This window comes from Camelus ferus, chromosome 6 (genome assembly GCF_009834535.1).
Source record: "Camelus ferus isolate YT-003-E chromosome 6, BCGSAC_Cfer_1.0, whole genome shotgun sequence".
Classification (NCBI taxonomy): domain Eukaryota; kingdom Metazoa; phylum Chordata; class Mammalia; order Artiodactyla; family Camelidae; genus Camelus; species Camelus ferus.
In genome coordinates this window covers 51,140,371-51,403,144 of record NC_045701.1, presented here as the reverse complement: position 1 = coordinate 51,403,144, position 262,774 = coordinate 51,140,371, and the positions used below count along the sequence as shown (strand labels likewise).

Here is a 262,774-nt window from a genome sequence, read left to right as displayed (position 1 = left end):
CTGTTCAGTTCTGGGGAAGATTTTGAGAAAGAGTGGTATTAATTCTTTAAATTTTTGGTAGAATGCACCAGTAAAACCATCTGGTCCTGGAATGTGTATTTCTAAGCCAACTTCCCCCCTTCCCTTCTCCCATGATTCTAATATATGTTTGGGTTGGAGACTAACTACCCCAAATACCTGATCTGAACACTCTTGGATTTAACTCTTGATTAACTAGCCACATTTAGTTTTTAAGAAGAGAAAAAAAAGGTAGCTCTCTCTCTTGCCTTCCAAGATGGCCTGCACTCTGTCTATGGAATGTGTGCCTACTTTTACTTTAACCTTTATTGTAATCACCACCCCCCCCACCATGTACATCTCTCTTAAATAAACCTACTTTTACTAAGAAAGAAAGGGATGGAGGGAGGAAGGAAGGAAGGAAGAAAGAAAGAAAGAGAGAGAGTGAAAAGGCTTTGGGTAAGAAATGTACCCAGGCTACCCAGCTCAGGAAGTGCCCATGGGAGAGAAACAGAAGGACCCAGGGGTAAGCGAGCCTCTGAAAACAAGGATGTTGACAACCTCCAGAGGAACGGAATACCCTGGTTTACAGCTCGCACCCTTCATCTGGCTGCAGCTGCTTCCATCCAGAGAGCTTCTCCCCGTAGTTGTACCTGGCCTATAGCCACTAGAGTTCTGGGCAAGAAGTTACTCTGAGAGAGGGTGAAGGGAGGAGGTGTTATATATAAAACACAACTCACAGGAGTCAGATGGCCAGGGATCAGGTCCTTCTCTGAGCTCTAATGCGCCAAGAGGATGGTGCTCACGTAGCAGGAAAGAGGAAGCTTCTTGGCACAAATTGATTAATGTGAAGCTGTTCTCACTAAAGTATTTTCTTAGTCTACTTGTGCATAAAGATCGTGGAGTTTGGGAAAGCGTCATAAAAGTTGTCATCAGACAGAAAAGCGATTTTCTGCAGGTCCTTTTGCCTTTTAACCTCAGTCTCTATCTCTCTTCTCCCCACCCACTTCTTTCCTCCGGCACTAGTCTACATTTCCAGTAAAAACTTGCTCGGCCACTTGTATAGAAAGAGTAATTAATATTTGAATACTCAACTGACTGGTTCTCCTCGGGAGCAAGTAGCCAAGTAAACATCCAAGAGAGAACAAGGGAAGGAACAAAATGGCGCCAAGCCCAAAAGAAAAGTGTCTCAATCATCCTGCAACACCCTGGACGTGCCCACACAACAACATCCTCTCTCCAGGTGAGTCACTGCCTCCCACACCCAGGAGGGTGTAGAAACCCAAATAAAATAGTGAGAAACAGGTGAAAGATTCCCCTGCTATCAGTTTGATAAGATGCTCAACCCTGCTTCAAGATGGAAGACAGACGGAGGGTTTTCAGGTACACCAGGTTTTATATAATCCCACTAAAACCAGGGTTTCACAATAAGGCTTGAAAATGTGTAGCCCCACAGACATTTCCATTTAGAAACAAAAGTGCATGGAAGCTGTGAACAGAGTTTTTGTTTGTTTTATTTCGGGGGGGGGGGAGGAATTTCCATAGAGCTCTAGACCTTGAATCGATGCTAAAAGACAGTTTGGGAAATCTGAGTTTCCTCTTCAAAATCCAAGATGTAGACAAACACCTAAACTATTCCTCTTTCTACTTTTTTCTCCCCTTACACCTCATACCCTTGAAATGGAGAAAAGAAAGTGATAATAGCATCCCAGCAATTCAGAACTGACTCAAGAGACCAAAGGCCTAAAAGAGATGGTAACATTAATGAGAAAGTCTGTGATTAAAAGTCCCAAATTTAAGACCTAATGCTCAGTCTAAGCCACTATTACATCAGAACCATTATTTCTCAAGATTGCGAAGGACTAATGAAGAACCTCCTGGGCCTGCAGAGGTGTGAACTTACCGACAAGGCTGTAGCAGCCCAAGATCTGATCTTGATGAACACAGTGGTTCCTCTGCCTCATTATATAGCTAGAAAGTGTCCCCAGTAAACTTGCACTAGATCATTTCATCACTAGTGATGGTTCCTGTCCATAAACACTTATTAGACATCCACTTGGCCAGCAGTAACCTGACCAGACCTCTTTCAACTTCCCTGAATCATTCCTTGTTGAACAGATCCAAAAGCCTTGTTTCATCACTGTTCTGGAATTATATACTCTTTGCAATTTCTATATAGATATGTGTTGCTTTTGACACAAGCTTTCATTGTAAGTAGGCTCTAAAATAAAGGCTTATAATTAGATCTCTAGGGAGGCAAATGTGTGGTAGAGCAGAGCTCAGCAAGAGAGACGTCAAGGCAGGTATTGAAGAAACATGGCGTGGAAGACGCGTAATACAAAGGTTGATTGAAGTGTGAGCAATACCACTAAAGTAGGGGAAGGAAACAGAGTCCCATCACTGCAGACTTTTCTAGTTATTATTTCCACACATATTAGCGCATGGTTCTGAAGGTGTGCGTGCACTTTATCTAACCCCCTCCAATCTTGGAGACCTGCAAGTGGGCTGGAATGTAAGACACATGATCCTGGACAGATGACAGCTCCGTGAGGGCACGTTATGTCTAATCACACTTGTGTCTCCCGCCCCGGGGCCCCATGATGGGCTCTCAGTGTTTCTTGAATCATATCCTTGCAGACCTCCCCCGTTTATTACTTTCTTAGCCTTTTGACATCTAAATCTAAGACTAGAAATGAACTTTAAATCCTCGTGTCTCTAAATTTCAAGCATCCTGCTGTAGTACATAGAACAAGCCTTGAAGCAGAAGGAGTAAAAAGGATGCTTGTCAACTTCTTCTGTGTCTAGTCTAAGCTTGGCTTACCTCAGATAAAGTTCTGGCTGCCTTATTTCCAAAATATTGCTGCCTTCCCTAAGAACTCAGAGATGACACTGGGCCACCACTGTCCACCTTTTGCAACCTTTTTTCTCACTTTGTACCAACTCTCCTGCTGCTCTCCTTCATGTATTTGGAGACTGCCTCTCTCTGGTTTCACTTAGATGACCTACTAAACTTCTTTGCTCAGGTTATTAAAATAGAAGGTGCAATGGACTTGAGTCTTGGTTAAGCTTTAAGTTCATTGTCATCCATAACAGCCTACACTGGTCTAAGTGACGAATACAGCTGTGCTCCCGGAGTAGCTCAGGGCTGTGCCAGGAAAATAATATGCTCTCCAGGAGTGTGTCTTCTTCCCCCTAAATACATGAGGTTGTGTTTACACCAGAGGTAGAACAGGGTTTTCGAGATACAGACCTGATGGAGAAGATGACGTTAAGTAAAACAACCTTTAGAGCAAACTAGCAATTCTGTCCAGTACTCCTTAAACCTTGTTTCCTCGCAAACTTAGGCAAATTTTAATAGGTGCAGAGTTTTGGTAATTACACAGTGTTCCTTACTGAACCGTGTAACATGATTTCCGAGTTCTCCTGAGTACAGTATTGTATTTGCTGCAGAACCCCAGAGCATAAGGGAGCATCCTTATGACTCCCAAATTTCAAACAGGTGACCAACCATTTGCCTGGCTCCACTCTGTAAAGGCTCTTTTGTAAAATCAGTAAATAAACTAGAAAGTGTAGCATTCTATATTTACTCTGGTGAAGTACAGAATACGCCATTCCATACGATGTAGTGGACTACGGAATGCTGGGAACTACAGAATACTCACAGATAAAATTCAAAAGCTGCTGGAACCTGCTCGGAGGATATTAACATCCAGAAAAACAAATCAAATTGATTTGTATTTTTTCAATCCAGCCCGCGGTAGACAAGCAAAAAACCTGTAGGACCCTTTGCCAACGCTTGGCAGGGGGAGCCTTCCAGAAGCCACCTGCTGTGAGTGTTCTGTGGTGCCATGAATTTCCTTTATTTCGCCTTCAAGACTCCCACTCAAAGGAGAGCTCTCAAAGAGCTCTTTTATATAATGAAGAAATTGCTACATTTATCTTTGATCCCACTTCCCCCCTGCCTCCCCCCCAAAAAAGCCACATTTCTAAGTTCGGAAAATACTCGTCTCTGCCTGTCATTCCCAGAAGGAGTGCTGCAGAAAGTATAACCAACCAGGCGTGGCATCACTACGCTGAGAGGGGTCCACCCACGGGTGAAGCGGATTTCCCAGCAGGGCGGAGTGGGTAATGAGCAGGGCTCCAGTTTGTAGGGAAGCTGAATCACAGAACTGCTACATTGCAACCACGTCCACCGACATGGTACCTTCTCTTTACTATGCTCGTCCATTAGCTTACAAAACTAAAATGTCTCAGTGTTCTTCCCAAAGGCCATATATTTCTGGAAAATTGCAAAAAGGTTCCACAGAAAAGAAAACACCCATCAAAGAAAACATTTTATTTGTGTAGTGTTTTGGTTATTAATTATTCACTCATAAGCTTTCTAGGAGAGAGGTTATTCAGTTAGTTATTTTTATAAAATGAAAATGCCATATGTAAGCAGGAAATTGCAGTAAAGAAAGCAAAACTACAAATTGTGATAAAAGGAGCTAGTAGTGATGGTAAATTTCAGCTCACTAGAAAAATCTCTTTTGACTCCCTTTCAGCCAGCCTTTAGCAAGCATCCTTTGTGCCCAAGAAACACCATGCTAGATGCGTTAGGAATACAAGAAGGCAGTATGAGAAATGACCCATGCCCTCAAGGCATTTTTAGTTTAATTGGAAAGAGCAGCAGTAAGGAGATATAGGTATAAAAATCAACAGTTTTAGGACGTGACTTGTGCGATGGTCAAGAGCACAGACCTGGAGCCAGACTGCCCCAGTCTGAATCCCAGCTCTACCACTCAAGGCCAGGGTTAGAGTGAGGCACTCACCTCGAGCACAAAATTTCAAAAGGGTCCCAAAACTTTGATAATCAAGATAAATAACCTTTTAGTGTGGTATTTTAAAAAATCAAAATTAATGCAAAAATTTCGTGATGCACAAAATAGCAAAAATTTAAACACAGGTAGGCTCCAACAATCCTGTGTCAAGTCACACTGGAGCCTGAGGCAAAAGAAAAAACTGCAGGTCCCCATAACCCATGTTCCGGGGTATTTTTAAACTTTTTTTCCCCCAGACATTGATGTCGTTGAGGAAATATTGAAAATTAAGAAGTAAGTGTATTAAAAATCTCATTATTTTAAGTTTAAATATTTTATTTTTACCCAAAATAGAATTTATTATAATTTTGCTTTCCTGGCTTTCAAGGAAGCAGACTCATCACTTCTTAGCTTTGCAAACCTAGGTGAGTTTCTTGACCTCTCTGAGGCTTAGTTTCCTCTTCTGTAAAAAGGGTAGGGGAAACAGTGTCACTTCACAGGGTTGTGAGGATTAAATGAGTATTATGTGTTAAGCACTTAAAACAGTGCCTTGCCCAAATTCTCTTCAAGGTAAGCCTTTGTTATTGCTGTATCTTTATTATATAGACAGGGGAGGTTTTAGGAGATCAGAGACAAGAGATCAACTTCAGCCTGGATGATTCGTCACTCATTATCTGGTATGTCCCACGGGAACGTATGCTCCAGGCGGTTAGGACTCAACTGTTTGCTCACTGCCTTGTACTCTGGTCTGCAGTAGGTCAAGTCCCATAACAGGCACTTGGTACGTATTATTTTATTGGATGAATGATAATCAGAAAGTGCTTCACAGAGAAGATGGGATTTGAGTTGGTTGGCCTTGATTAATTAACAGGAATAAAATTGCAGGTAAGGGAAGGTACAATGACTTTAAGTGTGCTGAGTTGGAGTTACTAGCAATATACCCAACTGGAGATACCATCAATCATAAGGAAATGTGACGTTAGCACCTGAAAGAAAGAACCAAAACGTAAATTTGGGCATAACTCACATGGTTGTGATAGGAGCCTTCTCTAGAGGAGCGGGTGTGTACAGAGAACAGCAAAGGGCAGAGGACCAAGACACAGAGACAATGACTGGATGAGCCTGAAGAGGAGCTGGGGAAGACGCCTGAGAATTCAGGATGACTCTCAAGAAGTAGGAGCCTCCAAATCATGTAACATCTCCCTGATTCCTAAGACATCTCTGAAATAAGGGAAAATGATCTTGATTAAGAGACCTAGATCTTTAAGGTGCGCATTCAAAAATATTTTGTTTCTTCTCAAGCCTGATGAAAGTTCAAATGAAATGTTTAACAGTTTGTAGTCTGTATTAACGTCATACATTTACTTCTAACTGAATTCCAGAAAACGGACTTACAAGCCACTTACTAGCTCGTGGGGATAAGCTGGCATGATATACACTGCTGGTGGCCTGTCTAAATCGATCCCTTCCTCTCTTGGGAAAGCCCAGATTTGGCCCCCATGGCCATGTGCCATGGGAAGGGCACCACAGGTCAAGAAGAAATCTGCTGGGGTCCGGGCATAGTTTTGAGGAAATTCTCTTACTATTAAGGGATGACATGCAAGAAGTAACCATTCCTTTCCTCTGACTCTGGAAATCCTGTTGGGTTTTGGAGCTTGGAAGTGCTTCAGTGGTCTTGGGACCATAAAGGAGGAGCCAACGCATAGAGGGTGGCAGAGAGGACAGATGCTGGAACCTGGATCTTCCATGATGTCAAGGAGCCACTGGATTAACCGATTCTAGAATCGATCCACCTCTGGCTTTTTAGAGAGAACAATAAATCCCCCTATTGTTTAAGCCCATTTGAATCAGAGTTTCTGTGACTCAAAGTCAATCCTGGTTATGGCTTCATGAAGACCTGACCTTCCCTCTTCTAGTGATTCATCAGTTTTACCAGAATCCAGCCTTTATGTGTGTGGAATGACTTAGACTTGTAAATTCCCAAAACGTGGGCTCTTTGCTTCTTGGAATCAGCATCTACAAAGAATCAAACATTTTAGCTTTTGCTTGCTTTGGAGGTATTAGTAGGTTATTAGGCTCAGATGCCAGCAGAGAGACCTCACCTAAGCTGCCTTGCTACCCAAGACTGGAGCGTCTGTAATAAGTGGGCTCTATTCAAAGAAGCAGCTGGACTATGGGGACCAGTAAGAAGCTTGATTGTGGATTATATGCTATTTCATTTGCAACCCAAATATTTGTTTCCAGCTGGAGTAGAAGTCTCATATTAATTAGCACTAGAATTGCTGACTTGGTTTACAGAATGTAGGCAAGAAACACTCCTCGCTCCTGATGCTGAAAAGTTAAAGTGGGAAAGGAGAGAGTGGCATTATTCATACCAGGATAGCTTAGAGATGAGGTTGCATCACTTATGAACTTAAAGGAATCACAGAAGATAGTGACACCAAATACAAAGCCAATTAACCCTTCTATTTGGCAGCTGATAGTCTTTCAGCACTTCTGTTTTCTTCTTTCCCTCATTAAGTTTAAATGCTATTGACAAGACTTTTTTAAACCTATTCATTTGTTTTCATTCCCTTCCCAGCCCATGGAGTGACCCCTCTCCCTTGTCCCATTTGAACCAAGAACAGGTTCTGTGCTTCCTGTTCTCAAAGGATGCTTGTGGCAGAGCATAAAGCACAGGTTGCCTGCAATATATTTTCCTTCTTGACTTTCGTTTTGAAAACCTTAAGTCATAGATTCATTTGTAGGGTGTATGAATGGCAGGGGGTGGGGGGTGGGGGGTGTACCTGTAAGGGAAACGTGAAGAAAGAGGAATGCTCATCAAACTGAAAGATTCCAGGAGACAGGAGGTAAGAACAGGTCTATGGGTTCCTCAAGCATCAGGGACCAGAGCCATCTCCATTGACAGTGCCCCAAGGAGGTGACCAAATCTTCAAAGGCTTAGATACATCTAAGGAGACAGAACTCCAGGCAGCAGCCTTGCCAAAGATCCCCATGCTTCATGTCCTACAGAGGGTAAAACAGAACCAGCAGGTTTGAAGGGACTGTACTGGCCAGGACAGTGGGTGTCTCAGAGGTCACCAGTTTGGTCCAAGGACTGAAGACCAGAGGGCCTTCCCCTATATCTTACACTATGAGACCCTGGGCTTCCAAACAATCCTTGGGGTGAAGGGGCTGTGGGGGCAGTCAGGTATGCCTGTGCAAACAGTTCCTTCTTGCTATGTAGGAAAAGGTAAGGTTGAAATCAAGTTGATTTAATTACACGAAAAAACTCAGTATTCCTTCTACCTGGGTCTGTGGCCTGGGATTCATACCTGCAAATATTGACCAAATGAGGCCCATGGTCAGTGGAATTCCTCTCTACATTAAGTCAGTTGTGTCCACTTTTAGGAACAGGCCAGAAAACCTGGAGTCTAGATTCATCTTAAAATCTCTAAGGACAGCTGCTCTCATGCGGAAGGGCACACCATACTTGCTGTCAGACCATTCTAAATAGAGACCAACTAGCAGCACTGGAAACATCTCTTTATATTTGAAAATGGTGGGTAGGGGGTATGCTCAGTGATAGAGTACATGCTTAGCAAGCACAAGGTCCTGGGTTCAATGCCCAGTGCCTCTGTTAAAAAGATAAATAATAAATAAATACAGAAATAAACCCAATTGTCTCCCTCCCCACAAATAAAAATTAAAAGATTGCTGTTTTAAAAAAAAATAAAAGATAAATTTGAGGACAGGAACATCAGCTGGCCCGATTTAATTCTTGGTTATAAGCAACAGAAGACAGCCCAGCTCACTTTATCTCAGCTGGGATGTTTTGGGAGGATATAGAAGAGTTCGTAAGATGAATGGGAGGGCTGGACAACAAGGCTCAGGAAATGGGCTGGAGACTAAGAGAGGATGGGCAGTAAGGACCATAGCCAAGGTCGTGCCACAGGACTGTCTGCCCCGCTCCTGGCCGCAGCACAACACCATCACCACAAGTGGTTTCTGAATGATCTTTGAATCTTTGCTTCACTCCCTTGATATTCAAAGTCACAGAAAGGAGGGTCTGACTGGCTGAGCCTGAATCCTACACCATACCCTGAACATCTAGGGGAGGGAGGGGGGATCACCCTTGATACAGGGTAGAGCACTGTACCTTTCCAATACTGTGCACAATGGAGAATCGCCTCCAGATGGAAGGAGAGATGCTGAGCAGAAAAATAAACAAACTAGACAAGTGTCCCCACATTCCTAGCCACTTCAGGAGAACAAGAGTGTTGAAGTTCTGAAAGCTCCAGCTTTAAAGGAACTACCTTGGAAATGTATTTGCCTTGTTTCCTGGAATCAAGCCCTGTAAAAGCTTTGCCAGCTCATAATTTTACTTCCAGATCAATTTGTAACCCATGACCCTGATTCTTGCCCTGTACTTGGCCCTGGATTGCTTCTTTTGTTGATTTTAGATTACTGTAGCAATTCCCCGGCTCAGGGACAGAGAGCCTTGCCAGGCACCCGCATAAAGAACAACATTTTCACTTTATCTCTCACCTCATCCCTCAACCCTGATGCACGTGAGTCCTGGTGACTTCCTGGTGAAATTAAGAGGGAAGATAAACTTAAGAACCACAGGGTTAGAAAGCTATCTTCATCTCCCTACTTATAGGCAGAACTAAATTCTCAGAAAAATAGGAATATGACCTAGGCTCTTCAGAGGCAGGAAAACACTACCCTCAATACATCCAACAGTAAATAAGACACAAACTGGGTCTGAAGATTCAGGAGATGACAGAACACTTGATAAAAACGAGAAGGAAGGTGCACATAGACTGGCTCCAGATCTGCTCACACGCACGGGAGAAAGAAGCTGGCCAGGGGATCCTGCCACCGGCGGGGACATATCGTTCCTACGGCTGTGATGGCTCCTGGCTGCTTCTCCAGCTTTGGGTGGTGGACCGAGTGAGCAGAAAGAGCCTCGGTTCAAGATCACAGCCTCGCTTACATGTGTCAGCACCGGTGGGGAGCAGCCTCAGGATCTGTGTCTGACAAAAGGATCTCTTTTCTAGAGGTTCCTCAGGATCCAGGATGTGACAGAGGGGACACGTGCTCTGGAAAAGGAAAAACTAGCTGAGATCGAAGGGCACGTTCAAGCCGAAAGCTGTGCAACAGCGAGGGCTGCGAAGCTGACAAGGTAAAAAAAAAACAAAAAATGCTGATTAGTTCATTTTCTTTAAAAAGGAAAACGTTGGGAAATTTCAAGTAAAGGCACCATCTTTCCAGTGCTTCCTGTTCGAATTTTCCTTGACTTGCTCACTTCATTCACTCTCTATTTCAGGATCTTGTGTGGCCAGTTTGACCAAAGGAAGGGTCAAGTCCCCCTAGACTGTTTCTCCCTCCACTGTCCCCGCCCGTGTGTAACTGAATGTGCCAATTAGCAGGACCTTGAGAGCCACAGCAATAAACAGGTTCCAGCCAGTCATAGCTGAGGTGTGGAAAGCTACCCTGTACCCAACCCTGAGGTGCGGTGTGAGGCCAGAACAAGAGCAGGCAAGCTCCTGCCCAGTTCTGGGGATGTGTGGGGTGAGCCTGCTCTGCGATTACTCCAGGTGAGGCTCCCACATGGGGAACCTGGGGCAGAGGTAAAAAGTCTCGAAGGAAAATAGAGCAAATTTTTAGATTCTCAGGGCGGGCTCCACTGAGACACAGAAGCCTCTCTCTCCTCCCTGCTCCCTTCCCTCTTGGCTGATCCCTCTGCTAAAGAAAGAGTTCCTGCCTCGTGTAGCAGCGAGTATGGGAAAGCAGAGGACAGTGTAAGTACATATTTGCTCCGTTTTTTAATCCTGAGGTGAAGCTAAAGTATATGGCGATTGTGAATATTATATAAAACATATACTATTGAAGTTCCTCACAACATTTTTCTAAATATGATTGAGAACGACGGAAGGTCAGGGAATGAGGTTTCTGTGTGACTCACATTTATTTCTTTCCATTTCTTAGCTGTCACACTCGTCCCACAATAAAAGGCTTTCTAGCCTATTATTACTTCAGGAACACTAACATTTCTCAGGGGACCTCCCTACCCCAAGGAGGTTTTATTCCAACTCCAAAGAAGATATAACATTCTCAAAGAGTGAGTCAATTTATCAGGTTAGTTAAGGCATAAATTACTCAGTCTTTCCATCCGTCGGATCTGCCTGGATCTGCATAGATTTGCTGTCTTAGACCAAGTTGCCCATCTGAAGGTGAGCCTTCAGCCAGTCAGAAATTCCCAGGATGAGTTTTACAAGCCGTGCTGGGGACCCTCTGGCTTCCACGGCTTTTGGTAGAAGTTGTTGGCTCTTGTTTTAGGGTTCAGAAGGAAGTGAAGTAAGTGACTTTGATTCCAAAATGGAAATGTGATGGATGAGTTCCACAAGATCTACATACACCCTGTATTTTCATTTATAAAGATGTTCCCAAACTTCACCAATGTTCCTTTCACGCTCAGCAGATGACCCGGGCCCCCTGCTTCGTGATGAAGGGAAAGGGTATCAGAACTGATAACTCCCTCTGCGTCTCTCCTTTCTGCTTCATAATTTAATTTTCACTCACCTCCTTCCTTCCAACTGAAGGAATGTGTACCCCCTCCAAGATCCACATAGCGCCTCTGATACTGTCCCCACCACCTGGAAACTGCAAACCATCAACAGGCCCCATCCTCTGTCTTTCTTCAATTTCTCCCTCGCCAGTAATTCCTCCTGCCCCACCCTGAGAAACATGGTCTATGCTCTCCATCCCAAAAAACTTCTCATTTCTACTTCTCACCTTCTCACTGCCAATCTCCTCGAATGCACTGCCCTCCTCTCCTCGCCGACATACCTTACTGACTGCACTTAAGACCAGCCTTTTTTCAACTGACACTGTCTCCTTTGGATGTTTACATCTATTCTCGTGGTTTCACATGTTACTTAGAAACTGATCATTCCCAAGATCTGTCTTTAGCCCTGAACTCTTGTCTGAGTTCCAAACCATTTCTAACTGCGTATTGGCCATATCCACCTGGGTGTATCAGTGGCACCTAAATAAGTAAGTCAAATCCAAACTTATCCACTGTCTAATCTCTTCTCAAATCCACACCCCCAGAAAATGCCTGAATTTTATCAACCTAAGAGTTATTTTCAAATATCAGAAGTTCCATAAACCAGAAAAGGCTACATACATTTAATAATCTCCAAAATGTAGAGGAATACGGGGGAAATCTGTGATACCCGTGAAAACAAACAAGCAAAAACAATGAAGAATAACCTAAAAGATTATTGAATTAAAGGAGTATAGACAAATGTATTAAAATAGTGAATTAAAGTGGTGTCTTACAGACAACTCGTGAAGCTCAGATAGCGAATAATTAAGAAGTCATTAACTGACGGTACTTGCTTGGATTTAATTTGCTTAAGCCTACCGTTTCCAACTGAAAAGATCAAAGGACGTCACTACCTGGAATGTGGTATCACTATTGGCAAAGTGGATTTGCCTGCTGGCAGCCACACGGCAGGAAAGTGTGTTTCTAGAAGAAAAAGGAAAGTGTGTTTCTAGAAGAAAAATAAATGTGATTTGCAGCTTTCCATGCTCACTTATGGTAAGAGCAGACACCATAGTAAGCAAGCCCTAGAAATACCAGGGGAAAAAGCCAGGAGGAGAAGTTGGGTGTCAAAAAGATCTTCAAGTACCCCATATGCTAAACAAAGTTACACACATTACAAACTATAGTCACTTTCTACAAGTAACTCAGAGATATAAGGGAACTGGATTCTAATCAATATTCGTCAGTCCCCAGCTCTAATGTGTATATTATTCAGTGCCCTTTGGCAAATGCCTTAAATTTTCTGAGATGAGTTCCAGATCTAAAAAAAAGGACTGTCTCAGTTAAAAATCACTTGACACAAATCCAGCTCCAGCTCAAGAAAGATAGGTAAGCGTTCAAAATTCCCCATCCTGCCAACTAATTTGTCAAACGTTCAAATGTAACTTTTCAGTTGCCAAAAAATGAAATAACATGAGCTTACATTTCTAGGAAATATCAGATGAGGCAATTTGGAAAATCCACCTGCTGTGCCTATGCCTGAATCGACAACAATAAATGGTCCGTTTTTCTCTGGCAGTTGAGTTCTCCTGAATTAATCTTGTTACAGGATGAAAGCCCGAAAGTAAATATGATGAATCACTTCTCCTACCGCGCCTGCTCGTGGTGCTTGCACGCTCCCCACTTTCTCTCCAAAACCGCTCTAGCAAGGAGCCAAGCATCTAAAGCAAAGTGTGAACAACAGATGCTCGTTTCCATAATTGGCACTTTTCCAACAGCCAGCCCCAAATCTAATGAGCCACTTATCTGAAGCAGAGAAGCATTTCTACAGCACTCTCGTAACCTGTGCTCATTCTTTCCTCTGGTCTGTGCCCCAGCCCTAAGTGCCTCCTCACCCAGCAGCCTTTGAAGCACACGTATCAAGAACAGGATGTGTGCTAAATCTTACTGCAAATAAACAGCTCTCTGAAAGTGTCCATGAGATTGTCTACTAGAGGAAAAGAATAATATTCCACTGAACTGAAGACCACATTTGGTACCTGGGAAGTACTTGGAAGTGAAGCTGCACGTGAATCTCAGTTCTAGTGGGTCAGCGTTTTCCCTGGGTTAACTCACAACTTGTCTACTGTGATCTACCCCGCACTGGACTCCCTCCCACCCGCAGCTGGATCCCAGAGGGTCCCAGTGGCTGCATTCATTCAATACCACCTGGGCGGTACCCCACCCCACACTTCATTCTGCTGATCTCATATTCAATGACTTCTATCATAGCTCCAAATCTCTTGGAACAAAGAAACTGTCTATACCTAGTCCTCTTGACAACTATCTGCTATAAGACAGGGTTTCCAGGAACTCATATGACTTCACAGTCACCTCAAGGGGTCCTGTTGGCTCGGGGGGCTGGTGTCAAGCTAACACAGAAAGTATGGGTGCCCATGGGGTACAGGCAGATGGTGAGGGGAGGTTAGGCAGAGGACTACCAGCCGTAGCTCTGTTCCTCTTGCCTGTCCAGCGTCCTTTGCCCTGTTTGCTCAGAGCAAAACTCCTCTTGGTGGTGGTGAGCCCAGCTATGTGATTCAGTCAGCTGACCCTCCCCACTTCCCTCGCAGGGCACCCCAATCCCCCCAAGGCCACAGTGCCCAGGAGAAAGCTGGACCTGTGACCCTGGTCAGGGCAACCTGCGGAAATGTAGGTTCTCAGAAAAGGGTTTCTCCCTGGTCACTGAGCTAAAAGAGCATGAGTCTTGCTCACCCCTGGGAGAGAATCTGTCTACCAGGTAGAGGCAGGGGCCTTCCCAGACCACACCGTTTGAGTCTTGCATCCAGCCCTGCCTGGAGCCTGGACTTCACGTCCAGGAGCTAATCCAGCCCCATGACTGCTTAAGCTACACGGGATGCGGCTCTGTCCCTGAAAGCCCCCTGCTCATGAACACCTAACCTCATCCCCAGCTTCTGCCTAACTCATTTAGGTGATTATCTTCCTTCCTTCTGTGGGCTTTGCCTAAAATTCTCCACCTCTTCCCCTCCAGCCCTTTAAACTCAGCTCAGAATCTAACTCTTAAAGGGACGCTTCCTATATTAACCTATACCTTCCAAAGCCGTCTTGCCTTCGATATGTGCATCCCTGGATACTTTTCACCCCATAAGCATATTCTCAGTGTTTCCATAAGACCCGTTCTTGCTGTATCACTGTTCTTTAACCAAGGAGTTTAAACAGTGGGAAAAAAAGAGGAGGTCCTTATTTTAAAGTGTCCTATTAAAAATGAACTTCCATGGTGAAATTCCAGTGAGGTTCCAAGGTGTGTGCATGTGAGGTTTTTTGTTTATTTTTAATTAAAGTATAGTTGATTTACAATATTGCATTAGTTTCTGGTGTACGGCATAATGATTCAGTTATATATACATACATATATATATGTGTGTGTGTGTGTTCTTTTTCAAATTCTTTATCATTATAGGCTATTACAAGATATTGAATATAGTTCCCTGTGCTATACAGTAGTACTTTGTTGTTTATTTATTTTATATATAGTAGCTAGTATCTGAAAATCCAAAACTCCTAATTTATCCATCTCCCCCTTCCCCTTTGGTAACCATAAGTTTGTTTTCTATATCTGTGAGTCTCTTTCTGTTTTGTAAATAAGTTCATTTGTGTCAATTTTTTTAGATTCCACATATAAGTGATATCATATGATACTTGTCTTTCTCTGTTTGACTTATTTCACTTAATATGATAATCTCCAGGTCCATCCATGTTGCTGCAATTGGCATTATTTCATTCTTTTTCATGGCTGAGTAGTATTCTGTTCTGTAAATATACCACAACTTCTTTATTCAGTCATCTGTTGATGGATATTTAAGTTGCTTCCATGTCTTGGCTATTGTAAATAGTGCTGCTGTGAACATTGGGGTGTGTATATCTTTTCAAATTAGAGTTTTCTCCAGATACAGGCCCAGGAGTGGAATTAGTGGATCATATGTTAAGTCTATTTTTAGTTTTTAAAGGAACTTCCATACTGTTTTCCATAGTGGCTGCATCAATTTACATTCTCAACAACATTGTAGGAGAGTTCGCTTTTCTCCACACCCTTTCCAGTATTTATTATTTGTAGACTTTTTGATGATGGTCATTCTGACCAGTGTGAGATGATACCTCATGGTAGTTTTGATTGGCATTTTTCTGATAGTTAGCAATACTAAGCATCTTTTCCTGTGCCTATTGACCATCTGGATGTCTTTGTTGGAGAAATTTCTGTTTAGGCATAAGACCCTTTCTCACTATATCACTGTTCTTTAACCAAGAGGTTTTAACTTGTGGAAAAAAGAGAAGATTCTCATTTTAAAGTGTCCCACCTATTAAAAATGAACTCCTGTGGTGAAATACAGTGAGGATCCAAGGTAGGGGCCTATGTTTTTAAATAAATGCTAGTATTTGAAAGCATATTGTACGCCAGGCAGTGTGCTGATCACGTTAGATGCATTTTTTCATTAATCATTCCAAAAACCTTATCTGCTAGCCACTTATAGCTCCCATTTTAAAGAAGAGGTATTAAGGCTTCAAGAGGTTAAATAATCTGCTCAAGGTCACACAAGTGGCAGGCTTTAGTCCCTGCACTGACTGAATCTTCAGACCCTTCTTACCATCCCTCACCCCACCCGCACTCCAGGGAGCTGGGAGCGGACATTTGCCTCCTGGGAACGCCCCAAGAAGGCTGCCTTTGGAGTTGCTCTGTACCAGTAACTCAGTACTAGCATGTCAGGTTTTAACTGGGTTAACTTACAACTCTTCTCCCGTGACCACCCAGCATTGGACCCCCTCTAACCCACAGTCAGATCCCAGGGGATCCCAGTGGCTGCATTCGTTGAATATGGCCCTAGCAGCTGTAAATTATTTATTTTATTGATAGCATTAATATCCACTTTTAGACTTAAACAAAATAGCCTTGGTTTTTTGTCCCCCCCAGTCCACAACAATTCTAAAGGAGTAAAAACTTAGAAATGATTGTGAGATGGAGGCTGAGCCCAGAAAACAGTGATTGACGACTGGGAGAGTTAGAAGGAGCCTGAAAAACTGTTGAGGAGGGCAACACGGGAACTGTAGATGTGCCCAGAGTCTAAGCTTCCCACAGCTCTTCATGGCCTGTTTCACAGCCGGCCCTCAGAGCAAGGAGCCCACACTCTATGGACCCTAAAGGGCACAGCATCACATGAAGGGGGTCCTCCAGGGCACCGGGGGCAGTGTATAGCCCTGCAGAGTTGGCAAACATGTGAATCTACCAAAAAGCTTATGTAGGGATTAAGTAGATATTCTTTTTATGAATATGCAATCATCAAACTGTCTTTACAAATGTTTAGTTCATCTTGGCTCTTCCCTAGGTGGTAGTTTTGAGCCCAGGAATCACATCTAATAAATCTAACTTCATAATATGTCATATAGAGCTTAAAGCCCAAATGTATTTATTACATAGGTAATGAATTCCATGTCTTTCTGTGATGAGCCAATTGTCCATCCTTATTTTAAACACTGTCCAATTTGTAACTGTTTTGTTTTAGATATCATTCCAGAGAAATCATTCCCTGAAACTTAAATGATTAACTTACAGAAGGGCACCTCAGTTCCTTCCTCAGCCCCCCATACTTTTACTTGGCCACAAATCCAACAAATCCAAGCAGACTAGAACAAGAATAAGAAAAGTAGGGAGAGCATTTTAGAAACAGGCACACTGACTGGGACAAGCGGTGAGGAAAAAGAGAGGGGAGAGAAAATCTGTATCAAAAGTAAGCATACCAGAGGAGACTGCCAAGATGGCAGAGTAGAAGGACACATAGCTCACCCTCTCCCACCAACACACCAAAAATTACATCTAAATATGGAACAATTCACGCAGAATACCTACTGAACTTTGGCAGAGTATCTCTTACTTCAGAAATACAAGAAAATCCTCACAAAACTAGATAAACAAGTTTCTTCCGTATCCCAGGGAACTACATTCAATATCTTGTAGTAGCCTACAATGAAAAAGAATATGAAAATGAATATATATATGTATATGTATAACTGAAATATTATGCTGTACACCAGAAATTGACACAGCAGTTTTAAATGACTATACTTCAGTTTTTAAAAAAGTAAGTATACCAAAAGAATCCACTAAAAGTTGACAATGGTTATTTCAGAAGAGGAAGAAATCTCCACCCTCCACCCTCCACTCCCATCTCTACTCCACAGATGCTAAAAAGTGATATTTTTTCAAACTTTGTAGGACTCTGGCAGCCAGCCTCCAAGGTGACCCCAGTGATTCTTGTCTGGTGGTACTCACTCACACTCTTGTGTAGGGCCCTCCCACAATGAATAGGCCTGACTTGTGTAGACAATAGCATATGTGGAAATGATGGGATGTGACTTCTGAGGCTAAGTCATAAAAGACATTGCAACTTCCACTCTGCTTTCTTATGAATCAGTGGACCTGAGGGAGGCCAGTTATTATTACGCTGTGAGTTTATACAAGCAGCCCTATGGAGAAACTCATGTGATGAGGAACCTAGGCCTCCTGCCAACAGCTGGCACCAGCTTCCCAGTCATGAGAATAAGCCACTTTGAGAGTGAATCTTCCAGCCCAGGCAAGCCTTCAGATGTCTGCAGCCCTGACCAACATCTTGACTACAACCTCATGAAAGACCTTGAAAGGCCCCAGAACAACCCAACTAAGCTTGTCCTAAATTCTTGGCCCATAGACTGTGAGAAGATAAAAGTTTATCATTGTTTTAAGCCATTCAATTTTAGGGTAATTTGTTATGCAGCAGTAGACAACGAATACAAAACTATTTAACTCTACACTATATACAACTCTAATTTAAAAAATTGAAATCTGTCGTATGTACTATTTTCATGTATCTTCTGGAATCCTTAACCAATACCAAAATTCAAGACTGTGGACAAAACTATGGGTTGTAAGGCCAGCTTGTATATACAAGAGCAAACATCTTTAGACCTTCTTCTGACATACCAGTACTTAAATCCCAAGAGAACAGTGAACCAAGGACTCTTTTATTTGGTCCTTTAGTTCTACATTTCATGTTTTAGTTTCACTTCAGCCTAGCCAAGTATGCATACGTAAAGGATGTGTATGTGTGTTGAGTGGGTCGGCAGGGGATGTCTATGTGCTTCTATGTCCATGATTGGAGGGAAAAGATGAGGATTTAAAAGTATATGGTTCAATCCCAGCTTTTGGCACCCTCCCCCCAAAAAAAGTACAAAAGTAGGCTCATTAAAGAAAATTAAAACAAAAAATTTACTTGACATCCAGGCCCTAGCTGAACAGCAGTTCACACTACTGTTTACTTCCCTCACATCCCTCTGCCTACCCAGGCTTGCTCGTTTGTACAGCACTAGGAGTTCCTGACAATGACAAAGGATGCATCAGTGTTCAAGTCTCACCTTGACCATCCTAGCAAAAGCTTTGCTTGACTACATTTTTTCTTTTAAGATTCCTTCTCAAAGTACAGAAATTAGTTTTTAAAATGTGTGCATAAATATGTATAAAGTGCACTTTAGTAAAATACTTTACCAGCACTTTTCAGCACTTCCTGTGTATACCACACCAGAGCAGCTGTTTCCGGGAATCCTTAAGAAGAGAGTTTCCGCCCTTAGCATCTAAATCTTACTTTGTACTGCTACTCGGCTAACATCAAAACTCATTTGTTTTATTGCAAGCAAATGGCCATATTGTTCTGATCAAGTAGATGATTTTCTAAAAATTTAGATCCTCCCTTATTCTATAATGCATAGAGACTTCGAACAGAATCTCTGTGTGTATAAAATTTTGTTTTATTTCTAGTTTTCACCTCACCATTGGAGACAGGAAATATCAAGCTGGCTTAAGTAGAATCAGGTCAGACACTTCTGTCTTCAGGTAATAACGAGAAAACTACTATTAGTTTAGGGCCTACATTGTACTTAGCATCTTACATAGATTATCTCTAAGCCTTACAACAGACTTAGAAAGTAACATTAACCCCATTTTACAGATACAAAAAAATGTGGTTCAGAGGGGTTAAGTAATTTGCCCAAAATCATCCAGCTTGTAAGTCCTAGAGCCTGGATTGGAAGCTCAGTCTTTAACTCCAAAGTCTTTTTTCTTTTCATAGCACCACCCAGACCTATTAAACAGAGCTGTTATTTTCCATCTGACCCCCTGTTACCTGCACCAAAATAGCTTTAAAGATCCTTGTCCTTCCACGAGAAAACTGAAACGCCTCATGAGGAGCAGCAAGCCGAGGCCTGGGCGCTGGGGGGTGGCCGTGGAGGGGCTGCAGAGCCACAACCGCAGGCTCGCTCAGCCGCCTCCACAGACGGAAGTGGAGGCCAAACGCCTTCCCTAGAGTGTTTGTTAAAAAATTCATAAGTTCTTCCTAAAAAAAGAAGGGAGAAATTTTACTCACAAGAGCTAAAATAGTCACAGAACAGGTCAGACACCGTAGCTTAATCTCATCACTTAATCACTTTCTTTTTTTTCCTGGATGCTTATTTCCCAGGCCAGCAGTTTTTATTTGCTTAGAGTCACTAGTTGACTTTTTCCCTTTAGAAGAAGAAAACGTCCATTTTCTTTGATGTTCAGTATGTACCTATCCATTCCTTGGCGTTCAGTACCTTACACTTCCTTCTCTGTAGTTGGGATGAAGGGTTTGAACACTCCCACTCCGAAACAGTGTCGTTAACTATTCAGATTCCACTGCCTGCTAATGAGCACCCCCGGGCCAAACACTGTTCTTGGAGATTTGAGGTGCTTGGTTTCTTGAATGCAACTTCCTGTCTGGCAGATATTGAGGTTAGGGTTCAAGTTTGGTGTACCTCCTTCACACACAACTTCTCTACTCACTGACTTGTTTCAACAGTGGTTTCTGAACACCTACTAAGCACTAGGCTAGTTACTCTCAGTGCAGTTAGTCAGTAGCTGCTACTCTGCTGGTTTGGCTGCAGGTCCAGGGAGTAAATGAATAAAATAACTAATGCTTGTCATGATAGCTAACACTCACATGCTTAATGTGAACCAGGCACAGTTCAAAGTGCTTTACATACGTTAACCCATTTACTTCAACATCTACCTTCATTTTACAGTTAAAGAAACTGAGGCACAGAGAGGTTAAGAAACTTGCCCAAGCTCACACAGCTTGTAGAACCAAGATCTGAAACCAAGCAGTTGGGCTCCAAGTCCACATTCATAAACACTGTGCTACATTGGCGCTCATGTGATTAGTTTAATAGTAGCCCAGGAATGTGGTTATTTAAAAAGCAGACAAATGTTTTCCTCAAATGCCAACCCTGGCAAAAACAAAAAACAAAACAAAACAAAAACCCAAAAAACTTATGTAACTAGATTTTACCTTTCATAGTCCTGAGCTAAGAAATGGTTAAAATGAGCTGCTTTATGTGTTCTGTAACTCTGAGCAGTTCTGTATGTTCATTGCATCCGTTACTTAGCAAAATGTAACTGCTGACTCCGCCATTCAAAAGAATCACATTGAAGCTGAAGTAGTAATAATTCAAAATTGACAAGCTTGGAAAGACTTGAAAAGCTAGGCTTGTTATTAGCATTTAATGGAACCAAGTATTTAGTAGACCATAATATAAAGTATTACAAGAATAAATCTCAATAAATCAGCAGATTCCAGGAATATTTGGGGGCTAAGAATTTTTTTAAGTATTTTATATATCAGAAGTGGTGGATTTTTCCTGGAAACAAATCCCTTAAGTTGACAGAATAGTCTAAGATTTCTTAAGATGTTTATTTTTAGAAAGTTTCAACTGGAGCAAAAATAATTTAAACCTTAAAAAATGTTAAACACTACATAGTTCTAAAGATGCAACACAGACTTGTTAGATACTGAGAAAAATAAATACTAAATTTCTAATTCTCATATAAAGAAGTGTGACACTGATTGTTATATAAAAGTAAACAATTACAATTGCATATCAGCTAAATATGGTCCTTAAGAAAGATTTTAAAGTCTCAATATAAGTAAATTCTTTTAGTTCCTACCTATGAGACAGTGTTGGCAGAACTGGCATGCTAGACCAAGACTAGTATACTGGAGACTATTTTACTGAAATAAGTACTAAAAATAGTGTACATGTCTTTCTTGTCTAATTCAGTGTGTTGGTGACCCCTAAAAAATGAGGGAGACCCAAGGCATTTTCAGTTGGAAGATGTCACATAAAATTGGCATTTCCATCATCTCTCAAAAAACACCCAACAAAAAATAAAGAAAATAAGAGACAGGAATAAAAATCCCTGAATTTTTTTTTTGTTTTAATTTAACTACAAAATAGGTGGAAGGGGTACCAAAAGCTGTGGAGTTTGAGCAAAGTCATGAGAGGAAGTTGAGAGAGGGCACCCAAGGCTACCTACCTCAGAAAGAGCTTAACAGGTCAACCAATGAGATGCACATACTGAGGTGAAAAGCAAGAGCTCCATTTGTACAACAGTGGGAATAAGGTGGTGTTAGGGGTTGAATCGTGTCTTCCCAAAAGATATGTTGAATCGCTAACCTCTGGTACCTATGAATAGGACCTTATCTGAAAATAGAGTTTGCAGACATAATCAAGGTAAAATGAGGTATACTGGATTAGGATGGGCTCTATTCAAAAGACTGGTGCCTTGAACACAGAGACACAGAATGGAGAATGCCATGTGAAGATGGAGACAGAGATTGGAGCAATGCATTTACCAGACAAGAAACACCAGAGTTGCCAGCAGCCACCAGGAGCTATGATGGAGACGTGGGATGGATTCTCCCTCAGAACATCTAGAAGGAACTAACCCTGCCAACACCTTGATTTCAAATTTCTAGTCTCCAGAACTGTGAGACAATACATTTCTGTTGTGTCAAGCCACCTGATCGGTGGTACTTGGTTACAGCAGCCCTAGCTGTCAAATCCAGATGGGTAGGCTGGTAGGTGAGTTTCCCTGGACCTAGTTGAGTAGCAGAGAAGGTGGAACTAAACTAGAATCCCGCAAGCAAGCCATATTCACAGAAGTCCTATGTTCGTGAGGAGAGGAAAGAGACTACATACACTGTGAACAGCACTGCACTGACTCTCTTCACTGGCTCGGGAGAGCAACAGGCTAAAATATCTCACTTGCTAAACCCTGGGTCAAAAGAAAAATTCCCAATGATGTAGAAGGTGTCCATGGACCCTTCATAACACAAATCCCCTGTAAATAAATATTTAATCTAAGAAAAATCCTCCTCAGTCAAAGATGAGGAATAAAAAGGGAACCAATAAAGATATAAGGGAAAAAATGAAAAATGAGCAGAAAACAAATGTTGATGCATAGTCACCATGAAAATTCTAAACACCTATTTTGCCTTAAATTTTTTAAAAAATGTAATGGAGCAATTGTTTCCAGAAAATGTGCATGAATCAAAGAAATAACAACTCAGAGAAGGGAGGGTGAGAGGAGTGAAGGAGATGAAACATAATCTGAGAGCCTTCAGGAAAGAAGTGAACAAAAAAGAAAAAAAATAAAGCCATGGTAGAGATGTATGCAAAACTGGAAGCAGGGTATGGGTAAAAAGATACAGTATGGAACATAGGGGTCAGAAATGAGAAAATGGCACAAAATGAGATGTGAACAAAGACTGAAAGGTTCAGAAAGAAATTTATAAATATCAAAGCAGGGGTAGGCAATTCAATATTTTCAAAATAAAAGGATCTGTAGAAGAGAACATGAATATAATGGAAGAGAACATTTAAAGATCTATTTCAAGAAAACTTTCCTGGAATAAAAGAAGACTTGAATTTACAAATTGAAATTGCATACCATGTCCCCCAAAAATTTTGACCAAGAACGGTCATAGTAAGCTTACTAGACTTTGAAATTAAAAGATTTTAAAATAAATATTCTTTGAGCAGCCAAGGGGGTGGAGGTAGGTTGAAAGAAGGAATCAAGACATTTATATGGGAGAAAAATCAGATTAGGCATAGTTTTATCTATGATAATATTCAGTATTAGAGAGTGGAGCAATGTCTAGAAAATGCTAGGCAATAAGCAATTTGGAACATGCAAACAATCAGGGAATACTGTTCCCAAGAGCTCTTTCTGAAGAAACTATCAGAGGACATATTTCAGTCAACCAAGACATAAATGTAAAAACTATAGCAAAGAACTACCCGTGAGCACTGAATCTGTTTAACTGTGGGACCAGAACAGAAACAAAAGTGGGAATTGTGGTTACAGAACCAAATGTAAATCCTATAAACTCTGTCAAAGTGGAAACAATTTGAATTAAAAAGTTGAGAGGGAAATGGGGAAAGGTAGGAGGTAGTTAAAGAATATTGATTTCTCTCTTTTCTTCTAGCTGAAGGCCACAATATCTCTTTAAACTGAGAAATCAATTAATGAGAATATAGGCATAATTAAGTTACAAAAAAGATAATGTAATCTTATAATAATATAATATAGATAATATAACTAAAATTAGATGGTAAAGGAAAGGGAAGGGAGATAAAGAGGAAATACAGTACAATAATCTCATCAATGTTCACAGTGGAGAATTAATAGATACTGGCTAAGGAAAACCCTTCAGAAACAGACTCGCAGACATAGTAAACAATCTTATGGTTACTGGGGAAAGGGGGTGGGAGGGGATAAATTTGGGAGTTTGAGATTTACAAATGTTAGTCACTATATATAAAAATTGATTTTTTTTAAAGTTTCTTTTGTATAGCACAGGGAACCATGTTCAATATCTTGTAATAACCTTTAACAGAAAAAAATATGAAAACGAATATATGTAGGTATATGTATGACTGGGACATTGTGTTGTACACCAGAAATTGACACATTGTAATTGACTGTACTTCAGTTAAAAAAAAAGAAAGAAAAAAAAAAAACTCTTGGCTCAAAGAGGAAATAAAAATTGACAGTTCAGAATATCTGAAATACAGCAAAATGAAAAGACTACAAATCAGATCTTAGGGGTACAACTAAAACAGTGGTCCCAGGGAATCTCATAGTCTTAGATAATAGGTATATCTTAAAAAGGAAAGGAAAAAATGAAAACTTAAATTCTGACAACTCAACATGTTAGATTCATTTTTGTTTGTTTCTTTTCTAAGGAAAACAGAACAACGCAATAAAGCTGAAAGAGATTAATGAATTTAAAAAACAGAGAAAAGGTAGAAATAAATCTCAAGAGCTGTTGCTTTAAAAACAGAAGACAGCAAGTAAAATCTTGCCTTACAAATCAAGGGGAAAAAAAGAGGGAAATCTCGAATACACAAAATAAATGAAACATAGAGAAATACAGTCGTAGAAGAAAACACTCATGAAAGTTGACTTGGCTCAGCCTTTCAAATAAATTTGAAAATCTTGATGATATGAATATTTATCTAAGAAAGTGTAACTTAACTATCCTTCCCAAGAAGAGACAGAAAATCTAAACAGACCAACTATAGAGAAGAAACAGAGAAAGTGGTCAAACAGCTCTCCCACTCAAAAAGTACACAGTGGTTCTCAACTTGGATTACACATTACAATCACCTGGGAAGCTTCTGAAACTCTGGGAGCCTGGGCTGTGCCCCAGACCAATTAAATCTACATCTCTGGGAGACAGCAGTAGTTCTTAAGCTCCCCAAGTGATTCCAATATTTAGCCAAGGCTGAGAACTGCAATAACAAATTATTAAAGACATTGAAGATGCTCTTTAAACTGCTCCCTTGCATAGAAAAATAAAGGAAATTATTATTGATAACTTACAAAGTAAAATTTTACTTTGTAATATTACTATTAATATTATTACTTTGTATATTGATTTAATAATTAATAATTCTTATTTATATTGACTACAATTAATAGTTTATAATCATGTTATTATTAATAGTGATACTTTATAATAATGTCAATTAATGTAACAATGATGCCACAATATGACAAAGCACACAAAAAAACACACCAAAGACCAATATTACTGATGATTATCCACGACAAAAAGCCTAAATTGAGTGTCAGCAAACAGAATCCAGTGTCACATTAAAACAATAATGCACCAAGTAGGTTTCCTTCTAGGAATATAGGTTTGGTTAATATTTTAAAACTATTAATAACTCACCATGTTAATAGATATAGGGAGAAAATCTTATGTTTGATCATTTCTATAGATGCTATAAATGGATTTGATAAAGCAGTATCACCTCTTGATTATAAACTCCGCCTAAAATAGGAATGGATGGATACTTCCGTAATGTGACAAAAATGATCTCTCTCCCAATCTCAAAGCTGGAATCCTGCATAATGGGGACATACGGACTCTTCTCCCACCTCAGGGTCTTTATGCTGGCTATGTCCTCACTGAACACGTGGCTCTCAGATCTCCCCAAGGCTGATTCCTCCTCCATGTTTGGGTCTCAGTTCACATGGTACTTCCTCTAAAAGGCCTCCTGTGACAATTCAGTGGAAGCATTTCACTCTTCCAAAAATATCCATTTGTTCATTTCTTTATTCACCAACTTCCCTCATTAGGTTAAACTCCAGACAAGCAGGGTTTGGCATGTTTGGGCACCACCATGTTGCCAGCGCCTGGATCCGTGCCTGACTTGCAGGGGGCACTCCGTGAGCCGGGGGGAAGAGAGAGAAAGAAGAAATCCTTCTGGAATACTAACTAAAAGCATAGGCTAGTGGTGACAAACACAAAAGCCTTTTTATGAAAAATAAAATACTGTGGGTTTTGTGTGTGTGTGTGTGTTTTACTATTTAAAATCGAATGATGCAATATCTGCAACTCAAAGCACTTCTTTATTATGTATTAAATCTCCATCATTCAAGGGTTTCTTTTTCTGGCAAAGTCCACCTGCTTTGAAGCATATGATTTTCATCAGCTATTCTTCCTCTTCTTGGAAGTTGCCTTAACAGGAGTTTAAATCTGATTTAGAAGAGTCCGCCTTACTCCCACATCCATCGGCGGGTTTCTCTTCTCCACTCTCGGTTTCCACCCAAACCCAACCAGTGGGCATCTCAGCTATCCCAGCTGACTGAGCTTTCTGTTTGCCCACCTCGGCCGTCATTAGGCGCTAAATCAACACACAACCTCAGGTGTGGGACGAGCTAGGCTGGCTCTGGCTTAATTCAGCCTTCTCTGGGATAAAGACATCCCACGAACCACACTGCTGGTCTATTAGGCTATTGAATTCCAAACTAGTTAAGTGAAAAGAGGGCAAACTTGATGGTGCAATGTGTGTTGACACCAGTATTATTGATGTACCGGGTCTTCTGCTAATGTAACAGGAATATTTCTCAATCTTTTAAAAAAGTTGCTAAGGCTGTGTTTAGGAGATATGGAAAATCCTGAATCCTGTATAGGGCACACATCTGGCTCCATACTCGACATCCCTGGGAATATCTCACCATGATCACAAAATGTCAAAGCAAAATGTATCAAAATACACAACCATTCACCTAATTTTTAAAATGAGTTTTATCTAAGTTGAGAGCCATTCATTGATTTCCTACAAAACATCATAAAAATTTTGAGGCATGACACAAATTCCACCTGAGAAGAAATGATTGAACATTTATGTTAGCTATTAATAGGAAAGGAGCCATCCAGCCAGAGCAAATTAAAGAAGGTCTAAGGACATTTCCCCCTCAATATCTTATGGAAAATTTTAAGCAAACAACAAAGTTGAAAGAATTTTGTGATGAAACACATATGTACCTACTGCCTTGACTCAACTATATCCACTATTTTACTTGCTTTATCACTCTATCCATCACTCTATCATTAACCCATTTTATTTTTTGATGCATTTCCAAAAAAATTAGTTATCAGCCCACTTTTCCCTGAATACTCCTTGCCTATTATTAAGTAGAATTCAATATTATTTATAGTTTATAAGTAAAATGTACATGCAATGAATACACACTTTAATGTCTACTGAGTTTTGACAATGCATATATTTACTGAGTTGTAACAAGTGCATACACCTGTGTAACCCAAACCCCTATCAAAATATAGAACATTACCCCTAGAAGTTCCCTCATGCCCCTTCCCACACTTCCATGCCCTTAGTAGCTATCAGTATTCTGCTTTTTCCCACCATAGATTTGTTTTACGAGTTCTAGAATTTCATATAAATGGAATCATAAAGTATGTACTCCTTTGTGTAAGGTTTCTTTTGCTCAGTATAATGTTTTTGACATTCATCCGTGTTGTTTTATACATTAATGATTTGTTATTTTTTATTGCTGAGTTGTATTCTGCCATACCACACTGTATTTATCCATTCTCACATTGATGGATATATAGACTATTTCCAGTTTAGAGCCATTATGAATAAAGTTTCTCTGAACATTTTATTAACAAGTTTTCATTTTTCTAGGACATATGTTTAGTTTTATAAGAAACTACCAGACCTTTTTCCACAAAGGTTGTACATTTTACATTTCCACCCAAAATATCGGAGCATTCTAGTTGCTCCACATAACATCAACATTTGGTATTATCTGTCTTTTTAGTTCTAGCCTTTTGGTGGTTGTGTAAGCAATTTTATTATTTAATTAAAACATTCTTTCTATTCCAAAAAATATTTTCAGGTTACTGAAATCCATTGAAGATGGAAAAACAAACATCAGAGTGAAAAAAAGAACAAGGGTCCACAGGTATGACGAATCCAGGAAGAATTAGCACAAAGAAATAAATGCATGAGGTAAGTGCTTCATAATTATTAAAGGTGGTTCACTTCATCAGACTCTGAACATATCAGTGGCCAAAACAAAGGGGAAAACATGACCAGTTACAGGATTTATGCTGTCCTTATGGTAAAAACATACTAGCTATGCAGGACAAGGAGTTTACCCTGACACTGGGCACAAGGAATCTCTCCTGTAGGTTCTCACATAGAAGACCCTGAGTGATTCTGTAGTACATACTTTCAACTATGTGTTCTATGATAAATATACATTGTGTATCAAATTGCCTTTTTAAATATAACACCCCTCAACGCAATCCAAAGGCATATAAGATCTTACGACTCCAGGACAACCCCAAGAAATGAAGCACAGCAGAAAATATGAACATCACCTCTCATACTGGAACTGAGATCATGCAAATCACCTTTTCTAGCTTTTTTCTCTGCCTCAAAGTCCCTGTCTTACCTGAGTTGATCTCTTTAATTCAAAGAATTGATGTATATTAAATTAATTTCAAATTTTTCACATTTATTTGCTGAAACATTATACTTTTATCTTTTCCCAAAAAATTTTGTGTAATATTTCCATTGCTTATATACTTTTACTGCTTCCCCAACTAGATTATAAATTCCTCAAGGGCAATGACCATTTTTATATTGCAGTCAACAGTAAAGGTTAACTAAGATGTCACTGGTAGGGAAGAAAATATGACATAAATATGAGCATTGTGCAGCTATACATGTATAGTGTAATGCTTACATTAAAATAGAAAATAGAAATCATGTTTTTATGATGCTAGGATAATACTAAAACACATGTAGAATACCATAAATCTGGTATAGCAGAAACCTAAACATAAAACCATTTAGAAGTCAGCATTGTATCCAATTATCTTTTTAGTTCTTTCAGTTAGGCCTTTAATCACTTTGTTCTCAAAAATTCTAAGAGGGAAAGTCTGTGTTATTGTTTGAAAAATTCTTCCTTAAGTGCTTATAAGAAAATGTAATGCTAAATGGGCCCCCTTCAATATTAAATGTTATCACTGCTTTTCTATGGTGACAAAAGCTACTGGTGACAAGCACAGCATGCTGGCTGACCAGCCAACACTTCCAACACCCTTCTTCCATGCCTGCCTCTACCAAAGAAGGTATAAAAGTTAAAACCTCAATTTCCTAGTTGTCTTGGCAGTTTGGCGTGGTCACATGACACAGATTGACCAATGGGACACAGGTGGAAGTGTGCTGTATTTTTTTTTTTTATTGAAGTATAGTTGATTTACAATATTGTGTTAGTTTCAGGTGTACAAAATAATGATTCGGTGATTTTTGCAGATTATATTCCTTTATAGATTATTACAAGATAGTAGGTAATTCCCTGTGCTATGCAGTACACTATTGCTTATTTATTTCATATATAGTAGTTTATATCTGCAAGTTTGTTTTCTATATCTGTGAGTTTATTCTGTTCTGCATATACATTCATTTGTATTAGTTTTTAGATTCCATATGTAAGTGATATATAGTATTTGTCTTTGTCTGTCTGAATTATTTCACTAAACATAATATTCTCTGGGTCTATCCACATTGCTTCAAATGGCATTATTTCATTCTTTCTCATGGCTGAGTAATATTACTCTGTGTGTGTGTGTGTGTTTCTATGTGTGTGTGTGTATATATATATATATATATATATATATATATATATTCCAAATCTTCTTAATCCAGTCATCTGTTGAGAGGATACTTGGGTTGCCTCCAGGTCTTGGCTATTTTACATAGTGCTGCTATGAACAACAATGGGGTGCATGTATCTTTTCAAATTGGTATTTTCATTTTTTCTGGATGTATATCCAGGAATGGAATTTCTGGACCATATGGTAGTTCCATTTTTAGTTTTTAAAAGAAATTCCATACTGTTTTCTATAATGACTGTACCAATTTACATTCTCATCAACAGTGTATGATGGTTCCCTTTTCTCCACATCATCTCCAACATTTGTTATTTGTAGACTTTTTGATGATAGCCATTATCACGGATGTGAGGTGATATCTTGTTGTGGTTTTGATTTGTGCTTCTCTAATAATTAGCGATGTTGAGCATCTTTTCATGTGCTCATTTGCCATCTGTATGTCTTCTTTGGGAAAATGTCTGTTCAAGTCATCTGCCCTTTTTTTTGATTGGATTGTTGGTTTTTTTGAAATTGAGTTGTATGAGCTGTTTGTATATTTTGAATATTAATCCGTTGTCAGTCATATCATTTGCAAATATGCGAACTCATTCGTGGGTTGTCTTTTCATTTTGTTGATGGTTTCTTTTACTGTGAAAAAGCTTTTATGTTTAATAAGGTCCCATTTATTTACTTTTGCTTGTAGTTCTTTTACCTTAGGAGACTGTTCCAAGAAAATATTTCTATGATTTATGTCAAAGAGTGTTCTGTCTGTGTTCTCTTTTAGGGATTTTATGGTTTCAGGTCTTACATTTAGGTCTTTAAACCATCTTGAGTTTATTTTTGTATATGGTGTGAGGGAATGTAGGCTGCTATGTTTCTTATTTCTCCTCCCCCACTTTCCAGCCTGGTACTTAAAAGCAACACCTGGCAGTACCACAGCCACACGTCAACCATAGGAAAAAGGCTCATAACTAGGGATGGCAGACTGGCAAGACAAGAAAGAGCCTGGATCCATGATAACATACCTGAATCTCTATGCTACCTATGTATTTCATACTCTGGTGGCCAGCATCCAGGTTGGTCCCCAGTGACCCTCAACTCCTGATATTGACACTTTGAGTAGTACCCTCCCACAATGAATCAGGGCTGGCCTGTGTGATGAGTAGAATAGAGCAGAAGGGATGCTGTGTGCCTTCTGATGCTGGATCATAAAAGGCATCACAGTGTCTGCTTTCCTCTCTTGGATTGCTCACTCTGGAGAAAGCTAGCAGTCATGCTTTGAGAATATTCAAAGATCTTTGTGGAGAGGCTAAGGTGGAGAGAAACTGAGGCTTCCTGCCAACAGCCAGCACCAATTTGCCAATCATGAAAGTGAGTCACCTTGGAAGTGTATCTTCCAGCCCCAGTCAAGCCTTCAGATGATTATAACCATGAGAGCTGACAGCAATCTCATCAAAGACCATAAGACAGAATCACCTAGCCAAGCTTCTCCTGAATTCTTGAACCACAGAAATCATGAGCAAGAGTAAATTTTTATTGTTGTTTAGTCCACATAGTTTTAGGGATGATTTGTTATGCAGCATTAAATAACAAATATATCAGAATTCTTATTATGTAAGATGAGTTTAAGGCAGTGTTAATTGGGTAACTTTTTGTTTGTAACCAAACAATTCTTTTTTTTTTAATTGAAGTACAGTCAGTTACAATGTGTCAGTTTCTGGTGTACAGCACAATCTCCCAGTCATGCATATACATACATATATTTGGTTTTCATACTCTTTTTCATTGTAGCCAAACAATTCTAAGTGATAAACTACTCCTACTCCTGGAAATTGGTGGGGGGGGGGGGACCAACTATAAAAGTTTCCTATATGCTAACCCATTCTAAAAACTGTGTTCAAAGCAATATCAAACACAAAATGAGGTTTAATTTCAGTATCACTTTAAGGAACAAAATGGGAAAAAATGAATCACATCTCAAGAAACCTAAACTCTAGCCCCAGCTCTTTCACTGTTTGCCTGTGACATTGGGCATATCAACTGGAGATCCTTTTCTTTGAATGATGAGGAAACTGGACTACATGATTTCTGTAGCTCCCTTAAACTCCTGAATTCTGACTCTGAGTTATAAGAGTTCATTGGTGCTGTGTTTCAGGGCTCTTAATAATCTTTAAAGAGAAAATTTTGCCTATCAAGTTAGTGTAATAATATTCAATACTGAGGAAAAAAAGCAGGGTTATTGATGCTAACATACAATTGTTTGGGATGTAAATTGGTTTAATCCTCTTAGAAAGTAATCTGGTATTATGTCAGTGGTCTTTTTTTTTTTTAAGTTATTCTAAAAGAAAAAAATGACATTGAAATCTTAAAAGTGGAACATAGAGTACATTTACAAATTATACTGAAGAGATTATAATATGGGGAAATATATTTTCATGATGAGAAGAAATTGAAAAAGAATAGAAATATCTATGTCAGTAGTTTTCTTTGGATGGTGAAACTAGAGGTTATTTTTCTCTCCCCCTCTCATTGTTTTTATATTTTCTAAATTTTTCATCCTTGGCTCACTTTCACAATTATAAAGCCTTCATGACAGACTAGAGAAGATAAAATCCAAAGAGGAAAATTCAAAAGAATGGGAAAAAATTAAGAAAAAAAATTCAAGAGGGTGACTTTGGGTATGTTAAATAAGCCAGGATCTACTGTGAGCAGCTTGGTGGTTGATCAAGAACAGATGCTGGCGGTAAGATAGGCTGGTGAAAGGAGAAGCAGTTTGATGAGGCTATGACTTGGAAAATTGGATTAGGAAATAATCGAACACACATGGCACAAAACCAAGAGGAATACAGTTTATAGAGCCCAAGGAGTCAAAGCCAATAGGCAGTAAAAAATGAAACACAGAATATATGAACATAGTGATCACCTAAATAACAGCTGGAACAGGAAGATGAGGAAACATTCAATGGAGGTGTGGCTGTAGCAAGCACATTTAAGTCAACCAGCAGACCCCAAAATCACACACAAAAAAATCAAGGATTTTTTTTCTTTTTGCATATAGTGGCGTATGAGCACTAGGTTATAAATAACTGGAAATTAACATTTGGAGCATAATTGTTAGTTTTTCCTGGAGATTTTACATAATAACGTCACATCCGTGGTAGGTGAGCATAAGAAGAAACTGAACATCATGACTGGTACCCACTTTCACTCTCTGGGAGCTGAGATTAGGAGACCAACTGTGAGCATGGGCAGTAAATCCCCAGAATGTGCGTATGGTTTCAAAACATGACCAAGGGGCTGTGTCAATTTGGTGAGGGCCTAGGAAGGATTTTTAGATTCAGACGTTTTCCCTCTGTATGTCTCCTTACCAAATTGAAATTAATTCATAGTTCTGTATAAAAACCTATACATTGAATATCTTTAAGAAAATAGGACGATACTTATAAGAATTTTGAAACTACAAACCAAAGCAACAGAGAAAAGTTCTGCTTTAGATATCTGGACCGGAGGTAACCTGGAGACAAAGCTAAGCCCAAACAAACATATCATTAGCTTAACACACCAGCATACTTCCTTACACGCACTACAGCGTGTAAGTAAATGAAGGGTTCTTGCCTCATCTCACTGATTGATCCTCTGTTTGTTTTCCCCCCATCCTCTAATTATGAGCATTCCCTTTGGATTTGTTCTTTGTTCCCCATCCTAATCTTTCTCCTCGGGACAACTTATCCACATTCATTGCAATGCACTGAACACACATTGAGCCCCAATGAACCAGGCACTGTACTATACACCAGAACACATTGTCCATGAGCCAAAGAAAAACACTTGAGTAATAGCAATCTAATGTGGTAAATGCCCTACTAAAGGTTAATGAGTTACCATGGGAGCAGAAAGAAGAGCGCATCCAACATCTGAGAAGTCTTCACATAAGGAGATATTGCCAAAAGGTGACCAAAATGTTCAAAGGTGGACATGGCAGTTTCAGGCTAAAGGGACAATGAGTGTAAAGACACAGCATAGCATGTTTGGAAAAGGACAAGAAGTGTGGTGTGGAAGAACTTAGGGGAGCTCAAGGAGGTGTAACGATGTGAGGCTGGAAATAAAGTGAGTTCTACAGGGAGTTCTTCTAAGCTCTGGCAATATATTTCAACTTTATTCATTATGTATTGCGAGCCATTAAAAAGGGTTAAGCAAGAAAGAGACAAGATCATATTTATATTTGAAATGACCCCTTTGGTAGCAATCTGGATGTGCCTTTGTAAAGACCCAAGCAGGTAAAAAGCATTGCAATAATCCAGGTGAGAAGTGACAGGAGCCTAAACTGAGAAAGTGGCACTGCGAGATGGAGAGGAAGGATGAATTCAAGAGGCAGAATTGTTCAGATCTACAGGCAAAAGAATGTAGGGGGTAAGGAGAGAGATCAGTCAAAAGCAAATTCAAAGTTTTTAGCATATTCAGCTAGTTGGATGTTGATATCACTAAATGAGACAAGGACTGTGAGGCAAGTATGAGACTGATGAGGCAAGGGAAAGGAAGAAGAAATATCTATTTTTCATATGGTGAGTTGGATGAGTCCACTGGGATATCTGAGGGCAGATGTCCTGTGAACATTTGAATATAAGAGTGTGGAGCTTAGAAATAAACATGAGGGTTAAAGCCATCAGAAAGTGACAGATTTAACACTGAAAAGAAATGACATCATTAGGAAATATTAGGATGGAAAGTATCCACTTTTATCTCGATATTCAAATTTTTCTCCCATCCTCTACTCTTAGAAAGTCTGTGTCCTCTATTTCCATTTACTTAGCAGACTTTTCCATTTGGACATCCTACCATCGCCTCAGACATGAATGAATTTGGTAACATTGTAGGTCAAAACTGGTTGACTATTGGAATTATGTATGTTTCAAACTTAGTGATTGATATTTCACAACTGTATTATCGCAACAGTTTCCTGTCTTCCTTACCTCCCAGCTCACTTTCTTATAACTCATGTTGCCAAATATTTCTCATCCCTTTCTTCATATATTGTTCCCCTGCTCAAAACCCTTTAGCGGTGCCCTATTAATCACCACCACCAAGCTAAGCCCCACACTCACCAGTTTCCATCACTTCTCAACATTATTCTCCACCTTACAGGGCCAGGCTCCTCGATGTCTTGTGAACCAACAGTGTTCATTCCATCCTTGGTTCATGTTGTACCTCTAATCTGTCATTTCCTCCTCTCAGTTTACCCAAATCCTGTTGAACATTTAAAGCAGTATTTCTCAACTTTTTGACCATGATTCCTTTTGGTAAATCCATCTCAAAACCCATTCTCAACCTCTTTCATCCTTGTCCTCTTCCTCTGGAGAGGCTGGAAACATTCAGTGCTTGCTTTCTGAGTCCCTTTGGAATTAGGAGAGGCCATGTGCTGCAATGCTGCTCGCTTCTCCTTCTTGCCTTAAAAATGGGCACAGGTACATAGAGTTGCAGCAACCATCAGGAAATTGTAAACAAACAGGTCAGCCCATTAAGTATTATAGCCTGGTGAATACAGGCGTCTAGGTCCTTGGTTACATCTCTAAGCCACACCAAGTCAGGATTGCCTTCCTCTGGACTTAAACAGTTAAGGGCTTAGGTTACACTTGCCTGTGTTGTTTGTTTGTTGTTTTTTGCTGCAGAAAAAAAAAATCCAAATTGATATATGTGGCATGCTCCCATTATTTATTTTCAAACAATGACATACCGTTGAGAGCTAATAAATTCATGTGAGTCTTTATGCACAGAAATTAACATTCACTTGGTAGTTCAAACATATATCTAATAAAAAGTCAGCTGAGATATGCGGACACATATTCCACCAGTTACAGCTTTTTGCAGCAGCTCTTCTCTCTGAAGGTCACAGAGTCTTGGAGAGCCAACAATTAAAACATTTAACTTATATTAGTTAAAGGAAGAGTTTTAGTTTTTCAATAGCAATGTTTAAATTATTCTGTAAGCATTTAGTTCTCCTTTACTGTAATTAAATAGAGAGTTCTAAGTTATCAAAATTTTATACATTAATATTTTGCTTTCCCTCTAAAATGAGATAGGCAACCCCTCAAATTAAATTACTGAGGTGTCCTCTGTCCCGATTTGGACCAATAACCGTTCCATTCTATGGTAGATTCTAAGGTAGCCCTCAGTGTTCCCCACCTCTAGGTACTTACACCCCTGTTTAATCTGCTTCCTTAGAGTGTGGGCTGGATTTAGTCGCCAGGTTGTATGGTAACTCTGTTTGCCATTTTGAGGAACTGCCATTCTGTTTTCCCAAGGTGGCTACAACATTTTATGATTTTAAAATTTTTTATCTATCGAACAAAATGCAAATGATTTAACCTGAGTTTCCCATCATTTATAAAATGGAATAATTCCAAAAATGAAGACTAACATTATTTAGCACTTACATGCACCTATACTGTTCTAGGTAATTTCTAAGATTTTAGTAATTTAAACCCCTGTGGCAGGGTTGTCAGATAAAATAAAGGAGACTCCATTAAATTTAAATTTCAGATTTTAAAAAATGAATAATTTTCTGTATGATTATGTTCTATGCAATTTTGCCCAGAGTCTCATAGTAGAATATGCTATCATGTACCAGGATGGGAACCCAGGCAGTCTGACTCTGAAACAACAGCTGTTAATTTCCAGTAACTTCAAGCAGTTCTTGCAACACAAATTAAGTACATTTGAAAACTTAGTACCCATAATAGTAAATTTTCAATACATGCTATTTCCCTTCCAGGTCTCTTCCTTCCCTGGCCTCCTCCTTCCCCACTACCCCCAACTCTTTGGGTGCCCGTAGCATTTTGCTTGTATCTCTTATGGTAATATTCTCTTCTACAGAGAGGTTGTTACTGTTGAATGGTCATACTTACTGGATCAAGACTTCAATGAAAAGTTATTTTTATGTCAATTTACTACACCAAGTTAAGGTCAGGATACCCACATCCTTGGGGAGAGCTTTAAGAAATAAACAATTACTTCATAAATGCAGAAAAGTGAAAGTCCCTGTTCTCTCTAAATTGATACTTGACTTCTAATGTTGTTCTTTAAAAATAAGTCTTTAATTAACACTCAGGAGCATCGAGCTTTATTGAAATACTAAGGACATTAATCTTATTATATTCCTATATTATGAATACCAACTGTTTTAAGTATATCAACACAATTCTTTTTTCCATGAAAGCTTCTCAAATACATTAGTCTCTAGAATTCACCCCAACAAGATTTGCAGAGATTTTTAAAAAGCAGATCTTCAGCTTTCTGCAGTAATGAATGTGCCTTTAATCAATCATCAAACACAAAATAGTCATGCTTTTTTTTTTTCTTCCACATCTCAATGCTGTACACAACAGCCACATCCTTATGAGTAAATGGTCCACATTTGCTCACACTCTGGAATTTTTTCAATTATGTTTGTAATTCAGTATGCATTCATTCTTAGAAACTTAGTTCTTGGTCCAGAAGAAGAAACACTGGTACATATCCATTATTATCCAGTGATAACAGAGAAAATATCTGCATCTAAAGCTGGTTCCAGTGTCATAGCAGTCGTTTTGGTTGCTGTGTTTCCTGGCCCAACCGCTCTCTTTTTCCAGATGAAAATTATGTTGGCTGGGAGCCATGCCACAGAACCTCCACCCCGAGGAGTGACTCAGATAATTAGACAAAAGCATTTAAACCTCTCCAGGGTTTTTTTTCAGACTTCCCTCTCAACATTCCTTCCTCTTAGTCAAAGAACTGGTGACTACACATTTTGTGTAGTTGAAGGGAAAAAACTCCCACCATTCATAAATCAACAATGCCTGTTCTCAATCATCATCTTTAAAAGGTGCAAGACAACAAATCGTTGATTCCTCAGCACCTTGAGAAAGTCTTTGTTCACTGAATATTTTTTCATGTACAGCATAATTTTTTAAAACTCTTTATTATGGATAATTTCAAACATGAAAATGATTAACACCCACAGGCCCATTCACTCAACTTCAACAATTACCAGCTCATGGTCAATATGGTTTCTCCTATAAACCCCCTCTCTACTCTCAGATTATTTTAAGACAAATATGAGTCATATAATTTCATCTTTAACTGTTTCGATGATGTTAGCATAAATTTGGGACTTATTTTTCTGGTTTAATTTTTTTAATTATTAAATTAGAGTGAAGAAGGAAAATAGAACTAACATCTGTTGAGAGTTTACCATGCCAGCTGTTATGCTAGAGACTCTCTCCTAAATTACCACTTTTAATGATAAAACCCTGTGGGGTGAACATTACCATTCCCACTTTTAGAAAAGGAAACAAATAAAGAGAGAAACTTTCCAATGTCACTTAGCTATTGAGTAGCAGGGCTGGGATTCAGACCTAATCTGTCTGACTCAGAACCCTATGCTCTTTCTCCAAATCGAGGCTGTCAGACAGGATCCAAAAAAATGCCTGTGAAAAGATAGGAATTGTCTTATATGACCTATCTGAAGAGAAAAGGACCTCTTCCATCTTCGGTCCTCCCTCCGTGGTATGAATGATGTTCACAACATCACAGGCAGGATGTTTCCAGATCCTAATTCCTCTAGCATTCCTAACACTGTAATCCAGAATCCAAAAGTCACAGTTTCCTAAGTCACTATTTTGATACTCAGGAAACAACATGGGCTCTGAGATGTACCAGTAGGCAACATACTTTAGGTTTTATTAGGATGGTATGTGCATCAAGAAAAAAAACCAAGCAAACAAAACACACAGCCTAGAAATCACCATAGGAATAGAAAAAGAAGTATCAACATGTCTAAGCATATGGAAACAATAACCCTGCCAACCATGCTAAAAGGAAGATTAGTTACCCAGGATGTAATTTAAAAATTTTGCCAGGCTAGTCCAAAATCTATACTCCATTCAATGAAATTTCTAACAAGTAATAAGAGTACCTATTAGCATTTATTTAAAATATTTTCTTTAAGATGTCTCTATTATATTGTTATACTAAGTTAAAAAAGAATATAAATTTAATGTTTTGTTCTATAATTCAAGTTTGTCTTAATGACAAAAAAAAAAAAAAAAAAGAACTTAAGATTCCTCAAGTAGGTTTCTAAATACTAGGTTCTGGTGTGAAATGCACTCACTATCTTAAATAAGTATAATCTATGAACTGGAGAGAATAAAAAATGCAATTCCATCTTAAAAAATATTCAAATCATAAAATAAGCAATCAACCACAAAAGACTGGGAATTTTCCACATACTGGTACTAGTGTTTACTCTAAGATACCTACCTATCTTTACCCTCAAACCTGATGCTTACAGTTCAGATTTTTAATGTTTCAAAAATAAGCCATAATGCAATGTGTCCATTTCAGTATGGGCTCAAGGTTCCTAAGAAGTCACGGCTTAGGAAAAAACTCAAGTCCATCAAATAGAAATATGAGGTGTCAATAGCTACCAGCGTCCCAGGTTTGTCCTGTTAAGTCTATAAATGAGTCATCAGTTATTAACCTCAAAAATCTTGTTTTAAAAGCTGATTAAGAATCACTATTGGTTACCTTAAGTTAAATATAAATACAAGGATAGTAACATTAACACCCTATTACCAGATCACCACATATTTTCTTGGTTTGAAGTGTATAACTAGTACTTTTATATCCCTGTACTCTATAAATGTGTTGAAAGAATGAATAAATCCCAAATACTAATATTAAAAGAGATTAAAAAAAACCCTCTATTTTAAATTTACTTATGACAAGGAAGATTTTTTTTTAAATAATTCAACATGAAGCTCTCAAAGTCAAAGCCTCAGAAAAAGGAAAGTTATGGTTCATAGCGACTGACTCATTTCCTCAGATGATTCAAACTTCTGGCTTTAACACTGACCTGCCTTCCCCTCCCCCTTCCAATTTTAATTCAGTACTGGGGGGAAATACACCTCTGACACTACAGAGCTAGCTTTCCAGTGCTACCACATCATAATCTTTCAAATAAACTACATCTTTCTACAAGCTTTTACACACTTTTGATATTAAAGTCCTATTTATACTTCAGTTAACAGTGGCTCAAACTCAAACAGCTACGTGGATTTTCCCAAAAGTTACTGAAAAAATGTAGAGGTGTTTTTTCCACGTTTTAGAAATGTCACTGGCACAAAGACAATTTAATTCAAATGTATATCTTTCTGCTACCCTACACAAACCTTTGAAAATGAGCCTGTGCTTCATCTTGGTTTTCCATATATTCTTTAAATATTTATATACCTCAAATGTTGAATTCCTTATGAATACGTTCATGAGCTTACCTAATACAAAGTCCAGACCCACAAAGACAAATGAAGAGAACTGAACACTACTACACCAAAGGCACGTCTACACACGCCCATAACTCCTGGCCAAATGCATGACAGAAACAGAATACATCTGGCTCCTCCTTTCCAAGTAAGGGAAAGACGAGATCTAGCCAGCTATAAAGGGTTCAGAAATCATGTATACTGACGCTGCTGTTGAAAAAGAACAGCTTGCAAACCATCCTCTAATCGAGGACCTATAGAGGTACAGTTCAAACTAAGTTGATGTCCCCTTATCTAACAGAAGATAAAAGAAAGGAATACCTCTTTATCCACACCACTGTGCCCTACCCCTACCCCAAAGCCTCCCTTGTCAACCTGACCCTCAGGTGTTAGTGGATATGTAAAGAAGAATGTTTGGGAGTTATTTAAAATTGCCAACTCTTTCGCTCATTGGAGGGAAGCACCTTCCTCATCCACTTCAAAGTCCCTGCCCCTCCAAAATGTTGCTTTGTCTTTAGGTGCACCCACAAGCCCCTGATAAACTGGATTAATGCCAGAAAGATCTGCTGGATCACAGTCATCATATCTTACTGGATTCTGCAATTTGTTACTGCAGTTTGTTGGTACCTTCCCTTCCTAAAGGCTGTTGCTTTGGAGTCAACAAGACTTGAGTTTGAATGACTCTCCCATTTAATAGCTGTGGTATCATGGACAACTTACTTAACTTTTGTACATTAAGTTTCTTACCTGTAAAGTGAGAAGTAATACCATATATTTTGCTATTCTATTGTGAGGAGAACATTTAAAACCTGTAGCACACTGGCAGGCACACAGTAATTCAATAAAGTGTTCTATTATTTATTTACTCCATTTTGTTATCCTGTAGAATTTTTCCCTCTAACTCCTAAATCAGTGCAGAGAAAAATATCCTAAAATTCAGAACTGCTGCTGACAGAAGTTATTAAGTGTCAGTTTGTAAATCTTAAGAGACGTTTCATAGTAAATTGGTAACTCTATATTTTAGTTAAATAGGGATTAGGTTAATCAGGATGCCTACATATTATAAATTCATTTAAATTTCACTCCATGGCTATATAATTGATAAATACAAATAAATTTGAGTCTAATCTCAGACAAGACCATGGCTTACTTTCCACATTTGTGAGATAGGAATACCACCATCCTCATCTGTTATTATAGTAGGACTAGAATTACTTGGGCATGGTCATTGAAGGCATTGCCAAGAAGACAGCCCTAACTGTGCAAAAAAAAAAAAAAAGTAGCTTAAAGGAATTACAATGAACATTTTTCAAAGGGATTCTTTTTTTCAATTTTCCTTTTTCTCTAGGAAACTGGTGGTAGGGAGCACACATTCATTCTCCACTCCACCCTCAACAATCCATACCTACAATACTTACCTGAATGATGTTTTGAAAATTAAGTGACCCTCTTGTATTAAAGTGTTTTTATAAACTTCCATATACATCTCCCTCTGACTAGCACATATGAACATCTATTATCATCTCTCATCTCTAGCTTTTTGGAACACTTCTATTAGCAGCTTCTTCACTACTTCCTGTCTTTTTCACTGCAAACTAGTTTTGGACCACTTCACTTCAACTTATCTAAGGAAGATCTCAGTGACTTTCTAATGTCAGTTCTAAAGAATTCATTTTGAACGTTAGCGTCTTGATCTCCCTGTAGGACATGGCGTCATTGATATTGTGTCCCGTGGTCTCACTCTTCTCTGTTAACGCCCTCTTCTTTCAACCCTGTAATCTTTGGTGTTCCCCAGGGAGGGGTCCCATCCTCTGCCCTTTATTCTTCTTACTCCCAGGAAATCTCACTCGTATCTCTAGTTTCAAAAGCCAGTTAAAAGCTAACTCCTGAGTCTCTATCTGTAGACTAGATGTCTCCTCACCAATTGGATATCACCATGTAAATGTCCAAGCCATAGAACCTAAAACTTGCTATCAAAACTGGGTATGTAATCTCTTTCCTTTCCTTAAGCTTGCCATTTTCCCTCTGTTTTTATAACTGTAACCTTCATTAGCAGTCACTCATGCATACTTTTCCCCGTGTTCTCTCTCATTCAGTTGACCCAAACATGTTTATTCTCTCTCTAAACTAGGGTTTTCCGAACTATAGCCCCTGAAACCATTGTTTGTTTGTTTGTCTTTTAAATATTAGGGCTCAGTGATCAAGTAAGTTTGGGAATGCTGGGTTAAGACTTCTAAGAATCCTTAATATACTGCTGAAGTGCCTTGTGAACCCCAAATGCAGATATAATATGAAGTGTTTCCCAAATTGCTTGGAAGTCTTTTTTCCAAGGATTATCTCCTCTGACCAGTGTTCCACAGAACACACTTTGCCAAATGTCATTCAGTTATTTCTCAAACGTTTCCTGTCCTCTCCACCGCAAGAGCCATTGCTTCAATTAGGGAGTTCTCTCTCACCTAGTCTATACAGTAGGTTTCCTGCCTAGGATCTTTACTCATCTTTTACACAGTATTTAATGAGCTCCCTAAAGTGTAAATCTCATGCAATTTCATGCTTTAAAAATCCCGCAGGGTTTTCCCAGTATCCAAATTATAAAATCCAAAATTCCTTAAAAAAAAAAAAAAAAAAAAAAACTTCACGATCCAGCCCCTGATCATCTTTCCATCTTAGTTTCACACCAGTCCATCCTATGCTGCCGGCATAATGAAATATATATACCCGATGCTTTATTAACACCTTCTGGCTTTTGCATATAACTGTTCTGCTACCTAAAATGTCAGCCACCTTTTGGTTATCTGAAAAATTCCCACTCATCCTTTAAAATTCACCCCAGATGGTCCTCTTCTGTTCTTCTACCTCCCATTCCCCAGTCAGGAAGGTGCCTCACTGGTGTGCACTCAATGCACCGTCTATGATAGCACATCTTTGTAATTATCTGTGTACATCTCTCTCTTTTTCAATTAGACTGTGACCTTCCTGAAGGTTTATTCCTGCTGTGGGGTCTAGTACAGTGCCTAGAACCTAGTAGATGAATGCTTGGTGAATAAATGAATCAATATATACATTATCTTTTAACTGTTTCAATATTATTTCTTTCTGAAAACTATAAATAGGCCTGCAAATAATCAGCTCAGCGAAAACTTTAACTTTCCTTATTTTTCACGATGATCTCTGAAATTCACAGTCTATCAAGTAGTCACATGTGATTTTTATGGGAAAAAAATTTCTCAGAGTCTAATACCATGTTCTCCATTGTATGGAAGACTCATATTATACAAGGACTCAAAATCTGTTGATGCTCAAACAAGAAAATAATAATGGGATGTTATTTAGAGTAAGCTTTTTGTAAATGAACACACACACAAATTTAAGTACATTATTAACCGTTGGTTCACCTCAGCCGTTCCTAGTTCAGATACCTGAGTCCAAAGTCTGGCTCTGCTACTTATTAACATACACCTCTCTAAGCCTCAGTTTTCTCAACTAGAAAACAGGAGCCCTTTCTCCCAAGGTGGTTGTGAGGATTAAGAGAATATGCATGAAATGCTTAGAACAATGCCTGGCACATGGCAAACATTCAAAAAATGGTAACTCTTATTATTCTTAGAATGTTTCCCAATTTGATCTCTCCAGGCCTAGCTCCAACCTAGGACTTATTCATAAAACTAACTTTTAGAAATAAGAAGTTTATGGAGAGAAAGTACTTTGGTTTGCCATATTAGAGTAAACTTCAAAGGTTCCTTAACAAATTTGGCTTTTTCTCTCATGCTATCACCTTCTCAGGCCAATCTGTTCAGATGTAATGGGAAACAGCTATTATGGTCATGAATAACCAGTTTCACATAGATCTTTCTGTGAACAAGTGTTTTTATTTTTTAAAGCCATTTGTGAATGTCCTCCATAAAATTTACTTCCGTGGCTCCTAAGTGATTTTGTTTAGGTTCTCTTTCAAGATAGTTACAGATTCCCATATCCTGTGTAAGTAGTATAGAACAACTATCTAGGCAAGGAATTCACGTGTGAAATAAATTAATTTTTTTTAGTTTATATTGGTTAGAGGAAATAATACCAGAAGAAACCAAATATCATGTATATTAGCTTCCAAGTCAATAAAACACTACCCCTTACAAAGTTTCATAGTAAAAAATACTGGATTCAGGACTTGATTACAGTAATACCAACTGAATAAAAGCCACAGTTCAATGATGTTATCTGAAACTATTCCAATCTAATCTATGTTATTTGGAGGAAAGAGCACTTTGAACAGAAAAGTATGTTTAACTTACTTACAAAGATTAGTAAAACTACCATTAAAATAAGGGAAATCTTTTTAATAAAATGACTTACAAAATTTTTAAGAATGTTAAAATTGAAACTGAAAAGCTACTGAGTTCACACATTTAAACTTATTTAGGGAAAAAAAAATCCAAGCGAGACTACTCAATAACAAGTCTCAAAGGTCACTAAATGTTCAAATGTGGTAAATTATATGTGCCACTGTTTCTTAAAGTTTTGATCAGACTCATTTAACAATGGTCTTTTGTTGGATTTCTTATATATTTTGGTAATATTTCAAAAATTGGGCTTTTGCTCTGGAGTCAACATTTTTCATCAAGGGCCAAACAGTAAATATTTCAGGCTTTTTAGGATAAATACTGTCACATATTCAGATTTGGTTTTTCTAGCAATTTTTTAAAATCCTTTAAAAATGTAAAAGCCATTCTTAGCTCAGTCCCTATAAAAGCAGGTGTAGCCAGATTTGCCCTTGGCCAGTTTCCCCACCCCTGCTTTACACTATACATATTATCTTTTTGTTACTATCTCAATTCCACTGATATTTTCTTCCTTCAAATATTTGCTCACATGTCACCTTCTCAATGAGGACTCTGAATACACGCCTACCTGTCCCCCATGTATATAACATACTATGTAATACATGGTATATAACCTGGAATTTTTTTTTTATTACCCCCAACCCTCAACCCCAACATAAGTTCCTTGAGGGCAGGTCTTTTTTTTCATTGATTTAACTCCTGTCTCTAGAACAGTGCCGTACATCAGTAGGCTCTCAATAAATAAACCTGCCTTCACACTTACAAATCCATGGAGGAAATAGATGACCCTTGAACCCCAGGGGTTAGGGGCACTGACCCTCTGCACAATCAAAAATCTAAATCCTTGCATAACTTTGTAGTTACACAGCATTCACTGATTCAACCAACCCCAAATCGTGTAGTACTACATAGCACTTATTATTGAAAAAAAAATCCATATAAGTGGACCCACTTATAACCACATAATTCAAACCTGTGTCATTCAAGGGTCCACTGTATATCCAAATGAAGGCAAGTGAAAAGGTATTCAAGAACGAGAGTGACAAATACTTTTTAAAAACTATTTCAAGTAGTGATAAAACATTTTTTTAAAAGGGGGGGAAAGTTCAAAATTAAAGTGTTTTCTTACTGTCCCACAAAGTAAGCTTATTTCTAGACTAATTCCCTGAAAATCTGTGATTATTCCAGCTTATTTAATAATAAATTTCAACTGTTATTCCTAAACCCCTCTACAGACTTGTACTGCCTCTTTGACCTCACCTGTTTGTATTCCCTGTCCATTCAACTCACTAACTAGTCTGGCAACCTTCAAGTTTAGCAAAGCAGAGAGAAAAGTTGCTTTGCCTTTTCTATTACTCCATCTCTTAACATTCCCTTTTTATAAATTTCATAATACTATAATCTTTCCTACTTTGTCTTTACCATTTAATATAAACAAAGCAAAGAGCTAGATTCTATTGAATATTATACTTCAAATACATTATGCTCAGTGGTTAGTCAGACCTAGAAGTTACTTTTAATTGCTATATGTGGTTTTACAATTTCTACCTGTCAGGAAAGATTTGCGTTACCATAACCCATATATATATACACTTGGCAAAGTATAGAGGAAATAATTTTGGGAATTTAGTAAGCTCCACCACCATTTAGATTATGGCTCATATATTTCTAAACTTATATTAAGACATAAAAACCCACTAAAGTGTAAAACACCTTCTACTGCTATCTCTGATAAACTGGTACTTGAGAGCCATTAATAAAACACAGTACTAAATATAATAACATTAATGTGAGGTTAAATCATACTAGAGATCACACTAAGACGTTCTAAAATCAAACTACAAAAATTGCTAATACAAGAAGGAATGCCTACAAAAAAGGAAATGTTTAAAAAACCGTTTATCCAACAAGTTATTATTCACCTATTTTTTCAAATGGCTACAATTCTGCCATTGTTATCAGGCAAACAACCTTTGTTTCTAAAAGCCAAACTTTAAAATCCAAATGTCAATTGTCAAGAGTCAAGACTACACTGTAGGCCAATTCTTTTAGACACACAATTCTGTTCTAAAAATCATAAGGTTATGATTTTTGAAAAACAGTAGCATAATAAAAACTGCTATAGAATGTTAATTTTTTTAAATTTTCAACTGTTTTTGTGTCTAAGTTAGCATAAAATCAGATTAAATTTGATGGAACTACATCAAGGCAAAACCTCCTTAAACAGCCAGGCTTACAAGAACCAAATTGATTCTTCTTGCTCTTATAAAAGTGACTCCCAAATTAAGTCACTTTGTATCACATATCCCTGGAGAGTAACATGGCCCAACACACCACATGTCCCATTTAATCTAGTTCAAACGAGTAACATAACGTGAGAAACTGCACTGTGTAATTCCTTTATTTTCTGCATATTAGTGCTTTACCAACACTACAACCATAAAGAACACAATTCCAAGTACTGTACTTTTTAGTTTGGGGAGATCACAGTCTACAGACTCATTTACTTATATTAGACAAGATTAACCTCATTCAAAACTTACTGCAGTTTAGAAATTCACATAAAATACAGAAATTGATGCAATTAAACAAAAACTTCAGGATCTTATTTCTTAAATTCTTAGGTTGTAACTTTTTCTGCAGGCTATAATTAGCTGCCCCATGATCACCAATGGTTATGGTTCAATTTAACTACATCAATTATCAACCTCTTATGTCCTTAAAGAAAATGTAAGAGAAAATTACAATTTCTTGTCAAAAGGTTTAAGGTTTTCCAAATTTCAAATATTTGCTTCCCCCTCCCCCCACCTTCAGTTAGACATTTCAAATAAACTAAAAATAACCACATCTCACCTGCAACATTCCATAGCAATCACTTGATGTATAAAATCTTAACTATGCCCCCAGTTATTTTAAGACACAAAAAAATGGCTGCCTACCAATCTGTCACAAGTTAGAAATACTACATTGAAGAATTAACATGAGGGTTTCAAGTTTCCTCCAGTTTAGGCATTCATACCTTTGTGCTTGTCTTAAGATGTTACTGTAACATTGATATTTGTATAGCCCATGTTTATGTACCTTAATATGTAATCATTTGAAATACCAGTAATTAAATTTATGATGGAGCTCTGGGAATTTTAAAAGCAACTAAAATGTTCTTAGATGTGTGTCAGCTTCATTTTTAGAGACACTTCTACTCAAGTGAAACTGAGAACTTTATACTTCAGTTGCGTTTTGAATTCAAAAATTCCCCCGCACCATTAGGAGCCTACAACATAGCACCTTTTCTCATCTGCTTTAAGTAAAATGTTTTGTCAAGTGTTTTACTTTGAAGAGTTAATTTTTCATAGCCTTATGCTTCTCATACATCTTTGGTAAAAGCTCCATTATACAATATGGCCAAAGTATGAAGGACCAATACTGTCCAATCATATACCATGATATCCCGCTCAACTTTAGTTTTCAGACACCCTCATAAACAAAACCTACTCCACCTTTTCCTGTAGACTGCCTTTGCAATCTACATTTCTGAAATTCCCTAAGTTTAATTCCTTGAGGATCTCTTAAAATTAATCCTTAAGGCTGTGTAAGAACCAGATGCTGCTGCACAATTCTGTATCAAGCGTTAACATTTGATTCAAAGTATTATCATAGTGGTCTCAATAATCTAGTTACTGGTCCTAACCAGCTAAGCAAGTAATCTTGTTAGGATCTGGGTATCACCAGTGTACACACTGCTTACCCTTGAAGAAAAATAAGTTTACATTCATTGTCATCTGTAGGTTCTTTCTCTACATCCTACTTTCCCTCTGCCATTCCTCAAGTCTACACATCATTCATTCATCACATTTCCTTCCTTAAAGGAGATGGTGTTATTATTGAACCAACAGGATATCTGACGATTTGCATGAGTTAATCCTACAAACAGAAGATCTTTTTTTATAAAACTTCTTTTCCAGTGTTCTAATTAATGGACATATGGATCATTAATCTATAAAAAAAAGACATTATCTTCAGCTTAATCAGTTGCTGTAATGTGGAAACGAATTTTTTTCCAACTATGTAAAAGGTGCATATAATTTGAATTGTTAAATACTTTATTAACGAACAAAGTAAACATTCTAGCAATTTTAAAACTATTGGTCTTAAGATATTTGAAACATGGTGAAAGTATATATTCCAGTTTTGCCCAAAGTCACTTAAAATATCTACAAATATTTATGTGTGAGTGGCATACACCATTATTGCTCCATTTTCTGTAAGAGTCTATTTTTAAAGTTTAAAAAGAGGGGAAACACAGCAAAGCTGCTAACTTTGCAGTGGTAAAAATCTATGTACTTGACAGGTTACACTTTTGTATTTTTATGCAGTGTAAGTTAGCTATGTAACGGGGAACTTGAGTTTTATCTTTACTCACGCATGATGTGTTTCAGAACTTAATAGCTGACATTTCAAAGTACTTCTTACATTACCTGTTTTAACATATTGATGTGCAACTGGAACATATTGAAGTATTACTCATTATTTGCCATTGTGAGCTAAGTTTACTTTACTGGTCTCAGATATAAAAGGTCACATTTGAATTTCCTAAGTTAAAGTTAGAACTCATAAAGGAGGGGGAAAGGCCTTAAATATAAAAGACAAACGGCAGTTTGATTAAGCAATAATTTTCAGTTTACTAGATGAAACAGACTTGCAACATAGTCTGCATGAATGCAAAATAAGCCATCTACAGCAAGTGATAAGGAAACTCGGCAGAAGGAAAAAAGCGTACATTGGAAAAGAAGATTCTCTCAAAATAAAAAAATCAAACCATTATTATAAAGGAATTGACCAAGACCTGCTATATTTCCCCCATCCCATTTGCTGGAAGTCAACAAGAGCATCTAGCACTTTGTGTTCATGTCAAAAGTCAGATCAGAGCATCCTAACGCAAAGCAAAAAAAAAAAAAAACAAAACAAAAAACAAAAAAGAAAAACCCCTAACCCCCTCCCCCAAACCGTAGAACTGTAACTCCAGAGTTCAAATTCAAAAGAAGAGAAAGTGGCAATTGAAAGAGGTGATGGTGGCGATAATCCTATGAATGGGTTTTTGATTTCTCTCCTTCTGGGGGATGGGTGGAGAATGCTCATTAGGATTTGTAGTTAGAGGTTAACCATGTGAGCCCCTCATAGAGTCCGTCCCCTGAGGTGGCACAGGAGGGCTGCACATACCAGTTCCTGTCCCGAATCCGGGTCAGGCCCAGTTTCTCCTGGATCTCGTGGGGTTTCATGGCATCAGGCAGGTCCTGCTTGTTGGCGAAGATGAGGATTATGGCGTCCCTCATCTCCCGGTCATTGATAATGCGGTGCAGCTCCTGGCGGGCCTCGTCGATGCGGTCGCGGTCGGCGCAGTCCACTACGAAGATCAGACCCTGTGTCCCGGTGTAGTAATGCCGCCAGAGCGGCCGGATCTTGTCCTGGCCGCCCACATCCCAGACGTTGAACTTGACATTTTTGTAAGTCACCGTCTCCACGTTGAAACCCACGGTGGGGATGGTGGTCACCGACTGGCCCAGCTTCAACTTATACAGGATGGTCGTCTTGCCGGCCGCGTCCAGGCCCAACATGAGGATCCGCATTTCCTTGTTCCCGAAGATCTTAGATAGCACCTTCCCCATCGCGTCGGAAGAGCCGGGGCCGGGGGCATTCAGGTGTCCCGGGTCCCCTCTGCCAGCAACGCCGCCGCCGCCACGAAACCGAAACGAAGCCTCCCAGTCGCGAGGGCGCCCGTGCGGCCTGCGTGGGAGTCGCCTCCTCGGGGCAGAGGCCCGGGCCCGCCGCTCACTCGGGCATCACCGACCTCCCAACTCGATGACTCCACTCGTCTCGGCCGCCGGGGCCCTGAGTCTGCGCCCGGAGAGCCGCCGCCCTGCTGAGGCGCGGCCCGGCCCGGAACTGCCCTTCCCCCCCGCAGGCGCCGCGCGAGCGCCGCTGCCGTTCCCGCTCCTCTGCCTTCTCCTCACTCCGCCGCGGGAGAGTGCGGCCCTTCGCCCCGGCCCCCGGCCCGCGAGCACCGCGCTCACCACCGACCCAGGCCACCCGAGAGGCAGCGCGGCTCCGGCGCCCAGTCAGGTCATTGATCCTCGCGGGAACTCGATGCGCCGCCTGCGGAGACACAGAGAGGGAGAAGGGAGTTACTGCTGCAGCTCCAGAGGAAAGCGGAGGCCGAGGGGGCCCGCCTTTCCAGCTCAGCCCCGGAGGTTACCTCCAGCCGCCGCCCCAAGCGCGGGCTCCCTGCGGCCTCCACCGCCTCCTCCCAGCTCTGCCGCCGCCGCCGCCGGAAAAGGCGCCGAGGAAACCGCCTCACTTCCCCTCCCGACCACGCAGGCGCAGCGGAGGCCGACCGTTCGGACAAGAGCGACCTCTGTAAGGAGAGCGGCCCGCGCGCCAAGCGTCGGGGCGCCACGCGCGGAGGGGCGGGGCTACGGCGGCTCGGAGGGCGCGCAGGTGCTGCCGGCCCCCACCCCCGCGAATATCGGGCTCTGACCCGCGCCCACCTGTCGCTGCTCTAGCGTCCCCTCCCCTCTCTGCATTCCTCTTCCGCGCTCTCTCCTCCTCCGCCCCGGTTCGAACCAAAAGAGCCGACTCGCTGCGGCGCTCCACAGGGTGGGGCCCGCGGGCCGCCCGCTCCCCGGACGGAAGCCTCCCCCATGCTGCTTCCAGGCCTCTTCTCAGATCTCGGTGCCCGCCAGCTGCTCCTTCCAGCCTGCCCCAGCCCTCGCGTGCCCTCAGTCTCCCAGGGAAGCCCTAGCCGCTGTTTTTACCTTTCCCCCAACCCTTTTTGGTTTCCTTTATGCCTCGTGTCTGCGTTCCGTGAAAGACACGTGGGAAGCCAGTGGTTCGCGTGGAATCTGCCAGTCAGTGCGGCGCTTTTACGGGGCTTGGGTTTGCTCTGAAGCCCGTCTTTGGGTGTTTGAACCCTATTTTACACATCTTGTCAGGACCAGTCCACGTTTCTTAAAAATTACAGTATTATCAGAAGTTCCCGTACCTTGCCGGGTTTTCAACTTTTTAGAAGGTGATCGTTTTTCGTACTTAAATATCATCTCCCTTCATGTGATTAGTAGTAGGTTTTCACCCACCCACTCCTTCTTAACTTTAAGAAGCCTCGACGATATAATCTTAACAGAATTTAGGATCAGATTACTTCCTGGATTTGGGCATTTAATCTTACTGGGTTTGTTATCTCACGTGTAAACCGAGTGTAATACTGACCTTGCTGTCTGCAACCCCATCTGAGGGTTAAATAATACGTATAATGTTTGTAGAAGACTTCAGGAGACTTTGTATCAAAGGGTTAGTTATAAAGTTAGACTTAAAGTTTCAAACAGGTGAAAGCTTCAAATATATGAACAAAGGGAGGAAAAACGGGAAGTAGTCGGTTTTTTTAAAAAGATGCTGTAGTAGCATAAGATAACATACTTTTAATTTCACAATTTAAGAAAACTTGATGATGGTAGCTTGATTAAATGATAAAAGCTTCAGCCTGAAGTAATTACTAAAGTTATTAATATGCTGGCAGTGATTTAATTTACTTAACGTCTTCCTTAGTATGCACTGGCTTAAAACTGAAAGGATTTAGAACCAGAAGATTGGGGTTCAGCATGTCACCCCTCCATTTTATAGCCATGAATCCTTTCAACCTTTGTAAACTTCATTTTCTTTATCTGTTGAACCAGATGAAGAGTATCATCACAAATGAAAATAGTCACTTTTTATTGATTGTTATGCTAAACACTACTAAATACTTTAAATATTTTATTTTAATCTGCACAGTAACTGAGGTAGCTTCGAAAATTAAAATTTTACATAGGAGGAAATAGGGTCAGAGAGGTTGAGTAATTTTCTGAAGGTCACAGAGCTGAGATTAAATGATGACTCATAGCTCATCCTTTTAACCCAAAAATTATTCTCTCTCCTTGAGTACTTCACTCAGTTGTTTTAAGGCTTGCTTACAGTATACTTGACCTTTGAACAACACGGGTTTGAACCACACAGGCCCACTTGTACTTAGATTTTTTCAGTAAGTGCGTACTATATTACTATGCAATCCACGATTGGTTGAATTCATGGATGCAGAGCGTGGGATGTGGGGGCCTGACTGGGAAGTTATCCTCAGAACTTGAACTGCATTGGGGTCAGCCCCCATCTCTTTGTTGAAGGATCAAGTGTATTTCTTAAAATGCTTTGTAACTATAAATAAAGTGCCATAATAATTATTGTTATATTTGAGGAAGGGGTCCTTTTACTGTGACAAATATAGGTGAGTGCTGTATTTTGTTTCATTCCAGCAATAGTTTTCTCAGAGCACATGCCAGTTTTTCCAAGTAGATGTAAGATTGATCTGTTGGACTTGGATTTATTTTTCAGTGGAAGGTATGAAATAATTAAAAACAGAAACAACCTGAAGCACTAGTATGTATTTGGCACTGACACTGTGCTAGGGCTAAAAAGGTTATTTTTGAAAGAACCTTCCATTTACATTCCACCACAATAAATGGAGGCAGAGACTTCCCAGTGATGACAAAATATCCCCAGTGACAACATGTAGGTATCAGGAAATCAGTCAATATTTGAATGAATAAATGCCTTTTAGACCACAGATAAGACAATACAAAAGAGAAAGGCACGTAAGTATCTTTTTCCAGGAGTTTGAAATAATAGGTAAATTGACAAGCTTTTCACACGGTGGCATATCTTACAATGGCTCATCATACAATACATTATTTTAAGTAATAATCATAAAACAAGTAATAGTGGCCAGAATATAAATACGGACAGTGAAATTTTTAAACTTTGTATGTATAACTCTGGCAATTTTTAAAGTGAATTTCAATAAAACCAAAATGTCTGCAAAAAGTAACAATTTAGGTAACTACTAAATCATACCACTGATAAAACATTTTGTTTTCTTGAGTCCTTCTTGAAACAATTCAAAAGGTAAATTTCAGTTCTAAAAATATTTTAGTGAAATATTTTACAAATAAGCTAAAAATTACATTTATGAAGCAAAATGCTAGATTTCTCAGTTTGTAATCTGTTTCACTATTTTAAGTTTTAGAGACAAATGAATGCTCCAAAGACTGCTATAGAAAAATTGATCTCTGCTTTTTAATTCAAAGTCTGCAAACAGAGGGATTTCTCCAGCTTGCTTTCAAATCAGTCTTCGCTTTAAGAAAACACCGTTTTATGATTTCTAATCTGTTCAACAGCCACATATTATATTCCTGACTATAACACCATCTTATAAGAAAAATATTTACTTTCATAAAATGGCTTAGCTTTCCACTTTTAAAATGAAATAAGACTTCTTTAACAGTAGCACCCAAGGTTATTTACCCCTATTTCTAAATTCCTATATCTTTTAAAAATCACTCACTCTGTATGACTCTGTCACATACTTCTTTCTGTTCTGTGCAGGGCAAGGGAAATTCTGACCACACTGCAAGGGTGGGCTGACCAATACTTATTTGAGGAAGATATCGCACCTTGCTTATGGCTTCGTTTTGAGCCCTTAGTCCAGATTCACCTAGAACTGAGCCCCAGGAAACCTGTTAGCAGTAGAAATAAAGAGTAAATAAGAAGCTATAACAAAGTATGTCTTTAGAAAAATTTATAATCCTTTCCAACTGAAATGAGTTAAGGCAAGAAAATTAGTTCTCCCTTGATATTATACTTATGTGTTTACAAGGTCTCAGAGAGGTTTCATGTCCTTTTCACTTTAGAATCCTTAGTGTCCAGCAAAATGTCTGGTATACAGTGAAATAAAGTTTCAAACATTTTTGATGATAACACAGTAAAGATTGAGACTCAAAAATGAAACTAAAAAATCCAGTGAATACTATGAAAACAAATCATTTTTATTTATAAGTATTCATGATAACGTTAATGGATGCAAATATTTTAAAATACTTAGAGGGACACTATGGGAACCAGAATGAGAGTTCTCTCCCTCTTCCTCTCCCTATGTCAGATGAGGAACCACTTTCTAGGTCTTCCTCTTTAACCATAAAAAAAGTTACATCCCAATCAAAACATTGATAATTACTTTCATCTCCTTTTCAGTAATATGAGAAATGAGAAAGATAGAACTAAAACCAAAAGTTTGAATTACAGTCGACATTTTAGCTAGTTGTTTAATAGTTATGATTTCAGACCATAAAAATAAACACAGGGGCAACATGGTCTAGTGGCACAAGTGAATAGAAAAAGCTGAGTAACATCCTTAACTTACTCCCAACACTTACTGACCTAGGGTTAACTTGGGTAATGTGTTCATCCTCATCGAGCACCAATTTCTCTGTTCCTGCAATAGAGAAATCTCTCTTAATTGATTAGGCCAGTATGTATTACTTCCCTTTACAGTTGAAGGAGGTGAGGCACTGAGAAAATAACCAACTTTCGTAAGCTCAGTAAATGCTAAAAAGGAGATTCACATTAAGATTTTTTTTATTTAAGTCTGGTGTTCTTTTCTCTATTGTGTGAGCTCAGGAAAGTGGACTAAAATTAAAATCAGCTGGGGCATTTTTAAACCACGTCAATGCTTGGGCCCCACTCCAGATCAACTAAGTCAAAATATCTGTGATAGAGGTCCTACCCACCAGTATTTTTTTAGGCTCCCTGAGTGATTCTAATGTGTAGCTAAGATTGAGAACCACTGAACTAATTGCTAACTTCCCTTCACGTCAAAATTCTATGAATTCTGAACTCTGCTTATTTTATTATTCCTCATCCCCAAGATATATGCCCCCACACACACACAATTTCCTGCATAGTATAGTGCAGTACTACTTTAATCACAATAATCCTTCGTAACTTCACCAGGCATTAGACCTATCAGACAAAGGCATAAATCTGAGATTCTTGCAAAACAGTGTTTTGAAAATATACTATCATTATAGCTAAATTTATTGAATTATTCATAGAACACTAGCAACTAGTCAGCACCATTAAATGAAGAGAAAGTAAGAATACTTGGCAACCACAGGATGATTGAAGTCATAAGCTCCTCCTGACAGTTCCTAAACTAAAACTTGTCTGTGGACGCTTGCAATCTTGCTGCCCAGTATGCAAACGCTTCCTGTTTGGCTTAATCACAAATTAGGCAGAAGGAAAGCTGAAGGGAGGCAAATAGATGTTCCCTTTCCTATCTCTCTGGTAGCTAGGATTTGGGTATGTGAACTGGGCTCAACCAATTAGGTATCAATGTTCTAGTCCAGCCTTTGAATTTTGAGAGATTCAAAATTCCAGAGTGACTGGGACAAGTGTCCAGAGTGACTGAGTCCAGGAGCCTGGTGGCAGATATCCAGTGACAGAAGTACCCATGACAACAAGTGTCAGAGTGAAAGCACCAGCAGGACATGTCTAAAGCCATCGAGTCTATGGCACAGTCCTAGCAATGCTCTTCTACCCTGTCTCTACAGCCTTCCCAACAGTTCTGTGGGCCTTCTTGATACACTGCCAACAAAATTATTTCCTGCTCAAGTTAACCAGGGTCAGTTTTTCTTGATTGTGAATAAGTACCCTGAATAGTACACAATTTAAGATTGCAAAATAAAATCTTTAACCAATATTGTACAAATTGGACATCTAATTATGTTAGTAATTTTCCCATTAGGTGGTCACTTGAAAATAGAATCAGACAAGTAAAATTATAGAATCATCATCATTTCTGAGCTACTAAAATCTATGTTCCTTCTCATGGAAGTTTATGAATGTATTGCCTTCTTTTTTTATTTTTATATTTTGAGGGGAGGTAATTAAATTTTTATTTATTTATTTTTAATGGAGGTGCTGGTGATTGAATGCAGGACCTTGTGCATGCTAGGCATGCACTCTACCACTAAGCTACACCCTCCTGCATTGAATGTGTTGTTTTCAAGTCAACTAGTTGAATCACTGAGAAACATTTCATGTCCTGGAGCTATCTATAGCATCCCCTGTTAAGAAGAAGCATATAATCTCAGAAATTTAATTTTCAATATCAGAAGAGTATTTTTAAACTGAAGTGAGATTATCACTTCAGCCTAAACTAATGAAGAGTTTACAATATTGGTGCTTTGAAAAAGAGTTTTGAACAGAGGCTAAGTCGTTCAGACTGTTTAATTGACTGAATACTCCAAACCTTGTAATTAAGTAATAGTACAACAGTGCGTGTGGTGTTTGCAGTAACAGTTGTTGGGCCCTGTGCTATCAGTTACTCAGACGTGTTGTTATTATGCAGTAACATACTGTATAGTGGTGTGTTGATGCACAATGTGCTCTTCAGGAAGACATTCAAGGGACAGCAAAGATCTGAGGGCTAAAATCCCTGCACTGTCTTTATAGTGGTTCCAGTTTTAAATTTCCTAGCTTAAAGGTTTTGTCTTTTGCTTTGTCTTGTTTTGTTTCTGTTTTTGTTTTCCCTTATTGGTAGACATATAAGACGAAATATAAGCAAAACACTGACCTCCAATTGGTGAATGAGTCGCAGTGATACTAAACAAGTAGATTTACTAATTAAGGCATCATGCAACATCAGCTCTCTATATAACTTTTTGCCTCTAGCCTAGTATTTTGCATTCCATCTGCCTTACTCTGACTTGCTGGTTAGAGATTTGGCTTCTCAAGGAGATCCTTCAAACAGCTAGATTGGTGGTAAAAGAAAAGTGGAAGAATTTTCCATGTTACAGAATCCAGAGACAAGAATTATTCTTTAAAATCTCAAGAAATAGTTGGTAAGCCAGTAAATTTACAATTATGTACAGATTAGAAACCAAATAAAATGGTTTTAAATGCCACCCACTGCTGCTTCAAAGAGAGAAAATAAATGAATAAATTAGAAAGTGAGTAGGAAATAAGAAAGGATGCAAGGAAGGAAAGAAGATAGAAGGAAAAAAGGAAGGGAGTAAGGAAGGAAAAAAGAAAGGGTTGTATTGAAAAGTAGAGTGTGGTAATGTTGTAAACTGATATCCTAACCTAATCCAAAACCCAGCTTTGAGCTGAAAGGAAGAATTCCTTAGAAAAGCATAACCAGGTAGACTTACGCAAAACTTCTTCCTCCATAACCTTTTAAAAAATGTTTCTTTATGGGTACCAAGAACAAATGGTGGAAAAGTTTTTTGCTGCTCAGTACCTTTGGACCATCAGGATATAATTTTCTGTTGTTGCTCCTACTCTAATATACAGTTCTGAGCACAATGACCAAGATTTATGAGTGTGGAAATGGTTGTAAAATCCCAGGTAAATGTTACACTATAACCAATTTCACAAAGAGCTTAGCTGGTCAAAATTTATGAGTTTGTTTCGTTTCCATTTCAAGTAAGAAAGATTTATATTCCAAAAGGCTTAGAAAGACACCTACTGGATTGTATGTCCACAAATAATAGCCAGATAACATAAGCCTGCTGAGCTAAAGACTGGCTTCCGGGGTAACGTTACAATTTCATAAACCAGGGTCAATGGTACTGTGAGTCTCTCTGGTGAACTAGGGGAACAATTCCTGTGCTCTCTTCACCATGAGAAGGTCTGCTACCCTGTGTGCTGACTTCCCAAATTAAGTAGATTAATGCTGGAAAAGGAAAGTTCTAGAGCCTGTGAAGCAGTTTCTGATGTTCGATTTTATTTCCAAATGTAAAAATGGATCTTTCTGCTGCTTATTATATCTTTTTAACATTACAAGAAACATAAGTCATGAATTCAGCTTGCTTACACAGGAGTAAGACAGGTTATGTAAGGTTAACGTGGGACTTTTAACAATTTCAATTGTTACAGATACATTATTAAAGGTATATCAAATTTCTAAGAATAGAACAGGATAACCAGTGTATTGGACACTTTTAGGCTGTCTTTGGAAATGGCCACTCCATCTATAGGCATACAGGAGTAGACTCCTGGTTTTTCCATGTGATCCCCTCCACACAGACATCTTTGGCCATACCAGCTGGCCACAGGTAGACTCATTATCTTAATTTGCTAATTGGATTCTTATTCCTGAGAATTTAAAATCAGATCTGAAGGAAGACCATATCAGCCTGCCTCTTCCCAGGTGGTCCACATCCTGTTAACTAGGCTCTACATCACAGTCATATTCTGCTTTCCTTACTGGGTGGCAGACAGAGTTAGTTTTGAGGGAGAAAGAAAAAGCAGATGTACAGAGAGAAGCAGAAATGAAACAGATTAGCTCCTCAGGCTCCATCGCACAGTTCCAGGCCCTTCCTGGAGTCTGTCTCCATATCAACCCTTGAGTTTTATGAGACACCTATATCTTTGTATAAAACTACCTTTCTTTTTGCTAAATCAAGCTCCAGTAGACTTCTGTTACTTATAAATAAAAGTTATAGCTTTACCAAATGTGTCAACATAAAGTAGTGTGCAAGCAAAACAAAATTTTAACAATGAAATAACATAAATATATCAGAGTCACAGACTTTGATGCTTCATGGAGAATTACAATATATATGATATAATAATACCTAATGTAAAATAAATGTATACTACCCTCACTGTTACATAATAAAACCACCATTAGAATTAAGAGTAGGTAGTGGTGGACTATTGATAAATCTAGTTCAGTTTATAAAAAGCTCTGCACTGGTCTAAGATCTGGTTTTTGACCTATCCCTGAATTGCTTTATAGGGCTCTTAGAATAATTTAATGCATTCCTTTATGCTGCAGCAGTAGTTCTCTTAATGTGGGAGGAAAAGGGACATCGTGGAATTGCTGGGGGACTTTTTCAGTCAATGTCATTTCCCCTGAACAGAAGGTAATCATAAAAATTAATACAGTCCACTTTAATATAGCATACTCCATCTAATTACTCCCTCTAAATACAACTCAAAACCCCTGGATTTTACATATAAAATAAGCATAAGAAGACTCTGAAAGATGGGGAGAAGAAGGCAGACTGACTGGGGATCTAGAGACCCAAGGAATGACATGATGGTGAGTTCCCTGCGTTTTCTTTTTGCCTCATGTACCCCTCCTTGGAGCTTAGGAAGCTGGCAACCTGGAAATGCTAAAAAGCTTCAGGAAAAGTATGCTCTCTCTAGACAAAGGATTAGAAAAGGGGCATCCTAAGAAGAGAGAAAACTTCTAGAAAAATAACCACTTTACTCCAGCCAAAACCCAAAGAAAAAGCTGTAGCCCCACCTTCACCCATGGTAGCAAGGGCCAGGTGACCAGCCTAGACTTCCATCCTTGCCAGGCTATTAACGAGGTGCCCTATCTCCTGCCTCCTCACCAGGCAGAGCAGGGAATGGGGACTTTCATCTCCATCAGGTGCTGATGAGCCCTACCCAAGCCCCTGGTGGCAATGGAGTCCACAGGAGGAGCCAGGGCTTCCACCTCCACTTGATATTAAGGAAGTGTGTATTCTCCTTTCTGCTGGGGTTGTAGCAAAGGAGACCTACTGGAGAGTCAGAATTTTTAGCATATGGAGGCTAGCCCTGTCTCCCACCATTACCCTACTCATCCCCAACACTGCTCACCTCTGATGGTTTGGTGTCATTGAAAACCATGTGGGGCACAGTAATGAGGTACTTCTACCTCTTCCAGCCAGGGAAGCATCACTGGAGGCTTAATGGGGAGCCCAGCAGTAACAAGGAACCACCCCTCTAGGCTGTCAACAGAGTCCTACTGAGGAACCTGGACTTCTCTTTCCACCTGGCAGTAATAAGGTGGTTCTCCACTTTCCCTGTTGGAGAGGTATTAGAGAAAGCCAGCTAAAACAGAAGGTTAAATAAGATCCAGAGTCTTACATTACCGAAAATATTCAGTTCTCAACCAATCACTCATTATTCTAAAAAAGTCATCAAATTCTCAAATGAAGATCTCAGACTGAATGAAAAAAGGCAATCAATAAATGCCAAGACCACTATGACAAAGATGTTAGAATTATCTGACAACGATTTTACAGCAGCCATCATAAAAATGCTTCAATGAGCAATTGTGAACATGCTTGAAACAACTGAAAAAATAGAAAAGTCTCAGCAAGATATAGAAAATAAAAGGAAAAACCAAACGGAACCTTTAGAACTTAAAAAATATAATAACTGAAATAAAAATCTCAGTGTATGGGCTCAAAACAGAACAAAAGGGCCAGAGGAAAGAATCAGTGGAGTGGAAGATATAACAATAGAAATTACTTAATCTGAACAACAGAGAGCAAATAGAATTTTTTTTTAATGAGAAGAGCCTCAGAGACCTGTGTGATTATAACAAAACTTCTAATATTCATATCATTGGACTCACAGAAGGAAAGGAGAAAGAGGGTGGACTAAAAAAAGTTCCCAAAGAAATAATGTCTAAAAACTTCCCAAATTTGGCAAAACACATAAACCTACAGATTCAAGAAGCTGAACAAACTGCCAACTAGGATAAATCTGTGAGGAAACCCACATCAAGATACATTATAGTCAAACTTCTGAAAACTAAAGACAAAGAAAACATATTGAACAAAACCAGAGAAAAACAGCACTTTACCTTCAAGGGAAAAAACAACTGTTTCTATTTAACAGTTTATTTAAATAACAGTGGGTTTCTTATCAGAAACCAAAGAGGCCAGGAGGAAGTGGCATAACATTTTTTTTTTTTAATACTGAAAGAACTGTCAACCCAGAATCCTATATCCAGTGAAAATATCTTTGGGAAATAAAGGGGAAATCAAGACATTCTCAGGTAAAGGAAAACTAAGAGAATTTCACCAGCAGATCTATCCTAAAATATGGCCAAAAGAAATTGGAAGTTCTTTGAACAGAAAGGAAAGAATTTTTTAAAAGAGACTCTTGGAACATCAGGAAGGAAGAAAGAACATAGTAAGCAAAAATATAGGTAAATGCAATAGATTTTCTTTCTCTTCTTGAGTTTTCTTATTATGTTTGATGACTGCAGCAAAAACTTATAACACTGATGTGGTTCTAAATGTATGTGGGGAAATAGTAAATACAGTTATAAACAATATAAAAGGAATGTAAATGTGTGAAGCAAAAACCGATAGGACTGACAGAAGAAATAGATCAATCCACAGTTGGAGTTGCACATGTCAATAGCTCTATGCAATAATTGATAGAATAAACTAGACAGAAAATCAACACAGTTATAGAAAAACTCAACAACAGCATCAACCAACAAGATATAATCAACAATTACAGAATATTTCACCTAACACCACAGAATACATATTCTTATCAAATGCCCATGGAACATTTACTAAAATAGACAATATCCTGGGCCATAAAACAAATCTCAACAAATTTAAAAGAACTATACATCATGCAGAGTATATTCTTCATCCACAGTGGAATCAAACTAGAAATTAATAACATAAAGATAATAGGAAAATCTCAAAACGTTTGGAGACTAAACAACACACTTCTGAATAATTCATGGGTCAAAGAATAAGTCTTAAGGGAAAGAAAAACACCTTGAAATGAATAAAAAATGAAAATACAGTGTATAAAAATTTGAGCTAAAGCAGTGCTGAGAGGGAAATTTATAGCACTATTTCCAAAACTTTTTCGTCATTTAAAAATAGAAACTTTATGTCTATTAAACAATAACCCTCATTCTCTGCTCCCCTCAACCTGTCTCTACTGTTTGTCTCTATGTATTTGCCTTTTCTAGAGATTTCATATAAGGGATTCATATGATATTTGTCCATTTGTGTTCTGGCATATTTCATTTAGCATCATTTTCTCAACGTTCATCTATGTGTAGCATGCATCAGAATTTCATTCCCTTTTATGGGTAATGGTCCATAATGCCACATTTTGTTCAACCAGTCTTCTGTTGGGACACTTGGGTGGTTTCCACCTTTTGGCGAATTGAATAATGCTGCAGCAAACATCCGTATACAAGTAACTGACTCCTGGTTTTCAATTCTTTGAGGTATACACCTAGAAGTGGACCATATAGTAATTGTATCTTTAACTTTTTGAGGAACTGCCAAACTGTTTTTCACAGCAGCTGCCCCATTTTTCATTCCCACCAACAGTGTGTAAGAGCTCCCCGCATTCTTGCCAACACTTGTTAATATCCAGTTTTATTTTGTTTTCTAATTTATAGTGATCCTAGTAGGTGTGAAGTAGTATCTCATTGTAGTTTTGATTGCATTTCCTTAATGACTGATGATGTAGAATTAATGGAGAGAGCGAATTAATAAATGCATAAAGGGACTTACTAGTTTAATCAATTTTTGTCACAGAGGATACATCACTCTTCCAGTTTATATTATTATTATATTTCTGTATAAGAGCACTAATACTTATTTGATAATGATAATCATAAGTCATTTATATATTTTTGTCTTGATTAGACAGAGACCCTTTCTGTAATATGTAATGTTGTTTATCCGTACACCATGGTGACTATAGATTGTCTCCTTTTACAGAATATTGCAACTAATATGTAGTGGTTTTGTCTTTCCTTGCTTCTTACCACATGCCTGGCCATGACCCTTTGGGAAATGAACTGTGCCACAAAATGAATTAGAGCTCTGCCATTGTACAGAAAGGGGGTTCATTTGAACAGAAACAAGTAGACTGTGCCTTCAGTACTCTCTATATAAATAGGGCTGCTTTCAGGGCACTTTAGCCCTAAATGCAACCCCTGAGGAAACTATGAATCACTTTGATTATAAATCATCAAACAGAGAAAAAGTGTAACACAGTATATTTTAGTTATTAACAATGTGAACTGTGATAATATATTGTATTTTAAAGCATCCCCTAGCAAGCACCATGATGGTATATATTCAACCATCACATCTTAAAATCTCAACAAATAATACTGAAAAGTTGTCTAAACCACAAACAAAAAGTTTAAAATTTCCCCTCCAAAATAAAAGTGAAAGTGGTTTGCCATTTGAACCTCAGAAGGCCTCAGTGATCTTCCACTGATTCACGGTAAGGGGATGAGTTCTAGGGGAAGATATTACCCTCCGCACCGTCTATACATTGGGAAAGCCCTAAGATTTTTATATTCGTCATACTCAGGGGCCAGCAGTCATCCAAGATAAGAACTTTTCTAGTCATTCTTCTCTTAGAAATTATGCAATTTCTTCAGGGTCCAAGATGAATAGAAATAAGCTTCTTTATTAGACTATTTGTATCATGTAAAGTAAATTCTTTGTTTCTCTGTTTACACTTTTATTCTCAAGACTAAACTTTATCCCCAGTATTAACTAATAGTTAACACACTTCAGGACACCTAGCACATAGCAGGTGCTCAATAGTTATTTGTTGGATGACTGAAACTTGAACAAAGAATGTTATCTTGATTCTCTCTCACCTGTCAGTAAAAGCTGTATGCAATTTAAAGTATTTGTTTTTCTATCAAAAGCCAGACTGTTCAAATATATTAAACTCGATAAATAATTAACCTTGAGAAAGAAATTTATGAAAAAGCAAATCAATTTGCTGATTATTCTGGCAGGGTGTGACATTCGCCCGAGTCTACGGAGTTCCCAAACAAAGGAAGCACTCTTTGAAACGTTATCTGATGAAAGTGAAACGTTCTAATGCAGTCTAATACTTTCAAAACGAGTAAATTAAATACAGCAGAAAGCTTTTGCCACACTACCAATAGCTGTGATAAAGTTTGTTAAATATCGGGATTTTAAAGTATGAAGTTTTGAGTTGAGGACATTGATTTATTCCACGTCAGATCAGAATCAATGTAATAAATAGCCATGCTGTAATAGAGTTCTACTAAGTTCTAAAGCATTAAAACATTTCGGCAGGACTGTCGGATGAAAGTCAAAACATATTTAAATTGAAGAAAATAGCCCCGTAAGTTAAATTTATATTTATAGGTCTAGCAGCGTGACTCCGTATAAGTGACTGGACCCACCGTTAGGATTTATTCTGATATTTGAAAACCTAACACAAGAAATGAGTTTCTGGGTCGATGATAGATATTGTGACATATTGTGTGTTAACCATGTTAAAAGCTGTTCCTCCATGTAAAGTGTGGCCAAGAAGTAAAGATTTATTATGTCAAAGTGTTAATTCTTGTTAAGCCATTGTTCGTTTATTAAATGTAATAGAATCACGGTCAGCCTACGGGTCTGTCTCTGAAATGCAAACAACCCATCGTAATGAAAATCCTGCCCTCAGCAGCAAACGGCCCCAAGGCGGTGAGCGGCGGTGAGCGGCGGTGAGCGGCGGCGAGCGAGCAGTCAGCCAAAGGGCGGGGCCCAGGAGCCTTCAGGGGAGGAGGCAGCCGTAGACTGGACGCGAGATCCGGGAACCCAGGTCTCGGTAAGTACTTTGTCCGCCTCCCCCTCTGGCGGCTACCCTCTCTTTCCCTGCGGGTCCCGCCTCTCAGTCCTCTTGAAGCCAGGCCTCTGCTTCCCCTGGTGGCCCCGCCTCTCCTCCTCTGGTGGATCCGCCTCTCCCTCCTCTGATGACCCCGCCTCTCGTCCCCTTACGCTCCACCCACCTTTCCCGGTGTCCCCACCCTCCCCAGACCCCTGGCGACTCTCCTCCCCTCCCCTGCCGGTCCCGCCTCTCCCCCGGTGTCCCCGCCTTCCCTCTCCGCGGCTGCGCCTCCCCCGCTCCCTGGGTGCTATCCCGCCCGGGTTCCTCTCCGAGTCCCTCTCCGAGTCCTCAGCAGCGGGCCGTGCTTGGCAAGCGGTCCTAGCAGGCGACAGTCGCCTGGGCGCGTTCCTTTTTCTCGTTGGTCTATGATCGTCCCGCCTCCTTTTCTTCAGCCGTATCGGATCTCCTCCTCAGAAGTTCTTTCCGGCCCCAGCAATTGGCGCCTGTGCGACCCTGGTCCGGCCTTAGCCTTGTGCGGTGCTTGGTGGTTCCCGAGGTAGCAAGCCCGGACCCAGCTTGACCACAACCCTTCTACTCCGACCACGGCAGAAAGACTCTGCGTCTGATCCCATGGCTCTTCCTTGTTTAACGTTCCCCCGAAGGACTAATTTACCAATTTCTTGAGCTCCATGAGTGCAGTTTTGTAGACAGATTGAGACATCCCATTTGGGACGAGTGCAGTACCCATTCTAACATTTATTGCCTCAAAATTAACTATCATCCAGGTTATGGTTTGAATTAGCAAAACCCCAGACAGCTGGACCATGACCCTGTGTTTTGCACTGTTAGAAAGTAAAAAACTTAGATAAGTGCTGGTGAGGATGTGGAGAAAAGGGAAACCTTGTGCACTGCTGGTGGGGATGTAAACTGGGTTCAGCTACTATGGAAAACATTATGGAGGTTTCTCAAGAAAGTCAAAATAGAGCTGCCACATGATCCAGCAATCCCACTTCGGGTATACATCCGAAGGAAATAAATCATCATCTGGAAAAGACATCTGTACTCCCATGTTCATTGCAGCATTATACACAGTAGCCAAGGTATGGAAATAACCTAAATGTCCAACAGATGAATGGATCAAGAATACACACAGCACACACACGTACATACACATACACACGCTGGAATGTTATTCAGCCTTTAAAAAGAAGGAAATCCTGTTATTTTTGACATGGATCAACCTGAAGAGCATTATACTAAGTAAAATAAACCAGAGAAAGACAAATACTGCCTAGTCTCATTTATATGTGGAATTTTACAGAAGTTGAACTCATAGAAACAGAGAGTAAAGTGGTTGCCAGGGGCAGGTGGGTGGCAGAAATAGGGAGAGGTTGGTAGAATGGTGCAAACATTCAGATATAAGATAAATAAAGTCTGATAATCTAATGTATAACATGGTGATTATAGTTGATAATTACCATATTGTATAATTGAAATTTACTAAAAGAGTACACCCAAAGGTTCTCACACAAAAGAAGTAAATATATGAGGTAACAGATTCAAAAAAGTAAATATATGATAAAGGATTCCTGCCATCAAGTTAATTAACTTTCCCAGTGTATACAATTCATCACGTTGTATACTTCAAATATCTAGCAATTTTATTTGAAAATTACGCCTTAATAAAGCTGGGGGAAGAGTCACAGAACCTAAAAAAAGCAGACACTAAACTGAGCTTGTGCATAACTAACTTAGCACTGGATATTATGCATACCACCAATTCATAAAACAATATGGGTGAAAAGTATAGATGAAGTATAGATGAAGTGGTGGTTAGTGTAATTGATAGTGGTTCAGTTTAAAGCATCATAAATTATACACTAAATTGAGAGACTTATACTGCTACTAAAAGGATAGTGACAAACAAGAAAAGCAGAACATAAAACTTTTATTTACAAGTCATAATAAAAATGGATATGACTCTAAATACAGATTGTAGGAGGATACAGGACACAAAATAGAAAGTCAGACTCCCAGGAGGCTGAGGCTGATTCATTCCAGTGGGGTGCCCTGGAGTGTCTGGAGCTCTTTCAGTTTCCACCCTTTCTGAGTTTTGGTTAGCCAAGGTTTTCCTCTGTGAGCTTCCCTAAATTAGAGTAGAGAGTATACTGCAATAATAGAGATCCCAAAATATAGTGATCTAAATGAAAAAGCAGCACTACCTGACCAAACTTGGGTCCACTCATCCCAGTGCAGTAAAGCCAATCTATTGACACCAGTTGTAGTTAAGGGAAGTGCAGTGTTTATTTTAGGGGGCCAAGCAGGAAGTCCAGACAGGTAATGCTTAAAAGGCCTGAACTCCCCAGTGGCTTTCAGGGAAGGGTTTTTAAGACAGGGTGAGTGAGAGGGTTGCGGGGTTTGTGATCAGCTCGTGGACATTCTCCTGACTGGCTGGTGGTAAGGTAATTGGGAGTCAACATCAACAACCTTCTGGTTCCAACCAGTCTGGGGTCTATGTGCTTGTGGGCAGCATACAGTTAATTTCTTCCACCTGGTGAGGGTTTCAGTCTTTGCAAAACAATTCAAAGAATACAGCTCAGAATATTATATATAGCTCTTGAGGAGGAACTAAAGGTCCTTGACTTTGTTTAATGGCTAAATGATTACTATTTTGTCTTGCTTGACTGTTTTCCTTTGTTTCTGCATTTTCTCACTTCTCTGATTAAATTTATTCTTTGGAACTGGAGGAAGGCCTAGGAGGCTAAAGTTTTTCTACAAACAAAAAGCAGAAGGAGGACATGGTGGGGAGGGGAGGAGAGGGCAGTCTGTCCCAAGAAGGCCACACAGGTTCCTGCTTGGTTACAGCAGCTTGTTTCTCATGTAGCAGTCCAGAGGTAGAAGTGGCCCAGGCTGGCAGGGTGGTTCAGCTCCATTAAGTTATCCATGGACTCTGGTTTCTTTCCTCTTGATGCTCTACCATATGATATTTTCATTTGCATGGTTAAAGCTGGGCACTTCTAGGGGTTTGCTTTGGCGCCATCTAGCCCTGGAGAAGGGCAAAAGAGCAGAACTGGAGGATAACTTATTTTTAAGTAAGTGATGTAGAAGTGGCACATATCACTTTCACTGATATTCTATTGATGAGATGAGAACTTGACCACACTTGGTTTTAAGAGAAACTGGGAAATGTGGTCTCTAACAGGGGCTTCCTGTTCCCAATTAAAAATTTATTAGTTTAGTAAAAGTGAAGAGCAGATCTAGGGGGGACAACTCGTATTCCACCACATTTCTCCCATTTCCTTCCAATTAATTCCTTCTCAAAAGGAGTCTGCTTACTTCAGTTTACAGACAGTCCCTATTGCTTGCGATTGAAGTAACTAAACTGATACCTCTTTCGTCAGGCACCAGTTTATATAGATATAGATATAGATACAGATACAGATTTTTTTTAATTGAAGTATAGTCAGTTTACATGTTGTGTAAATTTCTGGTGTACAGCATAATGCTTCAGTCCATACATGAACATACATATGTGCGTTTTCATATTCTTTTTCACCATAAGTTACTATAAGATATTGAACATATTTTCCTGTGCTATACGGTATGAACTTGTTGTTTATCTATTTTATATATATCAGATCATCAGACCCCAGTTTAAATGACACCTCCTCAAGGAGGCTTACCTGATTGTTACCCTCTTGGTGGGTGTCCAGCCAAAAGACACAGCCAAGCCGAAGATTGGGAGAAGGAAGGATTTATTACTTGTAGCAAGTAAGGAGAACACCAGGGATCTTTCAGCAGTGTCCCCTGTCCCTGCAAAATGGGGAAGTTTTAAGCTCAGAGTAAATGCATAATCATGAAGGGCTTGGGCAGAGAAGAATTCTGCATACAACTGGGACAAAAGTTGACAAAGTTCAAGCTTCAGTTGATTGAAATCACAAGGGTCAGAAAAGGTCAGCATCTTGATCCCTTAGGTTCCAGCTGATCTGGTAGTTGAGAGATTCAGGCTAATCTTTACCATTGGAACAGAACTGAGTCTTTCCAAATTATCTTTGCTATTTTTACTTCTCTTGCCTGATTATAGTCACTTTTTCCTACATTCTTTTGTTCCCTTAAAATCATTAATTACTGAGACCTGTTCAAGGACAACTGTGTGGCCAGGCTTAGGTCGTAAAATGGCTTAAGCCCAAAAGGGCTTCTCTTATATCAAGAAAGCCATGCTGGGTTCTCTTTCTTTGGGGACCCCCTACTCTATCTGCTGACATGACTACTTTCTCTAAAGTAGATCGCCTCCCCTTTTCCTGCTATTATTGTTCATCTCTGAACTTTATTTCCTTTATGGTACTTAACACAGCTTGCAATTACTTTTTTTTTAATCTGTGTTGTTGTCTGTCTCCCCACCATATCTCTTTTCTTTACCACTACATCTCCATCACCGAGCTCATTGCCTGTCATTGGATAGATAAGAAATAAATATCTGATGTTAAGTGATTCAAACAGTGGTCAAGAATGACTCAGAGTTCTGAAGTGACCAGCTGAATGGATTGGTAGAGAGTGAGAATATGGGAAGTTAGGCACCGTTTGGAGGAAGGGATCAGAAGATGGTCACTTTTGCCTGCACATGCTGACTTTGAAGTTCTGAATTATTTCATCGTGACACCTAGTAGGCAGCTTGAAATACAAATCTGGAACTCTGCAAAGAGTGTCACTTTGGATGGAGCTATATAGATTTGAGAGCCTTGAGGACTGATGAGATCACTTATGAAGAGCATGACTAAAGAGACTGAAGAGAAGGTTTAGGAAGGAACTACTAGAAACAACATTTATAGAGTGGGCAGAGGAAGGATCAGCAAAGCTTTGGAGGACATAGCAGAGGCTGTCAATAAGAACAAAGAAGAAACCTTCAGGGAGAAGGTAGTGGTCACAAGTGGTTCATATGGTGCAGGGAGTAAATTATGTCACATAAATCTGCAAGAGTCCCTTAGAACTGCCTGTTAGGAGGCTTAGATATGGGAGCCCTAGAATAATTTCAGTATGTTGGTAGGCTGTGGGCTGAAGACAGAATGCTAGGAAGTGAATGCAGTAATTGTAGAATGTGCTTTCAGGAAGTACATCCATGAAAACAACAGATTTTATTTGGAGAGAGAGGTAAGGTCAGAGAGTTGAAAGAAATCTCAGAATCTCTTTATATAAGTGAGACAAAAATGAGAGACACACACACACACTCACAAGGTGGGTTTGGAAATGATTAATGGAGGAATTTTGACCTACTGGGTTTGAGATAGGAAGAGAGAACAAGGTGTTGCCCTTCCTTGAAGACATAAAGAAATTTTAGAGCAGGGCGGAGTAAAAACAAAGTTGAGTTCTTTTCTGATGGCCTTTACTTTACCTATGAAGGAGGGAGCCAAGTTATCTAATGTAAGGGAGGAGGTGGAGGAAGAAGTTTGGACTAGTTACTAAAACAAAGGGGGGATGGAAAAGAGTGCCGATAGGGGGCAGAAAAGTTCAGCTGATTTCAGATCTACCATGGCTGGTGATATTTTCTTTTCCTTCTTCCCCTTTATGCCTTCCTAGACTAACCTTGTTCTGGAAGAGACTCTAGGCTGCCAAATCCTAATTCGTGAACTGGTGTACCCAGTCCTAGATTTTTTTCCCCCAACAATAACGGGCAACGAACATGCAGGGACCGCGAGAGGAGACTGCTCCCCCAAGCTCTCTTGGTTCCAACAGTGAAAACAGAGCTGGCCTGTAGCATTTTTCCGGACCCCCAACCTCTGCTACCACGGGTTACAGTCCTTCATACAGCCAAGGCACCTCTTAAACTCTTGCTGTGGACAATGGGAGATTTAGGGACAGACGGTTCCGTTCCCTTGTAAATAACATCCCTCCAAATATGCAGCACTTATTTAAGGCCTGCTGAAGAAAGGCAATGCAGAGAGACCAGGGAATTGCCTTTCCTTTTGTGCTCACTGCGTATCCGGCCACAACACCTACGAGCATTAAGTGCAAACTGACCAATTTCTGTTATACGAGAACAGTGTTCCAAGCAGAACGGCCGGCAGCTGAGGCCGGAATAGGGGAAAGTATCGTCTTCGTAGCTCGCAAACCACCGAGGCAGGACCACAACCCCGCCCCATGACGTCACACGGCCTCAGCCTCCCGGCCACCTTGCGATGGGCGTGTCTTATTCCCGTGACTGCCTCAGCCCTGGCCTGCCCCTCCCCGGGTGACGTCACGGTGCCTTCAGCTTCTAGTATTTCATTGCTGAGTTTCACCACCGCCGGGCGCGGTGGCGCGCGCCTGTAGTCCCAGCTACTCGGGAGGCTGAGGCAGGAGGATCGCTTGAGCCCAGGAGTTCTGGGCTGTAGTGCGCTATGCCGATCGGGTGTCCGCACTAAGTTCGGCATCAATATGGTGACCTCCCGGGAGCGGGGGACCACCAGGTTGCCTAAGGAGGGGTGAACCGGCCCAGGTCGGAAACGGAGCAGGTCAAAACTCCCGTGCTGATCAGTAGTGGGATCGCGCCTGTGAATAGCCACTGCACTCCAGCCTGGGCAACATAGCGAGACCCCGTCTCTTTTGTTCCTCCTTGTAAAGGGAATCCTGTACCTCCTAAATCCGTATATTCTTCTAAACAATAAAAGCTTGCCTCTTCCTAAATTCATCCTTTTTAGGTATTCAGTAATTCACTGATAGATGCTTTAAAATAAACGAGGTATGACTGGTCTTTATCACTGGCGCTCCCTCTTCCCACTCTCACGTTTGTCTCCTTTTTCACGTCTTCTTTAGAGTTACAGCTCACTGGGTAACTTGGATACTCAGGGACTTGTAGCCACTTCATCACTGACCCCTACTGGAACGTTGTCAAAACGTCTCTACGAAAAGCTGTTATCACCCTCGGAGCCAACAGGGGATGCTCATTTTCTCACAACCTGTTGGCAAAAATGGCTGCCAGATATCACTGCGAAAAATGCACTCCGAGTCCAGAATTTTAAGTTCTGCCCGTAGCGGTCCAGTTTGCTACTTTGTTACCACTCTTTCCCTTACCTGACCGGACCTTCCCTCCCCACCTCCTGCGACAGGATGTTACCTTCATTCAGCACTGTCCTGTCAAAGTTTTTGCTTTTAAATGTGGCAGGGAGATCTGGCTTTCATCCGAATCCTTACATTCTACCCGTTTACAGATAGGGCTGACCTTCCAACGGGGCACCTCGATAGTGGAAAAAGCAACCTATAAGGATCCCAGACGGCCCTGTGATAGCCGAGGTAATGGGCCAGCGTGACAAAATGCTGCCACCCTGTCTCTCCCCTTGATGCTCGGATTACCAAGAGCTAACGTTAGCGATGGAATTGAAATGCAGGGGACTTCCAGCTCTCGCTGGGTCTCTGTGGGTCTGGGTCTCGAAACTAGTTGACGAGAGCAATGCCTAAACGTTCTTCACTGAGCCATATAGAGCGAGTCCTGTATCTTTATCTCTTTTTAAAAAGAAATACGTGAATAAAGTATGAAAGAAGAGAATCTTTTAGATTGTCAGGTTTTGGTGGTACGATGGTTAATTTCAACTTTGTGAAAGGACTGTCTTAGAGGGTTCCATGTTATTTTTTTGTTTTTGAGAGCTCCTTTTTAAATTTAGGCATTTTAGGGGCAATGGAAATTGATCAAGCATTCACATTAGTCTTAACATTAATCTGATAATCTATTGTAAATTTAAAGACTCTAAACACAGACTTTCATATACTTCTAAAACGAAGAAGAAAGGGACAATGTAGTAAGCTATTCATAAAGCCAATGGTTTTTTTAGATGACCCATTCCACTGAACAAACAAATGAGTTAGAAAAGGCCCTTCTTGAGTTGAACAGACTTCTTCCCTCTACAACTGTGTGGATTAAGTCTTATTCTAATTATTAAGGACAACTTTTTAAGAATTTGAAAGACATCTCCTACTGAATGCATTTTCATTAAATACTAACGTATGGAGATGCTTTTTTACTTTTTACATCTCTACCCCACTTCACCCAGAAAATAAGAAGCAAAATACTTTTGGCATGCCTTATTAGGTTTTCACTTCACAGATCCCTGATTTTGACCCAGAATGACTTACCTGTGGAAGTAAGGATGGCATGTGAGTAGCCACCTGTGTTAGCCCTGGGGTTCCTACTCACCTTAGGTGTTTTCCACCCTCTGGGAGAACTTCTCAGCTTTGTGGAACTGAGGTGTGGTAATCAGAATAATACCCCTTACCCCCAAAGAAGTGAACTTCCTAATACCTAGAACCTGTGATATGTTACCTAACATGGTAAGAGGGATTTACAAATGTGAGTAAATTAAGAATCTTGAGATGGGGAGATTATCCTGGATTATCCTATGGGACCCAATCTAATTACAAGGATCCTTTTAAGGGGGAGGCAGGAGAGTCAGAGCCAGAGAAGGAGATGCAGCCTAGAAGCAGAGAGTGGAGTCATGCAGAGGTGCCAGCGAAGGACTGTGGACAGCCTCTGGAAGCTGGAAAAAGCAAGGAAACAGATTCTCCTCCAGAACCTCTTGAACAGATGCAGCCGTGCTGACCTACTTGGGGCCTCTGACCTTCAGAACTGTAAGATAATGAATTTGTGTTCCTTTGAACCACACAGGTGTACTTGTGTACACTGACTCTGTGGTAATTTGTTACAATACCAACAGATAACAAATACACAAGGGGCATTAAGGTTAGTCTGCACCTGAAAACTTTGTGAGGTCAGAAAGGAATCATTCCCGTAACTTCTTTAAAATGCTTGTACTTTTTTTTTTTTTAAACTTTTCACATTCAACAGATTTTCATGGTCAATACTTTTTCTGTGTATGTGTGTGTGTGTGTGTGTCTTTCTTTAAAAGTATAATATTTTAGCAATTCATCCATCGACTCATCTATCCATCCATCCATTCATCTACCCATCTATCCACTTAAAAAAATTTATGTGTCAAATATTTACCAGATCCTGTGTCGATACTAGATAATCAAAAATAGTGTAGACAAGCCATTGCCTTTATAGAGCTTCAGGCCTAGTGAGGTGGGGGTGGGGGGCCACACTCATTTAAAAATGGGCCATGTAAGGTGATTTAGGTTCTCACGATACCTGCTAAGTAACTAAGTAAAATTCATTAGCCTGCCCAAATGCCTGAAATACCCAATACCAAAAACTCTCTCCTGGGTTAAAGTATGGTTTTCAAGAAGCCACTGTTAAAAATGTACTGTGTTTGGCTTAAGCTCAATACTGTTACTGAATACCTATTTTAACCATCCACCCAGTACTTGGTATTTCCTGCAAACATCCATGAAAGAAGTTCAATATATCATGAAGCTGACCATACTTTTTTGTTTTAAGGCTTTATTTGTGTTAATGGTGGAATATTTTAGACATACAGCAACGTTAAAGTTTTATGTTTTCAAACCTACTAAGCCTTATCCTTTATGGTTTCTACTTCAGTGCATTATTGTTCTTAACTCTACTTTGTTTTATTATTAATATTAGAACATTTACTTTCTTAAAACATTTTTTTGCTTAAATTTGCTTCTTGTTTGTGTTACCTATAGTGTATACTATAGACCAAATGTTTGTGCCCCCTAAAAATTCCATATGTTGAAATCAATCCTCAGTGTGATAGTATTTGGAAGTGGTATCTTTGCGAGGTGATAGGTCATAAAATCCTCATGAATCAGATTAAATGCCCTTATAAAAGAGACCCTAGAGAGCTCCTTTGTCCCTTGTACCACTTGAGGTCACAGCAAGAAGACAGCTGTCTGTGAACCTATGAAGGAAGCAGGACTTCACCAGACATCAAATCTGTGGGTGTCTTGATCTTGGACTTCTCAGTTTTCAGAACTGTGAGAAATAAGCATTCATTGTTTAAGCCACCCAGACCATGGTATTTTTGTTATAGGAGCCTAAATGGACTAAGACAGTGTACAGCAAATTATTCCAAAGCTTGGTTGTTTGAAATAACAACTATTTTATTATGTCTCATTATTTTGAAGGTCAGGAATTTGGGCAAAGCTCTGCTGGACAATTCTGCTCCAGGTGCTATTGACTGTGATCATTTGGTGGTATTCACCTGATGGCTGCTCTAATCTGGTGGGTTCAAGATGCCTTAATTCACATGGCTGGCACTTTAACAGGCTTAGCTGTAACACTGCATTCGGTCAGGTCCATCTTCCTTTCCATGTAGTCTTTTTTTTTAATTGAAGTATAATCAGTTACAATGTGCAATCTCTGGTGTACAGAATAATGTCCCAGACGTACATAGACATACATACATATATTCATATTCATTTTTAAAAAAATTTTATTGAAGTATAGTCAGTTTACAATGTTGTATCAATTTCTGGAGTACAGCATGATAGTTCAGTCATACATATACATACATATATTCATTTTCATATGCTTTTTCATTATAGATAACTGCAAGATATTGAATATAGTTCCTTGTGCTATACAGTATAAGCTTGTTGTTTATCCATTTTTTATATAGTAGTTAGCACCTGCACATCTCGAACTCTCAATTTATCCCTTCCCACCCCCTGCACCCCCTGGTAACCACTAAGTTTTTTTTCTATGTCTGAGTCTGTTTCTGTTTTGCAAATAAGTTCATTTGTCTTATTTTTTAGATTCCACATGCAAGTGGTATTATATGGTATTTTTCTTCTCTTTCTGGCTTACTTCACTTAGAATGACAGTCTCCAGATCCATCCATGTTGCTGCAAATGGCATTATTTTATTTTTTATGGCTGAGTAGTATTCCATTGTATAAATATACCACATCTTCTTTATCCAGTCATCTGTTGATGGATATTCAGGTTGTTTCCATGTCTTGGCTGTTGTAAATAGTGCTGCTACGAGCATTGGAGTGCATGTATCTTTTTGAATTAAGGGTCCCTCTGGTTATATGCCTAGGGTTGCTGGATCATATGGTAAGTCTGTTTTTAGTCTTTTGAGGAATCTCCATACTGTTTTCCATAATGGCTGCACCAAACTGCATTCCCACCAACAGTGTAGGAGGGTTCCCTTTTCTCCACAGCCTCTCCAGCATTTATCATTTGTGGATTTTTGAATGATAGCCATTCTGACTGGTGTAAGGTAATACCTCATTGTAGTTTTGATTTGCATTTCTCTGGTAATTAGCTATATTGAGCATTTTTTTCCTGTGCCTATTGGCCATTTGTGTGTTTTCATTGGAGAATTGCTTGTTTAGATCTTCTGCCCATTTTTGGATTGGGTTGTTTGTTTTTCTCTTATTATGTTGTATGAGCTGTTAATATATTCTGGAAATTAAGCCCCTGTCAGTCACATCTTTTGCAAATATTTTCTCCCATTATGTAGCTTGTCATTTTGTTTTGCTTATGATTTCCTTTGCTGTGCAAAAGCTTTTAAGTTTAATTGGGTCCCATTTGCTTATCTTTGCTTTTATTATTATTGCTTGGGTAAACTGTCCTAGGAGAATACTGCTGAGATTTATGTCAGATAATCCTTTGCCAATGTTTTCTTCTAAGAGGTTTAAGGTGTCTTGTCTTATGTTTAAGTCTTTAAGCCATTTTGAGTTTATTTTTGTGTATGGTGTGAGGGAGTATTCTAACTTCATTGATTTACATGCAGCTGTCCAGTTTTTCCAACACCATTTTCTGAAGAGACTGTCTTTACTCAGTCTTCACATTCTTCACCCATTCTGAGGAGTCTGTTCACATACTTCTCCCAGAATTCATCATCACCAATTTTCAAATTATGTTCCTTCCAAGTCCCTGGCCATCCAGCCAAACCATTGGCCACAGCCCACGAGTTGGTATATAATTGAATGTCTGCTTGTTTCTCCTTCTGAGCAAAATGAACAACCAGGTGCACTGCTCAAAGTTCTACCATCTGGGAGGATTTCCCTTCACCACTGTCTTTCAAGGATGTCCTGGGAAAAGGCATGAGTGCTGCAGCTGTCCACTTTAGGGAGGTGTCCACATATCACACAGAACTATCTATACTCCAGGCCCAAGTCTCCTCTTCCCCAGTCACCTGATTGTAGTGAATGCCTCACGAGGCCATAGTTGTAGACTGGGAGAGAGAAGGTGGTGTAGCAGGAACAGGGAACATAGGCATTTGGGCCACTTCTTCATGTAACTTATTTGTGCCTTCAGGACCTGATCGGGTCTGATCCCCTATGTATCACTTCCATTTGATGATCGAGTGCTGCTCTGCATCCCTAACTTTATGGCTTGGTGACACCCAGGTAACACCCAGTTCATTACAGGCAGCTCAGGTTGTATGATAACCTTGGTGGCCTAAAGTTAAGCATTCAGTCTCTCCTAAGGCCCAGTAGCAAGCCAAAAACTGTTTCTTAAGAGGAGAGCAGTTATTCACAGAGGATGGCAGGGCTTTGTTCCAAAATTGTGAGGGCCTACACTGTGATTCACCTACAGGGGCTTGCCAGATGTTACAAGCTGCATCCCTCCCTGTCTCCCACTATCACTTCAAGCACCATTAGATCTGCAGGATCATATGGTCCAAGTGACAGAGCAGCTGGCACGGCAGCCTGGACTTGCTGCAGAGTCTTCTCTTGATGTGAATGCCACTCAAAACAGCTTTTTGGATCCCTTTTTGGGTAAATGAGCCAAACTAGCACACCCAAATGAGGAATATATTGTCTCCAAAATCCAAAGAGATATTGTGCCTCTTTTTTGGTTGTAAGGGGGCCAGATGCAACAACTTAAACTTCACTTTAAAAGGGATATCTTGACATATCCCACAACACTGGACCCCTGGAAATTTCTCTGAGGTAGTTCTCTGAATTTTTGTCAGATTTGTTTCCACTCTCTGACACACAGATGTCTTACCAGTAAGTCTAGAGTTGCTACTTCTTTTTCCCTAGGTCCAATCAGCATAGTGGCATCCACATAATGGACCAGTGTGATATCTCATGGAAAGAAAAGGTGATCAAGACCCCTGTGAACTAAGCTATGACATAGGGCCAGAGAGTTGATACTCCAGTGAAGCAGAACAGTGAAGGTGGATTGCTGGCCTTGCCAGATGAAAGTAAACTGCTCCTGGTGGTCTTTATTAACAGAGATGGAGAGGGAGGAAGGTATAGCTCAGCGGTAGAGCCTATGCACAAGGTCCTAGGGTCAATCCTCAGTCCCTCCATTAAAACAACCAAACAAACAAACAAACAAAAAAACCCTAATTACCTCCCCCACCAAAACAAAAACAAAAAACAGAGATGGAGAAAAAGACATCATGAGATCAATAGTTGCGTACCAGGTGCCAGGGGATGTGCTAATTTGCTCAAGCAATGAAACCGCATTTGGTACAGCAGTTCCAGCTGCAGTCACCACCTGGGTAAGCTTACAATAATGCACTGCCATTTTCCAAGATCCCTCTGTCTTCTGCAGAGGCCAAATAGGTGAGTTGAATGGGGTGTGGTGGGGATCACCACCCCTGCATCTTTCAAGTCCCTGATGGTGGCATTAATCTCCACAATCCCTCCAGGAATGCAGTATTGCTTTCAGTTTACTATTTCCCTAGGTAGAGACAGTTTTAGTGGCTTCTGCTTAGCCTTTCCTCCGTAATTGCCCTCATTCCACAGGTCAGGGAACCTGTGTGGGGATTCTGCTAGTTGCTGAGTATGTCTGTTCCAATTATGCATTCCAGTACTGGGGAGATTACCACATAATGGATTTGGGGACTCACTGGGCCACTGTGAGACAGACCTGAACTAAAACGCCATTAATCACCTGACCTCCATAAACCCCTACTCTGACTGGACCACAGTGATGTTTTGAATCTCCTGTTAGTATCAGTTCAGAGCCAGTATCCAGTAATCAATCCCCAATGCACAATTACCCCCATAAAAGGCTGTAGGTCCCTTCCTCAAGGGGACCCAGACTTCCTTTTCTTTCTTTCTTAATAGAGGTACTGGGAATTGAACCCAGGACCTCATGCATGCTAAACATGTGCTCTACCACTGAGCTATACCCTGCTGCCACCCAGACTCCCTTTCATACAAGGAGTTCTGGGTCTGTAAACTGGCTGAAGTCTGGAAATTGATTGAAAGTCTATGACTCTGTTTTTATGATTTTTGTTCACTTGAGCTACAACTCTTTGGCTTATACAGACCAAGTAAGAATTTAGTAAGCTTCCCATATATAATTCTATGAACACTGTGATCAAATAGCCAGCATGATCAGTCTCCATGAGTCAGACTATTCATATTGCTGCTTTGACTCTGCTGTCCACTATGGTAGTCACACCCAACCTGCCTCTCGACATGAAGGGCTGCCATTGGACTCTACCACTCCAAGATCCAATCACTCCCCTTGCAATTAGGTTTCCCACTATAAATTCTGGCCTGCAGAGAAATGTGATCACAGGGCTTATCAAGGGTGCTGAGGAATCCCTCACAAATTTATTTCCCACTGTTGTGGGGAAAGGAGTGTTCTCTGGGCCCTCCCAGGGCGGGTGAGTAGGTCTTAAATGACAAATGCACCCCAGTATTATGGAATTGTGGAGATGGTTGCACAGCATTGTGAATATTTTAAGAGTTACTGAAGTATACACTTTAAAATGGTTATGATGGTGAATTTTATGTTATGTGAATTTACCTCAATTTAAAAAACATCTCAAAGACTACTGTTGGGGCTCAGGGTAGGTTGCCCCAAAATATGCCTCAATAGCATATTGATTATTTTGAATTAAAGTTACCTAAGAAATGGCCAACACAAGAGAGACACTCTCTCCTTCCTTTCTATTTCCCTGAAAGCAAGAAGTAAATTGCTCGTGTCAAAGGTGTATTCCCTGAAGGTGGAAGAATATCCTTATTGCCAGAGATAGGGAATTCAGGCTGAGAAGTCTGATAAATGAACCTTGTTACTTCTTTAATTTACTACTCCAAGCCCAAATTCTGTTTAGATTCTTTACTAATTGAGCACCCAAAACTGTCCTGTGAATTCCTTACAAATTTATTGTTCCTTTGTCTAAAAAGTTTAAAAACTGCCTGCTTTGGCCACTTCTTAGGTCTCATTTCCATGAGACCTCCATGTGCATGAATTAAATTTTTTCTCCTATCAATCTGTATTGCATCAATTTTATTATTAGTCCAGCCATAAGAACTCAAGAAGGCTAGAAGGGGAAATTTTCCCTTCCCTGACACTACAGATAGACTATTTCCATGAGTTGAGTGGAAGAAAAGATTAATAAATTATATCTTATCTGAAATGAAACTATGTTGGTTCCTATATATCACCACTTCATCTTCTAGAGATCAGTGAACTTCCAAGGATGGGCTTCAGGCCCCTTTCAACTTGGCAGTTACAAATGCAGATACCTTGAGCCAAAGTTAATGAATGACTCAAAATCTCTGGGTGTGATGTCTTCGAATTTGCTTTATGCCCACAGTCATCAGTGAATAACACAAAGCTTGAGAATCACAGCTTTAGATGCCCATAAGTTATCCATTAATAATTACCTCTAAATTTTCAGTTGGGGCAAATGCCAATAGCACCTGTTTGTGGTTTCAGATATTCACTTTTATCTTTTGTTTGAAAATCGGAAGATGAGCTGTCCACCTCCTGTTGACTCTTATTTTTCCTGCAAGTCCTCAAGTATCCCTGGTTCAGAATTTTCTCAGAGAAATTATTTCAAAAAACCAGAAATGATAGAATTCAATGGTAAATGATGCAGTTTCTTTGTACTTTTTACATTTATCTTTATCTGCTTCTCCCCCTTATGTATTTTCTTGCATTTTTCCATCTGATGCACATTTTTCTTACAGACAATGCAGAAGCAATGTATGAGTTAGCTGAGTGACTGTCCCGTGTATAACTTAAATTTGTATCTTGCTCACATCTTATGGGTCTAGGGCCCTAGAGTGGGAATTTTGCTGTAAAGTATTTCAGTTTTCGTTCATAAGGAGCATCTGAAAGTTGTCCCTTTCAGTGTGGAGTTTATACATTGGCTGCTTTTAAACAAAATATTTAGGCATTCTTTTGGGAATGCCTTCAGAGCCAACACAAGACCCTTAATACAGTCTTTGTACAGTTAGACCTCTCGCTTTTACAGTTTGGAATACAGTCGACTTGGCCCCCAGTCTTTCCTAAACCCTCCAAATGGTTTATTCCATATTTTGAGCTATTCTGCATGATTAACTGTGCTATTTGACGCAGTAATGCTGTGCTGTACGTCCTACAGCAGCCCCCTTAGCGTCTGCAGTTCCTGGTTTCTTCTGAAATGTCAGCCGCTCCCTTTTTACTTAGAGTCGCCTCCTGCTGGTGGGAATTCTGCTGTTAAGACTTGCAGCCGCTAGGCTCTCCGGGTTCCTTGCCGAGCGCGGTGGCGCGCGCCTGTAGTCCCAGCTACTCGGGAGGCTGAGGCAGGAGGATCGCTTGAGCCCAGGAGTTCTGGGCTGTAGTGCGCTATGCCGATCGGGTGTCCGCACTAAGTTCGGCATCAATATGGTGACCTCCCGGGAGCGGGGGACCACCAGGTTGCCTAAGGAGGGGTGAACCGGCCCAGGTCGGAAACGGAGCAGGTCAAAACTCCCGTGCTGATCAGTAGTGGGATCGCGCCTGTGAATAGCCACTGCACTCCAGCCTGGGCAACATAGCGAGACCCCGTCTCTTTTGGATTCCTGTCTTAAAATTGGTTTTCTTCCCACGTATCTATCATAGCAAACAAAAAGTACCATATTTACATTCTTGCACAACTTATTTCCTACTACAGCGTGAATCCCCTTAGGCGGGACAATCTTGCCTTATTTTTATTTTTATCTTACTTCACCATTATCTAGCTAAACACTTGAATATTCTCCGGTTGCCTTGCATTTATGGAGCCCCTATGGTGTACCTGGTACAATGCTAAGCCCAGGGGATCCCAAGACGTAGATTGATGAGAATCCCACAATACACCGCAAGATGCTCTTCAGAGAGTAAGACTTATTAGAATAGGAACTTGTTTTTGAGGGTTGGTTCGCCTCGATCATTGAGGATAACGTAGGGCGAATGAAACAGTCCTCTTCCTTACATTTCAAAACTCTACACATCAGGGAACGGGGTCGTGGCTCTAGCATACAGAGTCCTACCGCGCGCCTGGGGAAATCCTCCCAGTACGCTTCTCGCAAATTGCTAAGACCAGCAGGCGTCACTATGGAGGCTGGCTTGAGTCCCGAAATACAACGAGGCAAAGTAACCCGGCTAGTCCGTAAGCTTTCCAGGAAGGAATGCAGTTTCCAGAGAATAGTTTGGATCTACTTCAAATTGTTTTGGTACAACGAAAAGCGAGCTGACGACTGCTTGACAGCCGAATACTTCAGAGAAATGACGCAAACGCGTTCGCTTTAAGGAATATTGGGCGTTCTGCGCAGCCGTAGATACGCCAAGTGCGCCTGCGCATAAGAGTAGCGGCGTTGAGTCAGGCAGGTAGTGGAGGAAACTGCGGTAGCGACCCTCAAACCTCGCCATGAAGACCCGCTTTAGCACCATTGACCTCCGCGCGGTAGTCGCGGAGCTGAATGCCAGGTACTGTACGACAGGTAACCAGGTTCGTGCGGGGAGTGCAGGAGGCAGAGGCCGTGGCCACACGGTGGAAACGAGACCGGCCTGATGTTTCTCCTTAGTCCTCTCACTGCTGTTCTTCTGTGGATCTGGCTAGGCCTGAATGGGCGAGCGCGTGACATCTTTCCGTAGCCCTCAGGATACCCGGGGGGTCCCCGGCGGCCGCGTGCCTCAAACCCGCTTTCGTGGGCTGCTAGTCTCGCCAGGTCTTGTGTCGGGCTATGGCGGGGCTCTCGTCTTGTTGGCATGAGTCGCCCGGGTCTCGCAGCAAACGTTTAGTAAAACACGAGACGCCAGGTGGACGCCAAGACGGCGAAATAGTCATTTGCTCCAGTGATTTCCAAACTAGGCGCTTGGTTTCTGAGACGCTCTCTTCACCCCAGAGGCAGCATCGCGTTTTAGCTGGAGGTAACAGATTTGGCCTGGGATCTGGATTGTAGTCTGGTATCTGTTATTCGGTCAGTTCAGCTGTGTGAGTTTTGTCATATCTCCCCGGGCCTCGTTTACATTTTTTTTCCTTTAATAATAAATTAAGTGGGTTAGATTTTACTGTATTTCCTTTAAAAATTGGATCCTTTCAAAGACTCAAAGCATTGTATGGTGTTCCTAGAGCTGATACACCAGTTCTGTGGTTTTGTTTTTTGTTTTTTCAGTAAACGTAGATTTATTTAGAGAGATACATACTGCATAGAGTGTAGGCTGTTTCAGGAGAGAGAAAGGATAGGAGGTGTGGGGGTTGGGTGCTCAGGTTAAAGTAAAGGTAGATACACACTCCATAGACAGTGTTGGCTGTCTCCGACGATGAGGGAGCAAGAGAGGCGGCCACCACTTCTGTTCTTAAATGGTTACACTTAAGATTTGGGCTGAATGCCTGATGTCCTTCAGAATCTGATCCCTTTCGTCGAGTCCCGATCTTTAAAGTCGAAGATTCGCTTTTTTTCTCAGGCTCTGCTTCCGCTTACAGCTTTAAATTGTGTGAAGTTTTATGTTTCAAATATGATTTGTTACATGTTTCATTTCTCTTTGCAGCTTGCTAGGAATGAGAGTAAACAATGTTTACGATGTGGATAATAAGACCTACCTTATTCGTCTTCAAAAGTAAGAGCATTTCATAGGCTTGCTTTATCGTTCGTAATTAAATACGAGATTTTTAAAAAATCTGGGTTAGCGCTGGCAAATGCCCTAAAGAAAATTTTAACATTTTTCTTCTACAGACCAGATTTTAAAGCTACACTTTTACTTGAATCTGGCATACGAATTCACACGACAGAATTCGAGTGGCCTAAGAATATGATGCCGTCTAGTTTTGCAATGAAGGTAAATTTTAAGTTTTACTTGTAGAAGCTAAACTTTAAGGCCCTAAGATTGCTCACTAACATTGAAGTTTTAAACTGGTTTTCCTTCACTATTATGAATACAATAGAGATAAAGATAGAGTAGTTGATAGGTACTAGATGAATAAAGTAGATATTTATTAACTTCTCCCTTTTACCCTCACAACCCATTGTGCTCCAAATCTTTCTGTTCTCACAGTTACCGTTTTGATTCAAGCTTTTATAATGTTTGACATTATAGTCTCTTAACTCTACTCCACTTCTCACTATCAAAACAATTCTGTATTAAACCAACATTGATTTTTCTAAAGCATGATTTTCATTAGTTATCCCACCTTTTCTGATTCTCTAATTTCTTAATCCATGTCCTATATTCTAGCATTCTTGACTTTCTGTGATCTGCCCCCTTCCCTCCTTCCCTAGACTTATATCTTCGATAGCTCACTTTTCAGCTACCAATCTGTCTTTTGTTGGAATACTCACTGACTTTAGTATGTTACCAATCATGTCTTTTTACTTCTCTCTTTATTTTTGTTTTTTCTATTAAAACTCAGATCCTGCACTTTGGATGTGCTACCCATTCGTTTATTGACATAACAGATATACTCAAAGCTCAGGTGGTACAGAGGAAAGACGTTAGAGTCAGATATACCTAACTTTGAATTAATGGTTTTGTCACTAAATACTTTTATAACTTGGAAATTTTACTTAATCTCTTGGAACATGTTTCTCTAAATGTAAAATGTAGTTAATGCTTCCCCTATGGGGTTATGGGTGAGGATTAAATGAAGTTACATGTAAAGCACCTAACACAATGCCTGACACATAATAGGGCTCCATATGTATTAATTTCCTTCTTCCTCTCCTCCTCACTTTCCTTCAGAAATTTATTTGTTTTGGCATTGTGTTATTTCATTAGAGGCTTTACAGAGAAGATCCTTATCCCCAGCAACTTAGAATCTGTTTTGGATTACACGTTAGGTAAGTGTTTCCCAAATCACAAGGCCTGTCAAAATTATCAAATTCTTAAAAGTTTAATTTACTTAATAGTAACCCAAAATGATTCTTTTGGGGATTGTCCTTAATAATAATGACACTTTGTATAGCACTTTTCAAAGAATAATACATATTTCATTTAAGATGTTTAACAGCTCAGTGAATATGAAGAACAAGTATCACTCAGTTTTACAGATGCTATAACAGGTAACAAGATATATGAGTATACCAGAAATCGACACACTGTAACTGACTGTACTTCAATTAACAGAAAAAAGACATGATACCAGGATTGTGTAAACATCCTCCAAATCAGGCTACGCCAATAAGACAGACACTCGAAAAAAAATCTTAGAATTCTGTGAGTTAGGTGTACATGTCAATCTGTGTATTAAAACTCCTTTAATGAAGCAGACAATGTTAAGCACTTCATAAGTAACTAAAATAGAGCTGTTACTGTTGTATGTCACAGGCAGGGTCACATTCAGTATGTGGTAAATCACAGCAGTTGTTCCAAGTTTTCACATTTGGGGATGCCAGCTATAGCTTTGTGGCACTGACAGAACACAGTTTTCACCAAGCTACTGGTAGGGAAATAAAGAAAAAAGAAGCTTGACATATGTACTATATGTCCTTCTATACTCATGATAATTTTCCCTTTTTTTGACCATTCCATGTTGTGGACTAATACTGCATTCAAAGATGCCTTTTATCTTAATTTTTAACTTTATTTTTCTCAAATAAATATATTACTGGGGGGACTCTGAAAGAATTGATTATGATTTTCACCTGGGGATTTAAAGATAGCCCTGAATGTAGGTCACCGTTTAAATCAAAATTAATATAGGCCACTTTAAAATCAGAACTATTGAATTTAGGAGGGGGAGATTGTTTATTCTGTGAATTTTGAAAAGCCTTCTTATATCTGCCTAAATATATGTGAGTATATAATTCTGCCTAAATACATAAAATGAAAATTTTATCAATTTGAACTATAGGTCTGGAGAACTCTTAGTTATGAAAGAATTGGCATTACTGCTAAGAATGACCCTGTATATTTCTTTTTTTTTCTTTTTAAGATGGTTTTAGATTAACTTCTCTGTAAAATTTGCCTTGATTTTGAGACTTGAAGAAAAGAAAGCATTCTTTCCTGCTGGTCTTATCTAAGGGGTCTTTCAAATTCAAAAATTAGAAACAATTATAAATTTTCTTTTTAGGGGCTACAGTGTAGTCTTGTTTCTGGTCCATATCATACTTAAATATTTTTACCAAAGGGTAGTTAGTACATGTAATCTAAAACAACAGGTATTTGCCAAGTAAATTGTATTTGAGTTTAACATGCTAATTTTATTTTAATGCTAATAAGAACAAGAACCTTATGTCTAGGGATAGGAGGAATGGGATTTGATAAAGGATAGGAGTTCTTATATTTGGAATTGAGCTAGGTTGTTCAAAAGCTTTGAGATAGAATGAGAAAAACTGTTTGGGTTTTATTAGTAAAGTTTGTGGGAATAGAGGGTAATTGGTTGTGAGTATGTTGGAGGCCTAATTTATAGAATTCCAGTAAGCTCATGGTTCAGAATTTGTATTTGAAGTGAAAGATTAGTGGAAATCACTAGTTAATCTTGAACACAAATGCACAGAAGGAAATTTGGGGTACTTAAAAAATTGGAATACAAAGAGACTTTAAAAAAGTTACGGCTTTGAGCGAGTCATCAGGACAAGAACAGATTTATTTCGTGGTGGTATAAAGCAACAAAGTAAATTTCGCTATAGGACTGTCATTTTCTACTTAAAAAATAAATATAAAATGCTTTTTCAGAACTAGCAGCTAGAGTCTTCTGAAATAAAATGTTTTTCCTCTGATTATCGTTCTGTAAGTTTTAATTTTATGACTGTTTTATCTACTGTTTTTAAGATGTTGTTCCTGATGGAAATCAAAAGGTGAAACTAACTTTAAAACCAATACCAAATGATTAGAAATTCACTTTTACTACATAAATACCTTTTTTCTTCTCTTTCTTGCTAGTGCCGAAAACATTTGAAGAGTCGAAGATTAGTCAGTGCAAAACAGCTTGGTGTGGATAGAATTGTAGATTTTCAATTTGGAAGTGATGAAGCTGCTTATCACTTAATCATTGAGCTCTATGATAGGGTAAGTTAAATTGGGAGGATGGGGTGAGGAGAATTCATTATATTGTTAATTATTCATGTGATAGTGTTCTAAAACATGGGCAGGGAACATTTATTTCCATGTCAAAAGGCCATTGATACACTAGGATAATAAAGTGCCACACCAGTAAAATGTAATTTTACGTTAATCTTTGTTTTATCTGGAGGCCAGTATTTAGGCAGACCGTAGCCATTTAAAACAGCATTATGAATGTGGGAGACGAAGATCCGACAATTGAGGAAATTATTTGGTACTTTACATTTCAGGACTAGTGTGATACAGCCAGTAAATTGTCAAATAGTTGTGTCATAAATAAGACAGCAGTTGAGACTCAGGATTATTGTGTTTTCAGCGTCATCAGTCATAAGAGGAAGACTACTGATGGCTTCAACAGTCTTGCCTCTTTCCTCTTAATCCTTCCATTAGTTACCTATTCTATTTTGGAAATGTTTCATGAGCAACCTACAGCAAAATAAATTCCATTTGCCTCAAAAATTTAAATATAAAAAGTGAAATCATTGAAGTACTAAGTGAAAACATAGATTGAGATTGATAAATTTGGGGTGAAAAATACTTACAAGCCTAACAATGAAAACAAATATTGATAGATATGACTGCTTAATTTTTAAAACTGCATAAGGCAGTTTAAAAACTGTAAGGCAGAAAACATCATGAACTATATTTATCAGAAGTGAAAGACTGGGGAAAAGTATTTCAACTTGAATGGTAAATAAAGTGTTCATAATCCTAATATGCAATTTTCACAAATCATTCCAGTGGAAAAATGGGCAAAGTGCTTAATTACACAATTCAATAAAGAATCATACAGATGCCTTATAAAAGCATGAATACATGTATAGATTCACAAATTATTGAAAGATAAAAATAATAGTTTTCTTTCTCTGTCAATATATAAATGACTGGAAAGTCTGACAATACCAGTGTTACGAACAATGTAGAGAAACATGGGCAGATTAGAACATTATTTTTGGAAGATTATTTGACACTATAATAACATGATTTTTAAAGTTGATGTGCATAGCCTTTGACCCAGGAATTCCATTTCTAGGAATTTATCATAACAAGCTCATGAGGCAAGTGCTCAGGAAGGACTATACCAAGGATATTCATGGTGTTTATAATGTATAACACTTGGGAAGAACCTAAATGTTTTGGTTGTATTTTGGTTTTCTCCATTTCTTTGTGACTGTTACCTATTAAGTGTTCCCATTTATTTCTTGCATGAGTCACTTGGGTCAGACTTATCACAGCTGTTAGGTGGAAACTGGTCCCTGGTTGTTCCTCATAAGTGGAATTTTTCTCTTCTAACTAGACTCCAAGCAACTCCATTATTCAAAGCTAAATGTCTTTGAATAAGAGATTGGTTAAATAATCAAGAGAGACCCAACTAATAGAATACTATGTAATTTTTAAAAATAATGTTGAGCTATGTTTGTTTTTTTATCTCTTACGAATGTTTTTACAACATGCTTGTAGTAATTTTAAGGTTTTTGTTAGAGATGTGACATATACATCATAAGTGTACAGTTTAGTGAACTATCACAAAGTGAACATACTTGTATTAGTTACTGACAGAGATGTGGGTCGGGGGCAGTAAGACCAGCTGCTGATCCTTGTGCTTGTCTTTAACTGTCTATGCACTTCTCTTTGCAAGTGATTCCTTTAACCGTCTTTCTGCCCCCTCCCCTGCAGGCAATAGCAGCTGCAGCTGCTGCTCACCTGAAACAGATTTTTGTATGTGGTCTTAGTGGTCAGTTTAAAAAATTTGTGTGATAACCTTCTTAAAAACATTTTTAAAAAACTTTTGTTTTGAAATGATTATAGATTCACGGAAAGTTGCAAAGATAGAACAGAGAGGTCTGGTGTACCATTCACCCAGTTTCCCTCAGTTGTTATATCTTTCATAATTACATTACAATTTCAAAATCAGGAAATTGATTTTGGTACAATGTATGTATGTAGTTCTATGCATTTTGCCACTGTAGATTCGTGTAACCACCATTGTAATCAGGATGCAGAATTCTTCCATAACCACAGAGGTCTTCCTTGTGATACCCCTTTATAGTGATATCCACCCCTCTTCCTCCCATCCTTGCACCCTGGCAACTACTAGCCTGTTCCATCTCCATAATTTTGTTATAAATTGGGTCTTCAACAAAGGTAGTCTCAGAACGTTGGTAAAAAGGACATACCAGATACTCTTAAACAGGAGTTGTTAAACTACAGTTTGTGGCTCCTTTTTTGTAAAACCTCTGAGTTTAAGAATGGTTTTTACATTTAAAAAAAAAAAACTCTTCAAAAAAATGAAATAGAAACCATATGTAGCCCACAAACCCTTAAGTATTTATTATCTTGCCTTTCATGAAAAAAGTTTACTGACCTCTGCTCTTGAATAATAGACTCATATTGTCTGAGCTAATACTGCTTGGACAGATGCCAGACTGTGTCAGGGGACCAACTTAGGATTTGTAAGATTCTCTTTAGAAGCAAATTCTTTCATGAAAATAGTGTTAACATATGATCTAGGACAGTCAGAATTAATTACACAGGACTGAATAAACTGAAGAGAATCTGTGGTTGTTTTTTCCAGAGTGTTGATACTATTTTTATGATGGTTATATGATAAAACCCATTCCCATTGTCTACCTTCTAATTTAGTAGACTATACTTCTGCAAATTGGGATAATATATTCTTTAAATGGTAGTTTGCTCTCATTAATCCCTTAGATTTGAGTGACTTTAGGTAGAGAGGAATTTACATACATTTATTGGCATACCACAGGTGAAACCAATAGTGATAATTTGGTTGGTTCTATATTTGAGTTAGAAGCAAATAATTCTAAGTCTTTGGATTAATAGAGACTATTGAAAATAAAATCCCAAATTTCTTACAAATTCTCCAGGCAGCAGTGATTATTATCGCTTCAGTAACTGCTTAATACAGTTGGACTCTACATTTGCTGACTATAGTCCAAGGAGGTTTATATATGTTAGTTATATTTCTTGCTGCACCTGTGTAAATAAATCAGTCCAAGAAGCAAAGAAGGTAGCTTGTTTGTGTGTATATGTGTGTAATCAAGAATAATTTTAGATGTTATGATCATGAGAAGAGACAATGAAAAATTGTCAAAAATTTGAAAAGGGACAAAAAGGGCAAGATGCATTTTAGTGTCCTGCCAGGTATTGTCAAGCAGGCACTCCTGGCGATTATTTTTTTCTCTAGGGATGTGTATCATTGATTGATTTGCTATTTATTCTTCTTATTAATTAAAAATTTATTATTTATTTTATTTATTTTGCAGGGGAAAGGCAGTTGGGTTTACTTATTTATTTTAGAGGTGGTACTAGGGAATGAACCCAGGACCTTGTGCATGCTGAGCATGTGCTCTACCACTGGGCCATACCCTCCCCTGCTGATTAGCTATTTACTCTTGATTAGGCTCTTTTACAACTTGGCAAGGGTGGACTTTAACTTGCAGAAAACTGATGCAAATTAACTTTATCTAGTAGAGATTTAAATTATTTCTGTCTAGAGAAAAGATACCTGCAGAGATAGCAGTTTTATTGCCCTAAGTTGGCAGTCTTACACAGTTACTCTTCTCTCGCCTACTCTAAGTACTTCATTCCTCTTAGAACCAGTTTTGCCATCTAGTTGATTCTCTCATTAAATAACCTTTTGACAGTTATAAAAATAGTATATTGTCTTCTGGTGACCATTGTTTCTAATGAAACCAGTATCAATCATATTATTGCTCATTTGAAGGTAATCTCTCCTTTTTATCTGGGTGCTTAAAATTTTTTTATCTTTGTCGTTGGTTTTCAGTAGTTTTGCTATGATGTGCCTAGTTGATTTTCCCTTGTAATTACCTTCTGGGGTTCAAAGTGCTAGAATCTGTGAGTTCCTGTTTTTCATCAGTTAAATTCAGCTGTATTTTCTTTTGACCTATCTTCTAATTCACTAAGCTTATTGCTATCAGACAAAAATCATTTAGAATCGTTTGTAATTTTCTATTATCTGATCCACCTGAGTGCCTGTTTTTATAGTCTGTTCTTTGATTTTAATTACATTGTCCTGTCTCTTCACATGGCAGATTATTTTATCGTGTGCCAGGCATTGAGTAGGAGAGTATAGATACAGTTTGAGACCTAGAACAATGTTTTCTTCTTGAGAGAGGATATTTGCTTTTGACAAGTAGCTGAGGACACAAGTAATCCCAGATTACTTTACTCCAGTCAAAAATTGAATTGATTAGGAGCTGGGCCTGGGAGAGCTCGAATATTTCCAATTCACTGCTTCTCCTGGGATGCAGCCTTTTGGGATCTCTATTCATAACTGGACTTATCAGGGATATTCCCCCCACCCCCAACACACACCTTTTACTTAGACCCTGAATTCCAGTTTTTATTCTCCTTAGTTGTTCTGTGAGTCTATCAGAATTTATGCTCAGCTTCTCAGCCTGTCAGCTACTTCTTAACTGTTAGATAACTGATCCTAGGGAAAAAGTAGCTGCAAGTGTGGAGCTCACCTTTCTGAGTTTTCTTCTAGGTTTTGGTCCTATAAATGTTTACTTCCTTGTTTGCATTTTTTGTTTCTTAAAAGATATACTTTGTTTATTTTGTCCAGTTTTTCTTTTTTTTCATTTGGACAGTAGTTAGAATTACCTAGACTATCATTTAAATGAAAAATGTTTATACAACTAGTACTAAATACATGCTTAGTACATAGAGAAATTCATAGAATTAAAATGGAAGGTCTTACCACTCCTAGCCCAACCAGTTCCTCATCCCAAAATAACCACTGTTATATTCAGTGTCCTATTTATGGTCCCCCCCAACTCCACCCTGCTGCCCCAAGTTGAAACAAGAGAGTTTTTTTCATTTGAGGGGAAAATCTCTAGAATTTAAGTAATTGCAAGCTGTCTAGGTTCCAGTGGTCCAGTTAGTGTTGAGTTTGAAATAGATATTCAGGATTTATATGTGAGAGTATGTGCTTGGGAATTTTCACTACTCACTGTGGTATCTAAAAGAGGTATGTAGAGCTTCAAGATTGCTCTTTCTTCTCTTTATACCAGGGTTTGACCTTCTAGTCTTCATGCCTGGAATTGTGATGTATGGTTCATCTAGAGTTGATCAGACCTTGGGTTAAGAGGCTATTGCTACTCAAACTCATTTAAGAAAGTCAGTTTATTAATTTGTGATGAGAAGATTCCAGTAAGAAAGACTCTGGAGAAGTAAGTTAAGATCAGAAAGTGGTTTGTTGAGTACATCAAAGTCAAGTGCAGTATTTCGCAAAATATGTTTCTTGACACCACTTCCATGAGATAATAGCCTAGAGAAATGGATCCCATAGTCTTAAAAGTTTGAGGAACTTTGAAAATAAGTAAGGTAAAAAAAAATTTTTTTAACTCTAGGACTCACCAGTGCCTTTAATATGATACTATGATGTGTATGTCCCCTAGAGAAGGAATATGTTACATACAAACTCCCAAAACTTATTTGATCAGATTTTTTTTTTTTAATGAGAGTAGTGGGAGCCATCTTACAGAATACTTTTGGGAAACCCTGGTTTAAGGAAGTCCCTTTCAGGAAAGTAACTGCCTTACTGGAATCTTCCAGATGTTCTTGATAACTGCACAATTTGATCCAGTGAGCATTTATTGAGCAATTTCTATGTGCCAGGCTCAATGGCCAGATCTATTTTTGAAGTCACAACTTTATGAAGCAACCAGACACTATATGGGCTTCTATCCAAGCCCCCTACTTTCCTTTTCCAGTTAACATTTCTGTTCTTTAAGTTAAATAAATGTTTAAATTTTTAAATGCATGGTGTCTTTGAAATTAGAACCTTTAACAGTAGGTGCTACTCTTTCTGCACCTCTTAACTTCAGGTTATCTACAAGCATACTTCGTTTTACTGAGCTTTGCTTTATTTTGCTTCTGAAAATACTGCATTTTTTACAAGTTGAAGGTTTGTAGCAACCCTGCATTGAGCAATTTTTTGTTGTCAGCACCATTTTTTTCCAACAGCATTTTTTCACTTCATGTCTCTGTGTCACATTTTGGTAATTCTTGCAATATTTTAAACTTTTTACTGACTGTTGTATTTGCTATGATGATCTGTGATCCCGTGATATATTTAATGGTACTACTAACAACTTGCTGAAAGCTCAGATTATGGTTAGCAGTTTTTAGCAATAACTTATTTTTAAAGCCACGGTGTTTGTAGACCTGCCTCAACCAAGTGCAGCAGTAAGTTCATGTTCTATGACCAGCTTCTAAGTAGTTGCTGAAGCATTTATGACTATTTTCATGGTTGCTTCTTTATATTTTAATTATACAACAACTCCTAGCTTCACACTCTAATAAATTTGAAAGTTGGTGTTCTTTGGGCAGTTTTATTTTCATTAGGTTTCTCCCCTCTTTTTTATTGAAAAGATTCTGTAACAGTATTAAATTTTTAAAAGTCTTAATCCTCACTCTTTAATAAATATTTTAATTTTTCCCTGTATTTTCCTTCCACTTCCCAGGATACAAGATTTTTTTTGTCTTCCTATTTTTCACTTAACATTATAATCATTTTCCTACTTTTTTTTATATAGCTTCTTAACAGCTTTTAAATATTTTGTCATATTGATATAGTGTATTTTACAGCTTTCCCAGTTTTTACATATAGGCTGTTTCCAGTTGTTTTCTGTTGTAAATAAACTGCAGTTTAAGCATGTAGCTTTGGTTTTATTGAGTTATTACCTTAGGTCACAGTACCAAATGTGGAATTACTTGGGCAAAGGGAGTAAATATCTTTATTGATTTTGCCACATAACTAATTGCTATTAAAAGACAAATTGCAGGCAAAAGTATCAATAGCTCTTTGTTTGGCTTCTGGAATATATTTGTTCTTTTTTTCATGAATAAGCCATAGTGTTTGTAGACCTGGCTCAACCAACAGTAAATTCAGCTGGTAGTTATCAAAGTGTTGATAGATTGTTCTGCTTCTAATAGTGACCTCTGCAGAAACATCAGTGAGTTTAAGGTTGCTTTAGATTCCTCCATTATGTTTCACACTTGGGATGTTTAGATTTATTTATCTTATTTCATAATCTGTGTTGGAAAAGTGCAAGGAGCACTGTTTAGATGAGACTCAAATGCTTTTTGTTTGTAACTTCATTTTTCAGTCTTGAATGAGTTTTTAAGAGGCTGCATTTTCTTTCTCAATTTTTAAAAATGTTTTAAGAATGATTTGGGAAAAGCATTAAATTATGTTTTATTTTATTACAGGGGAACATTGTCCTTACAGATTATGAATACCTAATTTTAAATATCCTAAGATTTCGAACTGATGAGTCAGATGATGTTAAATTTGCCGTTCGTGAACGCTATCCAATTGATCACGCTAGAGCTGCCGAACCTTTGCTTACCTTGGAAAGGTAACATGTTTTGCTTATTAACTCATTGCATATTATAGTACATAGTAAAATAGATCATATGTCAGAATATGAAAAAACTGCCACATAAGAAATATTTTGTTTACTTGCATAAGATAACTAAATTTAGGTTGCTTGAACTACATAAATAGGCAGTTAACTGTAAGCAATTAAGCCTTATTTGGGAGGAGTAAATATGTTTTTTTAATCTTAAGTTTGATGCTATTTCAGATGTTTATGATTTTTTTGGTAAGGTGAGGGGATTTTTTAGCTATTCTGTGAGAAGACAAATGGGTATCTTGAGCAGAGTGCAAAAGGAGGTAAGAATTCTGGTTTAGCTGAAAAACAGGAGTATGGTGGGAAAGGTGCTGACTGTAGCTGTACTCTTCTGGCTGGAGGCTTTGCTGACCAATAGGCTACAGCAGTGGTTCTCAGTTCAGCATGCATCAGAATCACCTAGCGGGCTTGGTGAAATAGGACTCCTGTCTCCCCCCACCCCCAACACCATTTCTGATTCAGTAGAGCTGGTACAGGGCCTGGGAATTTGCATTTCTAATAAGTTTCCAGGTGATATTGATGCTGATTTGGGTACCACAGTATCTTTGAGTTCTTATTAAATGCTAAATTAGGTTAAGCTATTTCAGATGTTAAGATATATCACCCATCTCCACAAACAACATTTAACTGTTGCATAAAAATGCCTCTTTCATGTCATATGTGAGCACACTGATGATAAGCAGTATGACTTAGTTGAAAAAGTATTGATTTTGCTTGGAAAACTTGGTTTGAAGTCCCAGATGCTGTTAAGGAGCCTACTAACCTTAGATAAATTATTTTTATGACCTATTTTTTTTTAACATATAAGATCAACTGATTCCTCTTATATTTTAGAGTATTTTGAAGGTCAGGGGGATTGATACATATGGAAGTATTGTGAATATGAATATTGCTCTAAGGTTTATTAAATGTAAGATACTAAGAGGTATGTCAATTTTGTTTCACAGATTGACTGAAATAATAAGCAGTGCACCTAAAGGTGAACTATTGAAGAGAGTTCTTAACCCATTGCTTCGTGAGTAATCCTACGTAGAACAATGTAACGTTTGTAAGATAGTATGGTTTTCTGGAATATATTTAAAACATTTAAATATAGTTCTAGTAGAAATTTAAATCTATTCCTAGTAGAAAATTAGAAAACAACTTGATAAATATAGAAAGGAGTTTAAAATGATCTTTTGAGTAAATTAGGGTTTATTTTCAAGGAAAGAAATTTGTTATACCACTTAAACTTTGACCTGTATCTGTTTGATCTTATTTAAAAGCAATACAGTTATGTAAACTAATAGTATGTTGTCTAGCACTTGAGTGCTAGCTGTGGTTTTGTAAGAAATTGGGTTTTTTTGTTTCCACTGTGAATCATTTTGGTTTAATAACTCATTTAGTTTGGTTGGGTTTTCTTTGGGTTTTCTTTTGTTTTTTGTTTTTTATTGTTGAGTCTCAGGGTATCCCAGGATCTGCCAGGTACTTTTATTAACCGGGCTAAAGATAATCCAATAAACTTTTATACTTGAGAAAATCACCACTTATCCCTATACTAAGGAATCTGGGGAGGACATATGGGAAGGCAGGTACCATTGATTACTAAGGGAGTTACTCTTCCTCTCCTATGAAATTAGAATGCATTAAAAAGTTACCTTTAAAATTTTCCATCTGTTAGTATAGCATGTGTCAAATTTGTAAATTTGGATTTTTCTATTTTTTTATTTTGTTAATATGGTATATTACAATAACCAACTTTTGGATGCTAAACCAACCTTGCTTTCCTGGTTTATAATTCTAAATGTGGCTAAATTCTATTTAAATTCCTATAACTTTTACACTGACTTCTATAATTTCATTATAGTCTCAAATTTTTATAAGTACTTGAATTGTCATTTTTAGTACCATTTCAAGCTAAGTAAACTAATTGTTATTTTCACTGGTTACTGTTATTGAGTAGATTATTTTCGTTCTTTCTTTTTTGTGGGGGGAGGTAATTAGGTTTATTTATTTACTTTTTTTTTTATGGAGGTACTGGGGATTGAACCCAGGACCTCGTGCATGCTAGGCATACACTCTACCACTGAGCTATACCCTCCCCCCTAGATCATTTATATTTGGATATACATTTGTATTCTGTTTTGAATATGAAATTTTATAGGAAAAATACTAAAAATATCTTCTGCTTTTATAGCCTATGGACCAGCTCTCATAGAACACTGTCTAATAGAAAATGGATTCTCTGGCAATGTCAAAGTGGATGAAAAATTTGAAAGTAAAGGTACGTCTGCATACCACAAGTTTTGTCCATTTTCATTTATTTCCTTTTTTTTAAACCTATGACAATTATTTCCATGAAAAGTGATAAATGAGCAGGTAGTTCTAGACTTAAAAACATTTGACCTATGAGTGTTCTATCCATATGGTGTTCCTGGCTTCCTACTCTATTGTGATGCTTTATCCCTGGTTAACATGCAATTTAATCTCTTGACCTACCTTATTGCCTTTTGATTTTAGAATATCCTCCCTCCCTGCCACTAAATTTTTGAAGGGGTTACTGAACTTGAGACAGTCTCTGGACAAGGCTTGCAGGAGTTGAATTATTCACCGTCTGACTCAGAACCTGGGGATGTTTCTAGAAATAGCATTATTTGTGCATTTTAATTCTGTAAGTGCAATAGTGTGGCTATATGATGAATTAGGCTTTGTAACTACTTAAGGGAACCTAGTTTAACTTCTAGATTAGGATAATAAAAATAGAGGAAATATAAGGAAAATGGAAGATTTAGTCTTTGACAAATTTTTATCTGCAGATTCTTATGTAAAATAAAAAATCATTCTTGATGTTTATATTTTGGGATTATATATAATTTCTTAAGGCTTAAGGATAATTTTTATGCTGTAAACATTTTTGTGCCTTTAAAAATACAAATTGAATGTTTGAAGTGAATGATTTAATTTCTGAAATACATGAATCCAGTACAGTGCTGTTCAAAATTGCCAACAGGTTGGTATTGTTATTCTTGCTAGTGCACTTTTATTAAATGAATTTGATATTCATGTGCAATAAAAAGCATGCAAAAATGTTCAGGAAAACTCTGGGAAATAATAGTAATGATGGAGAATGATCTTTTCATAGATTAAAATGTATTATGAAGCTATAAAAATTAAAAGTTAAATTTTAGGAGAAGGAATACACAGAATAAAGAATTCAGAAATAAGCCCAAATATATGTATCGGAATTTAGTATATGAACAAAATGCTTTTCAGATCATGAGGGGAAAGATGGATTCAATAAAAGCTGTTGGGACTACAGGCTGGCCAAAACAGACCCTTACTTACATAAACTGCTTACAAACATGAAATAACTATATTTAATTTTCTTGAACACTCTTACTATTTCATAAGCACTTTGTTTTCTACATAGATGTTTAATGATACTTAATTGACGGTTGATTGGCACTACTTTTTTCCTTTATTCCCCTCTTAGATATTGAAAAAGTACTTATTTGTCTACAGAAAGCAGAAGACTATATGAAAACAACATCCAACTTCAGTGGAAAGGTAGCACCACATACATTTATTGTATCTGGATTTTTAGAATTTAAATGTTCATTGAAGAATCAGTATATGTAAGTTTTTTATTGTAATTTGGAAGTGTAACACCTGTAATATGCTTATTCTAAGGCAGTTTTAAAAAATTGCTGTTGCTTTGTTATTTTTGTTGTATTCCTTAAATTTTCTAGAAAGTACAAGTCATTATTGGTACTCCAGAAAAGTTGAAGAATTTGAAGATATTTCTTCTTAGGTTGATTTTAGATAGAGAAGCAGATTTCAATTTGCCAGCACTTTCCAAAAGTTTGCTTATTTGCATCTTTCTAATTATTAAACATCTTCTGACTTACCTCATACCTGATTTTTCTTCCCTATTCAAGGTATAACTTTGCTTACCAAAAAAATTCAGAGAAAGTTCTAATTACAGCTAAATTCAATTCAAATAGACCTGTCCAGTTATTAAAGTGAATTAAAATTTCCTACCATCAAAGTGAACCTAAGACTTTTTCTGCTGGAAGTGCTTTTGGCTTTTTAAAATTGCAGAACATCTGAAAATGGAAAGAAAAGAGCAAAATGCACATGTATAATCCTACCACTTTCTCAGATCATTAGTTTTCATTTTCTTTATCCCCTGTTTTTTCTTGTCCATATGAACAAATCAGTATTGAGCCTTAAAAACGTCATTTTGAGCCATGATATAATCAATAGACAAATGCTGCTAATTATTTATAACTGAATAATTTTGTAAGTTAAATTAATAAAATTAATATCAGTCAAGGAAAGTAAATTATTAATTATGAACAGAAACTAGTTTTAATGTTGGATTTTTGTAGGGTTATATTATTCAGAAAAGAGAAATAAAACCAAGCCTGGAAATAGATAAACCAACTGAAGACATACTCACGTAAGTATGTAGGCATGAGTCAATTTGCTTTGGGTGTTTATCAATGTTCTTGAATGTGATATAATAAATATGTTTTACAGGTATGAGGAATTTCATCCTTTCTTGTTTTCTCAACATTCACAATGTCCATATATAGAATTTGAATCATTTGACAAGGTGGGTTTTCTGATTCTGTATTTGACCGGTTAGCATGATATGAGTTGTTAAAATTATATCAACTTGCTTTCATTGAGAAATTGAAAATATTTTTGCTTTACAATCACTGGACATTTAATCTGGACATTAAAAATCAATGCAGTCACAAGTACAAACTGTTGGAAATGTTTGTTGCCACTTTATTTCAAGATGAAAGACCAAAGATTTAATTTGATTCTTGACTGTTTAGTTATATAAACATTTACTGGAAACCTGCTCAATTTCTTTGAGTGGTGTTATAAAACAAAATGGACTCTAAAATTCTGTGTATGCAAGTTGAAATGGAGACCATGTTTTTGCTTTCTTTGTCAGCTAGTTGATTGTCTTTTTCTTTTTTTAAAAAGGCCGTGGATGAATTTTATTCCAAAATAGAAGGTCAGAAAATAGACTTAAAAGCTTTACAACAGGTATGATATTACTAAAAACATGTATATTAAACTAACTAGCCTTAAGTGTGGTTTGCTGAGTAGACGATGGTCTCACACAGGAATGCGCAGCCTTTTAGAAGCAGTGTAAGAATGCCCTGATCTCTTAGTATACTGATAAATATCCTATTAGTGTTAAAAAGTATACCCTCATTTGCTCCATCAGAGTATTACATGGTCTCTAAACCAGAAAATACAGTGGGAGGGTGAGGCCTGTTAGTTATTCCCTTGAATGATTTATTTTATTACAACAACCCAAAGCTTTCTCAAACTTTGCTGTAAAGGGAATAGTGTTGCAAGGAGATTTTTAAATAGGCCAAAGGAGAGGGAAAAGTTTTTTCTGTACAAACAAGTACATATCTGTTTATCATTAAACTGTTTTCTTTTTAAAATTGGACTTAGTTTACTAGTCCTTTAATATGCTTTCCATGTGTCATGACTCTACAAGGAGGGTTTAATAGGCTATGTTTTGACAGCACATTTGATCAAAGCTTTTGCCATAGAATACTTTTAGAAATTGTCCATAGTCACTCTTGATTTGAAGAGGATTTGATTTTTCTGATATATTCATAAAATCTTAAAATACGTGTGTAAAAACTTGAAATTATGTGAATCCTTATAAACTTCCCTCTCCCACTAGTTTTAAAAAATTAACAGTAGCAGAATTTCAAAGCACATGGGTCAAATGAGTTATATAGTGGGATTGCCACATGGTGGCAGCACCTTCACAAGTAAACATGTTTGAGTAACTTTTTTTTTTTAGGTTTTTTTTTTTTATGGGGGGATGTGGTTTGTTTGTTTGTTTATTTATTTTTTCCTCTAATGGAGGTACTGGGGTTTGAACCTAGGACCTCATGCATGTTAAGCACGCACTCTACCACTTGAGCTATACCCTCCCCCTAAATGTAAGTGAACCCCATGTTTTTTATGTGCATCGGAATACCCATGAATTATTTTAGTAATCACTGTGTGTTCTTTTAATAGTCACCATTCTTATAATTTAAATATTTTACTGGAGGTACTGGGGATTGAACTCAGGGCTTCCTGCATGCTAAGCATGTGCTCTACCACTTGAGCTATATGCCCTCCTCTCTTAAATATTTTAAACATTACATCAAGCACTCAAAAACTAATTGGTAATACTGTTACCAAGGTGTTAAAAAAAATTTTTCCTCTAGATCAATAATCTTAAAATGTAAGTTCCATAAGATAACATGCTATATACAGTCATCCCTGGTATCCCCAGTGGATTGTTCCAGGAGCCCCTACAGGTACCAAAATCTGAGGAGGCTCAAGTCCCTTATATAAAATGGTGTAGTACAATGAATATGGTTGTCCTCCCATATCTGCAGGTTTTGCATCTGCAGATATGGAGGACTGACTATGTAAATGACCACGTAACTACCACGAGCCTATGTGTTGTTAATTTAGGAAAAAGAGTATTCTGTAAAATACTAGAAATAATGCTGAGAAAATTAAAAGCAGCAATAAAATAAAAAGCTATTTTAATAATTAATGCTAAGAATTCATTCCTCCAAACTTTACTTTTATGTCATAAGGGAAAATGTCTTGAATTCTGCAGGCTTCAATAATGTAACTTGTAATTAAAATACTTTCCTATATAGAGAATGGGAGGTAGGTGGTCAGAAGAAGTAATTTTGAAGCATGAAGCACTTTGGGGTTAAACCTGGGAGGCAGACTATGGAGAACTTTAGCTAGCTAGGAAACAACATTGAGGAGGCAGAAATTGGGGTGGGATAGTGAGTTTAAGGAGGTAAGAAAGAGAAGGTATAGCACCTAATTAGAAGAAATCTAATTTTTAAAAAATTTGTTTTGCCAACAAAAGGAAAAACAAGCATTGAAGAAATTAGATAATGTCCGAAAGGATCATGAAAACAGATTAGAAGCTCTTCAGCAGGCTCAGGTATTGTTTTAGCCTTTTCAGATACTTTTTCAAAAATGGTAACTTGAACTGACATTGTAATAAGTGCTTTTGGTTTATTTCTTAAGGAAATAGACAAACTTAAAGGAGAGCTTATAGAAATGAACCTACAGATAGTTGACAGAGCCATTCAGGTTGTTCGAAGTGCTTTAGCCAACCAGATAGATTGGACAGAAATCGGATTAATTGTGAAAGAAGCCCAAGCTCAAGGTGACCCTGTTGCAAATGCAATCAAAGAGTTAAAACTACAAACAAACCATGTTACGATGCTGCTAAGGTAAGTCGGATTCTTAGTTAAGCAGTTAATGCTTGTCTTTGTTTTGCTATTTAATTGTTCACTATATTTATTAAAAATTTTTTTCTTCTGTTTGGAAATTTATCTTCAAAAATACAGAAAAAATTAAATTTACATTAAAATAACGCAACTATTTAAGTACTGTTTATAATTTCAATAAATTTAAGTACATTTATAATTTCATTGAGAAAAAATTGAAAATAAAAATGTGATGTCATTGACATTAGTGAAATACTATTGAATATTTTTAATAGAAATCCATACTTGTTGTCAGAGGAGGAAGATGACGATGCTGATGGTGACTTCAATACTGAGAAAAATGAAACTGAACCACCAAAAGGAAAAAAGAAAAAGCAAAAGAATAAACAACTGCAGAAGCCTCAGAAAAATAGGCCATTGCTTGTTGATGTTGATCTCAGCTTGTCAGCATATGCCAATGCCAAAAAGTAAGCCGTAAATTTAAGTATAAATTTTAGGTAAAATATTATCTGCAATAAATCAGTTAAGAATAAGAAAAATCATTATTTTAACTGTATATACTTTGGGATGAAAATACTTTTTAAAATCTTGTTTGTGTATTATACTTTTTCCTACAGAACATACAAAACAACATGGCATAAATGCTCAAAATGTGTTCTTGATGACTTGAGAGTCTGTACAATTAGAAATAACATAAATAGGAAACTAAAAAATAAAAGACTTTATCAAAAATTAAGAGATACATATTTTTCTAGGTATTATGATCACAAGAGATACGCTGCTAAGAAAACACAGAAGACTGTTGAAGCTGCTGAGAAGGTACGTAATATTTCTTAGAGTGAATGTTAATTGTTTGTCTCTGCTTTATTTACTTAACGGACTTAATTATTTCTTCTATTTAAATGAGGTTTTCAAATTCGGAAATACCTTTCAGACTTAATTTTGCTTTAGATGTTTTGCCAGTATCTGTTTTCTTCCCTAAGCCTCTCCTCCCCAGGTTTCTCTATCTCAGTAGTTTTCCCTTTGCTCACATTAAAAATGTTGGAGTCATCCTGGACTCTTATAAACTATATCCAATCAATCAGCAGATCCTTTTGGCTCTTCCTGTAGAGCAAAACCAGAATCTGGCCACTTCTCATTAGTCTAGGCCCTATCATCTGTGTTCACACGGACTGTAACAGTAGCTTCTTACTAGGTCTCTCTCTTTCTACACTTTTCCTGCTACAGTCTGTTCTTCACACAGCAGCCGTAGTGATCCTTTTAAGTAAAAATGAAGTCATTTTCCTCTGTTGAAAATCTTTCAGTTTCTTCTCATCTTACTCAAGACATTTTAGGTTCTCCTGGCCTATAAGATTCTACACAATCTGTTTCCTTCTGATCTCATCACTTACACATCTCTTACTTGTATTGTTTGTTATGAGGGGGAGGTAATTAGGTTTATTCATGTATTTTTGCTTGGAGGAGGTACTGGAGATTGAACCCAGGACCTCTTGTGTGCTGAGCATGTACTCTACCACTTGAGCTATACCCGTCCCCCACCTACACACCTCTTGTTACACACTCGTTCCAGCTATACTGGGGTCTTAGCTGTTCTTGCAACAGTGACCCATACTGCCTTCTCAGGGCTTTTGCACTTGCTGCTTTTTCTGCCAACAGTGTTGCTTCTCTCAAAATTTTCATGGTTTGATCCTCTCTTCATTCACATGTCTAAATGAGACTTTATCAGAGAAGCCTTTCTGGACTACTCTTAGTAAAAATAGTACTACCCTTAATCACTCCCTCTTTGCTTTGTTTTTCCTTTTTAAGAACACCTGTCCCAACATAGGTCTATCTGTCTTCCCTCTAGAATGCAGATTGCATGAAAGTAGGATCTTTATCTGTTTTGTTCATTGTTATATCCCAATCCCTAGAATATTGCCTGGAATGTAGTCACTACTATCTGTTAAGTGAGAGGCCTTCATGACTTAGCTCTCTGTCTACTTCTCCAACCTCATTTCTTGACACTTTACCCTGTGAATTTACTTGCTGGTCAAGCTGGCCTTTTCTTTCTGCTTACAGTGCTCTTATTCCTATTCTTTGCCTTGATAATTCCCTTAATCCTTCAGGCTTCAGTCTAAATGACACTTCCTCAGAAATACCTTCTTTAACCACAATCAGTTATACGTTAGGTTCCCTTGTCATACTCCCATAGCATCCTTTGAAGCACTTACCATGTTTATTTGAATAATTCTGTGTTTTATACATGTCTCTTCTCCCAGACTCCAGTGGGGTTGGTGTAGGGACTTTGTCTTGTTCACTGTTGTGTCTCTGGCATCTACACCAGAACTTATTACATGGTTGCACGCAGTATCTGATAAACAGATGATGCTCTTTTTCATTTGTAGGTCTTGAGCAAATATTTGTATACAGTAAACCTTTGACTTACATTATCTTAATATTTAAGGCAAAATTCTGTCATTTCATTACTTTCATGTGTGTATAGATAAATGTGTGTATATAGATAGTGCCATTTTGTGACAGTTAAACTATTTCTTGCTCTGTCATTTAATTGGTGTTATTTAAATAAATTTTCAACAAATTATTTAAAAACTCTTTTCTTATAAGTAGGCATTCAAATCAGCAGAAAAGAAAACAAAGCAGACCTTAAAAGAAGTCCAAACAGTTACCTCTATTCAAAAAGCAAGAAAAGTGTATTGGTAAGTGTTCTACCTTCTTAAAACAGTTTTTGTTTTTATCAAAATTATACATGCACATTGTTTAGAAAATCAAGCAGTTTTACAAAGCTTATTACAAAAACCAGTAGCCCTGCAATTTTTTAGTGCCTACTCCTATTGCCTTGTCTCTCAAGGAAACTTTTAGCTCTTTCAGCTGATTCCTTTGGTATGTACCTCCAGTTCTGTTAGTAATACATTACTGCTTCGTGACTTTCCACTATGGAAAGATGAGGATTTTATTCTTTCCATTTGTACTTCATTACATACACACACATCACCTAGCTTCATATTTAGAGCATAATTTTGTCAAGACTGATATTTGCATTAACATTATTATGAATATTTAAATTGTAGTCACAGCTGTATCATACAGTACTCTGTTTTCTTTTCCTTCCCTGCTCAGCGTTTTATCTTCCCTGAAGTTAGTAATTGTCTTATTTCATTCCTCTTTGGCTGATCTCATTTCCCAGAAAAGCTTCTTTTTCTCTCCTACTTGTAAAGTGAAACCAGGCTGTCACCATTTGGAAGCCCAGTGGAAATAATAAACTGGAGAGTCTTAGTATCCAGTATTTCATTCATTTACTTAACTGCCCTATTTTACATATATTACCCCTACTTAAAACTGGGATACATTTCTCCTAGTCCAAAGATCCTCTTTGTACCCTTTTCAGAGAATTAACTTCTGGCTCTGTTAGGGTGTGGATGGGGCAGTTACCACCATGTTCGGAACTGGAAAGAAGATTTAGGGAAGCTACTACTTCTTGATCAGATTTTTAGCCACTCTTCTTTTTAACCCCATCTTAAACCCTGTTTCTAGTAGTACCTTGTTCTTTTTATGGATTATACAATGTAAATTGATTTGTTTCTTGGCTTTTTGCACCATCAACTCAGGATTCAGCTTCTTGAAAGTCTGCTCACTTGTCCATTTATTTTCTAGCTTTTCAAAATTTTGTTCTGTTTTTCTTTTTTTTCTCTGTCTCTAACATCTTTATCGATGAATATTGATTGACCTATAATTCTTATTTCTTGTAATGTTTTTGTTAGCTGTTGGTACAAGGTTATATTATCTCATAAAAACAAATTGGGAAGTGTTCCTTTATCATTTGTCCTTAAATGTTGATGGAAGTTACCCGTGAAGCTCCGTAGTCTTGGAGCTTTCTTTATGGGAAACTTTTACATTACAGATTCAAATTCTTAAGTAGATAAAAGGACTCAGATTTTCTTGTTTTGGCTAGCAGTGTTTTCCTAAGACTTTGTCTATTTTGTCCAAAGTTTGAAATTTATTACCAGAAAGTTTATATAATATTCCAGTTAACTTTTTAACATCTGAAATCTTTAATGACTTCTCTCTTTTCATTCAAGAGTTACTTGTGCCTGCTCTTTCTTGATTAGTCTAACCAGAAGATTTTCAGGCATATTAATATTGTTAAAGAACCAGTTTTTGGCTGTTGATCTCTATTATATATGTATTCTCTATTTTAGTAATTATTTTCATCCTTCTACTATTCTTTGGAGTTTATTTGCATTTCCTGATTTCCTGAGATGGAAATTTAATTCACTGATTGTTTTTCCTCCCAGCCTTTTTTCTAATGTATTTAAGGCAATAAATCTCCCTCAGCATGGCTTTTACTGCATCTAAAAGGTTTTGTTATTTAGTATTTTTAGTATTTTTCACGTGAAGGTATATTCTAATTTTCATTGTGATTTCTTCACCTGTGCATTATTTAGAAGTATATGTATTGCTTTCCGAACACATGAGGGTTTTTATTTATTTTTTGTTACTTATTTTTAGCTTAATTTGCATAATAGTCAGAGCTAGTATTCTGAATTATCTTAGTCATTTGGTGTTTGTTGTTGAAACTTGTTTTATGGCCCAGTCTATTTATGGACAGTTTTATTTATAAATGTTTCATGTATAGTTGAAAAAAATGTCTTTTCTACAGTTATTGAGTGCATTTCTCTAAATATCAGGTCCTGTTTATTAATCATGTTGTTCAAACCTTTGGCATCTTTACTAATTGTCTTTTTAATGATTGTTTACCGAGTTACTGAGAGAGATGTGTTAAATATCACACACTTACAGATTGTCTGTTTCTCCTTTTACTTCTGCATTTTTGCTTTATATAAATGAGGCTATGTAATTAGGTGATACAAATAAAGCGCTGTTATAACTTACTGGTGAATTGAGCCTTTTATTAACTTTAGTGAAATGTCCTTTTTACTTACATCTGTTTTTTTCCAATCTGTGTGAGATGTTAAAACTGTATAAACGTCTTTTTGGTCAATGTTTGCATGGTATATCTTTTCCCATCATTATATTTCAAAGTTTTTATATCTTTATATTTTAAAGGAGTATATATCATTATTGTTTTCTAGTCTGACAGTCTTTGCATTTTATCTGGGGAATTGACTACATATACATTTAATGTAATTGCTGATATATTTGAGTTTAAATATACCCATCTTACTGTTTGCTTTCTATATGTCTCCTTTGTTCTCTATTCTTTTTTGTCTTCGTTATTGCTTTCTTCTGATTGGTTGGCTTTTTTTTAAAATGGCCTGCTAGTTATCCTAGCAAAGGAATGCATAACTACAAAATACATCCTTGATTTATCTTTCTCACTCTCTTTTTCTTTGTGGGTTTATGTCTTTCTACAAACCTCTTTACCATCAATAGGGAAGTGGTTAAATTAGTACATCATTCAGCAATGAGGAAAATGAATTTTTAAGTGAAAAAAGAAAATACACAGAACAATGCGTGCTGTGTCTAAAAAAGAGAAAGGATTTGGAATAAGCAGTTTATTTTAGCTTTTGTATGTATAAAGAAACTCTGAACAGGGATACACAGGGAGCTAATGGCCTCCTGTTTGGTAATAGCGGTGAGAACTGAAGAGATGTAGGATCTCACTATACTTTTTTATATAATGAAAAATTTATTTGAACCACATGTATGTATTATTCAATTAAAAAAATCATACTAGAAAATAGGAATAAAATCCTTTTACTGTTACATACTGGGGAATATGAGGGAGTTTAGTTTAATGCCTGTGCTCAATCTATCATTTTTAACCAGAAGTTTTTAAAACATAGATTAAATTATAAAAAATTATCTTGCTAGTCATAGGTAACATAGAAAATATTTATGTTCATCTCTATTGCATGTAATTTTCTAAGTGTCATACAGATATACATTCTTTATTTTTTATCATGGTATATGTGAATCATGAAAACCCAAATTTAATTTGTTTCTTGAGAAAAATTATAATTTACACTTCTGACAGCAATTTTTGGTGTTTAGTATTTTTTTTAATGTGTAAAGAATATCATATATGTAAACATTCAATTGATTCATCAAGGATAGATTGGCAAAACAACTTTTCTTTCTTACCAGCAATCTCAAAGCCTGTCCAGTGCTGCACTGAAAGAAAGCTAAACCTAGGGAACTTGTGACACTTTATGCTTTTGCTTTTTGTAGTTCATTGTTTTATCTTTTAGTCTAAGAAGGCTGTCTATATGGGGGGGTAGATAAAGAGAGAACTTTTTTTTTTCTGAGGGGGAGGTAATTAAGTTTCTTCATTAATTTCCACTTGGAGGAGGTACCAGGGATTGAACTGGGGACCTCTTGGTTGCTGAGCATGTGTTCAACCACTTGAGCTATGCGCTTCCCCCAAGAACTTTTTTTTTTTTTAAACACAAAATTTAATTGCTTTCTGCTAAGACTGTTTTAAGAATATTCTAGGGCAATTTGTATTACAAGTTTTCAATAAAATTCAGCTTGATGTCTTAAAAAAAGAAACTAAGCCATCAAATTGTCTTAATGTACACAGGTAGGACAGCTTCCTGTTTTATTTTGTTTGTTAAAAGGGTATGAATTCAGGCAACTATGAAGGGAAAGAAACGTTAACTTTTTTTTTCTTTCAATCTGGTAGGTTTGAGAAATTTCTCTGGTTCATTAGCTCAGAGAACTATCTAATTATTGGTGGACGAGATCAGCAACAAAATGAAATAATTGTGAAAAGATACTTGACACCAGGTAGGTAAAAGATTAAAATTCTAGAGAATTTTTCTTAAGTAATCGGATCAGTTATCTCAATATTAGGTGGAGATTATTGTCTTGTACTCATTTGATAGACTTAATTGGTAGAGTTTGATGGTTTATGAAACGTTTGTTGAATATGTGCTTTGACACTTAATTCTCATTTTAAGTGAATATTCCTAAAGTAGTAATACTGAGCTAATCTGCAGTATTAGACTTTTAATTTTCTACTACATTAACAAAATAGCTTTCAATCCTTCAAAGTCATTGTAGAACAAATTTTTTAAAGGTTAATTTTTCAATGTTAAAGTTTGTAACCTTTTTCCGCTTTTAGAAATAGGACGTAAACCCTGTGTTGTAAGGCCTCTCATTTGTTCTTGTTTGCTGATAACCACCACTTACTGTGGCTGCACCTTCAGTGTGGGTATCAGAAATCGGTAATCAGTATCAAAGCTAATCTGATGTCCACTGAGGACCCAGAACCAGGAAAGAAAGCAACAGAGGGGATGGGGGGCAGACATAGTTCAGTGCTAGAGCACATGCTTCACACGCATGAGGTCCTGGATTCAATCCCCCGTACCTCGATAAAAAAAACAAACAGAAAACCCAAAAAAACTTAACCAAAAAAAAAGAAGAAAAAACCCAAACAAACAAAGGAAAGAAAGCAACAGGGATCAGGTTACATGGGACCTAGGGCTTGGTCTCTGTCTTCTCTAGCTCTGTTCATTGTGAGCTGAGCCTTTCATGGAACTGTAAGAGCTTTGCTCTTTGTTGAGTTTCAAATCCCAGATGAACTGTTCATGGCAAGCAATGGCTGCTCATTTTTCCTTTTAGGAACCATGCACTTTACTTTTCCCTGGTTGACCATTCATTCCTGCATTCATCTGTTTGCTCATTTATTCATTTGTTGCTATTACACACTTCAGAATAAAACTAGGAGTCCTCATTGTGGCTTACAAGTTCCTTGACTTCTCCTCTAGACTCATTTCTTACTTCCCCTCAGTCTGGCCTCCTGATTGTCACATATGTCTACCATCTGTGGTCCTTAGGACCTTTGCGGTTGCTAGGGTCATTCATCTCCATGTGTCTCTTACCCATTAGCAGGCTAGCCTGGGCTTGCTTGTAACTCAGGAAATTTCTTAGAGAAAGAGAGGAAGCATACAAGGCCTCTCGAGGCCTAGGCTTGAAGCTGGGATTTGGTCACATATGCCATATTCTACTGGCCAAGGCAGGTCATGGGACAGGCCCAGATTTGAAGGACAGGGAAGTGGACTCCACGTCTTGATAGGAGAAGCTTCATAGTCATAAAACAAAGAGGTGTGGATGGAGGGAGGGAGAACTGTGACCATTTTTGTAATCTGCCGTATTTAGCATTGCTTTCCTCTAAGGAGGCCTGTGAGAGGTCTCCCAGGAGTGGGAAATGGACTTTTCTTTATATGTCTTCTATCCCTTTTAGATTTTGAACATGTTAAACAATAAATAAATTAAAATTTTCAACTTAAAGAAGCAGGGCTTAAAGTATTATTTCTTTTTTGTTTTAAAGGGGACATTTATGTACATGCTGACCTTCATGGAGCAACTAGCTGTGTAATAAAGAATCCAACAGGTAATATATTTCTTTCTATTATTCAGAGCTTTCTTTTTTTCTTTAAAATATTTTTAGTAAAAGAGAAAAATCATTAAATAGAGATAAAGGACACTTTATAATGATAAAAGTGTCCATCCATCAATAAGATGTAACAAATATAAACACATGTGCACCCAAAAACAGAGCCCTAGAATACATGAAGTAAAAGTCTGACAGAATTGAAGGGAGAAATAAGTTAATAATAACAGTTTAGGACATCAATACCTAACTTTCAGTCATGGATAGAATAACCTAGATGTAAAATCAACAAGGAAATAAAAGACTTGAACAACACTCTTGAGTTACCTAGATCTAACATATATGTTTAGTATACCCCACAACACTAGATTACTCATTCTTCTCAAGTACACATGGAACATGTATGATAATCCATAAAATAAGTCACAGTTAATTTAAAACTATTGAAATTGTACAAAGTAGGTTTTTGACCACAATGAAGTGAAATTAGAAATCACTCATAGAAGAAAATTCAGAAAATTCACAAATGTGTGGAAATAAATAATACATAAATAACCAGAGCATCAAAGAGGAAGCACAGGGCATTTTAGAAAATACTTTGAGATGAATAAAATGAAAACAAAATTTATCAAAACTTATGAGATGCAGCTAAAGTAGTGCTCAGAGAGAAGTTTATAGCTATACTATCTGTAATAAAAAAGAGGGATGATCTCAAATCAGTAACAAACTGTACACACTAAGATTTAGGAAAAGAAAAGCAAATAACCTATAATAAGGAAAGGAAGGAAACAGTAAAGATTAGAATGGAAATAAACAAAATAGAGAATAGAAAGACAGTAGAGAAAAACAACAAAACCAAAGATAGTTCTTTGAAAAGATTGACAAAATTGATAAAGCTTTAGCTAGACCAACCTACAAAACTTTTACAGACGACTGAATATCAATCTTGCAAAAACTCTTATAAAAATAGAAGAGACAGCAACACTTTATAACTCATTCTATAAGGTCAGTGTTACCCTAATAACAAAACCAGACAAAGACATTACAAGGAAACAAAGCTACAGACCAATATCATTTATGAATATAGACACAAAAATCCTCAACGAAATATTAGAAAACAATCCAGCAACATATTACAAGGATTATATACATGACAAAGTGGGATTTATTCCTAGGAGTGCAACATTGGCTTAAAATATGAAAATTAATATAATACAGTATATTAGTAGAATAAAAAAAACCATATGATGATCTTAATTGACGTAGAAAAGGCCTCCAGCAGTAATCCAGTACCCATTTGTGATAAAAAAAAAAAAACACTTAACAGACTAAGAAGAGATGGAAACTTACTCATCTTGGTGAAGAACATCTATGAAAGCTAAAAATCGTGCTTAATGGTGAAAAACTGAAAGCTTTCCCCCTAAGATCAGGAACAAGATAAGTGCATTTGTTCTTCTCACTTCTATTCAACATTGTATGGAGAGTCTAAGTAGGCCATTAGGCAATAAAAAGAAGTTAAAAATATCAAAATTGGTAAGGAATAAATAAAACTATCTCTGTTTACAGATGACATGATCTTATATATTAAAAACCTTAAGAAATCCACCAAAAACTATTAGTTAATAAAAAAGTTCATCATTGTCCAGGATATATAGTCAGTATATTAAAAGTCAGTACATTTTATACACTATATTACTAAATGAATAATACTATAAGGAAATTTATAAAATATCCACTTATAATAGCATTACAAAAGAATAAAATACTTAGTAAAAACTTTACCATGAAGAAATGCAAGACATACACACCAAACTACAAAACATCATTGAAAGAAATTAAAGAAGACCTAAATAAATAGGAAGACATCCAGTGTTTATGAATTGGAAGTCTTAATACTGTTCTGACGGCAGCATTTCCCACATTAATCTACAGATTTGATGCAATCCCTCTCAAAATTCCAGCTGCCTTTTTTTTGCAGAGATGGACAAAGCTGATCCTAAAATTCATGTGGAAATGCAGAGGACCCAGATTAGCCAAATCATTCTTGAAAATGGAAAACAAAATTGGAGGACTCACATTTCCTGGTTTCAAAGCCTCCTTCAAAGCAACAGTAATCAAGACAGTGTGGTATTGGTATAAGGATGGACTGACAGATCAATAGAGAGACTTGAGATTCCTTGTTTATGGTCAGTTGACTTTCAGTGAGGGTGCCAAGACCATTCAATGGTATAGAATAATCTTTTCAACAAATAGGGCTGGGGCAACTAATATCCATGTGCCAAAGAATGACATTAGACCCCTACTTCAAACCATTTATAAAATTAACTCAAATACATCAAAGACCTAAACTTAAGAGCTAAAACTATAAAACTGTTAGAAAATAATAAGGTATGAAATCTTAATAATCTTGGATCAGGAAGTCATTTTTTAGATATGACACACAAGCATAAGCAACCATAGAAGAAACAGATAAATTGGACTTAATCAAAATTAAAACCTTAATTCAAAGAACTCTATCAAGAAAGTGAAAAGACAATCCACAGAATGGGAGAAAATATTTACAAATCATTTATCTGATAAAGACCAGTATCAAAAAAATTCTAGAACTCTTTAGACTCAACAATAGAAAGGCAATTTTAAAATGAACAAAAATTTTTAAATGTCAAATAGCTATTTCTCCAAAGGTATACAAATGGCTAACAAGCACATGATAAGATGCTCAGCATCATTCATCATTAGGGAAATGCAAATCAAAACCACAATGAGATACCACTTCACACTCACAAGAATAGTTACAATGAAAAAGTAGACAATAACAAGTGTTGTTGAGGTTGTGGAGAGATTGGTACCCTTTTATACTGGTAGGAATGGAAAATTATACAGCTGCTATGGGAAATAGTTTGACAGTTAAACATAGAATTTACCATGTGACCCAGCAGTTTCACTGCTAGGTATATACCCAAGATAATTGGTTTGCAATATTCATAACAGCATTGTTTATAATAGCCAAGAAATGGAAATAACCTATATGTCCATCAATTGATTAATAAATAAAATGGGCTGTATCCATTAATAGAATATTATTCAGACTTAAAGGAGGTACTGATACATGCTGTAACGTGGATGAACCCTGAAAACAAACCAAAGACGACAAGTACATAAAATTCCATTTATGTGAAATTCTAAAATAGGCAAGTCCATAGAGACAGAAAGTAGATTAGTGATGGCCAGTGGCTGGGAGAATGAAAAGTGACTATTAACAGATACAGGATTTCTTTTGGGGATAATGAAAATGTTCTGGAATTAATGGTAAGGTTGCATAGCTTTATAAATATACTAAAGCCCACTGAATTGTACACTTTAAAAGAGTGAATTTTATGGTATGTGAATTATATCCCTATTTAAAAATATTTGAATTCTTACTGCAGAGATATGTTAAAATGCTTTTTGAATATTTGGCAATATATAATAATTCTGGAAGTCTTCAAACTTTAAATAGGTTTTTCTAAATTATTCTTTCTGGAATGAAGTTAGAATTACTGATATAAGCAAGAGGATATTTCTTCTCTGTCTTGTTTTATTAGGCCATTTAAAAGCCAGCTATGTAAGTACATTTTTAATAAAAATAGTAACTGTTTATAATATTGAAAGTAAAATGTGGCATTATTATTTAAAATATAAGAGAATTACACCTGTCATGCTGCATGTGGTTTTCATATCTTGCTGTAGAAAGTCTGTACTTTGGTACTGAAGCATCGTAGTATTGTTCTTACAGGAGAACCGATTCCCCCTCGGACCTTGACTGAAGCTGGCACGATGGCACTTTGCTACAGTGCTGCTTGGGATGCACGAGTTATCACTAGTGCTTGGTGGGTGTACCATCATCAGGTAATAAGGGCTGTGATCCATTTTCTTAATTTATTAAGACCGACTGTTCCAAATATGAGGGTATAGAATTGAACAAGGCAAAGTACCTTGATGGAGTTGACATTTTGGTGGTGAAGAAAAATACATATATAATGGCAAGTAAAAAATGCTATAAAGTTTGCTTTAAAGCAAGAGTAAGGAGGTAGAGAGTGATAGGGGCTACCATTTTGAATATGGTGTCAGGGAAGTCCTTTCTAGGAAGTTAAGATTTGAGCAGAGACCTAAGGGGAGAGAGAATGATCTATGCAGTTATTTGGGATGAAGACTGTTCCAATTATGATTGGGATACTGACCTAAAAAATCTTTCTCCTATTCATCTTTGTTGGACTTTTCTGAATTCTCTTTGGCCCTTCCTATAAAATAGGCATATCCAGTGGGTTCTTTTATTCACTTGATTTTAGTAATTGTCCTTCTTTGGGGTTAATGCTATTTTTTGGATGACACTTCATTTCCATATTTGACTTCACATTGCTATTCATTTCACACTTTAAAGAATTATAATTGATAGTGGTATACTTTTATAAGGTCTAAAGCTATACAGCAAGATAAAAAGAGTTGATTTTATATCTGTTTATATTTTTTATCTTCTGCTATGCTGTGATATTGTGTCCTTACGAAATTAATATCACTTCTGGGATTATATTTTCTGCCTCAGTACTATTGTAAAAGTAGCTTTAATTCTTTTATGAATACATTTTTTTAGTGTGCTTTTAACACCTAGCGTAACTGTTACTAGTAAAGATACTTAGATTTTGGTGTTTCACAGGTGTGTAATTTTTTTAAATTATGAAATTATATTACTCACTTCCTATTTTGCCAGATTAGAATATATTTTTAAAAATATGCCATTGGGAAGGGGATGGGAAGGGGTAAGTTGGGAGTTCAAGATTTGCAGATACTAACTGGTATATATAAAATAGATAAGTTTATACTGTATAGCACAGGGAACTATATTCGATATCTTGTAGTAGTTCATGGTGAAAAAGAATATGAAAATGAATATATGTATATTCATATATGACTGAAGCAGTGTGCTGTACACCAGAAATAGACACTGTAACTGTAAACTGACTATACTTAAATTAAAAAAAATAAGTTAAAAAATATATATATGCGCCATTACCTTTATTTACTAAACTGAAAGGTTATTTTATTACCAAAAAAAAAATCTCAAAAAGATTTTATTTAATAAATACAGAAAATACAGTTTTATGTCTTTATGATAAGCTTATTAAACTATCCTTATTTTTCTAATTACATCTCACACTAGAGGAAATGTGTGGCTTTAGTCCATGGCATTTGAAATGATTGCTATAGTGTATCCTTCGTTATTTCTTTTCTTTATTACTGCCAAAGGTATATCTTATCATTGAAGAGATATCTATTCCTTCAGTGTTAAGAGTTTTTACTAAATTATAAACTTTTCAGGACACAGTGGTGTTTACTTCAATCTGACCTCATTTTTTCAAATGAAAGTTTAAAAAACATTTCTTAAAATAAGAATATAATGTATTGTGTTCCTCAGGTGTCTAAAACAGCACCAACTGGAGAATATTTGACAACAGGAAGCTTCATGATAAGAGGTAATGACTTGCCATTGGATTATGGAGACAGGTTTGATATTCTAATATTCTCAGAACAGAAACTGTTTCATGTGTGAATTCTATTATTAAATAAGGGAAATGTTGCCATAGTATGGCAGATTTAGCATTTGACATGTCATCTCCATATACATTTTTTATTGATGACAGTGTACTTTCAGTTTAAATTTATAACATAAGAAAGTATAGCATGACCCTTTTCCTAAAAATAGATTATTCAGGGTCTGACTAACTCAGAAGATGAGACCAAGCAGTCATATTTTTCTTTCTTAATTCTTGTTCCTATACGTAATGCCAAATTCTGTAAAGAGGAAATTTTCCTTCATGACAGAGAAAAGACGGAATAAATGTGACCATTGTGTCAGATATCTTGCAAGCATAAAATGGAGAAAACAGATTTTGAAAACATTTATGTATGTTATCTTTTGTAGGAAAAAAGAATTTCCTTCCTCCCTCCTATCTAATGATGGGGTTTAGCTTCCTTTTTAAGGTACTCTTCAGCTTCTTTGTTTTTTTTTTTTTCTGATTTTTGTTACTCTTACCTAAAGTTCCACCAGTGAAAAGAAATATTTCCATAGGTAGATGAGTCTTGTGTTTGGAGACATCGGGGTGAACGAAAAGTCAGAGTGCAGGATGAAGACATGGAGACACTGGCAAGTTGCACAAGTGAACTCATATCAGAAGAAATGGAACAACTAGGTAGTTGACAGATTGTAATAAAGTAGCTTATAATGTTTTCTGTTGTTTGTTTTACTTCTAAATTCTTACTTAGAAGATCATCTCCTTTGGAATACTTAAAATTCAAAAAACCCAACTTGCTATCTACTTTATTGGATTTTGACTTTGGAAATGTTAAAAATACTTATTCTAGTGAATTATATTTAATTGGATCCATAAGTAATTCTTGAATACATGTTTATATTACAAAACTTCAGTATTTAATGGGTAATACATAAATATGTGTAACCGAGATAGACTCGGATATATATGGGATTTAAGAATTAGAAGTGATACAAAGATGAGTTTATAACAAGTGTAATTTCTCATGAAAATTTAGTTTGACTTAATAATATATTTGCTTTAAGTAGAGAGCAGCTGTGGTTGCTGGGATAAATTTACCTACCTACCTAAAGGAGCTAGGGAATGTGTACACTCTAAATTATTTTTACATCTCCTAGAGTCATTCCTTTTTAGGAGTAATATTTCATTCTTTCACTTACAATTACCATTGTATGTGGTTTGTTTTTTTTTTCATTTTCACTATGTTCTTGACATGTATATGGTAATTGAATTCTCACAACCATCTCTGTGAGATGGTTGGTGGTATCCCATTTTATAGGTGAGATAACTAGATCATTATTTTACTACTGGATGGTGTTCCCTTTCCAAAAGTGTGAACACTTGTCATGAACCAGTTACATAACTTGTTTTATTTCAGTTCTCATGTGCAAATTAAAATAAAACAGGCAGAATTTATGCTCTGCTTCTACTGTCCTCCTTTTTGGAAATACCTGATGAAGACAAGCTATAGCTTTCATTGTAGAAGTAGCTGCAATGTCCAAGAAATTTATTGTGGTAAAAGATGTTGGAGATCATTTATTCCAGCCAATTTTTGATACAGAGTATTCTTTTGTCTAAGTTAGAGTGATTTGGGGGGATGATCAGACATTCTCTGGTGATCTTTTGGAGAATCAGGGAGTGAATAGAATATGAAGTTTTCAGGGAAATCATATAACTTTGTTGTGGTTGTAGCACTCTGACTTTCCTTGTGGTAATTCTACAGATGGAGGTGACAGTAGCAGTGAAGAAGATAAAGAAGAACTACATGAAACTCCTGCGGAAGTAGAACTTGTGACTCAGATTGACCAAGAGGATATTACTATTCAGAGTGGTGGTGATGAGCTAAATGAAGAACTAATTCAGGAAGAAAGCTCTGAAGATGGAGAATCTGAGGAGATGGTAAAAGATCAGGAACCTGCTGGTGAAGTAAAGGCTGAAGGGGAAGAGACATTAAATTATCCTGATACTACAATTGACTTGTCCCACCTTCAATCCCAGAGGTAAGTAAAAAATTATAATTTTAAGTTTTATTTTATAAGTTGGGAATGAAGAAGAATTAATCCTTATAAAAATAATACCAAGATTGACTTCAGTGCTTTTTATCCTTCATTGTTCTACAATCTTACTATCTTTCCACCATTTGATAGGGGTGTAGATCTCTCTAAAGAAATTCCCAGGACCCAGGGTAGAAAAACACAGTAAATATAAAACTAGTGGCCAAACTAGGTCAAAATAGTAACAAGTAAATGGTTATAAGTGCTAATAATGAGAAGCAATTCCATTTTTTAAAAAAAGGTATTTTAGTCTTTTAATGTCTTACTGATCATCAGGCAAACAATACCATGGTTATAAAAGCTGTATTATTGGAGTAGTTAAGAATGCCTTAGGAGTCAGACAGACCAGTAATAAGTCTTAGGATATGTCCTTGGGCAAGTGACTCTGTGTCTAAGCTTCAGGCTTCTTGGTGAAATGGAATGGTACCCCCTTCCTAGGGTTTTGGTGAGGATTATATGCATGTAAAGCATCTAGCAGTGCCTGGCACATAGTTGATGTTCAATACATGTCAGCTATTAAGAGTGTATTTAAAAGTGAAGAGATGAGTGATTTGATTATATTTTTTCTAATTTTACCAAATTTGGAAATTTATAGGATTGCCAATAATTAAGAGTATGATATGGGGATGTTTTGGGACTTTGTAAATGAATGCCTTTTACAGGCTAGTGAATCCTCTTTCTGTTTGTTTTCATAGGTCCCTCCAGAAATTGACTTCAAAAGAGGAATCTTCTAATATGGTAAAGTTTTTTTTTTTTTTTTCAAAGTTTTATGAAGAACACCATGTCCTTCTCAGTGAATAGAATAATTTTCTACTTTTAATTTTAGTTTTTGAAAAATTAACAGTAGTGATGTTATTGGTTGACTTGCTTGTTTTTGTTTTAAGAGTGACAATAAATTGCAGAGTCGGAGGCATTTGTCAGCCAAAGAAAGAAGGTAAATATATTTGTTATTTAATTGAAAAGCATGTATTTTCTTTTAATTGACAGTTATGACAAATCACTTGGTTGTTCTAAAGATCTTCCTTATTAAAGTTACCAAGATTTAGCATAAATTTTGCTTAGTTTTTAATATTTAGCTCTAATGGGTTTTTCTCCTTTAGGGCCCTGGTCTGTCACTATAATCAGTGAAGTAGGTCAGGTAATACGAGACAGACCTTTTATTACGTAAATATGTATAATAATAATTGCAGTGTATTAAATAGGCTGGTTCTAGGACAATATTGACAGAAATAAACAGGCATACAGGCACACCTCATTTCATTGCACTTCACAGATACTGTTCTTATTACAAGTTGAAAGTTTGTGGCAACCCTGCATCGAGCAAGTCTGTCAGCACCACTTTTCCAACAGCATTTGCTCACTTCATTTCTCTGGGTCATAATTTGGTAATTCTCACAATATTTCAAACTTTTTCATTATTATTATATTTGTTATGGTGATCTGTGATCAGTGAACTTTGCTCTTACTATTGTAAAAAAAATTACAACTTGCTGAAGGCTCAGATGATGGTTAGCATTTTTTACCTATTTTTAAATTAAGGTATGTACAGTGTTTTTTAAACATAATTGCTTTGCACACTTAATATAGTATGGTGTAAACATAACTTTATATCCACTGAAAAACCAAAAAATTTGTATGACTCACTTTATTGCAGTGGTCTGGAACAGAACCTGCAGTATCTCTGAGGCATGCTTGTAGTGAAATTCAGAAGTTTTTATATAAGAGGAAGACTTGGGGATACAAAGAGTTAAAATATAAAATCCATACCTTCAAGAAGCTTTGAGTCCTGGATTAAGGAAAGGGCCAGAAATCTATAAATAGTGCTATCTGAAAGTAGTAAGAGTAGTTCAGGAGTAAGAAATACCAGTTTTGGGAAATACCATCAGAAATTTATACCTTGAACATATAGTAGGACCTCAGGTAAATGAAGTTAAGGTCAAAGACTCCAAGGAGAATTAGTATGATCAGAGCAGGCGAGGTGGTGGGTTTTTGGAAGTAATACTCATAGTGCTTTAGGGTAATGATAAATGGACTGAGGAGAATGCAGGAAGTTCATGTTTGTGAACTGGTATATTATAAGATGACCAAATGAAATTGGACCAAAAGTGGAGGACTTAGACTGACAAGCTGAGTGTCTTGGACTTATCCTGAAAGTGATGCGAAGAGGACTTTTGGAAGATTTTGAATAGGAATGTGACATAGGTAATCAATTAATGAAAATTAATCTGGAAGTTCATGTAGAACAGATTATGGGGGGAAATATGGAGGAAGTCTTGGGTGGTGAGTGATAAGGACCTGGACTAGGGCAGTGGCACTGGGAATAGAAGAGACTGCACATGAAAAATAGAATTTCCCTTTCCTCTTTAATCTGCTTATTTTTAAAATCCAATTATGCAACTGACCAATCCATAAATGTTTTACTGAATACCTAACATCTGCCAAGGCCATGTTGATAAAAAGACTACAAATCCCAGTGCCTGGCCATCAAGTTGTTGAGGGACTGAATAAGGGTAAGTCAGGGGTCACAGTGTGTTGAGCCTGGATGACAGAAAGAATGATAAATCTATGAGAAAAAAAAATTTCAGCTTTTTCTTGTGTGATAACTTTTGCTTCTTTGTATACTACAGCCTGGTTGATATCAAGTTAAGCAGAAGCTATAATCTTTTATGTATTGAACGTGTTCTGTGTAATTTTTTTAGGGTACTAAGATTTTGAAATTTTAAGAATTAGATGTTTCTGCTTCATTTATATTTAGAGAAATGAAGAAGAAAAAGGTTACCAGTGACTCAGGGGATTTAGAAATAGTAGAAGGAAAGGACAAAGAAAAAGAAAATACTCTGCACATTGAAACTCATCAGAACACAAGCAGAAATGTCCCAGCTGTGCAGCCAATGAAACGAGGACAAAAGGTAATATTACTACTTTGGGGTGAACTGTTCAACTTAGTACTATATGGTTCACTAATGAAATTGTGAGATTCCTGTTTAAGTTTTTAAGTTTAAGTGAAATAGAAGATATAGACAAAAGAGTAATACTATGTTAACTTCCTTTGAAAATTAGTTGAAAAGAGTGTTTAGGGAACATAGAGATCACTGTTCTTTTCTATACATCTGTGCAAAAGCTCTTATGTTGTGTAGAAAGGGAACAGGAGACTGTGCTTTGCCAGAGACACTCCCCTAATAAGTGGCAGTGGTGGTCTTTACTGATAATTTAACTTAGTTGTTTCAATTATTAATGCAATTTTGGTTACAATTCTTACATATTTTATAAAGGTAGGTGATGAAGGAAGAGGTAATAGGTATAGACTGTATTTTTTAAAAATGCCGTGGTGGTATAAAGACACTGTGAGCTAATGTATCAGCGTATCTTTAAAAAAATTAAATTCCTTTGAAATCTTAATAAATAAAGATCATGTTTCATGATCTTTCCACCATCCACAGTAGTCAGAATTTCCTAGGGTTTTTTCCAGTGGGCTTCAAATAAGTGAAGGAATACATATGGAAGGGAAGAAATCTGCTCTCCTCATATTAATGTGTAAATTCAACATGAAGTCATTCAAAAAAGAACTGAGATTTTAATTAACTTGATAAAGTAATTCTGAAGTTCATTTTGGCTTTCTGGATTTTTTTTTTTTCCAAAGCTGATTTTCCTGAATTATATTTTCTAAGAAACTAAGTTCTTTTTATTGGGTTTTCCATTTCTTCGTTCAATTTATTGGTAATACTGTTCATTTTATTTTCAGTTTTTCATGGGGTGTAATGTGCATATAGTAAAATGCACAAATCATAAGTTTATTAGCTCAATTCTTAGATGCACATGTATCTGTGAAACCACCACTGAGAACAAGACACTTTCATGTTTCTGCTACTCCAGAAGGCTCTCGCCCCTTTCTAAGTAGTATCTCCACCAGAAAAAAAAGCATTCTTAGCTTAATCACTGGAGCTTATTTTGCTTGTTTTTGAACTTCATGTAAAAAAGCAATCATACAGTGTATATTCTTTTGTCTGGCATCTTTCACTCAACATCATGACTTACCATGTTGTTGTATGTAACAGTAGTTGATTTGCTTTGCCAAATAAATAGCATTCCATTGATGAATCTGCCAGTTTATATATCTGCTGTATTATTGATAATTGAAGACCTGTATCTCTTAGGTCCTCAAGCATGCATTTCTGTCCTATATAGTTAGGAGTAGAATTGCTGTGTTACAGCGTTATGTGTTGCATTTGGCTTTAAGACATTATCAGTTTTCCAGAGTACTTGTACCAATTTCCCACCAAGCAGTGTATGAGTTCCAGTTGCTCCACATCATCACTAACATTTGGTATTTGTTTTTTAAGTCATTCAGTATATATATATTGAAATCGTAATTTGGCTTTACTTTGATGACCCTGATGACTAATGATGTGGAGAACTTTTTCATGTTTGTTAGACCTATGAATATCCTTTTTTTTTTTTTTGGCTGAAGAATTTTTATTACTTTTATGTACAGTGAATGTCCTTTTTGAAGTACCCCTTTAAAAAGTTGGGTTGTCCAGCTTTCTCATTGATTTATAGGAATTCTTTGAAATCCTATATATGTCTTGTCTTGGTTATATGTATTACAAGTCCTTTTCATGTTGTGAGACTTGCTTTTTCACTTTATTATTTATAATAGTGTTTTTTGATGAGTAGCATTCGTTAATTTTAATGAAGTCTGATTTATCAATCTTTTATGGTTAGTTTTTTGTGTCCTGTTTAAAGGAATGTTTAAAATTTTAGAAATTTATTATTTGGGCCCTAGCTGAGACCAGTCAAGACAAAAGTCTTTGGAGGTGAACTAGATGTCTTATAGTTTTAAAAACTACTAGGGTGATTTGGATGTGTACCCAGAGTAAAGAAACAGTAGTTTAGTTGATAAAATTCAGAGTATTAAAAGGGCCTCTACAATAAATATCCAGCTAAGCTTTGCTGTCCTTTTTCCTGTTCTCCCTCTATATGTATATCCTGACTCCAACTGAGTGCAGTGACTTCTTGTTACTACTGTGTTCTGTCTTTATAATCTTGCTTTTCCTGAATTCCCAGATACTATAAATCTTTCAGTTTTGCTTTATTTCCCCACAGTTCTTGCTCAAGCTGAAAGAAATGTCTGCTTTCTCTAAATTATCTTAGAAATAAACTTGTTTGCATTTAAAATATTTTGCATTAATTTATCCTTACTCTTACATGTATCTTCTTTCTCCACCAGATGGTAAAATCTTTGGGGGCGAGGACTATAGTTTTATCTGTTTTTATAGCCTCCATATTGTTTATTATAACGGTGCCTTACTCAGTAAGCATTTCTAACAGAGAATTAAGGAAACACCTTTTCTTTACAAACATGTGCTGACATTTTTTTTACTGCTGAATTCTTCCAGCCAAATTTTTTTTGTTTTGTAGAGTAAAATGAAAAAAATGAAGGAAAAATACAAAGACCAAGATGAAGAAGAACGTGAACTCATCATGAAATTGCTTGGGGTAAGTAACATCTAAAAACATTTTCTTTTGTTTTTCAAGGGGCATCAAGACCACTGTGATATGCTTTGCATTCAATACTTTGTTAAAACATTCACAAAACTGAAAATACTGACAACACTGTTTTTTCCTCTATGAATTAAAGTCTGCAGGTTCAAACAAAGAAGAAAAAGGGAAGAAGGGGAAGAAAGGTAAAATAAAGGATGAACCAGTGAAGAAACAGCCCCAGAAACCTAGAGGTGGACAAAGGGCTTCAGAAAGCATAAAGAAAGAAACCCCATCCCTTGATGTTACAACCCATGAGTTACAAGACTTGGCTGTAGATGATCCACATGATGATAAGGTAAGGCCACCACACATGTGGGCTTCTGCTTCTTAAATACGGTGACTAACCATCCCAGGATTCCCAGGACATGGGACCCACAGTGCTGAAATCAGCATGAGTGGTAACCCTATTCTTAATGGAAAGTCATCTTAGAAATACAACCTAAAAGACTAAAATTGCAGTATATAAGCATGAAAGTGGCAGTGCTGATAGCTGATAAAAAATGTACCACAAGCCTTTAGAAAACAGTTTTATGGAGAACCTTTATTTGATTAAAGCTTTTGTTTTAATTGTGTGCTCCACTCTGCAGGTAATGCTCACAGGGATCCTAAATGTATTACTGTTTTCTGTTTACCCTGAACGGTGTTATTTAGTAATATTAAAAACTCATTTTGGTGCTCAAACTTTTATACTGTTTATTCTCATATTCCTAATTTATTCTGTAAACTCTGGATTCAGATATTCAGGGGTGTTAATTATGAATGTTCTTTCACCTATAGGTTATCTTCAGATAGATTTTTTTAATGTGAATATTAAGCTTAAGCTTGTCTATGTGAAAAATTCATCCTAACACTATTGAACAGACTAGCAAATAAAAATTCTGTTCACCAGAATTCTCCATTTTCTTTCTCCCAGCAAACATAATCAAGCTTGTGTAACACTTCCAATTGTCCGAATAGCATTTACTACTTTAGCATACATTCTGTGGAAGTCTTTTTTTTTTTTTTAAACTTCAGAGAACAGTGCTTTTTCTCTTTGAATGGCATTGTTTTCTGATATAGGAGATAAACAAATTTATTCAGTCTTAATTTTATCAGTTTTTTTCCTCATAGTTTTTAATGGTGTGGCATTTCAGTTTAAGTTACAGCTGACTTTTAAAATTTTATGTTTGGAACAGGAAGAACAAGATTTGGACCAACAAGGAAATGAGGTATGATTTTGTATTGTGGCCCCTACTGTAACACTGACTGCAATCCAGTTCCCAAAATATTTGACACACAACTTCTAACTAATTAAGATGTAAAAGGCTAATACAAGACTAAACTCTGGAATGAAGGAATCTGAGTTTGAACCCCAGTTTTACTACATATAACTACAATGTTAGAAACGTTTCTCTTTGCACCTCCATTTCCTCATCTGAAAAATGAGGATAATAATTGCCCTTACTGAGAGTTTTTTTTGGGAACTAATATATGTAAAACATTCAGAAAAATTTGTGGCATATATTAAGCACTGACTATGCCAAGTGTTTTGTCCTAAATCTAAATTTACTCATGTTGTTAAATAAATATGGACAGTCTTGTAGGCAGTCCCCCAAAGGGGAACTTTAAGAAGCTCTAAGATTTCTCCTTAGAAACAGGCACCAGAGAAGGCTCTTCTAGCCTAGGGTACCCAGTTTCAGCACTGTTAACACTGTGAGACAGAGAATTCTTTGTTGTGGGGAGCTGTCCCATCCCTGGCATCTATCTACCCACTAGTACTTATCAGCAGTACTCTTATTTCCCCTCCAACCCCTCCTTCAGTTTTGACAACCAAAAACGTCTCCAGCAAGTTTTTCCTCCCTTTCTCTTAAATGTATCTACACCTGCCATTTTGAAAATTGTTTTTCATTAGGCTAGGCAAAATTTTCTAGCAACAAAGGGTATACATTTAAACATCATTAGTCTTAAACTCTGCTTCTTAGTTTCAAAGGGTCTAAGACTGTCTATCAGTAAATGATAAAATGTTGGTATTAATTTGACAATGTTTACTTCTCACTTTTTAGGGCTGGTACAGATTACTTTTATAATTGTTTTTGTTTTCCCTCTTTAGGAAAATCTGTTTGACTCGTTAACAGGGCAGCCACATCCTGAAGATGTAATACTGTTTGCCATTCCAATATGTGCCCCCTACACCACCATGGCAAACTATAAGTAAGTCATCATTAGTTTACTCAAATAGCTACCACAGTACTGACTGATGAATTGTTTTTTAATAATCTGTTTAGTAACACATGCAATTCCTTTTTAAAGATACAAAGTGAAACTTACTCCTGGAGTTCAGAAAAAGGGAAAAGGTATTTAAAAAAAATTTTTTTTCTGAATTAAGATTTTAAGCATTTCTTGCCTGAACAGAAATAGATTCTTCTATTTTCTATCTACAGCTGCAAAAACAGCCTTGAATAGTTTCATGCATTCCAAAGAAGCAACAACAAGAGAAAAAGACTTATTCCGCAGCGTGAAGGTAAAACAGTCCTCTATAAATCTCTAGAGATTGGTAGTGCAATTAAAATGTTAGCAGTTATAATTTTCTATTCAGGTTCTTGCTTTATTAGAAAATGCTGTCTTACTAGAAGAAATATAAAATAAGTAAAAATCATTTCAGGTGACAATTTTAGAAATGCCATTTTTTTTTTAAAGCAGTGGACATATGTTGTCATAAAAGAAAACATGATTATCTTTCATAATCTATATGGATATTCAGCAGTTCTCTTTTTTTAGGACACGGATTTATCAAGAAACATTCCTGGCAAAGTGAAAGTTTCTGCACCCAATCTTCTGAATGTAAAAAGAAAATAGCTGAAATGAAATCCTAAAATACTTGAGAAGAGCCAATTTTATAGCCTTTTGCAAGTTCAGAGATGAAAACATCATGTAACAAGACTTCCACATTTAAAAATGAACTAAACATTACCTTGCTGTATTCACCAAAAGGACTTTATTCTTTTTTTTTTTCCAGTTTTATAGGGAGGAAACTGTCTATGATCGGATTTCCTAAAATATTTGTGGACGGCTAAATGCTAATTGTATACATCTGTAGTTATTCTACATTTTCCTGAAATTTGGGGGGTTAATATTAAGTATTCATTTCATGTTGTAAAGAAATCAAATAGTTAAGTGGCGCAACTGCTCAGACTATTCTTGGCAGTCCACTGTACATGATGTCTAATATATTGATTACTCACAGGCCAATCACAGGTTTCTTTTTCTGGTGGGGGTTGAGGGTGGTTAAACATTTAAGATTCCAAGTATTGGAATACTTGAAATACTTGGAAACCCTAAGTATTGAAGGAGTAGTACACTTCCTTCTGCTTTTACACTTACCAAAAAATATATTAGACCAGATTTTAAATACAGATAATTTCCATGACTCAGCTTAAATAACATCTAGAAGAAATTGGTATTGATCATTTTTATGTATTTATACACCTTTACTTTTCACCTTAATTTATTCCTTGTAATCTCTTTCAGCTCTGTACCATTCTCCACCTCTAGTAAATAGAAGTAGCATGTTACAGAGTATCTTAACCTGTTACATAATATCATAAGGGCACTTTTAGGCTTACCACTATTAAGACTCCCGACCTAGCTTTCTTCTGTCTCCTACCAGAATGGAGAATAAAGTCATACATTATTTCCATTCTTTTATGCGCTACAAAACTTACTTTTTAAGTAGTTAGACAACAGCTGTCTTTAGTCAACATGAGCATTTGTCCCTGCCCCTACACCAAAGCATTAAGGTCAAAGTACTGAATGGCTGCTGGTCCTTCCAAGGTTTCTTTTACCAGCTTAGTCTTCTTAAGAATATTTTTCCATTTTAAATTAATGTTTAAAAAAATTTTTTATGTAGCCTACTATTGTAAATACAACATGATAGACTACTCCTGCCATTAAAAGAAAAAAAAAAACATTAACGTCTTACAATAACTTCATCATTTTGATAGTGGTAATAATTAGTATAATATCTATCTTGATGTTACTAAATAGGAAACATATAACCATCCTTCAGGGTAAAAAGCCCAAGCATTAACTGTTTTAACAGAAGGCAGTTACTGGTGTTAAATACATTTATTGTAAACTTTAGACACAAAAATAGGTTCTCTAGGCCATTCACATGCACATTAAAACCAAAAAGCTGCAAACTACAACAATGCATATAATTATACAAATGATGTCACTTTGATGTTTACAGAATTGCTGTCCATGCAAGTGATCAGAGGCATTATTTATGAAGCCTTAAGATCCAGAAGTGTTGTTACTACCAAACCTCTGATTAACACTGTGAAGTAAGTGTTTCGGAAGGCAGTTCCATGAGTTGGCTAACATTTCTTTAAAGCAAATGACTGCTTCTAAGCTTAGCCTGAAAGTGGACAAAGAAAGAAAAATAGTTTCATTTTACTGTTTAAAGTACCTTTTTGTGTGTGTTGGGGGGGTAGTTCTTCAAGTGAATACAGTTCTAAAGATTTTCACAGGAACTCTGGATAGTTTTTATCAATGAAGGTTTGTTATTCCCCTTAAATTATCCACAAACCTGGTTTTTCAAGAGCACTAATTTAAAGTGTTTAAGAAACAATTTAAAATAATCTAAGCACCAAGTAAAAAGTTACTTACCTTACAAGAGATTTTGGTTGAACTGAAAATATAAGTATTTCATTACTGTGTGCCTGAAAAATAGATACGAAGAACACATTAAAAGTACTTCACAAGAAAGTTTCAGCAATATTATGAGGTGTCTTTTAATAAAGGGTAGTGTACTTACAGCTCTGTGATGGACAAGGAGGTTATTGGCACACCCACCAAAAACAATTACTTCTCCTTCATCACTGGCACAAGCTGTATGCCATAATCTACATTTAAAACAAAAGCTTGAATTTGAAGTCACCCAAAACACCAAATTGATGATGAGATTTTAAAGACTAAAGATTTTTAGTGTAAACTAGAACATAATGGTGAGAAGCAATTTTCTCAAGGAAAAGTAGCAGAAGTTAGAAAAATCAGTATCTTTTATCTAGATACTATAATTTTATCTCTCTGGTCCATTCCTAATTTATGCAATGAGGGGTTTGAACTGAATGATCTATTCTCTAGGGCTTTGTTTGCAATAAATGTCTTATGGGAGATGAGTGGTATATGCCCTCTCCTTTCTGTTTTCATCGGCAGGGCCAATTGGCCTTACACAAAACATGTGAGGGATGCTGAATCTGCCTGAGTAAACCAAGTATCTTCAGGCCTGATAATTCTACAGATAGAATATTTGTGCCAAATGACATCTTAGTGGCCTGACTGTACTTAGGTTAGAGGCTTGGGGGAACATGCAAGCTGACATTATCCAAATGTGCTTTGAACACCAATTTTGACTACATCATTTCCTTTAGCAGTCTCTGTAACAATTCTTTGAGGTTAACACAAAAAATAACTACCAGTGTTTTAATAGGTTTTTCTGGATGATTTGACTTAATCTTTGTTAATCTTTGTTATACAGCACAAATGCAAATCTGAAAGTTGTTTTTTTCCCCCATTAACATTCATTAGGATTTTGAAATGTTTCTTTTCCAGTTTTTTTAACGACAAACCTAGATGCAGTTCAACTCACTTGAGTAAAGAACTTGAGTATAAATTTTAAACATGTCCATTTTATGATGAAGCAAAAATCAAAATCCAGCACTATTTTTCACACACAGATAATGGAGAAGAAAGCACTGGTACTAGGATACACTGGTTTTCTTTCAAAAGGTACAATGTTAAACCTTAGTGAATGCTAGGATTTTTACAAGAATGATGGATTGAATGCAGCCAGAATTTCCTCAATCATTACCAACCTTGTACATCTCTATGGACCTCATTCAGCATAAAAATTACCTTTTAAATAGTTCATACCTTGGTTTTTCAGCATAGGGATGATTAAATCGTATCCATTCATTTTTACTGATGCAGTAAGTCCAGGCATCACCTGAATGAAGCAAAGAGCGAGCTATGAAGTATGTTACTCTGTCAATGTGACATTGATATTTAAAGGGCACAGCTTTAACAAGAATGGTAATAAATCAGATTTTGAGTAGGTACATAAAGTATATTTCCCTTTATGTTTTTAAAGGACTTACTTAGTGGCTGTTTATCAGTGGTGAATCCTCCAAAGAGAAAGAGATGATCTGAAGAAACTGGTGTTAGTGAGTGCCAAGATCGGCCAACTGGGCATATGCCTTGTGGAATTCTGAAAACAATAGCTAAGTTACAATATCTATGTTTAAAAGCAGCTACTGTAATGCAGAGGAATACTGAAAAAGTTTTCTTTATAAATTTATATGGAATTTTGAAAAGAAACTTTAAAAAGGCTTCTTGGTATTAGCAACTACATGCTTTAGAATGAACTATTTTCTTTGAAGGTAGAGTCAACTTTAGACCTTTTCTTTTCAACAAACATTGAAAACATGCTATGTGCCAGGCATACACTTACGGGAACTGAAAATAAAAAAAAATAAAATTCCTTCTTTAGGATTTAGTGATGTTTACTTAAATTCACAGTTACAGAAAATGTAAGCAAGTACATTACATACTAATAATAGAGAGTAAGGGGAAAATCCACTGAAATGTTTTTGAGAAACTTTTCTAAATAACTGTCTAAAGTGATACCTACAATTCATTCCACTCCCATGTATCCAGATTAAGATAGTGAAGATCATTCATTCTGGCATCCTAAAAAAGGATAATTATAAGTAGTTATCATTTTGGGTATTTCAAAAGCAAATCATTGAAACTGTTTATTTACTCACTCGATATCTGCCTCCAAACACGAAGCCTTTGTTTCCAACAGTTGCACAGGCATGGGCAGCACGAGGTGAAGGTGCTTTACCCTAGCAAAGTCATGAAAGCAATTCAATAAATAAGTGAACTTTCTGTAAGTACCAGAAAGAGTCTTCTGGATGTAAGATAAGATTATGCAAGACACTTGAGCTTTTAAGCTGCAGTACAGACGTCTGGTTAAACAGCAGTACTGAAGGATGACTACGAAAACCAGGAATTTTAATTCTGGAGATGTACTACTGAATGGGCTAGTCCATATAACAAAATGTTTGCCTGCTTGCTTTTATCTTTTAAAATAAAAGCTAGCACATTATATGACTTCTGTGTTAGAGGAAAAAGAAATCTAACGTTTGAGTACCTTAAATTCCAGTCTAGCACCAGGTCACTTATTTAATTACAAACAGTACCACTTAACATCTGTTAGGTAATAGATACTGGCTTAGTCTGTACATTCCTTACACTTCTCTGAGTTTTAGACTCCTTGGAGAATGATGAACTGTCAGTTGTACACTACCTGCCAACTCCTTCTTCTCTAAACAGTCTTGCTTTAATAATTCATTATTCTTTAGTAACTCACAGTAGTTACAGGCTGGCTCCAGATAAATGTTTCAGTGTCTAAAATATGTACATGATCATTCCATCCTCTCGGATGACTTGAATTCTACAGAAAACAAATAATAAAAATCTGAGTTATTTTACAAATAATGTTTTGTAAAATCACTTAGCCTTTGTCTGGTTTATTAACAAGGCAAAATGAACAAAGCTAATAGCAAACATAAAATATTATTATGTCAACAGACTAATAAGTAAGCCATGTGCAAATATGAAACTTCACTTACCCAAAAAGACGATTCATCAAATTCAAAAGTTCCCAAAACTTTGTCCTCAGGTAAATATCCATACCCTCCAAAAAATATTAACCTGTTTGATAAAAAACCAAGATACTAAAAATTCAACATCCACAAGAGATTTTTTTCTTATTTTGTCATATTCCATGAGTTGAGAAGGCACACGTGAGTATACAGAAATACTTATTCAAATAATAATGGCTAATATGGCAAACAGTGTCTTAGGTGCGATGTTAAGTGCTCTGCCACTACACTTAGTCCTCATATGGGCCCTTGAAGGCATGTTCTGCAGTTACAGTGGTTATGGGCTAAGGCTACTTGAATGGCAAACCACTTTCCACATAAAACCCAAACCTATAGTGCTGCTAACTCACTTGTTTTTATATACCCAGACACCAAGCTTGTCCTTTGATGATGGAGGAATTCCTTGGCAGTCAATTCTCTCCCATTGTAGCACTCTGTCTGTAGACCTTGAATCCAGCATGTAGAACTGTCAGAAGCAATGATTTCAGTTAGATTTTGTCATGTGAAAGAAATTCTGCCTTGGCATTTAGTTTTATTGTGATCTATGACAGTAAGAATGTCATCTATTTCAGTGCTAGTAAAAGTATAACTGCAGACTGGCTGCCAGTCTGCAAACTGTTAACTGGTCTGAGTTTAGATAAGGAACTTCAGCCAGAATGTCAATTACAAAGTCACTGTGCATCCTGTTTAGTTCAGCTTATTTTTTCCCATACACACCTTTTTGATGAAGGAGTAGAAGTGTGTTGATTTACATTCTTGGCCTTAGATAGGTACTTTGAGTTGTACTGATCTAATTTATGGTATCAAGATGACATTAACCAAAAAATCAGCAATTTTGCTTTCAATTTCAGTTTAACAAACACGTCTTAAGTGCCTACTTAACTCTAGGAGCTAAGGATAAATCTTGTAAGATTAAGTATTCATCTTTCTTTCAAAGAGTTCATGTTCAGGTACTTAAATAAATCTTACCTTTTTTTTTTTTTACTTCTCTAAGACTCCTAAAGCTTCCTTTCAGTCATACTTAAAATAACCACAGTCATTGAACTAACTACTACCATTTCTCTGACTACCGCCCCCCCCCCCCCCCGCCCCCCAACAAAAGCCACAGCTTCTCTTTTTCCCAAGCTTCCTCATGTTATGTCAAAATTACTTTTCTCTCCCTTGGCCCTGAAAAATACATGGCTCAATTACAGCCTACAGCAGTGCCTCAGAAAACCTTTTAGGCACATAATCCTTTCTTCAAACAAAATCTTAATCAAAAGCCTAAATATAAAAATAAAAGTGGAGCTACCCTTGTTAAAATGGAGGAGGAAGGGGCAGTCTGGAGCCTGCCTAACACCATTATGCTCCCCTCACAGGTGTCCCAAGGCATCTCAAAGAAATCCCTGGAGTTCCTAGGAGCACAGCCTGAAATTTGAAACCATTTCAGCCACGTGCTCCACCTATACCAAACCACTTGGCATTTCCATGAATATGACATATTTGCTTATACCTCTGCATCTTGGTCCCTACACCTTAGCTATCCCTTCTAAGTGCATGATTCAATTCAAACACTGCCTCTTGGGTGAAGACTTTGATGTTTCTGTTCCTCTCTTCTACCACACACAATGGCAAGGATTCTTTTTCAGATTCATCAGTACTTACTGAGCTGTTACTATGAGCCAGACTCTGTTTATCTCCTCCTCCTCATGCTACTGAAGTCATACTTACATGTGTCCCTTCTAGAATGTAAGTTCCTAGCGCTGGGGACTGTATCATTCATCTCTGTCTCCAATGTCTAACCAAGTGCTCAGCATTAAGGTGCTTACTAAGTTGCCAAAGAAATGAATTGTTAAGAGTCAACCTATATCACATGCACCTTTCTGACTGATTTCATCTGTCTCTTTCTGGCCCAAGAAAACCTGATAACTTCTTCCTATTTGGGAAAAACACAGACAGAATCCAAACAATATCTTATGGTGCCATGTTCCAGGAACGTTAGTATATAAAATTTCATCAGCATTAATTTATCCTTCCAGCCTTTTGAGTGGTGGCCTGTTACTTTTACCCTGCCCTCAATGATTGCATCTTGTTTTCATGTAATTAACTAATATTCATCTAACACTCCAGATTTTTAAGAGAACAAGCAGCTTCCAAGAACAAAAAAAGAAAGCAACCTGGGGGAATGGGTATAATATGCTCAGTGGTAGAGCACATGCTTAGCATGCATGAGGTCCTGGGCTCAATCCCCAGTACCTCCATTAAAAAAAAAAAAAAAGAAAAGAAAACCTAGAAGTTACACCTTACAAAACCTCTGATTTTACAACCAAAGCTGATTTGGGAGGGGAGTCCTGGGTTCAATCCCCTGTACCTCCATTAAAAAAAAAGTGAATAAAAAAAAAATTACAACCAAAGCTGATTTTACAAAAAACCTAGGTAAATACAGACTGGCAGACAAAACACTAAACTGCATATTCATACCATCATCAAGTACATATATTTTTTAACTGGAACAGGAATAAGTATGGGCTAACTTTAGAAATCTGAAGATGTCTGAAAAAGAACAAAATTGCCTTGAACCATAATCCTTAGAAACACTAACCTTATTCGTATTGCCTCTTGAATGGTGTCCTCCAAACAAATACAGCACCCTATCTACACACACAGCACAGCTTCCTGACATAGAAGGAGGAACATCACCTTCAGTGTTAATTTTTTTCCTGAGGGGGAAAAAATGAATTAATTAAATTTCTCAAAAAGAAATGCAAAAATCTATTCATTTTTCTTCTACTTCTATTCCCACAATAAAGGGGAAAAAATAAAACCAGCAGGCTGAATAGGTATGTCGAGGGTCTCTTCTGGCTCTAAAATTAGTTACAAGAACTCACCCCTCTTCACCCATTCTGCAGGCTGAGCCGGCGGGTCTACACGTGGGCAGAATGGGAGGATCTAAAAGCCTACCTGTCATATTTTCTTATTCTAGGAGTAAACCATCTTACGTTTCTCAAACTAAATCATTTGCTTTTTTGTTCACTTGGCCAAAAATAATCGTTTTGTTTTTGTTTTTGAGCGGACCAAGAACCCAAAATGAAAAACACTTCGGTATCCCAGCTGACAGATTAATAGGTGTCTTTAACTCAGTCACCTTTTAGCCGTTCAAATGAATCTGATTCAGACCTGATATAAGACTGCAGACTATACTATACTATAGGCCAGGCACTCCTCTGACTGCTCTTTACATGTTTTAACTCATTCTGAAGATAAAAGTGAATCTGAGTCAGAAAGCTAAGAATCCTAAGATTCGGAATATTAATTAACACTCAGGGTCTTTTGCTCACAGTATCACTTTATCTATGCTAAACTCTTAAGTTTTGACAGACTAATATTTAAAAATTCCTCATGGGGCTGAATTGTTAAAAAAAAAATGTAGAACTCCCCTTTAAAGGAATACTAGTATGAATTTCTAGTTCTCTAGAAAAAGGTCATTAAACAGCTAGACTGACACTGATGGGCTACGTCTAAAAATAATCCTAATTTATTTTTAACTGAACTCTTGATCAAGAGGGGCTACTATTCTCCTAGGTCTGAGGTCTATGATATGCTAAAATATGTAACACAGAAAGCTTTCACAAAGCAAACCATGGGGATGACTACTTTATAAATCCCCCAAAATAGCCAACCCAGTATTTTGAGAATCACATTAATTCTGCTAAGAACATACTCTTGAGTACTGCTTTTATGAGACTGGCAAAAGGTGCTTTCAGAATATGCCCAGTTTGTATGGAAGGCAAATTTAAGTTAATTGCAAAGAGATCTACATAGATATTTTAATATTAGAGTTCATTAAAATAGAACACTACCTTTATTTCTAGCAGATACAATCTAGAAATTCTTTTCTCATTCAAGAGACTGCATAACAGAACATATAAAATCTTGAAAAAAATAAATAGGGAACTTCTGTATTTCCATCCCAGAATCTGAAGCCTCTACATCTTTAATATTACTATAATACTTCACTCAGCTCTGAACAGAAATTTTTTCAAAGGTCATAAAAGCATCTAGTAACTACTGAACTACTGCAGAGATGCTAAAGCAGCTAAGCTAAACTAGCAGAACACTGTTTTCAAAATATGTAGAGACCTTAACCTCTTTAATTAAAGTATTTTTATTCATTAGAATGGGTTTTACAGAGTATGTTTTTGTTTGCAATTTATCTGGATTTTCATAATATCCACAGTTACCATCTTCCAGTTTCCATGTTGTAGATCCACAGTTCTTCTCTCGGCAGATAGAAGTCATATAATCCTCTAACTTGATTACTCTAAAAAAAGCCAAAAAAAAAAAAGCAAATATAAAAAATAATTGGTAAAGAGGCACCACTGTATATTTTTTCATATCTATCTTTTTTGAGATACTGAGAGTATGAAAACTTAAATAGAGCTTAATAATTCTATCAAATGCACAACCCTCCCTGCCCCAATGCCACATACTCAAGGTAATGGTTAATACAGACAGCCCTCAATTCAAACTTCTGATACAGCAGTTGAGGGAGGGTAGGGAGTTAAGAGATCTGAGGGAAATCTCTAAGGCCGCTTTATCCTGAACAGTCCCTGCACCAAATTTCAGTTGCATGACTTTACAGGGGGCCTGCCATAGTGGGCAGGCTAAAGAAAGGTCTACTTTGAAAGTACCTGATTCACACTAACATGTGATGTGAAGTTTTCTAGCCATTCTCCCCTTTCACCCATTCATTCTCTACTAAGAAGCAGAGAGGGCAGAACTGCAGATATAAATTTTGTGCAAAATTTTAAGCTCCTTTTTCTGCTCCATTTCCCTTCAGGTAACAGGCTGAGCTTACCATATGCCAGAAGCAGCTAAGTGCTATCCAGAGCTTATTGTTTCATCCTCACAACAAACCTAAGATATAGTTGGTATTACAAGAAAGTGGGTTTTTTAGGCAGGTGAGTAATTTGCCCAAGGTTCCTTAGCAAGTAATGGTGAAACTAGGATTCTAACCTTCTTTCCCTGAATTTGCAACTTCAACCATTGCCTGAATTCTCCAGCCTTTGAACCTCCCTGGCCACTTTCTGAACAAGGTCCACATACAGCAAACAATTACAGTTCACTGAGAATGGGTGCCAGAGTCTTAAAAGCTTGAGTATTATACAGACTAGAACAGCTGGCCACATAAACATTTCTCTCTCCACTCCACCACTTTCGAAAAGGAAAGGCTGGAAGCAAGACGGTAGTAATCTACCCGGAGTACTACCCGGAGTAGATAAGCCTGGCCCAGGGAGGAAACCTGACTTCTGAGCAGGAAGCTAGGGTTTACTGCCATCAGAACAATACCCAAGGGCTTCCCATTTTATGCTAACTCTTAGGGCTTCTAGCCAAAATGTGGAGGATAGCCTGGTACCACAGCTTGCTTCACGGATCATGCTTCTCCAGTCTGCCTCAGCCCCAGGCATCCAGGCCCTCCAAGCTCACCTTCAGAAATCTTCCACTCTGACAACCCTCCTTGTCCCCATCTTCCTCCTTTGTGAGAAGTCCCATCCCCTCAATATTGCTGATTTTTACAAATAGGATGATGAATAAAGTAGTTCAGACTGAAGACTAACACGTTTACTTTTCTCCAAGGGAATTAATTATATTTTAATACAGGTCACCACATACCGGTCCCCTTCCTCCTACCAAATACCCTCCTCTAAAAACATACTCATTGGAGGCTGGGGAAAATATTCCAGATTCATTAGGATTGGCAAAAAGAAAAAATTCTCTGGTTAAACCAAATGAAGTAATCAGGATGGCTTTAGCAGTTTATCCCATCTATCTTTTCAGAGTCACCTAAAAAATGGTCAACTATGATCACATCAACAGTACCATAAGCTGTGCTCGCTTCGGCAGCACATATACTAAAGTTGGAACAGTACCATAAGCTAAAAATCTATTACCGGAATCACAGAACAAGTCATGGAAGGCACGGGTGTAGTGTACTAGATTTTATACAAACAGGGGCAGGGGGGAATCATTTTTAAAACCAAAAGGGACTAAAAAGAATAATGTTTGGTAGGAATAGATCAAAGCCAGCCCAGGGAATGAAATAAAACAATTCTAGAATGTGGAGTGTTACTGGGAAACTCTTCAAGCAAAAGGGCAGGAGAACCAGCGAGCAAGGTTTAAATGCAAGACACCTGGGTTAGGATTCCCTGCGAGAGGAAGAGAAGAAACGCAACTAAATGCTCTAAACTGGTAACTAACCACAATGTTTATGATTGGGGGCGGGGGGGTGTCAAAGAGCTGCACTCTGTAGTTAAAACGGTTGCTGTTGATTTTCTCGGTTATCGGTAGAGCGTTTCCATTTATTTTCTTAATAGGGGTTTCTTTTGAAAAATCTCAACCCTTTCTCCACTGAAATCAAAAGGAAAACAGCCCCGAAACGTTCAAACACTGGGCTGGCAGGTGCACAGGTGTGGCTGGGATCCTAACAGGACTCCTGAATCGCCTCATTCAAGGCGTTTCGGAATTCTGACGGATTTTCCTGCACAGGGGTCACCCCAAGAGCGGGCCGCATAACCCCAGTTCCAGAGGGTAATGCGCTCCTAGGTAGGCCCGATAAAGCATACGAGTGACATCACGCACCGTTACCTCTTACACACTCCCAAGTCTTTCTATGTAAAACACATTTCCTCGTGATGCACGGCCCAACGGGCCCTCCCCCGAAATAACGCTGGGAGGTCGGACCGGGCGCGCAGGGCCGCCGCGAGCAGCGCGGGGCTGGGGGAGAGGGGAGCGGGCTTTGTAAGCAAAAGGTCGGCGTGACAGCTGCCCAGGAGCCTTGGGTCGGGCTCTGGAGACCCGTGGGACGGCTCCCGCACTCGCAGAGAAGGAACCCACGGGCGGAGTCGCGACGTGAGGGAGGCGGGGGACGCCTCGGCGGCCGCTTGGCCTTCCCGCCCGGCCCTCCGTCCCGGCGCCGGGTTAAGAGCCGCGCGACGCCCGCCGCCGCCGCCGCCCGGACACCCACTGACCTTGTAGCCGCCCCAGACGAACATGTGGCGCCCGTCGCTGACGGCTACGTGGCCGCTGCGCTCGGCGGGGCAGGCAAGCTCCGAGGACTCGTAGCCCTCGTAGGCCGGCCCCGGGAGGTCGTCCTCCCGCAGGTCTTCGTAGCCATCGGCCATCTTGAGGCTGCACCGCGGTCCACAGCAATTCCCACACCCGCGAAGGGGGTGAAGACAAAGGAAAAAGAAGAAAGAATCGCACGGCGGCGCGAGGCGAGGAGGCGGCGGCGAAAGACACGGCGTCAGGGCCGCTCCCTCGCCGCCCGCGCTCGCGTCCTCCCGGCCGCCTCAGCGAGGACGGCCTCTCGCCACCTGGGCGGGGGGCGGGGCGGGGGGCGGCGAGGGCGCAGGGCACGGAGCGGGGAGGGCCGAGGTCCGCCTCAGCCCGGTGCGAGCTTCTAGCCTATCCGCCCCGCCTCCAGCTCGCTTCTCGCCGCCGACGGCTCTTGTTTACGCCGCGGCCGGAACCGCCCGTTCCGCTGACGCCGCCTGCCGGGCTCCGGAAGCGTGGCCGACGCTCAGCGCCCCCAGAGCGGGGTCCTCCCGCCGCCGGGTCCTCCCGCCGCCGCCGTCCCGACGGTCCGACTCCGAGGCGCCTCGGTCTTCGCGAAAGTCCGGTCGCCGAAGCTAGAGGGACTTCCAAGCACACTCCGAGCCTCCTTTCACTGCAAGGATATGCTGAATTAACCAGATTCTCGAAAAAAAAAAAAAAAAAAAGCTTCTTCCCGAGAAGGCCTTGTTCGATTGAGGAATGTTCTCAAACGGCCTGGAAGGAGGAAGTGAAATTGCTCGCCTAGTAAGTTTCTGGTCTCGGGGTTTCCGAGTAGTGCCCTGTCTTCCCGAGGACACCGGGTAGGGGTGTGGGTTGGAGGTGGAGCCTCTCACCTCCCCCCTGGTCCAGCCGCGACCGCTCCGCAGCTTCCCTGAGGCGATCCCTGCGGGTGTGCACGGCAGGTCCCAGACTGCGTGCCGCCCTGATTGAGTCCGCGGACCGGTTCAAGGCATTTCCCTCTCCACAGGCCCCTGTGGTCCAGTAGAAATCTTAATTTAGTGGTGCATCTTCTTAGTGCTCCCAAACTGTTTCAGAAACCGTCACCACCCCAGGCCTTCAGGGAGGAGAGTGAATCCTATTCACAAACACACAGACACTTTTTTCTTACATTTTTATATAATACATTTAAGTTAGGTCAGGAGGAATTTGAGAATTATTGTATGTAATCTAAACGTGATTCCTCACCTGTAAAATAAGGTTAGACTAGACTACATCTGAATTCCCTAATCTAATGGTGCTTCTATACTTGGATGTGTTTGTGGAGATGCGTGTGCTTTATCCTCTCCCTTCCCCACCTTTTCGCTGGGAACACTATGTAGGAGTACTTTGAACAACGACAAAAGGCTTTCCAAACTAAAATTTTCAGAACCTGAAATTCCTTCCCTAGCCACTGCTTGTGTGTTTACAGATTATCAAAATTCGTGATGTAGGTAAAAGCAGTACTTAGAAATGTATAGCATTGAGTGCATATATTAAAAAAGAAGATCTAAAATCAATCATCTAAGTTTCCATCTTGGGAAACTAGAAAAAGGGGAGTGAATCAAATCCAAAATAAGCAGAATAAAAGCAATAACGAAATGATGAAAAGAAACAGAAACCAATGAAACTGAAAATCAATAGAGAAAAAGCAATAAAACCAAAAGCTGATTTTTTGAATAGATAATGAAATCAATAAGCCTTTAGCCAGGCTAAGAAAAAAAAAAAACACAAATTACTAGTATCAGAAATGAAACAGGGAACATCACTACAGATCCCATAGACATTAAAAGGATAATAAATATTATGAACAATTCTGTGCCCACATATCTGATAAGTTAGGTGAAATGTACCAAGTCACTGAAAGACACAATCTGCCAAATCTCATATAACAAGAAATAGATAATCTGAATAGGCCTATATCTACTAAAGAAATCGAATCAATAATAACCTTCCAGAACAGAAAGCAGCAGGCACAGATGGGGCCACTGGTAAATTCTAACATTTAAGGAAGAAATTATACCAATTTTCTACAATCTCTTTTAGAAGACAGAAGCAGAGAGAATACCTCCTAACTCATTTTGAGGCCAACATTACCCAAATACCAAAACCAGACAAGACATCACAAGAAAACAACAGACCAGTATCTCTCATGAACATAAATGCAAAGATGCTCAACAAATTATTAGCAAATCAAATACAAAAAAATTTAAAAAGAATTATGCACTGTGACCAAGTGGGACTTATCCCAGGTATGCAAGGTTGGTTAACATTCAAAGATCAACCTATGTAATCCATCATATCGACAAGCTAAAAAAGAAAAAAATCACATGAACATATTAATAGAAGCAGAAAAAGCATTTAACAACATCTGACACCTATTCATGATTAAAAAAAAAAAAACTCAGCAAACAAGAATAGAGAGGAACATCCTTAATTTGATAAGGAACATCTACAAAAAACCTACAGTCAGTATTGTCCTTAATGATGAGAAACTAGAGTCTTTCTTACTAAGATCAGGAACAAGGGAAGGATGTCCCTCTCTCACCACTACTTTTCAACATACTACTGGATGTCCTAGCTAATACAATAAGACAAGAGGAGGAAATTAAAGTTGGAAAGAAACAAACAAAACCACCTTTGTTCATGATTATCTATGTAGAAAATTGTAAAAAATGGCTGTGGTACATCCAGACAATGGAGTATCATTCAGTGCTGAAAAGAAATGAGCCATCTTTTCAAGCCATGAAAAAACATGGAGGAAACAAACGCATATTACTAATGAAATAAGCCAATCTGAAAAGGGCACACACTATATGATTCCAACTATGTAACACTGTGGAAAAGGCAAAACTATGGAGACAATAAAACATCCATGGTTGCCAGGGTTTAGAGGGGAAGGAGGAATGATGCGGCAGGACACATGGGATTTTTAGGGAAGTGAAACTAGTTTGTATAAAGTTGGACACAGGTTAGTATACATTTGTCTAAACCCATAAAAAGTACACCACCAAAAATGAACCCTAATGTAAACTGTGGATTTCAGGTGTGTCTTAGCTGAGGCTGCTGTATCAAAATACCATAAACTGAACAGCTTAAACAACAGATATTTATTTCTCACAGTTCTGGAGGCTGGAAAGTCCAAGATCATGTGCTGACAGATTTGGTTCTTAGTGAGGGCCCTCTTCCTGCCTTGCAGATGCCTTCTCACTGCATCTCCGTGAGTTGGGGAGAGCGAGAGTGAGAGAGAGAGAGAGTGAGAGAGAGAGAGAGTGCAATCTGAACTCTTCCTCTTCCTGTAAGGACATTAATCCCATCATTGGGTCCTCACCCTCATGACCTCATCTAAACCTAATTACCTCTCAAAATACCTCACCTCCAAAGACCATCACATTGGAGATTAGGGTTTCAACACATGAATTCTGTGGGAATACAAACATTCAGTCCATTATACCAAAAAATAAAAGTTCTTGCTGTACCCACATGCTGGACTGTATGGTAATTTCATCAAACTGGAAATCCCAATAGAATCACACTAATACAATGGGAAAACAGGCACCCAAAAAAAGGTAGGCACGGGGTATTATTTGTTTCTTAAAACTACTTCTTTTCCTTTGAAATGTTCTGCAATCACAATTTTAATTTGTCAGACAGTATATACTTCCCTGAAAATTGTTCTATTTTAGTGAGTTTATAATTATTTCTTTCTCACACATACATACATATAAATGTGTTTTGGTGAAAACATCGCTTTGTTCCTGGGCTGACAGTATGAAGTGCTAAAGAATATTTTAAAGTTTCTATCAAAAGACTAATAATTTTTTAAAGGTGTTTATGCAAAGATAATATTTGGAAAAAATGGACACTAACTTTGATACGCTATTTACTATTATCATTCAAAAAATGGTAATACCTCAAAAGAATCCTTGCTGACATTGGAGGGATATCCTGATAGACATAATAAAGATGGCCAGAAATTCTCTTTCCTTGAAAACCAGACTGGAAACCTATTTTGTGAACCACCTGGGAAAAAAAGAGTCAACCCTCTACAGTCATCTTTCAAATAGAGAACCAGTAAGGGAGAGTTCAGAGATAAAGTTATTAGTCTGTTGTTGCCCTGGGCTCCCATACACGGCACAGGTCAGCAGCACAAAAGTTGATAGTAAACCATCAGTGGTAAGAAATCAGGAAGGAATACTGCTTCACTGGGATGTTCAAAACTGGCTTTGCCAGCTCCTAGAATTTCTACATCTAAGAGCAGGGAAGCGCTGGTTTAAGCCAAGTTTTAGAAACTGAAGATCAGATCAGAATTCCCTGCCACTCGTATTATGGGGATATCTCAGGACATACAACTTGTTGAAGTAGCACAATATATTAAATCAAGTAAGAACAGCACCAGTTTTATGTGCCATAAATAATGTATAGATTTTCATTCTCTTGAAGCCTAAATGAAAGTGTGCATTTTGAGGGGGCTAATTCAACTTCTAAGTAAACCATTTAAAAACAGAAATGCTTTTCTAAGAGGCTAGAGGAGGTATTCACATAATCCAGAAGCCATTTTAAAGTTTCATTCCATGGTATAGCACAGGGAAATATATTCAAGATCTTTTAGTAGCTCACAGTGAAAAAGAATATGAAAATTAATATATGTATGTTCACGTATGACTGAAAAATTGTGCTGTACACCAGAAACTGACACAACATTGTAAACTGACTACAACTCAATTAAAAAAAAAAGAATTAAACCCCAGAAAAAAAAAATGTTTCATTCCATTCAAAGTCATCTATCATGAATAGGGTGTGATTTTTTTCCCCTTAAATACAGAATGCTGATACAGATGTTCATAGTAACAAAATAATTACTTTTAAGATGTATATTACCTGTGAGATTCACTTTCTAAATCTGTTATTCAGCCTAAAAATAGTAAGAAAAAAATTAAAACTTACACTGAAATATTGTTTACACAATCAAGTCTAATGACTGGTTCACACTAACAAAACTAGGAAAATAGTAATTCTATGTAGTTTGTATAATAAATAAAATGTAAACACAAGATATTTCAATACATAAATAGAAGATTTACACATCCAAAATACAGAACAGATATATAAAATATATCTCTAAAATTTAATGGTATTACACACTACTGTAATTTTCATTATAAATTACACATCTATTTCAATATAGAAATATATTTACTATAACATTTTAAATTTCAGAGACAACTTGCATGGTGGATTGTAGAGAGTAATTTTATATACCAAGCTTTTTAGTAATTCATTGTTATAAGTAATTCAGTGGAAGGGTATGACTATGATAAATGAACAATTTCTTAATTATGGCAAAAGTACTATTTCAAGGAAAATTAAATAAATACTTGTGTTCCATTTCCTTCTAGGCAGTGAAAACTGAAAACAAATGAGAAGATAACATATTTTGAATATCCTGGGTCTTCTGCACCAACTCTGCAGGATGGTGTGGGCCAAACAGAGGGTTTCTAGAAATGCAAATTACTAGGTGATCATCCCATTTCATAATTTATGAAAATTACTTTAGAAGCACTCCTCCAAGGCAAAATGTATTTTAATGTGTCTCAAAATTTAATCAACATATTGCCTCTCAATATTTCAAAGCCAGTATGAATAAAGAAATCTCTACTTTAGACACTTTAAAACATGGTCTTTATGTACCTGTAAAACTGGACAAACTAGTAACTTAGGGGTAACAGAAAGACAATTGAAGACATTTATTCCCCAACTCAAATACATGTGAGGAAAAGTTGCAATGATGCTTAAGAATACTTTACTAGGTAAGTGCTAAAGGGCAGAAGTTCAAAATCTAATACCATAGCAGTGTTTGCCTATTTTATCATTTTGGCCAACTATATTAGTAATTTAAGGAGAAGTTATTTAAACAACTGAGTTATTTAATGGAAAGGTTTAAGTAATTGTAAAGGCAAGAAAAATCTATTCTTTCTGAAAGTTGATATGAAATGTTTGCATATATATCTCTATCATTGTGTTGGGGGATTCCTAAAGTCCTTGGGGGTAATTTCTTATTCTCTACAAGTCTGTATAATCTTTCCAGTAAAGAGGACACAGTGAGTTAAAGTCCCATACAATTGTACTGACTTTCAGAAACTATATTTTTTTTCTGCAGCTGATAAGGAAATTAATTTGCAAATATAAATATAAATTAATCTGCCATTAACATCTTCTTCCTATATATCTCATGCCATATAATCACTTTAACATAGAATTTTTGTTTCAAATTTTATCTTCTGAATAAAGCCTTCAATTTAGGGGGTAAACATACAGTCTGATTAAAATGTTTAAACATATTAAATATACAGAGTACATTACAACTTAATCGCTACTGATCCACTGACACTTCTTTTCTTTTTCTTCTTTTTGAGCTCTTTGTTCTTCTCGGTGATTAGCTGCAGTCCAAAATGTTATTTTTTTGAGTACTTGTTGGAGAAGTTTAGGAGGTAATAGAGATACCTGACTTTCTAAAATTATAGCATTTTTACCAATGCAGTCAAGGCATGACCTATAAAAAAAAAATAACAGAATTACTTGTTTTTGAACTTGAAGTTATAATATAAAATATTTTTAGGTAAGTATTATAAAAAAATTAAAACTATTATAAAAATTTTACATAATTATGTACTTCCTTTGCATTGTTTGGAACATGACAGGATATGTTATTTCCAGAACACTACAGTAACTGTATATTTTTATAGCATAGAGACTATATCTGACCAAAATTGTTACAACTCACTATGCTTAATATTCTTTAAGTAAAAAAGATTCAGACTTAATTTCTAATCAGGTTAATCTATAGAAGACCCTTTTCACTCCTCCTTCCGGCCCAATAACTATTTACTCCTGTCTGCAAACTGTACCCCAAGATGCAGCATCAAACATCCATTTTATACCATGTGACCCGGCCCTCCCCCTCCCCCCTCCATAAACAATTGCCCTGGGTTGCCCACTCGACCTCAGTGGACCCAGGGAGAGCTGATCTGAAGAGGGGGATGGAACAGTGACACAGCACAAGCCAGCAAGAGCCCACTATGGTTCTCCCTTTCTGGGGACCAGGGTTCACTTTCCCCCAAGTCTCCTAGACAGCAGTGTCCTTCCAAATACAGTTCCTTTTTATCCTAAGCTACTCTGAAGAGGGTTCTGTCCTCTTCAAACCAAAAGAAACTTGATTATGATAAAAAAAAAAAAAACTATCCCCCCAAAAAGCATCTATTTCAACTGATAAACTTTAATTCAAAAAGGTAAGTAAATCTTTTTTCAAAGTATTAAAAACAGAATCATTTGATTCTGCTGTGGTTAACCTGAGTTGCCATTTTTGCCAGGATTTACACTCTAGAGATTTATATCTTCTTCCCTATTTTCTGATGCCTTTTCTTTCTATTCTGTGAAATTCTAAGTAAGAAGTAGGACTGAAAATGTTCCACATACAGAAGTACGAGAAAATAAAATGAATCTTATATCTGGTGTAAACTTAACTCTGCTGCTGTGGTGACATGACAGGTCCTGAGTTCTTCCAGAGCTGGCTGGGCGGAGGGGTGGGTGGGGGGAGGAAGAGTCAGATGAGGAGACAGACTCTGTATTACCATTCATTAACTAATTCCACAAATATTTATCAGTGTGCCCTACATACTAGGTACCATCTTAAAAATAGGAAACTCAACACTGAGAAAAAGTCTATTTCAACCTTCAAGGAGATTACAATTTAGTGAAGAAGATAAACAGTTAACTATAAAGTATTATAAATGTTGTGATGGGGATAAAATGAAATTCCCACAACAGGTATAGGGTTCTACGGAATCAGAAAGAATAACCAAGCCAACTTTAGCAAGTCAGGGGAAACTTCCAGATGGAAGTTCCAGGCTGAGATCGAGAGTCTCGAACAATTAAATAAACTAAGGCTTTCCAGACAGAGGAACCATAGCTGCAAAGCCCTAGAGATGGGAAATACGATTTAGTACAGAAACTGCAATTCAGAGGTTCAAATATAGCTGGAGGGCAGAGTGTGAGAGTGGGGGCAGAGCAAGAAATGACGTAGAAAGGGGAGGGGGTCCTGGACACCACACTCAGGAATCTGCAGCTTGTCTAAGGGTAGTAGGAGCCACTGGAGAGTCACCACAAAACAAAATGTGATTTGATCCATCAATATTCCTTCTAGGAATTTCTCCTGAGGGGATATGCAGGTTTTCCAAAGGAAAATATGAGAGTATCACATACATAATTTTTATAATAGTCAAAAATTGTAGATATCCTGAATATGTATCAAGACTAGCAAATAAATTGCACTTATATGAAATAGAATACTATACAGCTGTTACAAACAGAAATACAGATCTATTACGCTGAATGATTGTATGTATTGACATGAAAGATAATCCATAATAGGAGTTTTAAAGGCAGATTAGAAACAACATGCATAATTTGACCCTTTATACACACACACACACACACACACACATATACTGCTCTCACTAAGACCAGTGACCTCTCAGCACAGTAAATGTTTTTCATTTTAAAGTCTGGAAGGATACCTTTCAAACTTTTTACAATGTCAGACTCACACAATGATCATTGTGGGTGATGGTTCCTAGGTAATTTTTTTTTTACCACATACTTTTCATAATGTGTGAATTTTGTTAGTAAATATATCTTATTTTTATGAGAATAAATTATACATATATCCAACCACCCAAAGTTATGATAAGCATGCTCCCACAAGTACATTAGATTATATAAATTCTTTGAGGAGTCATATCCTATTCATCTTTATTTTTTTCAGTGTCTCAGTACAGTAAGTGCTAAATGCCTTCTGACTTTAAATTTAAAGTAGAATCATCACACTGGCTGCACTGTAGACAACTGGTTGTGGCAAACATGCCTCACACAATAAATACCACTAAATTCCTGCTGGATTCAAGTATCAAAATATGCTCAGCATCACAAGGGCACACAGCCCTTTGCAGAAGCACGGTACCAGGTGCCAATGGCGACACTATGCAGCCTGACTGACTGCTGCCCTGAGCCCCCGCCTCAAAGCCAGGCTCATCCACCTTCTGCTTCCTCTCATTTCTGTCCTGGTTCATCTTCCCCATCACTGCTTATCTTCCCTTCCAAACCTCTCCTTTGTCTACAACACCTGTGCTTCCTCTGACTTTCTGTCGTTACGTTGATTGAAATCTAAGAAAATTGCTTTGTGTGCAGCCTTCTTGAGAAAAGAGGACACATTTCCCCTCATCTCCGTTTTCACAGTCAAGGAGCCAATACCAGTACGCCTTCTCCTGGCTCCTCACTGCGGCCTCCAGGCTGCTATCACTTCCCCCCGCGGTGCTGCCACCTATGAGCCTCCCGTTCCTTCTCCGCTGTCGTTGTCGTGAGGACTTTGGCCCTGGACTCAACAGTCTTGTCTCTTGACTGACTTCAGCATCTGTTCCACCCCTGAATTCCATATTCTCCTCTTGGATCATAAGCCTGTATCCTTCTCATTCTTACATCCCCATGACTCCTTTGATTGTTCCCGGTTCTTCAAATAGGACCCCTCCGCTTTTAACTTTCTTTCCTATCCAGACTATGCACAAGCCCTTTCCTATCCATGTGCACTTCATTCTCTTATCAGCAACTTTAATCTCCTTCTCCACTGACCCTCTGCTCCACCATACTGACTAAACTCCAACGGTGGGTCAGTTCAGCCAGCCATGTCCTTTCTGCACCTGCAGCCTGGCGGCCGGCCGGGTGCTGCGGGAAAAAACCACGCGTCTGCAGACACGGCTCACTGCGTATTGATTCTGCCGGTCTCAGCGGAGCCCTCCCGCGGCCCAGCACTCCCATGTTACACAGCCCTAGTCGCCATCTGCTCACGGCTGCCTCACAAGCTACGTCAAGTCTTCACCAGGCTACTTTGTTTGGTTTTGGCGGGTTTGGGGTTTTTTTGTTTGTTTGTTTGTTTGGTAGGAGAAGGAGGGAGTTAATTAGGTTTACTTACTTATTTACTAATTTTTTGATGGAGGTACTGGGGATTGAACCCAGGAGGTAGTGCATCCTACGCACACACTCTACCACTGAGCTATCCCCTCCCCCTTCACCACCCTTCTTAAGTTCATATCCTACCTTTTTTTATCAGATGACCTCACTATCAGCCAAAACTTTCTCCATGCCCTGCCCCCAAACAACAAATTCATGTTTTTATATCTATACTTCCTTCTTTCCCCACTATTTTTAAAGAAAAGTATTCTTTCTCCAGTCGAGGGACAATTCTGTTACCTATTTGCTAAAATCCATCTCCTCAAGACCCTGCTCCACTAATATTTCCTTCATTTCTTGTGTTTCCAACAACTTCCTTCCCATTGGCTTCTTCTGAGCATATAAACAAATATGCTCACTCCTTCCTTGGTTTTGGTGCTTGTCCCCGGAAGCCACCCTGGCCTCCACCTTTACTTTTCCAACAGCTTCTTAGGACTGCCAAGCTCTGCAGCGCTTCTCAGTCCAGATATGCAGTAACGTCTTTACAGTAAGAAGGCTCTCCATCTCTGGTTCTCTCCTCCCTCAGTGTCGGTGCTCCCATTGGCTCCTGCTTCACCTCCAACTTCTCTGGTCGCTCTCCTGTGCCTCCTTTACCTACTCTACAAATGTATGAGTTCTTAATGCTTAGTTGTTGGCTTCATCCTTACTCTTGGAACTGTTCCTGGGCGGAGCTAACCCACATCCACTCATACTCCAGTGATTCTAAAATCTTCCTGTCTAGCCCGGACCTCTCTCCATGTGTATATAACTATTTAGGGGAGAGCTCCACCACAGGTCCCATAAGCACTTCAAGCTCAATGTGCCCCAAATCAACTTCAACATTTCTACCTCATCTCACCTTCAAACCCAATGCCTTCGCCATATTTTATCACTAATGCTTCCTTCTTCTTTCCCTTAGCATCCATTCAACTACCAAGCCCATTTTACCTCCTAAATATCTCTATCTCCCTCCCTTCTCCAGCTCCACTGCCACTTTCTTGATCAGACCTTCACTTTGTGTCTGTCCACTGCAATAATCCCTGCCAACTTTTCTAACCAGTCATATATCCCTCCAATTTCCCATCCACACTGTTGCCAAATAAATTTTATAACTTGTAATATGAGCATCTCATCACTCTGCTCCAAATTTTTCAAAGCTTGGTGACCTCCTAAGAGATACTGTAAACTCTTCTGCATGAGAGACACAGGTGCTAGATGACACATGGTATCTGATTTCTTGTCTGCCCTCATTTCTTACAACTCCCCACCTCATACTTAGGTCCCAGGGACACTCAAGAATTCGGTTCCCAGAACACACTATGCTGGTAGATATGTCTTGCCGTAACACCTCTGCACTGCTTGTTCATAGTAAATTCTTATCTCAAATTCTTCCTCTGCAAAGACCTCCCTAATCTTTGCCATCTTAACCAAGGGCCTTCCTCTCTAGTAGTCTTACGAACTTTATTTATGTTCCTCTTAAAGCAACTTTATTTTTCTATTACAGTTGTTAGAAAGTCTGCCTTCTAAGTTATTAACCATTTATGGGAAAGGTCATGACTTTTCATTTCAGAGCATAGTGCCCTCCCATAGCAGGCAGTCAAATATTCTATTTCTTGACCCCTCCATGTAAAGAACTTGCAATCTACCCAGGGAAAGCAGTTATGTTTGTTCACAGCATACGTAACAATACATGGCAGGATAAATCATTATAGCAGCTATTTCTAAACTTTGCCCAATGGAATTACCTTCGGTACTTTCAAAAATTCTAAAGTCCAGACCATACCCCAGGCCAATTAAATCACGGTCTGTGAGGGTGGAACACAGGAATCAATATTTTTTGACATTCTCCGTAAGATTCTGATGTGCAGACAAGTTAGGGAACCATTGCACTACCAGGCGGAGGGGCTGAGAGAGACTTTAGGAAGGGCAGGTCTGAGCGAGTACAATGGTTTTCAAGTGGCTGAAGCTGCAGAATGTCTGGAAGTTATAGTCGACCCCCTGACACAAAGCATGTAAACTGCCCCACTCCCACATCCTCACCCCTGTTATTCCTGCTGCACAAATACCCATGCTTGTTCACTAGGCAACTTCTGTTTCACTCAAACCCCTCCTCCCGACTCTCACAGGCAGAAATAGAGGCTTTGTCTACGATCCACCCAGTAAACTTTGTATATATTCCTTGTAAAGTAAAAGTATATGAGCTAAAACACTGTAAGTCACACCCCCAATTTAATAACAACTTCAGGGTTAAAAAACAGAAATTCTACTAAATTAAATGCATATATATGTGTGTGTCTATTATTAGACACACTCTGATTTCAGAAAGGTTAAAATATGAAAAAAGTCTAGGCCTAGAATCAAGGAAATACAGTATGATTAACATTCCTATATGAACTAAGTTCAGTTTTACAAACAAAACAAAAATGTGACTATACTGTGTATTTCAGTTTTTAAAAATCTCATTGGTAAATGGTTCGTTACAAATCTGATTATACTCTTAGGAAGATATAAACTTAAATTCAAGTCATAAGCTACCTGAAAAATATTATAAATGTTTTCCAAAAGGGAAGAAGAAAGAAATTATCATAGATTAATAGAATATATACTTTAATGAATTTTCTTACCTGAGTAGTGAATAAGGCTGGGTTTGAAAGATCAATAAATCATTACAGTGACCCTAGTTAACACAGAAAAGGAGTTATTAAGGCTTTTGGTAAAAATAACAATACATTACTAATTGAATATTTTTATTTTATAAATGCAAAAGAAATTATGTAAAGTAATAAATCTCTATTAACCCCTGCAAACACACACACACAAATACACACGTACCTACTAGCTACGCGAACTTTGAAAACATGGTTCCCATTTTTTCAGTGACCAAACTTTTACCTAACCACAGCCTATAACTGCACATTTTAAAATTGTAAACATGTTTTTCTCTTAGAACAGTGGTTTCAGAATGAGAACAGAAGTGGTTTTCAGGTTGTTTGTTTTTAAGCAGAATTTTTTTCTTCAAGATGACTCATTTTAAATGCTCCTCTTTATCCTGTCTCCATTTTCCAGGTGGTGGATTCCTGGGGAATTCCTAATTTGAAAATCACAGATCCAGAAGATCTTTTGAATAATGGTTCTCTCATCTAAAAGTGTGGAGTCAGCAAAAATTTTTTCTCATCCTTTCAAATAGGCCTTTAGAATTTCACAATTTATGATCATGTTTTCAACCACAATTCATATTTTAATGATAAATTTTGTATACTGAAGATTCTTAGTGCTGAGAAAAAGAAGTCAAACCACAAAATTTGCTTTTTAATTAAATGTAAAGTTGTGGTTTTCATCTTTTATTGAAGTACTGAATTCTCAGCCAAAGCAAGTTCTAAAGTTTGCCCTATACATAAACATTTAAATTGGAGCCCTCAAAACTTTAAAATAAATCAAACGCCCTGGAGAGAAGACACCTTATTGCAGGGTTTGCCACTCATAGAAGCAACTCTGGAGATAATTACTCCTGAAGAGGTAAAAGGGCATCAGGGGCACCCACGGGTGGGCTCTGTCTCCTTGTACCCCAACCCTGATGGCTCAGAGACCTGCTAGTCCCAGTGTCCTATGCAAAGCAGAGCAACCAATCCTGAACTCCTGTCCCATCATGTACAGAGCATAAGTGTGGCCATCTCTCTGAATTTCCCAATGTGCTTGGAGAGAAATAATAATATGATCCAAATGCTTCTCATTTATTCCTTTGATTTTAATCAGATTTTAAAATTAGAATACTTGAAACTCAGTGTAAAACAGGAGTGAAGCAGTGGCAAAAGGTACATAAAATAAAGAGAAAATACACTTGAAACATTTCAAAGTAGTTTTCTCTTGAAGAAAGAAGCCAGCACTGATGATGTTCTAGTTATTAAGTCAGGGAGCAAATTTCAAGAGTACTTATTATTAGCTACTTAGTAGTTTATATATACATTGCACATGTTCTTTTTAGGTATCAACTGTTGCTTATAAATACTTTAATTCAACAAAATTATAAATGCCTGGACTATGGGGAGGGTCAAAGAGAAAAGAAAAAGAAGAGTCATTCTTTACAAGCTCTTCTTCATAATTTGACAAATGAAGCTAATAGATCTGTTTTGATTTGCAAACCCAGAGTATCTTGAAATGCTTCACAAAAGCCACTCATTCTGAAGATTAATTGTACAACCATATGACATTTCATTCCCTTCCATATTTTTCAGTGTGGGAACATCAGTAGTCTTTTTGAACAGCCATTTAGTTTACAAAACACAATTACACAGAGGAAACATTTAGATATGAAATTTTCTTACTGTATCCAAAGAAAGTAAATCATCTTTGCTCCCACCAAATACCATTACTTCATTTTCTTTTCCCAAACAGGCTGTGTGCCATAACCTATGATTGAAAATTATAAACAGTGAAATACTATCAAGGAAGAAACTATACATCCCATACAAGTCAATTCTAAAGTGCACACTCTAAAATTTAACCTATTTCCAAAGAGGTGTGATTGAATGCGAGCCTTTGGCATAGCCTCAAGAAGGTAAGATTTTAAAGATTCCTCTAGAATCACTAGAGAATTAGATTCTAGGGTTCATTAAATTACATTGTTTCAATAAAAGAGATGATTCTCAATAACCCTTTCTTATTTTATCCTCCAACCTTTTTCTAACCTCTTGACCTCATAGATATTACCATGAAATAAAATTAGTTTAAAAAGAACCAATCAGCTTATTGCAGACACAGACATCTTTTCCAGTTTTCATATTACTATCTGCCATGTTGCTGTTCCCATCATTCGTCTTTCTTCCCTGTTTTCTGGTCCCCACTGCTGGACAAATCCAATCTGTCATACGCTTTACATTTACACTGTCACACTACTTATCACCCTGGGTATAGAATACCATAACACGTTCCTCATTTTTCTGTCTCTAATCTCTTTCAGCTACATATAGCTGATAAATAATATTTTTCAAATACTGTCTTCAACCATGGACATTTCCTGATCGGGAAGCATCTGTGCCACTTTTCTTAGCCTAAAATTTATGATCAACAGTTATTTCTTTTTCCCATAAACCTTTTTTTAAAATTTTTTGTTGGGAAAGTAATTAGGTTTATTTATTTGCTTTTTGATGGAGGTACTGGGGATTGAACCCAGGACCTCATGCATGCTAAGCATGGCACTCTACCACTGAGCTATACCTTTCCCCTTTCCCATAAATCTTAATTTTTGCCTTTCCCCAAATGAAGCCTCTACTTCAGCCAAGTCCACTCCTTTGTGTCCCCTAAGAGAAAGCTTCAGTCTCTTTCTAGGCTTTTGTTCACCATGCTTCTTGGGCTTAGAATGAGGAAGTCATTCTCTCAGGGCCTTAAAATCAGGCTCAAAATCCCCAGGAAGTGTTCCAAATACCACCTAAATTGGCTCTGATACCCTCTCTGTTTAGCACCTTTCCACATTTATGTGCTCATTTTATAATCTCCTAACTTACATTTGAAGACAAACTGCTCCATATTCCACTATAATGGTTTGATGCAATTTGTCTTCTAAGCCCCTACAAAGACTAGAAGGTCCCTGAGGTCAGAAATTGCCACAGTGGTGTGCTGGAAAGGGGCCACCAGCTGGTTAAAGTTGACGTGCCTGTCTCCTTCCAACTCCATGTTCAATGATATTATGGCCGTGGTCGAAATCAGCAAGTGGGGCTTTTTTGGGTTTTGTTTTTCCTGCACACCACTGGAATTTGGGTAATCTAATTTTACGTTCTCCCTAAAGTGTTATTTAATATGGTGTTCTGCAACCCACATGTGTTCAAAAACTTGATTAACAAAAGCAAACACAAAATACCAACATCATTTATTCAGTAATTAAATAAACAAACAAATTATTTCATAAAGAAATAGAGCACCTAACATTGTTTTGGAAATGGTCTGATAGGACATATCCGTCTCCAATTTCACATTATTTACCAAAAATAATGTTATGGTTTTATAAAGTTCAACATTTTCGGGGGCTCTAACTCTCAGAAAAAAGTCCACAGAAATTTCTGAATTTTTGAAAATAAATTAAAAGATTTACAAAGTCATTGCTTTGACTCTGAGAGTATGTGATTACTTTTCTTAATAGATCAAATTGCAACAGATTCCCCAAATACATATTATCACTTCTTTTATTACCACATGACTCATTTTTAGTACATTAATCTTTTTTATTTAATTTCCACAAGTGCAAACAGTGGGATTATGCACAATTTGTTAAAATAGTTTCTTCAAACAATCATGACACATTCAATGATAAATGCACTTGGGATCCAAGATAGAAGTGAGTCATTAGAAATTTTGTTTGGGAAACACTGTGCCCAATTCTCCAACTTGTATGCCAGAACATAAATTGATACAGATTTTCATCAACACCCAGATTATGTTGTGGGGTTGGGGATGGCGACTGGAGGAGGGACTGAGCAAAGGAGACGGAATATAACAAAAGCCCCTCGTATATGGGAAGGAATAGCTTAATTTCCTGGAGAGAAAGCCATGTGTAACCTTGGCAATACTCATGGGATCCAACAGAGCCTAAGACTCCATACATCAACACTTTATTGGACATCTTTTACAGACACACAAAAAAGGGACCTTGCTGACAGCCACCTACATAGCCAATCAGATATGGCTATATAGATGGCTTTTCATCCGAGCTGGAGAAGAGAGTGCTACACTCTAGGTCAGTGGTTCTCAACCAGGGACGATTTTGCCCCCAAGGGGACATTTGACAATACCTGGAGATATTTCTGACTGTCACAATTTCAGGTGCATGTGGCAGGGGAGTGGGCTCAGGAGCACTGGTACTACTGGGTAAAGGCCAAAGATACTTCTAAACATCCTGAAGGCATAAGACCCTCCTAACAACAAAGAATAATTTGGTCCAAAATGTCAACAGTACCAAAGTGGAGAAACCTTTCTGGAGAATCACAAGAGGAGAATTGGGCAGCTTACATTTCAAATTATAACTTGAAACAGTTCGCACAAACTACATTTCGGTGTTAAGTAAATTCTTACTTTCATAAAAAACATTAGTATATATATATATACATATATATGTTCTCCTTACACTAAACTGTATCCCACCTGTTCTCCTTCTCACCTCATACCTGAAGATAGCTCTGCCTCTGTCTTATCTGCCTTAGGGAAACTCTGGCCTGGACTTCATCACCGAGGAACACTGGAAAGCCTTTCCTGCCTTGATTTTGGTGACATCTAGCTTGCAACCTGATGTTTTTTCTACAGACTGACAGTTTATGTCCTCTCACAGCTGCTCTAAACTTATTACCTAAACATTCTAATAAAGCATATTATTTACATGACACATCAGCTGAATTCAAAGAAATCTCTTACATAGCTCAGTTCTAACTAGCATATTATTCATAAGTTATATTGCTCTAATTACTTATTAAGGATTGAAATATAAAATATGAGACATTAGAAAGTAAACATATTCTTTCTACAACTTTGGTCTATAATTAATGCTTTCATGCAATCAAACAACTGGGAGAGAACTAAGAGCTCATCTAGTCCAGCTCCCTCACTTCACAGATGGAGAAACTGATGCTCAACTTTGTTAAGTGACTCTCCCAAAGCCAAAAAGCTAAGTGGTAGCCGAGCAAGGAATAGAACACTTAGCTCCTGTATTTTAATATAAAACTCTTTAAATTAAAACATATTTCAAAAGGCCCAGAATTGCTAAAATAATACATTCCACTGAATTTTTACAAATGAAAGTATAAGAATCACATACATAATTATGATAAACTCTAAATATATTGTGCATTTAATATAGATGTACATGATTATATATATAAATATTTTCAGGCCTTTTTCTCAAGTAAGTTATGCATCATTTATTAAATGTCCAAAATGTATATCATTAAGTTGACTTCACATTAATATAAATAATCTATAGTAAAAAATTCTGAAATACATGGCATGAAAAAATAAAATTACTAACTTTAATTATTATAATGTGCTGAATTTGAATTTCCTATGAATATGTTTATTATACTATTCAATCAAATTAGAAAAAAAGGAATTACAGTACAAATGTGGTCTTCTTTGCAGTCTGATAATAATATACTTTTATACAATTTTTTACTCTATAATATGCCACAAATAACTAAAATGTTTTCTTTTTTAAGACATTTACATTAATGAATACATCATACAGTCAATAAAGAAAAATAATTATGTCCTCTACTTGATCAACATGAAAGCAATTTCCTCATTAAATTGTTCTAAACCGCTTCCAAAATCAAATAACTATTACTAAAGCCAACCCCATCCTTAATGATAAATCCTAAATATTAATGTTATATGATACTTTCACTATCTTAGCCTTTTTATATTTATCATGCAGATCATACATTTACCTAAATAATACCTTCAAATATGTAAATATGGATAGAAACTGAATAAATCATTTCTAAACAAATACAATTTAAATGTTAATTAAATTATTTGGATAACATCAAGCTTATTTGAAAGATATCCTTCCTGATGGTTTCTGGTTTTAATGACAAACACTATATATTCTGTGCTATATTTTAATACTTTAAAATCTTAACTGTTTTACTATTTGTCAACTTCTAGACTTACCTGGGTTTTGTTTTAGGTAAATGTGTAAGCTGTTTCCAACAGTTTGTTATGACATTATGAATCCAACCATCACCTGTGATATTATGACAGTTCAGAAATTAAGGTTAGGTCTTTGGGATAAAATTTTCATTTTTTTCCCTAAATTTATCATGCTACATTTATATGACTATCTTTTGTGTGTGTGCATATTTTATCTTAAAAATTCTCAAACATATACAAAAGTAGAGTGAACATGGCAAGGAGCCTTCACATATCCCAGATTCAACAACTATTAAGATTTTTTCCATGTGTTCCATTCATCTCTTTTTGTTACTCTTCTTCCTGAATTATTCTAAAGCAATTCCTAGTTGTCTTATCATTTTCCCCATACATACTTCAGTGGTGCATTTGCACATTTTTTTGTACATAACCGCAATGACATTATCACATACCACAATGCCTTTGTCATATAACCACTATGCCACTGTCACATAACCACAATGTCATTGTCACAGCCAACAAAACTAAAAGTAATTTGTTGGTATCATCTAATACCCATATGACCATATCTTAGGTTGAATCTCTGAAGGAGGACCTGACTGGACTAAGAGTTAGGACATTTAATTCTCCATGGTTCAATGACAAAGAAACAGCAAATAGGAATTTGAAACAGTAGAGCTCATGAAGATATGATATTAACAATCCCTAGTGAAATAGACAAATGTTAGTTTTTTCCTTCCAGTTTTATTGAGATACAATTGATGCACAATACTGTATAAGTTTAAGGTGTATAGATGTTAGTTTTTAAATTAGATTCCAAATCTCTTTGAATTAAAACCCTCACAAATTGGAGAAGCATAATAATCTACAATAACCAACACCTCCTACCAGACTGCTGTTCCTCCACCAGCCTCTGGAGTTTGTTTCTTGGCTAGCAGACTGCTAGACCCACCGGTGATGCTCAATAAATTTTTATTGAAAAACAAATAGTTGTTTTTAGATCCTATATAAAGTTATATAAATCATTTTAAGAGTATATAAGGTTTCTTAAGGAAAATATCTCTAGCTGTAGAAAATTTCTGAGTTAAATTAAAAGACATTTAATGTGTCAAAATAAATGGATATTCTTGGTCATTTGTCTATCCTGACAACACAATTTTACTGCTGAAAGAAAAACTACATTAAGAAACCCAAGGGGGTTAGCAGTGACAGGAGTTAAAAAGCTCTATCTAAGCACTTCCCTTTCTAGTTCTGGAACAAAAAGAGAAGCAGCTGACCTTCCCACCTTGTATTTCCAGAGCCTTTTAGGAAAAGGCTGCTTTTCTAATCCCCATTCCAGCCTACAGTGTAAACAACTGGATCAAAAATTAGGAGGACACAATCACAGAACACTAGAGTTGAAAGGGGCTTTAATTCATCTAGCTTCAGCCACTCCTCCTTTCCCTGTACCTAGGGAACAGGAGGACTTAGAGAGGCAAGGGTACAAAAGCAAAGAGGCCTTCTACTTCTTTTCTTTTCTTTTTTCTTCTTTTTTTCAATTGAAGCATAGTTGATTTACAATGTTGTGTTAGTTTCTAGTGTACGGCATAGTGATTTGGTCATACATACACACAGACATATTCTTTTTTGGGTTCTTTTTCATTAATAGGTTATCACAAGATATTGAACATAGTTCCCTGTGCTATACAGTAGGACCTTGTTTATCTGCTTCTAATTCTAACTGATGCAAGCACATAGTTGGGGATAAAGGCAAACCAGAAAATCAGAAAAAGAAAGACATGTTAAGTATCAAATGTAATTCAGTAAAAAGAGTAAGATGTCAATCATAGGCTATACTTTGATTGACTTACTTAATGGAGTATTGTCAGCACTTAGTCCACCAAATAGGAAAAGCGTATCATCGGCTATTGCTGTTAAAGTATGCCATGACCGGTGTTTGGGATTTTCTCCATTAATAGGAATCCTGTGGCAAGGGAAAAAATATAAAAATCTAATTACTGCGCTAGTCAAATAAAAGATTTTTTGATCATCTCAAAAGAAAAACTGCCCTGCATACATTAAAAAATTTTTGATTTTACTAATCCCACCTAATGAATATTTTTAAAACGCTCTTAAATTCATGGATGAATTTACATAATTTCTTTCCATTTAATGTCTATCCCATCTGGCAACAGAACACAGACTAGAGATTAAAAAGTCAATTCCCCATTGATTCACAATGGGTACTGAGCATCATTTGTGTTGGTTAATCAATAAAACTTCCTCAGTTTTTCAATGTAATTATTTTCATGTCTATAATTTTTTTTTTTTACTGTTGTTTCATGTTTAATTTTGTGTTTTCAGTTGACTTCTTTAAGGATATTATGGGATTTTGTTGCTGTTGTTTTTACTTTGGTCTATTTATTGTAGAATTTCCTGCAGCATTATCTTCACCTAAAAATGCTAGCTATTTTAACTTCAAAATAAAAGTATAGGGGGAGGGTATATAGCTCAGCAGTAAAGCGTATGCTTAGTAATGCCTGAGGTCCTGGCTTCAATCCCCAGGACCTCCAATTTAAAAAAAAAAAGTAAATTAAAAAAAAAAGTAAATAAATAAAGAAACCTAATTACCTCCCCTTCAATAAATAAATAAAATAAATAAATCTATTTAAAAAACTGTTTAAGAAGTAAGTATGCAAACTAATGAAAAAAAAAATCAAGCTAAAAAAAAAAAGCATGCAAGCCATCCTGGATAAACCTCTAAAGATTTCAATCAGATAGTATACTGTCATATTCTTAAAATAAAAACTTAAGCACACAAGTTTAACTAATTTAGTAGGTGAGAGGACACCATTCTCTAGCTTTCTGGAATGCTCCAGAATAACATGGGCCCTTTGTAGAAAATGTAATATGTTTTTTCCAAACTGGAAATATTTTTACTGTTTTTGTTGACTATAAGAACCACTGTAGTGGGAGGAGAGTATAGCTCAGTGGTAGAGTGCGTGCTTAGCATGCACAGGGTCCTGGGTTCAATCCCCATTACCTTCATCAAAAGTAAATAGGTAGACCTAATTACCTCCCCCAACAAAAAGATCCAAAAAAAAAAGAACCATTGTGGCTACAAAACATTCAACAGCCACAAAAATATTTTTTGGAAAGGAGAATTCCTCTATACCCTGTCCTCCAGCAATAAGAAATAATAATTCATTATATATCTTTCCCAACTTTAATGCACACATAAAGATATTTATTAAAAATAAATAAATGGGACCATATATTCTGTTCTGTTCTTTTTTCATTCAATTAATGTGCTGTAGAATATTTCTACGAGGCATAGTTTTCCTTTGGTAATGGAAGCACTGCAGCCCATTGGGCAAATGTATCATGATTTAAACAACTCCCCTTTATGGATATGAGGACTGATGTCACGAGTTTGTTTTTATAAACAATGTTGCAATAAACATCTTTGTTGTATATGCAGACACACATACAGACATGCTCACACATACAAACACTTGCCCAATTTTTGTCTTCAGAGAGATTCTGGATCAAAGTAGAAATTCCATTTTATATTTAAGCATATTGCCAGATTACTTTCCCCCAAAATTGTACCAATTTATACTCCCACTCGTTGTGTTCTTACAACCCAGCACATACTAGCATTTGTAATTATTTTTATCTGATAAGTGAAAACTATTATTTTTATTTTTATTCTTTTAACAATTTATGAGATTGAACATCTTTTAAAAATAATTTCTGCATATTTATAATTCTTCTATGAGTTGTTCACTCATGTTCTTTCTTCACTGTCTTACTGGATTATTTGTCTTTTTCTTATTGATTTTCTGAGTTCTTGTGTATATTAGCCCTTTCTATTAGAAATACTGTAAATATTACTTCTAGTTTGTTTTTTGTTTGCATTTTTCTATTTGCTTTTTAACTTTTGTGGTAGAATTTTCTATATAGAACTATTTAATTCTTAAGTGGTCTTCTCAATAAGTATTTTCCATTCATGAATTTTGGGTTTATACCATCCTTAGAAAAGCTTTCTCCATGCCAAAATTTTATTTATTATTACTATTTTTTTAATATATGCATTATTTTATTGTGAGTTTAGTGAGAAGATTTAGCCCTTTAAGCAGTGAGACCATAGTCCACGCCAAAATTTTAAAGATAATGTGTTATATTTATTTCTAGCACTTTCATGGTTTGTTTATTTATTTTGAAGAGTTTATCTTTTTTTTTTTTTAACAATTTTTTCCCCTTAACACGGGCACGGGGGATTGAACCCAGGACCTCGTGCATGCCAAGCACGTGTTCTACCACTGAGAAATATCCCCCCCAACTCACCATGGTTTATTTTTAAATAATACTCATACTTTGGAAATAATATACAGCTCTGATTCCATTTCATTACACGAACAGCTGAACTGATAGATACATATACTTACTCTATTGCTAAATATATACTATGAGCAATAAAATCTGACTTTTACCCACTAGATTGATTACCTGTTCACCTGTGACAACCCCATTAAACTTTTCCTTCATTTCTTCTACTGACCTGTCCTCAGGAGCATGCAGTATAAAACCAGTACTTTCACATAATCAATTTTTAACTATTAGTACTCTCATAATTTTATATAGTTAAAGAACAAACTCTATATTTAAATCTGCATATTCCTTGCTTAAACATTCAATCTGAAGGGGAAAAAATACTAGTTCAGTTCTAGAGACCCAAATTTGGATTACAGCATGCATGTGCACATGTGTGAGTGCAGACATACAAACACACATACACACACAGAGAAATGCCTATGGGGGGGTGATACAGCTCAAGTGGTAGAGCGCATGCTCAGCATGCACAAGCTCCTGAGTTCAATCCCAAGTACCTCCTCCAAAGACAAATAAAAAAGTAAATAAACCTAATTACCCCCCCCAAATTTTTTTTAAAAAGAAAGAAATGCCTGTAGATTAAAATATACTTAAATTTAGAACTTACCTTCCAGACCAGGTCCAGGTATCTAAGTTTAGATAGTGCAAATCATTCATCCTAGTTTGCTAAAAACAAAAACGTGTATTAAATTGGTCACTGTTTTACATCTTTCATGGGCCAAAATTTTGGTTTTAAAATAAATTCAGATTAAAAATAGATTAACTCTATTTTACTTCAAGTCAGAAGTTTATATATTGGAAAACAATGCTAAGCATTAATAAAATTAGCATAGAGCTACCAAATTACCGTGTCAAGGGGGAAAAGAAGAAATGAGTTTAAACTAATAAGGTTTAGATAATAAGAAATTAAACTTTTCTGATAATTCACTGAAGTGAAGGATTCTCCCCATTAAAATACGGGTTATAATCATCTATGATTACTCATGTATGGTCTGTTTGAGGAACAGAAGATTTTAAAAAGTTATTATTAAATGGCACTTTAATCTCTAGATGATTTGAATGTTCAGCTATTCCACAAAATCAATTTTTATAGGAAGTATCACACAGAAAAGACCATTTCCATAAAAAAAACACTAACCAAAACACGTCCGCCAAAGATATAGCCCTTGTTTCCCAGAACTGCACACGTGTGCGCGGCTCGTGGCTGAGGTGGAACTCCACCCTGCAAGCAGAGATCAGAAAACAGTGCAAAGGCTCTTGAAGCATCTATAACGAAGTCACATTCCTATGCTCAGAATGAGAAATACTTGACTGCTTAGTTACCGTTACTGATGTAACTGAATGGAAAACTCTAATGCCAAAGTTTGTTCTAAATAGTAATAATCATAGACAGATACTCCTCTTCAAGAATTAATTTACTCACCCTGATCTTCACCTTTTAAAGTATTTTTCTTAAATGCCTGACGCTATTTAGCAAAAAAGATTTCACATAAATTTTAACTTAAAATATAAGGATTTAAAAATTAAATTTAAAAACAGTCTCCTTCTCTCTCTCCCCCACCCCACCCTTTCTTTTCCCTCTCTCTTCTCTTTCTGTCTCTCACATACACAAACGCACACATGCACACACACAGGGTTAATATTATGAGTGAGCAGCACACAGTGTCATGATCTCAGAGATTTTTTTAAAAATTAAATCTGCCCCCCAAAACTCTTGGTGCTTCAAATAGGAACTTCACGCACTCTTGGCTTAAGCCAAATAGAGTTTAATCTCTTACTAAAACTCTTCACATTAACTGATGATACTTCTTTTTACTTTACTTTGAATATATATAGCAGATCTTTTCTTCAGAGAAGTTTTGGATTGGTGGGAAAACAGAAAGTATAAATGGTAGGTGAATGGATAAGACTTGAAGGAAGAATTCTGTGCATAATTTTCCTGTGGTCATGAAGGGTGCTTTTGTGTATGTATTTCAACCGAAGTTCTGAAAGTACCCGAGATTTTCAGTTCACTGGCTACTGAATGTGGGCATAAGAAATTTAAACTCCACATCTAATACCATAACTTCCCAGACTTCTCAGGTTTATTTGAATAACTATGAAGTCAACATGGTAAAAAACTAATTCAGATATTAGCCATACAACACTTAAATAAATGAGAGAGAACCATCTGTGTTGCAGTTTCCAACCCTCCCAGCAAAACAAGTTTTATTATCCCATCCCTGATCTGAAATTTTTTAGAAAAAATCTTCTACTATATACATGTTCATTATGAAATAAATATTGACTTTCTCCTTTTTGTTTATGAAATACATTTAATGGTCAACCAAGTATCTGAATAAACTGAGTTCATACCAGTCCAAACAAAAACAAAATAATGACATTTGCATTAGCTGGTGTGGCTAACTGGGTAAATAATGCACAACGCTTCTTAGGTTGTTTGAAATAGTGAAAATAACTCAAAGACCCCTATGACTACTATACTGACTCAATGGGGTTAAAAAAAAATCTCATGAAGGAAAACATTTTCGACTTCCCATTTTATGGATGACACACTGTATCTTTTATCTAAAAGTACACTGCTCTTTTATGACACAATTAGAACACCAATCCAGTCTCCTCAACCTCAAGACCAATAACTGTTACACTCAACCATGTTACCTTGCCTTTTGATGCAGATAGTTAGGAACAGTGAGTTAACTTAAAAATGTCTCTAAAAAAATTAAGAGAACAGATTCTAGCGACAACCACATCAGAAAAACTTTCTGATGTAATATAAACAATGTAAGAACTTACTTGAAGAAATGTGAAAATATTGTTAAACACTAACTGCAAAAATGCCATGTGCATGTTAGAGTGTTGGAGCAGAAGGAGGGGAGGGAAGCGGATTAAGGTAAGGAGAGGAAGAAGGAGTCACAGTAAGACTTGAAGTTCGGAGAACTAATAATAAGCTACCTCACTTGTCTCAGGAAGCACATTCTGAAGATTTGCCTGCAGGAGCTCCAGACTCTTGCTTCCTCTCTAAGGAAGCAGAGGGTTAAGAGGCCCGACAGAGATCTAGGATGAGTTTCAGTAGACCCCATCTCAACAATATTTCTCTCCACCTGCTTGCTGATATGAAATTATTTCAGCAGAGATAAAATGCTATCATTTCATGATTTCTCACACATCTAAAAATTCACATGCTGACTTTAGGAGCATTCAGTCAACAAATATATTTGACTGATAGTTGATCAGTTCTAAAATTAGAAGAGAACAGAAGAGTACTGGAAACCTGAAGGTCACTGCTTGGAAAAAGAGGGTGCCAGCGGTCAAACCTTGTAACACTTAACTATTTTGCATAGGACCTCCCATTACTTCCATCAGCAGAAGCTGAACTGTAAGGAATTCTGGGCGTAGATGCATATTAGTGGACAATTTTGGTTTTGCCTGTTCAGCATTCTATTCCGCACAGTTCTGGTGAGCTGACCAGTCACAACACCTTGCTTCCCTAGGAACAGGCCTGAAACTCGGGCTGGCCAACCATTCCCTTGGCAACAGGGACTGATGTAAAGAGTGGGAACAGGCCCAAGTAGAGCCAGAGTCCCTTTCTCGGACGAAGATACAGATATTGAGAGAATACAGCACCAGCAGAAAGAACTGCTTGTGTAGCCAGGGCCATAGTCCCTCCTCAATGAGCTGGCCAGTCTGGAGCGGGCAGGATGAAGCTAGCACACAAAGACCAGAAGAGAGAAGTCGACCAAGAGAGATGCAAATATGGATGGTGTTGGATAACTTGCTCTAGTTCCTTACACCCTGGTCCCTGTAGCTCTTCCACTGCATGAGCCACTTCAAAATATCCTTTCCAGCTCTGTGAGAATTCATTATTGCTTAAACTAATTTGAATTTGTGTTCGCTCACTAGCACATGAAACAGTATTAAGATTTCAAGGGTTTATGAAACACGGGCTTTTTAAAACCATGGACTTTGTTATAAAAGGACTTTTTAAAAGAGCCTGCATTAAATCAGGGCATTACACTTGTTGGTAAAGAATGATGATGACACCTCTTTAAAAGATTTTTCTAGAAAACTTTAATTAACCTGGAGAAAAGTATGTGATTTAAAAAAAAAAAAAGTACTAGTGACAGTACTCAAGAGAACCCCTTTGTATGTGATTACAAACTCAATTACTAAATTCCAATAACCTAGTAAAACAATAGATTTTAAAAGTAACAATGAATATACAAATATAAAGTTACCTTTTTATAATACTTACTTTAATTTCTGGTTGAAGCCAATTCTGTGTCTTTGTATCAAATACATGAACATCATTATGCCATCCCCAGAATATCTGCTCTTCCTAAAACAAAAAAAAAGTTTAAATATTTTAAAAGCTTTTATAATCTTTATATTAGTGTAATAGTTTCACTGCATATTTGCTGGTGAAGTAATAGACACTTTTATAGAAATAGTTAAGCGTGACCATAGCCATACAGCTAACGCACACACAAGTGGCTCACCAAGTGTGGTCCCCAGGCCCTAGAAGCATCACCTGGCAACTTGTCTTCTCATAGTATTGCTTGCATGAGTCATAATTTTACTTGTTGACAATCTTTCAATTCTCTCAAAAGACTGTCTCTTTTAAAATTACAGAGGACAGAATGATATTTACATCTGGAAATCTCTTTTCCTACAGTATATACTCAGAATTCCTAATCTTTCCTATTAGAAACTTTAGGGAACAATAGTTCCTTTTTTCCAAAAAGTTTCAATCATTTCTGCTTAACTAAGCAGCTTGCACTTATACATCAAACTTATGCTCACTCTCTTCTTTGTCTTCCAAGAAGACAAAATTGTTGGCGAGGCAAAGATTTTAGCAGTTATACTGTATTTAGCATCTTCCACATTGTTGAAATCCTCTATCACTGCTCTAGCTTACCTCTGGGCCAGTTTTATGTTATGTCAGGAATACATCATTCATTTTTGTCAGGACTTGTCAAACAAGTCAAATAAACTAAACAATTCACTTAGTTTAGAACATAAATGAAAAAATATACTTGTACACCAGAAACTTCAGGACATGATCACTAGCCTAACTGTATTAGGGGAGAAAAAAAAATTAGAGAGTTCACTGATGAGTAAAATTAATTTGACATAAATAATGTGAAGTTACATATCTAAAATTATCAATAATACTGTAAGTAGCAAAACCTTAAAGATATTTCAGTTTAAAAACTCAAAAACCATGTAAACACACAGAAAAATTTTAAATACCCATATACATATAAAATGTACATATGCATGTACATTAACAAGGTAAAATATCATATGCTAATAGAAGGTAAAACTGAAGAGTTACTGTATACCCTGGTGGTGGGATCAATAGTTTTTAAAGTTATTTTTTAAAAGATTTCATTTTATAAGTCATAACTTCTTTCATTAATAATAGTTTATTCTCTAACCAGTAAGAATAAGAAGAAAAAGTAGTATCACTACCGACTTACTCTCATACAGAAGCCAGTCTGAGCTATGAATAGTTCTGGTGGACGTACCTGAAAGGAGGTGTATGTCAGCAACAGCCACTGTGGTCACCTATGAACAAAGGTTCTCCAAGTTGTGCTACAGCCACTACTTGCCTAACAGAAAGAGCTCTAAGTGATTCATGACATCAGAAAAGAAATGACTCTGCCAGCAGCCATGACAGCTGATACCATTAGGTGAGAGAACCTCCTGCAACTGAACCCAAATCCAAAAGAGAGAAAACACATTTTTATTCATAGTGCCAATTATGGCAAATTTAAATGAGAAAGACTGGGCTCATTATTTCTAAAGACTTTAAAGCGATATCAAATTAGAGGAAAATGTGAACAGTGATTACTCTTACCCAAGATGCATCATGAACATCAAAACAGTCTTGGAGTTCATTGTGTCTCCTACACCCATAGCCACCAAAATATATTAATCTGAAAAACAAATACAAAAGAACACACTTTTGGATTCTACTTCCAGTTTGTTCATAGATAGTTGAGAGAGAGAGTTTTTCTCACAACGTAACAAACTAAACAAGCCATATAAACTACAAAACCGAAGTTTAAAAAAAAATCAAAGAGTTAAGGAAACAAAGAACTAAATGAACGAATTCCAGAAAATGATGAGTTCTCAGTAGGAGAGAAGAGATCTATGGCTGCTTCATCCCTCATGTGATAGCAGGAGGAGGAAGAATCCAGCACAGATAGGGCTTGTAAAAGAAACTACCCAGAATTTTAACAGCCACATGAAGGCTGGCATGGTAAATTAGTATCTTAAGAAATTCCTGCAAAGAAGGAGTTAAGAGTCCACTCAGTGACTCCTTCACATAGTCCTCAGAGAGGGCTCAGGGTCAGTCACCAATAGCTAGAAGCAGAAGAGAGCTCAGCAAACCTCCTTGAGGCAATCTGAGCTATCAACTACTAACGTCTGAGATCAGGGCAAGAGAGTCAAAGGAAACATTTTGGAAGCATGCCAAACCCTTATACCAGATGTGGCAGCTCCCTTCAAAAGGCCAGGGGAGGAGGTACAATGCTGAAAGAGATCTTCTAGGGTACAGAAAGCATAAAGTGGGATTGGAGAGCAAAGAAAACTCTCTAGCAACCCAAAGACTGACCAACTAGGCTATAAAATAGGGAGAGAGCGCCCATGGTTCTGAGAGGTAGGAACTCAGCTGTGAAGTACAGCTAAAAATCTCCAGACACTCTCTCATGCTCAAATAAGGGGCCCTAGCAAAGAACAGTCTTGATCCTGCCTCAGAAGACTTAAAGTCAGTGGTAAAACTGAATCAAACTAAAGCTGCAACAAAGCCCAGACACCTTAACTATAGATTAGACTGATTTAACTCCCATTCTAGCAGCCTGAAAAAGGAAGGAAGGGCATGTCTTTTCCTGGAGACAACCATTATTTATTCCCATTTTTACTGTTCTTTCATACAGAATGTCTGTCATATGATGAAAAAAATTACAAAATATAGGAAAAGGCAAAAAAAGTGACCCATGATCAGGAGAGGAAACAGTCAATATAAGCTGACCCCAACGTGCCCCAGATATTGGAATGATCAGACATGGCCTTTAAAATAACTATGGTAAAAATGCTAACAGACCAGTTTGCAAAAGGTGGACAACTTGCAGGAAGAACTGGGTAATTCTGGCAGAGACATAAAACCATGAAAACAAACTAAATGAAAATGTTAAAAATGCAAAATAAGATGTCAGAAATAAAGAAAATCATTAGATAGCCATAACAGGAAACTGGAAACAGCAATGGAAAAGATCAGTGAACTAGAAGACAAGCCAATAGGTAAAAAAAAAGTATCCAAATTAAAACACAGAGAAGAAAAGAATGGGGGGAGAAACGGAGCCCAAGCTCTGTGGAACAATATCATGTGGTCTCATGTGTATATAAGAGGAGTCCCAGAAGGAGAAGAGGCAAATAAATGGGAAGAAGAAATACTTGTTAATTACTGAGAATTCCTAAAACTGATGAAAGCTATAAACCCACCAACCGCAGATGCTCAGCAAACTCCAAGCTGGATAAATATAAAAGAAACTACATGTAGGCACATTTTAATCAAATCAATGAGGAGCAAAAACAAAGAACAGATAAAGAAAAACCAGAGATAAAAGATATTTATAGGGGAACACAAACACAAATGAGAGTGAATTTCTCACCAGAAAAATGGAGATACAATAAAGCAAAGTAATAAAAATCTTTAAAGTGCTGAAAGAAAGAAAAGTCTGTGAACTCAATGAGTGAAATAATCACAAGGGAAATTAGAAATTATCTTAAAATGAATGAAAATGAAACACAATAAAGTGAAACTTAAGGAATAGAGTGAAGGTGGTGCTCAGAGGGTCTCTTGTAAATGCCTACAAATTTAAAAAGCTCTCAAATCAGTAACATAACTGTACATATTAAGAAATGAGAAGACCAAACTAAACCCATCAATAACAGAAGGAAATTATAAAAATTAAGGGGGAAATAAGTAAAATGGTGAAACAGAAAAACAATAGAGAAAAACAATGAAACCAAAGTTGGGCCTTTGAAAATATCAACTGACAAACCTTTAGCTAGATGACTAAAAAAAAAAAAGTAGAGAAAAACTCAAATTACTAAAATTTGGAATGACAGAGGGGACACTGCTATTAACATTACAGAAATAAAAATTATTATATAAAAAACTGTATGCCAACAGACTCCATAAACTAGATGAAACAGAAAAATTCCTGGAAAAACACACAATACCAAAAATGGCTCATGAAAAAATAGAAAATCTGAATAAACCTCTAAGAAATAAGGAGATTAAATAAGTAATCCAAAAATCTCCCAACAAAGAAAAGCCCAGGACCAGATGGCTTCAGTGGCAAATTCTATCAAATATTTAAAGAATTAATACCATCCCTTCTCAAACTTTTCAAAAAACTGAAGAGGTGGGAACACTTCCTAACTCATTCTATGAGTCTAGCATTATTCTGATACTGATGCCAGACAAAAACACAAGAAGAAAAGAAAACTACATATATCTGATAAGGGTTTACTATCCAGAATATATAAAAAATTCCTACAACTCTATAATAAAAAGATAAAACAATCCAATTTTTTTTTTAAAAAATGGGCAAAGAACTAGAATAGACATTTCTCCAAAGAAGATATACAAATGGCCAAAAAAACACATGAAAAGATGGTCAATGTCATTAGTCACCGGGGAAAAACAAACCAAAACTACAGTGGATACCACATCACACCCACTACAATGGCTGTTATTTAAAAAACAAACAAACAAACAAAAAAAGAAAACAGCAAGAGTTGGCAAGGAGATATTGGAAACTTTATATATTGCCAGTGGAATATAAAATGGCATAGTTACTGTGGTAAACAGTTTGGTTCTCCTCAAAAAGTTAAACATAGAATTGTCATATGACCCAGCAATTCTACTTTTAGGTACATATCCAAGAGAATTAAGAATAGTAACTCAAACAAGATTTGTAAGCCAATATTCACAGCAGCATTATTCACAGTAGCCAAAAAGTAGATGCGACCCAAGTGTTACCAACAGATGAATGGAGAGATAAAATGTAATGTATACACACAACGGGATATTATTCAGCCTTAAAGGGGAATGAAGTTCTGATACATACTATAACCTAGTAAATCTTGAAAACATTTTAAGTGAAATCAGCCAGACACGAAAGAACAAATATTGTATGATTCCACTTATATGAAATATCCATAAGAGGTAAATTCCTGGGGATGAAAAGCAGATTAGAGGATACCAGGGGCTGGGGAGAAGGGGTAATGGGGAGGGATTACTTAGTGGGTATATTGTTTTTATTTGAAGTGATGAAAAAGTTTTGAAACTTGATCACGGTGATGGTCACATAACATTGTGAATGCAACTAATGCCATTAAATTGTACACTTAAATATGGTTAAAATGGCACATTTTATGTTATATGTATTTTACCACACACAGCAACATACACATTCTTTTTAAGTGCGCATGGACCATTCTTCAGAGTAGATCACATGCTAGGCCACAAAACAAGTCTCAATAAATTTAAGAACACTGAAATCATATCAAGCATCTTTTCCAAAAGGCAACTGACTAAATGGGTGAAGCTATTTGCAAATAATATATCCAGTAAGGGGTTAATATACAAAATCTATAAAGAACTCATAGAACTCAATATCAATAAAAAACAACCTGATTTAAAAAATGGGGAGAGGATCTGAATAGACATATTACCAAAGAACATACACAGATGGGCAACAGACACATGAAACGATGTTCAATATCACTAATCATCAGGGAAATGTAAACCCAAACCACAATGAGATGTCACCTCACACCTGTCAGAATGGCTACAATCAAAGACAAGAAATAACAATTGTTGGTGTGGATGTGGAGAAAAGAGAACCCTCCTGTACTGTTGGTGGGAATGTAAATTAGTATAGCCACTACAGAAAACAGTATGGAGGTTCCCTAAAAACAGAATTACCATATGATCCAGTAATACCACTGCTGAGTATTTAACCAAAGAAAACGAAAACACTTATTCAAAAAGATACATACACCTCAATATCATTGTAGAATTATTTATAATAGCCAAGATATGGAAGCAACCTAAATGTCCATCAACAGATGAATGGATAAAGAAGATGTGGTATAAATATACAATAGAATACGACTCAGCCTTAAAAAAGAATAGAATTTTGCCATTCTTGACAACATGGACGGACCTGGAGGGTATTTTGCTCAGTGAAATAAGTCAGAGAAAGACAAATACTGTATGTTTTCACTTATGTGTAGAATCTAAAAATTAAAACAAAGGACAAATATGACAATGCAGATACAGAGATCAAACTAGTGGTTGCTAGAGGGGAGGGGTGGGGGATGGGTGAAATAGGTGAAGGGGATTCAGAGGTACAAACCACTGGTTATAAAATTTTAAAAATAAACAATAAAATACAAACGGGTTCATATCTCATACCATTTACAGGTTTTAAAAATGACAAAGTACTAGAAAATACAAGAGAATTAGTTTATAATCCTGGAGTGGAAAAAGCCTTTGAAACTGACTCAAAGTCAAGAATCCACAAAAGGAATTACTAAATAAATTTACCTAAATAACAGTTTTAAAAAGCTGTTTAATACATGCAAAATGCATTTAAAGTAAAGTCAAAAGACAAATAACAACCCGGGAAAAATGTTTTTATATCATATCACAGCCAAACACTAATCTCTTTATATATAAATAACTCCCAGAAATTAAGATTATAAATGCCAACAATCAAACAAAATAATTAGCAAAGGATATTTTTCTCAGTTCAAAGGAAAAGAAAAAAATTGCCCTTAAACGTACAAAATTTCAAATAAGACTAAGACATCATGCCTCACCTATCAATTTGGCAAACAGAAGAACAAATTTCTCAGCAAACTCTTGGGAAGCCTGTGGAGAAAGAGGCACTCCACTGTTGATGATGTAAAATGGCACAATTTTTGGAGGAAAAGTTGGCAAAATCTAATGTTATGGATTGAATCGCACCCCCCTCCCCCAAAAGCATATGTTGAAGTCTAATCCCGTGTCTTAGGAGGTGACCTTATTTAGAGACAGGATTTTTATAGAGGCACTCAAGTGAGAATGAAGTCATTAGGGTAGGCCCTCATCCAATATGACTTCTTACAAAAGGGAAGTTCTTGTGTTCTTACAAAAAGGGAAAATCTGGAGACAGACAAGCACACACAGAGAGGATGTTATGTGACTATGAAGGCACAGATCGGAGTGATGCTTCTCCATATTAAAGATGGCCAACAGATCACCAGAAGCTAGGGAAGAGGCAGGAAAGAGATTCTTCCTCAAAACCCAGAGAATGAACCAACCCTGCTGACACCTTGATCTTAGACTTTAAACGTCCAGAACCACGAGACAATACATTTCTGTTGTTTAAGTCATTCAGTTTATAGAACTCTGTCACAGCAGCCCTAGCAAAGCAAACAGTTATCACAACTATATAGTATTACCCTTTGACCCAGAAATCAAATTCTGAAATTTTATTCAACAAATAGGTATGCAATCATATGTATATGAACATAAAGATATTCATTAAAGCATAGTTTGTAATAGCAAAGTAATGGAAATAATCCAAATGTTGTTTCATCTATAGGGGAAAGGTTAAATAAACCATGGTATACCCACACAGGAGAATACTATGCAGCTGTAAAGACAAACAAACAAACAAAAAACAAATAAGCTTTCTAACTAAAGATACAGAAAGATGAAAGTTCTCCAAGGTATACTGCTGAGTAAAAGAATTGGCAGGATGCAGAAGAGTGTACAGAGTGTGCCGACATTTGTGTAAGGAGCAGGCAGAAAAGAGCAATATGTATAAACATCCATCCCCCCATATGTTTGTATGTATTTGCTTCTATCTGCATAAAGTAACACTGATGGAAGCTGTTCCCAAACTTGCCTGCATCTTGGAATCACCCAAGAAGCTTTAAAAAGTCATACCCCCAGTGACTGTAATTTAATTAGTCTGGGTATCACCTGGGCTCCAGAGCTTTCAAAAGATTCCCAGATTATTCCTATGGCAGACAAATTTGGGAACCACTGCTATAAGAATATAAAAGATATTAGTAAAAGTAGCTATTTGTGCTTGTGTGGGGTGGGAACAGGGTGATGGGGACAGGAGTGGGAGCCAGACTTTTCATTGTGTACTTTTTAATATGGTTTTGATTTTTTAACCATGTGACTATATTAACTATTCAGAAAATTAAATTAAATAATAGAGTAATTTAACAAAAAACCAAATGCTTGCTTCCACCATGTTTATTTTTATGACATGGCTCTTATCCAGGGTTCAAAACTGCCCTCACCACCAGTGTCAAAACAAGTTTGTAACTATATCTTGAAAAAAATTCAGATTTTTCAAGCTTTCTCAATTTTGGTCACAAGCTATCATCTTTCCCTGAGTGCAGTTAATGAGATGATTTTGATGCATTACCTGTCTTCATATACCCAGCAGGAAAGTTTATCACGAGGTGTGGGTGGCTGACCTTCAAAACTGGTGATTTTTTCCCAAACGTAGGTTCCATCTCTTGCTCTCAGATTAACAAAATAAAGCTTTCAAAAGAGGAGAACACCATTAGCAGACAGGGCATCGGAAAATTAAATATATGTCAGAGGGATATGTGATCCAAAAATTAATAATATTACTTTTTTTCTAATTAAAAGGTAAAAAGTTTTAAATTGTAGAGTTAATGAAAATGAGACCATCTTTTAGAAGCAAAAATAATTTATAAAACATACTGAAATGGATCTTTCTCCATCACATTCTTGCCCTATGGATATCAGCTAAGTGTGTAGCTCGGTCTGAAGCAGAAAGACACGACAGAGGAGAGGGCACAACTGCTGCATTTCACTCTATCTTGAAAACCTTTTCATCATAAACTCAAGCTTTTGTACAGATGTCTTCTTATTAAAGTATTTGTAAACTTGTGAGATGAAGTGATACATTAAACATTACATTTTTCTGCACTCCTGAATTGAAAAAAAAAAATTACTCGATTGCTGTATCCTTTGTCATCATATCCTCCAAAAACGTACAGCTTTCCATTAATGCAGGCACCGCAGCTTCCTGACATGGAGGTAGGGAGCTCTCCTTCCATGAGGTGCATGGTCCTGCAGCAAGAATAACATGGAATTCCGTAACTCTCCAGGTAGGCAAATTATAATTCACTTTGAGCTCCATGAGTACTTTTTCCATGAAAGTTGTCACTGGCAATTACAATTAAAAGGTAATAGCAGCCAATACTGTAAAAACTGTAAGAAGACCCACGGTAAAGATTTTTCAACCTACTGGGAAAAAAAAAATCACAGAGTCTTCATGTCTCATCAGAACTGGGAATCAGTTAGTAGAACAAAGTCTTTAGAGACAGCCTTAGCCTTGAGAGGAATGGTAAAAGGACAAACAATGGAGAGACAAAGGGAGCTGGGGAAAGGAAGAGCCAGAGAGATTAAAGCATTAAAAGACAAGAAAAGAGAGAGAGTACAATGTTGTAGTATGTTCTTAGTATGGTCTCAAATTCCCTGTAGTCTATGAAAACATTTATAAAAGATATTTAGATCAGACATTCTGCAATTTAAAATTACTTACCACAACCCACTATCAATATCATAGGTCCAAATCTCATCATTAGGCAAATACACTTCATTGTCTTCAATAGACTAAAAACATAGAATACATAAAATTATGTTTATTAATTACAAGCAACAACTAAATAGTTCCTCAGGATGGGAAAACTGCAATGAAAATAGTACAAAACAAAAAACCATCCACAGCCTCAAAGACGTTTTTTTCAACAGAAATTAAGGTAGATCAAAAGAGAAGGGGAAGAGAGACATTTTCCAAGAGGAAGTGGGCAAACAATAAGGGTTTAGAATTCAAAATAGCAAGTACATGAGTCTCAAGAAGACTCAGGGCAGTTAAACCTGAGGAAGGGATTTCAAGTAAGGGAAAATAGCAAAATAATAATATTAGAGCAGAATATTGAAGACTATGACTCCAGGAAGAAAAGGAATGTCAGAAAAGGGCAGTAAGTTTGGGGTGAAGGGAAGGCATTAAGAAAGGAAATTTTTATGAAGTATAATTAAGACTACTGTGTCATATACCTTGACTCACTGAATATATTTTTTGAGTGCCTACTATGTCCAAGGCATAGTGTTCATTAAATATAGAATCTAAGGATCGAGATAAATTTAGCTAGTCAAAATGACAACTAGGAATCGGAGTAATTTCTGAAGAAGCTGATAACATAAATAGAATAGTACATTCTGACATTTATGATGAAAAGAGAAATAAGAATAGAATAACAACTTTCTTTATGTTTAAAAACTTAGGGGTTAAAATAAATGCTTACACAAATCTGTCGTGATTACTTAGAATCTATAAAATAACACAAAAATAGCTAGTTTTAAAATACATCAGTTTAAGTACCACAATAAAGGTATTAAAAAAAAAAAAAAGACATGGGGGAGGCTGTAGCTCAGTGGTAGAGCACATGCCTAGCATGCACGAGGTTCTGGGTTCAATCCCCAGTACCGCCATTAAAATAAATTAATTAATTAAAGCTAATTACCTCCCCCTGTTTAAAAAAAAAAAGATGTCAGTTTAAGAATTTCTAAGAGTGTATAATGCATAAATTATTAACATGCTAAGAAAACTTAAGTAATTTTCTCACTGCTATATTAGTTTAATTTTTAAAATAGTATATTGACTACCAGGTCCATCTGTGTCTGTATCTCTCTTTTTCCCCACTCTCTCTCTCTCACACACACACTGCAGAAAACCATTCTATTAATTCTAAGGAAACTTCCACTCATGTCTGACTGAGGAAATCATATTCGATGGCTAAGTAAGTAAATAATTTTAAGAAGGGAAGTTAATTGTATGAGTCTAAGGTTTAATGGCATCAGGCTCTAGAAGCCTCATGGCGCACACCTTTTACAACAGAAATAGTCTGGAAATAGATTTTGTCACTATTCTGCTTAGGTCCCTTCAATGCTTCCCTATTGCTCTCAGGATAGTCTACAATCCTTATGGTTCTGGGCTATACCGGACCTGTTATCCCTCCAAAGTTCTTGCCTTTCACTCATTATGCTCCTGTCTTCTTTCAGTTTCTAAACCCATGGAAGTTCCTTGCTGCAGTAAGACCTTCATCTATGTTCTTCTCTCTTCTTGGAATGCTCTCCCAGTATCTGCCTGGCTAATTACTCTTTCTTTGGGAATCACTTTAAATGTTACTTCTCTAATCTCCCAGAATAAGGTTAAGGGATTAAGGTCCCTGTTAAATACTCTCATAAGCCCTGTCCTTCCCCTTCCAAGTCCTTAGTCTGATACCCAGCTACCACCACCACCATGGTATATGCTTTATGAGTGCATAGATAGTGTTTATTTTGTTGTAATTCTGTTCCCAGAATCTAGCATAGTGACTTGCACATAAAAGGCATGTATTTGTGGATTGAGTGAGTGAATGGATACATCAATATTACCTGTTAAACTGAATGCATGCTCATCTCATGAAAAGAAAAGTCCCATTCACTAATCTTTAAAAGGGGTATTGCAAAAACACAAATGAAACATAGAACTGAAAAATTTGGACCTAGTTCCTTCTTACTTTCTAAGCAATTTTACTCCTAAATTATCCCTTCTTTCCTCCATCATCCATTTTTCCTTCTCTACTAGATCATTCTTATCAGTACCTAAACATTCCTTGATATTACTCATCTTTTTAAAAACAAAAAAACTCTTCCATAACCCCTTCTCTTATTTTCTGTGCCCTTCACAACAAAACTTCCATACTGAGTTAACTGTAGTGGAAGTCTCCATTACTGCACCTCTCATTACCTCACTAATCCAGACTAATCAACCCAGATTCATTTCACTAGAATTGCTCTTGTCAAGGTCACCCTAAAAAAGAGAATTAGTGAACTGATTCATTCAGAAACACAGCCCAGAGAGATGGAATATATAAAAAAGAAGTTCAGAGACATGGAGGAGGAGAGAGAACTAAGTCTAACCAGAATCACACTAGGGTGTAATAGAGAGAACGAGGGTGAGGCAGTATTTGAAGAGACAAAGCCTGAGAGTTTTTCAAGATTGTTGGAAGTCATCAATCCTGAGATCTAGGAAGTCCTAACAAGTTCCAAGCAGGATAAATAAATAGAAATCCATACCTACATACATCATAATAAAACTATATACCAAAGAAAAAGATACATTCTTTAAAACTGCTGGAGAAAAGACAGATCACCTTCAAATGAATGAAAACTAATGACTGACTTCTCATTAGCCACAACGCAAGACTAAATAAAATTAGCCAATGTGCTTAATGATAGTAGCTGTCCACCTGGAATTCTATACCAAGTGACATGATCTTTTAAGAATCAAGGAAAGAAATTTTCAAACAAAAGTTGAGACAGCTGGCCAGTAACAGACAATCCCTTAAAGAAATTCTAAAAGATGTAGTCCAAAAGAAAAATGATCAAAATTAAACATCTGAAATGCAACAAGCAATATTACGACAAGATACTGGTAAAGTGTGTGGGTAAATTTAAACATATAAAAAATATGGCTAGCCTTTTTTTGATGCCTAATTTGAGGTGGGGAGAACAGGATAGGACTAACTAGGGGGAAAGGATGATCAGACTTAAAAGTTCCTAAAGTACTAGAACCCTATGGAAAGAAGTAAAATCATTAACTTTGAATTCTCTGAAAGATTCATACTGAAATAGAGTAGCCACCAGATGACAAGAAATAAATCATCTAATTTCTATACAAAGAAAAAAAATGGAAAGAAACAGAAAACTCCTCAAACAATCCTCAAAATGAGAAAGTTAATGAAAGAGGAGGAGGAGAAATGGAAAGCAGCAAACATAAAACACATTTGATGAAAAAATATTTCAGAATTACATTAAGAAGAAATAAGCTGAACTCTCCAGATAAAGTCAGACTGGATAAAAATAAGATCCAGTTATTTTCAGGTTATAAGACACATATCTAAAATATACAGATACACAAAGTTTCCATCAGAGAGTGGGAAAAGATATGCCATGCAAATACTAGCCAAATAAAGCTAGTGTAGCTGTATTATCACTAGCAAAATAGATTTCAAGGCAAATAACATTACTATAGATAAAGAGGATCATTACAAAATAATGAAGTGTTTGATTAACTGGAAAGGTATAAGAATTCTAAATTCATATACACCCAAAAACGTAGTCTTAAGTCTCAGAAAGAATGAATTGAGCATCCAACTTCAGAAGTTCAAGAAGTGACAGCACAATAAACCCATAAAGTGTAGGAGGAAATAAAAAGGAATAGACATTAATGAAAAAAAAAATACGATAGAGAGAATCAAGTAAACCAAAAGCTAGTGTTTCTGAAGGCTACAAAACGTCTGTCAAGATTACTCAAGGGGGCGGGGAAGGAAGTGAAGCATCACTTGACAATTTTAGGAATGGAAAGGGGGCCTTATCTATAGTTACTACAGAGATTAAAATAGTTTTATGAGCAATTTGAGTTTATGCCAATGAACTTTAAAACCTAAATGAAATAGACTCCTGGGGCTGGAGGGGGCAGTGAGGGAAATAAGAATAATCCCGTAACTTTAAAGAGATTGAATTGGAGGTCTAAAACCTCCCCCGCAAAGTACCGGGCCCAGATGGCTCTACAGATGAGTTTTTCTAAACATTCAAAGAACAAGTAATTCAATCTTCAAAAAAAATCTATTCCAGGACATAAAAGAAGGAAGACTACCCAATCCACTTATGCAAAGATGTAAAATGCCTTTAAAACTAATTAGCAAACAGGATCTAGTGATGTTTAAAAAAAAAAAAACGTATTACACTAACTTGAGCTTAATCCAAGGAATGGAACACTGGTTTAATATTACAAAATTACTTATATAAATCATCACATTAAGAGATTAAAGGAGAAAAAATATGATTAGCTCTGTATGACACACAAAAAAGTCACTCTCCAAAATTCAACATTCATTCAGTGAAAACTGGATAGAAGGGAACATCCTTAATTTGAAAAAGGCCATCTACAAATAAACAAGTAGAACCCTAAAGCAAATATCAAACTTAATGGTTAATAGTTGAAAACAATCCCTCTGAGATTAGGAGCAAGGAAAAATAAAAAAGGTTTCTGTTTAACACTGTACTTTAGGTCCACCAGTATAGTAAAGAAAAGGAAAGAAAAAAGGAATAAAGATTAAGATGGAAGAAACAAAACTGTCATCACTTTTAGATTATGTGACTACATAGAAAATAAAAAAGATAATTAACAGATAAATTATGAGAATTAATGTAAGTTGAGAAAGCTTACCATAATCAAAAATATTCAAAAGTCAACTGTATTTCAAAACACTAGCAACAATCAAGAAATTTTATTGTTAAAAAATTAACAATAAAAATACAAACAACCTAAGAATAAACTCAACAAAACATGTACAAGGTTCCTAAGAAGAGACTAAAAAACTTTATTGAAAGACATCACAAAGTCCTTAATAGAGAGATATACTATATACTTGGATTTGAAGTCTCAGTTTCATGTCTATCACCCTTTAATGATCTAAAGATTGAGTAGAAAAACATAAAATCCCAATAGGGTAGTTTATTTGACAATCTGATTCTAAAGTTTATACAAATAAGGAAGCACTGTAGAAAACAATTTGGCTGTTCCTCTGGAAGTTCAATGTAGAGTAGCCATATGACCCAGCAATTTCACTCCTAGGTACCCAATAGAATTGAAAATAGGGGCTCAGATACCAATCTTCATATCTGCATTATTCACAACACACAAGGTGCCAACAACCCAAGTGTCCCAACAACAGATGAATGGATAAACAAAATGTGGTATATGCATACAATGTAATCTTATTCACCTTAAAAAAGGATGAAGTGCTGATACATACTGCAACATAGATGAAGCTTGAAAACATCATGCAAAATAAGCCAGACTCAAAAAGACAAACATTGTATGATTCCATTTATATGAAACCTCTAGAAAAAGGCAAATTCATAAAGACAGAAATATTAGAAGTTACCAGGCATGGTGTGAGGGTGGGGGATGGTGTTGGGGTGGAGGATGGGGGTGGGGGGCTGGGGGTTGGGGTAGGAGGGGTGCCCGGTGGGAAGCAGGGAGGGAGAGTTACTGCATAACAGGAACAGAGTTTCTGTTTGGATTAATAAAGAGTTATGGAACTAGGTAGTGGTAACATTGTACACCATTGTGAATGTAATTAATGCCACCAGATTGTATACTAACCTGGTTAAAATGGCAAATTGTTTTATATATTTTACTCTAATTAAAAAATAGTAAAGAATAAGTATATAAAAGAACAAACAGCCCTAAACAGTATTCTTGAAGAACAAGAACAAGAATGGGGATGACGCTTTCCCCACCCAACATTTATACTACTAGTAAAGCTGTTGTCATTTAGATATTGTGGTTCTGTCACAAGAATATACAAACAGACCAAAAGGACAGAATAAAGAACCAAGAAACAGATCACACATACATGAAAACTTCAATGTGCGGCAGACTGAGTTTGCATGTTAGCAGGGAAAGAGGGGGGACTATTTAGTATGACACAAGAACAACTGGTTATTCATATTGAAAATACAATGAAATTGGATCCCTACATTAAACCAACCAAACAAACAACAAATTTCAAATTAAAAATAAAAATTAAAACATAGAAGGCAAAACTGAAAATTATTTAGAAGACAATATAGGAGACTTTATGATCTCCACATTAGGAAAGATTTCTTAAGATGCAGGAAGCACAAAACATCAAGTTAAAGACTGAAATCAAAACTAAGACCTGTTCTTTGATAACTATGTAAGTTTAAAAAGCTAAAGATCTAACCTGTTCTTAGAAGCAATAATTAGTACATGTATGTAAACTACAAAAATGTGCAGTATACTGTATATATGTATTCACATGCAATATAATGTGTATGTGCAGTCAGACTGTAATAATTCTACCTGATAAAACTGAAAAAGGAGGGGAAAAAACTAAGACCTGTTGAACAAAAGACAATCATCAAGAAAGTACAAAGATAAATTACAAACTGAGAAGACATATTTAACTCATACAACTATATAAAGAATTTCTGTAAGTCAGTAATAAAAAGACAACTCAACAGACAAATGAGCAAAAGACATAAACCAGCGTATTTGCAGAAAAGGAAACCCTAATAGTCCATAAAGCTATCAAAAGACACTCAATTTTATTAGAAATCAAGGAAAGCAAACAAAAACCACAGTGAAATAATACCATGTCACACTCACTGGGTTGGCAAAAAATTTAAGGCCAGATGGTATCAAATGTTGTCAAGGATGTGGAGCAAGGAGGAGGCTGGTGGGAGTGTAAATTGATACAAACATTTTGGCAACACTGACATTTCCAAGTAAATCTGGAGTTGTGTGTACCAAGTGACCCAGCAGTCCATTCCTTGGTATGTGTACTGGAGAGTGTACACGCCCTTCTGCATGTATAATAGGAGACATGTTCCAAGAATGCTCAATGTAGCACTGATTACAATTCCAAAAACACCCCCTGAAACATTCAATAGTGGAACAGATAAGAAATTGCACTAAATTCACACAATAGACTATTATATTATACAGGACACACATAGAATGAATGAATCTAGGGATGATTTTCAAAATATTTAATAACTGGGCAGCACAGAAACTGACCAAGCAGAATGAACATCAAAGTAAACACAGGTACAGCTATCTGAGTGCATACCAGCTGAATACAAGCAATGTCTGAATCTAAAAAACACAATGTTAACTAAAAGAATTAAGTCATGAAAGAAACACATGCTATGATTCAAAAACCAAATAATATATTGTTCAGAAACAGATGCATGTGTGGCAAAACTATAAAGAAAATAGTGATTAACAAGAAATCAAGATAGTGGTACCCTGTGAGGGTGGGAGGAACAACGCAATCAGTGAAGGATAAACAGGAAGCTTCTAAGGTACTGATTCTAGCTGATTTCTTAATCTAGAAGTTAAACATGACAGTTATTTTACATATTCTTTTGTACATACATTTGAAATTTTAAAATTAAAAATTAAAATTTTAAGAAATGAACACTAGGCAGCTCACAGAATCATCAGGGAAGCTGGAGAAACAGCCTCTGATCTATGTAAAGAGGAGCAAGGTCTAAGTCCTTCTTGAGAATAGGTCTGGTGTGCTAACTGCTGCAGGCACTGGTGAGCATCACACTACAGCTTGTAGCACTGCCTTTTCTGCCGGGTACCTTATCCTCCTACAAATCCTACTGCTGGGTAAGAATCCTCTTCAGGTTCTAATTTTTACATCTTTATTCCTGAGTCCAAATCTAGCACAGATAATCTAACCAACAGCATCCAAGCTACTTGCTCACAATCTAGCTGCAAGGGAGGCTGGAAAAGTACCTGGCACTCAGGTTCTTTTCTATTGAGCACCTACTATGAGCTATGCCCAATTCTAGACACTGGGGACACAACAGGAAAACAAAATCTCTACCTTTATAGAATATAGATTCTATCGAGGTAGGTGGAAGGTACTCAGAGAACTAAAATAAATACACCAACATGATTCACTCAATGGGGGATACTACGAGAGGAAGGAGATTCAAATTCTGGGCATCTAAAAATACATGTCTTCCACATAACATGGTTGGTGTATGTGTGACCAACTATGAATATATGATGTGGAACTACTAAGTTAAAGAAATACACACTTACAGCTTTAAATACACATTGCTAAATTTCTCTTCAAAAAGGTTACACAAATCTGTGCTCCCATGACCAGTGCATGAATAATTCACTTCCCCATGCTCTTCACAAAAATTCTTTGTAATATTTGCAAACTGGAGAAGAGAAATTTCATTTTTTCAGCTGGATTTCTTTGATTCCTATTTCATTTCTAGTTCTTCTTTTGTAAATTGCTTGTGCATATCAATTGCTCATTTTTCAAGAGCCATTACTTTATTTTTACAGAACCTTTGTCTATCATATATGTTGCAAATACCTTCCCCAGTTTTCCTTCTCATTTTATGGTGTTTAGAAAGCACAGATTTTAATTTTTTAGAACTTTGATCTACCAATATTTTTCCCTTATCGTTTTTTTCCCAATTCATTTTTCTATTCCCAACTCAAGATATTACAAGTATCACGTATTTTCTGCTGGTATTGTACAGCTTAATTTGTGAATCCCAAAACTCCACTATCACTATGTTCCAACTGTCTCAGGATCATGTATTGAATAAACACTTGTTTTTCTAGAACTGAAATGTTACTTTTTATATACAAAATAGTCTTACATGCTTGGCTGTTTATGTAGTTTTTTTCCATTTCATCATACCATCTCAACTAGCATCAAGACCACTGACTTAATTATTACAGTATCATAATATGTTTTAATACCCAGTACTATAAGTCTCCAAACCTTTTCATTTTCTAAATTGATTCTTCTTCCCTTTAAGTCATTATTAAAACAAAAATACACAGTTAAGCAGACTTGTGCAGATACTTTCTATAAGGAAAACTTAAGGGCAAAATGTATTAACATTAATTGTATTATGGAAATAAAACTGTTTATATGATTAAGCCTTAAGAGAAAAGCGTACCATCTGTAAACATGCTAAAACACTGTGCTTCTCCAAATTTTGGAAAAAAACTACTCACAATTTTTAAATGGTTCCTAGTGGCAACACTACATTGTATGAATCTGAGTAATGTGGAAAGGATATGAAAGAACTAGGAGCAAAAGAATATTCTGGCACCAATTAAAATTTACCACTTACTTTGTTCAGCATTGCTGCTCTTACTTCCAGAGGTAGGATTATTTTCAGATACAATGTCCTTTAGAATATGTTTAACAATAGAGTAGGAAGTAATTTAGACAGACATATGTGGGCCATTGAAGTTTTAGGATATACGTTTGCCAATATTAATACACACTGTATTAATGAGGAGGAAAATTGTGCTTGAAACATACAATCTGGAATCATCTGACCATTGTTCTTAACTACTGACTACTGGATTACTTCCATATTCCAGTGTCTGTTAGCTGTTCAGAAGGATCTGAATATAACAAATGTTGAAAGGATTCTACATTTTCTCATGATCTGCCATGTCTTCTTTTCTGCCTCCCACTCTCCCTTCCCTTCCACTCATGCCTTAGACATATTTTAAGTGCTGACAATCCCTGGAATTTAAAAAGTAGTAGACTTGATCTAAATCTGTGTGGTACTTGCCGGGGTAGTTCTTATAGCATTTACTCTTTGGATCAATCAGTAGTAGGCAAATAAGTATTTCTATTCACTATCAGCTAGAGACCTGGAATCTTATCAATCACACAATTTTTTTCAAGATTAAAATTAGGTAAAAAATTCAGACATTTCAGTTATGGGCCCAAAAGAAATCTATACTGTCACCAGATACATTACAGAGAACTATTTTAAGTAGATTTTCTTTCATTTAACTTTTACAATATTAAGAATCAATGTAGCATATGATGTTTGACACCTTTACATCTTGAAGCGGCAGAGCTCAAAAACAATCAAAACATTTCTTCTGCATAAACCATCATTATATCGAGACTACTTTTTCGTTCGGACCAAGTGGTGGAAACATTAGACCTTCAGAAAGCATAGTCACCTACTTAATGCTAGTTGATCGTAGAAAAAAATAGCCTTTGGAAATCCAATATACCTAGGTTGGAATCCGCTGCCCTTGAGGTAAAAATGATCATTAAAATTATTTACTCTTACTGATTCATCTTCCTTATTTTTAAAATGGGGATATTACTTACCTTACAAGATAACGGTAAGGATTATACAAGATTAGGGTTGTGAGATTTCCTAGCACATGCCACGTATAGTAGGCACTCAAATGTGAGTTCTAATTTTCCCATCCTGATACTGAATCAAATTAAAAATAAACACACAAACAAAACAACAAAAACCAACTTGGATCTGAGAATCATTTAACATATATAGTATGCACTTTATTTCAGTGAGCGATTGAGTCATGTTACATCTGTCACGTAATAGTATCGAGTCAGTCAGAAAAATGTACGTTCTACCTCCAGTAGAACTCCAGATGGCTCGCTTTGAAAAAAAAAATCTGTAAACCAAAGGGGTTGTCATATATTTCTGAACTGTTTTCCATCTTTAGAATCTTTGATTTTATTATCCTGATTATAGAAACAAAACAAATATATATATTCAAACCTCCACTGTCATATAAGAATTTTCAAGCATCATACTCTTAAGTATATTGTTGTCAATATAAGTCTGTTCTGAGACTCGAAAAAAAATTCGTAATTACCCATTGGTAAAGGAAGGCCACTAAAATTTACTTAGAAATTCTTAAATGCTTCAGTGTTCCCGATATTTCGGAACTCGCCGCGGGAATAAGGAAATATTTACAAACTAATACAGCACGGCGTCCTCGATGGGCTTTTAAGTCTGCGCAAGCACTGAAAAACGATCATCAGTCGCGCAGTAACTGACTTAGTGCTGGGCCAGCGGGGGTTGTCGGCCAGCCGCGAGGAGAGGGGGACTGGAGAGTGGGAAGAGCCCCGGCGCGGGGCTTAGAAGGCTTTCCCAGTGGAAGCAGCCGCGGGGCGGCGTCAAGCCCTGGCGCGGCGAGCAGAGCGGCCGACGGCGGAGGGGCGGGGCGCGGGGGGCGCCGGGCGCGCCGGGCCGCCCCCGGCCCGGCCCCCGCCTCGGGGCCGAGTGTGGGCGGGCGCTGGGCAGCCGCTCGGCCTCGGCGCGAGTCCGCCCCGTCCCGCCTCTTCCCCTTACCACGTAGCCCCCCCACACGTAGAGGAAGTTTCCGTCCACCACGGCGCAGTGGCCGCTGCGCTCCTCGGCCACGCAGAACAGCTGCGAGTCCGCCATCCGCGCCGTCGCTGGGCCCGGCCGCTGGGCGCGCCGCAGCCCCTGCCCACGGAGCGGCCTCTCCTCCCGCCCGGCTCCTCCACGCACGAACGGAACGCGTCGAGGGTCGAGATTGGTGGGAAGGCGGCACCAGTGCGGCTGCGCCGTCCCGAAGCCCGCCCGGGAAGTCGGCCCCTGGCGGGGTTGCCAGTTAGGGATGCTTGAGGTCTGCGTGGGGAGGGAGGTGCCCTGGCTTCTCCGGAACTGCAGCCCGCTGATTTCATGGCATTTGGGACTGTGTTGTGTGGGCAGCACAACCTCACTGTGTATCTTATCCACTGGCTCAGTGGGCTTCTGGTCCGTGGGCTTGATGCTGCTGTGACTTAAATGAATATATTGATAACATTAATGCTTTGTGAAGAAAATGCCTTTTCTATTCAAACTCCAACAGAGATAGTTCTCCATAAGAAGAGAGAGGGGGGATTAGGAATTTTCTAAAACGTATGCCAGCAAACTACAGCCTGGAGGCCAAATCTTTCCACTACCTGTTTTTGTAGGACTCAAAAGCTAAGAACAGTTCTACATTTTGAATGGTTGAAAAAATTAAAAGAAGAGTGATAGTTCGTCGCTCATGAAAATCGACTCCAGATTTCAGCATTTATACCTTAAGTTTTATTGGCACGCAGCCACCCTAATTCATTTAATTATTGTCTGTGTCTGCTTATGAAAGCCACAGAGTTGAGTAGGCAGAGCTGGGTAGCTGCAACAAAGGTCACATAGTCCCACTGCCGAAACTATTTACTGTCTAGCCTCTTACACAAAAAGCTGGCTGACTTCTGTATAAAATGATGTTACTGAAGTAAAACTAGGGCCAGAAGAGAAGAAAATAATTATACCAGTGTCTATAAATGCTCTTGTCCAGAGTTATCCTTGGAAGAGAATGTGGTGGCCTACCACTCAGAACAAGTTAATTTATTAATTTATTCAGTATACATTTATTAAGTGCCTGCTTGCTGTAGATAGTACTGAGGCTCTGTTAGAAATTGTCTGTAAGAATTAAGTATTATTGACTCCCTAGAGCCTGGTAGTGATAGACACTGAATAAATACTAAATATGTAGATACTAAATAAATATCTGTTGACTAAACGAATAAACAAAGTGAATTTGAAGATAAGTAAGATATAGTTCTACCACAGGGCCTCCAAAGTCTAGTCAGAGGGAAAGACAGGTAAAGAAATACAAGCAGTGTGGGATGAAAAGTGGCATAGTAGAAATGTAGACGAAATATAGCAGAAAAGGACAAAGGAAATATATGCTCTATTGGGCATGTAGGTGCACAAAGGGAGTTTTATTTATTTTTAAACAAGTTGTGTAAATAGTTCCATATGACTGTAGAATGCCAATAGGGAGCAGCCAAAGATAAAACTGGAATAGTCAATCTTGAAGCCCAATAGTCCTCTCATGCTAAGGAGTCTGAACTTTAACTGTAAGGCCAAAGAGTCTTAAGCAGGGAAGTAAATAATGTAACTTGATTAGAATATTGACTTTGGATTGGCGGTGGAGGGTGGGGATGGTCAGGAGTAAAGGCCGGAAGGTAGACGGCACAAAGGACAGCTCTGGTGCAAAGGTGGGGCTCAAAACCTGAAGTAGCAGCAGTAGTTGTCATCGTTGTTATTAACATATGGAACCTGGTGGCCTTTTGTCCCAGAAACTCCCTTTCTACCTCCAGTGGAATGCCGAAACCCTCTCCAAGATTTCTGTGAGTTCTTGGAAGGCTTATAATCAATCTCATAGTCACCTCTGGCTTTAAACTCCTATTGCTACTGTTACCGAAGGCAAGTTTGTGTGCCCGCCGCACCATGAGGCCAAAACAAACCGAAACGTCAGAATTTGGAGCAAAGAAAAGTTTATTGCAGGACCGAGCAAGGAGTTGAGGGTTTTCTTGGGCATGAACCACCCTGTCCTCCTTGCTCGGCCCTGCAATAAACCTTCCTCTGCTCCAAACTCTGACCTTTCAGTTTGTTTGGCCTCAAGGTGCGATAGGCACATGAACTTGCCTTTGGTTATACTACCGGAATAATTCCATTCACAGCTTTATTGATCTCCCCACGGAGCTTGCTATTTCGCTAAGACCTGAAGCCCGCAACTTAAATAAAAAGCAGGGTAGGTGAGAATAATGGTGATGTGTAGCAGCTTCAAGTGAATGTCGGGGAAACCCTGTGGTGGAACAGGGCAATTGCAGGGCCTTTGTGAATATAAGTACACAAGGGCCCCGTGCTCCGGGAGGAGCCAGATCCGAGTCACGGAAGGTGGAGGGTACCGATGAGAGCGCTGAGGGGCTCAATGAAGCACTCGGGAGAGGGAAACACATTCACAGTTAGACACCAAGGAAGTAAGCTCTCGCTCGTCAGTATCTGAGCAACTGAGCACGGCAGGGTGGTCTTCCTATAGGGTGCGGGGATGCAGCACGCCAGGTACGCGGAGCCACCGGGCTCTCCGAGCAATGAGCTGAGAACCAGAGAACTGCGCGACCGGGGCGGGGCCGGGGCGGGGCGCTCCCGGGAAGAGGCGGAGCCGCAGTCGTGGCGCCAAAACGCGAACATGGCGCCGGAAAGATTGCGGAGCCGGGTGCTGTCCGCCTTCAAGCTGCGCGGCTTGCTGCTCCGGGGGTGAGTCGGCCGCGCAGCTTGCGGGGCGGAAGGGGAGAGCCAGGGTCAGGCCGCCGTGCGGGGAAGCGGGGCGCGCCGAGAGGGAGTTTGGCCTTAAAATGAGAGAGCCCCTGAAAGAGTTCTAAGAAGCGAAGAGGATCCGGCGCGGTGGGCAGGGTGCGGTGCCTTCTTAGGTCTCCCCGACGTTCGGGCGGAGTTGAAAAGTTGCTCCGGGACGGGAGGAGGCTCCCCTCCTGCACGTGCCAAACGGCCGGAGAAGCGGCGATCGGTGTGGCAGCAGCGGTGAGTTGGCGCTGTGCTCGGACACCTCTCAGCCCCCTTCGTCTCTGCCTCCGCCAAATGGGAATTAACAGCGCAACTCTACGTAGTTACTGAGACAGCGAATGAGAGACCTGGGAAAGCCCACTGCCACGTCGGTAGCTGTCAACTCACCGTGTAGAAATTGTGGGCCTTGCCAGCCTTCCCAGTTTGGGATCAGGTATTATTCCTGAGAGAGGGTTCCCGGAGAGTTGAGAAGTAGGCAGGTTTGAAGCATGTTCCTAGGTCTCCTGAATCTTTTTTTTCTTTTTTAAAGATTTCCTTTAGAACTTCTCTGATAGATGTCCTGGCTACATCCGTGTTTTCTACGACTTATAGGATGAACCTTTCCACGATTTTTTCTCATTAAATCTACCTCTTTTTTAAATTTAAATTTTAATGTGTTTGTCTTAAAAAAAAAAAAAAGAATGGGATACACTTTTCTGTACCAGGTTTTGATTGCTCTTGTGTTTGTAGAGGTTTTTCGGTTTGTTTTTGTAATGATGCGTTTTATGGGGCTTTTAACCTTGCTTTTTGGGTTGGTGGTGAACAAGGGCAAGAGTGGAGTTGCTCTACGAGAAAATAACGAATTTTATTCAGTTGACCCCTGACATTTTGAAAAATATGAGCAATTGATCAGTTAACTTTTCTTTCTTTTCACTTAGAAATTGACCTAATATTGAGCTGTCATTTGTTAATTCAATCAGAAATACACTAAATACACTGCAAAGTACTGCTGGGGCAAGTGAGTAGGAGAGAGGCACTGAGGAGCTTGAGGGGCAGATAGTGTATTAATTATTTATTGCTCCATAACGAATTACCCCAAAATTTAGAAGTTTAAAACAGCAGGCACTTCTCTCATTTTCTGTGTGTCAGGAATTCAGGTAGGCTTAACTGGGTCCTCAGCTTCAGGGTCATTTACAAAACAGCAGTCAAGATAAAGTCATCTCAGATGTCAGCTGGTCAGGATTTACTTCCAAGCTCATTCAGTGATTGGTAGGATTCAGTTCATCCAGGATAGTTCGATTGAGGGCATCAGTCCTTGCTGGCTATTGGGCTTCCCCATCATGGTGGCCTACTTCATCAAAGCCAGCAACAGAGGCTGCTGGTAAGATGGAAGTCACAGTCTTTTGTAACATAAGCAAGAAAATGACATCTTGTTGCTTTAAAATTTTTATTTTTAAAACTACAATACAGAAAAATATTCCATCACTTTTGCTACATTCTATTGTTAGAAACAAGTCACTAGATCCAGCCCACACTCAAGGGAAGGGGACTGCACAACGATGTGAGTACCAGGAGGTATGGATTATTAGGAGGTCATCTTAGAGGTCTGTCCACCATGGATATTAAATAATTCACAATTATTCAATTTCAATTGTGAGAAGGATCTGAGGAAAGAAGTGCTATGATAGTGTATAACCAGTTGTATAAACAGTCCTAGAGTCAAGGAAGGCTTCATTAAATAATGGTTTGACTTACAAGCTTTTGCACAACAAAGGGAAACCATAAATAAAACAAAATGACAGCCTATGGACTGGGAGAAAATATTTGCAAATGATGCGACCGACAAGGGCTTAATTTCCAAAATATACGAACAGCTCATTTAACACAATAACAAAAACCAAACAACTCAATCAAAAAAAGGGCAGAAGACCTAATTAGGCTTTTCTCCAAAGAAAACATACAGATGGACAATAGGCACATGAAAAGATGCTCAGTATTGTTTCTTATTAGAGAAATGGAAATCAAAACTACAGTGAGGTATCATCTCACACTGGTCAGAATGGCCATCATCAAAAAGTCTACAGATAATGGAGAGGAGGGTATAGCTCAAGTGGTAGAGCCCATGCTTAGCATACACAAGGTCCTTGGTTCAATTCCCAGTACCTCCTTTAAAAATAAAAAAATAAGTAAACCTAATTACCTCCTCCCTAAATAAATAAAGTTCAATACATTTTTTTAAAAAGTCTACAAATAATTAATGCTGGAGACTGGAGAAAAGGGAACCTTCCTACACTGTTGGTGGGAATGTAAACTGATGCGGCTACTATAGAAAAATATGGAAGTTCCTTTAAAAACTAAAAGTAGAGTTACCATATGATCCAGCAATCCCATTCCTGTGCATATATCTGGAGAAAACCCTAATTCGAAAAATACATGCACCCCAGTGTTCATAGCACTATTTACAACAGCCAAGACATGGAAGCAACCTAAATGTCCATCAACAGATGAATGGATAAAGAAAATGTGGTATATTTATACAATGGAAACATAAAAAAGAATGAAATAATGTCATTTGCAGCAGCATGGATGGACCTAAAGATTATAATACTAAGGAAGACAGAAAAAGACAAATATCATATGATGTAACTTATATGTGGAATCTAAAAAACATGGTACAAGTGAATTTATCTACAAAACATACTCATAGGAAACAAACTTATAGTTATCAAAGGGGAAGGAGTAGGGGAGGGATAAATTAGGAATTTGGGATTAGCAGATACAAACTACTATAAATAAAGTAGATAAAAAGGTCCTACTGTATAGCATGGGAACTACATTCAATAACTTGTAATAAACTGTAATGGAAATCTGAAAAGGATTATGTATGTATATGTATATGTATAACTAAATCATTTTGTTGTACACCAGAAACTAAAACAACTTTGTAAATTAATTATAGTTCAATTGAAAAAAAAAGAATGGTTTAAGCTGAATGTTAAAAGATGAGCAGGACTTGACTAGGTGAAAAGTTGGGGGGAAATGATCAAATAAAGACCCTGAGGCAGGAGAGCACCAGAAAGGCCGGAGACACTGGATGAGCCTGGTGAGATCTGACAGGGGCCCGAGCCTGTGGATGGCTTTGGTCTGTCCTAATAGCTTGCCCAAGATTCACCCAATATGTGTGTGATTTTAGGGCTCAATCATCAAATATTTATGGGTCACTTTAGTGTTCTTAGCACCTTGCCAAAGGATGACACAGTTCCACTTGTGAAGGAGCATCATCTCTACTGAACTGGAGGGATGTGACACTCACACTTGAAACAATAAGCAGCCCAAGATACAGAACACTGAGTGTGATGACTCTAACAGTAATACTGATGTTAAAGTGTAAAGTTGTGTTCTACAAATACAGAAAGGCATGGAATTAGCTAATTGTTTAGGTAGACAGTATTCATTCTGAGTATTGTATCAAAATCAGGAATTCATGTGACTTTTTAAAAATTTCAGATTTATTGATTGTGGGGTGGGAGGGATTCATGTGATTTTAATGAGTGTTACTTCTATGACTATATTCAAATGTCAAAGATTTTTCTAGCCTAATTTTTTTCCTATTTTACAATCAAAAATAGTGATAAAGTTAGTGGAATTTAAGCAAATGCATTATCAAATTAATAAGTATGTATTTAAGTGTCTATTATGTTCAGAACTTTGAAGCCAATTGGGTTCTGCCTTAAATGTTAGGTAATAAATATTACAAGGCTAATGTAATGCAGCAAATCTAAGGTATCCGTAAGTGAGACTTTTAACAGTTTCCATAAGAAAGGGGAGATTGCAGCAGATTGGGCTGGTCGAGGAAGGCTTCTTAAAAGAAAGACGTGACTTGGGGCTTTAAGAACAGTTATGCTGGCAGATGATAGGAGGAAGAATTTGTTCCAAAATCACAGGGAAGGAGAGCCCTGCTCCTCTCCTTGATTGATGAGTGTTTGCCAGATGTTGGCATAAAACTTTTAGCCTTAATTACCAGTGACCTGCCTCATCTTTTCTTTCCCTCTGTCATCAGTGAAGCTATTAAGTACCTCACAGAAGTTTTTCAGTCTATCACTGAAGTCGAGCTTGAAGATGCCCTGGAAAAGATCATCGACGCAGTTGAAAAGCAACCCTGTAAGTAACATTTTCTGATAGCTCTTAAATTGTTCATATAGTTCTCCTGCCTCAGTTAGAGTTATAGATTTAAGTAGAAGTTGAGGCTTCAGTATTAAGGTGTCCCAGTGTCATGAGACATACCCCTGGCGGCACTTCCTGCCAGGGGGTAACCTCTAGTTCTGTTGGAACCTTGGGGCGTTCCCCAGAGACTCTTTCACAGTCCTTCCCCCTTGTGGATTCCCCTGATTCCTTTATGGTCACTTTTTTTCTCTCTGTCTGCCTATGACTTTGTCTTACTGAAGTTAGGTACTCTTAGATATTTGAGGGGGAAAAAAGTAAATGAGAAGGACTAACGTTGCCTTCTTGCTTCAGCCTTTCTTTACGGATCTTTTTGTTGAACACTTACCTTTTACCATAAGCGTGGCCTACAAAGGAGATAATGCTTTTCTCTCAGAAAACAGATGGCCAGTGTTTCTAGAGCACTGAAGGAGGGAAGTGGGTAGCCTGCTCCCACATGTCATCTAGATGCCAGGTTTTTTTAGCTGGACCAGAAGAAACATGTTCCACGATACAGGAGAAACTGCTATTATATTTCATTTTTGCTTCTAAAGGTGGAGTTTTAAATATACCTTTGCTTTTAAAATTTCCTTAGACTTGAAAATTTAGAACTGTTTAAATGTAGAAAATTAGTGTCCATGAATTTAAAATGGCACGTGGTATTGTGCCCGAGAACACACCAAAGTGGTCAAGGGCGCCCAGTCTGGAGTCAGGCTCTGGTGTGTGTTGCTCTCTGCGCCTTCTGGCTGTGTTTGTGAGCGGGTTGTTGGACCTCCTGAAGTTGCATTTTCCCCGTCTGTAAGACATGGGCATAGGAATGTCAGTCTTGTAGGACATCTATCTAATAATGCTTGTAAAGAACTGAGCATAGTGCCACACATGTCCTAGGGGCTTAATAAGTGGTGGCTGTTATTGTTATTACTGTTACTGTGATGCCTATTGAAACATAATAGTTGTGATTACAAGTTATACTAATGTAACCTTATTACACCTCGGAGCTTACAGAAGCATTCGTATACTTGAATGTATGTTATTAAACAGTATTTAGAGAAGTAAGGCATTTGTTTGCGTAGTAAGGTATGTTAAGTGTACTTGAGTGTGGAAAATGAAGACATTTGTGATACGGTTTTTGCTGTGGTCCTAACTGAACACTTTTTTCCTCCTGAAACCTGTGTAATGAGAATCTCTTGGGGTTAGTGTTTGCAGATTATTTTTAGGAAAAAAGCTATCCATGGAAAGAACTAATTCTTATGCCTGTTTTTAAAATGTGACTTTGAACTTGTCTTTTCAGTGTCATCAAACATGATCGAACGGTCTGTAGTGGAAGCAGCAGTCCAGGAGTGCAGTCAGTCAGTAGATGAAACCATGTACGTGAAAAAAAAATTAACTTTTTCCCCACATTGGAAGTGTTATTGAGTGCTTATTTTAAATTATTTTCTTGGGGAAATAATCCGTGGTCAGTGTTTCTGTGGTGGTTATTTCTTAGTGTTTCCTTTTAAGTGATAGCTTACCTTATCAACTTTGATATTAAATGACTCAGCTTTACTGTTTTTTTCCCTAGGATTTGAGATTCGGTATTATTTGTACCATGACTCACTTTTGCCACTTATCCACCTGATCTGATTTTATATTCTGTAGGCTACAGATGAACTGAATTGATTGCTCAGAAGTGTAATTTCCTTTTCATCTTAGGAAAGTGCCGAGTCCCGAAAATTCAGTGACCTCACTTGGGTCACATGGTGACTGGCAGATGAGGGGAGCACCTCAGTTTCATGACTCTTTGCTCTGTCTCATGCTGTTAGAGCTTAGGAGTTTGTATGGCAGTGATTTTCCTGGGTTTTATTTCCCTGACTATACGTCTTTCCTTTCTTCCTTTGAATATGATAATTCTTTCCAAATTCATGGGGTTTAGCTGAGAGGAAAACATCTGGGGAGATGGATAGAGACAGTTTTAATTTTAACCGGTTTTTCCTGTTTGGGGCAATGGGGATAACGGAAGAGTCATTACTCATTTTGGTAAGTAGTTTTAATCTTTGTCCTGTCAGAACTTATTAGAGCTGCTAAAAAATAGAGAAATTGAGGAATTTTAGTTTTATCCTAGCCAACTCATTGTTTTAAGATACTAGAGTACAGTGGCATGCCCCAAAGCCATCAACAGAAAATCAAAACGATTGTATTGGAAGTGTAAAGGCTTATAATCCTAAACTAGGCATTGAAGTTACTGGTTGTTTCTGTCAAGCTATTTATATGCTATCGTCAGCCAATACAGAGGTCGAATGGGGACTGAATGGTAAATGATCTTTGCAACTTCAGTTGTCAGAAAGTCATTATATTATAGCAAAAGGGAGAGGCCCTCATTTTTATAGATGAAGAAATGGTATGGTAAGTTAAATGACATGCCAAGATTGATCCACTAGAAAATCACGGAGCTCTGCCTAAAATCTACTGGTCCACTGGTTCTGTGTTCCTGCTACCACCAGGATAGCATGAAATTTTTTTGATCATTTTCATTTGGGGAGATAAACAGATAATTTTAGGGAAGACTTTTTAGATTGGAATATTTGTACAATAGTGCTGTGGATTTTTTTTTAACCTCTTTGAAACATGGTTATGTTATTAACAGTGTCTGAAGGTAAATTATTTTGTTGATTTTCCTTCTCTAACACTGTAAGTGTCAAGGATACGGCCAGAGTTTTAGGGGTTCTTTTCCTATTTTACATCTTTTCCTGGGTCACTTTTGTATAATATTTTGGATTTAAAAATTTGTTGGAAATGAAACATATTTAATAATATTCTAGCTTGTAAAAGTAGTACATGTTGGAAGAGATTTCTTCTTTTTCAACAGATTCTTAATATTCATAATTACAAGTTAACTTGATTAAATTTTTTTGTTTGTTTGAGAGTATCTATTGGCAGTGTTTTCTTTTCTCTGAGAGGAAAATGCACAAGGTAAAAATGTTATCCTCACTTTTGACGATACAAGAGATTGTGTACATGAGCTGTGAAAAGTACGTGTGTATGAGATAAGATTATAATGCAGGTTTTCATGTTCACCTAGAATACTTGTGTTTTAGTAAATCAGGTCTGTTTTTGTGGGTTGTTTTTCAGAGAACATATTTTCAATATCATAGGAGCATTTGATATTCCACGCTTTGTGTACAATTCGGAAAGAAAAAAATTTCTTCCGTAAGTATGCCAACCATTGATGTTAAGCTAATTTCAAATGTACATTTTTTTCTAGAAGGTTTATAGTCTCCTGTTTCATTTTTGACCTTCCTTGGTGTATTATGATAGCCATAAACAGGCAATCCTTTTTTTCTAGTTTATTAATGACCAACCACCCTGCACCGAATTTATTTGGGACAGCAAGAGATAAAGCAGAGCTGTTTCGTGAACGATATACCATTTTGCACCAGGTAAGACAGGAGAAAAAGACTGTTTCGGCCTAGGTAAGACTTAGGGATACTTAAAAGATGGAATTTTGTACTTTAAAGCTTGATATAACAGTAGACTGTTACTGGGCTGTCTATGTTTGAGACCATACAAGGAATACAGAAATAAAAAAGCCACTTTCTTTTTAACCATCATGATGATGATAAAAATAATAGCTAACATCTCTTACATGCTTTTGATATGCTAGGCACTGTTTATCACTTTACAGATACTATATACCTCATTTGATCGTCATAACATCAATGTATGTATAAATGCTATTCCCATTTTACAGATGAGGAAACTGAGACCTAGAGAACTTCAGTCACTTGCCCAAAGTTCACATCTAATAAGTAGAGACAAAATTTGAATCCAGTCAGTCTGACTCTGGGGCCCAACCTTTGCCTCCTACACTATACTACTTTCAAGCAGCTTACAGTCTATGAAGTTAAAAACATTTGTACAAATAAAATATAAAGTAGAATTTTATACATGCTATAGAAGAGATACAAACAGAATGCGCTTGACAGGAAAATCAGGGAAGGCTTTAAAGAAGTGATGGCATTTGACATAGGCCTTGATTGCTTTGATCTTGTTGAAATGGGGAAAAGGTGGTGAACAGTGTGAACAAAGAGCAAAAGGAAAAAGTGGACTCAGTGCAGGAAATGATGAGTGGTCAGTCCTCTCTGCGGAAGGGAAGGCTCGTGAAGAGGAGTAACATGGGGTGAGCTGGGAAAGTCACGGGGAGCTAAATCGTGAGATTGCCTTGTGTGCCCCTCTTGGGAGCTGAGACTCTGTTCTCTTGGTATAAGGAGCCTTAAAATAACAGAGAGACTGGATCACAGCAGGTTTCTTGAGCACTTCCTCTCTCAGCAGATTTTGGGATGAATCAGAGTCGGAGGGAAGACTTACAGGAGTCTGTGGCATTAGTCCTGGCACAGTATGATAGCCTGAAGGGAGAAAGGCCCGGGAGTAGTAGGACGGGACATCTCTGGAGCAGTGGAAGCCATAGTTCACAGTGACTGATCGGATGTGAAAGAGAAGGGAGAGAGTGAAGACTCAAAGATGATTTAAAATTTTGAGCCCGAGAAAGTTGACGGGTAGAATAATGGTAATAATGTTAACCAATAGGAAAAAGAGAATGGGGAAGATGATGGCAGGTTCAATTTCAGGCATTTCAGTTAAGGTTGCTGGTAGGATATCATGTGAAATGTACATCTGATGCTAAAGAAAGAGATCTGGTAGAGAGAGATTTAGGGGGCATCTGCCTAGAGTAATAGGTGGGACTGCAGGGAAGATCCTGAAAGAAAGAGAGGTGATAGAAAAGGGAAGAAGATAGAGTTTGGAGGCCAAGCCACAGTGGTGTTACATGGTGAAAGCACAAGGTGGTTTTAAGGAAGAGAGGATGGTCAGCAGGAAAAAGCACTGAAAAAAGGTTGAAGAGAATGAGTACTAAGGATCTCTTCTCTCCCGCTTCCATTGCCTATGTAATGTTGCCAGATTAATCTTCAAGTTTAGCTCTGATAACTTCACCATTTTGTTCAAAAGTCTTTCAAGGAAGTTTACTATCTATTGAATTAAATACAAATTGTACTTAATATCTGAGATCTTCTGTTTTACATTTTTGGCCTGATCTCTACTTTTCCCTCTAAAAAGCAGAGGAGCCAAAACTGAAACATGGAATTATTGTTTCTGTTTCTTCCACTTCCTCTGTGACTCTGCTTATTACTGTTCACTCTCTGGACTGCTCTTTTCTTATCTCTACTGTTGAAACGGTCCTGATTCTGGAAGGGCCTTCTCAGATTCCTCCTTCCTTTCTGAAGCCTTTCTTGATCTCCAGTTGGATGCAGTCGCTTCCTGCTTTCAACCTCCTGACTACTCAGTGTCTCCTATGTCACTGACAGAGTGGGCCCTGCCTTGCATTCGGAGGGGTGCTTACCCCTGTTGTCAGACTACACACTCCTTGTTTATTTCCTCTGCCATGTTTGGCACAGTGCTTTTCACAGAGAAGATACTCGCTAAATATCCACATTTCTTTCTCCTTTTTTTCTTTTTTTAAAACTGCATTAAAGCCAGATTATTTTGGATGTGTCACTTAACCCTCCCGAACCTCATGAAATGGGTTGAATTTTAGTCCATATTTTTATTGCAGTTATCTTCCTGAAAGTAAATCTGATTTTATCATTATCTTAATTCAAAACTGTTGTTTTCCATTGTCTGTAAGATAAACTTCTTGGCTTGCCATACAAAGTCTGTGTTGTCGGAGCTCTTTTATTAGAGGTTACAAAACTGGCTAAAACAGAAAAAGGAACTTCTTGGCTTGTGGAGAAGTCTAGAGACCCAGCCGTGTCAAGCATGGCTGGATCCAGGTGCTCACACAATGTCATGATCTCCCAGCAATTAAAAAAAATTGATTTTACTTTCAAATACTTTCTCTCTGAGGTGACAGAGATGGCCACTAGTAACCTTTGCAACTCTTAGAGAGTTCTTCTTCAACAGTAGTTCTAGCCAGTATCTCTTACTGGCCCAGCTTCAGGCCCTTGCTCAACCCTGAGCCAGTCACTGCCCGAAGTGGGGCAGTACTTTGATTTGCTAGGACTTGGTGGTCTGTCTGTGGAAGTGGGAAGGGCACCAGCCCTACCTAAACTACAGGCACCACAGTGAGGGAGGGTCAGGTTCCTGACTAGAGGCTCCAACCAATCTCTCATGTTATCTAACGTTCAGCCCTGGGCACCTCATGATCCAACTGTACTAAACTTAACATCACTTCCTAAACACTCCTTTACTCTTAAACTCTTTCTTGTGACGCATCCCTTCCTCTGCCTGAGACGTCTTATCTCAGCCTTCTTTTGTCTCTTCCTAGCAAAGTGTTTTTTTTTATCATTTAGGATCTTGTGAAATGGCCCCGTCTGTTGAGAGTCCTTTGTTGAGTTGTGACCTGTTGACAGTTCTCTCACTGGCCCTTGTGCTCTGAGGATGATAACTTGATTTGTTGTCTTCATATCCTCAGCCCAGAGTGTGCTATGGTCAGGTACACAGTAGACCTTTAAAAAAAAACTTAAATTTTTTTTTTAATTTTTAAATTTACATGTCTAGATATTTGTTCATTAAATTATGTGGGTTTTCAAATTTGTGGAGAAGAGATAATAGTGCCATTAGTTTAAGGACAGAGCTTTGTCAGAGTGCTGTTGTAATGAATCTTAGTTTTAAATGTCTGCCTCAGTAATTCACGTGACTCTTTCTTTTTTCTAGAGGACCCACAGACATGAATTATTTACTCCTCCCGTGATAGGTTCCCACCCTGATGAAAGCGGAAGCAAATTCCAGGTTAGAATGTTTACCTAGTTATTTAGGGTGTGTAAATATATGAGTTTAATATTTATTGCTTAATTTTAATTTATTGAATTTTAAATGAAAGTGAACCGTTGATAACTGTTTAACGAGCTAACTGACCTGGGCATGCCCACTTTAGGGAAAGTCCATGTCCTGGGTTCTGCCACTCTCTAATGGAAGCAACCGCTTCCTTTTTTGAGGCAGGCCCTCAGACTGTGTTAGCCCCCAGATAGTCTGGCTACCAAGACAGAACCCTAGTCCTCCTGGTCCATTTGCTGGATAATACACTGACTTTCTGACCAACCTTCAAAGTTATCCTTCCTGTCCTCCCGCATACTCTAAAATCCTGGTCCTTGCCCACCCATCCCTCTGGTGACCACCAAACACTTGTTCTACTAAGACATGCTGTATCAGTTGAAGTGAAAATTTTGCTGAAGGCACTAAGGAAGCTAATACTACGTAATGCTTAAACTAACATCTGATGGCAGCACCATAAGGGGAAAACATTTGATAATTTCCCCTTTTAACTTTTGTTGGATATAAAGATTGTATTAAGTTCTGGAAATTGACAGTATTTATATTTCCCTACCAAAGGCTGTCTATGTGTTTTCTTATATATATTAAGTTTCCTGTGGCAACTCAGATGCCCGCAACCCAGAGGCATGATTTCTCGCCTCCTGTTTGCCAAATAACTTTAAGGCTTAGGAAAATAATTTATTGTTCTTGTTATCTTTCCAAGCAGTTTAATTTTGTATCCCTGCTGGTATATTCACTATTCAAACCACCATTTATAGTCCCTGACGGGTATCCTCCCTGTGCAAACTGCAGTTATGGTTCCTCAGGAGACTTTGTCAGAGCTTTCTATTCCTGTGTTGCTTTTTTGATTGATGAGTTGCAATATTTTCCCCAGTCTCTAAGCTGTCTTTTTATTCTATTAACAGTCTTTTTGAAGAACATTAAGTTCCTAATTTTGTTGAAGGTCAACTTACCAAGTTTTTTCTTTTATGGCTCCTGTTTTTGGTATTGTTTCTAAAGATCTTTACTAGCCCAGTTTTTAGGATACATGTCTTACGTATCTTTTCTTCAGATTTATCCTAAGTATTTCATTTTTTAAAACTTTAAAATGTACATTGTACTCCTGTGTTGCTTGAGGTTCATATTTTTTAAGAGGAACCTCAATATCAAATGTTAACAGTGATTATTATGGGATGATGGGATTATATGTGTCTTCTCTGAATTTTTAAATTTTTTTCTATAGTAAACATGCATTATTTGCAATAAAAAAATAATATGGTAAAGATAGAAGCAGCTCAACCTTGTAATTCCTATAAAAATGAAAAATTATATACCTTTTCATCCAACAATTCTGTTTCTGGAATTTGTAGAAATTCATCCAACAGTAATACCCATGCAATGGGCCAAGAGAGGTGCACAAAAATATTAAGCATTATTTTTGTTACCAGAAAACTGGGAACAACTTAAATGTCCTTTAAGTTGTTAAGTAAAACAAATCTGTTTGGTAAAATAAACTGTTGTATATATCCTATAGATACCTCTATTCATTAAAAAGAATGAAGTGTATCTATACATAGTTAAATGGAACAATGTCTAAGATATATTAAATTTAAAAAGTTAAGTTGCAGAATAATGCAAGTAATATGATTTCATCTTTGCAAATAAAGCAAAAACTATATGGTGTGTGTTTATAAATTATATATGTGTGTATTAACATATATTTAGGATTATATGTACAGAAAAGGATTGGAAAGGATTTTTTAAAATGGTGCCCCAATTATTACTGCCTGTAACTTTCTGATAAAAATATAATGGTCAGATTGAGAATGTAAATAATAGTGACAGACTTTCAAAATACTAAATAAAATTGGAATATATTTTTTCCACTTACTTTTAAGAGGTACTGATCAAATAAGTAAAATTTGTATTCTTTTTTATATTTTAAAGAAAAATATACCTATCATTATTCAAAATAATATAGTATGAAACGTCAGTCATTGATAAGGGCCTCTGTTGATATGGTGTTCCTTTAGGCATAAGTCTTCCAAGCTGTCATCAGTTGATACTTTAGCTTTTTGTAGGATAAAATTATATTTTGTAAGTTTTATTTGATTTTCTACTGTAAGATAGGTATAAATACTGAAATGTGCACTCAAAATTTATTTATTAATAAAAAGATTAGTTTCTTAAAAGAACATAATTTTAGTCTTTAAGAATTTATTTCATTTTATTTTAGCTTAAAACAATAGAAACCCTGTTGGGCTGTACAACCAAAATCGGAGATGTGATTGTCCTTGGAATGATAACCCAGTTAAAAGAGGTAAGTTAAACTTGATAAACATCCAACTATTATTGTCAGCCTTCAGACTGATAAAATGTTGGTTACATATCGCATTTCTACAGAGGCTACAGAAATGTACCCTTCTCTGAAAGTGCCTTTCTCAGTCATGGTGTAACCTCTTCATTTGCACTTGGTTTCCTGAGTAGACATAAGGAAGGAGTGTCATATGCAGTCCACCAGTTTGCATAGCCTGAAATTAGTCCCCCAGTGACCTCTGGTTGAACTGAGAGTACTAGATGTCTGAACAAGCAAAGCTGCAGACCACATCCTGGTCCCGGGGAGATGATTTTGGCTCTCTTGGGTGAAGGCACCGGGTGAGGCCCTTCTTATGGCAGCCAGCCAGTGTGCCTCTTGCCATCTCTTGATCGGCAGTGGTCATTCTGCAGGTACCTATCAAGTATGTATGAGAAATCTGAGTTTCAATTAAGTAATTACTTTGTGGTCTCCAGACTAGTAAAGGAAAAGCCTGGACTAGGAATTAACTAATTTTTTAAAAATGCACTATACTCTCTACTATATTTCTGTTGTCAAAATGGTCAGTATTTTAATTATTTTGTCATAGTATTCATTTTTATATAAATGTGGACATATTTCTTTTAATTTTTTTTCAGGGAAAATTTTTTCTGGAAGATCCTACAGGAACAGTGCAACTGGATCTTAGTAAAGCTATATCCTTCACTTTTATTTTTCTAAACTATGTTGCATGAGTTGGGGAAAATGATTATATATCATTCTCAAATTTACCTATTTGGGCTCCCAGTGTAACTTCCATATGGTGGTGTAGAAATTTAGAGATATAATCCTAAACAAAGACAAAAAACCTTTAATTCCTCCTTATTTGGAGAATCCAGACAAATCACTGAGGAAGTTTATAACATGCGAAGAGTGATCTATACTATCAACAGTACCAGGCTACATCTTAGAATCAGACGTGGGGATATTTAAACCTAAAAGTTTGTAAGCTATGATATATTCACAGTTTTAAATATGAAGTCTTTGAATTTATTATTTGGAAGTCCTGTTGAGTGCAAGATGTATGTTGACTTTATCACCACCTCAAGCATAGAAATAGAATTATTTTCCTTAATTGTTGTGTACCAGTTCCATAGTGGTTTATACACGGAGTCATGCTTTGTCTTAGCAGAGGGTAAGTCAATATACTTTTTCCCTGTCCTCCTCCTCATTCTACAGTAAAGCCATTTCTACATTGGTTAAAATATGTTAACATGATATAATTTGGGAGAATATTGATTATGAGAGCATACTTTTGACAACATTAAGTAACTCTCAGATGGCTGACGGGCACAGGGTTTCTTTTTGGGTTGATGAAAATATTCTGAAATTAGTGGTGATGGTTGTACAACTTGTGAATATACTAAAAACCACTGAATTATATACTTTTAAAGGGTGAATTATATGATATACGAATTATATCTCAGTAAAGTTAGGCAAAAACAGATTTTACATGGTCATAAAATGAAATATTTCTTAATCTGTATACCTATCTCTCTGTACTCTAACGTGTATTGTGAAATAAAAAATGAGAAAGTTTTACTTCTAAATCTGTTACTATATCACGAATTTTTTTATACAACTGAGGCTGTCTCTGAATCTGAAGTTGGTATGTAGCTAAGTGGGATTGGCAGATTCTGTAGTTAGTTGCCTGGGGATGAGATGATGATCTAGCATTACTGCTTTGTATTCTATAGTTTTATCATTTCAAACAAGAAGGAGAATTGGACAAATGAAAGTGATTCGTTACGTATCTCTTTTCAGGTTGGTTTGAAGATCAGGTGTTTCATGTCAATGCCTTTGGATTTCCACCCACTGAACCCTCTAGTACTACTAGGTATGAATATGTTTGACTGAAGCTCTACGTGAATTTTGTAATACTATGATTGTGAGATCATTGGCAGTAACAATTGTAAGATAATATATCATATCTCAGTTACTACAGGGCCTCAGGCTTTGTGGCAGAATGCAAAATAATGGAAAATGAGAGTTAAAAGACTGGGCTTTATATGTAACTGAAAACTAGTGAGTTGCTTCTAGATTACTTGCAATAACATCTTTGTATTTGACTTTAACCGGGACAGATTTCCAATCTGTCAATCTTATTTATCTAGAGGCCTGATGAGAAGTTCAACTGAGGTAAAAGATAGGAAAACACTTAGCAGAATATAATTCCCATGGTAATATAAAGTTCTTATTTTTGTATTTTACTGAGTGAAAGTTACAAGAGGCAGAGTATATAGCTCTTTAACAGAAGCAAAATCATTATAATATTACAGCTCTTCCAAAAGGGCCTTCTCTGAGAGGAGTGAGTTCCCTGTCACTCAGGGTGTTTGAGCAGAGTCAGAATGATGGTGTAGAACTTGTAGCTGGTGTCCTGCTAGGTTGAATGTAGTCTACAGACTTTTAGGTTTTCCCCTTTGAGGTGTTAAACACATTTTAAATTAATTTCCAATATTTAAAAGTTAGTAGATTTCTTATAAAAGGCTAGATTTTTAAGTTCTCTTGAACAATCAGATCTGGTGATACTGCGCCTGAATTCTCACCTGAAACAACTGTACTGCAGTGGTCGCCCACCTTGCGCAGGTATGCGTGCACACCCTCACTTAGACCTCGTCCGCTTCAGCTGGCTGCTGTTTTGATATGTAGTATTACCTTCCTGGAGCCTGTAAGCATTTGAGCTTGCTACCTCTGGGGGAATTAAAGTCGTTGCCTTCTGATTTTGAGATTCCATGATGATTTCAAGAAGAAGTGTAAGGATTAAGATTTTAGTCCCAGTATGCCTGTGTGAATCAGGTGCCAAGGCCACGTTTGCCGGCTGGGAGTTGCTGGCAGGGAGCCCTTGCCGTGTACCTGCTCTTCCTGTTGAAGTGATCCTGGGGAAAGTGCTGGTCACACCACAGAGAATACAAGCCCTCATCAAGCCAGCTCACTTCTAAGTGAATGCTTTTAGTGCTAGTTTGTGACTTTGCATAGCATGGGAGGGGTTTGGGGGACTATAAAGCATAATTGCTGTTGTCTTGGTGTTTTAGTTTAATATATGCCTCAAAATTACTACTTTGGAATGAGAGGTATAATCAAGGAAACTGGCTCTGAGTATTACCATTCATTTCAGTTTAGCCAAGAGATCACCATTGTAATGTCTCAAATAATCTTCCATTTAAATTATCCCATTTTCTCTAAATTGAACTGTTTTTGTGTGTTTAGTACACCAACAGACTGGTATGAGTTGTCATAAAGTACAGTAAGGTAAAATAATCATTTTCAGATTAGGATTATAAATTATTTTTCTCTTAAAATACCTCCAAGGTAAAGTTCAGAGGGCTGTATTCTGGTGGTAGTCAATGGATTCAGCAACAGGGTTTTTTTTTTTTTTTTTTTTTTAGTATTTTTTATGAATAAAATACTGTTTTAGGGATAAATAAATACAAGTAGGTCTCTACAAGATCGTCCTGTCCCAAAAGGATTTATGCTGACCTATTGCCTTCCCACCGTTGCCTAGTTTATCATATAATTTTTTTAGGATAGAGATTTGCTGGGATTTCATTACTGTGTTTCTCTCTTTCACTGGTACCGGGGATGTGACTTGTGTTTTCTGAGTTCCTAGAATCCCTAGACTTTTTCTTGGGAAAATAGGTACTGCCAGGCCTTCCTCTTTCTGTCTTTGCACCTTATATTCTGTGAATCAAGGATGGAAGATGTTAGAGTTTTAATTTCTGAAGAACCAGTTTAATAGGTATTTCTATGATGCTTTGGTTTATGCCTGGGTATATAATTGAAATCATTATACAATTATATCAACTTATTTCCTTCCTGTGATAACAGCAAAATTGTGACTTGACACTGGCACCTGTTTTGGGGATGGCCTCAGGCTACTCACTTAACACCTGAACCTCATTTTCTCTTGTAAAATGAAGAAAATAGAATCTACCAATATGATGGTTTGGGTTTTTTCCTTCAGGGTTTAATATTAAAATCTACCTGATATATTTACATATTTCCCTTAGGAGCAAAGTTCACTATTACCTACTGCAGTGTTTGCAATGACTTTATAGAATGTAATTACAGAAAATAACAAGAATCAACTCTAACAAGATACGGACACATATTGAGAGTTTCTTTTTATGTGTGAATATGTACATCTACATCTGTTCCCTTTTTTGGGACACTAAAAATGGACACGTACTGTACATTGCTTTGTAACCTGCCTCTTCATTTAATGATATGCAGTCAACATTTTCCATTACCATGAAATACTCTTTTTGTTACATGATTTGTGACATTCGGCACATATATTTTGTGAGCACATGCTATATTGCCAGGCTCTGGGCTAGGTGCTGGATGGGCGAGATAGACATTAAACCATCAGCCAAATAATTAACTGATTATAATGGAAAAGAATCTGAAAAAAAAAAAAAGAATGTGTATAACTGAATCGCTTTGCTGTACACCTGAAACTAACACTGTAAATCAACTACACTTCAATAAAAAATTGAAAAACACAATAACAAATAATTAGCTGATTACCAATTTGATACGTTCTATAAAGGAGAAGTGCAGGGTCCTACAAGTGTGTGTAATGGGGAGATCTGACTTCTTCTGGGATCCTCAGTGGGGGGGCCTCTCTAGGATTGTCCATTTGAGCTGGGAACTGTAGGATGGCAGCCAGTGGAAGCAAAAGCAGTGGAGGCTGGGAGTGCAGAAGATTACTCCAATTTCCTACTGACCCTTTCTTGGCAAGCTTTAGGCTTCCTTTCAAATTTTCACAATTCTAGGATGAAGGTAGACACCTTTAATTTCTTAGAACAGATTTCTAGAAGTGGAATTATTTGGTCAAATGACTAGCACTTTTTTTGAGGCTTTTACTAGTTATTATTCAAATTGATTACCTATTTCTCCTACTTTCAACTACATAGGAAATTACTATTTATTTTAATCTTTGCTTTAGTAAGTTTTAAATGATACAGATTGTCTTCTTACTTTAAATATTTTGTTTACTGCTTCAGTTTCTCACTTTAGAACATTTAAACAAACTTGTTTGTTTTTTAAGTGCTACAAATAATATATTTCCATGGTACAGTTTACCTTGATGGGAAAATAATCTCATATCTCCAACAGAATGTAGTTGATAATAATTATGTTATAATTACCTAGGGCATACTATGGAAATATTAATTTTTTTGGAGGGCCCTCTAATACATCTGTGAAGACCTCTGCAAAACTAAAACAACTAGAAGAAGAGAATAAAGATGCCATGTTTGTGTTTGTATCTGATGTTTGGTTGGACCAAGTAGAAGTACTGGAAAAACTTCACACCATGTTTTCTGGTAGGTGTCATTTTTTCTATTATTTTTTGAACTCTTATGAGTTCATGTTATCAAGGGTGGGTAACAGGTCAGGCTTTGGAGTTTGATAGAACTGGGTTTCAGTTGCAGCCGGGTACCTTGAGCAGGTTACTTAATCTCTCTCTCAGTTTACAGGGATATTGTGAGATTAACCATGCCATTGCAGGGCCTGGCACAAAATAAGTGTTCAATAAATGGGCACTATTATTATTTTTTTATTATAATAAGCTATTAAAATAAGGTATTGTTTTTAAAATAGTAAGGCTTTATTATTAAAAACTAATGAATAAAAGATTTTTAATTTGATTTCTAGGCTAAAAAAGTGATGTTCATTTATTCTTTTATTTTTAGGTTATTCACCAGCACCTCCAACCTGCTTTATTCTGTGTGGTAACTTTTTATCTGCACCATATGGAAAAAATCAGGTTCAAGCTTTGAAAGGTATTGAGGGTCTATTTATAAGTGTTAATACATTTATATAAACTAAATTGATAAGAAATAATCTATAATATTTTAATCTCATTCAAAAGATGTAGGGTTGTATCTAACTATATAAAATTTGATTTATGTGCATTATATGCAAATTAAATTTAATATCCCTTTAAAATTTTAGATTCCCTAAAAACTTTGGCAGATATAATATGTGAATACCCAAATATTCACCAAAGGTAATGATTTCTACTACTGTATTTTTTTATTCAGTTTTATTTTAAAACCACAAAAAATGAATCCTAAGTTTTATCAGTGATTATTAAGAAAATAGAAGAAAAAGTTGAGAAAATTAGTACAGCTAAGAGATAAAATTATCTTCATATCACAATAATGTATGTTGCACTCTAGTCGAGATTTATAATGAAAAATATAAGGGAAGAATGATAATTTCAAGCATATTCTGAATTTCTTTTTTTTTTTTTCAGTACATTTTTCCCCCTTTATTCTGAATTTCTTGGTGACATTACTCTGAAGGTCTAGAGCTGCACTCTTCAATATGATAGTTATTGGCCACATGTGTCTCTTTAAAGTTAAATCATTTAAAGTTGAAACTTAAATTTTTAAAAATTCACGATTTAATTAAAGACAATAACTTGGTTTTAGACTACTGGATAGTGATGCAATAACATTTTTAGAATGAATTATGTTGAATTTTGCTACAGTAGTCGTTTTGTGTTTGTACCTGGCCCAGAGGACCCTGGATTTGGTTCCATCTTACCAAGGTAAGTTTCATTCAGATATTTGCAATAGTGAAGAAAATTCTGTGAAATTCAAAAATATATACTATATCACGTAAATTGTTTTTATAGGCCACCATTTGCTGAAAGCATCACTGATGAATTCAGACAAAGAGTACCATTTTCAGTTTTTACAACTAACCCTTGCAGGTAAAATATTAGTATTTTGTATTGTATTTTTTCCCCTTTCATTTAAAAATTAACTTGTTTCTTAAAATTTGTCTGAATTTTTATTGTTATGGGATAAAAAGAAAAAATTTCTCTTTATTTGAGCTTTCCCAAAACTTTACAAATATTTTAACTATGTTTAAAAAATTCACTAATACTGAATTTAGGAGGTTGAATCATGGATAGAGATTTAAATAGATATTCCAATTACACATCCTTGGAGAAAAGTTACAATGGGAAAATGAAAAGATTACACATTTACCATATGTGCCAGTCGCTGTGACCATAGGCTCTTACTGAGGGAATACCTCAGTCTTTGGTTCACCTCTTTTCTACCTCCATTGACTCATTCACTGACCTTATCTAGTCGAAAGGCTTGAAATACCCTCTATGTATTGACGACCCTTGCATCCTTCTCCCAGACTCCAGACTCACATATCCAGCTGCCTCCTTCTCCCCTTGGATGTCTAATAGACAACTTCAGACTGAATTTCTGACCACCTTCCCCCATTAGCCCCCACCCTGTTCTGTAGCCTTCCTCATCCTAGCTCATGGCACCTTTATCCTTCCAGTCGCTCAGCCCAAACTTCGAGGTTTCTCTCCACATGCAGGCTTTCAGGGAGTCCTTCAAAAATTTGAAGGAGGACTTCAACATATATCCAGAATCTGGCCACCTTTCTATCCTCCCCCCCCGCCTCTGCGTTCCTCTGCCACCTTCCCTAGCCTGAATTACTGTAACAGCCTCCTCACTGGTCTCTAGCTTCCACCCCTGCCCCTCTGTGGTCTATCCGTCACACTGTCGAGTGATCCTTTAAAATGTAAGATGTACCCAGAAGGATGGGACCCCTCATGCTGTTCAGTAACAGCCCCTTATCCTTGCAGTGGTAGCCAGGGCCCTGCATGTGACCCCCTCTTTCCTCTGTGATTTCCTCTCCTACCTCCTCTCCTCACCTGTTGCAGCCACTCCAGCCTCCTTTTATTCTTCAGATGTGCCAGGCATGGTTCATCTTAGGGCCTCTGCTCCGCCTGTTCCCTCTGCCTGCAGTGTTCTTCCTCTGTATGTCTGCCTGACTCTCTCACCTCCTTCAAGTCTGTGCTCAGATTAAACTTCATTATGAGCCCTACCTGTTCTGATCCTCCTGTCTAGTACTCCAGCCTTCCAGCCCTTCCCTCTCCCCAAAGGATTCCTGTTAACTGTTTCCTTTTTGCCATATACTTAATCATCTTCGAACACACTATATAATTATCATGTCTATTGTACATTTTCCCTGATCGCCCTCCCCTAATAGAACGTAAACTGCATGAGAGCTGGGATCTTTCTGTTTTGTTCGCCCATCCCTAAAATAGTGCCAGACACATATGAAAAGCTCAGTTAATTACTGTCAAATGAATGGATGAATAGATTCTGGTTGAATTTTTGCTGTGGTGAATGGTGGGAAGTGGGCATGGCTTTGTATTGTAAAACATTTTACCTTTAAAATTACCTCATATTGTGATCTGAGGAAGTCAAATTCAACTCCTGTTTTCATTTCAGAATTCAGTATTGTACACAAGAAATTATTGTCTTTCGTGAAGACTTAGTGAATAAAATGTGCAGAAACTGTGTCCGTTTTCCTAGTAGCAATTTGGATATTCCTAATCATGTAAGTTTAAATGTCTTCTTTATTAAAGTATCTTACATGTTGCATTGTATAAAATTTTGTTCAGCCACTTAATCACTTGCCCTTTTGTTGTTTTTATTTATGGTTCAAAGTAATTCGAACATACTTTTGTCAGTAAGGAAATTTTGTGTTACTAGGTCAGTATTTCTCAGTTTTCTTACTAAGGTGTCTCCTCATGGACAGAGAAAAACCCAGAACAAGAAGTAAATTTCTTTGGAGCTTCCCATTTTATTTGTAAAATTCATATAAATCTTACATTGTTGTTCTCTGTATATATTTATTTAAATAAAATGTTCATGTTTATCATGTTTATTAAATAATTTCATAGTCTATGCTCACATCAGGAGGATGTGTAGTGTTTATCATGTTAGCTTCAAGATTCCTGGCATCCAAAAAAAAAAAGATTCGTGACATCCAGTTGTCAATCACTGGTTACATGTATTCTCATTTGTGAGGTATGGAAGTAGATCATACAGAGCATTTTTTGTATTTATTATATAATACTTAAAGTGTATGTAGGCTAAATATATATTCTTGGTATTACTTAAGATCTGGAATTATTTTTAGATGAACAGCATTAATAAGTGAGTTCACTAGGCAGCTAAAAATATAGTTGCTGCAAAGTGACTATTTGAGGGAGTAACTTTTATGATATTAAATGAAAACTCATAAATTTCTCCTAAAATACAGGATAGTTAATTTCATTTTATATCAGTGTCCCCAAAGCTCTGTGATTCAGTTTTCCCAGTTGTTTCTCAAATCTTCTAAGTCTCTTTGGTAATTAGTATTTAATTTGAAATTCTTTGTTGCTGTTTTAGCTTCTACAAGTGAACTGAAGTTTGTTTTGTTCTGTATCATTCTTTTGTAGTTTGTAAAGACTATCTTATCCCAAGGACACCTGACTCCTCTACCTCTTTATGTCTGCCCGGTGTACTGGGCGTATGACTATGCCCTGAGAGTGTACCCTGTGCCCGATCTGCTTGTCATCGCAGACAAATACGATCCTTTTACTTTGACCAATACTGAATGCCTCTGCATAAACCCTGTAAGAACGTAGTTAACATTATGTATCATACTTAAATTTAAAACATGTTTAATCAGTTACTGTTGAAAATATAAAGGAAACATTGACTTAATTTGATATAAATACATTCTTAAACTTTCAAAGGAGCGTGTGACTATAAAGTAATGTGACTTTTTCTTTTAAAAAAAAAGTACCAAAGGTTATAAATGCAAATGAGTATTTTCCCCTTCAAAGTAACTTACCTTGACATTCCTTTCTGGAAATTACTTCCAGAGCCCATATCCCATTCTCTTTAAACATATTAATGGTACTTGTCCTTGGAGGATGATTTTTCTTTTCTTTTCTTTTTTTGAAATTGCCCAAATCCCAAAAATCTAAGTCTGATGAATGTGGAAATTCTTATTGGGACACAATGTACTATTTCATTTTTATGCAGAAACTTGAAATTGCTTCAGAATCCTGTAGTTGCTTCTGAATTTCTACAAAAGTATGATCGACTTTTTGAAGTTGCGGAATTTTTGCTGCATACACGTTACTGTTTATGTCAAACAAGTATCTTTACTAGTGATTTTTAATCTGTATGCTTCCTTGATTCTTGTGAATTTTAAACTTTAATACTTTGTTTCATCTCGGTCATTTGTGAAACATCCTCCCTCACTGTTCGTTACTGCTTTCCTCAAACACATTAATTTTGTCCAGCTTCCTGTATCACAGAACTACTGACATTTTGGACCAGATGATTCTTTGCTGTGGGGCACTGTCCTGTGCACTGTACAGGGTTTATTTAGCACTGTACAGTGTTTATTTAGCAGCATCCCTGGCCTCTGTCCACTAGATGCCAATAGCAACCCCAGTTATGACAATAGAAAATATCTCCATATAGTTGCCAAATGTCTCCTAGGGCACAAAATTGTCCCTTGTTGGGAACTACTGCTGTAAGGATGAGCATAGTCAACTGATTTGGTTGCACTGTTTGAAATTTGTGGCCTGATTTTGTAGAATCTTTATTCACATTTCCATATTCTTGTCACAGTGATGCTATTTCCTTATTTAAATTGAACTCTTTGGGCGTTCTCATAGTTAATACTCTGTTTGCATATACTTCATTTTTGAATTCTTCCACTTTCTTATCCTGTAAATGAATAAACCACCACGTCCTACACCATCATTATATCTTTTTTACCTTATTTATACCTTTTGGGCAAACCCTAAACTTGCTTTTGACATTGCTTCATCCCTGCTTGATACTTCTTCCCATTAATGAATGCCTGCAGTGGGCCAGGCATTGCATTAGTGCCAGGGACACAAGGACTGAAAAGACGGAGTCTCTGCTCAGAAACTTTAGTTTAGTAATGGACAGACAATTGCATGTGTGACTACTGTTTAGTTGCTTTGGGGGCACACTGGAGGAATGTTACAGGTTGAAATCAAACCCAGATTTTCACCAGGGAGAAGAGCAGGAAAGATTTCCTGAACGTGATGTTTGAGTGTCTTACATGCTTTTTTAGCATCACCCAGTACTGTTTATTCCTTACACTAAGTAGAACCACTTCTAAGCATTTCCAGTCACATCTGTTAGCATAAGACTATCTAGTTAACTTGAAAGACTTTTTACTTCTAATGCAGATATTTTATAGTGATATTTTTTCTTTATAAAGATCATGCAAAGCTCTGTCTCATTACTTTATAGTCACATCTGGTAACATTTTTAAGTCACGAGCAAGGAATTTGATTAAAAAAATAGGAATTCTTTTATAAAAGTTGAGTATTCACTTATGGGCATTTTTCTCTCCAAAGGGCTCTTTTCCAAGAAGTGGATTTTCATTCAAAGTTTTTTATCCTTCCAATAAGACAGTAGAAGATAGGTAAGTGTGCTCTCAGGAACAGCAAGAAACGGCTGTCTCTTGGTAGAATATTGCTCAAAATCGGATGTTCTGTAGGTGTGCTGAAATTGTTTAAAATGTCTACAGTAGCCCATTGGAAATGTTCTAGGCTGAACTTGCTGTGTTCATACTGTGTGACACAGAATTGGACGTAATTGATGGCACGTTTGTATGAAATAGGTAAGAACTATTCTCTGAGAGACAAGCTGTGGAGGTGGCCAGTTCTTTCACAGGCTGGCCCCTGGTGATGATGTTCCTCTGAGAGGTCAGCCTTGCCCTCCACATGGTTGATTCTCAGAACTTAGGTAATCTGCCTTAAATTGGCAGCAAAGAATTATGGGGGACTGGATTGAGGGTGATGATGGTGAGGGGCTGCAGTGGCAGAGGGGAGGTCTTGGGGAAAAAAAGAATCCCCCGGTGGGTAGTGGTTTTCAGAGGCTGTTCTATAGACCACCTGCATTAGAATCCACTGGGGTCCTTGTTAAAAATATCAAGTTCCAGGATCCCACCCCAGACTCATCAAATGTCTCTCTAGCTGTAGAACCCAGGAATATGCATTGTCAACACTGTTTCCTTTAGATTCAGGCATCCTAATGTGTGATTTCCTAGCTAATTGTATTTTGAAAAAGCTCCCACTTCCAGTTAAGAACCATAACCAAATAACTACCCTCCGGGTTCTCATTAGAGAATATAATCTTGAACAGCAGCCTAAGTGTCTTTTTTTCTTTCTATTACTAATATATTTATTCAAATAAAAATGAATACCAGTATATGATAAAAATTGGAAACTGCTGAAAAGTATAAAATTGAAAAGGAAAAATACTTCTGCTTTCTAACCCTGAAACCACGACTAACAGTTTCTTATATATATTTCTTGGGAAAAAACCTTATGCATTATTCCTATTCAGTACTCATGGAGGACTGAAGTCCATTTACTTTTTGAGATATTCTAAATTTTATTCTTGGATTCACTCATTTGACATGTATTTGACTCACTGTATTCCAGGCACTGCTTACTTTTTGGAATATAACCAGACAGACACTCTTCATAAAGGTCACCAATATTCTAGATTCTATTCCATAAATCTAACATGTGTTTGACTTTACCTAGCCCACACTGAATCCTTAAAAAAAAAAAATTGATTTGAAATGACTTTAGCTAAGGGCAAGTGCTCTTACCCAGTCTCACCAGTCCCTGTTGTCAACAGTGATTTTATGACCCCAGGGTTATGTCACCCCTGGAACATATTTTTTCCATCTTTAGGTTGACTTTTACTGAACTGAGATTTGGTATAAACTTACAGACACAGAAAATTTACTCTGCTATGAAAACCAATAGTGGGCACTTTGAACAGGTCTCAGGACAAGAGAAATCCGTGTTCCAAGCAACTGTTTTTATCTTGGTGAAACTATACATCTAATAGATTCCCTTTGCTTTAGCTGCCAGAAGCACAGCCAAACCTGTATCCCACCTGTAGCTGCAGCTGCAGAGGAATTAATGGCATAAATGTTGGCTGCAGCTCTGTCTTCATCTTCTTTTCTGATCTGTATTTTTTTCTTGCCTGAATTTCCTTATTCACTTACTTTTATCTTTTTATTATATCTATCTCTGTAAACCACTTTATATTCTTGTTTTAATGAGTTGGGATATAAGTGAACAAACCACAATAGGAAATTAATTGATTTATTAATTATGCTAGCACAAGACACTTCAGTTACATTGTGCAATGTTCCTTGAGTGCCATGCAGAATTTTGTGTTCTGAGTACAGTAAGTAGATTTCTGACGGTTCCTTACACATTGTACTGGAAGTCCCTTATGTGCCTGTCCCTCTTAAAAGTTTCTAGCATAGTCCTTGTCTTGCAGTTGGTGCTGTCTTTTGAGCTGAAATGATTGGTCCCTTTAACTTCTGTGGACTCAGATGCTAAAAACCCTTGACATAATTTCCAAACTATATTTCCAAACAAAAACTGTACTGATAATTTCAGGAACTTCTTCAGTGCTGGGTCAAACAAGTTGATGTGCTTTTATTTCTGAGAGAGAAAAAATTTCAAGATAGAATGCTGATTAGTTTCTCCTAAGAAGAAATCTTTTCTTAGAATATTTGTGGAATCATATTGTAGAGTTAATCACAGAAATATAGCCAAAGTAGATAAGGGTAACCCTATTTCAACATGTACTCCCAAATACAGTTGTTTTATTTAAAAACACAACGTTGGCGATGTAGGGGAGAAACACCTATTCTCATGCAAAGTTGGTCAAAATAAAAAATGGTAAAAACCTTTATGGAGGGCAATTTGACAAGATTTCTTAAAACTTCAACGTCATATACCAGCAATTCCACTTTTAGGAATATATCCTACAAGTATATTTTGGCTTATGCATAAAAGTGGGTGCAGTTATGTTTACTGTAGTTTTTATAATAGAAAAATAAATAGTTTAAATGTATATGCATTTAAAAGTTGTACTTATTTAGAACTTTTCTAAATTATGTTAAATTTCAAAGCCATAAAGGGATTAGTTTTAAAAGTCATAGCTAAGTATAATGTATTTATTATTAATTGAAAAAGAGCATAGAGTAGTGTTCACTGTATCCTACCACTTGTGTATGTGTTTGTAAAGCACTTATTCCCTTCCACATGCTTATCTATGATTAGACTATAAGGATATACAGTTGCTTCTGGAGCGCAGAAATAGAGTATGAGACTGAGTGACTTTTCACTGTGTCCCCTTTTGAATTTGGAACAATGTGCAAATTGACCTATTTCAAAAATTAATTAACTAAAACTAAATATTAAGGAATGTACAGTAAGGTTTCCAAAATGTTTAATTTTATGAATATTTTCTATTTTCAGCAAACTTCAAGGTTTCTGAGATTCTTGAAGACCATCTAAAGAAACAGAATTTACTAATTTTCTGCTTGATTTTATATTTTATGTAATTTTGATATTGTTACAATAAAATTATGGTAACGTTTAGAATGTTCTAAGTTTCTATTTTATGAAAGCTTGATATTAACTTACAATAAACATGATGGTACCCTACGAAGTTTTATAGGAAAAATTTTTCTGCATAGTCTTTTAAGAAAAATATGAAATTGTAAAAATATATAACCTAAGTATACACGTGCATTTAAAAATTAAAGTTTCATTATTTCTGTACTAGTCATATGCTAATGTTCACCATAAGAATCCTAATAATATATTCAGTAATGTCAAATTGTTTAAATTTCAAGTCACAGAATTTATTGATAGTGAAAACCTTTGTTTCAGGATAGTACTATGATATTCATTACATAATTACCTTTTGGCCCTAAAATTTTAAATGTGTTAAAGCCTATAGTTTTTACATTTAGGAGACATAATATTTACTTTGAAGCAACATGTTTTGCTTGTTTGGGTGTAATCACTCAACACCACCCTCTAGGTTTTAGTTTATGGCATGGAGATAACCCAGAAATGAATCTGAATGACAGGAAATGGGTAAAGGTACAAACAGCGTTTCAGATATAGGAGGAATCTCATTACAAAGAGCCTGGAATAGAAGGTGTTTCTTTTGTGGGGGGTGGTAATTAGGTTTGTTTGTTTGTTTGTTTGTTTGTTTGTTTATTTAATTGGAGGTACTGGGGATTGAATCCAGGACCTTGTGCATGCTAAACATGCACTTTACCACTGAGCTATGCCCTGCCCTGCCAGAAGATATTTTTTCAAAGAAAATTAGCTTTTTGTGGAAGAGACATTGATAAAAAAGAAAAGTGAGGCACTGAAGGAAAATTCCTCAAGATATTTTATCTGAATGTTGTGATAAGTGAATTAGTGCTTAAGGATGAACTGGTAATTTGAGATGTGGTTTGAGGATGGAAACTTTGGGGAGAACGTTAGAGAAGCCTGATGTTCAAAGAGTAAGATTTAGCTTTAATTTCAAGAATAGTCTGGAAAAATTGAAGCTATAGATGAAACAACTTAGAAAGGCATAGTTCAAAGGCTACTAGTTGCTTGGAAAAATTTACAATTTTGGGCCTTGAAAGTGGTAGTGAAACAGACGCTGCAAGGTTGCTGGTCCAGTTATGAGAACCACAGAGCTACATCTGAAAGATTTTTTAAGCAACACATTTAAAGCCTAGAAGGACAGGGTGCATTTAGGGGTTAGCAAGTGAAGTGAGATGAAGCAAAGCAGTTAACAAGGAGCCGGTAAGTTGCCAGAGCCAGGCAACAAGGATTAGAGTAAGAGGAGATAGGAACTAGAACCAGGTGGGGATCAGCCCCGGCTAGAAAAGGAAAGGAAGCTGAGGTCTGGAAAAGGGGGTAGCAGAGGAGCAACAGTGAAAGGGGCTGCTGGACTTCTGCTGCAGGGAAGGTCAGGTGGTGTGCGGCTACTTGGTGTTTCATCAGCTGACCTCACCACAGAAATCTGGGCATGAGGCACCGTCATGTGACAATATGTACCTTACCGTTAGGGGCCAGGCAGATCACACAAGACAAGAGTGGGTTAAGATTTCTCTGCTATGACAAAAGCCAACAGTTGGTCTCAGTGGGGAGACCATGGGAAGTGCCCGGGACCCGCTTCAGCCAGTGGTAGCCTACGTGGCCTCACTGGAGAAATCTGCACTTTCATCCTGATTTTCCAAACACTGTACACTACTTTAAATCACAGCTTACCCCCAAAGATGTGATTACAGACTGGATTGTGCCCACGAACTGCTGCTTTCTCTGCCTTAGCAAAGAATTTAATGTTGTGTTTTCTAAAATCTCTCTACTAAGTAAGATGAGCTGGGTCCCAGTCGTAGAATTTACTGTCCTCTAACGGTGGTAAAGGACAGCTCAGAGAGGCAGAGTAAAATAAAAATGGGGTGTTTCATTCCGACCCTGTGCACATTCGTGTTTTCTGTGCAGTCTAGGCCCCACCAACCGAATTCATCCAGTAAAGCTCCACTTTTATTCTTACACTTTGGGCTTCATTTTTGGGCAGGCCTTCTGAATAAAAAAGGTGGGGGGAATGGTTGTGAATCTCTGTTCTGATTCTTTAATGCCTGCAGGTAATGTTTACTGCTTATTATTAACTGCAGCGTAATCCCCATTAAGTTTACCATTACCTTTAATTTATATAGGGAGCTTAAATAAGTTGTCCAAGGTCACAGAGCTGGTGAAGGGCAGAGCCTAGTTGACCCAGGTTATTTAGAGCCCCAGCACCACCCAACTCCGACTGTCACACCTCCCTGTACCTCCTAACTAAACAGTTACCCTCCCTAGTCCACACTACTGAAGCTATACAAGATGATCTGTCTAGAGCTATGCTTTAAACTGGGGGGTAAGCCCATTAGTGGGTTAAAATTAATGGGTCACAGAAACCTAGAAAATTTTGCTGTCTTAAGTATTATTTCCCGATACTGTTGTTTCAGTTATGTGATAGGAGTTGGCATGTTCCATCAGAGCTGTCTGACTTGCTTGTCATGAAGTCTCAGGCCATCTACTCTGGCCCTTTACTTTCCAGCAGAGTTGTCTTCTTGCTGGCATTTGAAAAGATCCCAAGTGCAATGTTATGGAAGGATAAGGTAAAGGAGTTGACTCTAAGGGGTTGATGACAGATAATGGCCTTAACACACAAAAGGCATTCATATTTTAGTAAGGACAGCCTTTCCTCAATGTATGAATTTCACGCAAGAGATCATTTGTTTGGGGCATCCTTTTCCACAACTCCACACTGTCTTTTCCTAAACAGGTTCTTTGGGGAAAGGTACTGTCACATAGTAAGAAACTTGGCAAGATGGAGGGCATGGATCTATCTTAGAGATGCTAATGAAAACTAAGAGCCCTCTAACTCAGAAAAACCACACGCATGAGCCTGCCCCCACACAGTATTTCACATATAATTTCAGAGGGTTCAGGAACCCTGAAGACCATGCTCATTTCCAAATAGCCAGGTGTGGTCTGTTGTCATTTGTGTAGTATGATGTGTTCACGTGTGGAAATGCCTTTGAGATGACACTTGTCCTGAATCTTGAAGTTACAAAGGTAACTCAAAATAAGTTGAAACCTGTCACTGGGTATGTTCACTGACACCAGGGTCATGACAGAAAAGGATGAAACTTTATACATCCCTCACATGCTTTAAAGATCTACAACATCTCATGCCTCAGAGCCATTTCAGATGAAAATCTTTAAGACCTAAATGATAGAATATTTTATAACTTTTTATTAACAAGTTCATAATAGAAAAACTAGGAGATAGAAGCAATCATTAAGAAAAAAGTTTTAATGACCTGCAATTCTACCACCAGAGATAATGTTAATATTTTGGTATATATCCTTCCAGATGTTTCTCTATGTGTACATTTTTTCCTATAAAAATATTTTGGAATCATACATCCTAAACTTGCTTTTTTCTTTACTGTGCTATATTCATTCACTATATATCTGAGTGCCTAATATGTTCCAGGTACTGGGGGACTGAGTAGTAAAGCAGAAAGGCAAGGTGCTCGCCTTCATGATGCTCTCCTTTAAATGGGGCAAGCCACACTTTAGAACAAGAAAATACCAAACGTGAACCATGGTGAAAACGAAAATCGTATGGACAATTTTAGATGAAGCATTGGAGCTGGGTGAAGCATGATAGGGAGTCACTAAGGTGACATTCAATTTCTTGAGATTCAAAGGCCTGAGCACAGGCTGCCCAGGAGCAGTGAGTGTCCACCACTGAGGCTGAAGTAAAGTGAATGATGGGGGCGGGGGGAGGTGTGGAATTCAGTGATGAGTATGGGAGGGTTAGGGTTCAAGGCATGATGGGCCTTGCAGACACAAGTAAAGAATCTGGATGTGGGACTACCGGAAGGTGTTCAGCAAATCTGGTTTTAAAGAAGATCACTAAGGCTAGTGTGTGGAGAAGAGATCGTACAAAGGGAAGAGCTGCAGAGGAAACCAGTCAGGAAGCTATTGTAGAAGACTGCGATGAAGTGGCTCAGACCACACAGGGAATGAAGTGCATCTATTTGGGGTAGGAGGAAACAATAGGACTGGGTAACTGAGCGGCCGGCAGGGCAGGGGTGGGGAAAGAGGAATCAAGGTTACACTCAGGTTTTAAACTTAAGCAGCTGGGTGGATGGTACTATTTACTGATGCTGGGGAAATAATAGGTTTGAGGGGGAAAAATCAAGATTTCTATTTTGAGATGCCTATCAAACAGCCAGGTGGAGGTATCTAGTAGGCGATGGCTGAGTCTAGAGTTTAGTAGTCAGGTCTAAGTGGATAAAAGATTTTGGAGTCACGAGTCTCATTCCACATGATTTTCCTGAAGGCAAAGGGTTTTTGTCTAGGAGTACATTTAGAAATGTGTAAAGTGAAGTATAAAATTTATAAGTCCCCTATCATCAGTGTACATACAGCTCAATGAATTTTCAAATGGCACACCCTGTCACCAATACCAAGATTAAGAAATAGAACATTATGCTTGCACCAGAAACTCACTCCTGCTCCCCTCTAATCACAACACCCTACTTCCCCTCAAAAGAATAGTCACCAGGGGGGACGATATAGCTCAGTGGTAGAGCGCATGCTTCGCATGCAAGAGATCCTGGGTTCAATCCCCAGCACCTCCATGAAAACTAAGTAAACAAACCTAAATGACCCCCCCTAAAAGGATCATCACCAGCCTGACTTCTAACAGTGAGATTTATTTTGCCAGATTCCATTTATTATATAATGGAATCATATGCAATGTATTATTTTGCATGTTTTCTTTCATGTTATATTAGTGATACTCATACACAATGTTCATTCATGCCCATTGTATGAATATACACATTTTATTTATCCATTCTATTATTGATAGGAGTTTGGGTAGTTTCCACTATTTATCTATTACAAACAGTACTGTTATGAATATACAAATTCTAGTACAGGTTTTTTGATAGGATATGTATGTGTTTTTGTTGGGTATATATAAGTAAGGACTAGAATTTCTTAGTCATAAGATACACTTGGTATTCAATGGCAACTTTTCAAAGTGACTGACCCAATTTATACTTCCAGCAATATGAATGCCAGGTGCTTCATGTGCTTGGAGCACAATGACTGTTTTGTTCCAGTGCCTAGAACAGTGCCGTAACTTACACACCTACCTATATATATAGTAGGCACAGTAAGTGAGCAATAAGTATCTCTTGAAAAAACAAATCTGAACACAGATGGCATTTTAAGCTGTGGGCTCGAATAAGATCATATTTGAAGAAATATGATTAGATAAGAGGGCTGATGAACAAGCCCTGGAGAACTGGCAGAAGAGAAGCAAGTAAAGGAGGAAGAAAATAGGAGCGCACAGAGTTCCGTAAACCAAGAAAAACGTGGTTTCAAGGAAAGGGCAGTCAACTGCTCTGGATGCTGCCAAGAGATCAAAAGATGAGGACAGAGCTTGGGAAAGGAGAAGAGTCAGGAATTCTGTTTTTGGTCATTCTAAGTCTGAAGGGGACATTACATCATTCAAATGGAGACCTCAAATGGGCAACAGGCAACGGGATATAGATGTCTGAAATTTAGAACCTGGCGTTTGTGAGTATAAATATCTTTGTGAAGGAGAGTAACTGGAGAAGAGACAGGGTCCCAGCCTTAAGGTACTTCCACATAGAAGCTGAACACAAGTAAACATCCGCAGAACCGACTATGCAGTGTCAAGCAGCTGATAAGATAGGAGAGAAACCTGGATGGTATCTGGTCACTGATGTGACATTAATTGTGTTAAATGTTGCTGAGAGTTTCAACAAAATGAGAACAGAATGATCGCTGGATTTAACAACTACCAATTAATAACTACCCCAGTCAATAAATATTCTTCTGTAACATGAGTTTGAATGGCTGCATAGAATCCCATTGTATAGCTGTACCAACCAATCTCATGGTTGAAATCTTAGATTCTTCCCACCCAAACCTTTAGAATCGTAATGTTGCCTTGAGCATGCTCTTATGAGATGGAATTGCTGGATCACAAAAATATGCACATTCTAAAGACTTTTTACACAGCTACCAAACTACTCTCTAGAAAGGCTTTATTAAAATCTACTTCCAACCCAAATACAGTAATTGTTAAAAAAAAAAAAACAAAAAAGCTGTACATTTTGATAGGTGATATGTGGTATCATATATTTACATTTTTATTATTAATGAAGTCATAAGTTTTCTGATATTAGTTATTTATGAATAGCCTGTCCATATCTCTTGCCCCGAATGAGAACTGTAAACAGGGCAAAATGGTGAAATATCTACAAGATTGAAATGCTGGTTTAGTGAAATGAATAAAGCAGATAAACAGGTTGGAATCACAACGTTTGAATTCATTGTGACTTTGGCCAAGTAACTTCTCAGGTCCTATGTTCTTGTCTGTGAAATAGAGATCAGGTCTACCTTGAAGTGTTACGAACAATGAATACCGTACATAAATGCTGGAAATTATGACAATTATTATGATGGTTATTCTGCAGAAGTAACTGCACCATGGCACAGGAATCTAAAAAACGCACAATGTTAGTCTGAAGAAACTAAGGCTATTTCTGGCATTTCCGTCTACTCTATTCCTGCCCCTCCCCCCGGATGTTGGTGTCACCATGGCAACGAGCACGCGCTACCCGAGGCTCAATTCTCTAGCGGTTACCGACCTCGACCTCCTCACTCTCCGCAAACCTGCGACTCCACGGCGCACGCTACCCACTCGGCCTCGGAGCCATCTCCCTGGACCCCAGGGCAAGGAGCCGAGGGGCAGCATGGCCAAGGCGGCAGCTTCTTCGCCGCTGGAAGACTTGGACCTGAGCGGAGAGGAGGTCCAGCGGCTCACCTCCGCCTTCCAGGACCCGGAGTTCCGGCGAATGTTCTCCCAATACGCCGAGGAGCTAACAGACCCCGAGAACCGGCGGCGCTACGAGGAGGAGATCACGGCGCTGGAGCGTGAGCGCGGAGTGGAGGTGCGGTTCGTGCACCCGGAGGCGGGCCACGTTTTGCGCACAAGCCTGGACGGGACCCAGCGCTGCTTCGTGAACGTGTGCAGCAACGCGCTGGTGGGCGCGCCCAGCAGCCGGCCCGGCTCCGAAGGCGCAGCACCCGGCAGCCAGTGGTCTCTGCCGTACAGCCTGGCGCCCGGCCGCGAGTACGCGGGGGGCCGCGGCACCCGCTACACTGTCTACGATGTGGTCTTCCACCCAGACGCGCTCGCGATGGCCCGGCGCCATCAGCGCTTCCGCCAGATGCTAGACGCCACGGCCCTGGAGGCTGTGGAGCAGAAGTTCGGCGTGAAGCTGGACCGCAGGAATGCCAAGACCCTGAAGATCAAGTACAAGGGGACCCCGGAGGCCGCCGTGCTGCGCACGCCCCTACCCGGGGGCGCCCTGGCCCCGCCCGAGGGGGAGCCGGAGAGCCCTCTACTCGATTTTCCCTACCCCTACCGGCGCCCCGCGGCCTCCGGGAACGCTGCGGTCCCCCCGCCCCAGGCGCCCTCCTCTCCGGAGGCGGTCCGGCAGCCCGCCCCTACTGAGCCTCGCTACAGCGTGGTGCAGCGCCACCACGTGGATCTCCAGGATTACCGCTGCTCTCGGGACTCAGCCCCCAGCACCGTGCCCCACGAGCTGGTGGTCACCATCGAGCTGCCGCTGCTGCGCTCGGCCGAACAGGCGGCGCTGGAGGTGACGGAAAAGCTGCTGTGCCTCGACTCGAGGAAACCCGACTACCGGCTGCGGCTCTCGCTCCCGTACCCGGTGGATGACAGCCGAGGCAAGGCGCAGTTCAACAAGGCCCGGCGGCAGCTGGTGGTCACGCTGCCCGTGGCGCTGTCCGCCACACGCCCGGAGCCGGCCGCGACCGCTGAAGAGGCTGCCCACCCGCCCGGAAGTGACGGCACGGCCTGCGCTTCCGCTCGCCTGGGGGAGGCGGGACCCCCGGGGTTTCGTGCCGGGGACAGAGGCTCGGATCCCAGCCGAGCCGGGGCTGCAGACGCCGGGATCACCACCCGGGACGCCGCCGGGGAGGGAATCGTCTCAGAACCGGAGGAGCGGGATTTCGGCCGGAAAGCGAGATCAACAACGGGCATCGGGGAGGAGCCGCCTCCCGGAGCCAAAAGCTCACCTGGGGACGGTGGCGGAGGCTCTCCTTGTACTTCTTCCGGGGACCTTGACACGGCGTCTTCCGCAGCAAGCGAGAGTGCGTGCGGAGCTGTCAGCGTTGAGGCGGCCGTGGCCCGGGAAGCTGATCGAGCCATGGGTGGTCGCGGGACCGACCTCGGGGAAACTTTGTGTCCGCCTTTGCAGTGTAATCAGGATGAGGAATCCCTGACTCTGCTAATACAAGTGCCTTGGATCCAGCCGCAAAGTCTTCAAGGGGAAGTGACCTCCCTCTGGTACAAATTGTGCTTCTCCACCCAAGACTTAGTCTATTATTCCTTCTTTTTGCAGTTTGCTCCAGAGAATAAATTGAGTACCAAAGAACCAGTGGTTAGCATTTCCTCAAACAATGCAGTGATAGAACTGGCCAAATCTCCAGAGTGCCATGGACATTGGAGAGAGTGGTATTATGGTTTAAACAACGATTCTCTGGAGGTAACAGTTCTTTCTAGAGTCTTAATATTCGAAATATTCTACCCCACTTTTAAAATTTGCTATTACAGACATCCTTTCAGTTTAACTTAAACAAGGGATTTTCCTTCATAACTCTTTCGTGATGACTTGAAATTGGTAACACCTGATGACAGACGTCAGTGCGCGTTAAACGCATATTGAAAAAAAGAAAAAACGTACCGCATCCCCTGTGGTGGCTGAGTTTCAAATCTTCAAAGTTGCCCTTAATGCAGTTGTTTCCTTGGAGTTCACTTACTCCGAAGGAAGATATGAATGGATTCTCAGGGATCCGGAAACTTATAAAATAGTATACAAAAAGTTGAGGGTGCCTTCTTCCGGGGAGAAGGGCTATAACTTTAGTCATATTCTCAAAAGGGTCTGACACAAATAGGTATAAGAGACATTATATTACGGCCATATTTTAAATTGGTAAATAGCTTTCCCCAACCTTAGAAAGTAAGTAATAGTCTACTGCTGGAGAGCAGAAGTAACTCATTTAGTTCCACTCCGTTCTTTTGGAGGAAAACGAACTCAGACCCAGGTGTGAATCTAAATCCATTGCCCTTTCGGCCACATGGTGCTGCTTAATTTTAGTCGCTGATGTTGGTAGGGTTGACCTCTGGTGGGCGTTATGTTACATTGCAGTGATCTCTTTTTGCATCTGTTTTAATCATCTTTAGGTCCTTGCTAGTATTTGGCACAATGGCTGGCATTTAACAGTGTTATATGAACTTTGGCACCAACATCAGCGACATCTCTTTTGGACAAAAACTGGGGCTGGGCACTGTCAAGTTTACCTAGACAATGAGTATAATTCTGATGAATAATTTAGTATGTCCTTTGTAGTTCCTACTATACTTTTCAGATTATTGAAGTTCTTGAATTTCAGATTCAGTACTCCAGTATTATTGGCAAATATTGGGGGAAAAGCTACTTAAAATTTGAAGTTCTGTAGAACTTTTTAAACTCATAAATGAACAACTAGTTGGTAGTTGGTTTCTTTTTTTTTTTTTTTTTTTCTTGGAGGGGGGAGGTAATTAGGTTTATTTATTTGATGATGGTACTGGGGATTGAACCCAGGACCTTGTGCATGCTAAGCATGTACTCTACCACTGAGCTATAGCCTCCCCCAAAGTAGTTTTTTTTTTTTAATTCACAGTTTTGATTGAGGTTTGTATAAATGTTACACATACTGTTTTTTTTTTTTAGTTCTTTTAACTTATTCAAAGGTTAAATTCCCCAAATTTCCAACACTAGTTGCACAGATTACGTATTAAAGACTGTTTTTAGCCTTGGGCTTTAACTTGCCAAAAAATTTCACTTCTGTGTTTTTCTAGAAATTTGCTAGTAGGTAAATTTTTATTATGTGTATCTTCTGTGAGAAGTGGTTATTTTGAAACCCTCCAAAGATGGTACAGTGCCATTTTATATATAAAGAATGTATAATATGAAATTGACTATGTGTTTATGTCATCAAAGGGGGAAATTTAGGAAAGGGCAGTCGTTTTCCTATAATTGTTTTAATAAATGTGAAAATAACTCACAATGTGGGAAAAAGCTTTATGGACAAGCATTTGAGAGAATGCTAAAGAATATATTTTAATCTGATTTTCTAATATGCCAACCTTATTTTAGCAAAGAAACTAGACCAAAATGGGACTAGGACAACTGTATCCTCTATCTTTGAAGCCTGCAATAGATTTATAATTACTTCATTAATCATCCCATTTGCTGAGCCTGATGGAACCATAATGTTCAATATTTTTCTCTTTATGTTTCACTGGCAGGCTGTAAGTATTACAATAATTTTTTTTTAAATCACAAGAGTATTTTATGGGTAGACATTTATAATGATTATATATATTATACGAAAGTAACTATAAGGGAAGGAGACCGACTTGTGGCTGTCTAGGTCAGAATTGTTACTTTACATGTAAATAGGTACAAAATATATTTCTATAAGCCTTAAATATTCAGTAGGAATTTTCCTAGAGCTTTAGGACCAATGAATTCAATATCTTGTAGAGTAGAACGTGAAGGCAAGTTTATGGAAATCCTTTGTATTTTTATTATATCCATTTTCATTATAAATATTCCTCCCTGAGTTAACTAAACTATTTAGTACATTTTTTTGCAGTTAATGTGTAAGTGTTTTCCAGAGACATGAACCTTAGAAATGCTTTTGATAGGGATGTTTCTACAATACAGTGTTATTCTGGATCTTCAAATAAAGCAAGGCAAAATACTCCAAGTGTAATTTTTCTTTTACCAAGGTTCACTTTTATTTGGTAGGTGTTCACAAGTTTAAATACTGTTTAAGAGAAGGGAACTTGAAATTTGTCTCTTTGATTCCCCCCACCCATCCAATTTGGACCAAATAATTAACTGTGTTTATTTGTAATTAATTTGTTTATATGAAAGTACAGAGGAAAATACTTTTATTTGGGGCAACGGTGAACTGACTTTATGAATTTTAAATGTGGTTATTTTTTCAAAGCCCTAACTATATCTCTATATTTACTTGACACATTCAAGTATGAACCAATTGCTTTGTGTTTGGGATTCTGGTGAAAGTGATTTTTTGCATATCCTAATAGCAGTTTGGAAATCTACCTCATTCTTATAAACAGCTATATGCTAGTGTCACAGTGGATTATCTCATTGCTTAAAAATAGAATACACTTCTCTTAAATAAAATATTACACTTGTCTTTACCTGGCCAAGAACTAAAAGGCAAACTAGTCACACAAAATTTGAATAGATACTGTCTTGTGTATCTTTAGCTGACTCATTAGGAAGTGTTCTAAAATTGAATTACATTTTATAGCTTGGACTGCATTTATAACCTTAGAAGTGATGTTATTCTTACAGAATATTGAGAGAAAAACAAAGGAGAATAACATCTGTAAGTAACATCTGAAGGAGAGAAAACATACCTTAGGTTTAATAGAGACCTGGAAAAGGAAGTGTAACTTTTTTCTTTTAGGGCCTTTTCCTATATATGTATGACTCTTGGTATTCTTAGTGCTCTGTACAATACTCCGTTTGCTTTTGCCAAACCAGCATAGGAATAACACATTAAAATAAGCATTTTAAAAGTATAATCCTGAACTGTGTGAAAATTTTTATGACCCATTTTTAGATACAAGTCTTTCAAGTATGACCAATATGGTAGAATATTTTTTCTCTTTTTATTTTAGGAAAGGTTATTTGTTAATGAAGAAAATGTTAATGAGTTTCTTGAAGAGGTCCAGAGCTCTTCATCCAAACAGACAATGCCCCTAACGCCACCATTGATTGAAGTTCTTCAGATTACTGATAGTAAGATTGAAATACATGCAAAGGTAAGGATTTTGGTGGGCTCTAGAGAGTAGTGATTTGGGACAAGTTTGGAACCTAACAAGTAACTTAATTCTTGATCTCTTGATACCATAACTTTTAATTTACATCATGGTTGGGAAAAGTGGTATTGAGAGGAATAAAGGCTCTTTTAATATGTATTTTACTATGTGCTAAACATCCGCATTTCATTTTCACTTATGTTATCTCATTTAACCCCAAAATAACTATCCAGTGAGAAATAGAAACTAACGTTTGGGTGCTGTGTGAGTACTAGTCCAGGGACAAACAAATCTTTTTGACTCTCAAACCACAGAAACTATGTCATAGTTTCTTCATTCTTTCTAGGTGAACCTTAAGTTTAGTTATTTTTATAGTCTTCAGTGTTGGACACAAATAATTTAGTAACTAGCACAACTGACTTTTTATATGTGAACTGGAGGGAAACCGGCTCTGAAGAATCACAGAAATACAAGAAATTCAAGAAATTCAAAAATGCCTTTCTAAGAATGGCTGCTAAGGGGTTTTATAGGCTATGTTAAAGAGTTTTGTAGGTGATTATTTTATCTTGAAGGAGACAAGGGGTAAATTAATCAGAGAATTAACATGAGGTTTCCACTATTAAAAAATGGCAGCATTTGGAGGATGACTTTGAGGAGGAAGCCCACCTACAGGCCTATGGGGTTATTCCTTCACCACTTAAAAAAAAAAAGAAGTTTCTAGAGGGTACAACTTAGTTTTCTATTTGTCTCAAAGAATTATTAATTTGCTCTTTTTTTGACATAGTTGCAAAAATGTAGTACCTCTGAGCAGCTTCATGAAAAGGAAGAAAGAGTCAGTGAAGGTCATCTAACTGGAAAAGAAAATCTAGAACATCCTACTACCTCAACAACCGATTGGGAGTCATCTGGAGCAGCTGAAGTACCAGACGCAGCCAGGAGTGGTTCAGCTGCACGCTTGCAACAAGGGGCTCCTGATGTGCCTCAGAAGCTGCCTGCAGAGTCTCAGCAGCCTGAGTCAAATATGGAACCGGAATTTGTAAAAGAAAGAAGTGCTGTTCATGCAAGTGAAGAAAAAAATAATTTAAAAGAACCAGTAATAACTGAAGAGAAAGAGTTAGATGGAGATCACTTATCTTCATTACTGAACAAAACTGCAGTTCACAATACACCTGGTTTTGACAACATAAAGGAAACCAATATGCAGGATGGTAGTGTGCAGATTATCAAGGACCATGTGACTCATTGTTCATTCAGTTTTCAGAATTCTTTGCTTTATGATTTGGATTAATTCTATACAATTTTAGAATTTAGAGGCTGAGTAAAAATTTGGGGACTTAAAATAGATTCTGTTTACTATCTTAAGACCAAAGGTATTCAATAAAAGTATAAAATTAAAGGTATCAAATTACTTCTGTGTGGTTTTTGGCTTCTTTTGTTTGGCATCACTTTAATAAAGTTTCAATATAAATATTAAGTTGTGTGTCACAAAAAGTAATTCTTAAGAATACAATTAACTAGAAATATGAGTGTGTTAAGGGGAAGAGGATCTCAAAGCTAGGCATTTATAAGTCTCAGTAAATAGGATATATTTATGCTTGTCATAGAAATTCTGAAAGAACTTTTCAATATTAACTATCCAAACAATACAAATACACTGTATAAAATTTAGTATTTTTGCTTCAATTCTATATTTTACTCTTCTCATATGCCCATCACTATATATATATAAATAAGTTTAAGTTATTTATCAATGACTTTGAAAATTCAAATTTTTAGAAGAATTTTTTTGGAAGTTACTATTACAGTATTCACACATCCCTTGGTTTTACAGAATTACATTTAAAAATTTTAGAACAGGTTAATTTAAAAATCTGGGAATTTGCTCCAGCAGAAAAACTTTTCATTATATTATTACATGAAAACAACTAGTGTCTTCTAATCAATTTCTTTTATAACACCCAAGAGAAGGCAGCAGATCGTGTATGTAACAGTGGCTAAGTTACGAATTTTGTGGAGTAATATTTTTATTTGCGGCCAGAAGAAAATGTCAATATATTTTTTTCTCACAAAAAAATTTTAGGGCAGCATAAAAGAAAATACAGAAAGGAAAATATCTGTTGATTCAATCACTGACCCCAAGATCAGAAACTCATCTATTTCTGTTCCACAAACAGCTACTCATTCAAACCTGAGCATTTACCTTAGTCCTGGAAATTACCTAATTTCTTTAGTCTTCTGAATTAGGAAGGTCAGGTCAGAGCACCAAAAGCTGGTACAAAGCCTAGCAGTTCATCCTGATTTACATTTTTTTTCAATTGAAGTATCATTGATTTACAATCTCTTAGTTTCTGGTGTACAGCTTAGTGGTTCAGTTATGCATATATATATATATATATTTATATATATTTATATATATACACATATACACACACACACATATATATACTTTTTCATACTCTTCATTTTAAGTTATTGTAAGATATTGAATTCAGTCCCTCGGTGATACAGTAGGACCTTGTTTACATCCTGATTTACATTTCTAACCCCAATAAAACCTGAACCAGATTGGGCTATGAGGACAGTACACACACAGCTCATAAAACAAAAGGCAGCTCATAAAGCAAGAGAACTACCTGCCCCATCGTAAATGACCACATGCATTTTTCAACCATAATATGAATCTTAATTTGCTGCAATAATAATTTTGAGACTGTCTATTTAGTACACAATTTTCTTAGATTGAAATGACTAATTGCAATACCTACACAGAAAAGTAGTCTATGAGTACATTTTTGGTTGAATGCAATTTTATACTGTTTAGGGAAACTCATGTTAAGCATGGAGTAAATTTTAAGCCTGTTTCCTATTATTTACTGTCTGTCCTTTTAAAAAGTATGCTTTCTGATAAAGCTGGCACTAGAACAAGTTTCACTTTGGCAGGACTGAACTTTGTATCATTTCTGGCTGTATTTCACTTACACAGCAGCTTTGTATAGCTCATTATCTATGCTTGGCCAATTTCAAATCCAGTTTCTTCCAAAGGGAATGCATTTTCAAGAGCTGGATTTTCATTATTTCAAATTCGGTTATATAATGTACAGATAAACTGTAATGCTTACTTTAAAACTTCTAGAATGTCTTTATTGGATTTTGGTGTAAAAACTTATTCTGCAAAATATTTAGGAAACTTTTTATGCAAAAATGAGTATTTTATTTTGGCAGCACTAAAAGAAAAAAGAAACAAAACCACTGTATTTCTACATTGAGGTGAAAACAGGGTTTAAACTTTCTTATCAATCAAATACATTCCAAAAGAAATTGTGTTCTGTGAAGTTTCCAAAGCACAGGCAAATCTTAACACAATAATACAGGAATCTGTAATACTGAAAATGACTCTGTTCTGACCAGGTGTTTAACAAACATAGCTTTTGAATTACAAAACCAGGGAAGAAATCCCTAGTAACTGTGTCAAGAGTGAAGCTGGGCTTGTTCCATTAATACTCATTGATACAATTTCAGTGTAATACTGAAATACAACCATTTCAAATAAATTTTGTTGTACTTAAAATAAGTTTTGAAAGTGGAAAAGTACAAAGTTCCAGGTTAAAAGATTTAACAGATGCAATTTAAGTAAAATTTCCCCTCTTCTTTCTCACCAATTAACAATGATTACTTTTAGCAGATACACACTGAGCTTTAAAACCGAATTCTCAAAAGGAAAACTGGTGTTTTAAATCTTAATCAGACATAAAAGGAAAAGATTACTATATTTGGACACCTTTTACAAGAATTTTTGTTGTTTTTGTATTAAAGCAGAAACCAGTTCCTAAACCTTTTTATTCAATTGTATATCCTGTTTGGGCAAATATCAAAAATAGAAGACTGTCACTTTTGCTTTTGTAATTGTGATTTTTTTTTTTTTTTTTTACTGCAGTCTTCTATAACTTTTACAGAGTTCATGGTCCCTAATATCTCCCCACCCTCCATTTTTCCTAGGTGGGGAAATGGGTGCCATAAACTTCTCACTGATAGATAGAGTTTCTGGGAACAAGTACTGTTTGTTATTACGTAAGAGTGACTCGATCTGGGCACTCTGGGTGGATGGTCTACAGGTTTTTTTATGGTGCATACCACAGTCTCCAGCATGAAAAATCCTAGGAACTTGAGGAACCAGCACTTTCCAGAATTTTGGAAGACAAGATACAGTCAAATATTGAAGGGTCCAGTCCCAGTTATAATCATCGTAAGTACAGAAAGTGTCTGTGCACTCGATCAGCTTCTGGTACGCATCCCGGGTCAAGGCCAGACCCATATTGTGCTCTGTGGATTTCCACGTTTTCACATCTACCTTGTCAGCCACGCCATAGAAACTGCGAATGGCAGTATAGGTCCCCAAGGAGAGGACATCACACTCAGGGCACTCTTGCTGCTTTAATTTCCACATCTTCTTGAAGACGTGGTAAAAGTCTGGGGCTAAGTAGTGATCCTCCTCCAGGAAAAGTATGAGGCCAGCATAGTCTCGAAGGACTTTGACCCTTTCCCATACAAAATGCAGCTTCCACCACCAGTGGTGTTTGGTTTGGGAGAACTTGGCCTCTCTATAATGGCCGAAGGAGTCGGGATACTCAGCATTAATGCAGCCCATCTTCAAAGCTGCGTTCTTCTCCAGGTCTCTGGGGCAATCTCTGGGGTCAGTGCCCGGAAACTCGTTGGGGTACAACTGAATGCTGAAAGGAAAGAACACCTGCAGAACCGGACAGAAATCCACCCCAGCAATCAGCTGATTGATCTCGGTCGACCAGAAGTCATGGCTAAAGATGACAAGGACGTTGTCGATTCCCTGGGCTTTTCGAAGGGAGTCCAGCAGCAGTTTGAGGTATTCGGGCCGGTTATGCACCTGGACCACCAGCACCAGCTCTCCGGGGGTCCAGGAGCCGGCCTTGTCTACATTCCTCAGCGTCTGGTCAAAGTTCAGCTGGTACACGAGGGACCGGTACCGCAGCGTCAGGTTGTCCGCCTCGGGCTGCGGTGCCGCCGCGACCAGCGGAGCCGCCGACTCGTTGGAGCCCTGGCGAAGGCCCACGGACACGGCGGGATGGTCCCCGGCCCGGGCGCCCGCAGCCCGCGCGGGCTCGGCGTCCAGCAGCGACGGGGCGAGGGTCTCGTTCTTCCTTTGTCGCCCATTGCTGCTCCAGAGGACGAAGCCGCAGGCGGCCACCACGAGCGTCAAGATGAGCACCTTCCGCTTGTAGATGCGGAACCTCATGGTCTCCAGGGCCGGGAGCGCGGGGAGGCAAGCGGGTGGGCACGGAAAGGAGCTAGCGGCCCCGGTACGGAAGGGGCGGGCGGGCGGCGGCCGTGGCCGCGGCCTGCAGCAGTCGGAACGGGCCCCCGCGGCCGCCCTCGCTAACTCATCCCGGGCCCCGGGGGTCCTGGCGCCCGAAGGCTCTCAGCTCCCCCGCGCCGCCCGGGCTCCACACATCCTCGTCTGGCAGCTGCAGCTCAGGGAGCGGCCCCGCCGCTAGGAGCCGCGACTCGGCGTTGCCTCGGTCCTCTCCATTCAGCACAGGTCTGGGAAGAAGCCCGTCGCAACCCCACCGCACCCCGGTGCCGTTACCTGCGCTCCCAGTGGCCCTGCGTTCTCCGTGTTCTCATCCTTACGCGGGCCCCGGGCGTCCCAGACCGGGCGACGCACCCTCGCGCCACTCCAGCGGCGACTGTCCTAACAACCACCTACTGGCCTGCCGAGCGCCGCGGCCCCAAGCCCACACCCCTCCAGCCCGCCCCTTGGGCCGTCGGTTGGCGCTTCCTGGACGCGTCCGGAGACGCTCGGCCGTCTCTGCCCGCCGCCTATTGGGCCGCTTCGCTGTCGCTCAGGCTCAGTACCTACTTCCGCCGCGCCCCTCCCCTTCCGGTGAGGCGCGAGCAGAGCGAAGCAGGAACGTGGACGCCGATCTTCCCGGTAAGTCCTGTGCCGGGCGGTAGCGGTCCCCGTTGAAGCCCCCAGTGCCCAGGACCCAGGCTGGACTAGGTAGGCCCTGGTAGGAGAGGCAGGCGAAGCCCGCCGTCTTGGTCGGTAGACTTCAAGAGCTGGCTTCTCCCTTCCGGAAAGGGGCTCCCGCGTGGCGGCTGCTGGGCCTGGAGGCACATGTTAGGGACACGTCAGCCTTCGGGACTGCTGATGGGTGGCGGTGCTTCGGAGGGGAAAAGTGAAACCAGGCTGCTGCGGTTCTCGGAGAGGGGACGGGGCGGGCCGTAGCTGGAACTGCCTCACCACGCCGCAAGCCAGGCGTGCCCAGGAGCTAACATGGAGGGAGAGGGTGCGAGGGGAGTCGGAAAAGAAACTAGCCGTGGCCGAGCTCTTTTCTGCTGAAGAAAATTAGCCATCACACCACTACGTTTTAGTTCTGGGGCAACCGTGGGAAATTAAGCCGGAAAGGAACCCATTACAGGGAGCTGACTGTACTGGGCGTCCATGTGGTGCTGCTCTTGCTGTTTTTTAGAGTCTCATTCTATAAATGCTTCAGTTATGGAAGTATTCCAAAAAGTTGTGCCCTTACATGTGCCTTTAGTCATAACGAAAACGAGTACTTGGTGGATTTATACGTTACTGATTTGTTACCTTCCTATAAATGTTTATAAAGCACTTGCTACTTTTCAAAACGTTTAACGTCTGCTGCTGTAAATATTTTACCAGTTCTCATCGTGAAGACAGCTCTACCGCAGAGATGGTCAACGTACCTAAAACCCGAAGAACTTTCTGTAAGAAGTGTGGAAAGCATCAGCCTCACAAAGTGACCCAGTATAAGAAGGGCAAGGATTCCCTATATGCCCAGGGAAAGAGGCGCTATGATCGAAAGCAGAGTGGCTACGGCGGGCAGACAAAGCCAATTTTCCGGAAGAAGGCTAAAACCACAAAGAAGATCGTGCTGAGACTTGAATGTGTTGAGCCCAACTGCAGATCCAAGAGGATGCTGGCTATTAAGAGATGCAAGCATTTTGAACTGGGAGGAGATAAGAAGAGAAAGGGCCAAGTGATCCAGTTCTAAGTTTTGGGAATCTTTTGTTCTTTGATTTTTGAGAGGAAGATGTTGAAGCTATAGAAAAATTGCCTGTATGAAAATAAATACAGTGATACTCTTACTCAGATCTTTTGTACTTTTTAAATATAAATAAAAATCGCATGCTTGGTTTGGTTCTAAATTAACGAAATAACGGTAAATTATTTGAGTTAAGGTTCATCCTCTTTTCAAAGTCTCATTTAAATTTAGTTCCACAAGAATTGGAATTTTGTATTTATATACAAAGATCTGGGTCCTACCTCAAACTTCTTAACTAAGTTATGAAGATAAATCCTAAAGTAGGGGGAAAACTGATATTTTACTATTTTAAGGTCAACCTCATATATATGTTGGGTGAATTCATAATTATGATTGATGAGCTGCTGGAGAAAGTCAAATTTTGGAAAGAAAAAAAAACTGAAGAGGATAAGCTAGGCCTCTGTATGGGAGGCTGGGTGGGGCAGAGGATCCAAACTGCAGGGTTAGAAAAAGCCGACTTGCACAATGTTTGGTCCAACAGGGAATACTAGCCATGTATACTTACTTATATTAATGCAGTTTCTCTGTTGTATTGGTTACATTTACTGCTCAAGAGCCACATGTAGCTGGTGGCCACACTTGGACAACAGAGACAGAGAATATTTCCATCAATTCTTTTTGGACAGCACTGTTTCAGATCTTGGTCTTGAATGTAAGGCAGGAGTTGAAAATTGACTTCTAACTACGAAAAGCTCTAACTACAAAAACTGTTGTTTGCATCTTTTTAAACATACCCTGGGAGGTACTCAAATGTTATGACTGTTGGGAGGGTTGAGGAGGTAGGCAGCTATGAATATGACTGAAAATAGAATGGAAGATTAAACTCAGTGAAAGAAGTGAACCTAGTTACTGCCTTTGAAAGGCAAGAAAAAAGTTGAGTGTCAAATGAAAGGTGAAACAGACTGGGAAAGGGTATGGATTCTGAGAAGAAGACAAATTCTGTTTTTTTATATATGAATTTAAAGTCAGCTAAGACACTTAGATGGGGATGGCTTGTAGATGAGCAAGAATGCAAAGGGCTAGGTATAAGAATAACATGGTAAGCACTTGTTCCCTACATGGACTATTATGTCTGCATTTATTGAAATAATTCTATAGGAACATGTAAAAATCAGATATGTGCTAATTTACTTTTAAATACGCCACAAAAGAACCATGTTTTAATATGATTGTTTTATATTTATGGATACTATCTCACCAACTTACGAGTTTCGAAAATCCAGATACTGAATTCTTGGTTTTAAAGACCAAAAAGGAATTAACTTTAGAATGCAGTATAAAGCCTGGGTTTAAAACCTCTGACCTGGGGCCATGGAGAGGATTTTCTGCAATTACTTTTACTCTTTCCCTTTGTTGCCAGAAACCAGCTCTAAGACTATTGCAGTCATCTTGAGAGAGGCTGATTTGAAGAACAGTGGGAACGAACAGAGTGGAGCCCTTAGCATCCTTTAGCTGGTATATGGCCATCAATTTTTTTAAAATTAAAAAACATATTAAGTGAATAATCAGCAGAAAAATAACAGCCCTCATAGAATAAAGACCATAGTCATGAAAAAAGCTAGTAACAATCTTCCGCTACTCCCATCCAACCCCAAAACCTTATTCCAACCCTAAAAATTAAAAAACTTAGAAATTACAAAACTCATCTGCTTAAAATTATAAAACTTGTAAAAGCTGAGATATTTGTCCAAAACAACTACTTCATGTTTGGTGAATATAAAATTCCACATATAAATTAGTATACCTGAAAAACACAGAAGTGCTTAAAAACTTACATGTAGTTTTATATCAAACAAGTTTTTACTATAAACTATATTAGTCCATGGTTTATTTTCTGCATACAGAAACTTAAATTTCTTTAATTGAAATGCAAGAAGAAAACTGGTAAGACAATTCTATGACCAGAGTGACTGGTAACAAAATCTGTTTAACATTAAAAGATAACCCATTCTGGAAACATTAGGCTGAAATCAACACAAGTGCAATAAACTGATAAAAGTTAACTCCACAATAAAATTAACTGATTTTAATGAAATTAAGATTTCACACGCAAATGATTGAAAATGTCTGAATAACCCACGTCTTTCTCCTCAGGAAAGTATAAAAAAAAAGTATACATATATTTGATACTTAAACCATAAAATGAGTCCCAAATTGGTCTGTAACTAAGTGGAATTTCTTTTTGTGGTATCACCTATTACTTTAACATATCACAGGAATTTACATAACAGGCTAGAGAACAGAAGTAAGAGATAACAGGTGCTTCAGTACCACCCATGTTATCTACTAAGACCACAGTGTGGGCAACAGAGTGCAGATTCATGGTAGTAGTTCCTTGAATAAAACAGCTTAGACAGAATCTTCCACAAACACAGGTTTTTGCAGTATCCAAATCTTGGCAAAGATGGAAAGGAATGATAGGAGAGCCATATGGAATCCTATTGGAAAAAAAATAGTTAAAAACATTTTTTAATATGTTACTAGACCCACAGCTTCATGTATTAGGATATGAATTGTTGGACACTGAGTTTATAACCATGGGAAAATTAAATTTCTCCACTAATTGACTCAGTATATTTTATTTTCCAAACTGGTCAGAATGGGGAAAATATAGCAAGTAAAGCATATGACATACTGTAAACCTAATAGGATCTATACCACTCCATAAAGTAACTTTTAGCACTGCCACTTAATAGCATAACCCACTGAATAGAATGAGACATTTGCCCTTTATATAATCATACTGTATGATCAATGTAACATAATTTAAATGTATGGCTCTGTCATACACCTTTCTAATGGTAATAAGAGCATTAGTTCTACCTGTGAAGAAACATTTATTTAAATAAATCCATATACTCCTCTAGGCATCAATTGTTCAATGGGGGAATTTTTAACTGTGTAAAACAAATTTAAAATACATGTTAAAATACTAGTTTAACTTTGCTGTCCAACCAAGGCTCTTTGCCTTGCTCATTCTCCCTCCTGCTTAAAACTTCAATGGCACCCAATGCAATTCAAATCAAATCAAGTCAAACTCTCTGCACTCTCTACAGGACACTAAGAGACAGTGTCTTGAGACTGCCTGCCAGCTGCCCAGCTCCTCCACCCTAAACACAACCATACCCCAGTCACTTTGTGTCTCCAACACAGTCTTCTTTGTTGTTTCTCTAGTCCCTAGGCTGGCACATAATAGGTGTTCAGATCTTTTCCCACAAATAAATGAAACCTACTATTACAATTTAAACCGAGTTTAAAACCCTATTAGAAAAGACTGAAAAGATACACATCAAATCAAAAATAGTGGCTTACTTTTTATAAGGGATTTGGGAATGCCTTTGTTTGCAATTTTTCATTTTTTTCACATGAAATAATTTGTTGCTCATGTAAGTAACAATTTTTTAAAACTGCCAGGAAGTGTCTACCGTGGTTCACATTCCAGGCTACTGGTTATAGTCTAAGGAAACAGGAAATAGTTAAAAACTGTACTTTCTAGCTAACATAATTTAAGTTCTCACATATTTTTCTAATAGACCATAACTTTATGTCTGTAACCAGTAGTTAGGACAACTTACCAACAGCTAGATAATAGGTACTAATCTATACTCTTTTTAAAACAAGGGGGCTGAAAGATGCAAAATTATACTTTAGTAAAGATTAGGGTCATCTTAGCCAATTTGTTCTAGTATTTTCAAATCACCAGGAACCATTTATAGTATTTCTCATTTGGACATAATTTTCAAATTTGAATAGGTTACAATATATAATTTCTTTTTCATATATCAATCTCAGAGAAAGCACAGAACAAGAGACTTGGGAGAAGTTCATTATCAAAAAACACCATTTAGAGGTCCCTCAAATCAATGGTCTTAACCTGAACAATCAGTTCTGGAGATTTAAAAAAATGTATTGCATACAGTAGAGGCCCATCTTTGGAGATTCTGAACTAGTTGGCCTAAGACAGACTCGAGGATCTGTATTACCAGAGGATCTAGGTATGTATTTCTCATCTATATTATTTAAAAACACCTCTACAACTAATGATAACAACATTGATTTTTAATTGCCAGATAAGCAAATTACATTTATCTATAAGCCCAGCAAGTATGTTATGAGATCTATTATGAGCCTGGCACTGTTCTAGACACTTACATGTATTGTCATTTAACATATAACTTTTAACTCCTAGTTCAGCGCCAACACCTTAAACCACTGGTTCTCAAAGTGTGGTCCCTCGACCAGCAGCACCAGCATCACTTTGGTACTTGTTAGAAATGCAATTTCTTTAGCCAGCCCCTCTCCAAATTTACTGAATAAGAATCTGAGTGTGGGGATCAGTACCCTGCTTTAATAAGCACTCTGTGAAGTGGGGGAATACAGCTCAGTGGTGTACAAGGTCCTGGGTTCAATGCCCACTACCACCATTAAAAAATATAAATAAATACACCTAATTACCCCCAAAAATTAAAAAAAAAAAAAGTGCCACTTGTTGTATGTCAATTATAGCTCTCTGTGTAAAACGCAGATTTCTACCTCAGACCTCTAAAACACAGAATCTACGACAAGACTCCCAGGTGACCTGAATGCACATTAGAGTTTGAGAAGCACACAGTGCAATTCTAGCTAGTGGTACATTAGAATCACCTGGAGATTTAAAAAATACTGGGTCCTACTCTCATTCTGATTTAGTAAGTCTGGGATGGAGGGTAATCATCACAATTTCTTAAAGCTCCTGAGGTGACTCTAAATGTGAAGTAAAATTTGAGAACCACTGCTTTAGAATAAGAAATGAGAGCCCTTAAGCTAGAAACAGTGAAGAGGGAAGACTGGATTGGGTTTCAGTGGGGTCCATGAACATTATAAAGTTGTATGCAAGTCTGTGTGTGTTCATGTGTGCATTTTTCTAGGCCCATAACTTCTGTCCGTTTCTTTTTAAGTTTCTTTTCCCACTAAACAGTTAATCTCTTCTTTGAAATATGGTGTTCCTACCATTTTACAGGCACTCAATAAATATGGTTCACATCTTAGCTTCCCCTCCTATTTGAAAGAAGCAAGAACAAAATGAATAACTGGAGTTTGGTGTCTCATGGATGACCAACAGCAGTGTCCAAAGACAAGGGAAAAAGACCAGCAGCTACTGAGTGCTACTATAGGCCAAATGCTTTGCCATTACTTTAGTTCATTTATCTTCACAACTCTTTAAAATGGGTATTACTGTTCCCATTTCACAGACAAGAAAATTGAATCAAAGAGGTTAAATAAAATAACTTGCTAAAGTCATACTAAGGGGTGAAGCCAGGAATCACATCCAAGTCTGAGTCCAAAGACCCCCCTTTATCACTATGCCAGACTGGAGTTTTCCGACTTCTCAAGTGCATCAGAACTACCTGGAGGACTTCTTAAAACACAGATAGCTAGACCCTACCCTCAGAGTTTCTGATTCGGTAGGCCTGGGGAGGAGTTCAAGAACTTGCAGCTCTAACAAATTCCCAGGTGATGCTGCTGGTCTAGGGAGAAACAATGTCATTCATCCATGTGTTTATTAAATGCCTAACAGATTGCAGGTGTGGGAGACAGTTGTCACATTTTAGACACTAAATGGAAACAGTAGAGAGTAAGACAAGGTCCATGCCCTCATGGATCTTACATTCTAGTGGGAAAATCTGACAGAAGACTAACAAATGTTAAAAAATATATATGCCAGGTCATAAATCTTAGGACAAAAAAAAAAGAAAATCAAGCAAGTTAAAGGAGAGGGAGATAAAACTTTAGACAGGGTGGTCAGGAAAGGCCTTCTGGGGTGCCACTTGGGCAAAGCACTGAATGAAGTGAGAAAGTGAGCTATGAGACTTTCCGGAGGAGAAGCATTCCAAGCAGAGGTAAGGAAGAGCAAGAAGGCCACCATGGCAAGGGGTCAGATCGTGCACAGCATGGCGAGCTAGACTTAAAAAGACTTTGTTACTCTGAGGATGAGGGGAATCTCAGGACGCTATCTGTCTTACCTATTATCTAATACGGCTCGTGCAGAAGATTCCAATAAAGTTAATGGTGTTTGCAGCTTTATAACTGGAAGGACTTTTGGTTGTTCAAAAATATTTCCAAAAAGATCCAAGTACTCAAGGGTTAAATTTTTAAATTCACTAGGCAAAAATGGAAGCTTATTTTGAGCTGCTGACAAAAAACGCAGGTTTGTCAGTTGTCCCATCTTGAAAGGAAGTCGAATCAATTCATTATCATCAAGCTTTAAATCTGTAAGTTCTCGAAGTTGGCAAAACTGCACCGGGAGTGCCTTGATTTTGTTCTTGCTGAGATCCAAACAACGAAGTGACTTCTGGAGTGTAGACTGACACAAGGCTACACTAAATGACTCCAAGTGATTGTCATTCAGGTTAAGCTCTTGAAGGTGGATGAGATCTCCAATTGTAGCTGGAAGCTTTTTGATATGGTTGTGACTCAAGTCTAATTTTCTAAGATTTTTTAAACAAAGCATACGCGTATCAACTCGGATAAGCCCACAGTAAGAAGTCTGAAGATGTTCCAGAGAACATGGGAAGTTCTTGCTTAGAGGATAGTCCTTTTTGGATGTGATAACCATTTTAGTTTTAAATTTTTCAAATTCTGAAGTCTTCACTGGTGTGAGGGTTGAAAGGGGTGCCTCGACATCACAGCCTCTATGAGCCAGTCTCACAGCTGAAAGGAAACCCTTTAAACTGCTGGCACTGGCCTGAAGACATAAAAATAAATTGTACAATTATAAATTCCATTTTAGATAGTGCAGGCAAGCTAACTCATCCTAAACAAATTCTGTTAAAAAAAATCATGCAAAGTTATATATGCAAATCATGCAATGATTTATCGAAAATGGCTGTAAATATTTCTTTAGTATTCTATTTTTACTAAATTTTAATAGATACAAAAAAACTTAAAAGTTTTTGAAAAAAAATTATGTTGAAAGACATACTCTAAATAAAATTGTTCGAAGGGGGAACCATAACAGAGAAAAATAAAACAAGAACCGTAACAGTGAAAAATAAAACATGAAAAGATTCCACTTAAGAAAGGCTTAAGATAAACTGACCCAAATCTGCAGTGCCTCTGAGACAGGCTGAGAGAGTGCTGCAAAACGCCCAGGAAGGCCATTCACAAAGACTAGGAATTGTGAAAAGCCAGGACCCTGTCAAAAGCACGGCCAAACAGCACTCACTGCCGAAAGTACTAGAAAACATCAAAAGCAAGAGACTGCTTCCACCTGGACAGAGAAATCACTAATCAAATGGTATGTGAACGGAGTCATCATAAAAATAACAAGTGCTTAAAAATACTTCAGAAATTTTGTGAAGTTTACACGTGAAGGAATAGTGAACTTTCAGCAAGTTTGGGAAACTAAGTGTGTGATCCTATTGGTTGGAATATGGCAGCTTTGTAGAGGAATAAAAGATTACAAATTTGGTATAGGGACAGAAGACAGACGAGCTGGAGGTCAAGGTGAGGAGAATAGAATGATCAGACTGTGGGAAATTGTTGAAGACTTTTGAGTGTGAGAATCACATGACAAGAGCTAAGTGTTATTTTGGCAGCAGTAATACACAGCAAAGTGGAGTGAGGAAAGTCTGGGGACCTGCGTCAAGTTTGGTCCAGCAGAGCGTACAGGTCTGCAGACTTGGGAGTTACACGCAATACAGGGTGAACTATGGGAATGGAAGGCAAGTATGGTAGAGGACAGGCAGAGGATGGGGATAAAGCCTTCATTTCGAGGATAAAAAAAAGGCTGCCAGAGATGGGAGATAAGAGTGGCTGAGAAAACCAAAGGTAAACCAGCATAGTACCCTATCATAGATAAGAGAAAGGAAAGTTTTATTATAAAGGGAGTGGTCATCAGGGTCAAATTCTACAGAGCTCCAAAAGGACGAGATATAATGGCAATATAATGGGCAAACAGGAAGATCACTGATCTTTGAGGTAGTGTTTTGAATAAATCAGTGAAAGCAGTGGCCGAAAGAGATAGTAAGAAAGGGGAGGCAACAGATTTAGCTTTGTCTTACCAGAAATGTCTATTCTATTTTCTTAATTGGTAAGACCTCTCAGCTTGTTTTTAGGTAGGAGTTAGTGGAAGGATAGGGTGAATTTCAAAAGAAAATGAAAACCCACCGGAACAGGAGGAGGTATGACAAAACAACTCCATTCAATACAAATACCTTAAATAGTTATTAAATTTTTAATATCTGAAAAGCACTTGGCATGGGGTTAAGCATAATGCAGGTTAAACATAATGCAGGTTAAACAAGACACTGCCCCTACCCTCTGGGAAGAGGGAAGAGGAAAAGCAAGATAAGGCAAAGAGGAATAGTTTTTTATTCTAATGGTTTATGTATGTTACAAATTGATTATAGTAAATAAAATACCCCCTATAGTGGTTCTAATTGCATTTTATCTTTTTCAAAAAAAACAAACACCAAATTTAGATTTGTAACCTGTGATTTAGCTGGCAACATGTAGACCTGAGCCACTTGCCTTACAGAGACATGTCTAAGAACACCTGGAGACCTTATCTTGGGCACAGAAGGAAACTAGTTTTCCTTCCCATCCCGGGCAACTTTTCTAAGACTGGCTCTGCCCTTTTAGAGCCATACAAGCCTGCCTGGTAAGCTGGCGTCACCTCTTCAAACATACCTAAAAGTGTCCATCCTGATTCAGCTACGTGGGATATCAGGATGCTCAAAGAGCCTCTTTTTTAAGGAAAATACAGCAACCAACCTAAGCAATGTTTGTAGTACCATACCTTACTTAGACAGATATCCACAGGAGGCTCCTTTAATCGAACAGTGGCTTTCCCCTCATCCACAAACTTGGTGAAGAATTGCTCAACGTTCTCCTTTAGCTGCTTAGAACCAATGGGGAAAAAGGGACAAAACCAGGTACTGTTATTCAATGTTTCTTACAACTGGAACGTGAGCGTCATTTTGCCAGGTTTTGGTTTGGCTTTTGGTCCTTGAGTCCAGATGTTTTGTGGTTTTAAGATTTAAAGTTTCTTGTTTGTTTTTTGGGGGTATTGACACACTGTATCTAGCTTCTAGTAAGACATTATTGTTCTATCGGTCCAGTAACTCTTTCTTCTTCTGAGAACAAAATCCCCTGTGTTTGGGGGCTGTTGACTCTTTTCTCTCATTCTAACGATGTGGCTGTAATTAAGAGTTGCCAATAGCAGTTACTTGCTGCCTTAACTTCAGCCCATTAGCCTGGGGTGGGCATGCCTCCCACAAGACTCTAAACTCCATGAAAGCAGGAGTCTTGTCTAACTTTGTTCACTATTATATAGCCATAACCAGAACAGTGACTGACACATAATAGTTGCTCAGAAATTTTTAATGAGTGATGTTGCTTCTGTTTTAGACTTCAACAACTATTGATTGAGAAGCCACTAAGTACCAGGCAGTATGACAGGGGATTGGGGACAATAGTGGTAAATAAGATCAGCATGGTAATTACACTTAGAAAGTTAACAATCGGATGAGAGACAGATATTAAAAAAGTATAAGCATAACAAGTAAAAAGACAAGGGAAGTACAGGCTGACAAAAGACCTTATACGGCAAAGGAATTTTATCTGGTGCAGGGGTATGAAAGTGACCTTAAAGGTAAGAACTGAAGGATCAGGAGATGTTAGGCAAGTGGAGATACTGGGGGACGAGAGAGGGAATAGCATACCAATAAGATGGAACAATGCATGCAAAGCTTTGAAGGTAAGAAAGCTTGGCAAGCGTGAGGGGCTGAAAGACGTTCAGTATGCCTCAAAGAGCCAGTGAAAAGAGGCAGGTGAGCCTACAGAGGTACACAGAGGTTAGATGGTGAAAGACTGAGTAAACCATGTTAAGAATTTTGGATTTTATCCTAAGAACAATGATATCCACTGAATGACTTTAAGCCAGGAACATGGTTAGATTACCATTTTGAAAAGTTCCCTTTAACTACAGTGTAGGAATGAACTCTGGGAGAGGAGAGAGAATGAGATGGAAGAAAGACAATGGCAGAGGTAGGGAGATCCTTTAAGAAATTAGCCAGGCAAGGGACAATGGTGATTTAGACTACAGCTGTGATGGAAGGAGGTATGAAAATATGAAAGCTACCTAGGAAGTAGAATTGAAAGAATTCATTAATATATTGGATGTGTGGAGGAAAAGGCTTTAAGGTTCCTGGATGGAGCAGAACACTATCAGAAAAGCAGGGCTAGGAGTGGCAAGGAAAATTAATTTGGGGATATTTTGAGTTTGAAATACTGCAACCCATCCAAGGGAAGATTTCCAATAGGTAGCTGGTTCAAGTTGGAAGTTTAGGGAAAGGACTAGCTAAAGATACAGATCTGGAAATCACATTCAGTTGGGTAATAACCGAAGTCATTAGACAGAAAAATAGAGGGTTGCAGAAAAGAGCCCCAAGGTACTCCCACACTTAGCACTAATGCCTACCCTTCAAGGTCCAGAACCAAACCACCTTAATTCACCCAATAAATGTTTACTTAGTCCCAGCTGTGTCTCAAGCCCTGCGGCACCAGCTCTTCTACAAAACTTCCCCAAGGCCTTTAATCAGAACGCACCTCGGCTTTGATATTATACTACTCTGCTGCTACCTTTATTATAGCACTTATACTAACCCACTTTCGTAAGTGATGGTTTCTGTTTCTCCCTCTCCAGTCTTGAAAAAACAGTGACTAGATCAGGTTTCTTTCCCACAGTATCTAGCACTGCACCCTGCACACAGTCATTCTTCAACTAGTGGTTTGCAATAAAATTCTGGTTAAGACTTCCACCTATTGACTATTTGTACAGTAGAAGTTTTAAGGGAGAGATCATTACAGACTCAAATTAGGCAGGATCTGAGCCGGGCTTGAAAAGATGCGTGTCAGGGAAGACAACAGGGAGCAAAAGGAGACCCAATTCTAGTTATATGAATTTGCTTCTATCACCAAAGAGTTCTCTAACCTATAAAATGTTGGGTGATTTCGAAAGTCCTTTCAATTTGAAAATTGTAAGAATTGATTCCATGGACGGGGGGAATTATTTAGACTTTCAACTACTTACATCAAACATTTAGGTGGCTCTGAATGAAATAGCAATATCTCGTTTCCTCAACTAAGAGCATTCACTGTGCAGTACAACACTATAATGTAAATAATTCCAGAAATTGTATAAAACCCAGTCAAGATTCAGATGCAAGGGTGGGTGATGAATTTTCCCCTCAACTTTATTGTAGTAGGCACAAAGGTATTCCAGTCATTATCACAAAATAACGTGCCTGGTAATCAAGGTAAAAGGATTTTATAAAACTTGTGCTTTAAAAATTCTATTCCAACTTCCAACTTCTTCTAGAGGGTGTACTACTGCTATGTAGATACGAAAAAGCCCTGAACCTAACAAATCAGGACTTAAGAAATCAAACATTTAAAGGGGAAAAAAAGGAATGTAGTAGTCAGTAATTTTAATAAAATATCAAAATGCGATCCAAGCATTATTACTTGATACAGTACTAATCTAGCCCAGCGACCTTAAGATACCTCATCCCACAAAGTTTTAAACAAAACTAGCGAAAAGACTGTGGAAGCAACAGGACTTACTGAACCAAAATGCAGTCATTTTACTGTTCCCCCAAACTAGACTGATGCTTCATTGATAGTTTAGCTTCAAGCAGGCCGAAATTTCAAAGGCTTTAAAGGGGCGGGGTTGCTATCTACTACTAAATAGCGACGCTGTCAATACGAAGTCGCAGAAATGGGTAAGAAAAGTAACGAGAAAGTGCCCTTTCAAAAGCCTTCCTCCTTCGGGTCAGTAAGGAGACACCCAGGATCCCAGTGTCGGGGTGGTCGTGGGGCTCAGGGCCGGGCGATCAAGAATCCCCAAAACGGAGTCCAGCCTTGGAACCGAGGCCGGCCCGCCTCTCTCTAGGCTCAGGGCAAGAGCGCCCGGCTGCCCCTCCTGGCAGGGACCGCCAGCCCCACGCACCTCATAGCGGGTCCCGCTCTTGTCCTTCAGGGTGGAAATGAATAGGCAGGCGGGGTGCCGGCCGCCCCGCTCGCTCCCCGCCGGGGGCCGCGGCTGAGTCCTGGGCGCCTGCTGACAGAGGCTCAACACCGCCCGGACGCCCTTGCCCCGGTTCCTCAGGCCCAAGGCTGGTAAGTGCCGACTGACCACCTCCACCTCACAGTGCAGCTTCATCTCGCGGAAGACCCCTCCACCAGCTTCCAGGGCTTGGCTTTGAAACTTCCCCCTTCCCGCCGCGCCGCGCCGCCGCCGGGGCCCTCGAACTCGCAGCTGTCCGGGGATCTGCCTGCCTGCTCGATGTGCCTACGTCTCTGGCTTTCTTAATACAGCCGGTCTACGAGTCCTGTGGAGGCGGATGGCGTCCCCTCTCCTTTTCAGGGCCAAGTCCGCACTGTGACTGCGGCCCATGGGGCGCGGAAACGCCCTCCTGAGGACCCGGCTCGTGCCTCCCGAAACGGGCGATCGGCGAGGGCGCCACGTCCTTCCCTGGAAGCGCGCGCGCGGCTGACGGCCGACGGCCGCAATGGTTATTGTTTGGGGCGGAGTGCTTGTTTCCGCTGTTGACACTTAGCGCGCTTCCCTCACGCGTGGGGTCCTTAAGTTTCCCAAGGAAAGGCCGCTGTCTGGCTGTTAAAGGGAAGGTGTTTTTACCTTGGGCACTTGGGACATTGCTTATTGCCCGATGCCAGCCAGGGCGCGATTTCCTGGTGCTGATAGGCTGGTGTTTTGTTTTTGGTGCCCCGGAGGCGACACCTGCCATATGAAAAGAGAACTTGGTATGACAGTATTTGACCTGGCAATAACTGTTGAACAAATTCCCACTTTGCAACTGCTAGTTGGTTGGATGGAGTGACTGGCTTAACTGCATCTGAGACTTGGAAAGTCCGTCCAGACCCCTTATGCATACCCTCCGGAGTCCTTATTCTAATTATTAAAGGGCCAGGCCCTGGGTGGGGCGAGGGAGGGGCTTGCTTTTAGGATCTTAGTCTTGCCGTCTTAAAATTTGCACGCTCGCCTCACCCAGATCCCAGAGCTTTATTAAATATTCCGTTTTGTCTGAGATGTACTTTTGCAAATGTGAAATTGCCTCCAGAAATACTTTTCAATTCAATTATGACAATATAATGGTTTATCCTTAAATGTGCGTCCTTGTGTACAACAGGTTGAACCTAAAGTGTTACGTGTAGATTCCTTTCTAAAAAACATAATTCGTTCATGGAAAGTTGTGATAAGATAATAAAAAGTTAATTTCTCCCTCTTCAGTATTTTTGCATGTAGAGCATGAAATCACTGCTCAATATTGAGCAACACTTACTCTCATGGCTAGGAAGTGTAGCTGAAAAATGTGGCCTGCCATATGGGTAACAAAGGAGGTGCCACTGCAGGCATCCAGAACTGTGCACCTTGAGGGGATTCAGGTTGGAGAAAAGCAGGATACTGGACCTAGATGCTTAAGGTGCTTATCAAAGGAATGATTTCAGTAAGCCCAGACTTTTGCATCTTCCCATACGTAGAAAAGCTCTAAATTCATTAACTTGAGATGTTTTCTTTTCTTTAATTAACAGTGATCTTTTGACGTTCAGGCTGAATGGTTTTTGCCGCAAAAATCCTGTATATCCTGGCTCCTCACTTACCTCTTTGGAGTAGACCCTCAGTGATCTGAGAGGCTGTCTTCCAGGCTTAAATCCTCAGATTTGTCCACCAAATAAAACATAATTCTCAACTTTTAGGTTGTGCATTTTTTTCCAGTTGACAGAGAAACAGAATTAACCAAAAAGACACCCTTGACTTTGCAAAGACATTAGATGTTACAGGAATTACCTATTTTTGTTCTTTAAGTGGGTAATAATATAGAAGAAAATAAAACACCTGCTTAAACAAATACGTTAAATTATACTCTGCACCTCTAGGGAAAGTGGGCAAAGCTTAAATGTTAGACAATTACTGTTGCAATTTTATTTATTTATCTTATTGAAGTAATTTTAATTAGAGTAGAAATGTACAAAAAAAGAATACCAAAAAAAAGCCTCAGCCATTTATTTGGAGTAACTTGGGTTGTTGAAACATGAATTCAGTAATTAAATTTTAAATAATCTAAATATATGAAAGTTACTTAACAGTTCCAAGGGGATTTTAGAGTATCACAATAGTGTGTACTGCCAGAGACTTATCTTCCTAATTGCCAGAGTCTCAAAAAAGATTGGTGATTCCCAAAATATTTAATAATTAAATATAATTATCTTACTAAATTAGATATATTGCACTGATAGCAAAATAAACATACATCAGTTTTTGAGATAGCATCCCCCTCCCCCCACCCTCCCCTTAGTCCATCCATTTTCAATGGCTAAATACTTGGATCTGATGTTCATTTCGGTGTTACTGGATTGCTTACGAAGCAAAGGATTCGTTGAACATCTATCCACACTTTTCTCTCTACTACCATACAAATAAAGTCTGCTTGTTGACCTCCTCTATCCTCAATTACCACAAGCTAGTTTGCATTGCAGACTGACTGGACATGGAAATACACAGGGAATTTTTAATTGGGCTACAGGTTTTTGACAAAAGGAACTAGAGAAATAGCATCTGGATTTGTTTTCCTTCTCTAAAATTGGTTTCTCTTCTTCCTGTCCTACATGCTACACTCATTCCCCTCTTTTCTGTTTTGTTTATACTAATTAACCCTATTAATCTTTCAAAACATGTTTCAGTTTCCGCTAAACTTTCTTTAACATCTTGGTCTTCCTTTTTGGAAGTTTGCAAATTCAATTGCACTTAAAATTACCTTTCACTTCTTTTATTTCCCCAGGTTTCTGGTGCACACCAGGCACTCAACCAACAATTAATTAAATATTTCTGACTTCCCTAATTTGTGCCCAGAGTAAACTATACTCACTTAGGTTTGTAGCTCACTTGGATTGGGTCAAGCTAGTAAAATCATATGATATCATATTCTTAAAGAGAGAGGTCACAATCTGTGGACAGTGCAGACTTGTCTGCCCTAGCGTGTTGGGACCAGATCTTGAAGTAAGTGTTTTTAATGGTAAATTTCATCTAAACTAAATAAAGCTAAATAGCTTACAAATATATACCTAAGAATTAGACCTTTATAGTGCTGCTTTGCCCCTGTGAACACTCTTTGCTCATGTTTTATAGGTTGTGCTTCCACTATGATTTTCCTAATTAATACCCACCTTCCCACTCTTAGTATTGCCATGTCAGTTCAGAGCTGCATTAATTCCTCCCAAAATTATTTCTAAACTTAACAGGTCTTCTTATTTCAATACATTTATTCATTCATGTAATATTTATGGGGTTCTTGCTGTACGCCAGCACCTATGCTAGATGTTTAAAAGGCAAAGATGAATTTACATTGTTTAGAAGAGACAAATAAACCAATAATTATATTACAATGGGATTGTTGCGGAAAAATGTGTTACAGCTTGGTGTTACAGCTCAGTTGTGACAGCAACCTGGATCCGGGCGAGAAACCAAGCAGCACTCGGAGAGTTGGAGAACTCAGGTTTATTACACCAGCGGGCCGAGAGGAGTTAACACTCCAAGCTCTGGACCCTGTCTGTAGGTTTACACAGGCCTTTATAGGCTTCCCGTTTACACTTTGCAACATCATACGCAAATAAAGTATAATAAAAGTTGACCACCTAGGAACAAGCTTTGTAGAAATAGACCAATCAGACTTCTATCCATTACAGGTTATTACAAGATACTGAATATAGTTCCCTGTGCTATACAGTAGGACCTTATTGTTTATTTTATTGTTGTCTATTTTATATATTGTAGTGTGCATCTGTTAATCTTATATATAGTAGAGTACATCTTTTAATCCCAAACTCCTAATTTATCCCTCCCCTCCTTTCCCTTTGGTGACCATAAATTCATTTTCTATGTCTGTGTCAACTCTGCATTTTAAAACATACCATATTTCTTTTAGCAAGTTTGGAAGTTTGCAGCAAGAGAAATCTTAGGTTATCTTACCCAAAATAATTGCTATATGATTACTTATTTAATGCCTGTCTTCACCTCTAGACTGCAAGCTTCCTGACAGGTTCTGAGTTATATGCAAGGCCTAGCATAGTGTTCACATGTACCCAATGCTTATTTGTAGGAAGAATGAATGAGTAAATGAATAACTGATACCCATTACTCATGCAACAAATATTTATGAGAGGCTGCATTATGCTAAAATTGAGTAAGCTTTCAGACTAGAATGTATTTGGTTAATATTGCTTTTGTTGGAGTAAGTAGCTAGCCATTTGGGAGGGAGGGAAGGTGGATTTCTCTCCCTCACTCCTGGAGGATGGTGAAATAAATTTTATGTGGATTGAAGGTTTAAATGAAAACCAGAAATGTAAAAGTACCACAAGAAAACACAGTAGAGCTTTTTTAGAATTTTGATCCAAGACATAAAGGTTGTAACCTCACAATTGAATAAATTTTAATACATAAAATTTAAAACTTTTTGCATGGAAGAATACACCATAAATAAAGAAATAAATAAGAATCTGGGGTTATGGTGAATAGAATAACTTTGCAACCAATATGAAGGTCAAAGGGCTAATTTTCTTCCACATAAGCATTTGCAAATGTACAAACTACAGACCAGCAACACATCAAGACAGTGGGCTGTAGACTTGAAGGAGAAGGCCCCAGATAAAGATCCATGGTTGGCTTATAAACATAGGAAAACATGCTCTGCATTATCAAAATTCAAATTGAAATAATATTTACCATTTTTAGGCTGTCAGAGGACAAATATAAAAATGTTTGCTAGTTCACACTGTTGTGGGATTGTGGGAAAACAAATACTTTGTATGGGTGTGAATTTGAACCGCTACAATTTCTAGAGAGGGCAAATTGGTAATATCTATCAAAAATTTCAAAGCTCATATTCTTTGGCCTAGCAGTCCCATTTCCAGAATTTTATTTTATACATACTATTATAAAGTACAAAGACATACTATTATAAAGATATACAATTAGATAGAGATATAATTTAACTATGAAAAAGAATATTCACCCAAAGATGTTTCAATTTAACTTCATTCATTATTTTTGCTATATGTTTCTCCATAGCTTTTATACCCTTCTAAGATGCTTTATGAGCTACCTATTTGTGAAAACGCTGGGTAGAGTAGGCTTCTGTTTCTGTAAATGAAAAGAGATGTAATAAACATATATATGAACATAAATACAAGCGTATGTTATGGACACATTTATACATATATGTGTCCATATATGTACATATAGATATACACTTGTGTGAGAGGATGGGTACATAGACTATTTCTTTAAAGATCCCCCTCCCCCAAACTGATACCACATTGGTCTGGACAGGAAGACTGGAGAAATAGGGGTCTGGGATGGATGAAAACTTCCTTTTTATTTTATTATTTTTTTGAGATTTAAAAAAACATATATTATGTATCTGTTTTCCTTTAGAATGTAGTTAATTAAAATATCAACATTTGTTGAAATGGATATACATATATGTTCTGAAATTGAAGATAGCTCGAGAGATGTTGATCTTTTTTTTGTTTTTATCTTTTTGTTTTGTTTTTTGTGAGATGTAGATCTTCAAATGACAAAATTCTGGATGTACAATCAGAAATAACTTTGAGAATAATATGAGGAAGAAAAGAGAAGATATCTTGAACCATTGTAATCTTTTAAAAATTATGGAGACCAACTAGGAAAGACCTGAGAAGGCTATAAGTGGGCAAATGTTAGATTAGCTTTTGAGAGGCACTTGAGTTTTGTAAACTACGCATCAATGACTGATAGAAATTCCAGGCAAACTGTAGAAGCTTGACATTGGGACTTCAGTAGTCAGGATTTAAGTTAAAATTCCTTTCAGTCTTATCAATTCTTAGGCCTTTGGGGTATCCTCCTCTTAATCTCTTCACTGACCACAGTAGCATTTCTTTGAACAGGTCCAAATTTTATCCTCTGCTTGAAAATTTTCAAAGATGTTCTAGAATTTTCAGGCTGATGTCAAAAGCTCTTGGTTTAGAAAAAGATTAAAAAATTCTTTTCATCATCTGGCTGCTTTATACTGCTCTAATGACCTCATCTAACTATTACACTAGGTTGATTACCTTCTTCAAACTTTTTCCAGCTCATTCTTTGGCTCAAACTCTTCCTCTCCTTGAGCATTCCCTTCCATTAAGCGCTGCCTGTATAAATACTCTTCACTTAAGGTCTACTTCAAAGGGCCCCACAAATGGACCTCAAGCAGGAATTAATCTCTCTCTTTGCTTCTCTCCTATTCTATGGGCACATCCATCACTAAATACAGATTTTCTTGCTTAGTTGTCGACAAAGCATTGAGTCACAAAAGTTGAAACTGGAAGGAAGGGCTCTGAGGTAATCCTATTTTCCTCACTACATTTGTTTTGAGGGTAGGATCAAGTCACACCTGATTTTTCAATCTCTGACTTGACTCCTTCTTCATCATGCAACAAGGAGCCTAATTTAGATTGGAAGGGCATCCTACCAGAATCCTGAAATAACATACCTTCAAAAGCTGTGGTGCTTCAGTCCTAATATAAGAATTCATGTATAAAAGTTTCCTGCATTTTTGCAGATTGTGATACATTTTATAGATCTGGTTAAAGCTTTGGTGTCAGAGCCATGTACAATTTTAGGTTTATCTAGAGACATTATAAGTGACCATGTGGATTTTAGACATTTTTCAGTAGATTATTAGATGGAATTTGTGTATTTAATTTGATTTGTCACCAAATCATCAGGTCTAAGCATCATTCAATGCATATTTACTTGTTTCTTACTTTAAACTCAACTGCATTTAAACATTAAACACACTGTCTCGTGTCATTTTGGAATGGTGTAGGTTTATTTCGACTAGCAGTGCGTTAGAAAAAAATGTTGAAAACATTTTAACAAAATAGGAACTCCTATCGTTGGCTCCTAATTATTACAGTTGATTTTAAGTGATTTTGTAATTTTATCCCAGTAGGTGTCAGTGCTGAGTTAAGGCAAAAATGCTTTTTCTAAGTGTAAAATTTTAATTAAAAGAACGTAGAAGGTTCAGGTGATGAAGAATAGACGGTAGAATAGTCAGATCATTATTTCTTGAGGGCTCAAAATTCATTTCTGGGTGCTCAAAAGAGACGGGGTCTCGCTATGTTGCCCAGGCTGGAGTGCAGTGACTATTCACAGGCGCGATCCCACTACTGATCAGCACGGGAGTTTTGACCTGCTCCGTTTCCGACCTGGGCCGGTTCACCCCTCCTTAGGCAACCTGGTGGTCCCCCGCTCCCGGGAGGTCACCATATTGATGCCGAACTTAGTGCGGACACCCGATCGGCATAGCGCACTACAGCCCAGAACTCCTGGGCTCAAGCGATCCTCCTGCCTCAGCCTCCCGAGTAGCTGGGACTACAGGCGCGCGCCACCACGCCCGGCGACCGGGGGTGGCGCAAAACGAGACTAGAGGCTGAAGTGTGGTGACGTCATCAGCTATGCCCGCCTAGAAAATTTCCAAGCTTCCTCTTCTCTCAGGCGAAACAGCGTGTCCACACTGCGCACGCGTCGCTTGTCAGCACTGCCTTCTGGGTAAGATGTCTCCCCAAAATTTGAAGAGCGCATGCGTGCGCTGCCTCTTTCCTTTTGCCTCGTTGCATCCGAGGAAGCAAGATGGGTCACCAGCAGCTGTACTGGAGCCACCCTAGAAAATTCGGCCAGGGTTCTCGCTCTTGGTGAGAAATAATGTGGCTTTAGGGAAGGGTTGCTTTGGGGTGTGACGCTGCTTGAAATGTATATAGCGGAGCCGGCAGGCGGCGCGTGGGGGGAGAGGAAATCGGAGCTGTGGCTGCCGCCATTACAGGCCTCTGATGGGTCCGCAAAGGCTGGTAGTGCGGGTGGCGGTCTCCCAAGTGCCGAATCCTTTTAATTTCTGCAGCCTGCCGTAACGCCGTGTCTCTCCTTGCAGCCGCGTCTGCTCAAACCGGCACGGTCTGATCCGGAAATACGGCCTCAATATGTGCCGCCAGTGTTTCCGCCAGTACGCGAAGGATATCGGCTTCATCAAGGTACGTGTTGGCGGACGCCATGCTCTCCGGTTCCCGTGGGGGCACAAGGAGCGAGTAGTTCCGTGGTGTGACCGTTTGACCCACGCCGTTTCCCCCTTTTAGTCAGCAGGGCTATTCCCCCGTAGTGGTTGACATTGTCGAGTTTTTGCAGTCAGGTTAATAGAATGTAGCGGCAAGAGGTGATAGGCCTTAAAAGTGATCGGTCTTTCTAATCCCCTTTTACCCACCTTTGCCAGTTTTAGGTGCCATGTATAATGTTGGGTGAAATTACTCACTTAGCAGAAACCACTACGGTTAAATATTAGATCTCTAGTCGTATACATCTATTTTTGAGCAAAATACGTGCGTTGACCACTGCCCCGAAATGTTCAATAGCGTCATACAGTGAAATGAGCTTGAGGTTTGGGGCCAGGTAGACTTTTAGGATTCAGAGAGGTTTGCCGTTTAATAGTCCTATGACTTTGGTCAAGTCATTAGATGGTAAGTTTTTGCCTTTTAAAAAATGCACCATTGTTACAAAAATTAATGTGTATATGAAGCTTTCTTGGCTCCTAAAAGTCACTTAAATGCTGCAGGTTTTGTCGTTTTTTTTTTTAAAGATGAAAACTAACTGCTTACTGGCTCTTGGAGATACAGTCACTGGTCTTTGTACTTAGAAGATGGCAATATTCAGTAGAACCTACTTGTTAAATTTGGATGTCCTTAGGTTGAAGTGTTACGGTGGATATAAATGGTTAGTGTGAGATTTCTGTGACAGGTGAAATATTTTTAAGCTTAAATTTTTGGCTTGGACTAAATGTTTAACAAGTATACGTTTAGTGTTACAATGTGTAAGTTCAGTGTCTCAGTGGGAGGTAGTACATCGCAGATGAGAGAATGGACTCAGGCCCACTAGTTTTGTGTTCCATTTCTCAGAGGTTAAGGTTAAATGAATTAATTTATGAACGGCTCCTAGAATAGTGTCTGGCAGACGTTTGAGTACAAAAATAGCTGTGTAATACCTACTAAAAGATCATCCTGGGCTTTTAATAAAGATCATTTTATGTAGCAGTATTTTTCTAAGTAGAAAATTTCTTTGAGGGTAGAAGTGGGAAATTCACTGTCTAAAATAGTTGAGATTTGTGGAGCAGCTTGTAGTAGATATTCAGTAGATATTTAAGTTGTTTAAATCTGGATAGCTAGTTTGGGTCAGATTTCCAATTTAAACCTTGTTCTGTAATAAGCCATTTTTTTCTGAGAATAAAGTGGATATTTAAAGCGTTCTGAATTAATACGTTTCTTGTTTGCCTTTTTTTATTTCAGTTGGACTAAGTGAACGTCCTTGAATGGATCGTCCAGCACATCTACCCTATGCAGAAACAATGCTAATTCCTTGTATATAAAATAAAAATTTCAATTATGAGTGATTTAATGTGAATGGAAGAGTCAGTGACTGTAGAAATCTTTTATTTGCTGTTACCTTCTCAGTGGATTTGTGTTCAAAATATGTGGCTTATTTTCTCTCAGTTACATAAAAGTATTCATACAGAACTCTGGCCAGGTTTATTTTTATGCTTCAAAAAAACCATATTTGTTAGTGGCCTCTATATAGCAGCATACAGCATATATAACTTGAGACAAATTGTCTTTTGAGTAGTTGGCTTGCTATGGTGAGCTGGGGGCAGTGAAAGTAAAACTTGAAAATTGATTTTGAGAAAGAAGGCTATCACTAAAACCTACTCTGAGCATTTGCCTAGGGGTGGCAGTCTTAGCTTTTGGGATAATTCACAGAAAAGCTTGTAAATTTCTTTTTTGTATGTGGAAGGGGGCAGTGATTAAAACTAAAATGGGTCTTATTAACAGTACATCTCTGGGGCAAGGATAGAGATGGGGAAATAAGTCTGTTAGAATATTTTAGGCAAATAATCTTGGCTTGGACTAGGATAAAAGTGGTTGGGGTGGTCACAGTGACTTCTGAAGAAAAGGCAGTTTGTTTAAGGATTGCGCGTGGGAGGTAAAGGATGACAGGGTTTGGGTCTGAGCAATTGGAAGGGTACAGTTACTGTTGAGCTAGGACTGAAAACTTGGCTTGGAGAAGAAGAAAAGTGCCGTTTGGGGTGTGGTAAATTCAAAATGCTTACTAGACATCCATGTGGAGGTCTGAAGTAGGCCTTCTGGAATCCACAGGGGACTGGAGATCCAACTAGTCCTCAAGAGTATGAATAGTATCTGCTTTTTGGGGATCCTATGACTAGATGAGTTCTAGGCCCTAAAGTCGGGATTAAATAATACTTGGAGAAGACTGTTCTGAGTTGTTTCAGGAATAGGTAGGAAGATGAGGATTCAGCAGACTAAAAGAACCAAAAAAATGGCTTACTAGAAGCCAAGCAAAAAGTGATCAACTGTAAGTGCCTCGCAGTTGATTGCTATGAAGTCAAATGGGAGAAAATGTGACATTGGGAGCTGGATAGGGAAGAATGTTCTGATTGTGGTTAAATTAGCTGTGAAATTCTCAAAATAGTTGAACACATGGCTAGTGTACCTCCTAAAACCTTAAAAGGAGCTCATAGAAGTTAGGGACACGGACACTTCAGTTTCATGAGCTTCATAGTAAATCTATCTCTACTGACCCTGAATCCCAGGAGTATGTGGTAATATGTGGACTTACCATGTAGGTTTTTGTTTTTTAAAGTGTTAACTGGGAGACTGTCTAGGGAAGACCTAGGTTTTGAACAGGGTAAGGAGGTTGGTAGAATATTGGGAGAGGATGTTGAGGATGTAGCTGTTTTCTGCTGATTCTGCAGATAGAGTGGGTGGGTGAGAAGCAGTGCCAGCTGAGCAGATGTAAACGTTTTTGGATGAAGAGGCTTACACATCTAGTGATTTAGGTAAGTGAGGTGATGTGTGTTTGATTTGGTTACCAGTTTTAAGGAAGAGATGGGGTAGTCCTGGGTACATGCTAATGCAAGAGTTGAGCAGTGGCTGAAGGAACTCATGGAAGGGAACATTGCCTATCCAGTCCTGGCCTCTGTGTGTGTGTGTGTGTGTGTGTGTGTGTGTGTGTGGTGGTAATGGGTAGGAAGGCTGGTGTGGATAAGTGTTCTTCTCTGTTAGGTGTTGAATAACTTGCTGCTGAAGATGGGATTCTAAAATATATATGCCAGACATGCTAAGTGCTATGTGTCCTATCTTTTTCAAAGCTTTTCTGTGGATATTACCCTCACTACATAGCTGAGGAACCTGAGGCTTAGAGATTAAGCAGTTTCTGCCCAGTCTTCCCAAGTTAGAAAGGGATCAAAACTGGACTGAAGCTCGAGTCTGACATCAACACTAATACTCTTAATCCCCACAACACACTTATCGTAAGGTTGAAAGACTACCTCTTATCTCCAAAGATCAAGTAATTACATGATGGCAAGCACTGCTTTTTACCACAATTTGATGCCTTGTATATTAAGAGTAGGTTGTCAGTTGTTGAGTTGAATTAGATTTCTGAGTAAAAGTTCAATAATGTTGATGGCAAAATGTGATAGGTCCTGTAAGAGAGATTTATACAACCATTGGAGCATAGAGGATACAGTCTTGGGTTTGGGTCAGTTGAATTTTTAATTTAGGGCTGAATGGAAACCTAGTAAAGGACTATTCAAGGGAGAATTCAAAGCATCACACTTGAGGTGAATCAAGGATGTTGAAAGAAATTTATAAGTAAATGTAAAACTTTTCAGTAGGGGAAGGAAGTCAATTATCCATCAGATGGAATTTGCAAGTCTGTGGATAAGTATCATTTATGTACAACTTGCAGAGCTACAAAATAGCTCAAAGACTCGGAGCCCCTCACCCCAAGATTGCTAGACAAAGCTCTTAAGTTGCATGAAAAACACCCAGTCATCTTTTGGTCCGTTTTGAAGTCTTTTACAGTTTTTCTCCACAAACTCTTAGGCATTCACTTAAAATGGTAAAACTTTTGAGTGCATACTATATGCCAGGCACTGTTCTTAGTTAGTGCCTTAACTTGAATTTGTTCCTTTAATACAACTCTGTGAGGTATAATCCCTATTTATAAAAGAGGCAACTGAGGCACAAAGAGTAACTTTTCCAAGATAGCACAGCGAGATTCAAACCACCACATAGTATGTCTCCAGAACACCTGCTCTTGGCATTAAACTCTAAATATCCAACAATTAGAGAAAGCATTGGTAAATATTGGTGTTCTACAAAATAGCCCAGAGAAACATTTTTCAATAAAAAGTGGAAAATTATCTGTACAGTACAATTTCACTTTTAAAAAAAAGCACCAAAAAAAGGAAACATGCCTGTATGTTAGCAGTGATTGCCTTTGGGTAATAGAATTATAGATGATTTGCTCTGAAGCAGTCAGGTTAAGATTTGTTTAGGGGTGGGATATCCAGTGATGCAGTGTCTGTCTAGTGCCCTGGGTACCAACATTGCTACTTAGGCCTTTGTTCATCCCCACACAGCTCATTCTTTTTTTTACTGAAGTACAGTTGATTTACAGTATTGTGTCCTCATTCTGTTTTTAGATTGCTCTGATAGCAACTTGTTATCATTTCTTCCCACTGATTTCCACCATTTGATATTAACTCTATGTGGTCCTATACAAAACAAGTCTAATCTCTTCTATAAAAAAGAAAGGTTCGTTATTTAGGCATGAGAACTCTCATGTTCTGGAATCTTCTTATTTCGATCTAACCATTCCTGATTATTTCAGCTGTTCCTTATAGGGCATGATTTATGAGCCGTCTTTGGTGTTCTCTGAGTTAATTACACTCCATATAGATCCTGACAGGGTCCTACACGGCATGTTTCACAGGGCAGGCATGCAGTAAAAATGTAGTGAATGAATGACTGAATGAGTAGATTTGGTAATTAATTTGGTTGGGCATCAGTGCTTCTTCACTTTTTATGGGCCCTCTTTTACCATTACAGAAAGACCAGAAACCCTGGCCTTAACAGCTATCTACATGCCCCAGACAATTTTAAATCAACCTGTTTTGTATAACCTCTGCCTGGGACATACTTCTTGTTGAAAACTATCTTTAATAATTGATGCCTTAGAGAATTGGGCTTTTTGGATAGACAGCTAAGCTCATCTAGTGATATGCCTAAGAAGGTTAAAACAAAGTGTTTGAATTTCATTGATGTCCACGAAAATTAAAAGAGGGAAAAAGGAAGAGAAGGCTGAGCTACCAGAAGTTTCTCTATGGTTAATCTAGAAAATTAAAGGCTCAGTTTGTTGATATCACTGAGTATATATGTGTGTAGGAATCCAAGCTATTTAGGGGCTAAAGATTAGATTATTGGATGTGCTAGTTCCAGGTGTCCTCTATCAGAGTCATGAAAGAATTGGAAGTGACAAGCTTAATACAGATAGGCTAATTATTATATAATGTCTCAATATAAAGTCATTTGATTAATGACATAATTCATAGGAGCCAGGACCGACTTTGCCTAAAATCCTTTTGTTAAATTCAGTGTATTATGTATATCAATGGTGACCACTTCCTAGAGCTGATCTCAGACTTGACCTTCTGAGTCCTATCAACAAATGCTGGATTCCCTGATAGATTTATTGAAGGCCTGGAGAACCACAATGCTCCCCCTTTCTTTCTGCCCCCACCCCCAACATTGTTCCTATTTGTCCCCTTATCCCCTGGACACCTTTTTGCTTGCTTACAAAGAGATCCCTGCCTGCCTGAATGGGGCAAGGACTATAACATCTCTGGCTCTGCAAGTGGCTGGTGTGGTCCTCAACCAGGCACCATCCCAAGAGTTTAAAGGATACATTTCAGAAAGCTGTGCTCTTGGCCAAAGTGACCAATATTACCTTCATCTTGGGATGTATGTTATTGGTCACTTTCCTCTGTGGGTGACTCCTGTAAAGCAATAGGGTATGGGGTCCCCGGAGAAAGAGAACCCAATATGACTTTTTTGACATAAGAGAAGCCATTTTTTGGCCTAAGCCATTTTGTAATTTAAGCCTGGCAACAATGTTTGCCTGAGAACAGGTCTCAGTACTAATGATCTTAAGAGAACAAAAGGACAAATTTATCAGACAACAACAGCAAAGATAACAAATCAGTTGTAAACTGAGAACCTCTCAGTTCTATTTCAATGGTAAAGACTAGCCTAAAGCACTGTCTTGAGTGGTTTTTGCAGAATTTAAATCCCTCCTCAGGTGCTCAATCACTAGATGAACTGAAATCTAAGGGACGATGATGTTGATCTTTTCTGACCCTCAGGACTTCAACTAAAGCATGAACTCCACGACCACCGAAGCCCCTTCATGAATATGCATTTACCCTTAGCTTAAAACTTCCCCAATTTTGCTCTTCAAGGAGACACTGCCTTTGGAAGGATCCTTGGTGTTCTCCTTACTTGCTGCAAGTAACAGTAAATCCTTCTTTCTCCCAATCTGCTTATTTTTGGCTGGACACCCACCAATAGGCGAACCCAGTTTTTTGGGTAACACTCCTGACCAGAGCTTTGATGTCCTTGGTCAACTCACATTGTTACTGGAGAGTAGGTTCTTGTCTCATGCAGAAAAGAATTCAAGATCTAGCCATAGTAAAGTGAAAACAAGTTTATTTAGAGAGATACACAATCCATAGAGAGAATGCGATCTGTCTCAGAAGGGAGAGCAGCCCCAGGAGCGAGGGGGGTTAGTTTTTATAAACTGAGTAATTTCAAATGCTAACAAATGTGAGGATTATTCCAACTATTTTGGGAAAGGAGTGGGGATTTCCAGGAATTGGACCCCTGCCCACTTTTTGGCCTTTTATGGTCAGCCTGGGAACTGTCATGGCTCCTGTGGGTGTGTCATTCAGCACATTATGTTAATATATGAGCATATGATAGGCTCAAGGTCTACTGGAAGTCGAATTTTCCACCATCTTGGGCGTAGTTGGCTCTAACTAGTGTATGTTGTATCCTCAACAGCTCTGTCATTCTTTTAATGGTTGATCCCTGCTCCCTTCCCTCCTGTTTCAACTTGCTTGCTCAGCAGACTGCCACTCAGCTGTATTATTGTAAAACCTAATTCAGATAATCTTAAAATGTAACAGCATTAACAAGAAGAAAGGGAGGAGTGAATGTCCACTGACAGAGACTGTGACTAGAATTGCTGAAGTCTGAAAGAAAGGGAAGAGATTGAAGAAGTTCTTGGAGAGAGGGGGAGAGAGGCTAGTGTTAAGAAAGAAGTTGTGCCTTCTTTCTGCTTATATATGACAATGGTTACAGGGCCAGTAATGCAGGATCCCATTTAACATGTTCTAGGACAGGTCCATTGTCAGGAGCTGCTTTGTAACTTCCTACTGTGTATACTCTTGGTTTCAGAATAGGATCATTGTAGGTGTGTTTATGGTCTTAGATGTTGCAGCAATGAAAGGAAAGAACAGCTTTGCTTAATAAAGTTGTAGGAGGGTAAGTACCAGTAGCCTCATACACATTATACAACCCAATAATAATTATGCTGATCGTGGAAGGAGCCCCCCTGTGTAGACCAGCTGAGCTTCCACTGCCAAACGTCAAGAATTAACAGC

At 38.0% G+C, this 262,774-nt stretch overlaps 11 protein-coding genes across 17 annotated transcripts; 6 read left to right on the top strand and 5 right to left on the bottom strand.

Moving 5' to 3' along the window:
* Window positions 1-30,667: 30,667 nt before the first annotated feature.
* LOC116664445 (translation initiation factor IF-2-like) lies at window positions 30,668-65,656 on the top strand. Its single transcript, XM_032482894.1, has 5 exons — window positions 30,668-30,766; window positions 49,563-49,820; window positions 49,960-50,811; window positions 64,462-64,602; window positions 65,055-65,656. Exons 1-4 carry the CDS (start codon window positions 30,668-30,670, stop codon window positions 64,480-64,482), a joined length of 1,230 nt encoding a protein of 409 aa, XP_032338785.1. The 3' UTR covers window positions 64,483-64,602; window positions 65,055-65,656.
* On the bottom strand, window positions 46,703-50,076 carry ARF6 (ADP ribosylation factor 6). The gene has a single exon (XM_014566496.2). The coding sequence runs from the start codon at window positions 49,980-49,982 to the stop codon at window positions 49,455-49,457; it is 528 nt and encodes a 175-aa protein (XP_014421982.1). The 5' UTR covers window positions 49,983-50,076; the 3' UTR covers window positions 46,703-49,454.
* Window positions 65,657-81,807: 16,151 nt separating the features above from the next.
* Window positions 81,808-128,138, top strand: NEMF (nuclear export mediator factor). The gene is made up of 33 exons (XM_014566478.2): window positions 81,808-82,128; window positions 83,194-83,262; window positions 83,379-83,481; window positions 86,524-86,649; window positions 93,964-94,112; window positions 95,114-95,181; window positions 96,343-96,429; window positions 97,639-97,712; window positions 98,537-98,607; window positions 98,688-98,763; window positions 99,147-99,209; window positions 101,074-101,151; window positions 101,238-101,446; window positions 101,719-101,910; window positions 102,199-102,262; window positions 104,051-104,139; window positions 108,087-108,190; window positions 109,737-109,799; window positions 113,575-113,687; window positions 115,252-115,309; window positions 115,759-115,817; window positions 115,906-116,026; window positions 117,111-117,387; window positions 118,137-118,179; window positions 118,326-118,375; window positions 120,197-120,350; window positions 122,860-122,937; window positions 123,080-123,277; window positions 124,158-124,190; window positions 125,072-125,172; window positions 125,272-125,315; window positions 125,403-125,482; window positions 125,740-128,138. The coding sequence occupies exons 1-33, from the start codon at window positions 82,070-82,072 to the stop codon at window positions 125,815-125,817; spliced, it is 3,231 nt and encodes a 1,076-aa protein (XP_014421964.2). The 5' UTR covers window positions 81,808-82,069; the 3' UTR covers window positions 125,818-128,138.
* Window positions 82,918-138,312, bottom strand: KLHDC2 (kelch domain containing 2). 2 transcript variants are annotated; one of them, XM_032481978.1, is made up of 13 exons: window positions 137,699-138,312; window positions 134,912-134,991; window positions 133,273-133,390; window positions 131,042-131,157; window positions 130,659-130,740; window positions 130,397-130,480; window positions 129,789-129,869; window positions 129,653-129,711; window positions 129,120-129,229; window positions 128,896-128,968; window positions 127,778-127,865; window positions 127,630-127,682; window positions 82,918-83,197 (listed from the first exon to the last, which is right to left on the bottom strand). In XM_032481978.1, the coding sequence occupies exons 1-13, from the start codon at window positions 137,849-137,851 to the stop codon at window positions 83,155-83,157; spliced, it is 1,140 nt and encodes a 379-aa protein (XP_032337869.1). In that variant the 5' UTR covers window positions 137,852-138,312; the 3' UTR covers window positions 82,918-83,154. The 2 variants fall into 2 exon arrangements, with proteins under 2 accessions (XP_032337869.1, XP_032337868.1); XM_032481977.1 differs by lacking the exon at window positions 82,918-83,197 and adding an exon at window positions 127,068-127,378.
* A 5,745-nt stretch (window positions 138,313-144,057) lies between these two features.
* Window positions 144,058-185,933, bottom strand: KLHDC1 (kelch domain containing 1). Of its 2 annotated transcripts, XM_032481974.1 has the most exons (14): window positions 185,695-185,933; window positions 174,470-174,540; window positions 173,877-173,994; window positions 173,318-173,436; window positions 166,669-166,747; window positions 166,289-166,336; window positions 165,061-165,144; window positions 161,944-162,027; window positions 161,413-161,471; window positions 158,282-158,394; window positions 156,453-156,525; window positions 152,123-152,207; window positions 150,425-150,477; window positions 144,058-144,312 (listed from the first exon to the last, which is right to left on the bottom strand). In XM_032481974.1, the coding sequence occupies exons 1-14, from the start codon at window positions 185,788-185,790 to the stop codon at window positions 144,126-144,128; spliced, it is 1,269 nt and encodes a 422-aa protein (XP_032337865.1). In that variant the 5' UTR covers window positions 185,791-185,933; the 3' UTR covers window positions 144,058-144,125. The 2 variants fall into 2 exon arrangements, with proteins under 2 accessions (XP_032337865.1, XP_032337866.1); XM_032481975.1 differs by lacking the exon at window positions 166,289-166,336 and having other exon boundaries at window positions 185,695-185,932.
* Window positions 185,934-187,933: 2,000 nt separating this feature from the next.
* On the top strand, window positions 187,934-216,083 carry POLE2 (DNA polymerase epsilon 2, accessory subunit). 2 transcript variants are annotated; one of them, XM_032481969.1, is made up of 19 exons: window positions 187,934-188,439; window positions 192,524-192,624; window positions 193,955-194,030; window positions 195,772-195,849; window positions 195,986-196,079; window positions 199,348-199,422; window positions 201,680-201,763; window positions 202,396-202,452; window positions 202,883-202,931; window positions 203,561-203,633; window positions 206,951-207,123; window positions 207,493-207,582; window positions 207,755-207,809; window positions 208,296-208,355; window positions 208,443-208,520; window positions 210,073-210,181; window positions 211,068-211,244; window positions 213,021-213,088; window positions 215,961-216,083. In XM_032481969.1, exons 1-19 carry the CDS (start codon window positions 188,231-188,233, stop codon window positions 215,977-215,979), a joined length of 1,725 nt encoding a protein of 574 aa, XP_032337860.1. In that variant the 5' UTR covers window positions 187,934-188,230; the 3' UTR covers window positions 215,980-216,083. The 2 variants fall into 2 exon arrangements, with proteins under 2 accessions (XP_032337860.1, XP_032337861.1); XM_032481970.1 differs by lacking the exon at window positions 187,934-188,439 and adding an exon at window positions 188,457-188,721 and having other exon boundaries at window positions 215,961-216,081.
* Window positions 216,084-222,633: 6,550 nt separating this feature from the next.
* DNAAF2 (dynein axonemal assembly factor 2) lies at window positions 222,634-229,430 on the top strand. The gene is made up of 3 exons (XM_032481968.1): window positions 222,634-224,671; window positions 227,890-228,033; window positions 228,815-229,430. Exons 1-3 carry the CDS (start codon window positions 222,695-222,697, stop codon window positions 229,316-229,318), a joined length of 2,625 nt encoding a protein of 874 aa, XP_032337859.1. The 5' UTR covers window positions 222,634-222,694; the 3' UTR covers window positions 229,319-229,430.
* Window positions 229,431-231,223: 1,793 nt separating this feature from the next.
* On the bottom strand, window positions 231,224-233,878 carry MGAT2 (alpha-1,6-mannosyl-glycoprotein 2-beta-N-acetylglucosaminyltransferase). The gene has a single exon (XM_006193266.2). It carries the CDS (start codon window positions 233,294-233,296, stop codon window positions 231,956-231,958), a length of 1,341 nt encoding a protein of 446 aa, XP_006193328.2. The 5' UTR covers window positions 233,297-233,878; the 3' UTR covers window positions 231,224-231,955.
* RPL36AL (ribosomal protein L36a like) lies at window positions 233,854-235,177 on the top strand. Of its 2 annotated transcripts, none has more exons than XM_006193267.3 (2): window positions 233,854-233,992; window positions 234,728-235,177. In XM_006193267.3, exon 2 carries the CDS (start codon window positions 234,759-234,761, stop codon window positions 235,077-235,079), a length of 321 nt encoding a protein of 106 aa, XP_006193329.1. In that variant the 5' UTR covers window positions 233,854-233,992; window positions 234,728-234,758; the 3' UTR covers window positions 235,080-235,177. The 2 variants fall into 2 exon arrangements, with proteins under 2 accessions (XP_006193329.1, XP_014421959.1); XM_014566473.2 differs by having other exon boundaries at window positions 233,947-234,061.
* A 1,534-nt stretch (window positions 235,178-236,711) lies between these two features.
* On the bottom strand, window positions 236,712-247,373 carry LRR1 (leucine rich repeat protein 1). 3 transcript variants are annotated; one of them, XM_032481971.1, is made up of 4 exons: window positions 247,123-247,373; window positions 243,910-244,008; window positions 241,133-241,854; window positions 236,817-237,568 (listed from the first exon to the last, which is right to left on the bottom strand). In XM_032481971.1, exons 1-4 carry the CDS (start codon window positions 247,333-247,335, stop codon window positions 237,328-237,330), a joined length of 1,275 nt encoding a protein of 424 aa, XP_032337862.1. In that variant the 5' UTR covers window positions 247,336-247,373; the 3' UTR covers window positions 236,817-237,327. The 3 variants fall into 3 exon arrangements, with proteins under 3 accessions (XP_032337864.1, XP_032337863.1, XP_032337862.1); XM_032481973.1 differs by lacking the exon at window positions 241,133-241,854 and having other exon boundaries at window positions 236,712-237,568; XM_032481972.1 differs by lacking the exon at window positions 243,910-244,008 and having other exon boundaries at window positions 236,712-237,568.
* A 7,370-nt stretch (window positions 247,374-254,743) lies between these two features.
* Window positions 254,744-256,658, top strand: RPS29 (ribosomal protein S29). The gene is made up of 3 exons (XM_006193275.3): window positions 254,744-254,903; window positions 255,137-255,236; window positions 256,539-256,658. The coding sequence occupies exons 1-3, from the start codon at window positions 254,842-254,844 to the stop codon at window positions 256,545-256,547; spliced, it is 171 nt and encodes a 56-aa protein (XP_006193337.2). The 5' UTR covers window positions 254,744-254,841; the 3' UTR covers window positions 256,548-256,658.
* Window positions 256,659-262,774: the final 6,116 nt, after the last annotated feature.

Bases quoted from the DNA above. Each gene is read 5' to 3' on its own strand.
- MGAT2 (XM_006193266.2), bottom strand. From the start codon at position 233,296: ATGAGGTTCCGCATCTACAAGCGGAAGGTGCTCATCTTGACGCTCGTG.
- RPS29 (XM_006193275.3), top strand. From the start codon at position 254,842: ATGGGTCACCAGCAGCTGTACTGGAGCCACCCTAGAAAATTCGGCCAG. The intron at 254,904-255,136 runs GTGAGAAATAAT...CTCTCCTTGCAG, and splicing joins GGCCAGGGTTCTCGCTCTTG to CCGCGTCTGCTCAAACCGGC.
- POLE2 (XM_032481969.1), top strand. From the start codon at position 188,231: ATGCAGCACGCCAGGTACGCGGAGCCACCGGGCTCTCCGAGCAATGAG. The intron at 194,031-195,771 runs GTACGTGAAAAA...GTTGTTTTTCAG, and splicing joins CAGTCAGTAGATGAAACCAT to AGAACATATTTTCAATATCA. The intron at 208,521-210,072 runs GTAAAATATTAG...TTTTCATTTCAG, and splicing joins TTTACAACTAACCCTTGCAG to AATTCAGTATTGTACACAAG.
- KLHDC2 (XM_032481977.1), bottom strand. From the start codon at position 137,851: ATGGCCGATGGCTACGAAGACCTGCGGGAGGACGACCTCCCGGGGCCG. The intron at 129,870-130,396 runs GTGAGTTACTAA...TGACTTTGCTAG, and splicing joins GGAGCCAGCCTGTAACTACT to GGTAAAGCACCTTCACCTCG. The intron at 127,379-127,629 runs GTAAGTAACTTT...GTCCACTTTCAG, and splicing joins CAACCAAAATCTCTTGTAAG to GCTAAGCTTAGAAGCAGTCA.
- KLHDC1 (XM_032481974.1), bottom strand. From the start codon at position 185,790: ATGGCGGACTCGCAGCTGTTCTGCGTGGCCGAGGAGCGCAGCGGCCAC. The intron at 173,995-174,469 runs GTAAGTAATTTT...TTCTTGCTGCAG, and splicing joins GATATTGATAGTGGGTTGTG to GACCATGCACCTCATGGAAG. The intron at 152,208-156,452 runs GTAAGTCTAGAA...TTTCAATCATAG, and splicing joins TTACCTAAAACAAAACCCAG to GTTATGGCACACAGCCTGTT.
- NEMF (XM_014566478.2), top strand. From the start codon at position 82,070: ATGAAGACCCGCTTTAGCACCATTGACCTCCGCGCGGTAGTCGCGGAG. The intron at 118,180-118,325 runs GTAAAGTTTTTT...TTTTGTTTTAAG, and splicing joins AAGAGGAATCTTCTAATATG to AGTGACAATAAATTGCAGAG. The intron at 120,351-122,859 runs GTAATATTACTA...TTTGTTTTGTAG, and splicing joins CAATGAAACGAGGACAAAAG to AGTAAAATGAAAAAAATGAA.
- LOC116664445 (XM_032482894.1), top strand. From the start codon at position 30,668: ATGGCAGACTGGCAAGACAAGAAAGAGCCTGGATCCATGATAACATAC. The intron at 30,767-49,562 runs GTTGGTCCCCAG...AATCCGGGTCAG, and splicing joins CTCTGGTGGCCAGCATCCAG to GCCCAGTTTCTCCTGGATCT. The intron at 50,812-64,461 runs GTGCTGCCGGCC...TGCCCTCAGCAG, and splicing joins GCGGCTCGGAGGGCGCGCAG to CAAACGGCCCCAAGGCGGTG.
- DNAAF2 (XM_032481968.1), top strand. From the start codon at position 222,695: ATGGCAACGAGCACGCGCTACCCGAGGCTCAATTCTCTAGCGGTTACC. The intron at 224,672-227,889 runs GTAACAGTTCTT...TTTTTATTTTAG, and splicing joins TAAACAACGATTCTCTGGAG to GAAAGGTTATTTGTTAATGA. The intron at 228,034-228,814 runs GTAAGGATTTTG...TTTTTGACATAG, and splicing joins AGATTGAAATACATGCAAAG to TTGCAAAAATGTAGTACCTC.
- ARF6 (XM_014566496.2), bottom strand. From the start codon at position 49,982: ATGGGGAAGGTGCTATCTAAGATCTTCGGGAACAAGGAAATGCGGATC.
- RPL36AL (XM_006193267.3), top strand. From the start codon at position 234,759: ATGGTCAACGTACCTAAAACCCGAAGAACTTTCTGTAAGAAGTGTGGA.
- LRR1 (XM_032481971.1), bottom strand. From the start codon at position 247,335: ATGAAGCTGCACTGTGAGGTGGAGGTGGTCAGTCGGCACTTACCAGCC. The intron at 241,855-243,909 runs GTATGGTACTAC...TTATGTCTTCAG, and splicing joins TGGATATCTGTCTAAGTAAG to GCCAGTGCCAGCAGTTTAAA. The intron at 237,569-241,132 runs GTAAGACAGATA...TTTTTCCAATAG, and splicing joins CGAGCCGTATTAGATAATAG to GATTCCATATGGCTCTCCTA.